Raw genomic sequence first — 288,358 nt, forward strand, 5'->3', positions numbered from 1 at the left:
GAAATGAAGTGTCGAAATTTTTCGTCGTTTCGAAATGCTGGTTTTTAGAGTAGTTCCACACACCATAGAAACGTCATATTTTGTCAGGCAGTGAAGCTAGGAACATAGTTTATGATAGGAAAAAGAGCATTAAAATTCGTTTTCGTTTCGCGGCGCAAATTTCAAAAATGTGAAATTTGTAATGGCTGTATGTAGGACGTTGAAATTTCGAGGTGATGTTTATTCTGATGCGTAGTTTGCGAATCCGCCCTTAAACTTGAAAGAAATAGTCATGTTCGGTGTAAGATGGTGCTAGGAATGTTATAAGGGGGCGTCTAATTCTACACAACTTGTAGATATGGTGGAATCACGAAATTGCGTTCAAGTGTGTAGATTACAGCGTATGTGAGGGGAAAATTCCGACATGTTGGAAAAGTCGCCATCTTCGATTCAAAATGGCGGCTCAAAAATTTGTAACCATGAAAATTGTAAGTTGTGCTCTTGGTAGGTAAGCCAGGTTTCGCTATGTTATTAAGGACGTAGTTCAGTTTAAGTGAAGAAACAAATCATTCCAGAAGTCGCCATCTTGAATGCAAAATTGCCATATTTTTGAATTGCCTTCATTTGGACTCTTATGTGGTATATTGAGGAGAATAAAACAAACAAAATTCAACGTAGTAAGGTAGCTCCGCGGTAAAGTGTCTGCTTTCTGAGTAGCAGGTCTGGGTTCGATTCCCCGCCGAACCTTGTTTTATCTTACGTTTTTTTTCTTATCACGTTGCTTCGTTTTATCAAAATAGTTTCTGTTGGCATTGCGTGAACAAAATATTTTCGTTATTACAGACATGGACGAAAAGAATATATTTATACACTAACTGTTGATATCGTCTTGAAACTAGGCAGTTTGTTCGTGTGAAGCTTCGAGACGATACTCAACTATTTAGAAAGAAACATATGTAGCTTTAGAGATGGGGCAACACCAGTGTTTCTTTCAGAAACAATGTTCCTGAGGATCACAGTTAGTATTCCCAGGGGCACTGCTCATAGTTTTCTATTTATTATTCTATTATACACGTATTATTTGGTCTCCTGCGGGGGCACTCTAAGAGCCCCAAGGAGGCAGTGTACCCCCAAAAAACATTTTGGAAAAAAACATTGAGCATCATTTGCACGATATAGTATAGAGACGAGACAAAAATACATTTTGTCTCGCGAGGATAGTGTGTGCTTCAAACCGGAAATAATTGCAAACAATCTCCCTTTTTATACTGGTCGTTTAGATAGATGCGTATACCAAGTTTGAAGTCTATACCACAACTGAAAAAGTATAAGATTATAACTTTTAAGGAAATACACACACACACACACACACACATATATATATATATATATATACGCACCTTTTGACAATTTTCTCGTTGGCAGCGTATATAGTTATAATATACGGGATACGTGGAATAGTGCCTCTTTCGGTTCAGTAGTTTGTTTACAGGACCGGTTGGAGTGAAATACGTTTTATAATAGACTCAACCTTTTAGGCAAACAATATATGCTATAAAAATAAACTTTCAAAGAAAGAAAAAGTGAGAAAAAGATTGTTAAGAATCGAACCCAGGTCTCCTGTCCAGTAGGCTCACGTCAATCCCCTACACTACCGATTTCCTTAGATTTTCGACTTCGTTCTTACTGCTCAAATAATACTGGTACGTTGCGGCCTGCATCTGTGGGGAATTACACCTCTAAAATCGGAATAGTAATCGGGTTATATATGCGTTTTTTAGTATCATTAAGGAAATGATGTCTTTTTATTTAATTGTAATAAGAAATTAGAAAGACACCATTCTGATACACTGTTATACTACTATGCAAAAAGTGGTTTGTTTAAAATGCTACAAACAAATTTTCAAAAGCCTCCAATAATATTCATATTCTAAATTACTTAGTTAATATTCGTCTTCATTGAAAATATGAGAGTAAAGATACACGAAGACTCTATGTAATTGCCCAGTGTATATAAACATTTCAAAAAGTCTTGCTGCCCAGTAAGTACATTTTTTACCAAAGGACACCATTATAATAAGATGTACTACGTTACACTGCAAAAACTAGTGTTGAATCAAATGTTTTGAACTAATGTTTAAAAAGCCTTAACAAAATTCATTTTTATAAATTACCTACAAATTGTAGTGTTTATTGAAAATACAAGACGAGAGATACTGGTTGACTGCAAGAAATTGTCCAGTAAATATGAAATATTTGAAAAAGTCTTGCTGCAAGTAATATGTACAACTATGCCCAAGGTTTCCATTATAATCCACTGTACTACATTACAGTACAAAAGTAGTGTTCACTCAAATGCTATGAAAAAAATTTAAATAATTTCCAACAATATTCATATTTGTAAATTACCTAGTAAATTGTAGTCTTCATTGTAAATACAAGAATAAATATACAGGAAGCCTGAAATATTTTCGCACTCTTATATCACAGATGTGAATTACTTTTAGTGCAGAAAGCATGTAGAATTAACAACAGGGACACTATTATAATACATTGTACGTACTAAATTACACTGCAAAACATAATATTTAAAAGGGTGGAAAAATTCACATTTGTAAACAGTTAGTGTTTTCGGAAAATGAAAGGTTTAATTGGTAGGCTATTGCAAGACAGTTTCCGCGGTTTATGTTTCAAAAAAAAAACCTCTGTTATTGTCTCTAACATGTATAGATGTGCGTAAAGTGTATGTAATTAGCCATGTATATGATTGCCAGAATAGAAGTAGTAATAGAGTTCTTTCTTATAAATTGTGTGTTTGCTCTCCAAAGTTAAATGGAAGAAATAATACCGGTTCAATTGAAGTATGTGTTGGTAACAGATGTGTGCTGTAAAGGGAAGTGAATTCCTCAAGGAATAGTTTTCTAGAACTTGACACCTTATGGCAAAGCCACAACCGGGGGTCTGGGGGCGGAGCCCCCAGCGAGCTTTAGCGAGTTACACCTCTAAAATCGGAATAGTAATCGGGTTATATATGCGTTTTTTAGTATCATTAAGGAAATGATGTCTTTTTATTTAATTGTAATAAGAAATTAGAAAGACACCATTCTAATACACTGTTATACTACTATGCAAAAGGTGGTTTGTTTAAAATGCTATAAACAAATTTTCAAAAGCCTCCAATAATATTCATATTCTAAATTACTTAGTTAATATTCGTCTTCATTGAAAATATGAGAGTAAAGATACACGAAGACTCTATGTAATTGCCCAGTGTATATAAACATTTCAAAAAGTCTTGCTGCCCAGTAAGTACATTTTTTACCAAAGGACACCATTATAATAAGATGTACTACGTTACACTGCAAAAACTAGTGTTGAATCAAATGTTTTGAACTAATGTTTAAAAAGCCTTAACAAAATTCATTTTTATAAATTACCTACAAATTGTAGTGTTTATTGAAAATACAAGACGAGAGATACTGGTTGACTGCAAGAAATTGTCCAGTAAATATGAAATATTTGAAAAAGTCTTGCTGCAAGTAATATGTACAACTATGCCCAAGGTTTCCATTATAATCCACTGTACTACATTACAGTACAAAAGTAGTGTTTACTCAAATGCTATGAAAAAAATTTAAATAATTTCCAACAATATTCATATTTGTAAATTACCTAGTAAATTGTAGTCTTCATTGTAAATACAAGAATAAATATACAGGAAGCCTGAAATATTTTCGCACTCTTATATCACAGATGTGAATTACTTTTAGTGCAGAAAGTATGTAGAATTAACAACAGGGACACTATTATAATACATTGTACGTACTAAATTACACTGCAAAACATAATATTTAAAAGGGTGGAAAAATTCACATTTGTAAACAGTGAGTGTTTTCGGAAAATGAAAGGTTTAATTGGTAGGCTATTGCAAGACAGTTTCCGCGGTTTATGTTTCAGAAAAAAAAAAAACTCTGTTATTGTCTCTAACATGTATAGATGTGCGTAAAGTGTATGTAATTAGCCATGTATATGATTGCCAGAATAGAAGTAGTAATAGAGTTCTTTCTTATAAATTGTGTGTTTGCTGTCCAAAGTTAAATGGAAGAAATAATACCGGTTCAATTGAAGTATGTGTTGGTAACAGATGTGTGCTGTAAAGGGAAGTGAATTCCTCAAGGAATAGTTTTCTAGAACTTGACACCTTATGGCAAAGCCACAACCGGGGGTCTGGGGGCGGAGCCCCCAGCGAGCTTTAGCGAGTTATATACCTCTATAATCGGAAACACACTTAATTGTTTGCGTACTTCCACAAAACATACAAACACCAAATTTTGCATACTTGTTCGTCATGGGATGTGAGTAATGGGAAAATTCCGATATCACGAAAAAGGCGACATTTTCCATGTAAATGAAGTGTCGAAATTTTTCGTCGGTTTGAAATGCTGGTTTTTAGAGTAGTTCCGCACACCATAGAAACGTCATATTTTGTCAGGCAGTGAAGCTAGGAACATAGTTTATGATAGAAAAAAGAGCATTAAAATTCGTTTTCGTTTCGCGGCGCAAATCGAAAAAATGTGAAATTTGTAATGGCTGTATCTAGGAGGTAGAAATTTCGAGGTGATGTTTATTCTGATGCGTAGTTTGCGAATCCGCCCTTAAACTTGAAAAAAATAGTCATGTTCGGTGTAAGAAAGTGCTAGGAATATTATAAGGGGGCGTCTAATTCTACACAATTTGTAGATATGGTGGAATCACGAAATTGCGTTCAAGTGTGTAGAGTACAGCGCATGTGAGGGGAAAATTCCGACATGTTGGAAAAGTCGTCATCTTTGATTCAAAATGGCGGCTCAAAAATTTGTAACCATGAAAATTGTAAGTTGTGCTCTTGGTAGGTAAGCCAGGTTTCGCTATGTTATTAAGGACGTAGTTCAGTTTAAGTGAAGAAACAAATCATTGGAGAAGTCGCCATCTTGAATTCAAAATTGCCATATTTTTGAATTGCCTTCATTTGGCCTCTTATGTGGTATATTGAGGAGAATAGAACAAGCAGAATTCAACGTAGTAAGTTAGCTCCGCGGTAAAGTGTCTGGTTTCTGAGTAGCAGGTCTGGGTTCGAATCCCCGCCGACCTTGTTTTATCTTGCGTTTTTTTTCTTATCACGTTGCTTTGTTTTATCAAAATAATTTCTGTTGGCATTGCGTGAACAAAATATTTTCGTTATTACAGACATTGACGGAAAGGATATATTTATACGCTAACTGTTGAGATGGTCTCGAAACTAGGCAGTATGTTCGTGTAAAGTTTCGAGACGATACTGAAGTATTTAAAATCAAACATATGTAGCATTGGAAATGGAGCATCACCAGTGTCTCTATCGGAAGCAATGTTCGGGGGGGGGGAGTATTACCCCGGGGGCACTGCTGATAACATTCTATTTGTTATTGTATTATATACGTATTATTTTGATCTCGCCAGGGGCGCTCTGAGGAGGCGGTGTTCCCCAAAAAGAGTCTGAAAGAAACAATGGGCATCTTTTTCACGATATAGTGTCCATAGAAGACAACAATACATTTTGTCTCGCGACAACAGTGTCTACTTCAAACCGGAAACGATTGCAAAGTATCTCTCTCCCCTTTTATGTCCCTCGTTAAGATACCTGCGTATACCAAATTTGGAGAGAATACCACAAATAGAAAGTATAAAATATTAATTTTAAGGAAATACACACACATACAGGGACGTACGCAGGGGGTGGTTCCTGGGGGTCCGGACCACCCCCGAAATTCCAACTTTTGTGTAAATGTAGCCTAATTTTTGGGACAAGTTTAGGAATTTCAATATAAAATACACAGATATTGAGTTTGGACCCCTCCCGAAATAAATTCCTGCGTACGCCACTGCACACATACGCTCATACACACACACACAAATGGGCCCCTCTTGAAAATTGTCTCGTCGGCAGCGTACATATTTATAATATATAAGATACGTGGGAAAGTGCCCCTTTCGATTTAATAGTTTTAGTTGCGGGTCCGGTTGGAATGAAATGCCGTATATGATAGAGTCAAGCTTATTTTCAATCACCTATGCTATAAAAATAAACTTTCAAAGAAAGAAAAAGTGAGAGAAAAACTTGTTGGGAATTGAACCCAGGTCTTTTGCAAAGTAGGCTTACGTCGTTCCCCTACACTACTCAATTCGTTAGATTTTGGATTTTATACTTACTGCTCACATAGTACTGGTACGTAGCTGGCCCGCGTCCGTGGAATTACACCTCTAAAATCGAAATAGTAATCGTGTTATATATGTGTTTTTTACGATGATTAAGGAAATGATCTCTTGTTATTTGATTGTAATAAGAAATTTGAAAGACACGATTCTAGTACAATGTTTTACTACAGTGTGGAAAGTGGTGTTGTTTTAGTTGCTATAAACATTTTTTTAAAAGCCTCCAATAATATTAATATTTAAATTACCTAGTAAATAAACGTCGTCATTGAAAATATAAGAGTAAAAATACAGGAAGACTGTATGTAATTGTCCAGTATAAATAATCATTTCAACAAGTCCTGCTGCCCAATAATTACTTTTGTACCAAAGGACAGCATTGTAATACAGTGTACTACGTTACTGTGCAAAAACTGGTGTTCAATCAAATGTTATGAACTAATGTTTAAAAAGCCTTAACAAAATTCATATTTGTAAATTACGAACAAATTTAGTCTTCATAAAAATGCAACACGAGAGATACAGGTAGACTGCAAGAAATTGTCCAGTAAATATGAAATATTTCAAAAAGTCTTGCTGCAGGTAATATGTACTACTATGCCGAAGGGTTCTTTTATAAGGGACTTTTCTATATTACAGTGCAAAATAGTGTTTTCTCAAATGATACCAACAAATGTTTAAAAAGCCTCCAACAATAATCATATTTGTAAATCACCTACAAATTGTAGTCTTCATTGAAAATACATGAATAAATATACAGGGAGACTGCAAGAATTTGTGCAGTATATATGAAACTTTTCAAGAAATCTTGCTGAGGTAATATGTACAACTATGCCCAAGGTTTCCATTATAATCCACTGTACTACATTATAGTACAAAAGTAGTGTTCACTCAAATGCTATGAAATAATTTAAACAATCTCCAACAATATTCATATTTGTAAATTATCTAGTAAACTGTAGTCTTCATTGTAAATACAAGAATAAATGTGCAGGAAGACTGAAATATTTTCCCACCCTTATATCACAGATATGAATTACTTTTCCTGCTGGTAATATGTACAATTAACTACAAGGACACTATTATATTACATTGTACTAAATTACACTGCAAAACATAATATTAAAAAATGCTACGAATAAATATTTGATAGGTTGCAAAAATCACATTTGTAAACAGTGAGTGTTTTCGCAAAATGCAAGGTTTAATAGGTAGGCTATTGGAAGACAGTGTCCGCTGTATATGTTTCAGAAAATAAATTCTGTTATTGTCTCTAACATGTATAGGTGTGCGCAAAGTGCACATAATAAGCCATGCACATGATAGCCAGAGTAGAAGTAGTAATAGAGTTCTTTCTAATAAATTGTGTTTGGTTTTCAAAGTTACATGGAAGGAATAATACCGGTTGAATTGAAGTATGTGTTGGTAACAGGTGTCTGCTGTAAAGGGAAGTGAATTCCTGAAGGAATAGTTTTCTAGAACATGACACCTCATGGCAAAGGCCTGACCGGGGGCCTGGGGGCGGAGCCCCCAGCGAGCTTTAGCGAGTTACACCTCTAAAATCGAAATAGTAATCGTGTTATATATGTGTTTTTTACGATGATTAAGGAAATGATCTCTTGTTATTTGATTGTAATAAGAAATTTGAAAGACACGATTCTAGTACAATGTTTTACTACAGTGTGGAAAGTGGTGTTGTTTTAGTTGCTATAAACATTTTTTTAAAAGCCTCCAATAATATTAATATTTAAATTACCTAGTAAATAAACGTCGTCATTGAAAATATAAGAGTAAAAATACAGGAAGACTGTATGTAATTGTCCAGTATAAATAATCATTTCAACAAGTCCTGCTGCCCAATAATTACTTTTGTACCAAAGGACAGCATTGTAATACAGTGTACTACGTTACTGTGCAAAAACTGGTGTTCAATCAAATGTTATGAACTAATGTTTAAAAAGCCTTAACAAAATTCATATTTGTAAATTACGAACAAATTTAGTCTTCATAAAAATGCAACACGAGAGATACAGGTAGACTGCAAGAAATTGTCCAGTAAATATGAAATATTTCAAAAAGTCTTGCTGCAGGTAATATGTACTACTATGCCGAAGGGTTCTTTTATAAGGGACTTTTCTATATTACAGTGCAAAATAGTGTTTTCTCAAATGATACCAACAAATGTTTAAAAAGCCTCCAACAATAATCATATTTGTAAATCACCTACAAATTGTAGTCTTCATTGAAAATACATGAATAAATATACAGGGAGACTGCAAGAATTTGTGCAGTATATATGAAACTTTTCAAGAAATCTTGCTGAGGTAATATGTACAACTATGCCCAAGGTTTCCATTATAATCCACTGTACTACATTATAGTACAAAAGTAGTGTTCACTCAAATGCTATGAAATAATTTAAACAATCTCCAACAATATTCATATTTGTAAATTATCTAGTAAACTGTAGTCTTCATTGTAAATACAAGAATAAATGTGCAGGAAGACTGAAATATTTTCCCACCCTTATATCACAGATATGAATTACTTTTCCTGCTGGTAATATGTACAATTAACTACAATGACACTATTATATTACATTGTACTAAATTACACTGCAAAACATAATATTAAAAAATGCTACGAATAAATATTTGATAGGTTGCAAAAATCACATTTGTAAACAGTGAGTGTTTTCGCAAAATGCAAGGTTTAATAGGTAGGCTATTGGAAGACAGTGTCCGCTGTATATGTTTCAGAAAATAAATTCTGTTATTGTCTCTAACATGTATAGGTGTGCGCAAAGTGCACATAATAAGCCATGCACATGATAGCCAGAGTAGAAGTAGTAATAGAGTTCTTTCTAATAAATTGTGTTTGGTTTTCAAAGTTACATGGAAGGAATAATACCGGTTGAATTGAAGTATGTGTTGGTAACAGGTGTCTGCTGTAAAGGGAAGTGAATTCCTGAAGGAATAGTTTTCTAGAACATGACACCTCATGGCAAAGGCCTGACCGGGGGCCTGGGGGCGGAGCCCCCAGCGAGCTTTAGCGAGTTAATACTATACAATCGTAAAAATATCTCACAAAACGATGGTTTATTGCAAAATACCTTGACTCAAAGATTAAATTACAAGTAATAAACTTATTACTTTTCCTGAAGAGTCTAAGTCTTGAATGAGAAGGAAGCTGTCGAGCGTAGTGCTTGGAACGATTGCCTCACTTGTTCTACTTTCCCGTGGCGCAGCCTTAATTCGACTTGATCCTAAACGGATTATTCAGAAGTCGAAGTCGGAAGATGTTTCCCATTTTTCCAAAACACTCTTGGTCGATTACAATCTGCCTCACTTGTGAGGAGATAATCCCATGCCGTAAGCGTCGGTGGACCACCGATAGGCAACTAGTGACATGTCCCCAAAAATTGGCGGTCCCGCAGCCAAAAATTGGTAACACTTCCGTTTTGAAAATTATACCACCACCGGCAGAGAAGCGACGGAACGCCAACGAACCACAAAATTATTCCCCTAAAATACGTTAAATCGCCTATATGCGTAATTTCTTTGCATCAAGATGAGTCTAAAAACATTTCTAAAAAAAAGGAAAGTGCAATGAGCTAGGCGTGAACCATCAACCTTAGGGTTACTAATTGCGTGTTCTTCCGAATTCGTCACGGAGGCGATTATGAAGACACAGCTTGTAGAGTGATAAATCGTTGAAGTCTTTTTAATATTTCTAATCAGAGTGCTCCTTTAACCGTGTATATTTGAAGACAACTGTTCGGAATCAAATCAAATGCATTCGTCATGTAATTTTATAACAAAATGGCAAGCGTCTATTTACTTTTTTCATAGTTCTCCCATATTCACTTGCTAGTGATCGGCGACAGTTGCCAACTAAATTCATACAATTATACGCACCCACCTCAAGATTTTTCACTTCATGATGTAAAGGCAGGAGTTACTCTTGACCCCCGGAGCTCAAGTATTGTCCTTATAATAACAATTCGTCAGGGAAAAATAATATATAATAATAACCGCATGCACATGACTGGTGATAGTTCATGTTGGTCCCTTTACGATTCTCCGTGACAAATCAAACGAGCGCGGACCAAAATGAAGTCCTCGTTCTTACGTGGTGGTAACTTCAATACCCCGATTCTAGATATCTGCTTCGACTCGACGAATCCCTGCCACTAGTGGCAGGCTAGCGACAATCCTTCGACGCGTCGCTATGTCGACGATCGCCATTTACCGGCAAGTGGTCCACTAGGAGTTGTCGACGTTTACGGCATGGGGAAGCTAATAAACAAACAAAAAATAAATAAATCTAAAGCCTTATAAAAAAAAGTTTTCCGAAAAGTTACATCTAGCAAAATCATTTGTTTGTATTCCAGAACTGTGAATTCACCTTTATTCATAATTTACTTCTATCGTAGTTTTGATATGAGAATGATATGTCTGAAACTGTAATACAGGTCATTAATACTTTTTTTTTTTTTTTTTTTGCTTTACTCAGATGTAGCAGTTTTACTTAACAGTCTGTCAATTTGGATCTGTGATATCAGAGTTTTAGAGATTTCCCTAATTTTTTTCATTTCTAAAGAAGTTTGCAACTACCACCATTAACGTATCTCTTTCGATATTTCCATATGTAATGGCTTGGTCACTCCCAGTATATTTCAAACAATAAAATATTTACGGTGTCTTACTCCATTAATCCGAACTACATTTAATACCCAACAACTATGTGCATTTTCCCTTAAATCTGCAAACTTTCTACTAGATTAAAACTCAGTATTTTCTATTTTCTTCCTTTCTTGCTAAAACGAAAGTGTTCTTTAGACAACCTGAAATGATGACTCTATACTACATTATGTTGCATAGGGCATTTTATGTAGCATATCATTTGACAGTTGGACACTTTCTTTTTATATTGAAAGCAACAGGGATTAAGTCCTTCTACACTTATATGAGAAGTAAACATATTCTTTTTAATTCGTGGAATTGTGCCAATGCACTAGGTTCAGAGAGTTATAAATTTAACGTAATAATAATAATAATAATAATAATAATAATAATAATAATAATAATAATAATAATAATAATAATAATAATAATTATTATTATTATTATTATTATTATTATTATTATTATTATTATTATTATTATTATTATCATTATTATCATTATTAACTTAGGTTTTCCTGAATATTAAGCAATATTTCACAAAAAGCTGGTATTTTTAAACAAATGTGTTCGATATCAAGTTTTCACAAAAGTAGTCACTCTCTCCTGTAAATAATTTCAGAGGGGCCGCGGTGGCTCAGTGATAAAGCGTTCACCTATGGTGCATAGGATCCTTGGTTCGACCCCAGCTCGCACCAAGTGACATTTGTGGTAGAGAAACACCATGTGCATGGGTTTTCTCGGGGTACTCCCGTTTCCTCCAACTTCTTTCATTCCACCATTACATTCATTTCTCATCATCACCGTGTCCTTTAGCCTAGCCGGTAGAACCGTGGGTCGTAAAACTTAAAGATTTGATTTCAAATAATTCCAACCCAAACAGTTGCAGGAAATATGTCATTTCGAATAAAACAAACTACTCTATAAAATTCTGAGTATTATTATTTTTTATATATACAATTCTAGCGGAACTTATTTCTAAATCAAAGGGTAAGAAAACTAAATTCACTCTCTTATTATTATAAATTCATTTCAATTGAAGCAGTTAAATAGTTGGGAAAAATTAGAAAGCCATACCCTATATTCCAGTGTGCCACAACCGCATAACGTGGCACACTGGCGTGCCCAGCAAAATGAACAGTGTGACGCAAAATTTTACATATTATTTACAAGAATATTTGTCGAGTTTATTTTATTTATTATTATGAACGATTCTTCCACGGATCAGCTCTCTGTATACAGTTAAACAAACAAGTATCACATTGAGGGAATGAGTGTAATTATTTACTTTAATAGTAATAGAAATGTATATTTTCTTTTAATTTCTACCGGGAATAACTGCATCCGGTCTAGAAAGCTAGGACTAACAACAAAGGAACCCGATGTGCTAAACACACACCACCTACGCACTTGGAAAACTTTGTTCGAAGCAACTTATGCCAAAAGTAAAGTACCCATTGGTCATATTTCTGTTAGGAATAACTTATGCCATATATTAGAATTATTAAGGAAATAATTGTATGTGCACTATGAGCAAGAATGTATTTTTTTCAGAGCAATGATTCAAACTATATTTGTAAAAAAAAAAAAAAAAAAAATAAGCAAAATCTTTACAGCTATTTTTGAAACAATTTAATTATTTTAAATTTTCATCCTTCAGTAAACTACCCTTATTTTTAGGTCTCGGAGAATATAGAATTCGAAACGATAAAGTGTTATAAAAACTTCATGTCTAGACTTAGGTCCAGATAGGTCGAATAATATGGCCTCTATTTGAATGCATGTAAAAGCGTGACGAACCAACAAACGAACAGATGGACAGACATCAAAATCACTTTTTCGATATGTGGGGGCGTGAAACTTGAATTCATTGAAATTTCGAATTCGATTTTTATCACTATTACTACAATTTCTTCTTTCGTCTCTTGAACGTGAAAAAGAATAGGAATACAACGACACGTAAGGTGATAATTTGTAATTCCCAAAATTTAATGAGTTACGTTTAATGTTTTGCCATGCTAGAAAAAAAAGCTTATGCCTGTTTGTTATATTTTAATATCAGTTTTTCACGCTACTATATAATGTAGAAATATGGTATGATTATCGTTCATATTCGTTCTATATTTTGAAATATTCGTGTTCCGTATACATAGATCTGTATAATTTAGTTACGTACAACGAAAGCATTCTTGCACTTGTGGATATGAAAAACAGAGAGAAAAAGTCAATACTCTAAAAAGCAAAAAAACAAGCACACACACACACACACACACACACACACACACACACACACACATAAACGATCATTTAACATCAGGTCGATGTAACAAGGGGTAAGGCTGGACAGACTGTCAAGGTCGCCTATGTTCTTCCTGACACACAAAACCGAGGTGAGTTGTCTGGTGTTCAAGAACGGGAAGTAACATACAAGACTATAAACTGAAAACAATAACTCTTTCCAATAGTACACGTATTCTAATACTAAATAAACACGTCGATTAAAGGATATTACCAATAAATTATTTCCTTATTATATTGTTTCGGTTCTTATTAACATCAAAATTATACACTTCCTATAATGTTTTGTAAAAAAATGGGATGGGATGGGATTCGATGTGGTGTCAAAATAATATAATAATTACGACTCCGCCACTCTATCCACCTAACCACGGAGGCAACGTTGTGTTGGTTCTTTTTTTTTAAAAGAAATAATCTTCATAACCATGGTCCGTATCGCTTCGAACCTTAATATAAGAGTATTTCTGTTTAATTTTATATTTTCGTACGACATCTTAGTTACATAAACTAATTTATATTGGGCAGGCAATCTACACACTTGGTTTTAACCAATAAATGCAACATTTTACTCCACTATCCAGTTCCTTGATCCAACACCTCGACTCCCCTACTGAATTCCCTCCGCAATTGTGATCTGCTACTGAAAAAATCCCTAGAAATCATCGTTGCCAGTATACACAAAAACTAGCATAATTTTGTTTGTTGCTTATATTTTTATTATTTTATTATATTTTTTTGGAAATATCTCCTTAGATGGATTGCTTTCTATTATCTCCACATACTAATAACTCAATTTTACCCATAAACGTAAGGAAAAAGAAATAAATACGGAAAATCTTGAGTTACAGTATACGCGCATTTTTTTTTTTTTTTTTTTTTTTTTTGCGCATGGGAGTACTACCATGAGCAAAATAAATGACGCGTCTCTTTATTTTGAAGTTTTTTGAAAATATCTCCGTTTTCTTTATATGTTCGAAATTTCGGAAGGTTTCCCCAGCAGGAGAGGTTAATAACAAACCCGTTTTTAATATTTGTGTTAGATATTAGCTTAAAATAAAGAAATTAGAAGCAAAAAACATTAAATCGACAGAAATCTCGAGAATTACCAACTCTGCTAAAGTGGGAAATTTTCAAGAACGCGAGGGAATTCTGCAGTTCAACACGAAGCAGCGACATCTATGTCATTGAGAGAAGCGTGGATTAGATCTACAAACGAAAATTTTAACGAAATATTTCTAGTATGTCTTATTATATGCATTATCAGCGAACTCCAAATATATGAATCTATGCTAAGTATTAACGTATAGATAGTGCAAATAGTGGAAATTACCTATGGAAAAAGACGAATTGTTAGCCCAATCGTAATGAAAAATCGTCTTTACTGTAGAACAGGTTCAGCTTACGTAAGAGAGCAAATAGCTCAGTGAGGTAAAGCAACGAGTTTGTATACCGAAGGTAGACGGTTCGAATCCCGTGGAAGTACTGTTGTCATTTTTATCACTAAGGTTATTTTATTTATTTTTTATTTGGGAAAGAATCAAATTGTAACATATGTGTAAAACTCATGACGATACCAAAAAAAAAAAAAAAGAGAGAAAATATCGTCGCATTTGCATTAGTGTCTCTAATTTTTGTTTGCAAACAGATTCGTAATTATTTCCCCTGTGCTCACTGATGCATAACGAATGTTTTCCAGTAAATGTTAATTCTAATTTGGAGGATTTTATAGTTTCACAATGTTTCTCACTACATAGTCTTCTATCTACGTGTTTGGATATTTTGATAACAGATTTCCCTATTAAATGTTTAATTTTCTCTATAAATATTTGTCTTAAATTGAAATTGTTTTGAATTTACTACATAAGCAAAGTTGCCCGAAGGAGGGGAGCTCAAGTAATAGATATTCTACGTAAAAGCAACCTATTGTAGAATGATGATGCTTCTTACCTTCAGCACATAATCTTAACGTTAGAGAGTCAGAGAGAGAAAAATCCTGGTTTTTCCTCCTCTATGACCACCCATCTTAAACCTCTACATATCATTGTTCGTCTCACATAATTTCGGCTCTCCAAAGACATTCATATTTATTATTATTATTATTATTATTATTATTATTATTATTATTATTATTATTATTATTATTATTATTAATGAATATGCCACCCTTACATAATGTTGTAACTTTACACATCTTAGTTTAAAATGCTTTCTTTAGTAATAATTTGAGCAACCACGTCACAAAATTTAAAATGTATGAGGGGGCACGACGTTTTATTTCCCCTCCTCTCTTTTCAGCACCCTCCAACAGAAGGTATATAATTTCTGAGAAGCAGGGCAGACAAAATGAATAAGAAATATATTTAGAGCATCCTTTCCTCGTGAATGTAATATCACGTAGCATTTTTTATTCTACTGAAGACGACCCTAGGCCGTTATGGTTAGGTAACAAAAGAAATACCTAATATATTTATAGCGCCCCTTATCTGTAATATTACCTCTTCTTTATTTGTTCGAGGCTTCCTTACACAACCAAGGGTGACAAAAAGAATAGGAAAAGTGTCTAAAGATTACAAAAGACTTTATATTTTGTCAGAAACAAGGCAGTATATACACAACATTGCTTTCGTTAACAAGTGTTTCACCCTTGAGTCGCTTATAAAATTATGCAGAATAACTTTTGCCGATCATTGTTCTAGAGGGATTTGTCCAGGATGGTTTGGTGTCGAGCTAATAACGATAAGTATATTTATTTTCATCACTGTTAAAGAAATAGCAAACTTTCTGAAAGGAACTTACTTAGGAAACAGATCTTCCTTCTACTTAGCCAGAGCCCACTCTGAAAAATTGCATCTGGCATTCTGAGTGAAAGTTCTATGGGACTATTAGAAAAATATATTCCCGTTTTCACGCTGATGGTAGAATTTCTTAAACAGTTATTGAATTACGTTCGAAGGGTAGGCGTAAATAGCGCCCCCGCAACAATGTGGCGTGGGGACCGCACAAGCTGCAAGGCCAAAATATATACAGAAAGTACGCAGGGGCGGAGCAGGCCAAATTTTCACACGGGCAAAGTGACTTTTTGGCGCCCTTCCCCTAGTAGTAGGCTATATTTTACATTTTATCATAGTGTTTTTAATAGTTTAAACCAGGAGCGTCATTTCAGATTTTGCTTTGGGGGGGGGGCAAGACCTCTTGATATAAGTAAAATTTCGCGTTTTTCACTGATTTACTACTATTCTAATGATAACATCTATATACATCTCAAACTCACGGGGGGCAAATGCCCCTCCCTGCCCTCCCTAAATGACGCCCCTGTTTTAAACCCATTTTCAAAAAGAAATCCATTACCTAGGAAAAGTTCACAAAGAATATGGCCCGCTATAAACAATACCAACTCCACCCCCCTGGTCTAGTGGCTAGCACGCCTGCCTTCTGTGGTACCGGGTCCAATTCCCGGTGGATTACTGTTGAACGATAAAAGTGGTTCGGATTCCACTATAATTAGTATCCACATCTCCCTTGCCCATTAAGGCATAACCGTGGAACGCTAAACTCAAGCAAACAAACAAACAATACTTAATTCCCGGCACTCTTTATTCTACATGCCATCTCTCAATTTTTCGATACAGCCCCCTTAGTACTATGAAACTCTCTTCTTCCATAATGAAATGGAAAAAGATCATATAATTGCCACTACTTTACAAGAATATAAACCAAAAACGTCAGTAGAAAGCACATTATAAAATTTACTTTTTGAGGCTCGTTTTGGTGCCCCTCTTTCTCTGGCGCCCCGGGCAGTCGCCCGGCCCTTAGTCCGCCCTTGAAAGTACGGACGCATAACTAAGGACTGCGGAGGAGAGGTTAACCTTCATGTTATGCCACTGGTTTGACGTGTTTGAAATGTTCAGTAAGTGATCAGTTGGTGAAATAATTTCGACGGTTAGTGATGTTTAAAGTTTAGCTAAGACAAAGCTACCTAATCAAATACATTTGATATCGCGATGTCACAATTTGATTTTTCCTCACATAAAAAAGATAAAAACAATAGTAATAAAAACCCTTACTCGTACTGGGCTCCTAACTAACTAACAACCTAATTCTTACAGACTAGTTGCTCTGACCGAGTTTCGATTTCTTACGCGAAAGAAGTCTGTTATATTAAGAGGCATGCTTTTCATTATCAAAACTGTTCGAAGTAATACGAACATGGCTTAAGAACAGGGACGGAACTGAATTACCACTCGATTGACCTTGAGGGCAAATCACCAAAGCGTAGCTATAAACGTAAGTGGAGCATGCATTTCTCTAGAGTTGTGTTCAGTATTCCTATCTGCCAGTCATGCTTGTTCGTAGGAGTAATATGTTACAAACCTAACCTTTCGATAGAGCACAATGACAGAGAATCAAAATTAATGAATTCTTGCCCTTGTGAACTTGGGATACCACCATGTGCAATAAAACTGTCGCGTCTTCTGAAGTGATATTTTATCGAAAATAACTCGTTTTCCTTTATATATCCGAAGTTTTTGAGGGTTTCAAAATGAGGAAACGTTACTGACAAACAAGGACGCATTTAGGGGTGGGTCCAGGTGGTCCGAACTCCCCTCTGAATTCCCAACTTCTCTGTAAATTTAGCCTAAATTTAAGGATTATCTTTTAAATTTTATTATAATTTATCCTAATATAGAAGTCGGACTTCTCCCGAAATAAATTACTGCATACGTGCCTGCTGACAATTTTCAATATATTCCTTAAATAAGTAAAATAACTAAATTAGGAGCAAAAAGCTTCAACACGGGCTAACTTTTGTCCACTGCCAATATTGTTAGAAGGGATATTAATAGCAAAAACTGCTAGGCAATGCTGAACCTTGGAACTGTTTAAATCGTAGTAAACCCTGTAACCGGGCGTTAACGTGAAGACAAAGCTTGGTCCATTGGTAAAGTGTTGGAAGAATATAAACTCAATGTTCGTAGGTTCGAATCTATCCACTCACCATAACATTTTGTTCTTATGTGTAACGATGAAATAAGAAAGAAAAAATGTATAACCGTTAAGACAAAACTTCAACCAAGTCTGAAGAGAACAATACTAAAATAGTAATACAATGACGTCAACTAAAAATTATTTCATGTAGCGTTTGGACGAAATTACAGCTGTTAACAATTGCAGAAATAAAAACAGGCTGTAATGCAGTCTAGACTTCTGAATGCATTTACTTCCTGAAAACTTCCGTCTCGTCATTGGTATGCCGTTAATCATTGTAAAACCTTTCAATTGGAAGTGAAATGACACAAACTAAAACAGTTTTAAATCAATAAATGTCTATGTGTAAAAGTAGGTGTCTTTTATCTGTAGTTCTGAGTTCCTTTTACTTTGAAGTTACAAATGAGAGAAGAAAGTATGGTGTTCGAAAAAAAAATCAAATTTGAGATTTCAACGAATTTACACGTATTATAGCCCCTAACACCGAAAAAGTTATTTTTCGATACATGTCCATAAGTTCGTCCGTCCGTTCGCTACACTTTTCTGTGCACTCGCCTAGAAGCCATACCTGAAGCCATACCTCGCCTAGAAGCCATACTTGAACATACCGTAAATTAGTTGAAAAATTTACGGTATGTTCAACTTATCTGCACCAAATTTTAGTTTAAGATTTTCATAGTATTTCCTATAGTTTTTTTTTATTTCCCTCCTACTCCCAAAACAAGGGTAGTTTCCTGTACGATGAAAATAAAAAAAAGATATTTTCTCATAACTGGCTCTAACGATCTTGTTTTCTTCCTTTTTTTATAAATCAATATTTAATTAGCAACCCTATTTTGTGGTATAAGGCATTTATCTGAGAAAAATCTACAAGGGGTAGTTTATACTAAGGGGGTGAGTTTTTTCTCAGTGATTTTCTCAAAATGGACTCAAATGTTTTCGTTCATATTTCATAAATAAAGATTTCATTAATAACTTATCAATATGGCATAACTCGTTTGTCCTAAAAAAATGCGAGGGGTAGTTTATTCTTGGTGGAGTGTTGTCTGGGCGATTTTCTGAAAAACGACTCAAAAGAGTTTATTCATATTTCAAAAATAAATATTTCGTTAATAACCGAACAATATGGCAAAACTCGTTTGTCCTGAAAAAATATGCGAGGGGTAGTTTACTCTTGGGGGTGTTTTTCCTCCACGGTTTTCTCAAAAATGAGTCAAGCAATTTTGTTCGTACTCAGAAATAAATATTTCATTAAAAACCTAGTAATATGGAATAACTCGCTTACTCTGAAAGAATCCTCAAGAGATAGTTTATTCGGGGAGTTATTTTTCCCTCACGATTTTCTCAAAAATTACTCGGACAATTTTATTGATAATTCATAAATAAGTATTTCATTAATAACCCTATATTTTAGTATAAGTCATTTCTATGAAAAACAATTACAACGGATAGTTTATTTTTGGGGTCAAGGTTTTTTCCTCGACAATTTTCTCGAACGACAGGCGATTTTGTTCAAATTTCGCAAATAAATATTTCATTAATAACCAAAAGTATATCTTAATTCATTGTTCGAAACAATTCACAAGAGGTAGGTTACTCCTGACGTGTTCTTTTTGAACGACTTTCCCAAAGTGACTCATTTGATTTTTTTCATCTTTCATAAACAATGATTGCATTAATTGGTCTATTATATGTCTAATGAAAATGTGCTCAAAGTGTGAGTTAGTTTTGTAGTATGGATTTTCTTCAATCGAAGTTTTTTATTCGATAATCTGACATTCGATGTATTTGAATAATACGATAATTTTATTCGTATTATCCAAATACACACTTCAGTAACAACTGCGGCCTAACACAGTTAAGAAATTGAATTGAAAAAGTTTAGTGCGGTGGCCCTGTAATTGAATATTTTTTGAGAAACTCCCTAGCTTTTTGTGGTAAACTCAGGCTTTTCTTTTTCGAGCGACAAAAGAGAGAAGAAAATATAGTGATTGTGAAAATAATATCAAATTCAGATTTCAACGGATTTACATGTTTCATGGCGTCTACATACCGAAAATGTGACTTTTCGACACCCGTCCTTCCGGTCCGTCCATTCGGCACACTTTTATATGCACTCACCTAGAGGCCATACCGTTCAACTTATCTACACCAAATTTTAAACTTAGGGTTTACTTAGTATTCTTACAGGAGCTTTTCCATTTTTTCCTACCACCTAAAATAAGTATGGTTTACAAACAGCCGAAAATCGAAAAACGCTATTTTCTCAAAAATGGTTTTAACAATTTTGTTTATTTTTCATTAATCAATATTTAATTAACAACCCTATATTGCAGTATCAGATATTTCTCTTAGAAAAATTTACGAGGGGTAGTTTATTCTTGGAGGTGACTTTTTCTCGACGATTTTCTCAGAAAAGACCCTGGCGAATTTTGTACACACTTCATAAATAAATATTTGACCTTACAACATGGTATAAGTCAATTGACCTGAAAAATATATGAGTAGTAGTTTATTCTTGGACTTGAATTTATTCCCAGTGAGTTTCTCAAACACGACCAGTTGGCAACCCTGTATCTCGACAACGAAGCTGAATTCAAAAACTGCAAGAGGACCATTTGTCTCCTTTTGATGTCACGAATCACCTCCCGAAGTTTGTGGAAATCTTTCAGGTTCACCCTTAATGAAGCTTCTTTTCGAAAAGTTAACTATTAACTTTAGGCATTGTTTATCTTTTTTTAAATCACAAATGTCGTTATTAATTTTAAGGCAGAGAACTACTTCTGAGAGAATAGATCTTGAAAAATAATTTTAAAACTTAGACTTTTGTTTTCGAGACATTCCAGACAAGACGAGACATTTTACAAGCTATCTCGTGTCCAAAACATTTGCCTCGTATTATCTTGGATGTCACAAAGCGCGTCTTGTCTCTTTCTCGAGACATGTCTTATCTCGTGCGCATTCGTTAACACTTGGGAAGGATTATCTTTCTACTCAAAGCATTGTTTTTATAACGGTTGCATATTTATGATAATTGCTGTCCACATAAATTACAGTCCTTTCAGTTGAATTAATTTTTATTATTATTATTATTGAAATTGCAATATCTAGTTTAACGTTGGACGATTATGCACCTACGCTAAGGGAGAATGATGATGAATGAAATGGTGAAATGAAGAAAGTGAGAGGAAAATGGAAAATCTCAAGAAAACACATACCCATGCACACGGTATTTGTCCACCTCAAATTTCACTTGGCACGAAGTGGAATCGAGCCACGGACCCCCTGCACCAAAGGTCCCTGCAATGCTTTATTATTATTATTATTATTATTATTAATAATAATAATAATAATAATAATAATAATAATAATAATAATAATTGAAGCGAGCTTAACGAGTTTCAACTGTACGTTTCAACCAACGTTTGGGTGCCTGTTCGTTCGTCTGCTCCTTTCATAAAAGACATTTCATTTTAATGAAACTAGTAAGTGCCTTCTTTTAGCTCTGCGAAGTAACTATTGCTTGGAATATGAATCTGCAAAACATAAGAGGTAAAATTAACCAAATGGTGCAAGTTTCCACTTATATATACAAAACAATTTTGCAATATCAACTACGTGAATCTTGTCCCATAAAGAAGCTGAAACCCCTACACCGAAGAGCCCTCCGAGATTTGATCATTGTCCACACGGACTGAAATTGTCATTTGAAGCCAAGACTTTAATATGAAGCCAATAATTTCTTTAAAATAGACGGAAAATTCGGAAGTTATAAGCATATTCATATTTTTGCCTTTTCCCATAAGGGAGCCGTAGCCCCCTATACTGAAGACCCCCCCCCCCGGAGATTTGATCATTGTCCACTCGGACTGAGTTTGTCATTTGGAACCAACACTTTAATACGAAGCAAAATATTTCTTTAAAATAGACGAAAAATTCGAAAGTTATAAACATGTTAATAATTTTGCCTTTTCTCATAAGGGGGCCGTATTAGCCTACACTGAAGAGCCCCACGAGATTTGATCATTGACCACTTGGACTGAAATTCTCATTTGAAACCAAAACTTTAATATGAATCCAAAAATTATACTTTTACATCAATTTAAACTGACTGGGTTCCAGTTCCCCCACTATTGTTTAGTTTAGTTAACTGGTAATTTGTGACAGCTTCACATCATCAAAAGAATGTTTCACTTCCCCTCCCCTCCCCCAGGAGTTCGTGCTGGATCCACCACTGGAATCAATAGACACTCTTCCTATTCTTTTTGTCACCCTTGATTGTGCAGGGGCTCCCTCGTACAAATAAAGAAGCGGTAATATTACAATCAAGGGGCGCTATATATTAGGTATTTTTTTAGTTACCTACCCCTAACCGCACAGGGCCATCTTTCGTAGAAAAAAAATATTACGTGATATTCCAATCATGAAAGGGGAGAGGATGCTGTAAATATATTTCTTATTCATTTTGTCTGTCCTGTTTATCAAAAATTACTTTCTGTTGGAAGGCTACTGAAATGAGAGGGGCAAAATAAAAAGTCGTACCCCCTCCTACATGGTTGCTCAAATAAGTACTAAAGAAAGCATTTTAAACTAAGATATTTAAGATTTAAACTAGGAAACTAAGATATCCTACATTATGTAAGGATGGCATATTCAGGATTATTATTATTATTATTATTATTATTATTATTATTATTATTATTATTATTTGAATGCTTTGGAGCACCGAAATTTTGTGAGACGAACAATGATATGTAGAGGTTTAAGATGGGTGGTCATAGAGGAAGAAAAAACAGGATTTTTCTCTGTCTGACTCTCTAACGTAAAGATTATGTGCTGAAGGTAAGAAGCATCATCATTCTGCAATAGGTTGCTTTTACGTAGAATATCAATTACTTGAGTTCTCCTCCTTCGGTCTACTTACCTTATGTAGTAAATTCAAAACAATTTCAATTCAATACAAATACATTGTAAAACTTTTCCGTAATTAAACATCTAGGGAAAATTAAACATTTAATAGGGAAATCTGTTATCAAAATATCCAAACACGTAGATAGAAGACTATCTAGTGAGAAATATTGTGAAACTTTATAAAATCCTCCAAATTAGAATTAACATTTACTGGGAAACATTCGTTATGCGCCAGCGAGCATATGGTGAGCAGTGAGCACAGGGGAAATAATTACGAAACTGTTTGCAAACAAAATTAGGGACGCTAATGCAAGTGCGACAACAGCATTTTTTCTTTTTTTGGTATCGTCATGAGTTTTACACATACGTTACAATTTGATTCTTTCCCAAATAAAAAAATAAAAAAAAATAACCGTAGTGTAGTGATAAAAAAGATAACGGCACTTCCACGGGATCGAACCCGCTACCTTCAGCATACAGACTCGTTGCTTTAACTAACTGAGCTATTTGTTTTTTTACGTGAACTGAACCTGTTCCGGTAAAGACGATATTTCATTACGATCGTCCTACCAATTCGTCCTTTTCCATAGATAATTTCCACTATTTGCTCTATCTTTATGTTAATACTTAGCATATATTCAAATATTTGGAGTTTGCAGATAATGCATATAATAAGACATACTAGAAATATTCGTTAAAAGTTTAGTTTGTAGATTTAATCCACATTTCTCTCAATGACATAGATGTCGCTGCTTCGCGTTGAAATGCAGAATTCCCTCGTGTTCTTGAAAATTTCCCACTTTAGCAGAGTTGGTAATTCTCGAGATTTCTGTCGATTTAATGTTTTTTGCTTCTAATTTCTTTATTTTAAGCTAATATCTAACACAAATATTAAAAACGGGTTTGTTATTTACCTGTCCTGCTGGGGAAACCTTCCGAAATTTCGAACATATAAAGAAAACGGAGATATTTTCAAAAAACTTCAAAATAAAGAGACGCGTCATTTATTTTGCTCATGGTAGTACATCTCCAAGTACTAAGAGAATGCCTTAAAGCATTGGTTAAGACAAAAAACAGTTCCAATACTTGAAAAAATATCACAGATCGATGATAATATTTAAAAAGAAAATAATTAGACCAAAATAAGAGACGGAATGGATGAACTTGCATAAAACAGAAGGGAACAAGAATGTTATTCCAAATTTAAAAACAAGACAAAGTATGGAATATTTAAATAACTATTTAATGGAATACATTTCATATCATGTACCTATAAGTCACGCTTAAAGATAATGCATATAAGTAATAGATGATAAACGCACGGCGGAGAAATTTACATCCAAGTAATATATTTTGAAAGTATAAGGTTTATTTAACAAATAATAAAGTGAAAGAAATTAGTGATAAAATAAACATATGGAAATACCAAAATTGTCGTAGAAAATAAAACTTAGATGATCTGAATATAGTTGCAATACATATTTTAAGGAATCTGTGAAATGAGATAAATTTATTGGACATCTGTGAAATGAAAGAATTAGATGAAATGTATATAATATAATTTTATCAAATAAAACAATAAATAAAATAGAACTAGCAACTAACCTAAAATCCGAAAATAGAACAAATTAGCTCTAATGGAGTGCCGAGAGATAGATCTTCACGTTTAGTTTTAGTGTTAAGTTTTTTTTACATTTCTTGTCTTCTAAGTGTCTTCTAAATGTAGCTGTGTGGTTTGGGTTTTGTGCTTTGTGTTCGAAAGGAAGACAACAAGGCTAAACAAACGAAAAGAAATATCAAAATATAAACCCAAGTCGATGAATTTTCCAGAAATGAGATGAAACATAACTAAGGAAATCGGAAAATCCGATTTCCCTCGCAAAATGAAGAATATCCCTGATTATATGGTTAGTGATGAAACAGGCGCAATAAACAAATAAAAACGCAGGGCAAGAAACTTAAAAACATTAGCACAAAAAAGTGAGAAATAGAAAAACAATAACCTGTTATTATTTTTAGCTAATAATCTGCTTTTTATGTTTTCTTTATAGCTCTTCTTCTTATCAAGATTTTGTTTCTTCGAGTCGATGTTTCCTGTGACTGTGAAAAATGTAATTCATAGAAAATAAGAAAATAAATAATTAATGATAGATAATAGGACATGACGTAAATAAGTGAGGTATCAAACTAAATAAAAAGGGAATTATGAACTTACTCTGCCTGAGGATAAAGTATTGAAGAAAGGAGAAATTTAACGAAAGTTCAAAGTAGTAGATAGGAACCTAGTGTCAAAAGGCAGTTGAGTCTGTCCTAAATAAGACCTTATGAAACGACAAAGGCAGAGACCATTAGAGGCTATTAAAAACATTGTCTAATTATGTCAACATTTGAAATATTATGTTATGGAAGTTCTCGAGTTAGAACTGTCGAATTATGCGTCATATTTTCGAAGAAAAACAATAAATAAAGCTGATCCAATAGGGATCAAACTTGGAATAGCATTATCTACTGTAAAATTATATGAAACAATATGCACCACACGTTTGTGCTTTTTAGATTACGGAGGGTCTAATTTTAAGGCATATATACAAGACAAGTTATAAACCATCAGATCGGTATAAAATTTGCCATAATGGTAGTCCTTCATCATCTATATAATCAAATGGAGATTCACGGTTCCCGAATTATGGATGGTTGAATCTTCCACCACATTTAAAAACATTAAAACTGATACGGAAAGATCAGACTTAGCATAGTGATGGAACAATATGTACCATTAAATTACGATGTTGTGTTGCTTTATAGTTCCCGAAGTATGAGCGGTCAAATTTGGAGTCATATTTGCAAATCAAACATCTAGATACATGTAAATGGTCTGTTCGGAATCAATGATACAAAGGTAACCAAGCAAGTTCTGTTGCTTTTTGTGGAGCACTCTGTTCCATTGGTCCTCACACCTTGAGTTGAGTGTCAATGGAGATAAGGCGAAGGCCAGTTGTTGGTGTGGGTATACTTAACATATTACCTCGATGTGGCAGTTTAGTTACACCGTGAACTTGCATAAGGACAAAGTGAACATGGGACCTATACAGAGCGTCATAAGAACATGTATGTTGTACGAGTTCAAACTGCCTTCAAGCGCCTCTGCAGCGGGGCAGAAGGTATACCAGGCCTTTGGTGAAGGTGTCGTGACTACGTGGACAGTGCAGCTGTGCTTCAACAAGTTTAAGGACGGTGACGAAACACTCGAAGTCGCACCTCGTGCCGGAAAATCAACACATGTACAAAATGAGATCTTCAGGTAGAAATTGAGGCTAACAGTGCCAGCCATGTGAAAAACCGAGACTACAATTCAGTATGAGTGGAAAAACCATTCGGCTGCATCTCCATCAACTTGGGAAACACTACAAGTTGGGTCGATGGGTCCTACATGATTCGACTCCGGTCAAGGAGGCAACGCTTTCTTTGGTGTGTCCTTTGAGGAAAGAAGTATTTGTGAACAGTGTGTTGACATGTGATGAGAAGTGGGTCCTGTACGAAGCTCCACGGAGCTTCCCATCATTGGTTAGCATCCCATGAACCGGTTCCAAAACTACCGAAACCACCACTGCACAAAAAGATTGTCCTCCTGTGTGTTTGGTGGACTGCTTGTGGCATCGTGCATCAGGAACTGCTATCAGCTGGTCAGAGCATCAATGCAACTGGTACTGTCATCTTTTGAGCCGTGTTCAATAAAAACTTATAACTCTGGAGCCAGCACTTCCAAATCGGAAAGAGGTACTCCTGTTGGAGGACAACGCTAGGATGACTGGGGACACCGTTCTATGTCTTGGATGGAAAATACTATTCCATCTCTCATACTCCCTGAACATCGCACCGTCCAGTTATGACCTGTTCTATTCCTTGGACAAACACGTTAGAAGACACCAGTTCAAATCTTTAGTAGAAGTGCAAAGTCACTTGATACCTTCTTCACTGTCCACCAACTGCTACCGCGATGGAACCCACGACCTTCCAGAACGTTGGCAAAAGATCGTCGATGCTGATGGGGACTATTTTTGATCTTCCAGGTACGACTTAGGTGACATATTGATGTTTGAAGGTGGTGGGGGAAAAGCGAAAGAAATTTCTTGGTTACCTTTATTGATATGCAAGTATAATAAACATTATCTTTTTCAGGCTTCAGTTATAGACGGTCGAATTTTGCGTTATATTTTCAAAAGCAGAAACTCGTAAACCGAGCTCATTCAGTGAATATCATACTTGGCATAGTGATAGAACTTAACCTATTATATATAAGTGTGTGAAATGTCATCTTATGTAGGCCTGTGGTTCCCAAGTTAAAATCTGCTCAAGGGTTGTTTCATATGTTCAAAAAACTAAACCCTATCCAATTGGGGTCAAATTTACTATGATGGTATATTTCATAGTTTATATGTTATTGGCGGTCGAATTTTCAGTGCTTTTCTCAAAAGCAATAACTCATACACCAAAATTGTCCGACTGGCATGAGAATTGGCATGGTGGTAGAACTTCACCTATTTTATAAGAGCTCTCTTGTTGTTAGACTGTTAGTGTATTCGCCTTTAGCGTGGGAGACCCGGTTGGTTTTCCAGTGGGAGCTCATATGGTGCGGATCCCACGTTAAGGTGTAAGACCACGTCTTATGAAAGTGCCTTCGCTGATGAGAGAGACGCTAAACTAAAATCAAATCGCATCACATCAAATCTAATCTGCTTTATAAGTATGTAGAATATTATGTTTTTAGGCTTACGGTTCCGGAATTATTGGTCGTAAAATTGTAAGTCTTAATTACGAAAGAAACGTTACATATGATTGGATTGAATTAAAGAGTAGCGTCCCTATCAATTGCCTGGCTTTGTGAAACGTGGATCTTTAACTGAAATTCGATACACATGAACTTCTACCAAGAATCAAATTCTACTGTTCCAAACAACAGAAGCGTACACTTTCCTTTAGACGAGAGAGAATGCTCCATATGTTTGTAATTCGTACTATTGTCATTAAATTTTACATTTTTTAGACCTTGACCTGTTGTATAAGCATCTGGAATATTATATTGTATAGGCTTTTGCTTCCAGAGTTATAGACTGTCAAATTTTGCATTATGCATTCCAAAATAGAAAAAAAATGAAAACAATAGAGCAAACTCATGGGATGAAAACAAACTGTAATGCTATTGGACCTTATCTGTTTATTAGCTTCTAAAATATAAAATTGCGCAGGCATTGGCTTTCCGAGTTATGCATACTCAAATTGTTAAATCATTGAACACAACAGAAACATAATAGATCTATATACCCTTTAAGTAGGAATTAAAGGTCAGTTTAGGACAGAAAAACTAAAAATCGAATGATGAAGAACAATGTTTCACTTGTTTAATATAGCCCTTCAATTCCCGATAAATCATTTGTATATGACTTATATATACTTAAAGGCAGTAGTTAATGTAATGCAAAGTAATAAAATCGAATAATAATTAAGTCTTAAACTAATAAATTACGATGGAGCAATTTCATTTTTTTTTCTAAAATTAACCTCTACGGTCCCCATGTGCTCAATTGAATACATATTTTTTTATTAGTTTTAATTCATAAATATAGGTACATCATACTTTTCGATCTTACTCTACTTCCAAACATTTGTTGTATCGTATTCCAAGTTATTTTTTGAGTGGTTGGCAACGCAAGAGAGGATTGACGTCTGATATCAATATGGTTGAATGTTGATGAAAATGTAATAGAATAATACTATATTATTCTTGCTTTGAAAACAAGAATTATAAGAAAAATTATGCTCCAGAGTAACCAAACTCTTTCATGTGTGAGTGTCCTGGCGATTTGTAATCAGCTATAATTAGAATAATAAATTAGATTTTTTTAAAACTAATTCAAATTAAAACCACATTAAATTATACTAGTTGTCACTAAGCTTATATTGAAACCCAAAGTACTCAAATGAGCACTACCCGAAAGCATTTTTTTTACAAGTAATGTGTTTTTATGTTTGATCTATCCCAGAACACACAAACAAATAGCAAAAATATTTTTTTCATCGTTTCAAAAAAAATCGGGACTGTAGAAGTTAAATTGAGAATATGACATATAAAAAGAAACAAGAGCAAGCAAAGCGAAAGTGTACTTAGTGCAACGAAGTTGATGTCACTATACTTAAAAGCATAAAGAGTCAGCCAATAACTTAACAAGATGTGAACTGTATCTAGGTCTAAGTATATCGATAAAGGCCGGAAACAATCTTTAGTTAAGTCTTAATATGTTCAAAAATTTAGTTTCTGGTCCTAAATTTCGTATAGGTTATAACTTAATACTAATTCATTTTGACATATCCAGATATAAAACTGATATTTTTTCTTTATATCTAAGAAGTACGAAGAGGATTATTATATTGCATAATTACCAAAAAGTGCAATTAAGCAAACAGTAGCATACAGTTTTGTAATTGACCCAGGATATCACTGTGGTGTAAAAATTACTCTGTTGTCACATTGATGTCAAATTTTATTTATGGTGGCTCAATTGTAACAAAAACCTATTAATTTAGCAACTAGTATTAATACATTTTTTAAGTATCGGGAAATGTTATCTTTTTCACAACGACATTGCAAACCGCACAATAGCAGGAAGAGGGATATACAGAACTCAGCGTTTTGGAAAATATCTTTGATTGTATACTTATTAACACTTGGAAGTTGTATAATATTTTAAATGAGGACCTATAGAGAGTAGATTATAGGTCAACGATAATTTCATCATTGCTGTTTCCTTAGTCTCAACCTAGTAAAACTAGATAGATAAAATTTATATTAAATATGTCATCTTTACTTTGGAAGAAACTTTTTAGTGAGACTACCTTGTATGTATACGACAATTGAACATTGTGTAATGCATTACTAACAGAAGAAAAATATAGGGCTTGCCAATCTTAGGAAAATAATTTTTGTGAAACGTGTAATGTTCCTACACATTTGCGCAGCTTTATATCATTTCATAAAATGTAAACCTTTAATATATTATATGCATTGCTTGGATACAGACTCTTAAGTAAATACCAAATTCATCAGAAGAAATGAGAAATATTAAAGCTCGGATCAAACCATAAGACAGTGTTATTATGAAGACAATAAATGTCTTATTTTTTATAAGCATTATTCACTTATGGACTTACCGTAGACTTATGTTGGACATATACTTGCTTTAAAAGAAGTGTGTAGGATAATATAATAAAAGGTATCTGTTATTGCAGTTGAGAAAACTAATCGCAACATGTTCACTAATTCTAACGTCAAATAACATTCCAATATTCGAAAATAGCGCCAAGGCAAAGACAGTACAAAATGCTAATATATCACGAACTATTTTTTTTCAAACCGTAGGAGATATCTTTATTATTTCCTTCCAACCTAGGTCTAGCATGTTAAGCAACTACTACTTGTTCCGAATTATGTTTTTCGATACTTGCTCTTTTGTGTGTTATAAAAAAAACTGATGACCAATACCATTTTGGAACATATTTCAATTGCGTTTAGTCTGTAAAAATTCACTTCGTTATTAAAACCTAAATTACTATTATAATTTAACAAAACTCTTGGGAAGGAAATTTATAGTTGGTAATAAAGACGTAGATGTAAGAAAATGTTTGGAAGTGTGTAAACCAGATTTTGCTTGCTGGAAAACATTCCATGATTCATTTGTTTTCTGTTAGATTCCATTTGCTTCCACATAAAGAAGATAGCATGGATGACGTCATGGGTGGTAATAAACAACAACATACGTCTTTATATTGGAGCTCTCCTTATGACTCAATAAATAATAATGACGTATTGAATTCTTATTGGCCGCTTCTCTGGAGACTTCCAGAATATTACTTCATTTGGCGGAAAGAAGATCAGAAGAGTACTCTCAGTTGTGGAGTAGGATATCTTTCGCAGAACACTCATAAGGTAAGACATTCCTTTCCTTCACCGCCATATGTATTTATCCATTTCATGTTTTTATTTTCCTTTACAGATTAACAGGCATTCGGTAGTGTTGCACACAACCGTTTCAACATACAGTACTTCTTAACTTTAGTGTAGTTTCAACAGCGTACATTCATAACTGCTATTCCAGTCATTTTAGTATAAGCAAATAGCCGTGTAGTAAGAAACTTTGCATATTATCACTTATGTTCATACAAATGCTTTAAACATGAATACGTTCAACATTATATCGACAACATAACCAAGTATGTACGTAACAAAGCCAAATGAAACATGATATATGGTAATATTTCGTTTACGTAAATAAGGAGCTGTTAATAAATTCGCAAATCAAAGCTTAACTCTATAAAGTACGTTATAACTATTCTATAGCGTTACGTGTCTTATAAATGCAGTAGTAGTAAATGGAATCAATGTGCATATTTATAGTTAATAATAATAATAATTTGAAACTTTCCTTTCAATAATTTGAAACTTTCTTTCCTAAGTTGAACTTTCCTTTAAGACCAGATAATATTATGAAGATAAATGTTTTGTTAGACAGTGAATTTTCTGACAATAATTTTATTTAAAAGTTATATTTTACGTTACTAATTGCCAGATCATTTTGTTAAGACAATATTCAGTTATACTGTTCATATTATTATTGTTTACATTTCATAAATTACCAATCATGAATAGTAAATTTCCAAATAAATAAACAAATTAAAAGTATCTACGTAACAACGGTGAATATACTTTTTGAGTAAATAACTTTTGAAAATTTAAGCCAATGATAAAAATTATGAGGATAAAGTTTTACATGATTTGTTGCTACTCTAAGGGTACTGTTGTTTTACATTATATAATTGAAAAATATGTCACGTGTATTTAACGTGTGTTAAATATTTTCGTAAACTTTTAAAATTATATATATATATATATATATATATATATATATATATATATATATATATATATATATATATATATATATATATTTGTAATAATAATAATAAATTGAAATAGTGTTCAGGAAAAGTTAGTAAAATACTATTTTTCGGTGGAAAGTAAGGCTATGAGGCACAATACTCCTAGGAGTCAAACTGACCTAATACCTAAAATGCGTTTGAATTTTCTGAAGGATTATCTTCAAAGAGAATTATTGTTTACTATGTACTTGAACTATTGTACCTTAAATACAGATATGTTGATTTCGTAATTTATAATTATTAAAACAGTTTAGTATCTTTAATTAGCTGTGACTAATATTTATACTTGACGCTTGCGGTAGGTAAACCATGTTAACAGTGCGTTATCATCTTAGAGATGAAATAAAGCGGAAATATATGCAAATAACTCTGTGTCGGATTTGTTTGTGCGCAGATTGCTACACTTTTCCATATTTCATAGTATTTGACACAAATATTTGTTAATAGTAAATAGTAAGCATATGTGTATGAAAATATGTTCTACTTACAATTTTTAATACAATATACTTTTGTATGTTTATATCTTCAATTACTAATATGTAACTGTTAAACTTCGGTACATCTGCTTAGTTCGTAACGTATAACTATATAAGCGGAAATGTTCGTTTATGTAGTTTATATTTATGCATCTATCAAATATCAAGTAAATATTACATGTACATTAGTATGACATACACTACACTTCATGTATGATTAAATTGTAAGAATGCGTAATCAAGTGATTTACCAAACTAATGATGAGTTTCATGGGTTCTTCAGCATCGAGTTCCGGTTTGTTAGAAAATATTTTCTTTTTTTATATTTCTTAACACCCATATTATTAGTTTTCTAAAGATTATAACAGTTTCTCTCAGGTGATAGGTGATCTCATAAGGTTTCCACTGGTTCAGAATCACTTCTCGATTGGGCCCTCAGACACTCGAGCTTGGGATCACTTTTGTCAATTGATACTCTTACTCTTGCAAACTTACTCTGTCAAACTTACTCTTGCTCACTTGTCTCAATGAGCTCGAACTTACTCGGACTTGCTTCTCTCACTTATTTTCGTAGTGAGTCAGGTTCTCGATCACTTTTCTCAATTCATCTCGTGCTCACTCGGGTTGTGTTCTCTTACTTTTGTCACACTCATTTGCGCTCTCTCTCACTTCTCTCGATTTTGCACTTATTCCCTCTGCCTCTCGCTCCCTCGAGCTCGCACTCACAACATTGTTGGGTCTCGCGTTCACCCGGGCTCGGGCTCATTTCCCTTGGTTCAGCTCGAACTCACTTAATTCATTTGACCTTGGGGTCATTTGAGCTTGGACCCACTACCCTCAACCTGGCTTGTTTGAACACAAGTACTAGACTTACAAGTTCGGACAACTTTGTTCTGTCTAGTTAAAGCATTCTTAGTTTGTATCAATTTCTGGGACGGTTGAGATCTTCGAACGTTTTGAGGTTGTAATGAAAATAATACCGAGAAAATGATATAACAAAACGTGACGAATCAATAAAGCAAATGATCCGCTATTACGAACGAATGCTGGGACATTGTTTTTAAAATATTGCTATGTACATAACTTTTTTGAAACATTTTTTCTTACAATGATAAGTGTTGCTGAAAGCAAACTCGATATTCTAAATACAAGCATGATATTTTCCTACAAAATAGACTACACCTCGTCTCATACACTGCCAAAAATTTCAGTGCTATATTTACGAAAAATGGCAATGTATTTGCCAAATCTCAATGTAAATAAATTTGTATTCTTGAAGTCGTAAAAAACACGTTTCATTATAAAGTATTTTACACTTGGAGGTGTGTTTTCACATTGTATCATGTAAAGCATATCGTGTAATATAAAATGTGTTACTGTAAAACATGTATTTTGTTTTACAGCTTTAAAAGTGTAAAACGATTTACATACAGACTTGATAAAGAAATTGACACCGTCTCCTTTTATAATTTTACACACATGCAACGATGCTATTATACATGCATGTACATACATTTCCAAACTGTTCTAATGTCCAAACACATAACATGTGTCACTTTATTTACCTTCCATTGAGGCGGATAAAATATAAAGGTAATCAAGAAAGTTCTGCCACTTCTTGTGGTGGTCTGTGTTCCATTTGCTCTCACACAATGAGTTGAATGCGAATGGTGATAATGTGAAGGTGAATTGTTGGTATAGTTATATCCAATATACTACCTGGTTGTGGCAGTTCAATTACAACGTTAATTTGTGTAAAGACAGAATGAACTTGGGACCTCCACAGAGCTTCATAAGAGCGTGTATGCTATACGAGTTCTTACTGGGGTCAAACGCCACTGCAGCGGGGCGGAAGATATGCCAGGTCTTTGATGAGAGTGTCTTGACTACTCGTACAGTGCAGCGGAATCTTGATGAAACGCTCAGAGACGCAATACTTGACGGAGAAACAACACATGTACACAATGAAGATCTTGGAGCAGCAATTGAGGTGAATAGTGGCCAGACATGTGAGGAACTGGGACTAGAATTCAGTGTAAGTAGAAAAGCCATTTGGCAACACCTCCATCAACTGGGAAGCCCTGTAAGTTGGATCGATGAGTCCAAAATGATTTGACTCCTGGCCAGAAGGCAACGTGAGCAGACACCTGTGTTTCTTTGCTGTCTTGTCAGGGGAATGAACCATTTCTGGACAGGATGTTGGCATGTGATGAAAATTGAGTTCTGCGCGAAGCTCCACGGTACCGTCATCATTTGTTAGCATCCGATGAACCGCTTCCAGAACAGCCGAAACTAGCACTGCACCAGAAGAAGGTCCTCCTGTTTGTTTGGTGGACTGATTGCGGCATCGTGCATTGGGAACTTGCTACCAGCTGGTCAGGGCATCAATGCAACTGTGTAGTGTTAGCCGTTGAGCCGTGTTCAAGATAAATCCAAAATTCTTGAGCCAGCACTTCCGACTCGCAAAGGGTTCTCCTGTTACAGGACAACGCTAAGCCTCACGTGGAAAGTATGACCCGGGACACAATTCTACGCCTTCGATAGAAAGCACTATTGCATCTGTCATACTCCCAGGCCATCGCACAGTCCAATGATCACCTGTTCCAGTCCTTCGAGAATCACCTTACAGGACGCCAGTTCAAATCCATAGTAGAGGTGCAAAATGCACTTGACTCTGCTTCACGGCCCGCCAGATTCTACTGCGACGGAATTCATGCCCTTCCAGAACGTTGGCAGGAGGTCGTCGATGCTGATGGTGAATATTTTTATCTTCCTATATATCTTAGGTGACTTATCGAAGTTCGAAAGTGAAAAAGCGACAGAGCTTCCTTGATTAAACTTATATAATTTGTAGACTTGTGGTAAAATTATGCAATATCTTATGGAAGTGTAACATAATGCTTTCCGTAATTAGCTTTTGCTAGAGGACACTTCTGTAAAAAATTGAACCACATTTACTGACATACGAGGCGCATGCAGAAGGTAAGTTTCCCACGCGCCCCATAGCTAGAAAACCGTATGTTGCGCGAAGCGACTACGTGTGTGTGAGAGAGTAAGGTCCTAACATGGCGCAAGAGCCAGCACAACGTTCCTAATTCTCTCAGTAGCGTCGTGGCAGTAATTAGAGATTGGCGTTCCTATTCCAGCTCCCGATGCGTGTGAACTGCGAGCAGTGATAACGTGTTTGAATGCACAGGGCATAGCACCGATTGAAATCCATCGTCAGCTGTACCGCTGCAAAAATTTCAACGCTGACCCTGTGCGCCTTGCTTTGTGTTCCAGGATCAGTTGCTTCAACACAAAACTTCTTGATCAACAGGCACTCCGTGACAGTGGTGTGCAATATGTAGCGGAAAATCTGCAGGAACTGCTTGCTCATGCCGTTAGTCCCATGGACCTGGCAGAGCTAAGGGTGGTGCTATGCCTTGTGCATTCAAAAACTTTATCACTGCTCGCACTTCACACGTGGCGGGAGCTGGAATAGAAACGTCCAACTTCAATCACTGCCACGACGCTACTGAGAGCACTAGGGTAGTTCCGTTAGTGCATGTACCATGCTAGGACTTTACTCTCTCACGTACACGTAGTCAATTCGCACAACATACCGTTTCCTAGCTACGGGACGCATGGAAAACTTACTTTCTGGATGCGTCTCGTACTAACAAATTTCTTTCTATCAGCTGAGTATAGAGCGCGACCATATTTTGTCTGTAGTTTAGTCTGTAACTTGCGCCTGTAAAATTACATCATCAATGCCATGTAATCTTTACTAATCTAGAAATTGAAATTACATATATAACGTGAAATTTCATGCATTAAAGAATACATAGAGTTATAATTAGAGATTCAAAAAAGCCGGCTTTTTAGAATCGATGTTTTTTTTACATAAAAAGCCGTCTTTTTTGAAAAAAAAAACGATAATTTTGGAAATTTTAGTTTTTTTCATTTTCATGATTTTTCTATCTAAATAGCTTTCTTATACTATATTCTATAGTTACATAAGAATTCCATGACCTAAATACCATATTTCACTATGAAATTCACCATCAAGATGGATGGAGCACATGTTTTGCGAATTAAAGCTAACATGAAGAATGTAGTATTTGAGGGCAATTTTACAGGCTATTTAACTTTATTTTAACTTTTGAGTTATCAACACTTTTTTCTTCTGTAAATCATTTTAGTTTGTCATCCATGTTTCATTTCTAAGAGCTTAGTACTCTAGCTTCTGGCGCAAAAGTTAAACTTATGTTTTTCAATATATCCGTCAAACCATACTTCCAAATTTCTGTTATAGTGTAGCTGTCCAATGATTTAGCAATAATTTTCCGGATACAACCATGAATACCAATTTATACAAATAATCAGTAACGGATTTAGAAAAGTACTTTGGGAGGGGTTTCTCTGATTGCTTCGTTTTCTAAAAAGTCATAATTTCATTTGGGAGGTGCTTGAAGTTTATGAGTACAGACATAGCTAATATTTCGTTTCGTTTGTATGTTTAGGAATAATCTTCCGGATACAACCTTAAAGATCATTTTATACTGAGAATCAGTGGCGGATTTAGAAAAGTATTTTGGGAGGGGGTTTTCTTACTAATGTTTCGTTTTTCTAAACATTCGTAATTTTTATTTGACGGGAGCTTAAAGTTTATGAGTAAAGGCGTAACTAATAGATATTTCGTTTTTTTTAGACATTCCGTAACTTTGGGGAACAGGCTTCAGTCCGAAAGACCGCCCCCCTAATCTTCGCAAAACCGTCAATGCTGGTAACTAGTAATAATAAGGATTTAAACATAGTAAGAAAGGAAGTCGGCCAACTCACAGTACACGCACTATTTCTACATTCACAGATGGAATGAAGAAAAGTTTTGTCAGAATGGTCGAATGCCGGGTTGAATCCCGGACTTCTCGATAGAAGCTAACCACTCAGCCATGTTTGTTGTGCAGTTGTATTTAGCTTCACTTAAATATATTACGTAGTCTTTTTTTGGGGGGAGGGTCCGTAATGATATGTTGGATCCCTCTTGTTAAAAACTCAGGAAACTTGAGGATTGGATAAACCGTGAAGGTGGTTATATAAAACTTGACTGTAGAATTTCAAGAATATACAGAAAGCAAAGCTCTAGATGTGCATTCTTTAAGTGTATTTTATAAATCTAAGTATTTTTCTTATGTTTTATTTTAATTTTATGTTGTTTCAAAAAGAGGGTTTCGAATATATTTAAAGAAAAATACTACATACAATTTTGGTAGTTATTTATGTATTATTTTTAAAGAAGTGTTTATTTTAGGGTTGGCTGGTTTACACCAGCTTTTTTATTTTTTTTAAATAACTGCTTTAAAAAAAAGAACGAAAAATTCGAATCGTGTGAACTTCATGGTGACGTTTCCACATATCAGACCATTTGCATTAGTTTTATTTCCTTTTCATCTTTTAATCAAGGTGTCCCATGTTCAATTCTCGGTCGAACCACGACCCTTGTTTCATGCGTAAACCAAGTAGCGGTCCTTATGTCACTTTAAGCGAAAGTATTCTTCTTGATATCCTCGGTATTACGTAAGGATGTTAAGCCTAAATATACGAAATGAAACCAAATTGTATATTTCTGCATGCCTGAATGCCTGCTATTTTCTAAAGAAGCCAAGGTTGCTTAAATATATTGATAGAAATTGGTAAAATTTATCGATTGCCTACGTAGCTTCCAACATTAGCTTGGATTGGATTTTCAATGATATCTGCATACTAAATGTGTAACTTAATACAGCAGTTTTAACGTACTGATTATGATACATTGACTGTTAAATTTTACATGCAAAGCAATAACAGGATTTTCCCGTTATTGTTTTACATTTAAAGTAATGACGGGATTTTCCCGATGGCTACGGCGGGAATTCCTCAATTTAAGATATTTACTGACCGGACTTCTTTAAGCTTATGGGATCTCTTCCAGCATAACCCCGTTGTTCCATAATAGCTCCAAGGCGAAACGAACTTATTTCTGCGAATATTTAATATAAATACATAAAGCAAAATATCTAAATCAAAAAACCTGGTTTAACCAAAACAATGGTTTAAACTTCCCCCAAAAAACGTGTTTTTTTGGCATTTTCAAAAACAACCATGCTTCTTGCCAACCCTGCTTACTTTTCTATATAGGAGGTGAAAAAATTCTTATTATATACATTGGTTAATCCATTGGAATTCATAATGTAAATATGTTGAAGAAAAATTGTTTGAAATATCTTTTCAAAAATCATAGTTTATTTTCGAGGTTTTATATTATTATAGGCATCAACCACTGACTAAATGACTTTTTGTGTTATAGAGAAGTGAAACAAAGTCTCCTTTATCAATTTAAAGCAGAATTTTGAAAAAAAGCCCAAAACTTCCCAAGCAAAAAAGCGAAACAGAAAAAAACGAGTTTTTTTTTCAAAAAAAGCCGTTTTTTTTCGAGCCCTTGCATCTCTAGTTATAATACTAAACATGCAAAACATAGAATAACAACAGTGTCCACATTCCCTTGCACATTCCGTTCATGTTTCATCGCTTGGTGCTGAATTGAAAATGTCACGCAATTAAGAACTTATTTGAAGCGATAAGAAATAACTGTAATGTTAATCGAGCATGCATTACCCAGTTTCATGCACTCCAACTTTGCCCATCGATTCCTGTACAGAAAGGTAAAGACTTGTTCACAAGAAATAACCACGGCTGGGAGCTTATGTGGTTCAGATCCCATGCTATATTGTAGAGCCATGTCTTATGTGAAGATCTATTTGAGAATGTGTTATAAGCCTCTACGGTCCTTGATAATGGAGTTTATTTTCCTCAGGAATACGAAAACATTTTTACTAATTTTATGGGTAATGTATACGTATTCCATTTATTTTATTAGTAATTATAAACTGAATTTATTTTATTTCAACAAAGCAGATTATCCGTCACTGCAAATTTTCAAACCGGTTAATCAACCCGTTTATTTTAAGCAATTAAAAATAGAATTAGTTATTTTACTTGGAACGCTAAAAATTATTATTAATATTTGTGTCACAATAGTTACGCCACATAATGCTTGGTATATACAGAGTGCACCATTTATTTTGATATAACATTGTAACTTTAATCTAACAGACAAAACACTGAAATTTAGTAGCATGTAAATATCATCAGGGAGGCATCTTTTGACATGCTATGTGATACCACCAGGCAAACCCACCATAAACTATTTTTTTTTCAAATGCTCCTTCTTCGGGTAATTAGACAAATCAAATCTACGTGATAAACGAACAGCTAAATATCACATTTGTTATTTCGTATTCCAATCTAAGGACGCTACACTATTACAAACATATAATTTTTTTATAGCCTCTGCAGCAGTAATAACGCAAATAAGACGTACGGAACAATCCACATGGGAATTAATTTAGTGTCTAACACTGTGATAATGATATACTGAATTCCAATTGAATGGGAACAAAGTAGCAAGGGATTGCATATTCCGGGTTCCCACTGGTTTGGCGAGCACGAGTTCTCTGAATTTTTCACGTCACAATTTCCAAAATTCCAGGTTTAAGTGCAGGTATAATGTAAAAAAAAAGTTGCATTTTTCCCCATCAGGTTTTCCTCCACTACTAACGTAAGCATGTACACGTATATAATGTATGTGTGCGTTTAAGACAATTGCAAAACTAACAAATTTATCTCACAGAGTATCCCACAGTAAATAGCTGTTTAATTCAATAAAAGAAATATGTTCTAGTAAGTATAATCCCTACATATTCCCTGACTTTTCCAGGTTTATTAAGGTTTCAGTGAAATTTTCTTGACTTTTTCCGGGATTTTTACAAGTAAGCAGCATTTATCAAATTTCTCAGGTTTTTCAAGATTTCTTTGCAGATGATAACCCTGAAATTTAAGTTGTTTTCAGGAGCTTTTATTTTGAAAACTGGTTAGATAAGTATCTCATACAATTACATAGGTGATTTTAAAGAGGTGAAGATCATAATGCTGTTTACAGCAATTTGATATCTCAAACCGTTCCGGAAATGTGGAAAACACTGGTAAAGTTTGAAACACTGTATAAAATCACAGGAGCTTACAGTAATAACACCTGCCGAAAAATATTATTATAATGTTATAGAAGGAAAGTAAATAAAAATTGCTTTAAGAAATCCTCACAAAAAACGTCCATGTGAGAAATATATCAAATTTGACTTTTTTTTTGTAGGGATGGGCAAACCCGGTATCTACAAAAGAACAGAAAGTAGCTCCTAAAAAACCGAATCCCGAAAAACCGACATTCCACTTTTCTAAAAATTCCGGTTAAATTTTTCACCGAAACCTGTTTCCGTTTTCTCAAAAACCGGTTTGTTTTTCCTGTCGAAACCGGTTTTGATTTTTCAAAAAAAGATTCGGTTTTTCACCGGAACCGGTTTCAGTTTTCTCCAAAATCGGTTCGGTTTTCACCGAACACAAAACTATTTTTTGTGGAAACGGAATCGGTTTCCGAAGAAGAACGAATCATTATTCTGGTTAGAAATAGAACAAGTTTTGGAAAAAAGAGAATCTGTTTCGATAAAAATCTGAACCTTTTTTTTAAGCGATAACTGGTTTCAGAGAAAACCCGTCTAATTGGAAAATTTTCAAAATTCGGTTTCGGTTTTTCTAAAAGCCGGAAAACGAAAAATCGGTTTTTGTGCCCCCTAGTATTTTTTCATATATGTGAAATGGTTTGAGATAACAAATTACCATAAGAGACTTCATCTTTATGTCTATTGGAAACTATCTACGCAATAGGATGTGACTCTTATCTAACAAGGGAACCTTCCGAAAATGATAGTTGCAGTGAAAGATGTGACCTATGCCAGTTGAAAGAGCTGTAACAGAGATGTTCATTCCCAAAAAATTAGCTGCCCATAGCAATAGGTTCAAGAAATATAAGGGATGGAAGTTCGGGAAACAGCAAGGTTGGACCAGGGGGGAAAAGTGCAAATTCCGCCAAAAAAAAGGGGGCACGGCAAAATACAATGCTGACAAGTGATGTATAGAAAGAGACTTGCCACAGTAGGGAACAAATGAAGGCCACCAGTGGGGTTAACAGTGTTGCCAACTGCAATGAAAAGTGCATGTTTTGCAAAGAGCACTATGTGAAGTGAGTGCAATATTCAGTGTCAACCTGTCATGTAGGACATAAGATATGACTTGTATAATCAGTGGTACAATCTAACAAAAGAAAATAGAAAAAACAGAAGTACGAAAAATACGGAAAAGACGGAGTTGGCCATAATGCGCCACATTTGATTACGAGCTGTGCATATTAGAACGAACAAAACAGGAAAGCACCAACTATGCAGGAAACCGACGTACCTGGAGTCGAAAAGAAAAACGAGTTCCAAAGTTGGCAACACTGGCCATGAAAATCCAGACAATTCTAATATAGTTAGGCCACTCGATTCACAAAAAGAAAATTCCGGCAACAGTCCATTAGCCTTCGCATCATCTGTACATGCTCGTCCACATTGTACGTGCAATTGTTCGATGAGACAATGGTCCAAACAGAAGATACATTTGCAGTGAGCACAGCAGAATACTGCCAATCCGTCACACATGGTACAATGATCGCTTGTGAATGTCTCGAAACAGTACTCTAGAGGTGTCGGAACCTTTGGTTGTCTTTCTATCACATATCCACACCTGTAGAAAGGAAAAGATAATCAAAGGCTTGATCTGCTGTGTGTTGCTGTCTGCAGTACTATCACCGCCTTTATGATATATCCAGAGTATCCCACCTAACTCTGCGACTGAAATAGTTTCAAAGCGAAAAAAATGTGACACATCCAGTTATGCAGGAATGTACCCATGTCAGCGGGCGACAAACTTCTGTGAGACGCAAGTGCCCCCAAGTCCCCCATCACAGAGTCCCAGAGGCCAACTTCAAAATTTCTAATAGCACCATCGGTCGAGTTATATTTCTTTCGATAAATCTTGGAATATGCAACAACGCATATCAGAAATATTTACTATATGGAATTTCAAAATGGTCGCCAAAAATATTTGCTCGGTGACAAGAACAACGTGGATTTTTGGCGGCCATTTTGAAACCCATGCTTCATATAGCAAATGTTTCTTATAGGCGGTGTTGTATCTATCCAGAGAAATATCATCCGTCCCTGTTCCCATTTGAAATGTTGCGGCTGACCCCTCGAGCCTTATGATGGGGGCCCTGGGGGACTTGCTTCTTACAAAGTTTTCTTGGCCCTCGACATGAGTACATTCCTGTGCAATTGGATTTGCAACATCTCTTTTCGCTTCGCAGCAATTTAGGATCACAATGTTCGATGCCATGTTAAGACAACATATATTTGTGGCGGCCATTTTGAAAAACATGCTTTATATAGCAAATGTTTCCTATAGATGTTGTTGCACATTCCATGATCTATCGAGAGAGGTACCACTCGGTCCCTGTTGCCATTTGAAAATTTGAAGTTGGCTCCTGGGGCCCTATGATGGGGATCCTGGAGGACTTGCTTCTCACAGACTTTTATCACCCGCTGACATTGGTACATTCCTGCACAACTGGATCCGTCACATTTTTGTTCGTTTTGCAAATCTTCCAAGTCACAAAGTTTAGTGGGACACCCTGTATATTCCCACATAAGACCCAACCATGACATAATGTTCACTACTTCTATTATCGGTTGTTGGCTCAACCCAACCATTTCATGTTCCCCGACTCGACATTGCCTCAATCACTCTAGCATTGATGCATTCCGAGTGATGCCTGTTGCCGGAATTTTCTTTTTGTGAAGCAAGTGGCCTAACTATATTAGACTTGTCTGGATTTTCATGGCCAGTGTTGCCAACTTTGGAACTCGTTTTTCTTTTCGACTCTAGGTACATCGGTTTCCTGCATAGTCGGTGCTTTCTTGTTTTGTTGATTCTAATATGCACAGCTCGTGACAAATGTGGCGCATTATGGCCAACTCCGTCTTTTCCGTATTTTTCGTACTTCTGTTTTTTCTATTTTCTTTTGTTAGATTGCACCACTGATTATACACGCCATATCTTATGTTCTACATGACAGGTTGACACTGAATATTGCACTCACTTCATATAGTGCTCTTTGTAAAACATGTATTTTTTATTGCAGTTGGCAACACTGTTAACCCCACTGGTGGCCTTCATTTGTTCCCTATTGTGGCAAGTCTCTTTCTATACATCATTTGTCAGCATTGTATTTTGCCGTGCCCCCTTTTTTTGCGGAATTTGCACTTTTTCCCCCTGTCCAACCTTGCTGTTTTCCGAACTTCCACCCCTTATATTTCTTGAACCTATTGCTATGGGCAGCTAATTTTTTGGGAATGAACATCTCTGTTACAGCTCTTTCAATTGGCATAGGCCACATCTTTTACTGCAACTATCATTTTCGGAAGGTTCCCTTGTAAGCACTTTTGCGAAAAAAAAGTTCTTTGAAAAAAAATCAAATTTTAAGTTAGTTGTAACTTCGTCTCTGCTTGCTAGGAAAACGTCAAATGATGACCATAGAATTTAACCCTATGGTACCTTGAACGTGCGTGACCTCCTCCATGTTACTTGCGTTATTAATGTTGTAGAACCCTCCAAAATTTGATTGCTTTTCGAAGTTTGTGATACACTAACCTCCTCAATTTACAACACAGCATAACAAGTCTGGACTTTTTAAGTTTTCGTTTTATATCTGAATTCGAAATATGTAACAACCTGACGTAGTGCTATTTGAAAAAAAAAACAAATAGATGTAATCAATAAATGTAGTAAATTTAATAATGTAATAAGAAATAAAACTACAACTTTATATTGGCTTGGCAACACTGTTGACCTTACGATATCACAAAGTATGCTACACAATGTATCCGTATCAATACTTGTATGGTATGAAGTGTTAGCTTTATGCATCTATTATACTGTAAGCTACAAGGGCGTATCTAGGTATAAGTTGTCTACAACATACCTTAGACCATCGATATTAAAGCACCCTTGTAAACTAATAGTTAAAAATATATAGATCTAATAGCATGCGTGTAACTAACAAAAGCTAAAATTATGTAGGTATCGAAATAGTAAAGTGGCACTTCGACACTATATTCCAATGACCAATAATCATATTCTTACTTCTTATTTTTGGATCAAAAGATCCAATATATTTCAATCAAAATTTTCTTGTACGCCTTATATCTGGAGAACTGCATATAGCGTAGCCGAATCCAAACTGTCGGTTAACTCATATGATGAGCTTATTCCACAGAAAAGATGAAACTCGATTTAGGGGCCGTTCAAAAATTTTGTGGCACTTCATCCCGAAAAAATAGTTATTGGCCAAAATAGCAATATTTTCATGCATTTTTTGTTTACCTAAAATTCTTGTATCCCTTGTTTATTAGGAAACTATTCTGCTTGTACATATTTTTTATAAATACGCATTTTTTCATATATACACATATTTAAAAATATTCATCATAGAGAAAACATTAATATTCCTTGAATTATTACTATTTAAATTTCTTGTCAGAAACCACACCTACCTCTTCTTACTATTTCTTTCGAAATTACAACCCAACTGGTGTGACCATATATTCAGCTATAGTGAAGAAAAGAGAAGCAAAAAAAGTTTAGAAAAATAATAATTTCACAGTAAAATAGTAGTACAAAATGGGTGTGAAGGAACAGTATTTATTGTGTACTTGGAAATATAATAAATCTTCTATACTAATGTAATACATATAAGACCTCTTAAAATGAAAACAGTTGAGCGAAACACTAAAATGCTCCTATGAAAAAAAGAGAGCCCATTCATCTTCCATCCACTGTCCACTATCAAGATATAACACAGAAAGCTCTCTATATATTGGTGTTATTGTATATTACTGTAGGCACTCTAGCATTGTGAGGTAAAAATCAGTTTACGGTTCACAAGTAAACCTTACGTTTGGGTGAATCGAGTTGCTGACTGAAACACATATGAGAAAGTAGTACTAAATGTGATCAGTATTTCAGTGAAGTTGCAGGTGCGAAGCTCCAGGGGTTCAGGAGATACAGCTACCAGAACACCACATGGAAGTACAGAATAGTCTTCATACAGTTGGAGGTAAAAGCTCTGTAAGTCCTCTTGTAACGACAAAAGATGAATAACAAATATATGGGTACATATTAGGATTAGGGGGAAGTCATATAGTCAGGGTATACCTGACGGCGGCCATCTTGAAATCCGCCATTTTGAATTAAGGTTAAGTTTTTAAAATAGGAATAAGGTCATGTGATACATGATTTAAGTCGAAAATTTAATCAGAAGAACAATGGTGACGTTAATTTTGATTTACGCGCAATTGCTAAAAAGATACAGGGAAATTAAATATTATTGCAGCATATGTATTAGACCTTTACTCCACCTTGTAAATTTTGTGTTAATGATAATAATTAAATAAAAAGCAGGTGGATAAATATTAGGTCTATGGTAAGAGTTGCCTTGACGGCGGCCATGTTCAAATCCGCCATTTTGAATCAGACAATAGTTTTAAACAAAACGCATAACAGTGACACCTTATTAATAGCCATAACTCCAACGGTATAACCATTTTTGCTTTATCATTAACCAGCACAAAATTAAATGGATCGCTCATTACGACTACTGCTTTGACGGAATTGTTAACGACAAATGTGTCAAGTGTAACTCGATTGCCTTTGTCAGGTGTGCTCACTATGAGCAGAGCATTTGTGCAAGTCATGCACTCTTTTCTGAACTACATATTGATTGTACTAATTGAGGACTTTTCTGGAAGAAAGACCCAAGTTCAATTATGACACAATTCCACTTTGGTCATTTTTCCTTAAATTAGCAACTTGTTTATGCGATAACAAATGTTGGTTAATGATAAAGCAAAAATGATTATACCGTTGGATTTATGGTAAAATTTGCTATTAATAAGGTGTCAATGTTATGCGTTTTGTTTAAAACTATTGTCTGATTCAAAATGGCGGATTTGAACATGGCCGCCATCAAGGCAACTCTTGCCATAGACCTAATATTTATCCACCTGCTTTTTATTTAATTATTATCATTAACACAAAATTTACAAGGTGGGGTAAAGGACTGATACATATGCTGCAATAATATTTAATTTCCCTGTATCTTTTTACCAATTGCGTGTAAACCAAAATTAACGTCACCATTGTTCTTCTGATTAAATTTGCGCCTTATATCATGTATCACATGACCCTATTCCTATTTTAAAAACTTAACCTTAATTCAAAATGGCGGATTTCAAGATGGTCGCCGTCAGGTATATCCTTACTATATGACTTCCCTCTAGTCCTAATATGTACCCATATATTTGTTATTCACCTTTTGTCGTTACAAGAGGTCTTACAGAGCTTTTACCTCCAACTATATGAAGACTATTCTGTACTTCCATGTGATGTTCTGGTAGCTGTATCTCCTAAACCCGTGGAGCTTCGCACCTACAAGTTCACTGAAATACTGACCACATTTAGTACTCATTTCTCATATGTGTCAAAGTCAGCAACTCGATTCACCCAAACGTAAGGTTTACTTGTCAGTTTAAGTTAACTAATGTGCTCTTACAATATAATAATAGCAGTTGACACTACCGCGGAAGACACGTAAAATCACGCGAAACCACTGCTATGTCAACAGATCAGGGCCGCGTTGGGTCAGTAGCACAATGCTCATCTCTAATGTGGTTGGATCACAGCTCGCGCAAAGGGTATTTTGTGCTGGACAAGCACCTTGTACGTGAATTTTGTTGCGGTCCTGCCGTTTCCTATAAATTTCTTCAATGCACTATTTCATTCATTTTCATAATTGCCGTCTTGTATAGCCGCGGTGCATAGACGTGTGAAAAAGTAGCTTCATTTCGAGAAATATTTAATTTCTTATTTCTTTGTACTAGGTTATCATAAAATGAGTATCACTGTTCACAGAACCCTGGAGACGTAACCACCTGACATAATGCAACGAAATCTGGTAGGAGTACATTTGGGAACATGCAGAAGCGATTGGTGTAGAAAACAAAATTAGTTCCAATTTTCGCCACTAGAGGTAAATGCGGTGCTGTTCAACACTAAGTAAGTACAGAGTGAAAGAGAAACGACACTAGTGGTGCTAAATGATAAGAAAGGCTCAGATTACCCCTTCTGTGGGCCTCATGGCATTGATTACTAATGTTATTAGTACCCCGTGGTCAGTATCGGATTTACGGGGAAGAGGCATTTGGAACTGAAGCGTCTCTTTGAAATTCTTGAATACCTTACAAAAACGAAGTTAAATGATAGTCTTTAATAAAATGTGGTCCCTAAAATGCAAGATCTCTCCAAAATTCCAGGAAAAGATTAGTGTCAAATCTTGCCTCCAGAGGCTATTGAATTTTTGTTCAGTGTTAAAACCAGTGAGTGTGGTATGGAAGACAAATGATATTGATATCGAATGAAAGAAAAGCTGTAATTATCCCCTTGCGACTCGTGCCATTGATTTGTACTCCTATTACTAACCCCGTGGTCAGGAACGTCGCAGGGGGTGGGTCCTAGGGGTCCAGACCTCCTCGAAATTTCTACTTTTGTGTAAATTTAGCCTTATTTTAGGGGCAATTTTAGGAATTTTAATATAAAATACCCTCATATTGAGTTTGGACCCCTCCCGATATAAATTCCTGTGTACGCTACTGCCCGTGGTGTAGCGATGTGTTATGAGCGATGATGATGATGTGGAGGTCCTTGAGCAAGGAAAATGCATGGTGACTAGTATCGTATGGGATGATGATTGCTTTCTAAGGACGGGACCTACAGGATAACTTGTGTCTTCACCTGAAATCGAACCCGGGACCCCTTGAACACAATGCAAAGAGCGCAGGAAGAAAAAAGAAGCAAACATCGGATCACCATCAGTTCACTTCTGGCGCATAGTGGTCCTCAAACCCTTGTAACTGAAGCACATGCCGGCGTGAGTAAGCGCATGGAGAGGTAATTACAGTCTTTCTTATCATTTAGCATCACTAGTGTCGTTTACATTACACGCTGCACTTACATGGCGTTGTACATCGCCACAATTACCTCTGGTTGCGAAAATTGGAACTAATTGTGCTTTGTACACCAATCGCTTCTGCATGTTCCCAAGTATGCTACTACTAAGTTTGGTTGCATTCTATCGAATCGTTACGTCTCCAGAGTTCTCTGAGCAGCGATACTTATTTTATGATAACCTAGTACATAACTGCGTGTTTAGTTAGAGCTCATGCGTTCCCAAGTTAAAAGACATGATTTTCCAACGATGGAATTTCCCCCTCCCCAAAAATAGGTTTTGATCAGTGTAATGTTTCGTCTTTGCAGTGATGCTGATATAAGCTCTACTTCGAAACTGAATGCAGAAAAATAGCTCTTTTAAATCCTAGGAGACAAGATATTAAGATTATTTTTATCAGTAAGTACGTGAGTCTCCCCAAGCAAGTAAGTAAGTCTCCTCAAGCAAATACGTGACTGATGCGGCTTAAGATTTTAAACTCAAAAGTATCACGCAAAAACGGTTCAACCAAATTTGAGAATTCTTGATATAAGAGTAGACTTTCGGCTTGGGCAAGTTCATAGGAGTATACATTTGTGTTAGCGCCTTAGTCGAAAGGATTACCGGAAAGGAAAAAAATCGTCTGCATTCCTTGGTGGTCAAATGGGGTATAAAGATGAGGCAATTTATGAATTCAGAACTTAGAAAATGAAATGAAGTCCTTAAATTTTACGTCCCACAGTTATGCCGGTTAGGCTAAAGGGGACGGTGATGACGAGAGATGAGTGAAATGGTGGAATGAAGAAAGTATGAGGAAACGGAAGAACCCCGAGAAAACCCACAAAGTGCACACGGCGCGAGCTGGGATCGAACCAGGGACACCAAGCACCTGAGGTGAACGCTCTACCACTGAGCCACCGCGCACGTCAGAAAATATATTTTACCTGAAAAATCTAATCAACGCTAAAAAAGATAACACTGTTCAACAAATTTTGATCGAAAGTATGTAAATTCTTTGAAATTGCGATTTTTACATTCAATTAAGCATAATATGAAGAAAATGATAATAGAAGAATTTTCTTAGCTCAGGTTGTGAAAAAAACACCCTTGTACAATAGTAGCTGTATATATACAAATGTATTATTATTTATAGAACATTTAAGCAAAATCCTTGTAAAAACCTACATTTCACTTTTTAAAAATTTATTTCACTGTGATGTGATAAGCTGGGGAGCTAAGAAGTACCCTAACCTATAGTTTTCTATATCCTTGTACTTCCTTTTTCAAAATTGCGCAAATACCAGTTTCACAGCGATACAGAAAATAAAGTAACCGTGGTCAAGTTAAACATTAACAATTCCGTAATAAAAATCAGTATTAACATCAAAACATGAAAAATATGTTCAAATACCTTTTTGTGCAAGAACTAAACTGCAATGTAGACAAAAGTTTCAAGTGATCCCTTGTACAGGATTATGTTTATTTCATTTTGAGCGTCTTCGCTTGGCTTGCCTTTTGTAGGTTACATCTGGAGCATCCCTTGCAATAGTCCAACAGTAGGCGGCCAATATGTTAGAACTCCACTTTTCCTCATATCTCTTCTCCATGGCTGCAATATCTTGATGGAAACGCTCACCATGTTCGTCACTTACTGCTCCACAATCTTCGGGAAAGCATTCTAGATGTGAATGAATAAAGTCGAGTTTCAGAGACATATTGCAACCAAGATTTTCGTAGCACAATAACAACTTTACCACCAGTTGTTTTTAATTTGTTGCTCGGTGTCTTCCCAAGAACTGTTAACAGACACTCTTCAAGCTTTCCCACGCAGCTTTCTCCTCACCTTGGAGAATTTCGTCGAACTTGTGATCTTTGAATAGTTGCCTAATCTGTGGCCCTATGAAAACACCCTCTTTAACTTTGGCATCACTTAATCGAGGGAACTGTCCTCTTAGGTACTTATAGGCCTCATCCGCTTGGTTCATGCTCTTAACAAAACTTTTCATAAGACCTAATTTAATATGCAGAGGGGGAAGCAACATTCAGTTACGATCTACCAGTGGTTCATGCTGCAAATTTTTCACTCCCGGCTGAAGAGTTTTTCTGGTACTACTCCAATCATTTTTGCGGTAATGAGATCCACGATCTCTACTGTTCCATTCACATACAAAGCAATAATACTTTGTATACCCTAACTGCATACCTGGCAACAGTGCTATTACTTTAAGGTCACCACAAATGAGCCACTGAAAATTGTAATATTTAATGGCTTGAAGTAAACGTTTCAAGTTTTCATAAGATCCCTTCATATGAGCTGCGTAACCTACTGGAATTGAAGGAAGTTCATTTCCAATATGTAAAAGCACTGCCTATAAACTCACCTTGGACGAATCTATAAAGAACCTCCACTCCGTAGGTTCGTAATTAATTTTAAGTGCCCTCATGAGACCATTTACATCTTTACATGCCACAAGTGTGTCTTCCGTAGTAAAAAATGAAGTGAATATCTTCTCCCTATTCCGATACACTGAAATATTTACTTTTTCCTGCAATAAATTCCATTGCTTTAAGCGTGACGCTAAAATTTCGGCTTTGGTTTTTAAGAGGTCCAAGTCTCTGATTAGATCATTTAGTTCCTCTTGAGTAAGTCTATGTGGTTCACATGGAGGTTCTTCTACAACAAACGTAGGGTCCTTCCAAGTACTTGATTCAGGAGCTTCAACTTCTTGATCATCATCAGAAAAAAGATCGTATTCTTTAGGTGGGTCAGGAACAGGTAGTCCTTCTCCATGTGAAACAGGGCGCATTCCAGAAGGAATGTTAGGATAGATCAAGGCCCGCTTCTTCTTCGTGGAAATTCGCTTCTTGACGGAAGGAACCATACAAAAATAACAGTCTTTGAAGTGGTCGCTTGGCTCCCTCCAAATCATGGGCACTGCAAAAGGCATTGAGCGCCCCTTCCCATTAATTCAATTTCTTAGATTGCTGGCACAAGTGTTACACACAATGTGGGGTGCCCAAGATTTATCTTGGTCTCCAATTTTACAACCAAAGTAATATTGATAGGCTTTTCTTATTAGTGGTGTTATAGTCTGCTTTTGTGAGGAAAATGTCACTTCCCCACACACGTAGCAGAAGCTATCCGCACTGTTTACACAATTTTGCGGCATTTTTGTTTATTGAAATCCTCAAAATGTCACTTGAAATAGTTCCGACAACTATTTAAAAATATACATTCGAAATACCAGTATTTTTGCGTACTTGTAGTTGTATTTTTATGTCCTGCACTATACAAACGTCACACCCAAAACGCTGATAACTGCACTAAACCTGTCTTTTCTAACAATAGCAGAACACTACTGAGATAAGGAACACAATGAAACCAAGCGTTCATATAGTTTCTCCAGTGCTGCCGGATCAGTGTAACATTTTACCCCAAACGAAGCGAATATATTTATTTTTAAAGCGTTATTATTAGACATGCCTGTAAAACGAAAAGTAGAGCTAATATTCGAAAATAACTTTCAAATTCTTGATCAGCACCACAAAATCAATAAGAATTAGTTGATTTTTTTCAATTTACATTTTCGTTGTTGAACAGTGTAATATTCTCGGGACAGCAATTTTATCATCTATATAAATAAATAAAACTTACTTGTAACACTTTTCAATTGTAACACTCCGATTTTGATAAAATTTGGCAGGTATATACTATACATGAAAGAAACGAATACGTGCTTTTTATTTTAGGGGAAAAAGCGGTTTTACGGGCAAAAGGCCGCACCAAAAATTTTGAAAGTTGACGCCCGAAAGGCAAGAAAAAATGGACCGAAGTGAATGAAACTGTGCACAGATATTGGAGACGTAAAATGAGGGAATACGTATTCTGTGTTTTCCTTAAAAAAGGAACAGTTGTGTGTGGCACATATCCTTCCAAACCGTTGATTACGAAATGTGAAAATCTTATATAAATAAAATAAAGAGTTTGTTTGTTTGTCTCTCTGTGTGACTGTGTGCGGCCTGAGAACCAGACAAGTACACCCATATTTACCCAATTTGGGTCACGGATACCTTGGCTTAGGCCCCAGACCAAGACGAAGCGTTTTTTTTTTTATTTCGAACCGGGGGTCTCGGGGGGACGTTTACCGGGATTGGCCTGGGGACAAGCCAAGTTGACCGAGAGTTACGATAGTTTGGTCACGGATATTTTGGTCGAGGCCTCAGACCAAGGCGAAGCGTTCTTTTAAAAAATCGAGTCATGGGGGTCTCAGGGGGTCGTTTACCGGGACATGTAAAAGTAGTTGAAAATGGTCGATATTAGTGTCGAATTCATAGTTTCCTCCGGTTCTCAGATCAATGGTGAAACTTTGATCGCAATAACTTCCAAATTCACTTTATTTTCCAAATTAACCCTATCGGTGTCAGTGGTCGATATTGACAAGGGAACATCTTATATTGATAGTAGCATTGCCCAATCAAACGAAAATACAATCGATAGAAGAGTGAAGAAAAGTAAGAAATCCAAAGTTTTACGGGCCGACACCCAGATACACAGAAGATACAGATGAAAAAATATCTAGAATCATGTGGAGATAGCAATGCAAAAGATACACTGACACAGAAAGAACTTCAAAATGACTAAAGCAGTCCAAATTACATTTACACAACAGTATAGTAAACAAACATTGTACCCACAGTCATGCTTAATAACATCTTATGTAATGAAGTGTTGCGAACTGAGCACAAAATGAAGTTTTGTTAAATGGCACGAAACACAAATTATAACGTCTAGCGAATCTAATTATGAGTAGAATCATACCTGTGACGTCTTGGTGTACAGTGTTACCAACATTTGAGGTTAAGCTTATATGAACCTTGGATCTGGAAGAGTGTATACAGTACACGATTCGAACTGGTTAAGCCAATATATGAGACCACAAACTAGAATATAACCGAAAGTACGGAGTACGAAAAAAGGGACGAAGTACAGTGTCAAAGCACTTTTGCCCAAGTGGAAAATCAGAATAGTATCAAACAAAACACACAGAACTGAAATTATGTATGCGCTCTGATTGACAATTGATTAGCAGGCTCAATTTTCTGATGCTCGTAATATTGTATCGCGTCACACATTGTTGGTAGCCAGTTTTTCAGTGTTGCTGTTGATAAAGCGCTCCGGAGTATGTTGGTCCCTATAAGTAGAGAGTTGCTTGAGAACTTCATTTTGTACTCAGTTGGCAACACTAAATTACATAAGATGTTATTGAACATGTCTGTGGGTACAATGTTTGTTTACTATACTGTTGTGTAAATGTAATTTGGACTGTTTTAGTCATTTTGAAGTTCTTTCTGTGTCAGTGTATCTTTTGCATTGCTATCTCCACATGATTCTAGATATTTTTTTCATCTTTATCTTCTGTGTATCTGGGTGTCGGCCCATAAAGCTTTGGATTTCTTACTTTCCTTCACTCCTCTATCGATTGTACATTGTTTGATTGGACAATACTACTATCAATATAATATGTTCCCTTGTGAGACATGTAAAAGTAATCCAAAATGACCGATATTACTGTCAAATCCATAGTTTTCGCGGTCGTTGAGATCAATGGCTACACTTCCATTGGCGATGACTTGCAAATTCAGCTACCATGGTATGCGAGCCGGGGGTCAGCGCGAGGAGGGATTTCGAGACATTTAAAAATAGCCCAAAATGACCTATATTAGTATCAAATCCATAGTTTTCGCGTTCGTTGAAATGAATGGTGATACTCCCACAGGGGTTGACTTCCTACAGCCCCGATCGAAAAATGGGTATATTTAGCTAGTTGCAAATAAGTATACATCAGAAGCTCCAAAATGATACACTGTAAAAAATGAGGTGTTGAAACAAGACAAAATGACTACCACTTTAGCGTGTTACTGGGGTGTTAATTCAGCACCATGCATTTTTTTTAGTTTGTCGCCCCATTTAAAGGGTTGTGCCCTTTCTTCGGAAAAGTGCTGAAATGCTCTGTTGCCTCTATGGAAATGTCTGTGGTCTAAGGGTTGTCAGGTTTAGTATTGCTTTATTAATCACATTAATATTAAACATACATGGATTGAAATGATTTCAAGAAAAAAAATAAATAAATATATAACACAAGCAGTGATAGCATAATGGCTAGAAGTGAACATTGCCAGTTATTACATAAACACAAAAGATGAGAGGAAAAGGAAGTTGAGAGCTACATTAAAGAAAATGAACAAATGTAATGAATGGAGGGAATGCAGTGCTTTGGACGTAACATCACAATGTTATGTTAGCTTAGACGAATGAAGCTATCTTCTCTTCCTGGGGCGATTCAGGAACTGATGAAGACGGAGGAGGCCCTTGTTAATAGGTATTACTAGTGATGGGCAATGGGAATATTCCCGGTGGGAAGGAATTTAAAAATGGGAATATTCTCGGGTTTTTCCCCTGGCCTATAAATTCCCGGGAAGGAATTTATTTTCATTTCTTTACTTTATCCTCCGAATTATAAGAACCATATGACTAATTACTTTATTTTAATATATTATGATTTACTTCTAGGTTTTAAAGAATTTGGAGGTTAAAAAATTTAAAATTATTTGACGGTACTTTATATAACTAATAATATGATTTTTTAAGTTCCATTTCCATTTGCACTAAAAAGTATGGTAATTGTTTAGTTTTGGAAGCCAAAACTAGCAGAAAGTAGGATGATTTACGGAAGAAATGAGTTGATAGTGATGTTCAAGTAGTCAAGAAAGTATCAACCATATTTTTTTAAGGCAGTAAGGGATTTATACAAAACGGGAAGGTAAGTGGAAGTGATTTACTTGAGAATAGAAAGTCAATTGTTGTTAACAAAGATAGAAAACGTGCCATGCGGGGCTCTAACCCGTCTTCATTCGCTAACGCTCGCTCCCCAATGCTGTCTGAATTTAATGTTGGTAACGTAATTTAACGTATGAAACCATAAAACAACTGCATCGGAATAGAATATCGCAAAAAAGTAGGTGCAAAAGCTGACCCCCAATGCTAAAGAACAGCCAAAATTAGCAAAGTACAAATTTACAAATGATGAAAAGGAACCATTTTGTAAAGTAATTTAGAATTATGTAGAAATAGAGATGAAGTACTATTAATAAACCCTGAACCACCATTAGTAAAAGACGTCGGTCTGTCTCCTCTCACTGACTCGAATTTCTGAAGAGGTACTCGGACTTCTTTTACATGTGAATTAACGCATGGAATTTCAAGAAACAGGTAGAATGAAAGTTCGTGTATGGCAATGTTACGTGCTAAAATATAAAGTAAGCATCTTGCAAATTTTGTGAACATAAATATGTATGCGCAAATGTTGACAAATTGGTGAGACATGTATCTTCTAGCATTTCTCCAATCTAATTGGTTTATAAAATTTATAAATTTAATGTGTTTATAATATCAGTAATAGAGTCAAGTTGAGCAAACACACTTACATATAAATTTAAACTGTTAATATATTTTTTCGCATATATTTAATTGATAGAACATATTGTAAATAAATATACATTTATGCGTACTCTCTAAATATAATAAAGTGTTAATAAAGTAACATAGTACCGTTCAGAATATATAGATTTTAAAGAATCTTCTATGGACAACAGTAATAATATGCTGTGATATAAAAATTAGTTCCACTTTGAAATCATAATATAGTAATAGAATGCAATTTTCTTTCTGATTGTACATAAATTCCCGGATAAATTCCAATTTTGGGAATCTTCCCGGGAATATTCCCGAAAAATATCTTCCCGGGCATTTACCCATCACTAGGTATTACTGTGCATAGATATGAGATGAAAATTCATTCGGTTGGTAGATTGTATAGATTTCAGGGTCCAACATGTCATCATCTAACCGTAAATGATATAATATCATGAAATGTTGCAGAGAGGTGTCAACGAAAGTTGGTGGAGCATCGTTGTCACGGTCGTAGCGGTGTATATCAAGTATCATAGGATGGGACTGTGCCAAACGTTTGCTGATGTAACGTATAGGAAGTTGTTCCAGGTGCGTTAATAATGGCGGAAAATCGATCATCTCATAAAGAAAACGTGTTGGATGCGGTAGGCTTATGCGGTATGCTAGGCGTATAGCATGGCGTTCTAGTATAACAAGTTTTTGATAGAATTTTAAGGGCACAGTTGCCCAGGCTGTATGTCCGTAGGTTAATTTAATTTGCAAGAAGGTTTTATATGTATTGAGAACGGTATGTGCCCTTAATCCCGAGGTTGTGCCAACTAATCGTTTAAGAAGATTAAGTCGATTTTGCACTTGACCTATGAGTTTGTTGAGGCGTGGAGTCCAGGTAAGATGAGTGTCAAAAATGACACAAAGATACGTAATAGTACTTGAAACTGGAATAGGCGTAAGATTAACCTGAAGGCGAAGTAGATTCGGGTTTCGATGTACTCGTGAACGGCGTTAACGTGGTAAGCAAACTACGGTTTGTGTTTTGGAAGAGTTAATATTCAACCTCCAAGCATGACACCATCGCACAAATGCATCAATAGCTACTTGCATGGTTTTATTAAGAGATTGTACGTTGCGGCCAGTTGTGAAAAAAGCAGTGTCGTGAGCAAACTGAAATATTTTGGTGTGATTAGGAACAAGAACATAAGCGACGTGCAGTAGGTATAATAAAGGAAATAAAGATGAGCCTTGTGGTACACCAGATTGCAACAAGATAGGATGAGATAGCGTTCCATTGATTGAGATATAAGCTAGTCGTCCTATTAAGGAGGAGTGTATGAAGCGGATGTACGAAGTTGGCAGGAGGTAGTTACGAAGCTTATATAGTAAGCCAGGGTGCCAAACTTTGTCAAAAGCCTTTTCCAAATCAAATGTTACAAGGCAAGAAGGAAATCTGTATTATATTGATTATAAATAGCTCTGGTGAGACGGAATAATTGATCTTGAGTACTAAAATTTGGTCGAAATCCAGCTTGGTGTATTGGAAGAATTTATGTGAATGAAGATGATCGTGCATGCGACGGACAAGGATTCTTTCCAAGATTTTGCAGAGACAACTAGTGAGGTGAATTGGACGATAGGATGGTTTCTTTGGTTTAGGACAGATAAGTATATCCAGTCGAGTGGAAAATATCCAGTTCGCAGAATAAAGGTATAGATTGTGTTAGAAAGAGTAGCAAAGAGTGAGGCGCTTGTCTGTTGAGTACATATATAACAGAGTCAAATCCTGGTGCAGTATTGCGTTTACCTCTAAGTGTATTACTAATACTTTCCGGGTGAATCGACATGGCTAAAGGATTATTTGGTTCTAAATCATCATTAGCAGATGGGCGAAAGATAGTAGAAGCTGCATCGGTATGTCGGTTTACAGTTGCTTTACAAGCGATCTGGTGTATGCCAACCGGGTAGAGGTGTATATATATCTTAAAATAGAAAACAAAAAAACATTAGTCCTTTCTGCATCCGTAAGGACTGTTTGATGATCATGAACAATAGAGTAAGGCGTACGGGATACTTTATGTCTTAATTAATGGAACTTGCGCCAATATTTTGTAGGATTTGTTTCCTTAGCTAGTGTGTTGCAAGTTTGAATCCAGTGGAGTTTCTTAAACACAACGATATAATTATGAGTGATCCTCAGGTGTTCGCGAAGAAGCCGAAGTCCTTCAAGGTTACCCGTAGCGAGATATTCACGAAAAGCACTTCGGGATGCTGAAATAAATGGTAAATATCGCGTAGGTAACTTAGGTTTGTGGAACTGAACTCCACTTATTGGAATGGCACGTTGTGCTGCGTCTTGAAGGGCTGTAGTAAGTGCAGTGATTGTGCGATCACGTTCGTATTGCGTACTTGACATTGTCAGCGTAGTTACTGCAGTATCTAAATAGGTTCGATATTGTTCCTAATTTGCCCTCTGGTAGCAGTAGACCTTCTGAGGAGGAGGCTTCGGCTGAGTGTTGAGAGAACAATGAAGTTCGACTTTGATAGGAACATGGTCACTACCTATGGAGTCAAGTACAGATATATGAATGGACTGAGATAGTGAAGATGAAATTATGAGTACATCAGGAGTGGTGCGACTGATAGGACGTGTAGGTTTCGGTAAAGTATGAAATTCAGCTCGTGTTTCATTCCGAACAAAATCGATAAAGTTGTCTTTGTCACGTTGGGAGCTGCTGTGAAAGTTGAGGTCGACCATGATAATGCAATGCCAAAAGTTGGTATCAATATAGCGGAAGAAATCATAGCTGAAAGCTCTGCCTGGACGATAGTAAATGGTAACAAAGGTAACTGTTTTGCCTCTAAAATAAATTGTCGTGATGTTATCTTCAGGACGATGAAGTGCAGGTGGGACAGTAACTGCACGATAAGGAAGATTTTGCCGAATACCAATAGCTGTGCCTCCGTAGAGAGGTGGTCCTGTTGGAGCGTCGTGTCAAAGTAAGTGATACTTCGGTATATAGAATGTTAAATATGGCGCAAGGTAAGTTTCATTAATAGCAAATACGGCAATTGGTTTTTCCTGGAGGAATTGTGTAAAAAGCAGTTGGTGCGTCAACAGTGATCGTATGTTAAGGAAAAGTAAATTGTAACTTATAATGAAAGTGAATATAAGTCCGTAGATAGAATTGTCCATATTAAATATAAACTTCAAGTGGTTAGATTTGAAAATGTACTGTCGGTCCGGAATAAGTTGCATGGGGTTTTAGATTAAACAACAATTTGGCTGCGTGGATGATTTGAGTTATATTAAGGTTACAAAGAAATGGATGGATGTTCTGTAAAGAAATAGTGAGAAAACGGAATAGATCTTCTACAGTAACTGGATGACGTAATGAATTTGCTGGTGGAGTTGATGCATGAACCGAACGTATTGGAACAACTAGTTCAGGCTAAGCTGGATCAAGCTTAGGCTTAGCTTTACATTTATAACTGTACGTTGGGTGACGTTCAGAACAGCGATCACAACGTGGTGATTCTTGAAGGTTCGGGCAGTTTTTTGTGGGATGTTCGCGAGACCAATAACCACATTTGATGTTTTTTGTACATTCAGCTGTCGAGTGTCAATTATACTGTTGGCATTTCTCGCATCGAACATGCAGAGGTGATGATGTGCGAGATGGCTCAACCTTATATCGACGTCTCTAGATATATGCGCCCTTGGATAGAATTTGGTCAATTAGTTGTTGTTGATCAGTCACTACTCGTACGAGATAAGTTGGCCCCTTGTTGTTTTTGATCCTAACACAATTCTTTATAGGTAGCCCTTTCTGGTGAAGTTCAGTAAGAAACTTGTCATCAGTAAGATCAGATTCTACACCACGAATAACTACGGACAACACAGGAGGTCGCTGTGGTGGAGCAGGAGTTTTGCATGTACTCAGTTGTAAAGTAGAAATCTTTGCTTTCGTTCCAAAAAATTCACAAGATGCCTTGTTACGAACATGCGTGGCGAAATTTGGGGTTCTGGATTTCAAAATAATGCCTCGGCATGTCTTAACAATTTCACGGATCTCAGGACGAGGGACGTACTTGATTAATTGCTGGAAGATAGCACGAACAGTATCATACTTCTGATCATAGTCGATTAGTAAGAAGTTGTAGACGGATCTGACTATGTATTGCTGCTGCGGATTATCGGCAGAAGTGCATGCCCAATCCATAGAATGTGGTAATTCGTTGCTTCTTTGGATCTAGGGATTGCTCGCCATCAGATAAAGATCGAGAAGGGATTCCATGTCCTTTAGTGATGCAATCAGCGTAGGTAGACGAAGGAGTAGTGCTACGGTCTGAACGAGGAGTTCCCGTAACAATCCGTGGTTGCGTCTTTTGGCGTCCGTTAGGCCCGATGTTGAGTGGTGGAGGTTGTAATCCTAAATCCTGACAGAGATTCGTAGATCCGTTAACCTTGCCATGTCTGTCATCGTGATAGAGTAGCCGAGGGCGGAAGCCCAGATGAAGATGAAGAAAATGACAAAGATGTTAGATGAAGTTCAAAAAACAATACACCCTCCGAAAGTGAAAATTTTCGTCAGACCCCTAAGTGTTCTAACTGTGCTATGCTCGCAAGTACGTATGCTATACTTGGTCCTCGCTGGCACAGTAACTGACACAAGAGATGTAAGGTTTCTTCGTAAGGTATGAGCACCATGCACATCGCCTTCAGGGCATATCCGAAATAACTCGTTACTACCTGAGAGAATTCGCATTGGTATTTATCGTTTAATATGAGCAAGGCTTTGCGAAATACTTACGCCAAGTAACGAATTATGTTCTATGTGTTCCGTAATCTGTTACAATAATATTATTGTAAACCTGTGAATCGCCTGGCAACAGTTATATAAGCAACAGTCCTCCCGATTTGGAAAAAGCTTTTGATAAGGTGTGACATCTTGGTCTTGTGTACAAACTCTTCTCTTACCGCCTTCCTCTGTTACATTCGTTTACTCTTCCACTTTCTTTCTTGCCGCCTTAGATATATATCAACAATCACCTCTCGCATCCTATATTTCTGCATTCTGGTGTCCCTCAAGGATCCTTACTATATCCCTTATTATATCTGTTATATGTGCCCGACTTTCCTCCTTTGCCTGGAAATATCAGTTTATATCAATTTGCAGATGGCACAGCCTTTTTCGCCATAGTCAACACTATCCAAGAGATAAATCGAACTCTGCAGATTTCTATTGACACATTTCTCTCCTAGTGCACATACTGGCGACTGACCGTAAATGCTGCTAAAACGCAAACCATCATCTTCCGTCCTCCCAACAAACGCTCTGGGTGTATCGCAACCCTGCTAACTTCCATGTTCATGTTGACAACGTTCCTCTTCAGCCTCAAAACACCGTCGCTTATTTAGGGATAGTTTTTGACAGACATCTTAAATGGACTGCCCATCTCAAGTACATCTACAGGTATAATCGCCTATAATCGCCTCAACTTTTATGCCGTATCACTGGTACTACCTAGGGATTGAACACCCATACCCTCTTAACCACCTACCACCTAACCGCCCAGTTCTCATTTTCGTGTTTATCGCCTGGATTGCCGCAGCTCCCTCATTTTATACCAGACTTCAAATTCTTGAACTGCACGCCCTCCGTTTAGCTTTCCGTATCCGCCTTCCCAGCCCAACGCATGAACTCTACGATGGTGCTCCATTTCCCCACATACTCTATCACCTTGAAACCTTACACCCCCACTACATTTCAACCCGCTTTCAAACTCATCATCCCCTACTTGTAGACACGATGCATCACTTTCCTTTACAGCCGAACGATGTCCTTCTCCGTCATACACCTCTTTTGCTCCTCTTAACCTTGTACCACTTCCCCTTATTACCTGACAGTTCTGACCATCTTTTCATCACAGATTACATCACTGACACGGCATCATATTGCGTTATTCCGTCTTATGCACAGTAGTCTTCTTGTCTAACTGGGCTTCCTCTGTCTCCGTCAGATCCGATTTTGCCCCCGGATCAGAAGATAACACACATCTGTCTTGCCAACAAAACCCGTTGTTGTGACGTCTTGCGCACCTCATTACCATTCATTCCCATCCACCTTCAAATATAATTATGGTTAACGGCCGTAATGTCCAACCCTTCTGATAATATATGATATACTACTCTGTTGATCAGTGAATGCATCAATATATTTCTGATGATGTAAAATAAAATGTTGAAATAAAGTTTAATAAATCTACTAGTACCCATCCACAATTTCCTACTCCCATCATTCCTTTACTCCGCTTCCCGATATAAAGGGTGGTACCCTTTGGGCAGGAGCTAGTCGTCCACGACTAGCCAAAAAAGAAAAAAAACCTTGGTGTTGAATTGACATACAATTAACCGCCAAAGTGGTAGTCGTTTTGTGTTGTTTCAACACCCAATTTTTTGCTGTGTATGCAGAATTGCAACGAAAGTTGGTGTATTGACAATTCGCAAAATAATAATAATAATAATAATAATAATAATAATAATAATAATAATAATAATAATAATAATAAACGAACACGTATTTTTAATTTCTGCAATAAGGTCTCCACATTGTTGAGGATAATGCATCTTTCGAAAAAAAATGTAAATGTTACCGTAGAAGCGCAGGAAGGAGTGCAGCGAATGAAATTGTGTGTGGGAAAAGCACTGCAGAGAAATATTGTAAGGGCAAAACGCGCCTGCCGAAATACCATAAAATACGCTATACTATTTGTGCTTCCTATTGATGTAGCAAATTGGATGGGGACACCTGTGAAACGCGTATTGCCTTATTTTACATGTACAATATCTATGCACAACTTCATTTGCTTCGGTTCACTATTTCCTCTGCTTCTACAGGAATATTTACTCTTCTCCGAGGGGGCAATTAGCCCCAACACAGTTTTCCAGTGCAAACAATACGTATGTGCTTATTTTTCCCCTTTGTTATTGTCTCTAAACACAGTTTCGTTGCAATTCCCCATGTCATTTAAGCACCTCTGACGTATGCTTATTAGCACTTATAATATTTCGTAATCAAAGATTTGGAAGGGTCTATGCCCTACTAAATTGTGTATTTTCCAGGAAAATACGAAACACTTCTTCCCTAATTTTAACTCTACAATATATGTGCACAATTTCATTCACTTCGGTTCATTTCATCTTCCCATTCGGCCATCAACTTTCACAATTTTTGGATGGGTGCTTTTGCCCCTTAAACCCGTTTCTTCGTATAAAATAAAAAATAAATATTGGTTTATTTGTTTTGCATATTCTCCCAACACAAAGTTTTGTTGCAGTTCTCTTTATCCTTTAGGAACTTCTGACTTATAATTATTTGCAATGTTGATATTTCGTAATCAAAGATTTAGAAGTGTCTGGGCCCCACCCAACCTTATATATATATATATTTATTTATTTATTTATTTACGAAAATGTGAAACATATATTCCTTTATTTTACTTCTACAACACCTGAGCATAATTTGGTCCATTTCTTCTTGCCTTTCGGGTGTCAACTTTCACAATTTTGTGTGGGGGCTTTTGCCCCCTAAAACCGTTTTTCTACAGCAAATAAAAAATCTTATTCCTTTTTTTCATGTGTTGTATCTACCTGCCAAATTTTATCAAAATCGGAGTGCGGGAAGTGTTACATGTTAGAAAATATGCACAGTGGTTCAAGTGTTTCAGATAAAAGGTTAATTTTTGATAAATCACAAACGATTCTAGTTTAAAAGGATGGAACAGAAAACAATCAGATAGGAAAATGTAAAAAAGCTTTTCGAATGTAGCCCTTTGTTTGCGAACAGCCCCCCCTCCCCATCGTGAAACTCCGGGATGTCTATCGAAAATTTTAAATTGCGAGGTACTCAATTTGATACACTATTGCCAAAATCATTTAGAAAGAAAGAAGTTTTGTCAGATAAAGTTTTGCGTGAAGCACCGCTTACGAAATGGCCAGTGTTTAACCGAACATTATATGTTTGTGGAAGACACGTACATAGTCACATCTGACCCTCCGCAATTCTTCCCATCTCACTGACAGGAAATAAACATAAAAGGAGACGCAAGTGCCATCTACTTCCCATCATTTTTATTTGTTCGAAAGATGAATTATTTTAATATGTTCCTTGTAAGGAGTGGTTTAGAAAATAACCATATATATATATATATATATATATATATATATATATATATATATATATATATATACATATATATATATATATATATATATATATATATATATATATTGTATATAACAGAAGTGGAACAAGTAACTTTGTAATTGTTGTTTATCGGAATACTTTAGAAAAGAAGATTTTATATGTTGGCTTGCACTTTAACGGTATATCTGAGTATTATAATATTTTTATTTGGCAAATTTATTTGATCTTGATATAAAGAATTATTTAGTGGGTAAGTATAATTGTTTTATGAATTAATTAATTCCAATACCGTTTGTGTTTATGAAATCGTTTTATCCTACACGTGCTACTGTTTTCTACTGACAAACTTTTTCGCATAACTCTGCTACATTAAAGTTATGGTATCCAAACCAGTGGCCCCCAGGTCACTTCATTGTCTTTCTGCGATTCTTTTTGAGGAATTCATTTTTAGCAAAATGTACCCATCTGCTATAGCTCTGATTATATTGTCCTCCAATCATTCATTATGCGCTCGTATAAATTAATTCAGACACTAACTTCACATATATGTGTATTACACCTTTCGTAGATATCTTGGTTATATTTACTATAGTTTGTTCCTGATTCCCTAACAGAACTCATGCATAGGGATGTTTGCGCTGGCTTTGATTCAACAACATAAGATATCTCTTTGTTGGTCCATTTTCCATAACAACCAAGGTACACTTGTCCTTATATGTGGGTAGTAGGCGATCCCATACATCACAAACTGCTGCGAGATAACTTTAAATAATGCAATTGAATGACCATAATTGAACTTAAAATATATTCGACATTCAATGTCACATTTATGTAACTGGAAGGCCGACACCGAATACCAAACAGTAATGATAGTGAGTAATAAATAAATAATACGTATAAAATATGTTATTCTTATAATCTGAAGTTGATTCTTACAGTGTATAATTAGTTTAAGAAATTTATTGTGTGTTATTAAAAAATATTTTATTTTATTTAAAAATAAAAATGAAATGTATAATGTGGTTCAAATGTGTTAAAACTGTAATTTGTTTCGGAACATTTTCTCCGCGAGAGTGAAATCTACCCTGATTATAAACTAGCTCAGTAATCTTGAAAAATTCCTTTTGTATGAGATAACTTACCAGAAAACTTCATAATCGTCGAGTTAAGAGAATTAATTTTAACCAAGTTTCGGCTCTCCCTCTCTCTCTCTCTCTCTCTCTCTCTCTCTCTTTATATATGTAATGTATGTATTCTCTTCCTACGTATTGCATGAAAAATGGAAATACAATGCGAATGCTTTTGTATTTAAAATATTTCTATTACGATCTTTAAACTTTCCTTCGGTACTAATTTCTTCTTTTATTTTTCTGAATAATTTTGGCTGAAGTGATTTACTTTTTATTTTGAAATTCCTTTAAATGAAATTCTCTTTTAGTAGGGAAAATGAATAATTTACCGAGAATACACCCACCAAGGATGAGTCATAACCGTCCACAAGTGGCAAACTATATCCTTTTCACGAATAAGACAGAAAGAACAGCGGAAATTATATACCTGAACAACGTGGGGAAACAGTTTATATTTTGCGTAAGTACATTTTCTTGCTATTTAATTTAGTATTTATATCTAGTTAGAACTTAACAAATACTGCTGGACATTATGAATTACTTTTAATTCTCTAGAACATTCCTTTCTACATACTTATTTTAATGCATTTGTTATATATATATATATATATATATATATATATATATATATATATATATTATAACAATGAACTACTATAATCAAAGGGGACACTTTGAATGAGACAGTTTCAATTTGATTTCTTTTGTCAACTTAACTCTATTCCGTTATTTACGGAAACATTGAAAGTATTGCCAACCAGAAGTAAAACTGAGGGGGAATGCGGGGGACGCCGTCATCCTGCCTACAAAAGATATATACGGAGTCCCCTCATTTCCTAAAAAAAATTAGAATGAGCAAAGATAGGCAGGAGGACGGTGTAGCGTCATGCCGTACCTTCCGTCCCCCTACCCTTTCATATCCACTTTTATCTCTATTGCGAGCCAGATATGAAGTTTTATGCAAGATGTTGGAAACAACTTCAAAACTTTTTCGGGTGATTCCTGACACCAAAATAAGGAAAAAAGTTTATAGCAAGCTAAGTACAGAAATACAACCTTTCTACTCTATGGTCAGTCGAAAGTTGATCGAAAGAAAAAAAAGAACCTTTGTATTTTTTTTTTTTTGATCGAAGTTCAATCAGAAAGTAGTTAAAACGTTACAATAGCAGTAAAAATGCCTCAGTTCGAACCTGTAACTTCTGATTTCTAACTATTGATTTACAATTATTTGTGATTTCACGTTTAACAAAGACAAATATTTTCAAGTATGTGTACATTTTTAAAAATATATATTTAAATAGATCTTTTTTCATAAAGTTTATTTCTTTATAAATTATTGTTCAAAGCCTTTGTATTTTAATAAATCTTCTCCAAAATCAATGCAAATGAATTGTGCTGCCATCTTTGGCGTTTTTTCAAAGCTATACAGTTGTGGTCATTTATATGTTTGTGGCCATTTCTTTCGACAGCGAGATCTCGGAAACTACAGGTTCTAGAAAAAAATATATTTTCACTGATCGATTGCAAATTTTGCGCAGATTGCCCAGTTCTAATTGATTTTTTTTAAATATGGCCATTATTTCTTTATTGCATTTTTACGGGTACACTGGAAGTGTTGAAATTAAAAACAAAAAATAAAGGATCATACTCTACGCATTATACATTCCAACACAACATAGTTGTATACATTGGTTGCATATCTCTCAGGCGTTTTTTTCATGGGCAAATAATAATGAAAAAGGAAGGATAACCATTTCTCCAGTCTAAGATGAATCTTTATTTTTGAAATGTTTTGCCCAATGAACACCATATATAACTGACATTATAATTAATTGTGTATATAATGTATTTGCTTATTACATATTGCATGCATGAAGAAAAGAAAAAAAAAACACTGATCGTACACGAGTTAGAAATTTCAACCGGAAGTAGGCTCAAATCCTGCAAACGGTGCGAGATATTGAAAAAAATAATCGAAAAATCTCTTTATAGTATGCTTTGCCGATTTTTATCATAACATCTTTCGCGTGTGTCTGTAAAGGGGCATGTAAAGATGTTGTGAGGAATGACAAGGAGATTCATGCTCATATGTGAATGATGTGCTGTGTAAAGAGCATATGATCAGCCAATATTCATTATTTTTAGTCGTGGATGTCATTAACGCATACTTGGATGTGGTGCAGTGGAGGTACAAGGGTAGCTCTCAAAGAAATTCTGTAATTATTTGTGTATTCTACTTTAAGCAGAGAAAGCAAGTATTTATTAAAGTCAGAAAGTGCACTGCAATGCGTTAGTCCATATGGAGCCAAAAATCCTGGTTGCAGATTAGTATCTAGAAATTCTGGATAATTCTCGACACTTATAATATGTCAGACGTACAGACGAGAGTATTTGGAGATAAAATTACACAACTTTAGGAATGGATATACAATCTACCATAGGTGCACAAATGCTTTCATTCGTAGCTGTAGCCCGTCAAAAATTTGACTGAGCGATGTTGAAAAGGACAACAGGTCAGGAACGAAGTGTAGGATCAAGGTCTAGTAGAAATCTTCGGAATTGTTTTCAATCCTAGTTTCGACTAATGTATAGGTGGAGGTAAAACAGGGGCGGCAGGGTAAGTGGATGTAAAACAGGTAAAAGGTTTAACCTGAAAGAGAAGAAACGAAATGTATTATGTATTCTACAAACAAGATTATAAATCCGAAACTGTTAACATGAAGCGTCTCAAAATATCTACTAATAATGTGAATTAGTAGGAGGATAACAGTTGGAGATAAACATTACTGATCAATCGACAAAATGTATCAACGTAACAAGTTATTATTGTAGGGGCAGGGATGGTTCAGGTGTAACCTCTGCTGCGTTAGTTTCCTGCTTTGGCCCCACCTCAGGGGAAGCTGTGTGAAAGAATGTCGTGTCTGTGAGTTTTCTCCGACTTCTTCTGTTTCCTCCCGTATTGTCATCCTATCATTTTCTTTCGTATTCAATCACTTTCATTAATTATGTACCTTAAGAGCAAGTACTCAAATTAAATATTTTGTTTCATTTTTAAAACTTATTGTGACGAAAGAGACTGACGGAAGAGACAACTGAGTATAAATGTAAGAAGTGTGTAATACTGAAATACACACCTAAAATTCCGTAGAATAATCTCCACCCGGACTAGATATTATTATACAGATGGTGATCAGAAAAATGAAAACACCTGAACGAAATTGCAACTTACCAGATTAATATGGTTTCGGGCCACCTTTCGCCTTCAGAACAGCCTTGATGGGACGTGAGATGGAGGCATAGATGTCGTGAATGTTAGCACGTGGAATTTTACACCATTCCTCGTGCAGGGCATCGGCCAGTTCTGTGAGAGAGGATGGAGGTGGAAATCGTCGCCGGTGTCGTGCCTCCAAGGCGGACCACAGATGTTCAATTATGTTGAGATCTGGGGATTGGGCGGGCCAGGGGAGGTGTTGAACTTCATCCCGATGTTCCTCAAACCACACTGCAACAACGCCAGCTGTGTGAATGGGTGCATTATCATCCTGGAAGATGGCGTCATTGTCCGGGAACAACATCCGAACCATAGGATGCAAGTGATCTCCTAAAATTGCGACATAATCGTTGGCAGTGATTCGTCCGCTAAGTGTGACCACAGGACCCAATGAAAACCATGATATGGCGGCGCAGAGCATCACCGAGCCGCCGCCATGTTTCACAGTTGGGCGGAGACACTGCAGATCATAAGCTTCTTTTGGCGTTCTCCACACATAAACACGGCCCGTGGTTGGGAATGGGGTGAAGGATGACTCATTCGACCATATCACACGTTTCCAGACCTCAACGGTCCAAGTTACATGGTCGCGGTACCATTTGCGGCGTGCGAAAGCGTTATGGTCCCTGATGAGCGGTTTGGCACCTGCAACACGACCCCGTAAGTTCATGTCATGTAATTCGCGGCGAACTGTGATTGTCGAAACAGGGTGGGGGAGGTGCTGATTGAGTTCCTCCGTCACTTTGTTCCGCAGTGGCACGACGGTTCTAAGTGACAATGCGCTTTAATACCCGGCGTGACCTGTCACTCATGATTTTCTTCCGCCCACTGTTCCGCTTCCCCGATGTGGTTTACCCGTGTGTTGTGTAGGTTGTCATCACCTACGACACTGTCCCACGCGATACACCTAACACAGTATTCGCAATCCCACGGTACAATTTGTACCATACGGGTGTTTCATTGTACATTGCGTTAGAACTCTCCTATTTGAGCTTTTTCGTTCGTTTTTTTTTGTTTGTTTTTCAAGTCCAGAGGCATTGTAGAAGACCTTACGTATGGTTTCACACCTTCCTGTGTCGAGACATAGCAGGTGATGACGTCATAATTCTAAAATATATATTTTCTTTTATTATTTTTTGGCGGGTCTTTGTTCATTATTTTTGGCGGGCTTATTTTTGCACGTAGAAGATTGCAATTTTCCACAAACATTCAGTCCGCCAAGTAGTATTTACCAGATTTTTTTCAGATTTCTGCGTTAAAACAGGGAAAATCCAGAGGGGTAAAAAGTTGAAAAAATGGATATTTTTACCCAAAAATCCCTTTCTTCAAGATTTTCCCGCCTAAAATACATGATGGTGACATGTGAATGGTACCGTTCTATTCTGAAGAGAATGATTGGCGACACGTGCCCCTAGGGTAATTAGGGAAGTGTCAGGGAATTTTTTATCAAAATATATTTCTGTATAGGGAATTTTGGACATGTTCGGTATTATTTTTGTGCGGGCTTTTTTTGCACCTAGAAGATTGAAATTGTGCACAAACATTCAGTCCACCAAGGAGTATTTAACAGATTTTTTTCGTATTTCTGTATTAAAACAGGGTTGTACAGAGGGGCCGCGATGGTTCAGTGGTAAGTTCGTGGCTGGTAGCCGAGTGAGCTGGTTCTCGGCGTGGTTCGCTCGAGGTCACGGTGTTTCTTTCGAGCAGCTACTACTGCTAGTGTATTGTGTCGATTCATCTTTCTTGTGTGTGTGCTATCTGACTGAATTTAATTGTACTTTTCACCTGTTCTTAATATTATCACATAACATTTTTTTTGTTTTATTCTTTTGGAATCCAGTTTTTTGACTTAAGTTCGATATGAACACGATTCGCCTCAATACACTTCGTATCAGTTTTCAAAGTGTGGTAAATGTGCCGACTTCTATTATTTTACATGAGTGGATTAGGGATACCTTTGGGTTACCGTTGGAAACTGTGCTCAGCATAGAAATGGATTTTCCACGTAAGCTATTATATATTAAATTAAAAACTCAGGAAGATTGTGAACGCATTTTAAATGAATTTACAGATACTGTTAAGTATTCTGATGCGGTAGGTTCGTATAACCTACCTATTGATTCGGCTTCATATCTGATTAAATTGGTCCGCATTCATGCGGTTCCAATGGAACTTTCCGATTTACACCTTAAACAAGTTTTTCTCTCCTATGGGGAAATTCTAGGTCTTACCGATGAACCCTACTCTACTGGACATTTTTACCCGGTGCGTACCGGGTGGAAATTACTTAAGATCGTCCTCAAAAAGAACATTCCGTCATATGTCACAGTCCATGGTCTTCGTTTATGGGTGACATATCCTGGACAAATTAAAACTTGTGCGCGATGTGATAGTGATCAGCATTTGATTTCGCAATGTGATAATCGACTGCCTAAACGTGCTCCTGTGATTGTTCCGGTTTCAGGAGATTCTCGACTACCTTCCGAGTCAAATTCACGCTTGGCTCCGCCTCCAGTGCAACTTAAAGCTGTTAAAGATGTTACTAACTTCAGTGTTTTTCCTATACTTTCTGCTTCTTCCCTTGTCAAGACTATTAGTGCTGATGGTGATGTGGAAAATACCCCTCCCTCACTTAGTACCCCTGGAGCTCCTTCTTTAGAAAAATCTTCTGTAACTATTTCTCCTGCTGATGTTTCCAGCAAAGGTGTGATACTACCTTCTATTACTTCTGGATTGAATCAGGTAAGTTCGGATAATACTTTAGAGGCTGCTGCTGCGATGTCGTTAGTAGTGGACTCGTCTCTTTCAACGCCCTCTGTGAACGTTTCAAGTGACCACTCAGTACATGAACAACACGCTGCAGTATCTAGTCCGGAACTTGTTACCTCTCCTAGTGTTTCTGTTATTCCCACCACAAATTTGCCTAGTGTGATGAATGTTGAGATGGTACCTTTGGATACGTCGAAGAAAAAGAAACGCCCTCTTCTTGACAGTAAAGCTCCTAAAGTTCAGAAAGTGCTTGACTCATCTCTGTCTGATGAACCTAGTATTGCTCTACGCACGCGATCTAAACAACTTTCGCAACCACAGGTGCCCCCTGCATCTAATGAACATTCCTTTTCGTCCAACCAAAATGCTGAAACGCCGTCTTAATTTTTGGTTAATTTTTTTGAAGTTTAAATTTTTGCGGTGTGGAAAAATTCGTGCATAGGCTTTGCATTTTGTATATTACTCCCGTATGTTTTACATTTTTACTTTTCTATTTTCCATATAGTGTATGGTGTTAGGATTGGTACTATAAACTTTAACGGACTTTCTTTCGCTACGAAACAGGATGCAGTTGCTGCCTTTATTAATACTAGAATGATTGATATTTTGTTTGCCCAAGAGGTTAAAATTACTGATTTACACGGTTTATATAATTATACTTTTATTAGTAATGAAACTGTAGCAGGCACAGGTACTGCACTTATTTATCGCAGTGATTTACACCTCGATCAGGTTTATAATTATTCTGATGGTCGCATTATTACTGGCAATTTGGAAACTATACACCTTTGTAATTCCTATAGTCCATCTGGCTCGCAAAACCGTATTCAACGTAATATTTTTTTTCAGCAATGACGTTGCTACTGCATTGCATGCTGGTACTCCATCTATTATTTGGGGAGGTGATCACAATGGGTGATATCAATAAAACGGAGAAGTTACTCATTACGCCCAATTTTGAAGTAGTTACTCGCGTTGGTATCAATAAAAAGAGAACTGAGCACTAGTCGTCTCGGCTGACCTCGAAGAAGCCCCACCGTTTTGAAGTAACCACACCTCTGTTCTCGAGCCGAGTAACTACTCCGCGTTTGATATCAATAAAAATCAAAGACTCTTCTGTGATGCTAGTAACTTCTCCAAATTTGTGGAGCAAGCTAAATAGGTGACTCCGTGCAAAATATGGCAGAATATATGATTGTTTTGCTATGTAGCAAAATTTATAAATTGCATAGAAATGTTGCAAATGCAGGTTACAAAAAACATAGGTTCATGAAATAAAATGTAGAGTAGTTAGCACAACATTTTTTAGGAGAATCAACGGAAATTTGCGGTGATGCACTACGTAATGATGAAAAGATGCGGGTTTTCTTGCTTTACGTGAGTGATCCGGGATTCCAGGTCTGAATGTCAGGGGATTCTGTTGTGGCTCAAAGTACTGTGTCTATGACTACTACAAGTGTAATGGATGCGATTATTGCGAAATCTGAAAATTGATTGTTTCCGGAGGTGTGTGTAATATTCAAACAGCAAAGGCAGAGTGGCAAGAACAATATACATTTCCGGGTGCTATCGGAGCACTTGACTATACACGTGGCAATAAAGAAACCTAGTATTTTGGAGACGAATACGCTAATAGGAAGAGCTCCTTCGTGGCTAAGCGGATAATGTACGTGCCTTTGGCATGAGAGACCCGCGTTCGATTCCCGGTGGGAGCTCATATGGTTCGGATTCCAAGTTAATCAGTGGGTCCCGTCTCATATAGCCTCGCTACTGAAAAGGACATTAAACTCAAAATCAACTAAACTCAACGCTGATAGGAAGGATGTATACATGAAAATGTATATTTTTTTATGCCAAGGTGAAAGGGGACACGTATGGTGTGGAAAACGCAATTAGATTGACGTGCTTTACGACGTGACTGGCTGGACTATTTAAAAAAGGAAACAAAGGGACCAAGTGTCTGATTTCATTCTTAAAGCCAAACAATCTTGGACAAGACCTTGGACAACACGTGATATGCACTTGTCGTGCTAATCTTGATATTGCTGGATTCCAATCAACATCCATCAGTTCCAGGAGGTTCGTTCCCGTGGTTTCAGTATTACTTTCTTGTCTCCCGTTTACTTTTTCAAATTATTAGTTTTTTTTTAATGCTCGCTCGGATATTAAATATTCTCTTTTGGATTTGTGTCTCATTTGTAGATGTATTTGATATTTCGTTGCATTTCACTGTAATTACCTTCAAAGTTTCGGCTTTCCTTCGTTTACTTTCTGGTAACTGTGACTTTGAAAGTACCACTGGAACTTTTATAATATCCACAAATTCACTTTAATTGAAACTGTCGTTGCTACTTGTCCCTTCCATGGCGTTTAGGATACTACGCCATAGATTAAAAACAACGAAATGACCGCGCGACGGGTGGGAGAAATGAGTAACTACTTCTTTTATTGATACGACTCAGTGCTACGACTGCAGAGGAAGCGCGAGTAAACGTTCATAAATCTGGAGAAGACTAGACCTGAGTAGTGGCTTGTTTTATTGATACGAAATTGAGGGAGGAGATTACTCCAGGTGTAGTTACTCCGATTCTCGAGCAGAACTTCTCAGGAGTAGTTACTTATTTTTATTGATATCACCCAATGAAGTTCCCGGTTCTCAAGATTCCTTACAGAACCGTACCCCTTCCACTAATTTGCTTCATGTTCTTACTCAATTTGGTCTCGTGGATGTTTGCCTTCATTTTCACCCTTACGACCCGGGTTATACGTATGTTCATTCTCAAGGAGCATCTCGCATCGATGCTTTTTTCATCTCTGCATCCTTGCTTCCTCATGTTCAAAGCATAGAACTGGTCCCAGTCTGTTTTTCTGATCATCATTCTGTTATTTTAACTGTTAATTTACCTGTAACACAATATCTACGAAAATCTTTTTTTTCCATCTTAATACTAGTATTTTGTCTGATCCATCCTTTCAAGCACTTCTTCGACAAAAATGGAATGAAATAATTAAGCAATCTTTACGTAAGCGTAACATTATGCAGTGGTGGGACTCTCGGGGTAAACCTACCCTTAGACGTCCCTGTCGAGACTCTTGTCGTGAGCGAAGTAAAAACTTTAAGGAGCAGTATAATTATTATTACCGACTTTACCATGAGTACCATCTTGCTTATCAACAAGGGGCTCCTGTTTTATCACAAATTAAACAGGTGAAAGCTATTCTGTTGTCATTACATCGCACCAAGTTATCCGGCATTAGTGTGAGGAGTAAACTTATTTCGAGTCAGCCCACTGAATCTCCCGGTCTGGTTTAAGTAACTGTTGAAAGACGTCGGGGCAAACAACGGCTAATCGGTAAGATTCGAGATGAGGAGGGTCGTTTATGGTTGGGAACCAATGTTGCTCCTTGTTTTACCCGTTATTATACCCGTCTTTATAGCCGACATCCTTCTTCTCCGTGCCATGATGATTTGTTTTCTGAGTTGACTCCCTTAGAACCTGCAGCTCAAGATGTTTTGAATGCCCCTTTTACTGAAAATGAAATCAAGCAAGTTATAATGACCACGCCCAAACATAAATCTAGTGGTGTGGATGGATTTCCTCATGAATTTTATCAAACTTTTGCTGATATTTTTATTCCTTTTTTTACCGAACTTTTTAATGATTTTCGTGTCAACTTACGTTTAGGGACCTCTCTTACGCATAGTATTATCGTTTTACTTCCGAAGCAGTCTCAGTCCCCTTGTGTCACTCAGTACCGGCCTATAAGTCTTACTTGCTGTCATTATAAACTTTTAACCAAGGTTCTTCCCTTTCGTTTACGTAATTTCCTCCCAAATATTTTACATTTTGCCCAATTTGGTCATGATGTCCAACATCCCCTATATTTGGCACTAGCAAATATTCGTGACACCATCGCTTTTTTTGAGCGTTATCCCACTCGCGCCACAGCAATATTAAGTACTGACTTTTCCCAGGCCTTTGATAAAATTGATCATGACTATCTTTTTCGTGTTTTGGAAGCATTACATTTGGGCACCAGTTATTTTAATGTGATCCGTGCTCTTTATCGAGATCGTACGGCACAATTGAAACTTAATGGAGGAAACTTACTTCTTCATTTCGGCTTGAATGTGGTCTAATCCAAGGGTGTCCTTTATCCACCCTTTTGTATAGCATTGCAGTTATGCCTTTTATTAGTAAAATTTATCGTGAAATTGATGGCATTTCTCTTAATAAGGCGGTTCTCAAACTACAAACGTACGTTGATGATTTTAGCTTCTTTTTTCATTCTCAAAGTGACCTTGATACGATTCAATATAATTTGCACTTATTTAGTCAAGCCTCAGGTGCGACCCTCAATGTTGAGAAAACCAAATTGTTATGCCTTTCCGACCAAGCACATACGTCTTTTGTTTCCCCCTTAACATCTGTTTCTTGTCATAAAATTCTTGGTATTACCTGGTATCCATCCGTTAAACATGCCATCTCGGTAAATTATAATCTTGTTGTTTCTAAGTTGGTTACTTTATTCTATCAACATAAAACAAGAAATCTTACCCTTTTTGAACGTGCCACTTTTATTCAGGTTTATGCTCTTAGTCTTTTATATTTTATTATGCAACTTTTCCTGCCCTCGGTTGCTATTCTTAACAAAGTAAACAAACATATGTTATATTTTCTTTGGTATCAATATACTCTTCGGGTAAATCGCCAGGTAGTTTGCAGTCGACCTTCTGTTGGAGGTCTTGGTATCAAGGACATTACTTTACAGGCCAGATGTCTTTTTCTTCATAGAACCTGTAAACTGCTTTGTGTTTTTAGCAATTCCTTTTCGTCCAAATACATCATGCGCTGCCTGAGTCATGTTACGCTTACTGCTCCTGTCTCCGTTCATGGATGGTCACAGACCTATCCTTATTTAAAAACGGTAGTTCTCGATATTGCATATGGCCTTATCGCACGGGCTCGGCTTGAAGATATGACCGTTTCACAATTATATCAATATTATGCTTCTCCCTCTTGCGTTCCGCGTATAGTACGTAAATTTCTTAATAATAACTGGCCTCAAGTTTGGCGTAACATTGGTTCCCCAGTTTTATCTTCCTCCTTACGTTCGCTTTGGTATTTATTGTTGCATAACTTATTTTAACAAATGCACGAGCTTATACCCTGGGCATCTCCCCTGCTTCCCTCTGTCATATTTGTGGACAAACTGATACCCTCTCACATCGTCTTCATACCTGTACTAAGATATACCCTCTTTGGCAAAAATATACTCAAATTCTTGCCAGAATCCTTCGCACTAGTACCGACTATTTAACTTGTGACAATATGATTTTGCGCCCCGATTTTGTTTTCTTCCCTCCAGTTAAACATAATTTTGTTGTGTGGTTGACAATTACAACGGCTGATCTCTTTCTTCATCTTTCTACGGATTTCTCCCCGGATTTATACATTTCTTGGTTATCTTATTCTCTTTTGCGTATACCTGTTCCCCAACGTCATCGCTGGTTTGCTCAGTATTATCAGGCGATCTATTATTATTATTTTTTTTTTGCTTTAACTACTGGTATGTTTATTTTTTGTATTTCTTGTTATTAGTTGCATTTTTCTAATTGTTATTACTGTAACTATTATGTAAGTGCTCAATATATAGGTCTAAAAAAGTGGTAGAGCGTTCACCTCTGGTGCTTGGGGTCTCGGGTTCGATCCCAGCCTCCGCCAAGTGAACTTTGTGGTGGACAAACACCGTATGCGTGGGTTTTCTCGGTGTTCTCAAGTTTCCTCCCACTTTCTTTATTCCACCATTTCATTCGTTTCTTATAATCACCGTCTCCTTTAGCCTAACCGGCATAACCGTGGGACGTAAAACTCAAAGATTTCATTTCATTTTCATTTTCGTTTCCTCCCACTTTCTTCATTCCAAAATTTTATTCCATCTCATCATCACCGTCTCTTTTAGCACAGCCGGCATAATCGTGTGTCGTAAAAGACAAAGATTTCATTTTTTTTATTACTTGGATAATGCCCCAATGACATTTAAACTACACTTATAATAATATTTAAACCATACTTATTATTGGAGTAAATTGTGTAATGTCTTGCATATTTTAAACGTAGATAAATGCTCTTCACTGCTTTTGTACCATCATTTTATCAATTTGTAGTTTTTAACATAACAATCATGTTACACTAAAACAGTGTTTGAGATCCAAGACTTGGGTGAATAAGTGTTGCCCACAGCACTCAAGAAAATTATCGTCTCGAAAACGAGACGATGGTCGTTGTTTCTTGCCTTGCATCGAATTTATAAAGGTACTTTTCGCGTGATTTCCGAGATTATAATCAAGACGGAAAGATAAATGTCTGGTCTCATGGAGAACATTACGTTCAGAATAGGGTGAACTAGTGAACTTGCGCAGGGATGCGTCTGTAGGTAGGAGGTACGTTAGTTACGGTGGGTATGCTCTTAAACTAGAAGTTTATCTAATCTTTATGTCAACTAGAAATAAATAAAATATTTTTCGAATTGCTAAAATTTAAATACATCACGGATATCGACAAATATCCAGCTTTTTTTTTTACTTACGCCACAGTGAAATATTTTCCAGAATAAACTGCCAAGGCGCTTGTAGAGATGTTAGTTCCAAATGCGAATTAACAAGTATCTCTGACACTTCATTCAAGAGGTCAACTCTTTGGGAGTTCGTTCGACAATACGACTACAGTTATTAACATTTTACGTGTTTTTATTTCTGTCATAATTCAGGTTTGAACTTCCATAAAGTATTTCTACTTATAATATAGATTCAAATGTTATCTAAACCAGTAGCGTATCTAGGATCTTCTTTCAGAGAGGGAGGCTTGAGAACCAGTAAGAAGCATTTGTGTTGTACGTATAATGCGAAAATAAATAATAACAAAATTATTTCGCGGGGGCTTGAGCCTGATTGCCTCATAAATGCGCCACTAATCAAAACATATGTACCCTTTATAATAATTCTAAACAATTATGTTCATTGCATTATTCACAAAGAACAATATCACGATGATGGAGCAAACTTTCCAGTACAATATCTCCGTTACATGAGTTACACGTTATCTGCCTACATACAAGAATAAATCAAAAAGTAAGGTGAAATTGCCTGTCAAACCCATAGTATTGTGTGTAGCTAATTAATTCTTTTCCATGTTACAGGTAATCTGGTAATAGAAGTGTGACGGCTTGTACAACATTCTATGTCCACCCGTCTGGTGCTGAGAGCAACTCACAGATGGCGCAACGACTGGAACATTACACCAAGGAGGAAGTGCGCGGTGTCATTCGTTTCTTTTCTGGGCCAAGGGAACAAAACCATGTGATATTCATCGAGAATTGGTGCAAGTTTACGTGTTATGTCGCTGAAACAAGTGTACGTGTGGTCTAACGCATTTGCAAGTGGTAGGAGTACTGTCACAGATGGTGGCAGAAGTGGCAGACCATCAACGTCCATTACCGACACGAATGTGGCTGTCGTCGATACCATAATTCGTGAAGACAGAAGAGTGCGGTTGCTGGAAATTGCCAATGAATTGAATATATCTTATGGTTCCGTAAGCGGTATCGTCCATGACCAACTGAGCTTCACAAAAGTGTGTGCGCACTGGGTACCCAAGTTTCTGAGTAACGAATACAAAAACCAGCGAATGGGCATTTCCCTGAGCCACCTCACACGTTATGCCGACGAAGGAAATTCATTCCTTCATCGCATCATACCGGGCGATGAAACTCCGATACGTCTATGGACACCTGAATCCAAACGTCAGAGCATGAAATGGAAACATCCATCGTCACCACAGGCCAAGAAATGCAAGACAATAGCATCTGCCAAGAAAACAATGGCTACTGTCTTTTGGGACCGTCTCGGGGTTATTCATGTTGAATTTCTGGAAAAGGGTACGACCATTAATGCAGACATCTACTGTCAAACCCTGGACAGGCTGAAAGCAGCCATACGGCAGAAACGGCGGGGGGCACTCCGAGAGGGCGTGTTGTTACTGCATGATAACGCAGTCCACATACAGCCGAATGGACCCGTACACACCTCCGCGGGTTCAAGTGGGAAATTCTTGATCACCCTCCGTATAGCCCTGATTTAGCCTCGTCGGATTACCATTTGTTCGGCCCCCTGAAGCAACATCTCCGTGGGCAGCGTTTCCAGACACTGACAGAGGCACAACAGGCTACACGTACCTGGTTAGGAAATCTGGAACCACATTTCTTTGAACAGGGCATGGATGATTTGGTGCCACTTTGGAATAAATGTTTAGACAACTACGGTTCCTTCTTCGAATAATAGTGTGATACCATACTTCAAACATAGTAAAGCTTCATCGACGTATCTCTGTACGCTTTTCTGTAAATCAACAATTCACCTTACTTTTTGATTCACCCTTGTAAATGAGTTCTTCGTTTCTGTGTTAACAGGATTTACCTGTAAATCCCCCCCCAAAAAGTGGCACCTCTATTTAATTAAATTATATATTGAGTGCTAACTGCGAAGATCTGTTTTCGAGGCAAGTGTTATAGTAATAAGCTGCGAATTAACTGCTTACCTATCTATCTCTTCCTCTTTTAAAAATATTAAAATCACTTATCATGTGTTCTGTCTTGTCATTTATTTAAAATAATTGTTATTATTTTCCAAGTCTACAGTGAATATTTTAAATATATATTTTAAACATTCTATACAGAAGAAATCGATAATGCAAGGTTGGGTACTGCGAGATTTTAAATGGCTAAGTTTTATTCCGCGAAGTTTTCGCCAGAATAGATTTCGTTCGGCAAGATTTTGGTTATTTTCACCCGCAAATCATCATCAGATTAAGTATTAACTCTTTTGTGATGGATGGTTAACTGCAAAAAAAATAGAAGTATGCACGAATGTGGACATATGGACTAATATAGCTTTCTGTAGATATATTTTTATTGATTGCGTGCGATTTTTGATCATTCCAATTTGCGAGAAGTTCATGTATCAGCCAAATTTCATTGAGAGTTTGATAAGATTCCTCAGCCGAAAATAATATTTCCTTTTTTTTTCACCCCACAAGAATCAAGATTTAGGATGAAAAATGGTTGAAATAGGAAAATAGGGAAAGTGCACCCTTTTTGACAAGGTTTGTTGTAAACTACAAGTAAAAAGATGAGTAGGTAGATAAGGTTGTGTCATTTCTGACAGCAGTCAGTGTTGCCTCCCGCAACCCCTTGTTCTTCCAACCATATGATCAGGTTATCAACTAACGTAACTTCGAAGATATGTATTCTCCGCATTTTTAGATGAATGATCTTTTCTCATTTCGTAACTTATTTCCCTCCCCTACGAACGTTTTGAAGATCAGTGAGGAAAAATGGTATTAATGGATCAGGAGAGATTGAATCTGCACCTCCACGAGCAGGAAAAGAAACCCTACTGATTCTCCAATACCTGAATTTGTGTATATATTTATGTTCTTTCCAGTGTTGTCATATTTCATTGTATAAAGTAATCTTAATGTATGTAAGATCTAGTTTAAAATAAAAGAGTTAGCGTGTGGTATTCGGGTAGGTTAACATCTGGACAAATTTTGAACTACATAAGACAAATAGTTTACATAATACTTTGGAAAGAAGTTTGCCATGTTATCATATAGGGATTAACGATCTCAACTGAAAACGTTAGACACAGCCCTAAGGTGACACAGTTTTACTCATACGCGGAACCTAATTTACACTGTCCAATAAAGATCACTGTTGGAGGTGCACAGTTTTCCGAATGTACGAAATAACCAGGAAATATTTCTTCACTGGATTATCACTTCTATTATACAACCGATCAGATAGGACGATCATAAGCTGTCAGTACAGTGACAGGCAGTAACTGGTCATGATGAGCAAATAGCATGTTTCCCAAAACCAATACTCCGTCCCCAAAAGTTATTGATGCTGGTTCAAAATGTTACAGTGTTGAACTGAACTAACACACCGGAAACTGTTCACAATTATTCAACAATGGTCTCCGATGGTGTTCCTTTTGAAGAACTGATAATTTCCTTCTTCTTCTCCTTCAGGATAAACCTTGCGATGCCCTGTTATACACACACTGGTACGCTATTACAATTTAAAAATGAAAATAATTCCTACACATTTTTACCTGACTTTTGTCCGATACGTTCTTCTTGAGCTCTGTTCATTTCCAGCATCGATCAGTCAAATTTTCGGTACGAAATGACATGTTGGTGCTACCATGATTGTCCATAATTTTCTCATGTCTTCATGTAAGGAATCATCTCCCGAAGCTTATTGGTATTACCTCCGAACATCCTTTCTTGTATGTGATAAAGTGCAATAAGCGCGGAGACCTGTTTGCATCCAGAATCCTTGCCCCATATGACCTCTCATAAATTCAGTCGCACTTTTTGCCTTTACTTTTCGTAGAATATCCAAGCAATTCCTTAAAACATTTGGGACTACCCTCGCGCGCCCGGGCACTATTCGTATTGTGCATTGGATACATCTATGGTTAAAAATTATTTATTTATTTATTTATTTAACAATCACCAGATACAGCTCCGAGGCCATTTTACACTGGATATCCAACAACAACAACAATGGAAAGGATTTGGGAAGGTATCGGCCAGGGCCTGTTTAGTAGGTACCATCCCGGCATTTGCCTGGTAGGACTGAGGGAAACCCTGGAAAACCTCAGTCAGGATGGTCGGCAGCGGGATTCGAACCCACGACCTCCCGAATACGAAGCCAATGCTCTACCACTTGAGCTACTTCGTATGAATATCCTTTTTGATCCAACTTTGAAATGCCATTCCGTCGACATATCGTTCTCGAGTTACGGCTAATTTGTATTTTTTCGATAACATTTCGATTGGTCACAGAGGCGAAGGGAAGTATTTCTAGATCCAGGTCGATCTATACTTTTCTTTCGTACTGTGGTGTCAGGTATCACCTCCCCAAAGTTGTTGAAGTCTTTTTCTGAACACACAGACATACACTGTTCCATGCAACGATTTTCCCCTTGCTAATAGTTTGAGTGGCAGCTGAAGTGACGCAGTAAGTAACTGGGTAGCGTATTGAACTTCTATTTGGCAGACCTGGGTTCAAATTCCGGCAATTGTTTTTCAAATGTTACAATTGCAATACATACTCAGTGTGACAAGCAAGATCTCCTCTCCAGAAAGAAAAAAAATGTTCGTTTGAGCAGAACTGGAGTTCTGTCAATTGAGGCAATAATTTACAAACTTATTTCCAATAGTTGTTATAGATTTCGTATATTTTCACCAACATTCAAGCATTTTCTGATTCGTGCGTGGTGAGTATTTTTATTTCTCTAAACACACAATGTATAAAAATGATATATTACATACACAGCGATATTGAGAATAACATATAGTGTTCATTGGACAAAAATATCCATACCATAGATATTCATTTTAGAATGGAAAACTGTTTCGCTACTCACCTACTTTACAATTTTACTTGCATAAACACCTAGATCAGGGCTACCAACTGCTGTCAGTTATGAGAAAATTTTCGTGTAAGTTGGGTTGCATCTGTCGAGGCGATCTCACAACTGCAAATTTCCTGGACCCCAAGTAATGGTATTAGAGCACTTATGGGGGAGATACTTTTGTTGGTGGCTGTACAACATACATTTCAAAGGCATTAACCGAAACTTGATACATGTTTTTAGAACAGTATAATAAATATAGATATAAATTTATTTTTGTAATAGGAGAACGTAATTCAGCTATTCAATTCATAAAATTAAAAATTATACATTAAAATTGCGGCTTTATGGCATTTGCTGTAGTATTACTAATACAAGAATTTTAAGAATGATCCAAAAATGGATCAAAAGATTGAGATCCTGCCCAATAATTCGATTTTGGGTCAGGGCCCACAATTTTTCAATTGCCCCTAAATCGAGTTTTCGTTTGTTTTTTCTTCCTTTTTTACGAAATAAGCACATTACACTAACTTAAGTGATGGTTTTGGATTGGCTATACTATATGTTGTTCTCGAGATATAAGGCGCACAAAATTTGTGGTCGAATGAAATATATTGGATTTTTTGGATCAGGGGCCACAAAATTTTGAACGGTTTCTAAATCGAGTTTTTTGCATTTTTACGCAATAAGCACATCATACTGAGTTAAGTGGTAGTTTGAGTTTGGCTACACTGTATGTAGTTTTCATGATATGAGTCGAACGAAAAAATGTTTGACTGAATTAAATATATTGGATTTTTCTCGATCAGAGCCCACAAAAATTTTGAATGGCCTCTAAATCAAGTTTTCTTATTTTTAAATAATATGTACATCATACTGAGTTAAGTGGTAGTTTGAGTTTGGCTACACTTTATGTAGGTTTCGAGATATAAGCCGTACAAGAAACTTTTTGCCTGAAATATAATGAATATTTTGATCCATCAACATTTTAACAAACACATATCAAAATTTAAGTAAGAAATTAACTATTTTTGTTACAACAATATAATAGTAGACGTGACTTAAGATGTTTTATGAATCTAATTATTATTCAAGGGAAATTTAAAATAAACACTAATTTGGAAGTTAGGTGTAATAACGCCTGCACTTAAAAGGGAACAATATAAATCAGCTTATGTACGTATATGGAATGTCTTAAATATAATGAACATTTCTGTGTTCATAAAGAATATGGAGGCATGTTATAAAATTCCCTCTCATTACGTTCTTGGTTTCAGTACATGCGTTAATAGTCTTTCTCTTCATGCATTCAAAAATAATTACTAAGAGATATGCCTAATATGTCTGAAAATTATTATGTCCCCGGATTTTAAATATTTTTTTTCAGTATTTTCTTAAATCGATTTTTAAAATTCTTCGATTAAAGTATATGCATTCCTTAAACTCCTTCGGGGCAATTTCCCTCTCCTGGTCCCCCTAAACGACGCTCCTGAGTTTGAGGTTAGTGGAAGGGAAAAGGAAGGGTCGCTTTCTTCAACAATGCGGAGTATCACTAGTATTCAATATAATTGAAAGGATTCATTTTATATATCAAATGTTGTTTATCATATATTACAAAAATATTTTTTCGTATGTTTACATATAATTAATTTCAGTTTCTCCAGCCGCACCAGAATGTTTACGCAGTCACCGGATGTACGTTACGATGGGCATTTCGGGATGCCAAAACGTGTAATGATCTAATTCCTAAAGCGGAAGAAGGGGTACTAGAGGAAAGGGAATTAACAGAGGTAAGCAGAGTGAAACAACTTTAGCAACAACAAATGAGTCATCCATTTCCAAACGGCATCTTGACTACCAAAGAAAATTTTCCAGAAATGTAAAAAACAAACAAAAAAAGTTCTGTATAGTCAAATTTTCATTAATATGTGCTTTATTTGCTGAATTATTGATCACGGAAAAATAAATGTTTCCTGAAATTTGAACAAACTCTATGCAATAGTTTGAAGGAAATATTAAAAGGGAATTGGGAAAACAGTCGTTTTGGAACTGTTTGAAGGACAAGATAACTTTTGGAGCTATATGAAGCCATTTTGTAATGGAGATAAGGCATTTCGGAGACAAAAGTGATATAATGATATAATGTAATTATTTGTTTATTATAACGGAAACATGATAAAAGTTATAGCTATAAAAGAAATTATTATTGTAATGTCTGAAGTAGAACGACTTGTGAATAAACAATGACTGGTTTGGAGTATTCTTATAGCAGGTAATAATATTATTAAAAGCAAATGACAACTCTTCTTAAAACTTCAAGAAATGAAACTTAAACATGAGTTTTAGTAATGATCCAAAAAGAGGATCAGAAGATTGCTGTCCTGGGTAATAATTCTTGTCAGGGCACACAAAATTTTTCAGCTGTCCCTATATCGAGTCTTCATTTTTTTTTAACGAAATAAACACATAATGCTTTGTTAAGTGATAGTTTGGGATTGGCTACACTATATGTAGTTCTCGAAATATACGGCAAGTGAACTTTTTAGATCATGGGCCACAAAATTCTTGAACGGTCCCTAAATCGAGTTTGGCAATTTTGCGGAATAAGCATATCATATTGAGTTAACTGATAGTTTGGGTTTAGCTACACTATATGTAGTTCTCGTGATATGAGTCATAATTTGCACCGCTCATCGGATTTTTTGGATCTATAAACCATATGTCATACGAAAGCTATCAATACCAGTGATACAATGCTGTCAATATCTCAAAATTGAATTTTGTTGGGCAAAATCCCGTTTGGGAATGAACGACTCAAATAGCATGTATAAGTGTAATGATTTTTTTACCACAGACTAATTGTGCACATAATCAGAAATCAAAACAATTTTAGAACTTTACCACACTTCCTACCAAGATAAACTCTTGTAAAGTCTACAGGTTTTGATATCAGAACTTATATCAGGTTGTCTAAAAGGTATTGAACATTTATCAAATTTGATAATTTATTTACTGCTACTTGAAACTAACGTTATGCAACCTATCATGCAACGTTCTGTTTGGTGATCTGCAGTTTTTTCTACATCATCATCATATTGTCGCTTTAAAACTTCCGTAGTATTTGGTTACAAAATTATGATACGAGTTTTAACAAGCCTTTCTTGAAACTAACTTAACACGAATTCTCCAAGTACCGAAATAAATAGCAGCCTAACAGTACCAGGTCAGAGTTATTTGGTGAATGCACTATCACCTCCTAGACTTTTCGCTCAATTTATGACTGCGTCAGACGTTCTAAACGTGGTATGGGAGACCCTCACCTTTGACCAGTTTCAGCCGTTTATTTTCAATTACTACGAGTACTTGTGCTATTTTTTTTACAGATCCTCCCTTACACAAGATGTCATTCCAATTCCAACGAATTCACAGTATAACATTTCTGGGCGTCAGTTTGGGTTTTGTCACAGACTGAGGCACATCTCACTTCGAGCAGGATCTTTTACCCACATTGTTTTCGTAGGTTACCTGCATTTTATATGTCGTGTTCAAACTCTTCAGAATTGCCTCGAATTTATTTATTTCAATAGATATTTACGAGGCGGGTGGAAATTACTCACATAACACATGGACGTCCACGGGACGTCCAACACTGATCCCCAATGGACAGCGAGACATCCCGGGATCATCCGAATTTGCTCCAGGGATATCCATAGGACTTCCGCGGGATATACAGGTGTCCACTCTTATCCCGAGAAACGAGATATCCAACGGAACCTCAAAGGGATGTCCACTGGTAACTCATGGGATGATGGGGTCCTAGGTATGTCCGGCGAGGGATTTCCCTGTGATGTTCTATCCCATCCTGGACGTCCCGTGGACGTACTGCGTGGACATTCTTTAGGGCGTTCCATGTAGACGTCCATGGGATGTCTACTAATTGTCCCCATAATACCGTGAACTATATCGGATAATTGGAATCAAAATCGGAGTTCTTAGGGACGTCGTGTGCAATGTGAGTAGAATAGAGAAAAAGTTTTTGGATCATATCTTTTGGCACGCAAAAGTAGAGCTACTTTTATATCCAGCTTTCCCTAAGGCATTAACTCTGTTTCGTGATGGATATATATCTTTGATGATATCACGACTGTTTATACATGTCTGTCTTGCTCTATTTTTGACAGAATAACATTCACTTTTGCTGTCATCTTGGACATTGATATTTGAAGTATTGAAATGATTGAACGATCTATTGGATGTTGCTTTTCATGATGTATTTTGTCCATTTACAGCACACATTTCTTGGAGGGGCCAGCGCAGAATTTGAGTCTTTATCGAAAAAAAATTCACTCATATTCATGTTGCAATACTTTACGTCTGATTATAATAATGCGAACACTCTTTGCACATCTACTAGTTCGACTATTAGCCGTCAAATTCAGATAGATATGACTTCATTTATCCCGAGATATTGGACAGTAACAAGATATAGGTACAATATGTTTGACAATTTTTAGATTTAATATATTTCTTGGAGTTGAGTCAAACTGTACTGATTATTTTCAGTATTTCAGTGCTGTGTTTAAGGCTACAGTACCTCTCATTGTGCTCTGGTAAACCATGTCAATGGAGATGAATACCAGTTGTATCTCTCGCACGTTAAGTGACAACTTATGAGATTAGAGAATCAGTTATATTCTCGGTTCCTAGAAGAAGGTTTGAATATTCTGGAACGCATGTAGCCGGGCATGTCATATAGAAATATAGCTTCCTGGATATATCTAAGGGAGTATCGGAAATTGCCTGTATATCGGAAAATGCTATATTGATCTCAACGCGTAGAATCTAGTATCTCAAGTTATTTCCAGTGGATCAGCACATTATATTTAGCGTTTCTTTTTTGTAACAAGCGGCATATTAACATTGACAGGTTGTGGTAGAGAGATGCAGTTTATGATGTGTGCTGTCATGAGTGCATGATAAGTTAAATTGTCACTTGAAAAAAAATGGCTATCTGTCACACCTTACTCAACGAGGGTGTTTTCAAGTCCATTGCTCATTGATTAGTTTGTTTTTCGGGTCAATAAAATCTAGCCCAGGTACATATCTGTTAACGAGCCCTGGACAGGACACTCTAAATTCCAGTCATAACCATCTGGAGAGGTACATCTCACACCGGATATCAGAATGCGCGGAGTTCTGCAGGATCGGTGTTAAATACTGTTGTCTTTTATAAATTGCTTCCACACTTGTATTACGCGGAATCGATATTTGTACACGCAGGAATTTCGCAATTTCCGACATCTCCATTTTCAGGCAGACCATAAAGCTCCGTTCAAATGCATTTGTTAGTCAATCTTCGGAATTTTGATGCCGATAAGACGTAGTGGTGCTTGACTCCGCCTTTAAACTTATATTGCCCTTTCAGAACTGTCAGTGCGAGCAATCTCGGGTTCTATTCCCACTGGGGGCACTCGGTCGAAAAAGCGTAAGACGCTTTTTCAGGCCAGCCACCCTACATTAGATTTTCCTGGGATTTCCTCATTCATACCAGGCAAATGCCGGGATGGTACCTTACTTATAGGTACCATGCTGCTTCCTTACTTCCCTTCCCCGGATAGTGCGCTCCCCAAGGGAAGTCATCCCTCAAACGTGACGGTCTAAATGGCCTTAGATGCCGATTAATGTTAAAGAATTCAAAAGTCTGAAAGGAATGTAAAATGGAACATATGAAAACTTGTGGATTGTCTACCTCGCACGTTTTTTGCACGGTAAAAAACGTTTGGTCTTGAATAGCTGGAAAGAATCGTTTTATAGAAACGACTTTGGATTTCTGCTTAAACTGAGATAAAACATTTGTTGTCCGAATCTAACACGAATTAAGGAATGTAACTTCAATTTCTTCATCCACGTTAAATTCGAACTGTCAGGCCTTGGACGTATGACGAGAACATTTGGACGAAGAACACATTTGTAATACAATGGCATGCAACAAGTAAAATTCGGACAGATTGATGCGAAAGCGTGATTGAACAAGGAAGAAGGAAACACCTGTGCTTCACTTCAAGAATAGAGTCTTTGACGCCAGTAGCTTATAAATGTTTCCTCTGCCTCCACTCCTTCCCGTTGTTCCCAGTATGGAATATACCCATGTACTAGCTGTGATTGTAAGGTTGTCCTTGGCACAAGTCACCGTTTTCAACTATCCATTTGCAATATACTTTTCTGTGACAAATATTATAAACAGGGTTTATACTCTTTCTAGCATCGAGGCTCTGTAGATAGTGCGTCTTAGTCTATCTTTTGACATATAAAGTAGTAACCGATAACTAGCTTCTTTATTTTCATTATGATGAGCTGTGGTGGCTGCATGGCAGGATGCGAATCTTTGGCGCTTGGGGTCCTTGGTTTTATCCTAGCTTTTGCCATAATTCTTTCTTATACCTCATGTCCCGCTGTATATACAGCTTATATGCCGCGCATTATTCTAACTCTCCAGATTGCAGTCTATTTCCTACAGTCGTGAGTACGAGCGGGTTTCAAATACTATAACTCCCCTACGTTCACTTCCCAACCGACTTTTAGTTAAAATAATTGAAACTTCAAGGTTGCGGAAGTAACACCATAGGTGTATCCAGAATTAAATATCAACTTTTATTGTAGTACAGTCAAATTATGAATTTTTGAGGATAAACCCAGACATTTAAAATAACAAAAGAAACTTGCTTGCGCATGTAGTACTAGTTATGTTGTACTTCTGGCAAAAAATTCTCAAGAATCCTGTGACGGGTTTTAGAGCTATGGCGTCATCAATATAACTGCCGTCAAAATACATAGTGAAATCTTTAAACGCGTATAAATTTTCACGTACGGTAAAATACTTTGCACACGATTTAAGGAATTTTCAAGAAAATCGCATGTAACTTACAAACGTAATGATTTAGAACACTGTATTTTAAACATATGATAGCTAGGTATATGTGGAAAACATTCGTGCAAGTTCATTAGTAAACATTCAGTATGACTAGAGGTCTGCTTGGATACAAAATATCGCATCCGCATCTGTATCGCATTAGTAGCATCTCTATCCGCATCCGCAACATCTCTATCCGCACCCGCATCCGCATCCGCAGATAATGAGGTAGCAAATATATACAACTTACATATTCTATAATAGACGTAGTTTTCTGAATCCAACGAAACAATATATTATTTCAATTTCCTCATGATCAAATACCAACTACGATAAATAAAATTCAATATAAACCGTGCAGATACAAATTAGAAATTAATGAAAGAATTATGTACTTACCCAAGATCCTCAAATGCGGATATCGGACCAAAATAATGCCACGTAGGTAATTAGGGATGCGCACGAGACAGGATTTGTGGCTGTCTCGTCTCGAAAATGTGCTGTCAAACTGATGTCTCAACTCGAAAAATGTATACTTTTCTAATGGAAGAGCCGTGTCTCGACACGAATTTTGCCAGGAAAAGCCTGTCTCGACTCGTCTCGTGCGCAACCCTATAGGTAATATCCCCTCAAACGACTAATTTTAGAGCTCGACTAATTTTAAACTTCATCATTACTCATAAAAAGGGGCATTTGTTCTAAACACAAAGGCGAAATATAAATAATCGTTATTAAGAAATAAAAATTAATCACAGGACCGCAAACACACCCACATATCCCGAACTGACACTAGCACCAGTAATTGCACTAAATTTTAAAAAATAAGTGACGAAACTAACAACGCAATAAAATGCATGCTTTCACGGCCAAGCTCCTTCGTGGCTAAGCGGTTAGCGTAGCCGCCTTTGGCTTGGGAGATCCGGGTTCAATTCCCGGTGGGAGCTCATGTGGTTCGGATTCCACGTTAATCAGTAGGTTCACGTCTCATATAGCCTCGCTGCTGAACTTAAACTCTAAATCAACTCAAGCTTTCATGACCACGCTTTTACTGAAAGTAGAAATGAAAATAACTTCGAACACAAATAGGAAGTCTATACCATTAATTTCGGGAAGAGGCAATAGAGGAAGTTTCGAATTTACTGTTTTCCTTTGCAGCCCCCACTCATTGTTGAACACATTTAGGGTAGGAGAAACAACGCATTCGTTGTTCTTTCTTTTTTTACTAGAGGCCCAGGACATACATACATATACACATACACACAAGAAGAAACACAGTGAGAAACAATTACAGTTATAAAACTCCAATCCCTCGGAATGTTCATCTAAGTCCGTGGCACCTCTCCGAAGAGAGAAATCTGTGGGGTCGCTAATGTGCATTCATTATCTGCTGTACTTCAAAGGAAACAGTGAAGAAGATTTTTTTCTTTTTTTTTAAGAGAGAGGGAGAGAGAAAGATTAGCGTATGATGTGATTTGTCTACTATTTCAGTGACCTACGCAGTTATCCAGTTTGTCACAAAAACAAAGATAATTCTGCTGACCAGCTTTCAGTTTATGGAAGGGGCTGTGATGTTTTAAATTAGGGTTTTGGTTCCTGACCTCTCAGCCTAAAAATACTTTAAGACATTTCTTCCTTTTCAAGGCTTTATCAGAGGGGCTTTTGCGGCAATTATTCTTCTTTTTTACAGCAAATAGTGGTGCTTGAGGAGTAGCGATGGGGCCTGTCGTTTCTTTCTGTTTAGGTCAGAAATGTCATTCACCTACAAAACGGCTGCTAAAAATATTGAAAACAGAAATACAAGGACAACTCTCTCGTGTTATTTTTTGTCCTTTTACTGACACTGAGTCATAAGCTTCAGACACACTTGTATTTTGATTTTAGTGATTTTAAACTGGTTTTAAAACTTTTAATTCAAAACAAACGTTTCTAGTGCTCTTTCGAACATTATAAGAAATTCACAGTATTTCTTTAGGTAGAAAAATGTAGGAAACATTATCCGCAGCTTTATCTGCTATCCGCACATAAAAGAGATATATATCCGCATCCGCGCAGACCTCTAAGTATGACCATAGTTACTGAAATATAAACTTTTGTACAAAGTAACACCGTAGTTGGTGTTAATTTCCACAACGTACAAAAAAGTATGTTAACATACGAATATTACGTTTCTGTGCAATGTTTTCCCTCCAGCATTTATACATTTTACTTTCTACACAAACTGCACTCAGTTTACAAATATTGATATTAGGATAAGGGTACTAGCATCGATACTTAGTATGAATTACCAATATTTGGGAAGACAATTATGTATTTTCTGGTACCGACACAGGAACTACATTCTAATAGTTCAGCACATGTCTCACACAAATGCCAACTCAGGAACAGAAAAAAAAAATCTCCGTGAACTGATTTGCCTTGGTTATTCCTTATGTTCAAGAATATCATCCGAACCGTAATTAGTGGAAGATTTGCGGAGATTTTTACTTTTAGTCTGAAGTCCACCCAAATTGCATGATTGCTTATTCAGAAAAATCTAATGCTATTTATTCCTATGCGTATAAGCTGCAAACCCTTTCAATAGTCTAGTTATTTCTAAAAATAAATAAATAAATAAATAAACGAAGCCTTTGTGAGTGAAGACTCTCTCATACTACTTTTCTGGATCCGCCACTGTTCATAATTTATTTTCCAACAAGAAATTCATTCGGCATCTGCATAAATAGGAAATTTACCCAAATTAGAATGCAGGAGGTTCCAGTAGTAATAATTTCCTATCTAAGAGATATTTTTGATGAGTGCAAAGTAACCCGATCAGAGGCTGAAACTGCCTTCTTCCAGTTTTACTCTTTTATGACATTAAAACGTTTCACATTTCAATTTCAACTATTGCATCAAAGTCTCAGTACATACTGTAGTATTCTACGAAACTGAATGAACTTTGACGGAAATTCTTGTGGGTGATATATTTTAAATTTTGCCGGCTTTTACAGTGACTTCTTTCCATGCCTCTAAAACAACGAACTTTCCCGGTAATTAGAACTGATGTTAACCACCCACATTATAACCAAAATACAGTTAGATGTTCTATCTTACGGTGGCAGTTGAAACTTCCTCTTTACTGTTCATCGTTTTGCCGACAGAGGACTGTGAAACTCTTTTCATATTTTGTGCGAAGTAACCCCTGATGTGAAAAGTCTTACGGTATAACTAATAAAGCCAAGACGTTTACTTTTGTAACGAAGTGAAGAGAACAGATTTTAAAAATTGTGGAATAAACTGTAGTGGTTATATCGAAGGTTTCCTTTGAAATGTTTCCACAGAAATTGTAAAAATAATCTTTCCTGAATACTCGTTTTGAAGTTTGCGCGTAAATATATGCCTATCTATAGACAACTAATACATTTTTTGCATAGTGTTTTAGGAAAATTTACTTGTTTTAAAACGACACAGGTTTTATTTCTCTATCGCAAAATGTAAGGCAACCACGTGAATCGAAATGCTTACAAAGGAATGGTCTCAACCAGACGCGACCGAGTTGGACAAAATTTCGTATAGACACTAAATAGGGGTTGGTGAATAACGTGTGAATACTAATTCAATTCGCTTTTGCATATTTTACGAAATATACAGGATGATGTAAAACATAATGTAACATAAAGCAACTATGTAATCCGAGTCCAAGTTCGACGAAATTTCGTATATATATACAAATTTGAGGTCGATGAATAACGTGGGAGTAGTCACTCGATTTACTTTTGTTTAATTTACGAGATATACAGGATGATACAAAACAGAATGCAACAGAAGACAACTATGTAATTCGAGCCCGAGTTGGACAAAATTTCGTATAGATACTAGTTGGAGGACGGTGAATAACGTGAGAAGAGTTATTCGATTCGCTGTTTTGAACTTTACTAGATGTACTGGGTGATACAAAACAGAATCCAACATAAGACAAGCATTTAATCCGAGTATCAGTTGGACGAAATTTCGTATAGATAGGTACTAATTTGTGGTTAGTGAATAACGTCAGAAACTCCACGAAACGCTGATTGTGTATTCAACCTGATCAGACGCGATGTGAATACAAGCTGATATCGGGTAGAACGTTAGTACAGACAGGTGAATAACATACGCACGCAGATGTGCAACCAATCGCGTCTACCACGCAGTTCTACACTCTTCAAGTTCATATGTCATCGGCTGGCACATTAGGGACACGATTTTACATACGTTTCGAAGAATCGAAAGAAGAGTTCGAACCTAAAATTAAACAAACTCTACCTATGTAGAACGACACCTACTGTTTAATCTTGTCGCTGGTGCTAGCAATTCGGGAGAACTTACGCAACTACATATGCAAAAGTGACCCATGAACGTGTTAATTCCAGATGTTACGGATGACACTTTACTGCCATTTGATAACTGGAGTGGGGAGACTTATAATGACATTTTTAACGGCATCCAAATACAACAGATGTTATACAAGAAGACGCTTCGAACACAAATAATTCCTCCTAAGACTATGAGATTTGTGCAGCCATCTGACGTTTACTGTTTCCGGCAGTACAAACTTGTCATTCGGAGAACTGAGGAATATTTGCGATTCAAGATTATACTTGAAAATAGTACAAACAAATTGCATGATAGAGTCTTCATAATGAGAGTGCCTTGTGTGGTCTATCATCAATTGTGTTCCCCTGCACTATTAGTCAGTAGTTTCGATCTTTTAAAAATTGGTCGATTTCTTTGGGTATATATAATGTTTTAGCCTGTTGACTTTGGTTGTTAAATAATAAATTTAATTTAAATGAAATTTGATTTATTGATGGTTCCAGTTACAAAATCAGCAAATAGTATAGTGCACACAAGTGAATTATCCTCTCATGGGATACTAGTTTAGCTACCCAATCCACAGCTCAGATATTGGAGAAAAGGAAACAGGACTTACACTATTGTCTCCAGTTCCATGCTCTAAAAAAGGCCATATCCTGATCGCTTTGAAGTGAAGTGACGAGATGAGAAGAGACACAATTAGAGAAATGACTCTGCTGCTCTCAGTCACCTTTACTATTTGGAAGTGTATCTTTCTTTTTACCTTTTGTCTGGTTATTAAAAAAACACTTTAGTAGTCATGTGTCCAAAGGTTGGGTTATGCGGGGTCAGGGTTTATTCAGTTGCCTACTGGTTTTCGTTCGTTGCCAGTCATTTATTTTCTTAAAATGTTTTTAACAATTAAAAATAAAACAAATCGTTCGCCCTTCCTGGCGGGTACGTGATAGTCCACCACCAGGATTGCACGAACATTCATCTTCGTCATCGTGACATTTTTGTTTAACAAATTTTTTATTTCGTCTTTCTTTCGGTGTTTTCTGCAAAAAAAAGAACACTGTATATACACACACACGAAAAGAGAAAAAACACTCAGAGCACCAAAATAGTAAATCACTGAAGACAAGTCGTCGAGCGTGGGCGGTAGCAAAATTTATATCACGTGAGGAGTGGTGCTATAATTGACGTAGATTTGTATTGAAAGCCAGAATCGTCGGTGACTCTGTGGTATAACCCAGTAGTGGAGGCTTTCCGGAAGAGCATAACTTTGAAAGATGTGTAGATTGGAGCCCCCATGGTCGTAGGCGTTAATTTGCACCTCTGCATGGCTGTGGCCTAGTGCTCAGCAGGATAATACTTCGGATAGGCAGATTCCGGATCGGTAGCAGGTGGAATCTGGATCCGGAGCAAAGGATACTGCTGTTGTCGCCACTGGAGTAAGCCTCGGAAACTGGAGGGTACTTGCGGTCATTGGTGAGGAAAGGGTAAACGGGTGTAGCGCAATATCGTAAAAAATATAGAGATGTTCTCAGGATATCAGCCAGGTGAAGTCCTACAATAGAGCTGACGTTTCAAGAACTGACATCGTTCTCGTCTTCACGGCGATTATACTAAGACCAGTTCGTGTGTACTATATATAGGATAGGAAAGTGGGTGTGTTAAGAATCCGGGTTTCTGATTGGATGGTCTATAGTTGCCGCTGATTGGTCGTATTCATATATGCTTTCTTTATGACTGGTGTCCACGTCTGGTTGACAAGTGAGTTTAAATCCTGTATCCCTGTTGATATTGTTGGGTTCTTGTAGTATGACAAGAGATTCCTTAATTATCCTATCCCAGAAGTTGGAGCTTTTTGAAATAATTTTAGTATCTGAAAATAAAATTATATGTCCTTCCGTTATACTGTGTTCTGCCAAGGCTTATTTTTTCGGATAAAACAGCTTGATGTATCTCTCATGCTCCTTGCAGTGAGATTTTATTGTTCGTCCTGTTTGTCTTTTGTAAGTTTTCCCGCATTCGCAGGGAATGCACTATACTCCTAGTTTTTTAAATCCCAAATCGTTTTTAACTGGATGGAAGATTTTTCTGATATCTGATGCCGGTCTGTGTATGGTTTTGATTTGTGTCTCTTCATGATTCTTTCAATTTTTCCAGATAGTTTCCCAGTGTAGGGCATGACTGCGATGTTGACTGGATTTTCAGATTCTGCGGTGGTCTTTTTACTGGAAAAGAACATTTTAGGACTAATCGAATATTATCTTCCTTGTATTAATTCTGCAGTAAGGTCTTCTTGAGATGTGCAAGTTCACTGAAAAAAACTTTCTTGGTACGAGATGGCTTTTGCTCTAAGTGCAAGAGTGCTGATAACTGTGTTGCGCTGTTATTTATGGTGAAAACTCTTTCCATTAAGATAAAGATCAGTGTGGGTAGGTTTTCTGTAAACACTGTGGTCCAGACTTCCATCAGGTTTGCGACGAATGATGATGTCTAGAAACGGTATATAGCCTTCTGTTTCTATTTCCATGATAAACTTGATGTTGCTATGTTGATTGTTGAGCAATTCGAGGAACGATTGCAGTGCAATTCTCCCATGAGGCCAGATGACAAAGGTATCATCAAAATACCTATAGAAACTCGATGGCTTTAATTGTGTTGTTTCTAGTGCTTTGTGCTTGAAGCTTTCCATGAAAAATTTGCCACTGCTGGAGAGAGGTGACCCCATGGCAACGCCGTCCATTTGTTCATAGTAGTTGTAGAAGAGGAAATATGTGGAAATTAATGTGATCTTGAATAAATCAATAATCTACGACGGAAAGTACTCAAGTCAGAAAGCGATTGTTCGAAGTGAGCGGAAGGGAATAGAAAGGGCAAGTGAAATACAGTTTACAGAAGAACCCTAAAAGCGAGTATAAGGAGTAACATGGTTAAAAGAGTGAATACGATGAGTACTAGATCTGTATATGGCAAGGACACTACGGGGCAGAGGCAATGGGTGAGGAAGTAGAACGTCGTATAAAATCTGAAAAAAACAGAAAGGGCAAGAATCAGAAATCTGTTGTTTGAGCTGTGAAAGTGAGGTTTTCGTGTTGGGATAGGTCAGAGTTATGGGTATACTGTTGAAGGCGATAAAAGAAAAAAAATGCAAACGGAATTGGCAAAAGATACGATGAAGTGGAGAGATAGCAGAGAACTATGTATGTGGAATGCGTATTCTTCGGGAATCACCTCGAAAAACTAGGAGGGTTATAAGTGTCAATCATAGGGGAAACAGGTGAAATTTGCGTGCTTAAATTAACCTTAGATTAGGCGTGTCACCCAGTAATTTTTATCTCAAAGTTGCAACACTGTGGGTTGGTATTTGGAGTCATGCCTTTCAGTAGCTGAACGTTAGTTGTTGATGTTTGTTATGGCGGCAGTAGTACAATTCTGTTTACCGTATACAGTTTGAAAGAAATAAGTTTTCTCTGCTGGAGTGTGTTTGAGTGACAATTGTCAACCTTGTTCCTATATGCGTAACAAGTAAAATGTCAAAACGCCGGCAGACAGAGATGGCAAAATATAAGAATGTCGTTCTGCAGCGGCTTGGGGAGGAAGAGGAGTTGGAGGTATGTTATGATGAAAGTGATTATGAAATTAATCACGTGAGTGCAAGTGACCACAACATTGAGTCGGAACAAGATGGTCCATGGTGTAATATTTTGATATTCTAAAAAAATATGTGATATTAATACACTTTGTATCCTGAAATTCAATACCATTTCACCTCAATTGTCACGAAGGAGTTGTATTTGTAGGATATTGGCTGGGAAATGATTAAATATCAGATACAACGAATATGCTGTATTCCCCATATTACACTTGAAATTAGGAAGAGTGGCGACTGCGACTGTTACTTGATGTTAGAGAAGAAGAAATGGTCAATGTTAAGAAGCCATCATGCTCCAGAGGATGTTGATATACTTATGGAAGAGGTAGAGCAAAAGCAAAAAGGCAGAGGTGCTTGATATGTAGGAGATGGATGAGTGGAGGACATCTCAAAGACATTTGTGTAACATGCTTGGAATCAGTCTAGTAGTCATAAAACAAAAGTCTGTTATATTCAGACAGCTGTGTACAACCAAATGTGAAACCTGTGATTAACATTTTATCAAATAAATGAAAGAATCGTCATTTAAAGATAATTTTACTTATTCTAGTTACATTTTAATAGGTGGGTGACACCTGTCACCCACGCGCCTAACTGAGGGTTAAGGGGAGTATTAGTAAATTCGGCATGAAAGGTGAATAAGCGATCGGTCAGGAGGGGAAATAAAGTATGATTAACTAATAGCATATGGTGCAAAAGGATACTTCGTGGGTTGGTAGTGTTTTGGAAACATAAGGAAAGGACGTTGGATTAAAACCGTAGTAGATGTCGATAACGAATAATCACAAGGTAGGAAGACCCGAATAGTGCTGGTGTCATGTGTCTGTAAGGATTGCAGGGTACCATTTGGTGGGACGAAGAAAAAAGGAGAAGGTGGGTTGGTTAGAATGATTTCTTCGTTAGATAACTGTAAGATAGAGAAATTGTAGTCTTGTGTAGAAAAAAATTACAGACACCATGAAAGAGTCCGCTACTATGGGGAAGCGTAACTTATGTAGGCACTTGGTTAGCTGTGTGTTTTGGTTTGAAATTACCGGAAATTCACATAGAAATGTCTGAGTAGAAAAAACAGTTAGGCAAATCCGTTTTGAAAAGTTTATGGTACGGGGAGCATTTAAAGAAGGCAAGAACTGTGTGTAACGGAAGCGAGCAGGTTTCATTTCCTGTGTTGACCGGGTAACTCCTAATACGGAATTAAGTAAAAAAAAAAAAAAAAGATGAGAGAGGCATAGCTGGAATACGAATTTGTAAGTAGATCTTGTCTGGAGGAACATGACAGTCGGTGAGCGGCATTGAGTGTGTTTAGTGGTGGGGAAATAAGGGGATATTTTGAGACCTTTTGTGGATAAGCGAGTATTGAGTTTAGAGAGATCATTTTGTAAGGTATGAATGGATAAGAGAGTAGTTGGAAGTAAGTTTCAATTACAGTTTTCGTAATTATTGTTAAATATTACTAGTTGAAAAATTTCGTTTAACTGATGTAATAGAAGGGTATCTAACTGAAAAAAAAAAATAATAAAAGGCAGAAGGTGTTGTTGATTACTCGACAGTTGAGTCGTATGGGTTTGTTAATCACCAATAATTCGACGGAAAGCGGTTTGAATGCCTGAAAAACCAAGCCGGGTTTCATTGGCGAGGCGAGAAAGGGAATATGATAAATTATGTAAGTATGAATGGACCCCTAATTGTTCCTCTTCTAGAAGTTGCAAATGCTTTTTAAGTTCATATTCATTTGGAATAAAACTCGAGATTTGGGATTCTGTGGCCGTCCCTGTAAGACACTTTAAAAATTACCAAAAAAGGTAAAAGAGCACGTTTAGGCGTCTTTGTGGACCGACATAAGGAAATTTGGTTGCGTATGTTGCTTGAAAAATATCGGTAGTGAAATTGTTGACGGAATATAAAAGCTTTGTTAAAGTAGTACAGAATTTTGATCCAGTGCTTGGGTTTCAAGGGACGGTAATATCAGTGAGGTGAAATGAAGGTAGGTTATGGAATAAACCAAAGGAACTATACGGAGAGTATGTGGAATTGCATGTTTAATCTTGGTATACTCGGCGTCAATCGATAATTCAACGTGGCTAAGTATCAAATCTAAAGCGTGAAATCAAAAAAAAATGTTATGAAGTCAATGAGAAAAAAGAGCGGGAATAGTGTACACTGTCAATTAAAATTTATATATATTTTTTATTTATTTCGCAATTAGATAGGAAAGAAAAAAACGTAATTTGAGACGGGGCTCTAGCCTCCTGGAGACCCGTATGTGGTGCATAGGCTGTAATTCTCGGTCACCGATTTTCTATATATTTTATTTTATTCCGTTCCAGTAATTGTCAATTAAAGTGTGTGTCTGAGAGAGAGAGAAAAGAAAACAACAAAAACTACAGAAATAGTAAGAAGGTCTTGTTTAAATGAATATCAGCTTGGTCAGAGATCCAAAAACAAAAATTAACTTGTTATTGAGTACTTCAAACGAGCTATGCGTGAAAAAGGGAACTTAAAGAATTTGCTACTTGGCAGTGAAAATACGGGGAATATAGCTGTAGGGAATACATACGGTGAGTGAAAGTATGTACTAGTCGTATCGACTTTTACTAGATCCGTATCGACCTTGTGCTGGTGTCTGAAACTACGAAATTAGTAGTATCTAATGTGCAGTTCCGGAGTGTAAAATCAAAGGTGATATCGATAATTGTCACCAATTATTGAAAAAATGTGCATGTACCCCTCTTAAAACTCTTACTGCGATGATTCGTGCAATTGAAGTTTTCATTATCTTTAGTTGTGATAAGCAAGCCAGATGCAGAATGACTGAGGGTAAGTACTCTGGCTCTTTTATATAATTATTTGCCTAGCACGACCAGAAAATGATGGTACCTCCCCTGAGAGGAGATATTCATATGTACTGTGCATTTGATTTGCATATAAATTTCCTACATATATGATCAAATGATTTCGGAGCGCAATAGTGTGTGCTATGACAAGAATCGTCAAAGCGAGAAACTGAAATCTTATATGTTTTACGGATGCTTAATTTAAAAAGGATTTCCAAAGGAAGCTATGTCGTCCACGAGAATTTCTTGGGATGTCTCTCATACGTAGATCGGGTCCTAGGACAGGACGACACCCGTCTCAATATAAGGGAAATAAAAGTGAGGATTTCAAGATATTTGAAGAGAGAGAGCGTGTGTGTAGGTGAGGGGTGAGGGAAGGAAGGGATGAATTCTGATATCACAGTGCTAAGCTTCTTGATGTCTTCTCTATCATCGACCGGTGATCCGCCGTTCTGGTTATAACGTGAACTGACTCTCTAGGCACTCAGCTAGATCCTGCCGTGGACCGAATTAAAGATAGTACTTCTGGTTTTCTAAGTAACCGACTCCGATGTTCTCCAGCCAACTCTAAAGACTGACTCCAACGAACTTCAAAGATTGTCACCAACTGACTCCCGTGAACTCCCCGGACTGACTCCGTTGACAACCTCTGAACTAACTCTCGACTACTTCCAGAGACTAACTCCACGTTCCCGGATTGAACGGAATATTTAAGGACCCAAATGTGCTAGTGATCATGCTGACTCTAGACACGTGTCGATGAGATGGTTTCGTCTCAACAGTTACTTTCGACGTCAGAATGGTTAGATAATCGGGAAAGAAACTCGCTGAGCTTTATTATATAAAATATACATTGACATAATACATTACATAAAAGTAAACAAACACTTTCATGATTCAGCAAAGAAGACACAAAACTACGGAAGAAAACATTAACCGAATTCTCAGATGTAAATGAATTTCATTAACCAAGTCTTCCGAATGCCTAGCGTTCTTGACGTATACAAAACACTTTATGTAATTAGAGAGAAAAAAAGAATAGCTTCACAACACTGATGACAAATCTTAATGAAAAATATGTTTCTCAGGTAGACAATAAATGAATATGAGGGAAATCAACATAAATCAATGAATAATAAATACTAGTCTCTTCACGCTCGCACCGCTAACCTTGGACATGCGTTTTTTTTTAAAAAAGACATCGTCCTAAATACTATCTTGATACCTGTCTGTATATATTGGGAATAGAAAATAAAAAAAACACATGTAGAATACTATAATAGCAAACAAAAAGAAAAAAATGAATTTCTTTTATCAGAATATTTTGTTTATCTTTATACACAATATATATACTATATATATATATATATATATATATATATATATACGATATATCTATATCACATAAAAGAAATTGAATATAAGCAATAAGCCATTTGCCAACCACTGCACATATATACACAAAGCACTAAATTACATTCCATCTTTCCAATGTGTGTATGGGGATAAATCTTGACGTAAGCAGAACATGTTACCAAGAACTTCTACCGTGTAGTTGTTGTTGTTGTATGAACTTGCGAACATCTAAGTCACCAGTACTGAACGTATTTACTGGGTGAATGTTATGATGACAAGACAATTCTGAGAATGTGGCCTTGTTGTATGAGAATAATTATCAAAGTGACCACAAGTTAGCAGCACTAATCAGGCTTCTTGAGATCCGTTGAGTGAGAGGTAGTGGGAAAATGACGCTAGTAGCCATTTTGAGAGAACCTCCATTTCGGGGAAAATTAAACAAAAATATTTATCGTTATGTATATTTCTTTCGATGGTGAAAAAATGGTGTCCAATATAGCGAATAGCTGACGCATTAGCTGATAAATCAGGCGAGTAAAACTGATGGTTACAATATGTTGAAACTGGTGGGGGTGCCCAACGCTACAAGTTGTCAAGTTTAAAAGTCGTTGTTTCGGGTCTATCCAAATTGCTGTATGGAAAATAATTAGTTTCATCTTCTTCTTATGTAGATCTGTGGAATCTTCTTGGCTTGAGATGAGCTGCGTACTGTTAAGGGTAAAGGGGGTAATGTAAAAAGGAAGGTTATGGATGTGTGTAAGACCATGAAGGGGATCATAATTTGATATGTTAAGACTGAAAATAAGGGTACATTTGGTACAGGGTGATTGAAATATAACTGAGAAAGATAGCAAAATGTACAGGTGAAGTGTGGTGGCTTAATAGAGAGAGAAAAACATGAAAGGTTAATCGTGGGAAAAAATGAAAAGGAAAATTTTTAAGATGACGGTAGAGTATTAATGCCAGTTAACCGAAGGAATTGTGGACTTAAAGATAGCGACGACCATAAAAGTGTAAGGGTAAATACAAGAACCGGCAAACTAATGTTGTTAGGCTTTATTAAGGGATGGGAGTAGAAAAAGAAGAGGCAAACTCAAGCGGATACGAATACACGTAAATCAGTTGTCAAACGTAGTGCCCAAATTCTTAAATCAAATAACTGTTTATAATAAGATGACAAAACGCTAATTTTTGGGTGGGGTAGGAAGGAATTTATCTCGAGCATGACCACAAGGCATTTCCCCCAAAGGAGGTGAAAAATATGCTGTGTTGGTTAAGGTCGAACAGCACTCGAGCTGACATTTATTATGTTCGAATTAAATAATAGGAAGGGAAAGAGGTTCTTCGAAAAGCAAGAAGAAAAAAAACGAATTCAATAAAAGTAGAGAGTGGGTTGCAACGACACGCTATCACAACACTATTCTCTTTAGTCTCCAGTGCCAAACAAATTTCTGACAATATTCTTGTAGTCGATATGGACTATGACTCGACAACTAAGTTTCAACAGTATACGATGTAGTTATTCACATACGAATCCTGTATGTTGGCATTTGAAAGTTCAATTGGAGGTACGAGGGGCGGATGAACTTCTAAACCTTGTATAATCTCGTGCACTCTGATTTCGTCGGGAGGTAGGGGAAGTGATAGATCAGATACTGATAACGAAATGTCACTATTATTGTTCAAAGAACCGGACTTTTCTTTGAACAAAACATCTGCCAATTCCAAATTTTAACTGTGTCTAGCATTGACTGATTTCCGTGCCACTTCCCTCAACAATTTTATCATTCTGGATAGTAGAAAGAAGCCCGCAATTGTACAAAGCAATTGAAAATGTCAACAACGCGACCAATCTCTGCCATCGAAATCTCGGGTTGTGCATTACACTTCTTGCAGGACAATAAGAGTAGGTGGGCGGCACTTAACACCCGGTAGCTGAAAATCACCTTTTTTCCAGGGCCTCCTGATAGCAAGGACTCAATTTTCCAGTGATGCACGATACGTGATGCCCCCATACCGTCCAGCTATGGAAAACTAAACACCGGAAAACTCATTCTCTTTTACTCCCTCTTTCTAGGGTTGTACTCACTCTCCTTTACGACCCCTATTTAGGGGTATACTCGTTCCCTTCTATCAACCCCTATTTTAACATAGCAGAAATTACATAAGACTACGACCCCATTTTCCAACCCTATTTAACATGGCGAAATTAAATAAGACTACGAGCACGTTGCATAGCTAATAAAAGAGTATTGCATATTCTTTCACCCCTATTTAGTGCAACAAAGAATAATAGGGGATATTCGTTCTCTTTTTTTCAATCCCTTCTGAATATAGCAGAGAATACATAAGACTATGAACATAGCAGATATATTTTTTTCTTTTAGGTTCTAGCAGAGGTAATAAAAGAGTATGGCTTATTTTTCAAACCCTGTTTTAACATAGCAGAAATTACTTAAGACTACAAACATGTTCCAGAATTAATGAAAGAATATGGCTTCTTTTAACCACTATTTAACATAGCACATATTACATAAGACAATGAGCACCGACACTACGAAAACATAACTATGCAACACAGCAGAAAATCTACAATCATTTACCTAATTCTCACGACATTGTTCTTTATGAGGAATGATGAAAATATTAACTAATTAACCAACTAACTCACTCTAGCTTATGGAACCCGGTGGTTCAATGCCGCGTTCACAAAAGCTCTCCAGTGATTTCTAACCTTAGCGAACTGCATCCAGTTTCTACTTTCTAATCCAATCTCTGCGAGATCCATCTTAATATTGTCCTCCCGTCTGCGCCTAGGTCTTCCTAATGGTCGTTTTCCGATTGGTCTTCCAGTCAAGACTTTGAAAGCGTTTCTAATTTATTTCATTCTAGCTACATGACCTGCCCACCTAAGCCTCCTAGACTTGACGACCCTAACAATATTGGGTAAATCGTATAAATTATATAGTTCCTCGTTATAAAGTTTCCGTCATTCCCCATTCTCGTTCCTCTTGGGTCCGAATATTCGTCTCAGGATCTTGTTCTCAAATACTTTCAGTCTATGTTTTTCCCTGAGAGTAAGCGACCATGTTTCGTAACCATACAGAACAACAGGTAGGAATATAGTTTTATATATTGTAAAAGTTAATTGCAGGTGTAAAAGAAATAATAGTGCAAAAAGAAATAAAGAATATTTAAAAAGTACAATCTTGTCAACTGATAATGCGCTCTTGGAAAGGTGAAGTACTGTTTTCCTAATGAACGTGTAAATAATATGATATTCAACAGTGTTTTTGTTTTCGTTACTTTAAAGTCCTCTGGTGTAGTGAACGGATCCTAGTGGTGTCTTTGATATATTTTTTTCTAATTTTATCCGAAAAATTATAAAACACGTCATTAAACGTTTTTTTGAAATTAATTTAAGTTGTGGTGTAATGTTATTTAGAAGTTTTGTATTATTATAATGGCTAATATAAAATGGAATTGAGTTTTAAGTGAATCAACATATTAACTCAGGTATGTATCGTTTTTATGTTTCACCATGCTTTTACTCTAGTTAGTCTAAGGAAAAATAATAACTTATTAATAGTTATAAGGGCATTACTTAACAAGGAATAAGTTAAAATTGCGCTCATTATTAAAATCAAACAATATTCATTAGCTTTCCGCCAAGTAGGTTTTATATATATAAATAAATATAGCTTTGAGGGTAATTGACGTCAGAGACGAGACCGGCGCATGATGGGATCTGTGAGTCATTTATGAAAAATTAAGAATTTAAAATGGCTCAAGCTGTTTTTCGCAGACTTGGCTTTTTTGTATTTCCGTATAATAAAGGTGTGTGTGTAAACATAATGAAACAAATAATACATATTAAACCTATTACTTTTACATGTCTATTTTTCTTAAGTTACAAGCAAATATTTCATAATTACTAGATCAACATTCTGAGATGCTGTTTCCACAAGGCTTTTATGTAGAGTCGTTCTGACGGTTGATTACTGGCATACGAGAGAGTACGACTAACATATGACTATTCTGCCTAAGGCGATTAGCTCACAGATCAAATATTTAAACCCAAATAACTTTTAAAGGGAGACATATATTGAGGTGGTGTTTCCACATTTAGTAATAGGTCATCAAGTACTACATGCCGCAAAAGCACTGACCATCGAGGTCAAAGGTCCAATATTTAAACCCCAATAACTTTTAAACGGTGATACTTATTGCGGGCGTGTTTCCAGATTTAGCAATAGGTCATCAACTACTACATGTTCCATGAGTACTGACCATCGAGGTCAAAGGTTAAATATTTAAACCCGAATAACTCGCAAACGATGAGACGTATTGCGGGCGTGTTTCCAGATTTAGCAACAGGTCGTCAAGTGCTATATGACACCAAAAGTAATGAACATCGAGGTCAAATGTCAAATATTTAAACCCGAATAAATTTTAAACGGTAAGAGGTATTGAGGGCGTGTTTCCAGATGAAGCAATAGATTATCAAATACTGCATGAACCAAAAGTACTGACCATTGAGGACAAAGGTTAAGTATTTAATCGTTAATAACTCGTAAACAGTGAGACACCTTGAGATGCTGTTTCCATATTTAGTAATGAGTCACCAAATATTACATGTCCAAAATTAATAATCATCGAGCTCAAAGGTCAAATATTTAAACCCGAATAAATTTCAAACGGTGAGACGTATGGAAGGTTGTTTCCAGGGTTTTCGACCATGCTGATTACGATTATGATATTTATTTTGACCTAGGGTTTATAGTTTATGTGTATTGTAGTGTTAGAAATAAATTTATATATGAAGTGTAATAATTAACTTTTTCTCTGTACATTTTTGGAAAATATTAGCAGAAAATTTCAGTAAAACGTTAGAAATAATACTCTATTAGAAAATACACTTTTTGGTGTTCTATATTGGGAACGGACTTAATTATAGTGAAAACATCAAACAGCAAAAATACGCTAATTGTTTTTAAAATTTCGCTATTAATAATAATATTTGCTAGTTATTAAAATAATATAGTTACTTTTGTACCAAAAAGTAGGTGTTTATATACTATAGTATTATAAGTAATTGTAGTATTTGATTAGAAAAAATGGAGAGTTCTAGTAAAATTACGAACATTAAAATAACTAGAAAGTACAAAAATTCCGAATAAACCTTACAATGATAACTGCACAACCTGCGAGAACCCCTCAAGTTACGAAGTGGCATTGCTAAGCTATTAAATATGTTAATGTCAAATGTAGATTTCTAACATCAGGTACGGTTGACATTATGGAATCAGAATGATCCAGATAGATCGTTTTGGTTGTCGTTTCAAGAAGCAGCGAATGTTGGTGAAAACTGCGTCTGAGAGGTTTTGAATCGACTTATACAGATTAATGCAAAATTTATGGAACAAAATTGTTTTTTTATTGTTTTCGATCATGTGGCCTTACATGTAGAGGAGGAAGGTAAAGGCAAAATTTTACATCTGATGAAGAGTATATTAAAAATGCAAAGGTATAGTCATTATTATGAATAAAGATAGCAGTTGCCTTGCCCATCCCTTGTAGTTGCTAAAGGCCTGATTCATAATAAAGGTGATAAAAATGCATTTCAACTTTATTATAATCAGAAAAAAAAACTTTATGTCTTTAGAAGCAAAATTATTGTATAAGAGTTCTGGCGTTAATTTGATGAATGCTGATGGAATACCAGAATTGAAACTAATTCAAAAATATTTACCTGATTATACAATTACAGTGTACGATGATCTGACGGGAGAGAAAATATTTTTCGAGGGAGTGGGCGGGGAAAAGAAAATTAATCTACTCTTTATAAATAATCACTATAATGTCATCACTAGTTTATGTGCAGCATTTAGTTGTTCGTACTTTTTGCGATACATGTCATAAAAATATTCTTCTTCTTCTTTTCTTCTTCTTTTTGAGTTTTACGTCCCACGGTTATGCCGGTTAGGCTAAAGGAGACGGTGATTATGAGAAACGAATGAAGTGGTGGAATGAAGAAAGTGGGAGGAAACGGGAGAACCCCGAGAAAACCCACGCACACGGTGTTTGTCCACCACAAATTTCACTTGGCGGGGGCTGGGATCGAACCCGGAACCCCAAGCACCAGAGGTGAACGCTCTACCACTGAGCCACCCCGCCCCCATAAAAATATTATCACAAAGAAAAACGTGTCGGTCTTTGTCCTAAATGCCGAAAAATCCTCCGTGTAGAAAAACAGAGGAAGTACTGAAATGTGATAAATGGAAAAGGTGTTTTATGTTAACGAATGTATGTCGTATCATTTAAAAATGGATTTGTGTTCGCAGTTGAAAGTGTGTACAGTATGCTTTAAAGCATATTCTGTTAAGGGTATGAATCCCCGGAAGTGTGGGGAAATGTTTTGCATAAGCTGTCAAGATATGATGCCGCCCCGTCATCTATGTTATATTTGTCCTCAAAAATATTAAGGCACAGAAAAATGGATGTTGTTGTTTTATGACAAAATGCAGGCAAGACGAAATATTGCAAGGGCATATGACTAAGAAACTTATTACCAATGTTACCGGAAGAATGTTACCAATGTTTCAAGAAAAGTGAGGGCATGATATTTACCATTTGCAATAAACGTGAAAATATTTTATGGAGAAGATTGTGTTGTTGCATTTCTTGAATATTTTTGTAGTAAACCAGCCAACATCAATAGAGATATATGCACTGGACATAATGCTAAAGGATATGAATCACTTTTTATTCTGCGTGCAATGATAACAGTAAAACGATGGACTTCAAGCGTCATTATGAAGGGGTGTAAAATATTGTGTATTGATTGCAAATACTTGAAGTTTATTGATAGTCTGAATTTCTTGTCTATGGCGCTGGTAAAACTATCTGAAGCATTTGGTATAGACGAGGTAAAAGGTTATTTTCCCCACTATTTGAACACAAAAGATAATCAGAGATATGAAGGGCCTATGCCCGACCCTAAATTTTATGGTTATCAATACATGAAGAAAAAAGAGCAAAAACAGTTTATGCGCTGGTATGAAAATTCCTCAAAACAAACATTTAATTTTAAAAAATGATTCGTTACTGTCAGATGGATGTTGAACTTCTATGTAAGACATGCATTAAATTTTTGATAGAATTTCAACAAATGTCCAATGTCAATCCACTGGTCGAGACAATTAGTGTAGCCTCCGCATGCAATCTAGTATTTGGATGGAATTTTTTAAAGAGGAGACTATAGGAATTATTCCTCATAATGGATATCTCTGGGCAGATCAACAGTCCGTCGAAGCCATACAATGGTTGATTCACGAACAAGAGAGACTCGGTATTATAATCAAACATGCGGCAAATAGTAGGGAAATGGTTCTAGTGGGTGTTTTTAAGGTAGACTAGCTGAACATGCGCTCTCTACACAGCGCATTATTCACATAAGAGCATGAATTTCCATGTTATTCCTCTCATCTGTACATGTCCCATTACAGACACAAGTGACAAAAGTCTTGAGAAAAATCGGCAAGAGATACCATATAGAGATTTCTATTACTTTTTCAATATATCGCACCGTTTGCGAGCTTTGAGTCTAAGTCAGGTTGGAGTTTCTAATTCATGTATGATCAGTGTTTTCTTTCTTCTTGCATGCAATATGTAATAAGCAACTACATTACAAACAAAATTAATTATAATGCCAGTGATATATGGTGTTCATTGGGCAAAACACTCCAAACAATAAAAATTTACCTTAGACTGGAGAAATGGTTAAAATTATAATTTGGCCATGAAACAACCGCCTGAGAAATATGCAAAATATGTATACAATTATGTACTGTTTGAATGTATAAAGAAATAATTGCCGTGGTTTTTAAATATTCAATTAGAACTGGACAATCTACGCAAGATTTACAATTGTTCAGTGAAGACGTCATCTTTCTAAAGCCTGTAGTTTCCCAGGTCTCATTGTTGAAAGGATTGGCCACAAACATATAAATGTCCACAAATGTAAAGTTTAAAACAACTCCAAAGATGGCAGCACAATTCATTTGCATTGATTGTGGAAAAGGTTTAATAAAATACAAAGGCTTTGAACAATAATTTAAAAAGGATAAAGTTTATGAAAAATAGATCTATTTAAATAAGTTATTTAAAGTGCACATACTTTAAAATATTTGTCTTTATTAAACGTGAAATCACAAATAACCGTAAATCAAAGGTTTGAAATTCGACATTATAGGTTACAGCTCGGACGCCTTCGATGCTGTTGTAGCATTTTAATAGATAGACGGATAGACACATATAGATGAACATGTATGGGAATATGAAGGATGTTTTCATCATGGATGTGTAAAGTGCTATAAAAGAGGGCGCAATAACCCTATTAATAACTATCCACATACCACACTTGAGATACGATATGAAAACACTAGTAGAAAAATTGATCATTAATAAAAATTGATTTTGTATTACACAAAATGTGGGGATGTGGATGGAAGAACGAGTTACTCGTAACTCCTAAACGAGTACGTAACTCGCTTTCGAAAAAACCCTCATATTGCAGAATTTCAGGTACATCACCCCCTGTGTAGAAAATATCCTATTAACCCTACAACAACACCGTGCTTTTATTAGGATATGCACCACACCGTGGGGTCATATACAACCCCAGTCTGGAGAGTAGTTTTATTAGACTATATACGGTTATATTATGGTAGATTAGATAATATTAGGTTAGGTTAACTCAGGGTAGATAATGTGTGGTCTGTTAGATTATATATGTTTATGCAGGTTATGTATATATGTGTATATATGTATATAAATATATGTTAGATTATATCTATATGTATTAGATTAGGTTAAGTAAGGTTAAATGAGGTGAGGTTAGGTTAGGTTTATTAGGTTATATAATCTTATACATTTCATGTATCACATTTTATATATGTTGATGTAATTCATTTCTTTACCGATTATCGAATAAGTCTAAAATACACGAGTTCTACATTATAACAGTATTAAATGTTTTTATTGGGTTTCAATTGTTTGATATTTTCATTGTTTTACATGGACATAAATGAAGCAGTTTTCATTGTTTACCATTGTTTAAATTTCCAATTCTCGCAAATGTTGTGTCGGTGTTCAGCACACACACATCTCTTACACAAGTAACACACTGATACTCCTTTTCTGTCTTTCTTTCGGCTACAGAAAGCACATCTACTTGGTCGTCCAACTGGTGTCACACTTTGTACCGGTTCCTCTTAGATGCCAAGAACATGACGAATATTGTTCCTTAGCTGTTTTGGCAACCTCTCGTTATTTGCTCTCCTTTTCATGTGTTCTTCAGAGTGCCAATACAAGAAGAAATCAGAACGCTTCTTCAGTGTTGAACTAGATCCCAAATTGCACCTGAAGATAACGAAGCTATTTAGTACCGCTGCATCTAACATACCATAAAAAACTCTGAGTGGCCACCTACGTGTCTTCCTGGCAACTGTTTTCGAATGACAGTATTGATCAAATTGATCCACGCCTCCTTAGTTTGGTTGTAGAATAAGATTATTTCTGGTTTCTGCGTCTCATTGTCTATGTCAGCTTGATTTTGCATAGACGATATCAGAACTACGCAACTGTTTTTTCTTGGTACAAAGGAGACAGCGGTTTTGTTTTCCTGAAAAAGAAACAATGAGGAATAAACTGGTTTCCCTTTTGTTTCAGTTACACATGGTGGAAGTTCTGGTTTGTTCTTCCTCATAGTGCCAACCATGGTGAGTCCTTTTTCCAAGAGCTTGTCAGCTACCTCACAGGAACTAAACCAGTTGTCCATAGTTACATTTCTGTTTGTGTGATGGATGGATTGTGTGAGATTCAACACATATTCAGTTGGAATTGCAAGCTGTGAATCTATTCTCTCTTTTCCAACATATGGGTTTGCTGCACACATATACGATGTTTTAGCGTCACACAGCATAATAACTTTTATTCCATATTTATCGGGCTTGCTGGGAATGTACTTTTTGAAAGGGCATCTACCCCTGAACCCCAATAATTGTTCATCTATCGTGACATATTCTAAAGGAGTATAATATTCAGAGCAGTGACGCACAAAGATATCCCTCACTTCACGGATGGCAGCGAATTCTTCTACAGATTTCCTTTGGTCCCTTGTAGATTTATCGTCAAAGCGCAAGCAGTTTATGAGAAATTCAAATCTATTTCTTGACATATTGCTCCTAAATGCAGGTGTACCAAACGCTTCAGACCACATATCACTTAATGTCAGTTAAGAATTTTTAGAACACCGGGTCGATAAAGCAAACCAAATAAGGCACACAATTCAATTTTGTCAGTGGGGGATAGATAACTCTGATCTGATTTGAAGACACACTTTTGTCTTTCTATTTCTTCATTGGTAAAAATCACAATTGTGTTCAAAATATCATCTGAAAAAAAAAACAGTAGCCAAATGTCCTTTGCATCGGTTCTTTGTTTCGCTTCCTTCTTGGGCCCTGGGAGATGAATAACAATGTTTTTTCAACGTTCTAGTGGATTTTTGGTGGAAGGGTTTAGTGTACCACTTACTGCCATTCTTCCTATAAATGACTTTATGTTGTAACAAGTCGGCAACATCATCGTTATCAACATCAGCTTCAAATTCATCCTCCGATTGATCATCCTGTCCTCATTATCCTCATTTTCACTTAACAGTTCAACAGCATCGGACATATCATCATCTGATTCTTCTAAAATGCGTACACTATCTTCCTGGTTAGAAAACTTCCTTGATACCGCCATTCGTAAAAAAATCGCCCACTAGAAAATGATTTGTTATATGGCTATTCAAAGCAAACTATGTTTCATTAATCACACCGTGGGGTCATATATGACACGAGCGCTCAAAATAACACAGAACGTTCCGCACCAACACAATAATCCAACTTGCAGTGTCAACAGCATGCTCCGAACTGAAGCTAGACGAAGTGTTGTGTTTCCCACTCACAACGGCGCTGGCGCAGAACGCATTTTGTATGCACTGCGGTCGCCGGTGACCCCACGGTGTAATTGGAGGGTTAAACCGAGGGTTGCTCTATAAGGGAGACGCGGTTCTGCTCTCAAATATTATTATAAAAGTGCCCCCGGGAGGAGGTACACTATGTAGATGTCATTTCGTTATACCCTTACTGCTGCAAGGTAAAAATACTCTATAGGTCACCCCAAAATTTATGTGATTGCTTATTGTTCACCAATCGATAACTTAGAGGGGATCGTAAAATGCACTCCTTCCCTGGGATTCGTATAATTCCGTTTTACCGTTTGGTAGTAACAACAAACTTATTTCCATGTGTGCCGTAGATGTGCCGAAACTTTAAATACAGGAGAATGTGAACATAGTTAAGAGAAGAGGGCCTTCACTCGGAAGCGAGTGGTGCACGAAGTACGTAAAACTCAAGAGAAGGGTTACAAAATATTAGAAATGTATAAGGTATGGGAGTATAAAGTAGTGCAGTATGATCCTGTTAAAAAGGGACATTTTAATGGAATATGTAAACATGTTTATGAAATTAAAAACAGAGACTCATGGTTGGCCTAAATGGTACCAAAATGAAGAGCAGAGAAATAAATATGTTAAAGAGTATTACGAGAGAGAAGGAGTACAGCTAGACACTACAAAAATGGGTAAGAGAAGCAAAGCACGGAAAAGCATTTGTAAACTGGCAGTAAATTGTGTTTGAAGCAAGTTTGCCCAAAATGAAAACATGAGTCATACCATAATCATTCGAGAACCTGCAAAATTCTATGAAAGATTAACTGACAGCAATGTAGAGGTAACACAGGTAATTCCGATTGACGATTATGCGTTATTATTAAATTATCAGACATTGGATGACGCAGAGTTTCCTCTGAAAAATACAAATGTAATCATTGAAGCATATACCACCATGCATGCACGATTAGAATTATACAGCTATTTTGAAGAGGTAGATAAAGATGGCATATACATGGATACCGATAGTCTTATTTATGTAGTCAGACCTGGAGGGGTAAAAGTACCTCTTGGCGATTATTTTGGTGACTTAGAAGACGAATTACATAATGTAGGTCCCAATGCATATATCAGAGAATTTTGTAGTGGTGGGACAAAAAGTTATACTTATGAGGCCTTTAGTAGAGGTACTACAAAAACATGTTGTAAAGTACGTGGGATTACTCTCAAAAGCGATACATTGAAAATTGTTAAGTTTGAGCATATTAGAAATATGATTCTTAAGGATGCCCCTCCGGTAACTGTAATAAACCCATGTAAAATTGCTCGTACAGAAGACAGCAGAATTATTAGTAAGGAGGAAACGGAAACATGTTAGTATGTCATCTTTTAAACTGTATGCTAATGGAACGTCTGTACCATCCATACCACTACTACCAGATTTTGATAAGCTATATATGCAAGCATATTCTACGTTATTTACAGGTTCATGTATTTATTATTCTAATCAAAGTAATGATATTTCGCCTGTCGAATATCCTAACGTTATACTCTATTGGTGATTGATTTAACTCCCGATTCTAGTGCTAGTGCTGCATTTCATTCTAGTCCACAACGTCAAGGAAGGGTACGATTAGCGGTTCATTTTATAGAAGCCCTGCCATCTCCTGTAACACCAATTATTTACGGTCAAATCCTCTCAGAACTAGAAATTGATTTCCAGAGAAAAATATATGTTAATTAATTTAAAAAAGTGTTAAATACCCTTGAAGTTTATGACGCACTACAACGGAATTTACCTAAAGGTCATTTTATAGGTGTATATGCTGGACATCAGCTACCTCTGTTTATTTACACATGTCCGGCAGCCATAATTATAAATACTCATTACAGTAATAAGCCTATTGAACATTGGAGTGCAATTTATATAGGCCTATCTAATATGTGTGTTCGAAAGTATTTCGATAGCTATGGTATACCACACTACATACAAAATCATATAAGATTTTTTAAAACGAAACTGTTTATATCATACATGGAATAATAGACGTATCCAAGGTGACTTATCTCAATTTTGTGGACTTTATTGTTTTCTATATCTAGCATGTCGTGCATCTGGTTATTCACAGCGCGATTTCTTAAACAAATTCTCATTTGCCATTACTGATACTAATGATATTACGCTTTATTCGTTTATGAGAATATGGTGGTCACTGGAGCGAGATTAAGATCTCCGTAAACCGTGTGTGTGATGGTCACTGGAGCGATATTAAGTTCTCCGTAAACAGTGTGTGTGTTTACTATGTTAAGTAGTTTTGTTAGTTTTTTTTTAATCTCTAGTGTACTATGCCTTAGCCCATGTTTTTTAATTCCGCCATTGCCGGTCCCAAGCCCCGGATGCGAAAGGAGGAGGATTGGGGTAGCTACCCCCGTAAAAGAAAAAAAATAGCTCTGCTATGTTCGTAGTCTTATGCATTCTCTGCTATATTCAGTAGGAAATGAAAAAGAAAACGAATACCCCAAATTATTCTCTGTTGTATTAAATAGGGGTGTGAAATATCATACTGTTTTATTAGTTATGCAACGTCCCCGTAGTCTTATGTGATTTCTGCTATGTTAAATAGAGTTGGAAATGGGCTCGTAGTCTTCTCTAATTTTTTGCTATGTTAAAATATTGATTGATAAAAGGGAATGAGTACACCCTTATAAAGGGTCGTAAAAGGGAACGAGTACACCCCTAAAAGAGGGCGTAAAAGAGAACTATTTTTCGGGGTGTTTACTTTTCCATAGCTGGACGTTACGAGGCATCAAGTATTGTGCGACATTGGAAAATTGAGTCCTTGCTATCAGGAGGCCCTGGAAAAAAGGTGGTTTTCAGCTACCAGGTGTCAAATGCCGCCCACCTTCTAACAAGGAACTCAAAATTTCCTGTTCTCGCAATAACTATACCACCAAAAGAGTAAGAAAATATTCCAACATAACTCCTGGTATGAAATATTCGTGTTTATAAGTGGACGCTGGCGTAGGTGTTTGATCGATAATAGTGAAGGCGGATACATTTACGTGTCTAACGCTTAATGTCCAAACTTTGTTAAGAAGAGAAGATGTATTAAAGTACAAATTTGGTTGAAAATTTTGATTTAGCTGTAATAAGTCGTCCCAAGCTGTAATAAGCGAGTTGTGTGGGAAAAAATGAAGAAGTACAGGTTCCAAAAGTTCATTTTCAAAACATGGAAACTTTGATATTTCAAAGAAATTTCTATCTACAATCAGTTTCGTATTGCATGGTATCTTAATCTTTATGGCACCGTATAGCATTGACGATTCAGTAACACTAATTGTTGACGTATTTCCTTTTGACTGGACTGTTAACGTTGGTAGCGAATGGGTGATGACAAATTTATTTGAACCAATGTCCATTACATGTGTTAATTTTGACTGTACGCAAGTATGATCACAGCTTGCGATAACTTCTCGAACTGTTTGTCCCATCCAGGCAGAATGCATCACAATTGGCTAACCTTGAATTTGTAATAACATGAGAAGGGATCGTATACAATTTAGCAGAATATCTGCAGAATAGAAGATCAGATCCAGCTATGTGTATCAGGTATTTTCCAGTTTCCACTTCGGAAACCAAAGCTTGTACGTCAAACTTAAGGTCTGATTGAAGACTGCGGAAAGTATTGGTTTAACTACATAGAGTCCAAAAGAAGATTCATGTTCCACAATAGGTATCTTCAGTTGCAAATAAATATACGAATCAGTTATTGAACAAGATAGTACATTAATCGAGTATTACAGTTCCAAAACTTTCTTGTCTATAGCGAATCAGTATCCATTTCTTAAAACTATATTTTCAAATCCCGGCAAATGCGCATACAAAACTTTGTAGGGTATAATGTTGTGGTTTAGCTTTGAAATTCCGCACATCTCTAAGATCAAGTCATATCTGAAGATCTGTAGAAACTGAGTAAACTGTAACAACGTCTGAAAAATGTCTGATATGAAAGCTGTCGCTTGTTGTTCCATCTTGTTCGCTAATTGATTCAAATGGTCGGCGATATCCTTTTCTTAATCCAAAACTCGCGCAGAGAAATTGCGAATCTTCTGAAAATTCTCTTTAACTTCTGCCTCGAAGATCAAAAATTCAGAAGTTGAATTCTTGATGAAAAGATTGTTCTTCAAAAGTTGCTTTTCCAAACAAAACACGGTCTGTTCCAAATTCGCTTATCTTTTATTCATATACTCAACGGATGAACTATGAGCAATACCGCAACAATAAGAAAAGAAATCACCAACGATAGACAAAAGAGTTGTAGGTTCTGTTACCCACGGGATAAAAATTCCCAACAATTTCCTCTATACGTTGAGATGGTAACAGTAAGCCTTTTAACCCGTAATATCCCAACAGGAACGTAATTTCACTAAAGTGTGCAAACGAGGTGATAAAACAGTATTCTCTAGGACTCTAAAAATAGCTCTAGATTCCAATTCGATTTTCTATGTTAAGACTTCAGATCAATTAACCTCTAAGTTCCTAGGTTTTAACTTCCTGGACGGAGGACATCCAAAGCGATACAAGGTCAAATTCTGCTTATCACAACTTATTATAGCTCTATGTTTTACTAGGAAATCAGTTCCGACGAGAGGACCATAATCGAAATTCGGAATTATCCTAAAAACGTGCGTAAATCATCTGTTCCCAAAGAAAAAGTTCAGCAAGGCAATTTCGGATACTTGAATTCTTTTTCCCGTAACTCCCTTTAATCTGGCGCTAAGACGAAAACGTCTCGCGTTCTATGGAACTAAACTCTCCCAGAGACAACTTATCTGACCACCAGAATCTACATGACATTAACTTGCTTACCATCTAAAAGAGTAAAAACATGTGGTAGTCTATTAGAAGATAAAATGGGGACTATAACGCACCTCCGAGCAGATTCGTCCCTGTCATCAACTCTATTTTTGAGTTTAAAGGCGCCCTACAGTACCGTGCAATATAGTTAGGCATGTTACATTTATAACGAACAAAAGGGCACTCACTAGGAGTCGAATCCTGGTTCTGTGAAGAGGATCCCGTGAAAGAACCTGAATTATTCTTATTGTTGTTGTTATTGTTACCACGGTTTTGATTACCACTACTTCTTCCGTTATTACCCTGACCTACTACCTGACGTTTCTATTTTGTGCTTGATCCATATCTTGATGTTCATTATTTGAAATTAACGCGGATATCTGTTGAGTCATTTTTGCCAATTGCTTTTGCAAGTCATGCACTTGATCGCTAATTGCCCTACTCTGCTCTTTTGTGCTGTGGCTGACTGCACAAAATTCTCTTGCCTGTGAAGCTGACTTTGAACTGCCGACTCCGCACTCCTACATGTCTCACTGTCACCATGACTTGTCGGAAGCACTGGCGAATGCAAGACCGAAGAATTATTTTGAAAGAATTTTTCCAACTCTTTCCTCCTGACTAATAACCGAGTCTTTTCTTCCACTACTAAATCACTCAATAACGCAGGTACCGTATTGTATTCTTTGCGAATAACGATCTTGAAAATGTCGGGTAATAACCTTTCTATGATAAGTAGCATCTGCTCTCAGAATGAGATCCTGTTTCGCATATACACAGTCAACAACTGGCTCATCGTCGCCCTGTTCCCGTGCTCGCATTTGGGTTTCCGTCAACTCAGAAACCAATTTATCCTTAAACGCTGTTTTCAATGCCTGTTCAAATTGCTCATAAGGCATCTGAGCAGAACTCGGCTTTCTTTCCATAGATGTAAACCAAGATTCGGCTGAACTCGTAAGGAGATTTCCAAGTAATAGCCTCCGTCTCATCCATCCCAATCATTAATGCCAGCCATACTCACATTTTAGAACAAAACGTTGCACGCCTTCCCCTAATATGGAGTAGAAAGGTTCTGGTCTAACTATGGAGTTAAAAATAGACAACGGTTGGTTATCACCTCCTGATGCCATGTCTAAAATGGGCTTTTCAACAGAAACTTCTAAAGAATCAAGGGTAATATCGCATAAAACCTAAGAGAATTTTAACTTTTTCCGAAGCTGGTCTAAAACGTTTCTGGTAAACTTAGCCGATACAGGGACGAACACGCCACTGGATCGAAATAAATCGTGTCACTGAGATTTAAGAATTCATTACCCCGTACTAAAATTTTGTCCATAGGACGACGCAACATATACAAAAAAATGAACTAAAATGGGCACTAGTTTAACGAAATATAGACTGTACATATATAACTAATTAAGTCTAAATTACACATGAAAAAAAACTTACAGGGAGGAAGAGAGATAACAGAATGTATTAAAGTACAAGAGGTATTTGAGGCTTCTTTACCACTCTTCAAAGGACTGAAGAGAAAATAAAACAATTTTTGCGAATGAGGAAGAAGGTAAACTAACAATGTTTTAGTAATGTATTACAGAACGGGAGGCGGAGGGAAAGCGGTGGTGAAAATGAATAGAAAGGAGTCACGGATTGGAATTGAGAAAAATTACATAGAAAATGAGAGCATCTCCAGCATTTACGAATTCTTAATTTGAAAAGGATTTTTAAAGAAAACTATGTCGTCCATGAGGATTTCTTGGGATTTCTCCCATACGTAGATCGGGTCCTAGAACCGGACGACACCCGTCTCAATATAAGGGAAATAAAAGTGAGGATTTCAAGATATTTGAAGAGAGAGAGTTTGTGTGTAGGTGACGGGTGAGGGAAGGAAGGGATGAATTCTGATATCACAGTGCTAAGCTTCTTGATGTCTTCTCTATCATCGACCGGTGATCCGCCGTTCTGGTTATAACGTGAACTGACTCTCTAGGCACTCAGCTAGATCCTGCCGTGGACCGAATTAGAGATAGTACGGCTGGTTTTCTAAGTAACCGACTCCGATGTTCTCCAGCCAACTCTAAAGACTGACTCCAACGAACTTCAAAGATTGTCACCAACTGACTCCCGTGAACTCCCCGGACTGACTCCGTTGACAGCCTCTGAACTAACTCTCGACTAATTCCAGAGACTAACTCCACGTTCCCGGGTTGAACGGAATATTTAAGGACCCAAATGTGCTAGTGATCATGCTGACTCTAGACACGTGTCGGTGAGATGGTTTCGTCTCAACAGTTACTTGCGACGTCAGAATGGTTAGACAATCGAGAAAGAAACTCGCTGAGCTTTATTACATAAAATATACATTGACATAATACATTACATAAAAGTAAACAAACACTTTCATGATTCAGCAAAGAAGACACAAAACTACGGAAGAAAACATTAACCGAATTCTCAGATGTAAATAAATTTCATTAGCCAAGTCTTCCAAATGCCTAGCGTTCTTGATGTATACAAAACACTTTATGTAATTAGAGAGAAAATAAGAATAGCTTCACAACACTGATGACAAATCTTAATGAAAAATATGTTTCTCAGGTAGACAATAAATGAATATGAGGGAAATCAACATAAATCAATGAATAATAAATACTAGTCTCTTCACACTCGCCCCGCTAACCTTGGACATGCGTTTTTTTAAAAAAAAAAAACATATCGTCTTAAATACTATTTTGATAACTGCTTGTATATACTAGGAATAAAAAATTAAAAAAGAAACGCATGTAGAATACTATAATAACAAACAAAAGGAAAAAAATGAATTTCTACTTTCAGAATCTTTTGTTCATATATATATACACAATATACATACACACAATATATATATCATATAGAATAAATTGAATATAAGCAATAAGCCATTTGCCAAACACTGCACATTTATACACAAAGCACTAAATTACATTCCATCTTTCCAATGTGTGTATGTGGATAATTCATGACGTAAACAAAACATGTTACGAAACACGTGTACCGTGTAGTTGTTGTTGTTGTATGAACTTGTAAACATCTAAGTCAGCAGTACTGAACGTCTTTACTGGGTGAATGTTATGATGACAAGACAATTCTGAGAATGTGGCTTTGTATGAGAATAATTATCAAGGTGACCACAAGTTAGCAGCACTAATCAGGCTTCTTGAGATCCGTTGAGTGAGAGGGAGTGGGAAAATGACGCTAGTAGCCATTTTGAGAGAACCTCCATTTCGGGGCAGGGTCATGTTTAAAACAAAATGTTTAAAACAAGTGTTTAAAACATGTTTAAAACGAGGGCTGTTGTTTTATTCAGTTTGTTTTAAACGTTTTAAACAAATTGTTTTAAACGTGTTTTTTATGCTGATTGGACATGTTTAAAACAACTAAAATATCAGATTGAAGAAGCTAATTTAATTTTCTAACAAACAACCAATCCTCCGCAGGATTTGTGCATGGAGTAAATTATAAGCAGAATTGTATTCTTATTATAACAGCAATTACTGAACGAAAATCTGCACATCAGTGTGCGTATAACTAAACCAACAGAAATTCAAGTGAAGTATTTGAACATTTCTCAATTTCCAAGAATAACGGAGGTTAAACACACTATACACTATTCTAAGATTCAAATTCACAAATTCAAAACTTGGATATTTTTGATCACTATCATTTCCATAATAATGAACAGTTCTCACATCATAAGCTAGAAGAAATACTCTGACAAATACAATACAGCTCATAGAAAAGAGCAGTGACTAGCCTAAAAGGAGCAAATGACATTTTTCAACTAACCAGTTTTTAAGATACATCTCTATCTGCAACATGGATAGCTAATAATGGTTAGTGTCTACGGCATAACAATACAATTAAATCTAGACACCCGCCAGGGATTTTAGCAAGACTAGACACCCGCCAGGGATTTTAGCAAGACTAGACACCCGCCAGGGATCTAGACTCTCACGTTCGGGGCTCTGGTGACCCCCCTAATTATCACAGAGTCATGAGTTATACACCATTGGAAAGTTTGTAGACAACAAATTCCAACGATGTAACATTCGTGAAATTCCCGCCGTATTCGCAGAAAAAGAACAGACATAAAAAATCATTAAAAATATGAAAATATTGACTTTGCGGAGCTCTGGCAACCCTTGCACTCATCCTACGCTGACAAAATGATGCTAATATGTAGGCCACATACGTGTGACAATAATAGATATTATCATTTGTAAATATAAAACACTGTGGTATTTTTCTGTGACAATTGATTTCCTTCTTACAGAGAAGAAAGCACTATCACTGGTTTTTCCCCATGGAAAATCATTATGCTTATTTTTCATTCTAATTTCAAAATAGAAAACAATTGCAATGAAATATTGGACTCAGGTTTTTAAAAATACGCTTTGTTTTTTTTTTTTTTAAACTGTATCCAACCTTTTACTAAGAAGGAAGATCACTAAATAACGAACGAACAAACAAATCTCTTTTACTTTTAAAACTCAAATGTAGGTAATTTATCGAAAGGATTGAATGATATTTTAAATTTTCAAGTTACGAAATAGTCTGCAATAATAAAGAAGCAATAATGGTCATAACAATGATAACCATTTTTTTCAACATTAGAAATATATAGAACAGTAACCTGGCATAAAACTTAAAATTGTAGATTCATAGTAGAGGTTCATAGTAATGTGAAATACAAATATACATTTTCCCTGCCTTTTGCATTTTGATTGCTATAAAATTAGTAATTTTGTTTCGATTCCTCGCGGCAAACCAGCGGCCCATTTACGACACACCACTGTGCCGCGGACAAATGTTGGGAAACGCTGAATTAGACATTCTCTCCCCTCCCCCACTATAGTACCACGTCCACATGCAAATCATTTTTGCTGCACACATCATGTATACGAACAACAATTATGCTTCTAGACCACTTCAGTGAAATATATCTTGTGTTACATGGGACCGTCCCGAAAATAAAATGTAAATAAACCAAATTTAACCCCCCCTTTCCTCTTTAAACAACAAGTACACATACAGGTTACTATCATGTAGGGGACTACTTCATTGCTTCACATACCAGTTTTTATGGATGTACCACAAAGGGGGACGGAATACCCGCAAAAACCTGATAAAAAAATGATGAGCAATTAAAAAAAACTTCATCCTCCCTCTCTCGGTTGTACATACGTACCCCCTATATACATAAAATGCAACTACCGGAAAAGCTTCATCCCTCAAAAATACTTTGGTACCAAACCATCTTTCTAGCTTAATTAAGGACTGAGCTATTGATGTTTGTTGTAAAAATAAATGTAATTTACGTCAAAACACTTAAACTCCAAAAAATGACCAACTTTGTTCCCTTCCTTCTCCCCCATATAAGCAAGAAGTACAAATACACGATATTACTATGTAGTGGCCTACTTCATTGCTTCACGTAACAATTTTTTTTTAAGAATCTATCAACCAAGAGGGAAAATGGCCCCCAAAAAACTGTTTAAAAACAAACAAAAAAAACTATATTTACCTTCCTCCCAGATACATAAAATGCACACCAGTAAAGCTGCATCTTTCAGGAATAAATTGGTACCAAAACCATCTTCCAGCCTTTTGAGGTTTAAGGCTGAGCCATTGAGGTTTAAAGCCCTGACGCAGCAGTTGCGTCAATGGGCCTTTAAAGATTAAGAATGCAGACGACCAGTAGAACGTAACACAAAGAAACTAAACTACATATTCCGTGAACGGATATCGGGAAAAATCCCGATTCTTTCTCCGGAATTGAACATTTGGGCGGATCGAGATTAGGGAAGTTCTCTAAACTTGATCTAGCGGTTGAATATAGGTGGCAAGCAATACCTAAGAGTGTAAAAATGTAATATATATGCGTATTTGGGTTACTGTTTTAAACAAAATAAACATTTTAAACATGTACTTTTTTTGTTTAAAAAAGTACTTTGTTCTAAACGTTTAAAACGTTTTAAACAAGAAAAACATGTTTTAAACATAAAAAACGTTCTTTTTTTAAAAAAATCATGTTTTTTTCAACCCTGTTTCGGGGAAAATTAAAAAACAAGTTTTTGTTATGTATCGTTTTGTATATTTCTTTCGATGGTGAAAAAAGAATAGCTTCACAACACTGATGACAAATCTTAATGAAAATTGTGTTTCTAGGGCAGACAATAAATGAATATGTGGGAAATAAACATAAATCAATTAATAATATATACTGGTCACTTCACATATGTGATTTCTGACGGAGAGTACTTGAGAGAACAATGGAAGGGGATGGTGGGCGAAGCACCCCTTCGTAGGCAAAAATATGACCCGTTATTTTTCATTAAATTGAAGTGTATGCGTGAGCGTTAAAGAATCGTAATGTACACGGTTTCTATGTTTTCTGTCTGTTTTTGCTGCTTTTTATTCATTTTATTCGTCTTTTAATTTTTTAAGCAAAGCATAATATGTTTGAATCATGATTGAATGAACGTTACGTTTTTAATTGTGAGAGACGGCTTGTTTGTTAGGCATTATCCGAAAGTAACGAGGTTATTGCAGTGGCGTATTTAGGAGGTACATGCCCCTCGTCAGAAATCGAAACGGCCCCCCGCTCCCACTCTTTATGTAAATTTTGATATAGCGATAGAGAACTTTTCTTTTCCTTACTGTCCTTCGCATTTTAGTGTTTTTTACACAAAGTTTTTTATGTAAGAGATACCTATTATTATTATTATTATTATTATTATTATTATTATTATTATTATTATTATTATTATTATTATTATTATTATTATTATTGCTTGCCTACTTTCCCATTGAGGCCAGAAAGAGAGTGAGATTTTTTTTACTTTTATTATAAGTATTAGTCCTTTTACATAAGTAATCAAACATGAGTAGACACCATGAATGCAGTAGATGTGCTAGTTGTATGAGATAGGAAAAGAATGAATACGATCGCAATAAAAAGGTTAGTTGTTATTGAAAATCCCACATAATGATTATCTGCACACATGTTGTTATCCATCTCGATGTAGTCTACGAAGTAATCTAGAGCTTATGTTTGCAATATAGTGTACTGAAAGGATAAATTAAAGTTGAAGAGCCAATCGTAATTTTGAGCTGTATGTCGTTAAGTGTACATGCAATCATTGTGCTAGCGACATGACAAAAGAGTTTGTTTTGTTCTTTTTTCTCTTTCTCTCTCTCTCTCTCTCTCTCTCTCTCTGTGTGGTTAAACGATAATAAAATTTTTGAAGCATTCCGTTCCCCATAACGTGTGTTCGTAGTAAATGAAGTATCATTTTGAGAATGCACCGGAAATAGTATGTTAATACCGAATAATTTTGAGAGAAAGATATTGTGAAACAGTATGCAACGTTTAAAGAAGTGTGTTGCGACATCGGAAAAGTTGTTCAAATGTATTTACCTGTTTTCGTGTGACCTCTCTCGTTGTGAGCTCTACTAGCCCGGTATTTACGTACTGGGTTGGTTGTGTATATGGAGACTCTGTATGTGTGACTGTTGAAGGCAAGATAGTCTGCTGAGAAATTAATGTGATTTACATTGATCAAATATCCTGATTGCAGAAACTAAGTTGGCGCGTTAGTCAGGCTAATGTTAATGTGTTTAGATGTTCGAGTTCTCTAAGAGAAACAGAAACGTCAAATCTCTTTTTAACGAGAAAATATAAAGGAAGTGTTATGACTGAGGCTGAAATGTTGATGATAGACTGCCGTACAGTATGTTGTTTAGATTAGCATTTGTGGATGGGCGGTAGGGGGAGGGTCAAAGCAAAACGCTTGTCGATACGCATAGAGTGGGTTATAGCAGTGAGAAGGAAACTTTTCTGTATGTCTTTTATTAGGAGTTATAAGGAGAAAAAAAAGAGAAAACTGTAGAGAAGCAAGTATTATTGAACATAACTACGATACCCATGACAATTGTAGTGCAAAGTAATAATAATGCTTGAAATAACGTAATAAATAAAATTGAGAAAGTTGTTCGTTGAACCGTTCGGGGCCACGTCTGGCTCGCTGGTTGTAGGTTGTACATCGATGGCACATAACTAGAAGGTTTTGGTGTAACAGAACTGTAAAGGTAGTGAACTATTCAAGACCACTATAGCTGCTAATTAAGAGTCGCAATAAATGCGCCCTAACGCTAACGTGGATTTTCGCGTATGAAATTTGATACAAAGGAGGTAATTGTACGCAGATATAATTACAAAAAAATAACTAGTGTGGCCAAGGGTCTATTTTGTGCAAAAATAGTGATCGAAGTTGCATTAATTGATTTCGGCTTCCGTGCCATAAACCAGAATACGATGCGCGCTATGAGATAGTAGGGATCCTTCGTGTGTGCTGAGAGTTCTCCCTCCCTCCTTTTTGTTAGTGTACAGGAATTCGGTGCGTTATGAAAGTTAGTATGTTTTTCTTTTTAAGGTCCTGTTTATAGAAGCCATAATAATGTACGTGTTATATAGTTACAAGTATAGCCATTACGAAAGGTAATGTGAGTGGGCAATGATGGCATCCCATCACATTGGTGAAATAGGGAAAATATTCTATCCGGAAGCGACACTGAAAGAAGAATAAGTTGTCCCATGGTGAAATAAAGAAAGCTTTTATCCGGAACCGATACCGAAGGAAGAATAAGTTGTCCTAACATATCGAAGTAACGCTCGCAGATAAGGTGTCATCAATAACAGGTAAGCCAATTTTACGTGTCCCCCGGCTCCCTAGCCACATTATAATTATCCATACACCAAACATTTTGCACCGATCTGTCCACTTGAAGTTATCTGGAGATCAGTAGTGAAGATTTTTTTTTACCTCTATTCTATCATAAAACTTTCTTTCAACGGTGTCATTGAAATTATTACACTGCCCACTTAAAAAATTAGACTCCCCGATCTGGGTCATCCTATGAAAGATGTATCTACAGCTACGCACACTTATGCGTCTGTAGCACCCTACCAATGGAGGTTTGACTGACTTGGTACTCCAGTGATATCTGCCGTGTACTGCGCTGTGGAGACGTAAACGATGCGAGCACTGCGCCTTCGTCAATGGTACTTATGGGCCTACCTGATAGTTGCCTGATCTAGTCTGTACCTGTGTCTTTGAACTAGGTCAGTAACTGTGTCAATATAACGTGCGAAACTGAAATACGTTGAGGACGTCTTTCATTAGAAAGAGCCGCTACAGCAAGGGCAATTTTATCACCCCACAATTTGACGAACTCGATAATGTTTGCTTTGGCTAATGGCGTTCAGCAGCTGCAAAGAGGAAATAAATTTGACTTTTATGTGCTTATAGCTTCAAAGTTTCTACAGTAATGTTAAATATGATTAACCCATTAAATCTCTCTTAATATTCTAGACTTGTATCATATATCACAGGAACACCTTCCCATTGAAAAGTTTTGAGCAACATTCAAGATGGCCGACAGCAAGATGGCTGCCGTTCATCTGACACACACCATAAAGGTTCCCCCTTGATGATGTAACGTGTCCCTGCAATTAACAGTGCCGGCTATCTATGCTCGCTTTCATTTTGAAGCGGATATTTCCTCACCCTGTACACACACACACACATATATATATATATATATATATATATATATATATATATAACTAGTACGTAGATAATAATAAGTATTTTCTGTAAATTGGCCATCTATGTTGCCCACTTTTCAGTTTTCTGTAGAACCAACATAGGTAGGTTTCACTGTATTGTGAATGATATACAGTTAGGAAGTAGTATCTCTCTACTCGTCCTTCAAAAAGTGTTTGGGCTAAGTGTTATTTGAAAAGAAGAAAATAAATTATTGTTCTTGAATAAATCTAAAGAAAATAATGCAATTTTATTGAAAGAAATTTCAACAGACAAAATACCTTTGTTTACTTTACTAATAACTATTGTTTTTTTCCTTATGATATTATTCAGCTTATTGCTCAAAACTAATTTCAATGTATCTTAGATTACAAATTAAGTTTAACCCTTTAATTGGCAAGCATTCGTAGCATTAACATTAAAATATTTACTTTGCTTTTATGATTGAAAAATGTCTTTCTGATCATAATTTCGTAATTTTTAAAGTATTTTTGTACTTTGGTTACAAAATAAGAATGTTTATTTCAAATCAACATTGGCATAAAATAGATCTTATCTGCAGCTCTTGAGCAGCATTAACCTACTATGATCAAATACTAGGAGATAGAGCTTCTACAATACTAAATTCGACTGTCCCCTCTTGACCAAGATTGGAAGTATCTAAACACATGACCCACAAATCATGTGTATGAATGTTGTATGAAAGTAATAATGCCAAATAAATGATCACTAAAGTTATAATTCGTGTGCATAACGCAATAGAATGCGACTTTACTTGAGAGCAACAGTGCCATATGAAACGATAAATTCAGCACTGGTACACTCCGCATCTTTCACATTTGCGTCTTTCACTTCTCCCTCTTCTCTCTCGCGTATACACGCACTTCATGTGCGTATGCGTGTTCCAAAGTTCAAACGGAGCCAGAGTCCTAAAGACCTGGACTGGAAAATATAATTAACTGGCAACTTCAGCGTCGAGTTTTTTGTGCTCTCCAGTCCTGGTCGTCTCTAAAAGAAATACTGTTTAAACGCAAGGGAATAAGAAAATATCTTTTTCAGTCATCTAGGTTACCTAGTCTCAGTTGAATAACCGGGTCACCACGGGTTTGAGTCCTTGACCCAGTAGTGGTCATAAGCTAACCAACATTATCCGACTGACACTATGTTCCGTTTGAGCTCTATCGTGTTCATTCTATCTGTGCAATTTACAACGTTATATCCGCAAGAGGTGAAAGTGATGCTGGATGTTTGGATCAGATAAATCTTTAGAAAAGACTCGAAAATGGCAACCTCTTTGGTTATTTGAAAACAAAATTTTATTTATCCTAATTCTACACAAATTTGTTTCCATCCTATAATTCAATGAGTCTTATTCACGTTAAAATTTGAAACATGCAAGGTTTGCTACATCTATAAGAAACATCCAATTTTCCATTTAAACATTCGTAACAATTCATTATGATACGGTTTAGACTTTTAATATAGGATATTTCTGATAAAAGTTTAGCAGTAAAGTAGCACTCATTCAACTTTATCTTTCACTCCTTCTTCGTTTCTCTTTTCGTATTTTTTTCTTTTTGTTCACTTTGCATTTTAATCTGGAATGGAATATATGACCTACGCTTCCTACTGGGTTTATTAGAATGTAGTTTGGATCGCTACGTCCAATGAGCTCTACCCAATTTACAACCGAACAAGCGGAAACAAAGCATGTGTTAAACTTTCGACATTATCTTATATGTGTCTCTCAGATCTACAGTTCTCCTGGAAATTGAATATACTATCCTTTTTGAAAGAGAGTTAATGAATGTTTCAAGCATGCTTTATATATTCGGATAGTCCTGATAAAATATATAAAAGCAAACGTTATTTCTATATTACTGTTGGATTTCTGGTAACAGAACTTTATAATGTTAGGTTCTTTTCTTACTAAGTTTAAAATTCCACATTTTTATCTGTTCTCCCTTTTCTTTTTCTTCTTACTTCGCCCTCTCTCTCTCTCACACTCTCTCTTTGCCCCATTTCTTTACCTCTTATAATATACATCCATTGGTTTCAATTTTTCATTGTATTTGTTTCAGTTTCTCCCTAAATCAACTTATGAATCTTGTTTCGTCTGGGTTTTGTTCTTTCATTATATAGATATTAATACATGTGTAGTTTGAAATGAGAATTGCGTTCATGTTGTTAGCTAACTTTAGCATGGGAGAGAAGAAAAGAGGAAATATAGGGGACTCTTTACCGGACACGATTATTTGATAAGAATGTGTATATTGGGTGGCTTAGCTGCACGGCGTTAGCTGTCGCAATTTTTTTTATGCGGAGTGTACATTGCATTTGAAGTAGAAGAGCTGTTGTTCCTTGAACAGTTTCTAGAAAGCTGCAGTCTATCATTATTTAAAATGAAACAAAGGCTTATACTGTTATTGTTAATTGCAAGTTAACTTTTAGAAGATTCCAGATATATGTGGGTCTGGCTTTATTTGAGGGAAATAAATGTTACTTCAATGTAAGAAATAATATTTCTTAAAAATGATTACTGAAATGATGCCAACACTGTCACATTTTCCTTACAGATTTTACCTACAAGACTCGACACAACAAACTTTGCTTACACGACTAAAATCGAGCCGGGAGAGGTTCATGTTCAGATCATGTTACCATTATTTTCCCTACATGATATGGCAGAACAGGTTAGTGCAATGTACGTTATTTGTATTAATGGTCAACAATCATTGGGTGACATAAATATACTTAGCATTAAAATCTACGCAATTAAAAACTACGTAATGTAATCCATGTACATAAGGAAGATAAACGCCGGACGAAATGTTTGCTAAATGTGTCACTACCAGAGTAAGTTGAATTAAGTTTACACACATACGAAAATGTGCTGAATTTCCTGGCTTTGACCCAGTACCATCTTCATAAATCCCTCAATGTATTTTCATTTAAAAACTTAATATCTGAAAATTTAATGATCCAAATAAATGTTTAATATTTTTAGTTTAACTGCATTTATTTCAGTCTTGAACGAGTGATGATGGAGTCCTAAGTTTCACAGTTTTGGAGTGTATGACCACCATGAAGTTATGTTTTTCCATGGAAAGTATTCAAAGGATATTCACATTGATGTGTCACAAACGTTGACAGAACAGTAGGCTTCCTCTAGTGCCATAAGAACTTGCGTGGCTCTTAACAGTAGGTGGGTTTCATCGTGAAAGTTGAGTCCTGCAGTGAGCACCCTTCAAACAATACGGCAAAATGTGTTGTCCATGAAGTAAATTTTGAGAACAGGCGAATGCCAGCCAAAACATCTTGAGGAACTGTATTGTCTTGCAGTATACAGGACATATTTCAGATTCTAATTAATTAGGTCCCGAAATGTCTGAACAGTAAATAAGAAGAAGGAACGACATGAAACACCCAATGCTGCTTTTGCTCGCTTTGAGTCTAGAACTCCGAATTTCTTCTTTGCATGGTACGTATTTAGACTGAAAGCTGTTTCTATTGATTTGATACTGATACTAATCATCAGTCAATGGTGTGGTGCCAATAATGGGTCTCCGCGGTAAACTAAGTTTCCAATACAAAAATTTTCAAAGAAGGTCATGACTTCAGGTGCTGCATTTTTATCAAGTGCTGTAAGTGACCTGCCTACTTTAAAACTCTTTTATCACCGACAAGCATTACGCGAACTATTGAACCAGTTACACAAATTTGCTACGGTTAACACCGTTGAAAGTACTCGGAAATTATTATCATTTTACACGACAATTATATAGATTTCACGTCCCGCACTATGAGTGCTGACCTGAATATTATTGAATTGCAATTGGTTCTTCACTCCTCTTTTTCGCCTGATATGGCTCCCCTGTTATATTTTGTAACCAAAGTTGGAGGCACTATAAGTTTCATCATTTTCAGGACATTATCGTCAAGCAATTTTATGCTTATATATATATATATATATATATATATATATATATATATATATATATATATATATATATATATATAGAGAGAGAGAGAGAGAGAGAGAGAGAGAGAGAGAGGAGGAGGATTACCAAAAAGCACGCACGCCCTAAGAGCGCGCAGCACCAATTATGCTGAAGTGGTAAGACATGTAATTATTATTAGTCTTTGAATGAGAGTTGATACGAATAAAAAGGATGTTAATGTATCGCTGCAAACAGAAGATAAAGGCAAAAATATTTTTTTTGAATTCTTGATGTAATATCTTAGTACTCTTAGTTAAGAAATTATTCTGATATAGCAGCTAATTACAGTACCCTTGTTGCACGGTAGAAAACATGAACGAAGATAGGATTCTTTACCATGGTCTTGCGTTGGGGGTTTCGCATGTGCAGCCACCTGGATGACTTTCACTCGAATTTACTGCTGTTTCCCAAAGAGTGCGCGTTAGTGAGTTACTAAAGAGTGCGCGCGTACTCTTTGGGACAATTCCTTTGAGAGAGTATGTGGATAGTGCCATTCATAATACAGACTATATGGTTATTCTTTACCAGTTAGTCTAAGAAAGCGGAGTTAATGGAATGTTTCAATGGATTGTAGAATTATTTGCAATTGTTTGTCTTCGATTCACGCACCAACTGTAAATCTTCTGTAAGAAGTATTTTCAATTTACGGAATTTCTTAAATTACAATGATGATGAGTATTATGTATTTAGCCCGAAGACAAGTCTTTAACCCGAAAGTCCTCTGGCAAGCTGAATTCATGGTAGTGTGCCAAAACCTTTCATGGGATGATAATGACGTCCTAGGGGCAAGACGTACAGCGTAACGTGGGATCCGAACCATTTTTGTCCCCACCGAGAATCGAATCCAGGACGTCTTTATGCCAAGGCGACGAGCTTAGCCATTCATCCACCCGGGACACTAAATTTAGAAAATAAAGCTTTTTTTGTTATTTTATTCTCTATTACATGACCGTAGACTTGGATCTGTTCCTTAAGCAACTATCCAGAGTTAATATCTAACTTTTGTAGTCTGTTAGCTAAAGAAATTAGCCTAGACAAACTTTCGTGTTTTACATTATCTTATTATTGTTCAGCAAGGGTCCGTGCTATGTACGTAAAACAGAACGCAAGTTAGTGGTTACAAAAGAATTCCTTGAGGAGACACGAAGAAGAATTGAGGCCGTGAGAGTAAAAGAAAGATTGCAGCCACCATGGACACCAAAGAGTTAACTTTAAAGAAAAAACTGAAAGCTAGAAGTTTCAATATTATATCTTGATATTCGAGAACTTAAACAAAATGTAATCTATTGCATCTATAACGTAAATTTATGTTTCCTGCAAAACTAAGGACCAGATTTTGGTTTTATTGTTTTTAAATTGTGCTTCACTTCAACAAACAATTAAGAGCAACACAATCTCAGAATTATATCTAGGTAGTCGAGAAAGCTTATCGTTTATATTTCACGTATTTTTCGTCAACCTCCTTGTTCCATGTGGAGGGACCCTCCACACAAAGCGAAAGAAGCAAACTAAATTATGTTTTTAATTTCTGTACCGCTTGCCCAATTTTTCTCTACCTTGAACAGTGGCGAAGCGTACTATGAGACTCTGAGGTCGGGCCTACCCTGTCTTCTAACGTATATTATCTTTAGTTTTAGTTTCTTATAAAATAAAGTCAATATTTCAAAATTTCGTTTTATCGGTAAGAAAATTATATGTTGGAAACACTTGGAGTCCCTTCCATCTGAGCCTCACCAGTTCGCTACACTGGTTTACAGGCTGTACTGGTCAGGGAGAGAAGCTATTATCGCTGGTGATTGCACGCATTGTTGGGAACAAAGGCTCGCCTCTGGAAGTTTAGTTTTAGCGTTGAAGGCGTCTTTTAATGCTAATAAGTTATAAAATGATCCTTTAACACAGAGTAAATGAGAGACGCAAATAAGTAACGCTTATCCAAGAAATTCGACAGTTAACTGTAAGAATGTACTTACTTTTTCTCTCCCTCCATTTTCCAAAATATGCAGGAAATGAAAACAGCAAGTGAGATGGAAATTCCCCTCAGCCCCGCTGCAAATCCCAGACATAAGAACATATGAACTGCACTTCAAAACATTTATAGTTGAGCTAAATGGGAATATTCCATTAATACATACTACGTGTTTTCCTCATGTAATAATAATAATAATAATAATAATAATAATAATAATAATAATAATAATAATAATAATAATAATAATAATAATAATAATAACAGGCTACTTTCTGTCTACCTTTGCTTATATATTCAGCCTTTCATGTTAAAAGAAACAAAAAAAAAACTACTATGTATACATGCATATAAATTCAACCCTAAACAATGTTAGAAATACAGCTAAGAAAGTACTTTGAAATAGATTTGGTAGTTTTTGTTTTAAATTCAATAAGGAAATTAGAATTCTGACTATAATTTTAACCATTTTATGATACGTTAAATGTCATTTGTGTTATTACTTTGTCGGGCCTACCCTACTTGCGGGATTACGCTTCGCCACTGATCTTGAACCGTGTGTCTTTATAAGGAACGAGATGGTTACGCAAAACATATGCAGTATGAACTGTGACATGATGCACATACCAAACATAGATCTGAAATTTTTACTAGTTCTCCACTTCACAAGGTTCTTCAGAGCAAACGAGCCAAAGGAAGTGTTACATCAAAGAGAAAACTCTTGAAAATTCCAATCAACTACCCACTTCAACAGAGAAAACTGCAGGTGAGATCAATCAAATTTCATGCCCGATGTGTCATGAATTGTATGAAGAAGCAATTGACGAAGACTGGATTCAGTGCATTAATTGTAAACGATTGTGGTATAAGCAGGGCTCGTCTTATAAAGCTGGTTTGGGTTTGAAGTGCGCGCTCTTAGGGACCGCAAAACGCACTCTTTGGGACAGTGGTTCTTAAGAGTAAGCATTTTTATTTATTATTATTTTTTTTTTTTTTTTTACTTTTCGACGTTTATCCCCATTTTTGCATCTAGTAGCAAAGTTTTTTATTTCTTAAAGTGTAGCCTAAACTTCAATTAAAATTACGGTGCCACGGTGGCTCAGTGGTAGAGCGTTCACCTCTGGTGCTTGGGGTCTCGGGTTTAAACCTAGCCCCGCCAAGTGAATTTTGTGGTGGACAAACACCGTGTGCGTGGGTTTTCTCGGGGCTCTGCAGTTTCCTCCCACTTTCTTCATTCCACCATTTCATTCATTATTCATCATCACCGTCTCCTTTAGCCTAACCGGCATAACCGTGGGACGAAAAACTCAAAGATTTCATTTCATTTTCATTTCAATTAAAATTATGTAGAATTTATATGTTTTTTTGCTTCATTATTTTCGGAGCTTTATAAAAATGAATATTAAGTGCATGCTCTTTGGTAACCTTCCTCTCTCTCTCTCTCTTTCTTTATATATATATATATATATATATATATGTGTGTGTGTGTGTGTGTGTGTGTGTGTGTGTGTGTGTGAGTGTGTGCCATAGGCGGAGCTATGGGGGACTTAGGGGGCATTGCCCCCCCAACCTTTTGACAAAAAATAAAAATGCCACCTATAAGACCCTTCAATTCTCATTTGTATTTGCCGTGGCCCCCCTTCAGGAGACGAAAGGTCTGCCCCCAGGAGACTTCCTAACTCCGCCCATGGTGTGTGTGTTTCTGAGTGCAGTAAAGTACTATAATTGTTAGTTCAAATAATAATGCTTTACAGTCGGTATATATATATATATATATATATATAATTGATGTAGGTGTTAATACAAAAATCAAAATAAGTTTGATATTTACATTCTTTTTAATTCATATGTAGATATCAGTTTCAATTCAGTATGCACTCACATATTTATTTATTCCCAAAGTTTCATACAGCACTAGGCCAATTACCTGAAACTGTACAACATAAAGACAAAAAGAAAAAACAACAACAACAAAACCATAAAAGAATAAAATACAGGATAAAATGTTCAACTCTCAATATGCAAAGTTCTCATCAAGTTCTGAAGTTTCTCTCACAATGTGAGAGGTAAAAATCTTACACCCTATTGACAACGTACTATTTTCGTGCATTAGCCTGTAAAGCGAGGAGCGCTTTACAATCGACAACCTAGATGTCTTATAAGTTAGCAAGTTGGGTGAGCGAGTTCTCCGTTGAGGAACAAGAAGTTTGTCTGCGATAGTAAAAATTCAGAAACAACTTTGCCATTGATGAACATATACAAGAAAAGTAAATCAGCCCTGTGCCGTCTTTTGTGACGGGAACGTTTGTTCATTAAATACATTAGTTCTCGTTTCGAGTAATTACGTAGCTCGGGAATTCTAAATTTAACTATGGCAAGAAAGAAGACTAATACAGAACCAATGCGTGATAGATTAGTAGGTACTGCCATGTTCTATACAGGTAAACAATCTTCAGTGATCGGAAAACTAAATGCCTTATAAACCATGGTAAAGGCAAGAAGATGTTGTACCTCCGGAAATCTATGGAATATATCAAGTAGTTTCATAGCTCTGGATGAGATCCAATGCGTTTGATAGGTACATAGTTACCATGTCAAAACACGTTCTTTTTTTTTTTTTTTTTTTAAGGAAATAGAGATTGTAGTACATTTCTTCGGATTTAAAGACACATTCCAGATAGAGAACCAATTACGTAATATATCAATGTCAGCTTGCATGGAATAAGCATCGTCTGGAATGTTAATGACTGTGAAGAGTTTACAGTCATAAGCAAATGCAATATATTTGATGAAGAGGTCGAGAATATATTAGGTAAATCGTCCGTATACATTACAGAACAAAAGCGGAGCCATCATGCTTCCTTGAGGCACTCTGGATAAGACGGCACTAAGTAGAGATACGGATCCAGGCAGTGACAGGCTGTTCTCTCCCTGAGAAATGTCAATCTAGGAAAGGGAGTATCTGGCCATGAATGTTATATCTATTAGAGAGTTTTTAAAGAAACAACTTGGTGTTTATGCCTTTAATATAACAAAACAAACTACATCTAGCTGGGAGTTAGCCATAAATATTTGCGCCTCAGAAGTAACTAATGCTAACAAATTTGTAAGACACGAGCGTTCAGGTAGGAAACCATGCTGAGAATTACTTAAAAAAGATTTGGCTAAACGCTACTCTCTATCTTTAACTATTTTCTCACACAGAATCAACACAGGAAACAAAAGAGAAAGAGGCTTATAAATGTATTTTCTTTCTCCAGATTTGAAGATGGGTATGATATTGACAGACTTTAACAGATTAGGAAAGATACCTTCCGAAAAACATCTATTGAATAACGACGATAAAGGGTGGCAAGTGAGTGCACTGTGTTATAAAGAAAGATAGTAGTCCTGATATTTTCTCGACCAGAAGAACGGTAATAAGATAGTGAGGAAATTGTTGATTTCACTTCATAAGGGGAGGTAGTAATTCTAGTCAGTAAGTGCGAACACGCAGAATGGATCTTAGGTAATAGTCCAGTCAAATTACATCATAAACGGGCCAAATCTAGACATTTAGAATAAAAAGGTGGGACGTTCTGGAATTTGTTTGTTATCTCTTCCTCATTAGCCTCCAGAAAATCCAAAAAATCCAGTTGCGGGCTCTCCGCCATTTTGAATAGTCTGCCATCTTGGATTTCTCACATGCACTTAGTTTATGTCGTATAACTTCTAAACTATTTAACGTAGAAGGATTATTCTTTCTTTATTATACTTTTAATATTATAGGCAATGTAACAAGTTATTATCACTTTTCTCCGAGTAACCATTTTTGAATAACTTTAGGATAAATTGAAAACTTTAGATCTGTATAAAGGGACATATTTTTTTCATTGCCTCATACAACTTAACAGGGTAGAAATATGAAAAAGGTGCTCGAATAAAAGTTGTTGGAAGGTTTACAAGCTTTAAAATGATGTATATATTGTCACTATATACAATGTCAGAGATGCGCAATAAAACTTGAAACATCATAGGATTGAGCACAATTGCTGTCGAAACATATGAACGAATCAGTTAACATGAAAAAAAAGAAGAGACTATTTAGTAATTAGACAGCTTTTCATTGGAATTTCCGGTAAGTATCAAGAGATTTGGAAAGCTGGCTAGGTTAGTAAACACTTCGTAAACAGTGGCGTCGGCAGGGGGTGCGCAAGAACTCTGAAAGTAGATTTTCGCACTATATTTCTGTATGTAGGCCTATGTGTTCATTCAAATTAGTGTTTGAGATAAACGATTCAAAAAGAAGATGCAATCTATTGAAATATGTTTCACTGATGTTGTTATCCCGCAAAAAATCCAGTTGCAGGATCTCCGTCTTTTTGAATAATTAGCCCTAGTCCAGTGCAATTACAACAAAGATCGATCAAACTTAAAGATTTTTTTAAAAGTATTAACCTGTTAGAATGTGTTATATGTATTGATATACTAAAATAGCCCTAAAACTCTAGTTGTTGGTTTCCCATATTTTTTGGAGGCCAATTCGCAAAACACTATGGCAAATAAATTATTTACTGATGATTATAATGATGGACCTAGCGTAAAGGATATAAAATAGTGGACATGAACAAATAAACCAGGAATACGCGTGATCGTTGAGGATAACATGGACGTTGTTCGTTTACCTCAACAAGAATTTCTTTCTAACAAAAGGAACAAATCCGGATTGATGTCACTTCTGAAGAAATATCTCGAGAAACCTGGTTGTGCCGTACATCAATCACCTGGAGATGCACACACATCAGTTATGTTAATCGCAACAAATCTTGCAAATATGGCTCATCAGTAATAGTGGGAGAAGATTCAGATATTTTTGTTCTGATGGTAGCACTCGCAACAGCTAAATTTACATGTTTATTCCTTGCTCGAAGCCATCACATAAGATATACAGCAGTACCAAACTTCAGAGAGCAATGGGCAATATGGTGAACTGCATTTTATTTCTGTATACCTTCACTGGATGCGATACTACTTCTCCTTCACACAGTAAAGGGAAGAAAGTTGCGTACAAACTACTGGGAAAAACTTAAGAACTGCGTCGAGAAATTGATGTTTTCAACAACTAAACTTCATCATCTGCAGATGATGTAAGAGCTGCTGTAGAAAAGCGTTCTTAGCGTTATATAGATGTGCAGAGAAAGAAAGTCGGGATTGTACAAGATTCTGCGTGTACAGAAAGTTTGTATCCAAAACAACGCATTAGTTACACTTTCAAATTAGCAGTACTATCTCCAACAAGAGCTGCTGCAAATCGCCATAGTTTCCATGTGTTCTATCAAGTTCAGCAGTGGAAATATCAAGAACGACTCCAATTGAATGGAGCTGGAGAATTTGTTTTGATTGCCTTCCTTCTGTAACAATATTTGAACAACCTGTTCTACAAGATTCGTTAAAGTTTATAGCATGCAAGTACCAGGCGAATTGCGGAAACAATTGGAGCAAAAAAGAAGAGAGCTACATTGTACATCATTTTGTGAGCAGAGTAGTGGACACGGACGTGGTAATAGCACTACTTGAACTGAAGATGCCGATGAAGGAAGTGAAGAAGAAGCTGTCACCAAAACTAACTTCTTTAAGAAGGAAGTTAACGAAAATTGGGGACGTTCAATTGCAAAACACAATTGAGAAAAGTAAGTCTCAAAGTACACTGGCAAATTTAGAACTTTTGTTTAAGTTCATTTATCGTCGCAACGCTTTTTACTTTGCCATATACACTGATCAGCAATTGAATTAGAGATAGCAGGACAGTTGCAGAAACAGCCCTGCACATGCTTCACTAGCGCATGTGAATGAAATGCATCGCGAGGGCACTGCTGCCGTGTACTTCTTCTCTCAGTATCCGTGTCAGTGCAGTGTGCGATAAGCAAGACGAAGTACCTGAGTACACTTGACCGTGGTTAAATCGTAGGGGTCAGATGACTGGGTGGCTCGACTTCGGAAGTGGCTGCGGCACTCGGATATTCAAAGGCAACTGTTTTAATGGTGTATCGTGAGTACCTGGCTTCTGGTAAAACTGCACTCACACAGGCAAACTGACAGGGGTAGACGCTGAGTGGCCCGGATCGTAACAGCCGATAGACGGGCCACGGTGCGTCAAATCGCAGAGAGGTTCAATGCAAGATAACAACGCCGTGTCAGCTGCAAAACAATTAGCAACCACCTGCTCGCCGCGGGGTACAGAAGCCACGCGAGTATCCCTTCTAACAGCACAACACAGGAAACAACGCCTAGCATGGGCAAAGGAACACATGCCTCTGGACCGTACAAATGTGGGTAAAGGTTTCCTGAAAAGTCTTACATTGGTACATACCGATGAAACGGTAAGGATGCAGCGTCAATCGCAAGAGGAAGTAGATCCATCGTGATAGCAGGGAACTGTGCAGGCCAGTGGTGGTGGTATTCTAATCTGGGGCATGTTTACGTAGAGTGAAATGGGTCCCCTAGCACGTGTAACAGTCCCTCACAGGTAAACGCTACCGCGATATTCTGGAAAACCATATCATGTCATTTGCTTGGCTGCTACATCCAGGTGGTCATCTCATCTAGCAGCAGGACAATGCGCCGGCTCACTGCTCTAAGATTGCAACAAACTCATTTGATGAGCAGTCCTGTGATCTGGCAACACGGTCATCGCACCTCAATCCGATCTAACACATATGGGACGGCATGGAACGACGCCTTCAGCTGTGGTCCCTCTTCCAACTAACCTGTACGCTCTTTGGGAGACTTTGTAGCAGATATGGATTGAGATTCCACTACAACACTTCAGGGACCTCGTGGATCCATGCCACGGTGAGTAGTCTCCGTTATCAAAGCGAAAGCTGCTGTTACTAGCTATTAGGTAGATGTCTATAATTCAACTGGTAATCAGTGTATATTGTCTTCATTTTACAACTACAATACTTTTAAGTTTAGCAGTTTAATAGATGCGCAGAGGAATCTAAACACAATTATAAAAGCTAGTATGTATAGTGAAATAGGAAAACATGAAACAGGATATGATGGTATTTGCTCTAAATAGGAAACAAAACGCACCTCAAATAATTCCGGTAAGTAATAATTTTCCTTCATTTTTAATAATTATTCCCGTGTTAAAATCATCAGTTTTATTCTTTTCTAAATTTATAATTTCAAGCACTAATATATAAAACTTTACTTTCCACTTAACTTTTGGTAACGCCAATGCGGAGAGTGATCACCTATTATACAACCTATAATATTAGAAGTATAACAAAGAAAGAATGTTACATTTACGTTTATTCGTTTAGGAGCCATAAAGAAGAAAATAAGTTCTGGGGAAAATATAGAGTACTGCTTATTTAAAACGGCGCGAAACCAACAACTAGAGTTTTGGGACTGTTTTCGTATAATATCAATACATATAACATATTCTAACACGTTAAATCTTTTTTTTTTTAATCTTTAAGTTTGATCGATTTTTGTCGTAATTGAACTGGACTAGGGCTAGTTATTCATAAACACGGAAACCCCGCAACTGGAATATTTTTTGCAGGGTAACAACATCAGTAAAACATATTTCAATAGATTGCATCTTCTTTTTGAAACGTTTATCTCATACACTGATTTCAATGAACACATACAGAACAGGCCTACATACAGAAAGATAGTGCGAAAGTCTACTTTCAGAGTTCTTGCGCACCCCCTACCGACGCCACTGTTTACGAAGTGTTTACTAACCTAGCCGGACTCCCAAACCTTTTGATAATTACCGGAAATTCCAATGAAAAGCTGTCTCAAATTACTAAATAGTATCTTCTTTTTTTCATGTTAAATGATTCGTTCATACGTTTCGACAGAAATTGTGCTCAATCCTATGATGTTTCAAGTTTTATTGCTCATCTCTGACATTGTATATAGTGAAAATATATACACCATTTTTAATCTTGTGAAATTTCCAACAACCTTCATTCGAGCACTTTTTTTTTCATATTTATACCCTGTTAAGTTGTATGAGGCAATGAAAAGAATATGTCCCCTAATACAGACCCAAATTTTTCATTTTATCCTAAAGTTATGCAAAAATGGTTACTCGGAGAGAAGAGATAATAACGTGATAGATTGCCTATAATGTTAGAAGTATAATAAAGAAAGAGTAATCCTTCTACGTTAATTAGTTTAGAAGTTATGTGACATAAACTAAGTGCATGTGAGAAATCCAAGATGGCAGACTATTTATTCAAAATGACGGAAAACCCGCAGCTGGATTTTTTTTGTGATTTTCTGGAGGATAATGAGGAAGAGATCACGAACAAATTCCAGAACGTCCCATCTTTTTATTCTAAATGTCTACCTCAAACCTTATTTTGAGTTCGCTATAAAGAGACGAAGTCCCAAGCTTAGAAATCTATTGAAAAAGTACTCACTGAAAGCGACCTATCTGTGCTTCCCATTGAAAGTATTTGAGTTGTAGTCTATTTCTTGCAGGATACGGGGACTTTATGAGAACACAAGAACTATTTGATTCAGAAGTGAATTGACATGATAGATTTTCCACATATTTCTTATATTTCATGCGGAGAAGATATTTCGAATGTCGCCTAAAGTTCGAAAAAGACTTGTTGGTTAGTTCACTCGGAAACTGCTTCCACAGCATCCAAGCGTCTTGTTTATTTCGAAGAACAAAACCAGCTTCTGCGTTAAACCGCGGAGGGAACTGACGGTGCCGTTTCGGTTTTCGTGTTACAAAGTGTTTAGCAACCGGAGAAATAATATCCGTAAAAAGTGAGACATCATCACTAATATTACCGTTATTCAGTATACTCCTGGAAGTTTAGTCAAGGATACGATTTATTCTGCCCCACGGTGTCTTCTTCCATACCCCAAAAACTGTTCAGGCTCGAAGCTGTTGTTTTTCGATGACGGCCTAGATAAAGGAATATCAACGTCCGAAGATTCGTTATCCGATGGAAACAAATTTCTACGTATAGTGATATCAAGTTCATTGAGAGAGGAGTCCACGTAATCAAGAATGTTCTCGCAACCAATAGGAAATAGGTGAAATTGATTGACCCCTAATCCTTGGATAAACATATCTAAAACTTGTCGCCACTAGACATTTGCCTTCACACGTCCTGGAGTCAATCCAATTTATTGATAAATTGAATTCATCAATAAGAATAATATCACATTCATTATGATCTCCAATGAGAGCATCCCTATAATTCTCGAGCACGGAAATAGAAGAGTTTCTATGTAGTCTGTAGTAACAGTCAAACAAAAGTCTTTCACCTGTTGTAAGTTTAATTTCAACCCATACGTGTATTATTTCACAGTTTGTAGCTAGATAATTGCGTAATTTACACTCCCATTTAGTATTTACACAAATCGTAACAACGACACGTCAATTTCCTCGATCACTTTTACTGTTAGAATATGAGACTATGTGAAGTTTACTGTTATGAACTCTTTCATTTAGCCAGGTTACAGTAAAAATCAAGCAACCGTAACTACAAAATTCACACATATATGTATTGCACAATCAGCCAGTTCGTGTTTCTGGCTTTGTAAGTTTTACTAGTACGCTAAGAATACAGGAGCACTTGCTAAAGGTCAGGATATAATTGGATATCAGCACTCAGAAGAACTAAGACCAGAAGATGGGTAATAGGATGTATGAATTTCTTTACTGTAAGTGATTTTAAGTATTGCTTCCAGACACAAGACGAAAGTCGGTTACCATGCTATAAGTTGAAGTTAGTACCTCGCTATGTCCAAACTCTGCGCGTTCAACAGAAACTGTAACATAATCAGCCATATGCGCCTTTTGTTTAATTAGTATCACCATTGAAAGAATAATATAATCAAACTTGATGGCAGTGATTTGAAAGCTCTGAAGTTCAGTCTGAAAAAAAAATAATAATTGTATCACAAATCATGCGTAAGATTCATACGTGACTAAATCGTTTGATAGCCACTGTTATGGTACGTCTATAAAAATACAAACATACGTATCATGAGTTCAGTTAAAAACCTGCTTGCACTTAAACTTTTCAGGTGAGTAAATCACGTGTTCAAGCACATCAACCCGAAAGTCAGATTTCACCGGAAACTAAATTTGTATTGTTCGAAAATACACAACACTAGGGCACTGTCAGAATGTTCCTCAATATCACCACGTTTTTATGATCTGTTGTATATACATACTCTATTCTCGCTTAAAGTCAAACGAATCCACAATAAAAATAAAAACCTACGCAAGCTCTTCGGTGTTGATGGTAGCTCTTTCTTCCTCTACTTCCTCGAAAAACAATTTGTTCGTATATGCTCGTACTCATGCATTATTTAAGTATGTACACATATGAATATTTGAGCTCCTTCGCGGCTAACGTACCGTTGTATATGGGTTCCATTCTTAGCGGGAGCTGATAGAGCTGGGATCACATGTTGCGCTATAGATACACGTCCTATATACCCTCATTGTCAAAAGTGACACTTACCTCTAGTTCATCACAATCGCATATTAATATTATTTTTACTTTATCAAATCCTACTGAAAGTGAGTTGAAATTAAAGAAAAATTAAATTGCAAGCAGATTCATAAAATTTTATTTTTGTTGGTGTTATTCATGTTGTAATGACTTTAATCATTCATAACATATAATTATCGTAATTCATAAAGTAGGTACGTTTGTAGTTTATGCTATACTCGGTTTATATCTGGATAAATATACTTATTCTCTACTATCATACAGCACTTGTATAAACTAATGATGGTTCAAAAGTGTGAAAACACCCACATAAAAGACAGGATTGTAAAATAATTGTAAATATAAAACTGTTGCTTAGTAGCACGGGTTGGCGAGAAACGTTTAGAACATTTGATTTAGATGTCTGTCATCTTGAAATTCGCCATTTTGAATTCACTTTCATTTTTTAAATGGAACCCAAATGTTTTCATATCTAGATTTCATCTTATTTTTTTTTCCCGTGGAATTCAATGCTGTGTTTGTTTCGGATTTACCAATATCCATACTGAAGTTATGACTTTTTTGTTTTGTTTTCACAACGTCAGTCACTTATCACACAATTCTCCCGACTAAAGGATGTGTTCAATGTGTTGTGCATACCGTTCAATTGGCAGAGTAACTCTTTCTCCCATTCATGGAAAACCTAGTTCAAGTGCTTTCAGGTATGCTTGCACACACGTTTGTTATATGCTCCTTTAGGTGGTCAATATACTGAATTTCCACTGAATACACGATGGACTTGAGATATCCCGACAAGATTAAAATCTTGGGGAGTGAAGTCAGGAGAACGTGGTGGGTACTTCATAATACCACGTCTACCGATTCACGGATTGCAAAATTGCACATCCAAATCTTCAGGAAGAGAATTTCCATAACGCGGAGGGGAACCGTTATAAGTGTGCAGCCTCGTCATACAAATAAAAAAAAACTAATATGTTTAAATCTCATCCTTGTCCAGAATAAGGATATATTCGGTGAATTATAAGATACTCTGTTTTGTATTATCTGTGGTTTGTCTTGTGTGAAGATGTGTATTAGTGTGAGTAGATCTTCCGGTGAAGAAAGATGGATAAATATGGAAAGGAATCGGCGAGAAAGGAGTGGCAGAATTTTCAATGGTTATAAGTCACACATTTAGGAAAAGTAGTGCGATCAAATCTGTATACATCGTGATTATCTGTGAAAATATAATAATATAGCACCCTTTTCTTATATATTGAAATCAAGATCCTTAATTAATAAACTAGTGATATTTCGTTTACTCAGAATATGAGTGAGCAGTTCTACTGGTAGCGGAAGAATACATAAAGTGACTTGCTCAATCCATTCTATCGGTGGTTGCTCTTACCCGACGAAGGAAAATGTAACTGTCATGCAGAGTTGATTTTGAAACAGCAAACTTCAAGAATGAATTCCAAGGTGTCACTTCAAAATCGTTCCTAAAGTTGTGAGAAATAATGAACAAGTTCAGTAGATATGTAAAATGTGTATCAATAGTCCGCACATTCGCGTTTGTGCTTCAATCACGCGTACCTTATCGTGTCGGTTTGGTTGAAAGTATTATGTGGGCTAAGAGAAACATAAACTAAAAACTGAAGTGTTATATATGCTGCATAAAATATATATATGAGTTAATATAAATTATGTTTTAAAGGTTGATGTAAGTATAAAAGGGGAAGTGAAAATAATGTATCCATGACAACCAACAAAATATATTCACGAAACCAAATTAGTATTGTTTAATACAAATTTTCTCTTCTGTCTGTGCATGATTAGTTGTAAGTAACATGTACATTAATGTTGTGTAGTTTGTGCTTTAATGTGAGTGAGTGAACGAAAAATCAACCCAATATTTCGTACAGTTAATCACATGATGATTCATTGTACGCTCACGCAATTGAGGAAGCTGATCGCTATATAATTTGCGAGCTTAGTTCGAATCCCGATAAGGTAATATTAAATAAAGTTCCGAATATTTCATGAGGCGTAATCTGGAATCGAACACTGGTACCATTATTTCTGATTCATAGGAACTGAAACCTAACGACCGATTTCGAATCAATTTGTTTCAATTTGAGACTGAACATTCCAATTGTTAAAGGAATCTGATTGCCCGGATATTGAACTAAACCTGGAACAAAAGCGAAATCCATTGCTCTCCTATTATAAAATAGCACTCCAACAGAGAATTCGAACCCTAACCCGTTACACACCGTCCTATAGATAAAAGACAGAGAGGATGTCCCATTTTCAGAGAAGAGAAATGACAAGATATCTTCTTCCAACATTCGACGATACTCGCTGGTAAACTACCACTAATAAACAAAGGAACCACAACTCGGGTTCTACACAAAACACACTACAACATAACTTTTTAATGAACGCCAGCAGCTGCTTCACACCAATGGAGATTGAAATGCGACTAGTAGCGAACACCCTCTTTGTTCACCTCAGCCGAAACGTGAACTTTAGGTTATTTTTAAATATTACGTCGTCGGAGGAACGAAAATATTGGCGTATTTGCTCTCTTACCCACTCTACGAATTTCAAACACCGACGGAGCAATCCTCTAATTGTTGCTTGTAGGGATATCACTCATGCAGGAACAAAACACGCAAGTTGAATGTCTGACTAAGACAACTTTCCTGGCACAAACGATGAGTGCTTCGATTCAAATTTTTGCCAAATGCTGCCAACAATGATACTTACGCTGCAGCGTCAGTAGTCATGCATGTCCTGCCAGATTTTGATTTATTACCCACAGACCCTGTTTCCCTGAATTCCTTCAACTTTCTTAGTTGTGTATGGCTAGGGGGCGCCATATGTGGATGACGGTTGTTGAAATCATCAGCAACGAGTCTTGCACTTCGCTTTTCTGATATCAAAATGATCTCAATGAATTGTGCTTGTATAATAACCAGATTATCTTACTCACCTGAAACGATACAGAGAAACCAAAAAATGAAATAGATTTGTTATTGTAACTAATAGAGCAAACACAATCATAGGATTGAATTTCTAAAAAGATAATCGGATGGAAACATGTAGTTTTCAATAAAGAAAACGAAATTAATTTCAAAATGACGAAAATAAAGATGGCGGCCAATGGCATCACATGTCCCAAAAGTTTTTTTTCCTCAATTGTACTACTAAGATACAGTGTCGCGTTTGCTTTTATTTGGGTGTTTCCATACTTTTTATTTGGGTGTTTCCACACTTTTAATCCATCCTGTAATATGTCATGTTAGAAAATAATCCAAAGCCAACTTTAGCATTCAAATTGAATCATATATATATACTTTCTTACATCCTGGATTTTTCAGTACAAACTACTAGTTAGACGTCAGTAATAGGATTCCGATTTAGTGTTAAGGGCAATGTCGTGAATTTAGATTCAAAAGTTACCTCCGAAATCGCTTACAAGGGACCTTCGTGACCTCGAACTCTAAGAACGTCAAGAAAATGTGCTTAGAATATAAATAGCTCATCCCCAAAACAGTGGTATGAGCCACTCGGATGCAAAAGTGCGCGTCTTAACATGAGAGATAGTTTAATGATCACCTATGCAAGATCAAAGAATGAAAATTTGGTAACGGGAAGAAATTAAACATCGATTTATTAACAGGACCAAAAAGTCAATATTCCAATGTCGGTACCGATTGCTATATTTCCGTCTGCTTATAATAATTACGCTATCTGAACAACAAAACTTTACCACTGACTTGGTAGTGTTGCTACAACGACCTTTTTAAAACAAACTAGAGCACTCGCAGAATGCCTGATTTAGTTCTCAACCAACCAGTACTCACTGCATTGTTGGTGGTCTACAGTTGAAGGATGTAAAAAATGTAAGTATGAATGCACTTTTCATGCACTCATACATCCTTTACACTCTAACCCACCAACGGACCCTTCAAAAGAAGACCTCCTACTGCAGTTGTACTATTCACTCAACCAGAGAAAGTACTTATTCGGCAGGTCGAATGGTGACAGCTACAACAGCTGCATTTTCCATGGGAATGACTCATAGCATTGTAATTAGGAAAGGGATTTATAATATTAACACATTTTTGTGCGATACTGAAGGTTCGAGGTCACGCACATCTCTTGTTAGTGAAGTTGTAAAGGTAATGTTATTATCAAACGCACTCTATTTACATTGCAGATGGTAGGATTCATTAATAGTCTATTGGCTGAAAATATGAATCAACATTTTAATAATCAAGTTTAACTAAATAATCAAAAACTTAAGCAAGAACAGTAAGTAAATTATTACAAGATCACACTACATTCCTAATAACTTATCTTCAGTTTATTAATTATAAAAGAAAGCTTTAAAGCACTTTTCTTTTGAAAGTGAAAGTGAATCCCTAAGTTATCGTAATAAGATTATGCTAAAATGGTTAATTGATAAATTGAGCCAAATAACAATGGAATTTAAATAGCGCGAGATTATACATTAAATTATATTGAGTAATATAAATAACCTTTTTATGTCTACCAATAACTTGCACGTTATACAGGGTGTTTCAAAAAGACACGCAAAAATTCAGGGTCAGGTTCCTTACGGGTAGACAAGTAAAAACGTTCATATGAACATATGTCCGGAAATACATCGTTACAGAGCTATAGCCACTGACACCACCTGACGGTGTGAAATAGTCACCTTCTGTCCGGAACTGTTTCCCGACGTGTTACCAGAGTGTCGTGTGTGAAAGAATATGCAACACAGGTTCGAACGAAAGTAATTAAGCCGATTGCGCGTTGCATGGTACAATAATCAGAATTTTTTTTTACCATGCAAAACCCGTAGAAGGGAACACCTTCTCTTGGGAGTGAAGTTAATTATATAGGGAAACTAAGGATAAAGTGGAAGGGCAAAGAGGTTTTATTTCATTTATTTGATATCTTTATTTATCCATTATATGGGGATCTTTATTCATCAATTGATTAATAATCGTCAGTCAACGTATGTTCATTATTTGTCATTCTGTATGTATGATGGGATGAAAGATGCAGTGCAAGTCAGACGCCACAACACAATGATATTGGTTAGTTAGACAGATGAATGGTTATCTTCTTGTGCCGGGGCGACTCGACACATAATGTGATACAACATGAAGCCTTTGTTAGTGCTAATTAAGGTGCAAACGATGGATAGATGTTGGGTGATAAATCTGGTGGTTGATATGCTAGTAGAAAGTCGTCTATGTGTTCGTCAGGATGTGTAAGAACATACATTGTAATTAAGTGCTGAAGTGGCGGAGGTTGTAAACGAGGTGGAACGTATTGTTCAGCATCGATACGTATACTACTGCGAAGGATGTTATGGCCTTGTCTCCAACGAGTAGTGATATACCTGGTACGCAATTTTTCTAAATGAAGGAGATGAGGAAATGGAATACGATCATAGAGTAGCCGGGTAGGACTAGACAGTTTGATGTGATATGCCAGTCGTAATGCATGTCTTTCAATTATCTGGAGGCGGGTGTAGAATTTGTTATTGCCATTAAGCCATGCAATGTGTCCATGGAGTATAGATGGTCGTAAGAAGACTTTGTAAGTATTTAACACCATATCATGATGAAGGCCCCATGAAGTGCCGACTAATCTCTTTAGCAGATTTAGTTTATTTTGCGCCAGAGTTATGAGATGCTGAAGGTGTCCACGCCATGAAAGATGGTCATCAAACATAACACCCAAATATCTCGCTGTACGTGTGACAGAAATGCGTGTGCCAGCTATAGTTAGATGTAAAAGAGACCTATTTCGTCGAACCCGACTGGTATGTCCAGATGGTACGATGACAAGTGCCTGTGTTTTAGTGGAGTTGATTCGGATTCGCCAAGTATTACACCAGTCACAGAACTTATTTATTGCCTCTTGAAGTATAGCATTGATATGCTGAATAGATTGCCCACAGGCAAGGTAATCAGTATCGTATGCAAAGGTAAAGGTGTGGATAGGGTCAGGAGGAACAGGCAAATCTTGAAAATATAGTATATATAAGAGTGGCGATAACGCTGATCCTTGGGGTACACCACTAAGTGGGAAAATAGGAAAAGATAAAGATGAATTAATGCAGACATATGCTATGCGATTGGTCAGCTAGTAATAAATCAGTCTGATATATGCGAATGGTAGTCGTAGAAGATGAAGTTTGTAAATTAATCCATCGTGCCAAACTGAATCGAAAGCCTTTTCCAAATCAAATAATAATAAACAGGGAGGTTTGATGCTATTGAAGTGGTTGGTAAGAATATTGGTAAGTTTGAGTAGATTATCATTGAGACTGTAGTTATTACGAAAACCAGTTTGGTGTATAGGAATTTGATTGTGGAAGAAGCGAGTGTGTAGACGCCGAACTAAGATACGTTCGAGTATCTTTCCCAGTGTAGACGTAAGTTGTATTGGACGGTAAGACTCTGCCTTGGTGTTATCTTTATGCGGTTTCAGAAACATTAAGACTTTTGAAGTTTTCCAAGAAGCCGGATAGTCACCAGTTCGAAGTATAAGATTATAAATAGCAGAGAGTAAGAGCAGAACCACCAGTGGAGCCTCCTTAATATGGCGGTAAGTTACACCATCAAACCCAGGAGCTTTATTCTTCTTGTTGGCTAAGACTGCGGTGATCTCCAAAGGTGTAATTGGACTAGTAAGAGGATGATCCAAATCTAAGTCGTGACTAGAACTAATACGAAGATGTGGTTGATGAGGATCTGTTACGTTGCTTATTCTAGTTCGTAAACGTTCAGGAGAGTAGGTGATGAGTGGTGGCGTAAAAATGATTTGAAGTGATTGAACAAACACATTAGCCTTCTCTGTATCAATTTGTACTGAGGTCTGGTTGACGATAAGAGAGAGTATAAGAGAGAGAAGAGCGTGTCCCACAGAGCCTGGGACACTCCAGAATTTGGTAGGATTATGTTCTTGATCAAGATGGTTAACGGTTTGGACCCACTTACGTCTTTTATAGGCAATGATATAATTATGAACTTGCCGTAAATATTGGCGCTGTAGTTGTAAAACCCCTGGATCACGTGTGCGAAGATATTCATGGTATGCCTGCCGTGCAAGAGCAACTAGAGTGCGATATTGAGGAGGAAGTGCGGGTCGAGTATAATTAGACTTAATCGTGGGTATATGTTGATGGCTACTATGTTGTAAGCAGTAGTAAGTGCATCAAGCGTGTTATGGTAGTCAGAGTGATGTAATGGAGTAGGCACGTTAGATAAGGTAGTAGTCAAATCTTCTCGATATTTGTTCCAGTCGGCACGGTCATAACAGAGAGCGGTACGTGGTGGCGTGTCAAGAGTTTGACGTTGGTTTGGAAAATTTAATGTCAATTTAACTGGGTCGTGGTCACTATCAATGGAAGATAGAACATGACAGTTTACGAATGGTTGTAATGTAGAGGAGACAATGACTGCGTCAGGTGTTGTATTCGAGGAAGGCCGGGTATGTCTTGGTAATGCGCATAGTTCGGCATTTGTGTACAACAGAAGAAATTGATAGAAATTCCGTCGTTGCGTAAGAGTGCGACTGGATAGATTGAGATCACTCATAATAATATAATGACGAAACGAGGTGTCCATGTATTGGAAGAATGTCAAGGGAATTTGCACATTGAGTCTAACATATAGAGTAGGAAAGGCAATAGTACGTGAAGGAAAATAAATCAGAGTGATGTTGTGTTCTGGAAGAGGGGCCTGAAAGTAATGCGTGATCGTGCGTTGAGGTAGTCTGTTTCTTATTCCTATTAAACTTCCGCCATTTGCTCGATCTCCAGGTGGACCATCGCAACGAGAAATTGTATACGGCTGATAATGTACATGTTGGTGGGGCAAAAGATATGTTTCGTTCAAGGCAAAGACGTGTATATTTTCTTCCACCAGTAGAGTGTGGAGTAGTACCTTGCGAGTGTTGAAGGACCGAATGTTTAAAAACAGAATTGATAAGTCCATAATGATATGCATAATTTTAGACAGGCGTTGAAACAGGATGTAGTTGAAAGTGAACATGTTGACCAGAATATGTAGCATAAAGTTGAATGTTGTATAGTTGCTTAGTTCTAAGCATGACTTGGTTAAGAATATGAGTACGCAGAAAGGGATGAATGTTTTGGGTTGTTACTGTAAAGAAACGAATCATATCTTCAATTGTAACAGGATGAGTTAATGAGTTATTCGGTGGCGTTGGACGGTCAAACGTTCTGATTGGTACAGTAAGCTCTGGTTGAGCAGGATCAACTGAAGGTTTGACCTTACACTTTGAACTGTAAGTAGGATGTTGAGCAGAGCATGTGTTGCATTTTGTGTTTCCATTAGGACAATCCCGAGTAGCATGGGCCTGGGTACAGTAGCCACAAATCAAAGATTTTTTACAATCTTTGGTCACACGCTGATTGTATGTTTGGCAACGTTCACAACGTATAGGCTGTGGGGCAGGAGTTTTTGAAGGTTCAACCTTTTGTCTTCGTCTGTAAATATATGCTCCTGTAAGAAGTAGGTGATCGACAACAGATTGTTCGGGAGTTAGTACACGTACTGGGTAGGTGGGTCCCTTGTCATTGCGGATTCGAATGCATTTATGTACTTGAACTTGTTCCGCTTTTAGTTCTTCCTCGATTTCAGTGTCTGTGTACTCAGGGTCAACGCCCTTAATGACTACTGATAGCATAGGAGGCTTTCGAGGAGGCGGAGGTTGTTTGTTTTGTCTGGGTTGGAGTTGCGTTATATTGGCGTTTTTGCCAAACATTTCAAAAGTTGCTTTGTCCGCACATGGCGATGGGAATCCGGGTTAAAGGATTTCAAAACGACTCCATTATTTCGGAAGATAATCTCGCTGATTTCGACACGCGGAACGTATTTGATAAGTTGCTGGAAGATATGCTTTGAAGTTTTGAATTTAGTGTCGAAATTAGTTAGCAGAAAGTTGTACAGAGTTGTCTGTTGAGGATTGACAGAGGCAGATGGAGTAGCAGAAGTTTCTGTTGAAGTGTAATCCATAGATGAGTCATGGAGATTAGTTTCAGATGGAATTCGTACTGGCGAGCGTGAGCGAGAACGTGCAGGTTCAGGAGTAACAGTATCTATGACACTAGAGGTTCGAGATCGCTTTGGTGAGCGAGAACGAGATGGAGGTGAAGAGACATTTTTAGAAGATTTAGCAGAAGTAGATGAACGTTGTGATACTGTCCGAGGAAGTCCGTTATGCATGGCCTTAAGTCGTTGCGAAGTTCGAAATCAAAAAGAGCAGCCCGTGTCGCAAAGCGACAAAGAGTTGGTCAGAGTATCAAAACAATGATCCTCAAAGTCGTAAGCTAATACCCTCCAGAAGATGAAAACCTTCTGTCAGACTCCTAAGTAGGATATGTGTACTAGTCTCACAAGTACGTTTGCTATACTTGATCACAGCATAGTACAGTAACTGCTACAAGAGGAGTTAGGTTCGAGGAAAGATGATGAATCAGAATTTTTTTTATTGCCAGCCCACAGGCTAGCTACTCTGTAGAGGGCTACACACTCTTTAAGGGAACGGTTGCATAGGAATTATACGGACGTGGAATGACGGGCGTTGGGCTATGAGACTTTCTTTATTTAACAATTTCTACAGATGTCAGGTCATTATGGTCTTTCCGACCATAATCATCAGTGAGGCAAAGAGTACACAAGACATAGGAACATACATACCATACATACATTATATATTACAGAACAAGTTGAGTAAAAGTATTTTATTTGCAGAGATGATTATGAGGGATGGAATGAGTGCAAATGACGCCACAACACGTAGGGAATGTTAGCAGAACAAATGCGGGTTATCTTCTGCCTAGGAGCGACGCTAGGCCAATGAAGACGAGGGAGGCCCTGTTAGATACAGAGGGTAATCACTGTGCTTAATGCGATGGAAAAATATGTGGAAGATGGACATGCAAGCGATGATCCTGCAATAGTTCTAGGTCTTGATGGTTTGGCGACAAGGTATAACAGTACAATTTAAACAGCAAATTTAGAGGGAGATGGTAATATCGAGGGCGAGCAGATGAATTGGCAAGGTAGTGCATAGTGGCGAGTAGAAGTCGTTCCTGCTGCATATATCAGACAGTGATGAACTTGAGACGAAGAGATTCAAGGTGGTAAAGTAATGTAGGGAAAGTAATGAGTGAACATACGTATCTAGTCGGACTGGGAAGAGAAATGCGATAGGCAATGCGGAAGGCATGACGTTCAAATGTTGCAAGACTGTAGTAGTACGAGGCAGGAGCTGATAGCCAAGCGGTGAAACCGTATGTAAGGACAGGGCGGAGAAATGCTTTATATGTGTTGAGAACCATGGTTGAGGTGAGGCCCCAGGTAGTGCCAGTGAGGCATTTAAGGAGATTCAGACGAGTATATACTTTGGTTTTGATGTAGATAAGATGAGGAAGCCAGGTGAGATGGTGGTCAAAACAATACCAAGGTAAGTAACAGTTTTTGATGGACGGATCGCTGTATCTTAAATTTTTAGAGAAAGAAGTGAGAGATTTCTGTGGGTCTTGGAGCGTTTGCTTGGCGGCAGAAATACTATGGTCTGTGTGTTCGAAGCATTTATGGTGAGGTGCCATTTATGACATCAGTGCGAAAAACGATTCATAGATTCTTGTAAGATGAGTTTGATATGACTATGGTGCGACCAAGGGCAAGGAAGGCTGTATCATCTGCATACTGGAAATTATACACGTCGTCTGAAAGGGAAGGAAAATCGGAAACAAACAGTAAATACAGCAAAGGGGACAGAGCTGAGCCTTGTGGGACACAATAATTTAGGAAGATAGGATGTGATAGATGATTGTTGATATTAACATATGTGATACGGCATGTCAAAAAGTGAAAAATGAAGCGAATGTAAGACATGGGTAATTTAAGCTTGATGAGTTTGAAAATAAGTGCAAGGTGCCAGACTTTATCGAATGCTTTTTCTAGGTCGAACAGAACAAGGCAGGATGGACGAACGGAATTATAGTGATTTGTAATGAGAGTGGTTAGACGTTGAAGCTGATCGTTAATGGAATAAGACGGGCGGAATCCGGCTTGAAAAGAAGGAATGAGATGACGTGCGTGGAGGTATGGATGAAGTCTGTAGACAAGGATGCGCTCAAGAATTTTGCTGAAAGTGGAAGTAGGTTGTATAGGTCGGTAGGAAAAGACTGCGCTAGGAGGTTTGTTTGGTTTCGGAAACATGAGGGTTTTAGAAATTTTCCATTCAGCGGGGAAAAAGCCAGTTCTGAGAATAAAAGTGTAAATATAGGCTAGAAGAAGAAGTAGAGAAATAGGACTTTCTTTGATATGACGATATGTGATGAAATCAAAACCAGGAGCAGAGTTTAGTTTATGTTGCACGACTGTTGTGATGTCTGTAACAGTGATTGGAGCTGTGAGTTCATGCTGCGGCAAAATATGATTGAGATTTGGTTGAAGGATAGGAAGTGCGGTGTTGACGTGATCGACTGGAGGAGCAAAAATGGAGTCATGACGGAATGGTGTGAAGATGTCTTGTAGATAGTCAGCAAAGGCGTTTGCTTTAGGTTGTTTAGATGGTGCGTGACTGTTATCGATGACGAGACGGTATGGGGTTTTGCTGTACTTGCCACAGAGTGCGTTGAGACGTTTCCAATAACGTGAAGGGTGTGCATTGTCAGCAAGGTTATTATAGTCTTTGATCCATTGACGGCGTTTGTATGCTTGAATGTAGTTTTTGACTGAACGTTGCAGTTGATGGTGAAGTAGGGTGATTTCTGAAGTGATCGTTTCAATATGTGCAAAGCTCACCTGATGTAGTGGGACGGTGCAAATGAGCTACGGCAGAGGTAAGATACTCGCGGTAATGATCCCAATCAGCTTTATCGAAACGTGGAGTTCGAATTGCCGGAGGTGCATCGTGAGGCCGAGCATTGCCCATATGATATGAGAGCTTGATCGGGGCATGATCACTACCGAGTAGGTCCAGGACTGTAAGGGTGATCTTAGCAGCAAGCGTATTTGAAGTGATAGCAATGTCAGGGGTGGTATTTGATACAAGTCTAGTAGGAGTCGGAGGAATGTGTAGAATGCCAGTGGTGTGAGTGGTTATATGATCTGAGAATTGTGTGCGTTCAACAGGAGTGCGACTATGATAGTTGATGTCAGCGAGGATGATATAATGTTTATAGGTGTGAGACATGTGACTAAAAAATGCGAGTGAAATAGGATGACCTGGGCGAACGTAAATAGTAGCGAAGGTGATCATGATAGACTTGAAATATAAGGTAGTAATTATATGCTCTGGGAGGTGAGGAATGCAGCAAATGTGATTGCGATAAGGTATGTGATTTCGAGATCCGATTGCTACGCCTCGATTTGCCCGTAATGCTGGTGCTGTGTTGTCGTGACGTACAAGCGTATAACGAGGAATGTTTCAGGAGGTGGTTTCGTAAATGTGTCGTTCAGCAAGAAGGCTGAGACGTGTTCTTCAAGTAAAAGCGCTTCAAATAGAGTTTTATTCTTGGGTAGAGAGCGGATATTAAGGAAGAGAAATACTAAATCCGTAATGTACAGAGTTAAACTGCTTTTTCTTGTGGAGATGTATGGAAATGGACGTAGTTGTTCGTGTAAGTGGCGTAGAAGTTAACGTTGAAAACAGATTTAGAGGCCTTTGTGAGTTGCTGTAGAATGTGATTGCGCTGAAAGGGATGGATGTTCTGTAAAGCGAGAGTTAGAAATTGAAGGGGGTGTTGAATGGTAACTGGATCGGTAGTTTGTTGGCTGGGAGGAGGTGAAGAGTCTGGGATATAGAGTGGAACTACTAAATGTGGGCGTTGTTGGTCAGGCTGTGGTTTATTGTTGCACTTATAGCTGTAGGCCGGATGTTGGTCGTGGCAGGTTGGACATTCGGGTGGCCGTTCGAGATTCCGACAAGTGCGTGTTTGATGAGGGCCTGCACAATAACCACAAACTGGTGGATTCTTGCAACTATCTGTGCTGTGATCACTGTAAGTTTGGCAACTTTCGCAACGCACAGGAAGAGGAGCAGGCGAGCGAGAGGGTTCGACTATGTGCCGACGATAATAGATGTAAGCGCCAGTAGTGAGCAATGAATCTATGGTATTTTGTGAGGCAGTGAGTACACGTACCGTATATGTGGGACCAGCATTGTTACGTATACGCATGACTTTATGGATGGTGTGACCTGCGAGTTGGAGTTCTTCTTGTATCTCACTGTCAGAATAGGATGGGTCGACCCCGCGGATGACGACAGACAGGAAGGACGTCTAGGTGGCGGTGATTGCTTCTGACGTGTAGAAGAAAGAGTGGTAAGGATAGCATTCTTGTCAAAGATTTCGAAAGAAGCGTTATTTCTAACTGTGATGGCAAACTGTGGATCTGTGGATTTTAGGATATAACAATTTCTAGTTTTGATTACTTCTGTGAGTGGTATACTTGGAAGATATTTCCGAAGTTGTAGGGTAATGAACTTTTCGTTACTGTATTTAGTGTCGAAATGCTGGAGAAGGAAGGAGTGAAGTATAGGTTTAGGAGGTTGGTTTATGTTCGACTGTTGAAATTGAGGAATAACAGTAGTGCTCATGTTTCCGGTTTCCATGTCAGAAGGTTCTGAAGTATTGTCTCTGTGCGGTTTCTTGGCCTGATGGTGAGGTTGTTTGATAGTTTCAGAGTAGAGTTGCTGCTGCCTTAAAGAACTGGATCTAGTGGACACATTTGAAGCAGTGCATGCAGTTGAACTGCCCGACTGCGATCGTTGTCTAGTGCCCTTATTCTTTCTTTTGACCACATTCGTGGTCGAAGCAGACGGAGTAACGAAAACAGGGGGTAAGCCAGAATGGCGTCCTTCCCCCAAGGATCCAGGAGGAGCATCTGAATCTCCCATCGCAAGAAACCGGTGTGTGCTGGAATGTCGTAACGCAGTACGATGAATATATGAGAGATGAAGTGGGAGTTGATGAAGATAATGAAGGTGGGACAACCCGTTTGGATAGTTGTCCAGGGGGGGCAGGTCCCCTGACTCGATCTGTAAAACCAGCTACCCTTGGCTTGATGAGTCTGACAGACGGTTTTCGAGAAAGAGGCAGTGAGAAAAGCCCAGGATGAAGAAAAGGAGGGATATAGCAAGACTCGTCACCATGCAAGTGGTGGCGCTTCAGAGCAGAACTCTGGGAAAGTATGTCAGATTTTTTTTGCTAGTCGTGGACGACTAGCTCCCGCCAAAAGGGTACCGCCCTTTATATCAGGAAGTGGAGTAAAGGAATGATGGGGATCGGAAAATTGTGGATGGGTACTGGTAGATTTATTAAACTTTTTTTCAACATTTTATTTTACATCATCATAAATATATTGGAGCATTTTCAGATCAACAGACTAGTATATCATATAGTATGAGAAGGGTTGGACATTATGGCCGTTAACCATAATCATAGTTGAAGGTGGATGGAAATGAATGAACATGAGGTGTACAAGATGTCACAGCAACGGGTTTTGTTAGCAAGACAGATGTGTGTTATCTTCTGATCCGGGGGCAACTCCGGATCTGATGGACACAGGGGAAGCCCAGTTAAACAAGAGGAATACTGTGTATAAGATGGAATAATGCAAGGTGATGCCGTGTCAGTGATGTAGTCTGTGATGAAAAGATGGTCAGGGCTGTCAGGTGGTAAGGAGAAGTGGTACAAGGTTAATAGGAGCGAAAGAGGGGTATGACGGAGAAGGACATCGGTCGGGTGTAAAGCAAAGTAATGCATCGTGTCTAGTAGGAGGGGATGATGAGTTTGAAAGCGAGTTGAAATGTAGCGCAGGCGTAGGGTTTCAAGGTGATAGAGTATGTGGGGAAATGGGGTGCGATCATAGAGTTCGTGAGTTGATCTGGGAAGGCGGAAACGGAAAGCTAAACGGAGGGCGCGCCGTTCAAGAATTTGAAGTCTGGTATAAAATGAGGGAGTTGCGTCTATCCAGGCTTTAAAACCGAAGGTGAGAATTGGGCGGAGAAAACTTTGTAGGTGCTTAATAGGGTATGGGTGTTCAATCCCCAGGTAGTACCGGTGATACGGCGTAAAAGGTTGAGGCGATTATAGGCTTTGGCGCAGATGGACTTGAGATGAGCAGTCCATTTAAGATGTCTGTTAAAAACTGTCCCTAAATAAGTGACGGTGTTTTGAGGCTGAAGAGGAACGGTGTTGACATGAACATGGAAGTTAGCACGGTTGCGATACACGCGAGAGCGTTTGTTTGGAGGAAAAAAGATAATGGTTTGTGTTTTAGCAGCATTTAGGGTCAGTCGCTAGCGATTGCACCATGAGAGAAATGTGTCAATAGCAATCTGCAGAGTTCGATTTATCTCTTGGATAGTGTTTTCTATATCGAGAAAGGCTGTGCCATCTGCAAATTGATATAAACTGATATTTCTAGGAAAAATAGAAAGTCGGCCACATATAACAGATATAATGACGGAGATAGTGAGGAACCTTGAGGAACACCAGAATGGAGAAATAAAGGGTGCGAGAGATGATTGTTGATAGATATATAACTAAGGCGGCAAGAAAGAAAGTGGAAGATGAAACGGATGTAACACACAGGAAGGCGGTAAGAGAAGAGTTTGAACACAAGACCAAGATGCCACACCTTATCAAAAGCTTTTTCCAAATCGAATAAGACAAGGCAGGAAGGTTTGGACGTGTTGAACTGCATTGTGTTATGTGTGGTAAGGCGCATAAGCTGATCATTGATACTATAAGAAGGTCGAAAGCCTGTTTGCGAAAGAGGAAGAAGATTATGAGCGGGAAGATGACAATGTATACGTGTGACAAGGATGCGTTCCAGAATTTTGCTGAATACAAGAGTGAGCTGAATTGGCCGGTAAGAAGAGACATCATGTGGAGGTTTGTTTGGTTTGGGAAACATTAGAGTGATCGATGATTTCCAGTGAGTCGAAATGTAGGCCGTACGCAAGATAAATGTGTAAATAACTGAAAGTAAATGGAGAAGAATATAGGGAGGCTCTTTGATATGTTGGTAAGAAATACGATGAGCGCCTGGAGCCGACTGACATTTTCTGTCGACTGTACTGCGGATATCTTCGACCGTAATAGGGGCAGTAATATAATTATTTGCAGGTAAATGGTGGTTGGAATTGGGTTGGAGATCGGGTGAAGAAAGATTGAGATTTTCGGCTGGATGACGGCGTATTGATGGGTCAGGTGTAAGAGGAGTGAAAATGCCTTGAAGATAATCAGCAAAGGCGTTTGCTTTAGCAGTATCGTCAGCGAGAGCTTTGTCTCCAGCTAAGAGAGGGTACGGTGTACGAGATGATCGGCCAGTGAGTTGGTGGAATCGTTTCCAGTACCTGGTAGGATGGGTGATGATGGAAAGATCATTGCAGCTAGTGATCCAACGACGACGATTATATGCTACGAGGTAGTTGTGAGCAGTGCGTTGATACTGACGGTGGAGACGGAGGGACTCAAGGTTACCAGTGTGAGTGAAGTCACGATAATGTGCCCGGGAACGTTTGATAAGTTTAAGATACTGAGGAGGAAGAGCGGGTTTATAAGCATGTGCGGTGCGATGTGGAATATTTTGGGCAGAGGCAGTATGAATGGAAGTTGTAACAGTATCTAATGCGATATAAATGTCATCTTCTGTTTCGGAATCCGGGACATTTTCTAATTGATTTTGAAGTGAGGTGCGGTAACCGTTCCAGTTTGCTTTGTCGAACAGAAGATAAGAGCGTGGGGGTGGAGGTGTAGTGCGAGAAGCAGAACGTGGGGTTTTAATGGTCAGAAGGATGGGCACATGGTCACTGCCAAGAGGATCCAGGACATCTAGGTTGCACCGAGTCTGGAGGTTGAGAGAAGTGATAACAACATCTGTTGTTGTATTACTGCAAGGTCTTGTAGGCTTAGGTACCGGAAGAAAGTGGCCTGAAGTATGCGTTAGAAGGTAATTGCGGAAATCCTGTTGCTGGAAAGGAGTGCGACTGTGAAAATTCAGATCCGCTAGAATAATGTAAGTACGATAGTTATCAAAAATGTACTGAATAAACGGATATGGAAGAGGATGTCCAGGACGGATGTAGATGGTCGCAACAGTAATGTTGAGCTGTTTGAAATATAAAGTAGTAACTAGATGTTCGGGGAGTGGAGTTATGGGAAGAGTAGTGCGGTGAAAAGGAAGAGATGGTGAAAATCCTATGGCGACCCCACCACTTGCCCTCCTCGCTGGTATCAAATTATCGTGCCGAAGCTTAGTATAATTTGGCAGCTGTACGTGGGTGTGGGCCTTAAGGTGGGTCTCGTTCAAAACGAAACAAGCAACATGTTTTTCAAAGAGGAGCTGTTCAAATAAGATTTTATTTTGAGATAAAGAACGAATGTTCAAAAAGAGAAAAGTAATGTCCATAATGATGTGAAGAAACCAGATGTTGTCGGAGAGAGTCTTAAACTTCTGTTTGCAACGGATCTGAATGAAAGTAAACAGTTTGGCCAGAGTAAGTAGCTGTAAAGTTGATGTTAAGTATGGCTTTGGCAGTTTGTTGGATTTGGCAAAGAATATGGTTGCGAAGTAGTGGATGAATGTTTTGTAGAGTAACAGTAAGAAAAGACAAGAATTGGGTGATTGTAATTGGTTGACAGATATCTTGAGGAACAGAGGCTGATTGAGTGGTATGTGGTTTTAATGGTACCGTTAATTCTGGCTTAAATGGATCCGCAGTAGGTTTAGCTTTGCATTTGTAACTGTAAGTAGGATGTCCAGTTTCATTACAGGTGGAACATTTAGGAGTTTCTTTCAGGTTAGAACAATTGCGGGTGCTATGAGGGCCAGTGCAGCATCCAAATTTGAGTTGGTTTGGACATGCGCCGGTCGGATGATCGTTATATACTTGGCACTTTTCACATCGCATAGGAAGTGGAGCAGGAGAACGAGAAGGCTCGGCACGATGACGTTTGCGGTAAATGAGAGCGCCATTTGAGAGAAGAGGGTCTATGGTGTCGTGAGAATTGGTTAAAACACGAACCATGTAGGTGTTTCCTTGTGCATTTTTGATTTGGATACATTTAATGATACAATGTCCATCAAGCTGGAGTTCCTGACTGATTTTTTCGTCTATAAATGACGGATCAACACCTCGGATGACAACTGACAAAGCAGGTTATTTGCGTGGTGTCGGTGGTTGCTTGGCTGACGGAGTGTTGAGTTTAGAGATAGAAGCGTTTTTACCAAAGATTTCAAAGGAATAAGTATTGCGGAGGGTGGATGCAAATTTGTCGTCTGGTGTTTTAATTATTATGCCTTTCTGTGTGTAGATGATTTGCTCGATGCTTGTGCGAGGTATGTATTTGACAATGCGATGATACAACTTCTTGAGATCAAGATACTGAGGATCATAGTTGGTAAGAAGAAATGTAGAAATGGCTGGTTTAACGGAAGTGAAAGAAGTTTCAGCGTGCATGTGATGGGATGAATCAGATGCAGTAGATGATTCGCTGAGGGTGTGATGGCGTTTTGGTTTAGGTGACTGAGGATGATTCGGATGAACTTCATTCCGTGTTGTGCGTTTAGAACTCTCCCTTCGCTTGTCGGCAGATGCAGACGAAGCGGAGGGGCCCAAAGAAAGATTAGAAGCGTGAGGTTCAGTAGCCATGATGATGAGCACACAAAACAACTCATGAGGTATGGTAAGCAGGTAGAAGCCACCCATTCGGATGGTGGCTTAGGTGAGGAAATGCCCCAGTCTAAACGTGTCGCAACGAGCTAACCTTGGCTGAGATAAGTCTGATAGCTGTTGCTCAGCGAATAACTGACGAGCAAGTCCCAGGATCGTGGACAGGATTACAAAAAGCTGCCGTGCTGACGTTTGATACGTCACAGCTGATGTTGTCGATATTACAATCGACCTGAAAGATGATGTCAGAAATTTTTTTTTGCTAGCCGCGGCTAGCTACCCGTGCAAGGGTTACGCCCTCTATGGGAAAGTAGACGTAGGAGAACTAATAGGAAGAACAGTGGGAGTTGGTCTATGTGATATTTGAATACTGATATGTGGATGGTTAAGGATAAAGAGAATGGAAATGGTGAAACAACGAAGGAAGATTGTGGATTGCTATTTTATTTATTTATTTATATATTTATTATTCTCACTTTTGGAAGGGACATTGTGATCTTTGGATCACAATCATGAAGTGATGATGGAGGTGATGAACATGATGTGATGAAGTGCGATACACAGCAAAAAAAATACAGGGTTATGTTAGTGGACATATGCATGTTATTCTTCTCGCTTGGGGGCTGCTCCAAGCATTGATGAATAGACAACGGGAGCCCAGATTAGTTACAAAGGTGTTACTGTGCGAATGATGGACATATGAAGGGTGGGATGACGTCGGACTTCAATTCTGCGGCTAAGAGGAGATGGTGGGGATTTGGAGGAAGAGTGTAGCGATAGAGTGTAAAAAGCAGCGCCAATGGTGTATGGACAGTATGAGCACGAAGTGGAAAGTCGATGTGTGCTGTCATCGTATCATTGAGGAGTGGGTGGTGATTCTCAAGACGAGTAGTGATGCACTTAAGACGGAGAGACTCAAGATGGAAAAGAATATGTGGAAAGGTCATGCGTTGATAAAGTCCGTATGTCGGACTGGGTAGTTTGATTCTGTAAGCAATGCGGAGTGCATGTTGTTCCAATATCTTCAGTTTATTGTAAAATGAGAGGGGTGCGGCAATCCAGGCTAGATGAGCATATGTGATGACCGGACGTAGAAGGACTTTATAGGTATTGAGTACAGTAGTTGGATTGAGACCCCAAATAGTGCCTGTAAGACGTTTCAGTAAATTAAGACGATTGTAAGCTTTGGTGATGATGTGCTGCAAATGAGCCTTCCAGGTGAGATGTGTATCTAAAACAAGTCCTAAATATGTTACTGTTTTGCTGAGTGGAAGAAGTGTATCGCTGACTGTGAGATGAAGGAGTTTGGGATTCCTCCGTACTTTTGTGCGTTGTTTAGGGTGTAGGAAAACTATAGTTTGTGTCTTGAGAGCGTTGATCTTTAGGCGCCACACTTTACACCAATGGACAAATGAATCTATGGCGGATTGCATAGAAGTATTTAGTTGATGGATGGTTTTGCTCAGCGCTAAAAATGCGGTGTCATCTGCGTATTGGAAAACATGGATATTATCGGGCAGAGTTGGAAAGTCAGCTACATAGAGAAGATACAATAGTGGAGAAAGAGACGACCCTTGCGGTACACCGGAGTGAAGAAATATTGGATGAGAGAAGGTATGATTAATGGTAACGTATGCTATGCGACAGAACAGGAAATTATATATGAATCTGATGTAAGAGGAAGACGAAAGTTGAGAAGTTTATATAAAAGGCCATGGTGCCAAACCTTGTCAAAAGCTTTTTCAAGATCAAAGAGAGTTAAACAAATGGCCAGGAAGTATTATAGTGATTTGTGATGTAGTTAAGAAGGCGAAATAACTGATCATTAATACTGACATTTGGACGAAAGCCTGCTTGATGTGATGGTAATAAATTATATCTGAAAAGATGTGTATGCAGACAGTGTACTAAAGTCTTTTCTAAGATTTTGCTGAATACTGGAGTTAATTGTATAGGTCGATATGAGGAGACACAGTCGGCGGGTTTGTTGGGTTTGAGAAACATCAGTACCTTGGAAGTCTTCCACTGTAATGGTATATAGCCAGTGCGGAGGATGAATGTAAAGATGAGAGAAAGAATGTATAATACTGCGTATGGACTTTCCTTGATATGTCGATAGGAGATGTTATCAGTGCCAGGTGCAGTGTTTCGTTTTCGTGCAATAGTTGTGCTGATATCTTCTGGAGTGATGGGCTCTTTAAGAGGACGTGATGTATTAAGCGGATGAGTACTGTTTGGCTGAAGATGAGGTGAAGAAAAGTCGAAGTGATCCACTGGGTGATTGCGAACTGGATGTTCGGGAGTGAGCGGTGTAAAGATATCTTGGAGATAAGTGGCGAAGGCGTTTGCTTTGTCCAGATCAGAGTCTAAAGGTGAGTCATTGATGATAAGCGGGTATGAAGTTTTGGTATATTTGCCAGAGAGAGCGTTTAGCCGTTTCCAATATCGTGTAGGATGAGAGGTTTCTCAGAGAGAATTGCAGGTTTTGATCCATTGCCTTAATTTAAAGGCTTTAACATAATTGTGAACAGTGCGCTGGAGTGCTCGGTGATGTCTAAGTGCCTCACGATTTCCTGTGTGCGTATATTCACGGAAGAACTGCCGTGATCGTTTTACCATGGCAAGATATTGTGGTGGAAGTTTAGGTTTGTGTGGTGCATATTGGGATTGTGCTATATATTGTGCAGATGCTTGATTGATATGATTGGTGATAATCTCTAATGATTGATAAAACTCTGACTCTGTTGTAGGAGGATTTAGACCTTCGAGATGTTCAGTGAGGTATGTTCGATATTTCTCCCAGTCCGCTTTGTCATATCGAGGAATCATGCGAGGTGGGGGTGCGTCGAGGTGTCGAGGGGTACGGCTTTGGATACTGAGTTTTATAGGCACATGGTCGGTTCCGAAAGGATCGAGGACATCTATAGTGGAGCGTGGCGTTACAGAGGCAGACGTGATAGCTATATCGGGCGTGGTATTTGATTCAGGTCTGGTTGGTTTAGGAAGGTGATGAAAAGTGCGAGTCGTATTGGTGAGAATGAAAGTCAAAAAATGAGTTTGGTCTCTATTGGAACGACTATGGAAATTTATATCAGCTAGAATGATGTAGCGCTGAAAAGTGTTTGATATGTATTGAAAAAATGACAGAGGAATTGGATGCCCTGGGCGGACGTAGATAGTGGCCACTGTAATATAATCTGATTTATAGTAAAGGGTGATTACTAGATTTTCTGGGAGGTTCTGAATTCCTGGAGTGTGGATACGATATGGGATGTGAGGTGAAAACCCAACAGCACCCGCCATTTGCCCGACGTGCTGGTAAAGTATTGTCTTTGCGAATGATCGTATACCCTGTTATTTTGCATTTCATTTTAGGAGTCAGATGCGTTTCATTAAGGAGAAAAGCATTGACTTTCTCCTCGAGTAACAGTTGTTCAAATAGAATTTTGTGGGTGCAGAGAGAGCGTATGTTAACAAACAGAAAAACAATACCCATAATGTCCATACTGTGATGATCTTTAGAAGGTTTGTGAAGATGTGAATGTATGAAAGTGGGCAGTTGGACCATTGTAAGTCGCCTGGAACTGAAGATGAAAGACTGAGTGAGCAGCATACTGGACGTGTTGTATAACTAAGGGACGTGCAAACGGATGGATGTTTTGTAGAGTGAGAGTAATGAAAGCAAGAAACTGTTTAACAGTTATTGGTTGATCGGATGTGCTGGGTTCGGAAGTTTGATTCTGTGCGTCATGCATTCTAAGTGGAACTACTAGTTCAGGTTTTGCTTCTTCTGGAGTAGGTTTGGCTTTGCATTTATAGCTATAGGCTGGATGACGTTCATGACAGGTTGAGCACTCAGGTAGTCGTTGCATATTTGGACAAGAGCGGGTAGGATGAGGGCCACCGCAGTAGCCACATTTAAACGGATTTACGCATTTTGGTGTAGGATGAGTGTATTCCTGGCATCGATCGCATCGTATGGGAAGAGGAGGCGATGTTTTGGATGGTTCCACTCTATGTCTTTGCTTGTATATGAATGCGCCGTGTTCAAGCAGGTCAACAATAGTTTCCTGCGACTCTGTCAGTACCCTGACCATATAAGTAGCTCCTTGATTATTCCAGATTCGAATGCATTTTTTGAAGGTGTATCCCTCGTGGTGTAGTTCCTCTTCGACTTCTTCGTCACTGTAAGATGGATCAACACCACGGATAACTACGGACAGAATAGGAGTTCGTCGAGGTGGTGGCATTTGTTTCTTACGTTGGTCGTTCAGTTTTGTGAGTTTTGCTGTTTTTCCGAATATCTCAAAACTATGTTTGTCTCTAGCTGTTGTTGCGAAGTTAGGTAATGGCGATTTAATGATATAGCCGTTTTGAGTTTGTATGATCTGTGAGATTTCAGACCGTGGTCTATATTTGAGAAGTTGCTGGAGTAGAAGTTTGGTGTTCCGGAATTTCGGATCATAGTCCTGGAGTAGAAAGTTATGAGTTTCTATCTGTTGTTTCTGAGGAAATTGTTGAATGCCATCAACAATCATAAGGCGAGAGCTGTCGTCTGAACTGGCGATGCTGATATTGTCATCGTGATGTTTTTTATGAGGAGATGATTTTGAATGAGATGCTGGGTCGCCGTCAATAGGATTACCCACTAATCCTTGAGCGTGATCTGAAGTTACAAAAGCGTCCTTGTAACTCTTGCGCTTCTCTACCTTAGTAGTGACAGTAGAAGCTGTAGGAACTCCAGCCAGAAGACCAGGATGTTGTCCACTGGCCATAGTAGCCGGACAAGATGATTCCTAGAACGCTGTGTATATGAGTAGCAGATGTCTGTTGCAGTATAGATGATGTGATGAGATGATGAATGATGGAGCAAAAGCTCCCAAAAATTAGTACACTAATGTGCACGGTAGTGCAGCCTCCACTCGGGTGAAACCCTTGGTCTCTCTCACTCTCTCGCCCAAAAACTGAGAACTGCCACGCTTGCGTCCACAAACGCGTAATATTCTCAGCCTAGACTTCACACTACAGGAATGCCTCTAGTGAGAAAGCTGGAAACCAGCTAAGTATGGCAGAAATTTTTTTTATTATTTTTTTTACGTTTACCCGCTTAAAGGGTTGCGCCCTTTCTTCGGGAAGAGGTTGGATTGTATAGGAGCATCAATTTTAATATGAGAGGGTCTAGGTGGTGTTTAGTCATCTTTATTTAACATTTTATTCAGTTCACTCATAGGGATGGGCATCAATTAAGTGAGTACAATTTTCAACTGCCATGGATGCTAAGGAAGATCGTCTGGCTGACATATAAGTCGTAGTCGTTCCTTAACTTCGGCGCCTGAAATGAAGAGAACATAACAAAACACAGTTGCGGTGATTCAGGTTCATCTGGAGCTATAAAACATACGGTGCAATCACAGAAATAGACGGTAGGCAAGACAGGAAGAGTGGTAGATGTCATGAGGGTGAAGTGCTATGACGTCACAACACATGGGTATTGTTAGTAAGACGAATGCTGTTAGCTTCTGTTCCTGGGGCGACTCAGGAACTAATGAAGACAAAGGCAGCCCTGTTAGTGGTTGATTTACTGTGCATGAGATGGATAGATGAGCGGTGAAACTGTGCCAGGATGATAAATGTCGAAAACTTCCGGATCGACGTTCTCGCGGCCGATGTTCAAATGATATAGGGTCATCAGATGTTGTAAAGGTGTCGGATAATAAACAGCAGGGGTGTCATAGTCTCTATCATAGCGGAGAATGTTCAGGAATACTGGATGAGCAGTTGTAATGCGTTTCGTAATGTATTTTAAGCGGAGAGTCTCAAGATGGGATAAGAGCGGGGGGAAATGAATACGGTCGTAGAGTAGACGGGTTGGGTGGGGGAGCTGGATACGGAAGGCTAAACGAAATGCATGGCGTTCGAGTATTGCTAGCTTTCGATAGTACTTAGGATGAGCTGGCAACCAAGCTGTGTGACCATAGGTTAAGACCGGACGCATGAAAACTTTGTAAGTGTTTAGGAGGAGATTTGAATGTAGACCCCACGTGGTACCAACTAGTCGTTTCAGTAAGTTAAGTCTGTTTTTGGCTTTCTCGATGACAGTGAGAAGGTGCGGTGTCCAAGTAAGCTTGGAATCGAACACAATGCCCAGATACTTAAGAGTGTTATGGATGGTGACTGGTGAGTTTTCAACATGAAGTCGTAACAAATGAGGATTTCAGTGTACTCTAGATCGACGACCAGATGGTAAGAAAACGATAGCTTGTGTTTTAGTAGCATTGATAGCCAAACGCCAAACGTTGCACCAGTCAACAAATGTGTCAATTGACTGTTGAAGGCGTTGTTGGATAGCAGTAATTGTCCGTCCGACAGCGAGAAATGCAGTATCGTCAGCGAATTGGAAAAGTTGTGTACCAGGAGTGGTTGGTAAGTCGGAGACATATAGCAAATACAGCAGAGGAGAGAGAGAAGATCCCTGAGGAACGCCAGAATTAAGGAATATTGGAAATGACAGAGCATCATTGATCGATATGTAAGCAAGTCGGGCTGTGAGAAAGGAGTGTATAGTTCGTATGTAAGAGAGAGGAAGTTGGAAAGAGTATAACTTGTATATAAGACCCTGGTGCCAAACTTTATCGAATGCTTTTTCTAGATCGAATGTAACCAGACATGATGGATGACCCTGGTTGAATTGATTGTATATAGAGGTGCTGAGACGTAACAGGGGGTCCAGAATGCTGAAATTGGGGCGAAATCCAGCTTGATGCAATGGTAGAAGAGCGTTAGTCTCTAAGTGATCGTGGAGACGACGCACTAATATACGTTCAAATATTTTGCTGAACGTAGACGTCAATTGTATAGGTCGATAAGAGGTAACGTCAGAGGGTGGTTTATTAGGTTTAGGAAAGAGTAATACTTTTGAGTACTTCCAAGTGATGGGGAAAAAACCAGTACGGAGTATAAATGTATAAATAAAACTGAGGATGGTGAAGACAACAGGAGGTGCGTTTTTAATGAGAGTATAGGTAAGCCCATCAAAGCCTGGTGCAGTATTGCGTTTTTTAAGGAGAGTAGACTGGATGTCTGGCGGTTGGATGGGTACTGTGAGGGCATTATTTGGTTCCAGAGCGTGACTATTATGTGGTTGCAAATGTGTTAAGTTAGGATCAGATAACCGATCGATTTCTGCAAGTAAACGCTGTGGAGTATGCCAGCCAGGTAAGGGAGTAAAGATATTTTGGAAGTGGGCGGCAAAGGTATTGGCCTTGTCCTGATCAGAAGAGAGTGCTTGCTGGTTTATAACTAGTGGGTATGGTGTCCTTTGAAATTTGCCAACGAGTTGATTGAATTGTCGCCAATATTTAGTAGGATGCGATGTTTCGTTGAGTTTATTACAAGTTCTGGTCCAGTGAAGGCGTTTGTATGCGATTATGTAGTTATGAGTGATGCGAAGATATTGTCTATGGAGGCGAAGTGCTTCTAAATTACGGCTGCGGGTGTATTCTCTGTAGGCACGTCGAGCTGCAGTGATGAGAGAAAGGTATCGTGGAGGAAGTTTCGGTTTGTGCGGAGAAATATATGCGGTTGGAATGTGTTGATCAGCAGCTGTATGTAAGGTCTGAGTGAGATGCTGAACGGCAGTGTCTAGGTCATGTTGTGATGTTAGCTCTAGAGTATCAGAAAGTGCTGCGGTGATGGTCGCTTGGTACGCTGGCCAGTTGGCCTGATGATACACATATACTTTTCTCTTCGGTATGGAATTGTGTGAAGAAGTGTTGGTAGCAAGAGACAGCTTGATAGGTATGTGATCGCTCCCCAAAGAATCTAAAACGTCAATATTGATATGAGAGTTGAGAGTTGTAGAGGATATAACGACATCAGGTGTGGTATTGCTAGATGGTCGAGTTGGCCGAGGAAGTACATGGAAGTGGCCGGTCGTATTAAACGTGAGGAAATTCAAAAATCGTTGTTTTTCGTGTTGAGGCCGGCTGTGAAAATTGATGTCTCCCATGATAATGAATTTACGATAGGTGTCAGAGAGGTATTGAAAAAACTGATATGGTATATCCTGTCTCGGCCTGACATAGATAGTTGCAAAAGCTATAGTATGATTCTTGAGATATAAGAGAACAACATTATATTCGGGCAACTGAAGAGCAGGAGGTAGAATAATAGATCGATGGGGAATGCGTGATTGCAAGCCAAGAGCTGTACCTCCATGGAGCCGAGCGCCGTTCGGTCCATCATGTCTGTGGAGAACGTATTTAGGAATATAGCGGGGTATATAGGGAGCCAGGAACGTTTCGTTGAGAGCAAAAGCGGTGATGTTTTCCTCCAGAAGAAGTTGTTGAAACAGTACTTGATGCGTAAGAAGAGATCTTATGTTCAAAAATAAGAAATTGTAAGCCATAATGGTGTGGACCAGAAGTATGGAGATAGCACTGATACTACGGAACATGTTCAAACAGGCGTTTCAATAGGTTGAATTTGGAAATGAACGTTGGATCCACTGTATGTGGCGTGTAATGTGAGATTGTAAAGAAGTTTAGCGGAGTGAATGATTTGGTTGAGGACGTGCTGGCGCTGGAATGGCAGGATGTTCTGTAAAGTAAGAGTTATGAATCTTAAGAGGTCTTCTACTGTGACAGGATGTGTCAGCGAGTTTGCAGGTGGGGTGCTGTCATCAGAAGTTTTGATGGGTGCTACTAATTCTGGTTTATCAGGTGCAGGTGTGGGCTTGGCACGACAACGGTAACTGTATGTAGGGTGTTTTTCAGGGCAAGTGGTGCATTGAGGAGGTGCGCTTGAATTGGGACAATTTCGGGTCAGATGATTGCCACTACAGTACCCGCATTTAACGGTGTTTGTACAATTATGGGTGTAATGATCGTTATATGTTTGGCATTTCTCGCATCGTATTGGAAGAGGTGGGGGCGTGCGAGAAGGCTCTACCTTGTAGCGGCGGCGATAGATATAAGCACCGTTAGCTAAAAGATGATCAATTATTTGCTGCTGGTCGGTCAAAACACGCACAAGGTAGGTAGGGCCAGTGTTGTTACGAATTCTAATACATTTTTTGATTTCCAGGCCCTCGTATCGCAGCTCATCAAAGATCTCGTCATCAGTAAGTTCGGGTTCAATGCCTCGGATAACTACTGATAGAAGTGGTGGACGACGAGGTGGCGGAGGTGTTTTCCGTTGGCTCGGATTGAGAGGTGTCAACACAGCCTGCGGCCCAAAAATTTCATAGGTAGCTTTGTTCCTAACATGAATATGAAAGTTAGGGTTTGGAGATTTCAATATGATTCCATCCCTAGTAGGAATGATTTGGTGGACATCAGCGCGCGGAGCATATTTATTGATTTGCATGAAGATGGCACGTGCAGTCCGGTACTTGGTATCGAAGTTCTTTAGGATGAAATTATACATGGTTTCTCTGTTAGCTGGCAGAGTAGGATTAGCCCAGTCCATCTCGGTGTTTCTCGCAGTCACTGAGGCATTGGAACATTCTCCATCAGAGCTATAGTGCCTTGGTTTCTTAGCGTCTGATTCCTTGGAGGGCCTAATTGGAGATCGTGAGCGAGATCGAGATCCAGTCTGCTTAGAGGTATCTGCTTTAGTGGTCTTCGAACCAGCAGAGTGACCTGGTTTCGTGGCTGTACCCTTCGCTCCCGTCGGGGAGGGGGGCATGATGATGATTTAACCTAGCAGATGATGCAATTCAGATGAAAGTGTTTCGAGGCAAGAGTATGAATGAAGAGTGTGAGGAAGCCCACTGTGGCTCTCACTTGAGGAAGCAATACGTCCTCGCGGAGATGTCGGTCAGTGCAAGTACTGGCCCTCCACAACAATACATGAAAAAACGATTAGAGGATGATGATGATGATGGCCACGGGCTCCCACTTGAGTCAGCAATACGGACTGCAAGGGGATGTCGATTGTCTGGAACAGAACAATCCTCCCTATATGAACAAAAAGACAATTAGATGCTCGCAGAGCGTTAGTAATCGGTCTCAGGTCTATAGATCAATGATCGATCCTGAATTCTGAGAGTGATGATGGCAGAAAAAACACTCGCAAATAATGCATAATAATTGGTTCTTTTAATACCTTCGATATGTTACTGTTGCAATGGCCTCCTAGACCAAAGCTTCATGCACCTTTCGGCAAATGCCATGTTTTAACTTGTAACTAATCTAATTAGAAATGCTGTCCATCAGTAATGATTCTTGTTGTCAGCCATGGTACTCCTCCACACCTACTCGCGAGACATCTTGCGTTCAACATTTCCCTCCTTCATTCCTTGGGTTGTAGCTTTTGCACGATGCTTTCGTTATGGTATTTTCTTATGCCTGATGAGCATGTGTAATTGCATTTTTGGGTGCGTTTTTCTCACTGTCATTTGTATTAGTGTTGCACTTTCCAATACGGACATTAAAAGTACCAATCAGTATGCATTATTTGCGCGTGTTTTTTCTGATTATTGCACCATTCAACGCGCAATCGGCATAATTAATTTCGTTCGAACCTGTGTTGCATATTCTTTCACACACGACATTCTGGTAATACGTCGGGAAATAGTTCCGGACAGAAGGTGACTATTTCACACCGTGAGGTGTCAGTGGCTATAGCTCTGTAACGATGCATTTCCGGACATATGTTCATATGAACGTTTTTACTTGTCTACCCGTAAGGAATCTGCCCCTGCACTTTTGCCGTGTCTTTTTGAAATACCCTGTATAAAGGAGCCTTTAACTTAGTAATCTACATTTTATCAGACCTTTCTCAAATTTTACCATCGGTTGCCGCAGGAAAGTACTACGACCTCATTTCATTTCACAAATGTTAATAAGTAGAAGAGTTTTCGTTCAGTCTTAAGATCAATACTTAATTGAAAAATGAGTTCAGAGATAAATATTATGTTCATTCTATTATTCCTATGAGTTGTGTCACCAACCTACACGTGTATGTAATTTTACTCATGTTAACTTTAGTAATATAAGCTCAACTGTGACCATAAAATTATAATGTGCATCTTCACCGCCTAACGCCGTTCCTTTTTTTCTGTTTTCGATTTTGTACCATTATCTGCAGCGCTTAGCACGGGTGCGTGGGGTACCTCATTCAGTTCCCAGCCAAGTAAGTTTGTGGTGCACAACATCGTGCTCGTGTGTTTTCTTGGGGTACTCCGGTTTCCTTCTACTTTCTCATTCCATGAATTTCTGCGTTATCATCCACTTGTTTAGTTATCGGCTCCCTTAGCCTAACGGGCATAATCGTGGAGAGAGAAACTCAAAGATTTCATGTTCAATATGTGCAGAGCCCACTCTTATGTTACGGGTTTTCATACCAACAATTGGGGTGTCTTTACCAGTCTTATGAGACGAACAAGAAGATAGTAGAAACACTATAGTTGTATAGAATAAACCATAAAGTTGTACACAAAATACACTCACAACTGGAGTTTACCACAATTTTATTACGTAAGGGTTACATATTCGTTTAACGTCAAATGTTCCGTTAAAAGAACATAACAAAAATCTACAATGAAATCACTTCGATAGCAGAAAAAAAACACAAGTATTCTACAAAAGCTATTTCTTCAGATGTAGTCTGTGGAAATCTTCAAGACTTGGGGCACTGTATACCTCTATGTATATACCAAATCAAGGAATGAAATATAATTTGTAGTAGTCAATTGTAGAGATGTTTCAAAAAATAAAAGTATATATTTTAACATTATTTTAACCTTTATATTATGTAGTCTAAAAATGACTGAGCCTATGCGCATGATATGGTGTTAGAGTCCCTAATCTCACAGAATATGAGTCTCAGCAAGTCAAGCCTAACGTCATTTGACCTTTTACAATTGTATGAATTTAACGCGTAAAAAGTGATGGAAGTATTATAAGTAGACGTAAGGTATTACGCCGTGAAAACAAGGGAAGTTTTCGCCTAAACTGTGATTTATTTTACAATTTTCTCTCAATAAAACCGCAAAAGCTATTAGGAAGTTTGAGCTTTCTATGGGTAATATTCTTTATCAAAAGCAAGAGCGTAAATTTAGTTCAGTCGCTTCGGTCTTCCAAATTTTGATGCCGAACATGCTTTTCGCAGTGGCTTCAGATCAAAGTGCATTGTATTCTCGAAAACTAGAACATGAGCGGCATGAAAGCAGTCACGAAATCGATAATTACCTGAACATCCATTACTAAACAGTATTAAACCCTTTGAAGAAAGCTCGCTACAAAAACAAGAGTGACGTTTGGCTGTCACGTGATTGGACTGAACAAAAAAATATTTGATTAAACTTATATATCCGAATCTATACTGAAACGTAACTAATTAGAACTATTTCTGTGGAAGTTACTTCGGAGTGTAGAAAAGTGGATAACCTACGTCAGTAAAGTGCGATAAAAGTCGTGGTCGAAACTAGGAGAAACTCTACAATCTATGGTAAAACCTACACTGACTCAGCAAAGATATGTTATGTGTTTGGTGGGATTGAAAGAGAATGGGTTCAGCACGAGCTGCTGCTGCTTGCCAAAACTTTAGACTAAGAACTGTATTGCCAACAATTACCGCGAATGAAATTAATAATTTCAATAAACGGTGGAAGAGAAGAAACAGAAAATGTGTCGTATACCACGCTTACAACGCCATACCGCGTACATTTTTAACAATCCGTCAGAAATCGCAAAATCTTGAGTGAGAACTTTTAGTGCAACCACAATATATCCCGGATTTGACACCGTCGGACTGTAATTTTTTGTTATCTGCTGAATTTCTTGAATTGCTAAGTTATCTCATCTCTATGCCTGTGAAAATTATATCTATATATATATATATATATATATATATATATATATATATATATATATATACACATTAGAAAGCGCAGAAGTTCTAGGGCTAAGGAAGTATGGCATTACAAAGCCACCGAATAAAACTGTGGTTTATAATAATATTTCTAAATTACAATAATTCCTTTTTTTTTACCTTGAACCCCAAAGGCTCTAAATTTCCGGCAACGTGATATATTGAATATGTACAGTAAAGAATGATTGTGTTAATTCAACTCAATTTTAACAGAGGGCAGTAGTTCCACTGTGACTACCATTATGCGGTGTTAATTCAATACAGACCCCGCGTTTAACACATGCGTGTTACGTTTTTAACACACAACCAGTGTTCACAAGTGTTAAATTCAGATCTGAGTTAGTATTTTATGCGTTGATTCGACACCATGCTAGGGTCAGTAGTGTGATGAAAAGTGTTGAGTGTTACTTTGTGGCAGTGTTGCACCAACAGGAAGAAAGTAACACAGTTTATAGTTTGCTAATGATTTTGTCTTAATATTACACCATACTTCAACATCCTTTCCTTATTTGTTCAACACATCTGTGTCATAATTAATGGTGAAAGTCATATAAGTAACACAGTTTCTGTGTTACTTCAATATCCCTTTGTTAAAACTCAAGGCCAGGCCACCAGATTAACACCATTTTCGGTACTAATTCGACTCCATTTCTGTGTTACTACAACACCTATTTCGGTGTTGAAATAACGCCGTATGCAGTGTTGATGTATCCACGGGTGTCTCTGACGGGGGACGAGGGGGACTTGTCCCCCCAATCTTTTGAAGTACAAAATATTCAATATTCCATTCCCTTTTTGGTAAACAATATTTTATTCTAATTTACTTTCTTTACCAACGGTAGAATAAGAAATAAATAATAATAATTATATTTATTTGGAATATAATAATCATTCTGTGAAACGATTGTAAGAGAATTCTTGTTATACATACATAAGAGGGTCCGTGAAGGGAAGCTAAAAGGTAAAAAAAATGGAATCGAAGATAATAAATAGGTTGGGCTTGGTAGTACCATTTAAACATCGATGTATTTTTCGATGGTGTGAAGCACAAGCTTGACGAACACCTTGTTCATGAATAATAGGTATGTCCTTATATACAATTGCTTCCTAATCGTGCTCCTACTTTTTTCCGCCATTTTTGAAACTCAGTCCTCGGAGTTGACTGGTGAGCCCTAGTGTATTGTATAAGTGACACAGTAATACAGTGTTGTTTCTCGCTGTGAAATATTTCTTCAGAAACATTAGGTAAAACAATTGAGAACACATCGCGCGGTTTGCATGTTGAACGTTTGTGAATACCTGGGTTTGTTTGAGTGTTTCGTTCTACAGTGTTTGTCTGTATCTTCAATACATAAGCCTCATAATAATTATATGTCCAACATGCTAGGCGATGACGCAGAAAACAACACCGAAAACTCCACACATGTGTTGTGTGTCAACACGCAGGATGTGTGTCATTTCAACTACCGGCATTTGACACACAACTCCAAATGGAGAGTTGTTCTAACCGCATGTTTGTGTTACATTGAAACAAAATCGCGTTAACACATAGGCATGTCGGTGAAATAGCGCAACGAGTTTTACAGTGTACAGTATTAGAAGTACAATTATCAAGAAATATACGAAAAAAATATAACTTTACATAACAGATAACGAAGAAAAATACGATATCGACTAAATACAGTATTCGGAGCTATTTGTGCAAGTTGGAGGGAGGAGGAGTAAGTATTCAACAAAAATGTTATTTTTGTAGTTATATAATGTAAAATTCGAACCCTTGTAGAAGTTAAACAAAACCCGGCATTATGTATATTTTTGTTAAAATATAAGGTTTAGATAAAAAATAATGTTATATTATAAAGCGCTGAAGTTCTATGACTAAGGAAGTATTGCATTGCTGGAAAGTGATACAAAGCCACCGAACAAAACTGTGGTTTTACAATAATATTTCTAAATCACAATAATTGCATTTCTTTTTACTTTGAACCCCAAAGGCTCTAAATTTCCGGCAACAAGATATATTGAATATGCACAGTAAAAAATGATTGTGTTAATTCAACTCAATTTTAACAGAGGGCAGTAGTTCCACTGTGACTACCATTATGCGGTGTTAATTCAATACAGACCCCGCGTTTAACACATGCGTGTTACGTTTTTAACATACAACCGGTGTTCACAAGTGTTAAATTCAGATCTGAGTTAGTATTTTATGCGTTGATTCGACACCATGCTAGGGTCAGTAGTGTGATGAAAAGTGTTGAGTGTTACTTTGTAGCAGTGTTGCACCAACAAGAAGAAAGTAACACAGTTTATAGTTTGCTAATGATTTTGTCTTAACCCTTGTCCGGGCAACCGGGGCCTACCAGGCCCAGTAGCTTCATATTTTTCTTCGAGTTTCTTAATAACCATAAATATTTCGATGCCATAAAATTCTGAATTCTTCTATCTTTAGTCGAAGTTAAAGTTATGAACATATCGAGTTGGTAAGGCTAATAGACTTGGTAAGGCCCCAGTTGCAGTCTACGTTACAAAAAATAGCTGGCCCGGATAAAGGTTAATATTACACCATATTTTAACATCCTTTCCTTATTTTTTCAACACATCAGTGTCATAATTTATAGTCAAAATCATATAAGTAACACAGTTTTTGTGTTACTTGAATAGCCCTTTGTTAAAATTCAAGGCCAGATCACCAGATTAACACCATTTTCGGTATTAATTCGACTCCATTTCTATGTTACTACAACACCTATTTCGGTGTTAAAATAACTCCGTGTGCAGTGTTGATGTATCCAGGGATGTCTCTGACGGGGGAGAGGGGGACTTGACCCCCAATCTTTTGAAGTACAAAATATTCAATATTTTATTTCCTTTTGGGTGAACAATATTTTATTCTAATTTAATTTATTTACTAACGGTAGAATAAGAAATAAATAATAACTATTATATTTATTTGGAATATAATAATCATGCTGTGAAACGATTGTAACAGAATTCTTGATATACATACCTAAGAGGGTCCGTGAAGGGAAGCTAAAAGTTAAAAAAATGGAATCGAAGATAATAAATAGGTTGGGCTAGGTAGTACCATTTAAATAACTTTCTTTGAGGACCCCCCAAATTTTATATGCCAGAAACGCCAGTGGATGTAACCCTTTTTCTGTGTTGGAAAATCTTGTGGTGTGCATGCTTACGCTTACGGTGGTTCGTCGTTCTTGAATACTATCTAGTTAATATAACAACCAATTCATTGCGTATGGAAATAACAAAACGAACGAATTTAACGAAAAGAACTGCAACAGATCAATTCGTGAACATTGTCAATTTCGCCAAGTGTTTCAGAATGCACCATTTCTTGAAATGCTCTGTTAAAATGTTAACATCGCTTGGAAGGAAACAAATTCTACTTTAAAATAAGAACAGTAAAGTACAGAACACTTACCCTTATTTAGAAGATATTCATAAACTTTTTTGTGGTCTTCGCCGTCATTTATAATGATGTATTTTTCGATGATGTGAAGTACAAGCTTGACGAAAACTTTGTTCATGAATAATGGGTATATCCATATATACGATTGCTTCCTAACCGTGTTCCTACTTTTTTCCGCCATTTTTGAAACTCAGTCCCCGGAATTGACTGGTGGGCCCTAGTGTATTGTATAAGTGACACAGTAATACGGTGGTTTTTCGCTGTGAAATATTTCTTCAGAAACATTATGTAAAACAATTGAGAACACATCGCGCGGTTTGCATGTTGAACGTTTGTGAATACCTGAGTTTGTTTGAGTGTTTCGTTCTACAGTGTTTGTCTGTATCTTCAATACATAAGCCTCATAATAATTATATGTCCAACATGCTAGGCGATGACGCAGAAAACAACACCGAAAACTCCACACATGTGTTGTGTGTCAACACGCAGGATGTGTGTCATTTCAACTACCGGCATATGACACACAACTCCAAATGGAGAGTTGTTCTAACCGCATGTTTGTGTTACATTGAAACACAATCGCGTTAACACATAGGCATGTCGGTGAAATAACGCAACGAGTTTTACAGTGTACAGTATTAGAAGTACAAGTATCAAGAAATATACGAAAAACTATAACTTTACATAACAGATAACGAAGAAAAATACGATATCGACTAAATACAGTATTCGGAGCTATTTGTGCAAGTTGGAGGGAGGAGGAGTAAGTATTCAACAAAAATGTTATTTTTGTAGTTATATAATGTAAAATTCGAACCCTTGTAAAAGTTAAACAAAACCCGGCATTATGTATATTTTTTTTAAATATAAGGTTTAGATAAAAAATAATGGCATAGTTCAATAAGTACTGTAAAATCATATGCATCTTGTGTAATTCATTTCTACACAGGTCATCGTGAACTGCGTCAGAAGCGTGGAAGATATTGATAAACTGCCGTTACCCATCATGATCAAAAGAGAGTTGAATGGAAGAGCAGAGAAAGTGGATAATGCAGAACAAATGCGTGAAAGCATGCAAAGAATGATCTCCATGTTCGACCCGTGCGTATAATTTGCTTGTTTTTTCTTGTGTAATATATTTATTTATTGTTAGTGAAATTAAACTATACAATTGTACAAAAATGTAAGGGAAACTCAAATATTGATCTCCATGATTATACCTTGTACAATATGAAATCAGACCTGCGAAGAGGATATGGAAGGGCAAAGGAACATGGCTATATAAATGAGGTCTTCAACGACCATCTTCAAAATGGCAATATTGGATTTATTGTAAAAATGTTACATGGGAACCATTAAAATTGGTTGAGTGCACTCAGAGAAATTAATCAGTGAAATTATATTTACTTTCTTTAACCCTCCAATACGCGCGCGGGTTACTATTGTAGCCCAGCGTTTTTATTTTCCTTGCCCCAAAGTAATTCGAGATGATAACTCAAAGGGTATCTGTGCACCTTTCTATCAACTATCATTCTGCGTGTTTAGTGTGTGGTCAAACGTGAAATCGAAAGGAGCTCATTGTTATTCTGCTTGAAAGTTTCATGGGCTACATCTGTAGCCCGCGCGACTATTTATGTCACGGGTGTTCCAAAGCGTCAATTTTTTTTCATTATAGTTTGAGTGTTGATCAGATGGTCAATGAGTTTGCAAAATAAAAATTCTGATGAGGAATGTTTTCTAGATGGCGTTAGTTAACATTTTGAGACCGCAAAATTTCATTTTTCTGACACAGAAATAGTGAAAATTCAGAAGATGTGCCTGAGAATTCCGGGCGGCAGGAATCACTTATACCTGTTGATAATAGTAGTAAAGACAGTTCTGAAGTAAATTATTATGTAGTAAAAGACAATCTCAAATGGAAAAATGTCACTCCTACTCGTAATATTTGCGCTCGTGCTCATAATATTGTGCTTCGTTTTCCAGGACCTAAAGGTGGGGCTTGAATATCCACCAAGCTTCGTTGTCGGAGCTTGAATATCTAGAAGTGCTTTTAGATGCAAACATTTTGAGACTTAAGGTTGATTTAACCAATATTTACATTGACAGTGTTAGATTGAGATTTGTACTTAACCGTGATGCAAAATTTACAGACGAAATTGTATGTGACTTTATTGACATTTTGATGAGTGGTCAATGCTTGAAGGAAAGTGTGCATTGATCACTCACCATTTGTGTGCAGAACATGCTTAGAAGAACACAAATACGGAAACATAAAGGAAAAATATATGAGTGTAAATAGCATATGTAAAATTATGTAAAATCGTAATCAAACTTTGATACCAGAAACTCGTTATGCTGAAAAGGTATATGTTTTATGGATAATACGTTTATTTGTCATATTTGTAAAGTTTTTGAAAAATTAAACTTAATTTTTAAAGAATTCTAACACATATGTTTAAGATGAAGGAAAGTTTAAAATGCGCCAGATTGGTCCATTTATTGATAAATACAAATAACTTTTACAGTCATATTCCTGTATCACTTATGAAGAAATGAATGGTGCTGGTCTTCTTTGTATATACCTAGCTTTCAAAATAAGCATATTTCTCAAATGCTGTATAAAACCCTTAAAACAGTTTATAAAAACAATCTCTACAAGAAAGACAGAAATATTAACAAAGCTAGGCAACATAATAAAATAAAAACAAATGGGCTACAGTGGTAGCCCGCGCGACTATCCACGTCACAAAAATCCTTGCGCGTATTGCAGGGTTAGTAACGTAATTATAGTCAATAGTAGAGAAAGACACAAAATATATAGTTCTTTAGTTATGTGTACTGATAAATCAAAATAATGCTACTTTGAATTTGTTACAGCACCGGTTACACGAAAATTAGACATATTTTATCGTTTACGTTTAAACGATGATCCAAATCCAATGTGAGAATTTTCAAGATGTCCAATGAAGTTCTAATGAGTCCCAACTTATTTCCGCTGTTTCTACTAAAGCCACAGGATTTGACTTCACATATTAATTACCGTTTCCAGTTTATTAAGTGTCTCCACAGTGACAAAAAACATTGCACTTATGAACAAAGAAACAATATTACATTTATTATGAAGGGTTCAACAACAATTTTCCTAATGTATTTCTAGCAGTACAAGCTAAAGTAGAGTAGCATTACATCCAATGAACAACATTTAAAAACGTTAACCAAGTTCAGACTTCCAGTTTTTAATATAGTGTTGAAATCTCATATATTTGGTCATTTTTCTTTCCTTTCATACACCATACACACATATTGTAATTTCTTATTTTCTATACCACTAAATCCATTTTTTTTTGTTTTTGATTTTAACACACCTTTAGCATTTTATGTCACAGTTCACAATTGTAGCGCAACTAATAAGTTATTTTTCCCCTCAATATAAACAATTAATTTATTTAGGTCGTAGACGTTTCTCCCCCTTGTGAAGCATTAACTTTCAACTACTTTCCTCGTGATAAATATTTAGACTTCATATCAATAGTGATAATGTTTCACAAGATAGTCTATGGATTATGACGCATATGGTTTGATAACCATACAATTTGTATATTTTTCTCATGTGAACGATTTTCTTACCATTACTTCATAAACGTTTTGAGAAAAGATTATGTTAATGAGCCAAAGTTTTACACTGAGAAAAATTCGTTAACCAAGCAGCGGCATACTGTACAAATATACTGTATCCGTATGTTTACTACAGAAATCAGTATCGTTATCCATACGTTATCCATATCCTACATATGTATTGCCCTTAGATGTTACATCACGCCGTTGCAGGATGTCTAACATCTAACAGTCTTCCGAATACTGAATGCGTATACATATGTTACATACGTAAGCTATATGTTACATACGTCTATCTGTATGTGAGATCCTGACGGTCTATATATAGTTGTATTCTTTCGTATAGAAAGTACACTTATTCTGATCACTTATACAGAAAGTACGTATAAAATATACTTTTTCAGTTGTACGTTTACTACACATTAAGTCCAAAAACTACAGGATTTGCACATGTAACATACGTTTTTACGTACGCCACATGCGACTTTTTTTTTCTTCAGTGTAACTCATTGGTATAATAATTCATCTAAGAGATTTCTTGTACAATGGAAAACACTTTTAATAGCTGTAATCACTCTAATAAATGCTGGTTTGCAAATATTACTTATTTACAAAGGAAAACTGTATCATTTCTATGAGTACAGAAGCTCCCCCAAAGTTATTGACTTGAGATAATTAATCTGAGTCCAAGTAGGAGGGTTAGTGCGGGTTTCCTTTTCGAAATAACATTCGTAGCACCCTATACACCATTTTCAGTGGTGCATTAGATTCTCAAAGGAATCTTGCAAATTGTTTTCTGATAGTCGGTAGAATATTGTGGGTGTGACAGCTTATATGTCATAGTCCGTGAAAAAAAATACTTCTGTGTAAGTCTTCCTTAAGTGAGAGAAAAGCACAAAAATTGGATGATGCAAGGTCTGAGCTGTATAAAGAATGGTATAGTGACTGCCCACCAATTTTCTCTAAGATTACCTTCCAAATCTCATGTAGCCTAGAGTTATGCTACAGGAAACGCCGTTCTTCAGGATTCAGTTTTTGATTATTTTATTTTAATAAAACATACTTCCTTCAAATGGACCTGCAACACATTGCTATAATAATTTCCATCTGCGGCTTCATCAAATGAAACCAATGATGTAGTAGTATTATTCTGCGGACATATATGAAGAAATCAACTTTAACTTATTTGAGGAAACAGAAACTCGAAATGTTTCGGAAGCTGGTGAGACTATGTGTTTCCATACGTTTAACAGCTGCTTTGATTTGGGATCATATCATTTGATTTAAAACTCGTCAGTAATGTTTATTTTCTTCAAGAATTGAGAATGCTGTTTCACTCGTTGAAGAAACGCCTCGCAGCATTGAACGTGATGGAGCTTTGTTCTTCATTCATCGAAAGTGACAACAACATTGCACTAACACGGGACATCTTAAAGTATCGTGGCATCTTGCAACAACAACATTCATGCTACACCGCATGAAATCAGTAAGTGTGCATCTTCTTTCAACAACGTCTCGGTTTTCACCATTTCGACATCATTCACTGATGTTGGTGGACTCCTGCTTCTCACATTATCCTGTACATTACGTTTACTTTATTTAAAATGCTTTCACTACCGGAATATGGCCAATCTGTTCATTGATTCTTAAACGTACGTTTGTTTGATTCTCAAACGTTTTATATTCACTTTTGCACACCACAAAATTCAATAGCGATCCTATGTCTGGTAATTAACGACATATCACTTTACTCCATTATAATAAACAGCGCTATTCGACTTTTACTGCGACTAAACAAACAAATGCACATTGGTTTTATTTACATTAACATAACATGGCACAGACTAATCCTACGTGCAAATTGCACACACTCGCTTACAATTAACCGAAAAGGTGTTGCTAGTCCATGAATTATTGGAAGACTCCTCGTAATTGTATTATAGCAGCAATTTACATATCATTTCGTGGAGGTATGCGCCGCTTTTTGGGATGGTGTTCATATACGATTATAACGCATTACTATTACTTAGCACAAAATCCAATATTGATGAACTACAGTTAATTTTCCTATAGGGAACGTCACTGGTACATAATTTCTTTATAGATAAATCAATTTCAAGTGGTCCAATGTGAGTTACACGACAATTCTTAAAAAAATAAAAATAAAACTTATTTTTGACTTGCAGTTACCTTATCATGTCGTTATTTCAAAGCACATATTATTTTAATTTTAGTGACTTTAGGTTTCGAGTGGTATTTGTTTTCGAAGATGCGCCATTGGTGTAGTAGTAAGGGGTTACCAAATCTAAAGTATCTCAGCCCCTAGTTGATCTATCGATATGGAACAAAAACCGAAATGGTCAGCGAATTGTTCGCTACAAGACTATTTGTTAGCCATTATCGTCCATGAAGTGTAGCACGATGCAAAGTAGGTTCGAGAAAGTAGGTCATTGACGTTAAAAGTTCAGAGTTGAGCAGACGATTTTTGCAAGAAGGGAAATGGTGGAGAAGATGAGCTTTTCGAGGTGAAGAGCTCTTATACAGAAGTGCTCATTCACCACGTTTCAACCCTCAGACATGTCCCCCTTTTTGATAAGAATTATTAAAAATTCAGAAAAGTGACAAAGTGCGTACTGCTAGGAAGATCACATATATGGTGGGGACCTGACAAAGGATATAAAATTCCTCCCTACAAGTATGTATAATATTGTTATATACCAAAAATTATAAATTTCAGATTTGACTGTAAGTACTTTTATTATTAATACAAAATTACACCTCCAAAAAGCATAATCAGGACGAACAACCGAGAGTTTACTGTGTAGACATCATAAATCAATAGGTACTGGATGAATAACTCACAGAGGGGATAAGGCAAACACACAAAAACAGTTTTATCATGTTAAGAAGCAAACAGAACAAATGTACTTGAAGACACAGTCAGCATGCTGCGTGTTCCAACATGAAGAATCTTTTTTCAGATATGCACCAGATGAGAATTCACCACTAGTGCTTCAGTCAGATACATACAGTGCAAGGAGACGGTTGTACTCGTGGAGATCTGTGTATCATTTCCAGAGCCCCGCACGGGCCGGGCGCGCCCGGTTCGGCCCGGTGCCCGGCCCGACCCGGCCTGACCCGTTTCAAGTAATATTAAACTGGACCGGGCCCTAACCGGGCCGGGCACATTTCGGGCCGAACCGGGCCGGCCCGGCTTGGCCAGGATACTCTGGAAAACGGTTCGGAAACTAATGTTGTCAGCCTATTTGTTTTTTTAATGTCCTCCACTACCTCTATTTTTGCCGTGTTTGTACGGTCTTACTGTCAGCCTATGTTAATCGTAATGTGTCTGGGAAACTGACTCTTTATTCAAGACTGCGACATACTGGTAATACTATTACTATTACTACTTCTACTACTACTATTACTACTACGACCACTGCTAATACTACTACAAGTGCTACGACTTCGCGTCAGAGTTGACATGTCTGGTGGTACCGAATTTACCTTCTAAGTACAGAATAAAATGGAGAAATGCTAGTTATTATGGCCGGTCTGCGTAGAATGTGAACCGATGCTTGATCTACGAGGGAGAACAGTGGCTCAGTAGAAAAAAACACATCTGGTGCTAGAGGTCGTCGGATCAATCCCTGCTCATCAAGCTGGTGGTCCCGCTTCCTCCCACTGTTTTCTTTCCACCAATTCATCCCATCATCATCCATACAGCCTGAGCAGTAGTTACCTAAAGAACGTATAATAAAATCAAGTACTTGACCTAGTAAGTAGAATTTGGTACGCTACCATTGGACCACGGAGGCCAAAACCATGAACTGGCGTGCTCATAAGACCAGTGCAATTTATAGTAATATTCAATTAGCAAGGCAAATATCGAATGGTGTTACATGTTCATGTATTGATTATAGTATGATGCTACAAATATAACAAAATATAATGATCAAATAAATCACCAAATCGCCAGGGTCGATTAGGTGTTCCTGGAACGGTGGCTCAGTGGTTGAGCGTTCACCTCTGATGTATGGGGTCCCTGGTTTGATCCGAGCTCTCGCCAAGTGAACTTTGTGGTGGACAAACACCGTGTGGGGGATTCACGGCGTTCTCCTGTCTCCTTCCACTTTATTTATTCCACTATTTCATTTATTTCTCATCATCATCGTCTCCTTTGGGCTAGTTGGCATAACTTGGAACCACCTACCAAGAAGAATAAACTAATGGATTGGGAAGATAGACATTTAGTCTCTGGTGAATTTGATGATGAAGTAGACATCTGCCTCTACATGTCATCATGTGTAAGAGAACTAGATATACTGCAGTGATGGAAGCAACAGGAACAAACATTACGAAAATTGTGTAAATTAGCGCGTCAGTATCTCGTCATCCCTGCTTCTAGTGCGTCTACTGAAAGAGCTTTTAGTACTCAGGAACGGAGAAATGCTCTAAAGCCTGAGACTGTTGACTCTATTTCCGTGCTATTCGATGCGAACAAGGACATACGGTAAAGCGATATTCATTTTGCACTATTGGTTTCTTAGGAAACCATATATTTTCATTTTATTAATATCAACTATCCCTTGTATTATATGTGATTTTAAGAGGCATTATTGATAGCTGATATCTATACATTTTTCATTCAGGGGACTTTTGAGGTATTTTTCGTTCAACAATGATATGTGTGGAGTATGTTTTGATTTGCTGCCTCGCATTCCGTCATATAGCTCTGTTATTTTCTTGTTACGAACCGTTCCAGGAACACTTCATCGATCCTAGGGTCTGGGTGATTGATTTGATCATTGTTTTTTGTTATTATTATTGTAGCATCGAATTATAAAGAATACAGGAACATGTAATATGATTTGGAATCTGCCGTGCTAATTGAACATTACTACAAATTGCGCTAATCTTATGAACACGCCAGTTCATGGTTTCGGCCTCCGTGGTCTAATGGTAGCGGACCAAATTCTAATTAGTAGGTCAAGGACTTGACTTTCTCATATGTTCTTTAGGCAATTACGGCTCAAGACATATGGATGATGATGGATGAATTGGTGGAATGAAGACAGTGGACGAAAACTGGCTAATCCAAAAACTCCCACGCTCACGGTGTTTGTCCAGCACGAAGCTCACATAACACGAGAAGGGATCGATCCGACGACCTCTAGCACCAGATGTGAATGCTTTACCTACTGAGCCACCATTGCCCCTCGTCAAGCATCTGTTTGCATTCTACGCAGACTGGCCATAATAACTAGTATTTCTTCGATTTTTTCTGTACTTAGATTGTAAAGTATGTACCCCCAGACATGTCAACTCTGACGCGAAGTCGTAGCAGTAGAAATAGTAGTAGTAGTAGTAGTAATAGTAATAGTTGTAATTGTGTTAATACTACTACTACTACTACTACTACTACTACTACTACTAATAATAATAATAATAATAATAATAATAATAATAATAATAATAATAATAATAGCAGTAGCAGTAGTAGTAATAATAAGAGTAGTAGAAGTACAGTACTTTACACTCCTGAATAAAGAGTTAATTTCCCAAACACATTACGATTACCACAGGCTGCCAACATTAGTTTCCGATCCGTCTTTCACAGTGTTCAAGCCGTCCCGTTTCGGCCCGGAATGTGCCCGGCCCGGTTAGAGCCCGGGGCCGGGTCGAGCCGGGCACAGAATTCAGATGCATCCGGGCCGTCTTCGGGCCTGGGTTTGCAAGGCTCTGATCATTACTGCTGTTCGTTAGTAACAAAATGGAATATGATGTAGGTAATTAATTGGTGAAGAATGCCATAAGTGTGTTTGTGTGTGCCAGTATCAATTTGCATGATGACACTTAGTGACTTCAGTGAAGAACAGAGGAACCTTTTGATAGCGAACAAGCAGTGACATAGTAAACATATGCAACTACCATGAAGTAAAATTTTCTCGAAAGTATCATCTTCTGTTTCGTAATTCGTGTTGCAACTCGATAAAATCCATATAAAAGCTAAAAGGAGTGCACACTTACTAAAGGAAGAAAATTATGCAGTAGAGTTGATTCCTGGAAAATCGTCATGTGCTCCATGCTACACAAAAATGTTTGTTCTACAAGGGAAAAACAATCATGATGAATCAGGAAATGAACTTGATTTTGTCTCTCCCTCAGAAAATATTGATGTTTTGAATGCAACGTGTTTAAAAGTATTGGAAAACACCTGTTTCGAAAACAAAAAAAAGTTAATTGTTTAACAAGGACCACGAGCAATTTGAAAAAAGATAAAACAATTGACTACAGGTTTGCAAAGAATTGTTGAAGCCGCATTTGACAGTTCAGTTCCTGATGAATCACTGACAGAAAATATACATTCATTGTCGTTGCTCTTTGGTCGTAGAATATGAAGTTCTGATCGAAAAATTTAAACAGAAATTCATTTTGTTTTGAAAAAAAATGAAAATAATAAGCATACTACCCGAACCATGGCCAAGACAAATGGTGAGTACCGAATTTAATGTTTCAGTACGTTTACTTAAGCTAGCTAAGAAACTAACGAATATGTAAGGAATACTACCAGATGTATGTAGCAGACGAAATGGTAAAGCTATTGATGAAGGTACTGTTTAGAATATTGTAGATTTTATACAAGTGAAGAAAACAGTAAAATCCTTTCTGACAGAAAAGACTATGTATCTATGCGAATTAATGGTGTTAATGTTCACAGGCAGTACCAGTTACTATCTGGTAGCTTGAACGAGTTCTTATACTTTAAGTAGACAATTCAGATTGTAAAATTAAGTGATCTAACTTCTATTAACTTACACCTGACTGGTGTGTTTCCTGGTTCATCAGGAACTCATTCTGAATATGTATCCATATATCACTAGAATGTGAAGGTAATGATCTACGGTGCTAATTAAATGTGAATTATAAGGATTTGCTTGAAATGTTGAAATACGATTTCAACAACTCACTATGATAGATAACTGCATTCAGTGTCAAGAACCTGACAATCTGCTTCAACTATTATTTCAAGTAGAGTTCACAGACGACATTCCTGACGATACAAGCAATGCGTAAAAACACATTGTACTGAGATGATCATCCTAGTGAAACTGATAGAAGACTTTCTATAGAAACTTGCAGCAAATCTCAGAAATATCAAGTCACACCATTATGTGTCCAAAGTACCATCTAGTTTTCTTGAAGACAAAAAAGGGATCTTTCACATTACGAGTGCATTTTTTTTTTAGTTGAGTTTCCAAAAAACTTCTCATTCGTCATTCAAGATGAGATTCAAAGTCTTCGTTGGGAGAACAAACAGGCAACGCTTCACTCATATATTTACTACTAGCACACCCGTACGTCCTGCGCAAGCGCAGGACACTATTTTTGTCTGAATGATTGAATATGATCAAAATTTAAAATATTTATGGCTAGCGAAGTAGTTTTAATAACACATTAATAGTAACTTTAATTAAGAATTTCTCGATAATTACTCGAATTTAGAACGTCCTCGAATCTAAGACGTACCCCGATTTCTCTGGGTTAAATTAAGGAAAAATAGTAATATGTTTCGTTTTTACTATTACTAAAGCGCTCTTTGAGATTGGTCATTTTCGGTGATTTTTATATATTCCTCTCCCTTTCCCATGTTGCAGAGCACGGCATGATAAAAAATATCCCATACCCGAATGTCATGTATGTTGAAAATTTGATCGAGATCGTTCAGGTGGTCCAAGAGATATTATTTATATTATATATATATATATATATATATATATATATATATATATATATATATATATATATATATATATATATATATATATATATCCCCTCCCCTCCTCCTGCCCCTAAGTTCAACCATCAAAGGGATATGATAAAACTGCCCCAGGTCAGAATCTCATCTATGTTGATAATTTGATTAAGATCGGTTCCGTGGTTTAAGCGTGATGAAGTCACAGTCATATATTTTTTTACATATATGTCCTCCCTTCTCCTCCCCTTCATTGTGCCCTAAAAGTAAAATGACGAAAACGTCCCAGGTCCGAACCTTATCTATGTTGAAAATGTGATCGAGATCGGTCGGGTGGTTTAACAGTTATTAAGTTTTATTCGTTTTCATATATTTTCCCTTCCCTAAGTTAAATGATCAAAATGAAATAATAATAAAGAAAACTTCCCAGGTTTGAACAGCATCCATGTTGAAAATTTGACTGAGATCGATCTGATGGTTCAACAGTTATTAACTCATGAACATGGTCATTTTTGTTTATATATTTATTGATTTTTGTATATCTCTCCCTCCTACCAATCCTCTACGTTTTTCCGTCAAAGTGAAATGGTAAAATCTATTCGAGGCAAAAACGTCATCTATGTTGACAATTTGATCGAAATTGGTCGTTTGTTGAAGAGTTGTTGTTTTATTTATATTTAATTCCCCTCCTTCCCCAGCCCAAAGTTCTATCGTCCAAGTGAATAACTAAAAGCACTTCCAGACCATAACTAGATCTGCGTCAAAAATTTGATCGAGATCGGTCGGGGGGTTCAAGAGATTATGAGGCACAAACATAGTCACTTTCAATCTGGGTCTCAAGTTTTTTGTTCACACACACCCTATTAATATATAGATTATAGACTAAGTGATGGAGGTGATGCAAAAGCTAGAAGTCTGTGTATTATCAGTAGTTATTTCGAGTATACCTCCCCAGCAGGCCACACCTTCCATCATCTGATTGAAGATGATAAAGCACGTATCCGTTCAGGGACACATATCATATACTTCACGGATAGAATAGGAAAAACATCATCAATTTCTGTAATCACGAAGGCAATTTTGGACTTGAAGCGGAGTGGCATTTTTTTAGTCCTGTCATCAGAAAAGTACTTGTGATGTGATAGGAGGGACAACAAAGCGGACAGTAACCAAAATCAGTTTTTAGATGATAAGCAATGACCATATTTTGCCCCCAGAGGATATGCATGATTAGTGTGTGAAAAACGTTCTTGGTATACAGCACATTTATGTCAGCAATGATGAAGTGGTGAACAGTGAAGCTAAACTGCGCGAGAGATTTGCTACTTATTTACCTGTTCCTAAACTATGTTCATATCATAAATATGTACCTCTCAGTGATGCAAAAGTTAGATGCTTTCCCACTTCAATTTCTACTGACTTTCAGGAAGTAAATGTGGGAAAAGCATCCTAGCAATGTCCCCAAGCGGATGACATAGTTGCTTGTATTTACGACGAAAACTTGGATATTGGAATTGTTTAAGATGTCAGCATCGAGTATGACTATGTAAAAGTTAATTTTACGAAACAACAGGACCCGAACTTCATTCAACCTTTCAAGAAACGACAAGACCTGGGGGTCTTTCAAGAGCATTTTAAGGAAGCTTACTCCCATTAACCTTAAAACAGCGACTGGTCAGTGTCCCACTATCACTCCTCAATGTGTGATGCAATATCTAAACTATTTGTGGCACACATTTTTTAAATGGTACCTAACACAGCATGGCTCTTGTATGTTTTGCTTAACCCCTCTATGAGTTATTCATTCACTGCCTACTGATTTATAATGTTTATACAGTAAACTCTTTGTTATCCTTACTTCTGGTATACTTCTCTGTAGGTAAATTTTGAGTTCATAATGAAAGTACTTATAGTCAAATCTGAAACTCCTAATTTTTGGTATATAATAATATCGTGCAGACCTGTTATGGGGATTTAGTGCATATTTTTTATCAGATTCCCCATCAGAAATATATACCTGTAAAATACATACTCTTTTCATTACTGAGGGGCCACGGTGGCTCAGTGGTAGAGCGTTCACCTCTGGTGCATGGGGTCCCGGGTTCAAACCCTGCTCCCGCCAAGTGAACTGTGCCGGTGCTGTGTCATCAGTTATAGCTCAGAATATTAAATAAATAAATGCAATCAAATGGGGATGGAACTGATGCACAACACGGTACTTAACTGTAAAATTGTGGTTGAATTTAAATAAAATTAAAATGTTTTTAATTTAGAAAATGACTAGTTGGGGAAAAGGGTAAGAGAAAGAGAAAGGTTGTAATTAAAGAATAGGAATGAGCACTAGCCTGACATATCCAACGAAGCTAGTGTCGTCCTGGTCATCTGGAATGAATATCTGGAGAAGTCTGGATTAGCTGGTGACAGTCAACATCTGGATCTTAATCTTGTTGAACTGCAAGGGGCGTCGATGATGCGTCTTTGCGATGTTGTCCTCCTACACTTTCATTCTACTACTCTGGTGACAAACTTAAAGATGTCTGCGGCGATGAACCGTCAGAATGGTACTCTTTGTCTTGTGGAGTCGGTGGTCCTCCAATGGTGGGATCCGCTTCTCTCCGATGATCCTGCACCTCTCTTGATCGCGTGTCGAATACCCCTTGTTGTTCTGTTCCTCCTAGTTTTGTCCAACTCAAGAATGATGACTTAATCGGGAAGTATCAGGCTGTGCTCGAAGGTATGCGGAAAGGAAAGAAGGAAGCTAGTCGAGTTTATTTAACAAATATGCATTTACAACAGGTGTCTGAGAATGTACACTTCTAGTCAAAGTTTTCTTCAATAAGTTTCCAAAAGTTCGTGCTTCTTTATATCAAATACACAGTCACTTCATTTCCAATAGACAGATACTTCACAGAACTTTGTGGTGGACAAACACCGTGTGCGTGGGTTTTATCGCGGTTCTCCCGTTTCCTCCCACTTTCTTCATTCCACCATTTCATTCATTTCTCATAATCACCGTCTCCTTTAGCCTAACCGGCATAACCGTGGGACGTAAAATTCAAAGATTTCATTTCAATTCATTTCTTTTCATTACTATACGTGACATTTCTATAATGAGCACTTCTCTATGAGACATCTTTATCCAGAAAAGCTCACCTAAATTATCATTTTCCTTCTTGCAAAAATCGTCTGCTCAACTCCGAACTTCCAACGTCAATGACCTACTTTTTTCAAACTTATTTAGCACCCTGCTATACTTCATGGATGATAATGGCTAAGCTACTGACAATTTTGGAGTTTGTTCCACATCCTTACAACAAATAGAGGTTAAGATACATTAGATTCAGTAACCCCTTACAACAATACCAAATGGTGCATCTGTGAAAACATTTTCTTCTACCATTCAAAACCGAAAGTCAATAAAATTAAAATAATGGTTGTTTTGAACTAACAAGATGGTAAGGTAACTGCTCATCATAACTCAGGTGTTTTAAAAATTGTCAAGCAATGATTGATTCCTTTCCTGGACCGCTTCACGTGGATTTAAATTCATTTCAGAAAGGCCTACGACTCTTTAGGGGGGGAAATTTGTACAACATTTTTGAGGAGTTTGGTATATCGAAAAAGGTAGTTAACCAAGATGTGTTTAAATGAACTTAAAAGTTCGAGTAGGAAAATACTTGTTAATGACCTTCTGTGCCAGAAGTGACCTGGAACAAGATGTCTGTATTGTTATCCAAATTTCCTAGGAATATGACATAAGGTAAATAAAATGCAGCCAAGAGCTCAATAGCACTCACCTGGTTATGACGTATGCTAATGATATCAATCTGATAGAAGATGATACGAGGAAAATAGAAAGCAATGTAGAGGGTTTATTAAACGCCTGCATAAGCATGGACTTAGAAGTAATTGCAGGAAAAAATAAATACACCAAAATTCGATGCGATTGTAATACTGCAAATTATGTACATTACATACAATAATGTAATCTTGTCACCAAAATGCTATACATAAACGTAACCAAGAAAGTTCTGTCGCTTTTTCACCCACCAACTTTCAACATCGATATGTCACCTAAGACGTACCTGAATGATCAAAAATAGTTCGTATCAGCATCGACGACCTTCCGTCAACGCTCTGGAAGGCCACAGACTCCATCGCGGTAGAACTTGGTAGGCCGTGAAACGAAGAAAGTATCAAGTTCATTTCTCACCTCTACTAGAGATTTGAACTGACGTTCTCTAAGACGATTGTGACAATTACGCTCACACACTCAATTAATTGTTCTTATATTCAAATTAAAACATATTTATATGTAAATTCAATTTATTTTAAAAGTCAAGGAAAATTTTATTTTGTTTCATTTAGCAACCAAGTAACCTCTTCCTTTTGTCCCAGGTAAAGAAGTTTCTCTGCTTTTCAGAAAGAAAAAAAAGCATAAGACGGTAACCGCACTAATAGACCACCCATTTTTCTACCTCGCCAGTAAACGGTAATGGAATTTGCTATTGTTACTCCAGCCATACTGTCGCACTACCTAAGTACCTCCATATCGCAAATATCACGTCACAGACACACAGGAACCATAATTTTTTATCAACAATCTTCGCAAGTGCTTATGAAACTCTTTAACATCACGTACTAGCCCAAAAGAGACGCTAGGAACCGAAGCCAAGCCATCAACCGATTTTTGGGGAAATGGTGTCACGAACTTCAAGCGGCGAATCAGAATTCGAAATTCAAAATTCACAAAGAAAAGAATGAAGCGTCTATTTAAAAAAAAAGAAATAATGAAAGAAAGCTGGGAGAACGCCTACACGGAAGAGAGGTTACTCTAAATCGACTCTTCACCGTGAAAACATCATCAATACGCGACTCATAAGGATACGTCAACTTATATATATATATATATATATATATATATATATATATATATATATATATATACTTAAGTGATTAATTTAATAAGAATGGCTAGCTAAAGACCCCTTAGCGGCCAGCTACTCAAACCACGCGTTATCCACAGCAACATAGTCATTACAAAATTACTTATGTAAATATTTAAAACATTAGCCACAGATATTATTTTTATCATCTTACGGTGACGCTACGTAATTTGTGATTTTGAACTGAGTCTGTGATTGATCTATATACGTGGACTTCCTGTATTCAGAGAGGAAAAGTAGTGCGATGGATGGCGGATAGATATATAAACTGTGCGAGTGAAATTTAAGTGCAGATGGATGTGATAAGTGACGCATCGTTGCATTTCAACAACATGGAGATGAAGGACGGAGACACGGGTTCGATCCCCGATACTTGGAACAGATGCCTTGCCACACGAAGACCCAGACGCTTCAGACAAACGTGGACCTCTTCTCCGGGAGTTGAATCCAGAGGACAGCGGGGTTTGAGAAGGGACATTAGGAAGCATTGTGACGGTCAGTTAAGTACAGTGCAGTTTTCTTCTGAAGTGTGGAAATATAAGCGGAAGGACTTATTAAGGTAGGACAAAGTATTCTGTTATTTTCGTTATTGAAGAAGGACTATGGCCAATATTTCCGTGATTCGTGATCTCCATACTCACCTTTTCCTAGAAACTTCGGGACATTGTTTATTCATACGAAACTGTCCGTAAACATTTAGAGCATTTTTTAAAATTCTTTTTAAAAGAAGTAAACAAATAGCCTAATGCCTTGGTTGCATTTCCAAAATTAGTTCACGGATATAAGAACTATTAATTTCATTCTTGAATAAGTACCATAAAGTCTTGATTATTATACTAGTGAAATTTGTATACATTGATTTTATCTTCAATCATGCATTTATTTGTAATCGTCATGTGTCAATATTTAGATCCTTGAAGCCGTCATTATAATCATTTATATGCAATCCAATATTTATTTATATCAAGTATGGATTATTTCTCTTTCAAACATAAATCGCGTTTAAGATGTGTGAATGTAATATAATTTTTGTGTTGAGTAAACCATGATTTAGCGTCAAAGTCTAGTTGTTCAAATTTTAACATTTGTATAAGTTGTGTTAGGGAAATATGTGTCAGAACGGTAAACAGGCTTAATACCATTTTTATTGTAACTTGTCAATTTTTATTATACTCACTTTTAAAAGAAACAATCAATATAAAGCTTCCAAAGACGTGCTATGTTGAGTAAGTTTCAGACAAATAAGTGTAAATATTCTTATCCCGTAATATCGTTAGAGTCTCATAAATAAGGTAAACAATTTAAGATACTCGAGTAAATCTCTTCGGAGGTACCTATTTGAGTAACGAACGCAGATAAGGTCCATAGCTATGGAGAAACGTGTATTCGCAAAATAAGGAATCAGTGAGAAAATCAAAAAGTGTCGACAATGTAATTATTTTGATCAATTGGCCAAACTATAATAATAGTAGTACTATATATATATTTATGTGTAGTGCATTTGAATATGAAATATTTGTGTAGTTAGTGTTGTGTAACGATTTTTATTGTGAATTGTATTATTTTCCAACTGATATAGTATGTGTACAAAGTTATGTCTTGTTTATGCAAATCTTTTAAAATTGAGAATTCACTAGAGTTCATTAGAAACAGTGCACTAAATTTTCTCAAAAGCATACTATCGCTTCTAAACTATTTCTCCAGTAAGTCTTGCAAGCAACCTAAACCATTAATTATTTCATTCCGCAATCCGATTCTTAAACTTATTTCCATTTCTTTTATTAATAAAAAGAGGTAGTAACTGTGGGCGAATTACTTAATAGTCGGTTATGTCTGGGAGGAAAACAATAAATCATTTTGCTAATTAATATTCAGTTTAATAGAAATTTTTGTTTGTATAACTACGTCATGGTAATTATAAAGAATCTAATATTGTCAGTTTAGTTGAGTAGAAATAAATTGTTGCTAAATTTTACAGTCAAGATTAAATAACTTGAATATTATGTTGTACAGTGAAGAATGTGTTAAGAGAAATCATATTATTTGGTCAAACAGTCAAAAGTCTGATTCATTTTCAGTAAAGTCAATTAATTCATTTTTTTTTTTTGTAAATCCAAATTAACTTTCTTGTTGATTTTTGAAAATATAACCTTATTTCTCGTTAAACTTATTAAAAGTCTATTTGACGTTAGAACCAAAGCATTTATGTTGTTATCATTTCAAAGATATGCCTATTTCTTTAACTGATATTAGCATACCTAGAAGTTATTTCAAATTACCCTGAACAGAAAAAGTTGAAGCACGGTTACATTGACCATCAGAATTTTTTTTATCTAAATTAACTCATTTTTTTTTAAACTTTAAATTAAACTTTCCTTGTTTGTTGCTTTTAAACTATTTTTGCTATCTCTACACACTTCGGTGACAAGGTGATAGTGAGTGTAGCCAACTGAACAAGCCATTAGCGAAAAATCTTTCTTTCAGCTTTGCAGCTTGTGAGATTTTTGCTCCGCATGTTTAAATCACTTAACTATTAACTACGCACCTGTTTTCCTAGCGCCTTGGAGACACCGTTATGGGGAAAACAGGATCGATTAGACATTAGGTCATCTTTCGTTATATATATATATATATATATATATATATATATATATATATATAATTTTTTTCTTTATTCCAAACCATCTTAGCAAAACTGTATTTTTACCTTGGAGAACTGAAGTTCGAGCCCCGTGGAGTCAACTTCAATTCTCCAAACTCTCATTCATTTTTTTTATTTCATTTGTGTAATAGGCAGATGAGTTGTCGCTCATCAGTACCATTCACTTTTCAAGTACAAGGTCAGGTATTCATTTTTTTCTGATGCATATTAGGCTCATCCGTGAGTGCCTTAATTATTCATTCTAGTTCAGATTAAATATGCAAATTAGAGATAAGGAATCGAATTCCGAAAACAATACGTTTCATATTCATCGTCGCCCGAATACGTAACATCTGCTTATTCATAATATCACGCGGTAATTCTATTTGGTAGCCCGAGCAGAAACTTTCCTTTCATTGTTAGTAATTTTCAATCGTTACAAAACTTGGCTTCCAATACCGGAACCCCAGCGTTACAAGAAATGGCTTCCCGAACAGGAACCCGAATGCGTAGTTAATCTTATTTAAAGGACCAACATGCGTAGTTAACTTTATTTCAGGACCGAAAAGCGTAGTAAGCGTTAAAAAAAAAGTAGGAAACTAGTTTGGAGAAGCATACATAGTAAATTTCGAACAGCGAACGAAAACAGTAATCAAGTCTATTCCACAATAGTAAACTTAAGAATGGGAAGCGTGGTAGGAAATTAGGTAACTTTGTATTCAAATAATCATTAGTTCGAGATTACCCGTAGGGAACGATTAAGCGTTCTACTCCCCCTCGCAACCAATTTTATTTCATTTCAGCACATGCGTAAATAATAATAATAATAATAATAATAATAATAATAATAATAGTTGTTCTTACCTCATGTTTGTTGGTTTGTGTGATTGGAAGAGAAAAGAGATACACCATTTTGTTTGTTAAGAAAAAAAGAGAAGAATAGAAGGAAAGAAGAAAACAAAAAGGTAATGCACCAGGTAAGCGACTAATATAAGTAAACATGCAAATTTTTGGCATATTGATGCATAAATTTAGCTAAGTGTGTTTCTAGTGAATAACATTAGTATTTTATTTACACATGCATTCTATTACTTATATATTATTATGTTTTAGATATTTTATCTGCTAATTAATACACTATGTGTATATACATATAAATATACATGTGAATATATTAAAAAAAAATAAAAAAAATAGAATGAACTAAGTTGTTGTGGAAAACGTGTGGTGCTAAAGTAGCTTGGCATGCTACATTGATGAAATAATAGTATTTTTGCGTATTAAGGTGAACTTAGAGTACGAAATTTAGAGTGATTGACAGCATAGGTCAGATAATTAGAATTAATTTTAGACAAATTTTAATAAGAATCATTCTGACAATCCAGTTATTTAAGTCTACTTGCAGATGCCACAGTTGAGGCCATCTACCTTGAGGCAACGACCAAGAAACAGGATGTCTGCAATGGAAGAAGCACAACGTTGTCGCACGTGTGGACGTGACCTATGGGAACAGGATTTGGATCCCACGGATGAGGCTCGAAATTGTCCCGAATGTGGTGACCAGAGGGATGCAAGTCCAGTTACGGAAAATGATGTCACTCGAGGAAGTAGAGACAACATGCAACAGCATCACGGGCCGAACAGCACTAATGGCGATTTTCAGGAATCTCTTCTATCAGCGTTACAATCAGCGTTACATGAGTTCATGAGACAACAAAAAGAAGAAAACAAGAAAAACGAAGAATTTAGAGAAGAAGAGAGGAAGAATATAGAAGAACAGAACAAGAAAAACGAAGAATTTAGAGAAGAACAGAGGAAGAATATAGAAGAACAGAACAAGAAAAACGAAGAATTTAGAGAAGAACAAGATAGAAAACTTGACAAGCTCATGGAAAAACAAGACCATTTGGCAAAAGACCGAGAAGAACAAGATAGAAAACTTGACAAGCTCATGGAAAAACAAGACCATTTGGCAGAAGACCTCTCGAGGAAACTACAGGAGCAAGCTAGGAGGCTGGACGAACACGAGAAGTCAAACACGGAAGCGCTGGAGGACTTCAAGCGCACCATCTCCCAAAATCTGGAAGAACAGAGAGAGCGGCAGCACAGACAGTTGCAGGAGACAGAAGAACGTCTCACGGCACAAGCTGGCCAAATGGAAGAGAGGATGGTCAGGCAAATGGAGGAAAGGCAGGGACAGGTCCTAGAAGATATGCAGCGCATGCGGATGGACTTGGAGACGCAGACCCAAGCACAGAGGATAGAGCTGCAGACAAGGATGGAGAATATTGAACATTCTATGACTGTACGACAAGAGGAGCTAATAGAGAGCCTGACTAATCAGAGCACCAGAATTGAGGAACTCCGGCAAATCCAAGATGCCGAACGGGAGAAAGCAGGAGCTATTCAGCAGACGGTGGACCAACTGACAGCATCCCTAACGGAGAAGATGTCAGAGTTGGTAGAAAGGAGAGTTGGGGAAGCAGTAAGAAACATACCTCAACCCGCTTTCTCAGGAATTGAACCACCTCGAAGGACTCCGACGCCTCCGGTTTCAAATCCAATTTTAGAAGACCTCAGTCAAGGGAATCAGGAGAGTGGAAGATCTGTGGACTCTCACGCTAGCTGCAGAAGTTTTCTTCGAGCTCCTAAAATAGATGAATTGCCATCGTTTGACCCGGACACGGATGTGGGACTGCCATCAACCTTCCTTGAGCGGTTGTTGGATGATTGCAGGCTATACGGAATAGCGCAGGAAGAACTTCTCCACATAATTCCACGTATTCTACGTGGAGCAGCAAAGATGTGGATAGACAATCACATCCAACAGTTCAGAACTTTTGAAGACTTCCGTCGTGCTTTTCTGAGGAATTTCCAAAGTGAAGCCATTATTCAGCGAAATCTCACTCGCCTCAGAAACACACGCTATAGGGCTGATTCACGTAAGTCCCTGCGTGAATTCTTTTGGGAGCAAGTCAAGGCGTTCCGAGAACTAAGTCCTTCTATGTCGGAAGCAGAAGTTCTCTCAAACGTGAAGAACATGCTACCGTTACGTATCCAAAGGCAGCTCATCGGAGTTCAGCTGGAGGATACGGAGCAACTGTCAATGATCCTCTGGGACAGCGAGGAGCTGGACAGGATAGAGAGTTTCCAGAGAGACCGAAATGCCCAAAGGAATAACAGGGGTACGACAGGCCAACGGAGAGTACAGCATGTGCGTAGGCAGTCAACGGAGGAAACCGTATATAGGGACTCCGGAAATAGAAGACAACGGAATCATCCTTATCGAAGAGAGGACAATCGATTGCGCAACACTCACCAGCCATCACAGCGGACTGATGAAGACAGTTCCGGCAGCGAGAGAAGTACAGGAGCACCGACAAGAGGTCACGCGCAGCGCCGTTTCCGCCGCAATCAAAGAAACAGAGGAGACAGGCCAAGAACTGAAGAGAGACAAGTCCGACAAGTGACCACGCATCGAGGGAACAGCTCGGAGCGAAGAGGTCACACCAGAGGAAACAATCGTGGGTCACGAGGAAGAGGTAGCGGTACACCAGACAGCATCAATGCTACCAACCCACTGGTCCTGCAGGCAGAGCAGCAGCAGGAAAACTAGAACTTGACCGCCAACGGTCCAGGGTTCGGGTTGACGGTCAGTCTCAGTCTGCTAGAAAGGAACCCAATAAAGTAGTTGACACCGATGTGGAAGGAGATGAAACAGCAGCGAATATAAGAATTAATGCAGAAGGCAGATGTTGCACAGAGACTAATCAAAGAAACGTTGTAGAGCAAACACAAAAGAATACTGAGCCTCAGAAGATGAATGTGCATGTCTCTGCCACTTGGCTTACCTCTGATGATAATGAGAATGAACAAGAGGAAGATGAGACACAACGATATCAAACACCCAGGATAGAAGTCGTTATAAACCAACATACCTTCGAGGCAATTCTGGATACGGGCAGTGAAGCTACGTTGATTACGGAGTCTACTTGGAAAAAGATATCGGCAGATGTTCGCAACCCGACATTGCGACAAGCACAGGAAATCAGATTAGTGGATTTCACGGGGAGGTGTCAATCCAGAGCAATCGGTCGTGCAGTTATACCGATTGAGCTCTCGGAGATGGAGATTGCGTTGGAAGTATTGGTAGTTAAACGACTCAACGCACCCATTCTCCTGGGCGTGGACTTTCTGTACCGTGTACGCGCCGAGCTAGATTTCAATCGCTGTGAGCTGCGAGCGGATGCAGAACCCGCCAACATAATCCGCAAATTCCTACCTATGTCAAGAATGGAAGAGGAACTTTGCGTCGAGAAAGATCTTCAAATTTCAAATGTAACCAAAGACGAATTAATGCAAAAGATTGAAGAAAAAGTGCGTGCAGCCAATCTACCCTCGCACATTGAGGCACAGCAACTTCAAGATATCCTTCGTAATCACTGCTCAGTATTTTCTGATCGTCCAGGACGCTGTAGGGTGTATCAACATGATATTGTTGTTGAAACAGAGGAGGCCATAGTTTCAAAGATATATCCGGTTGCATTAGCACACAGAGATGAAGTGCGTACGCAACTTAAGCAAATGCTTGAATGGGACATTATTAGGCCTTCAAAATCCTGTCATTTGAATCCACTGCTGGTTGTACCTAAAAGTGATAAAACTCTACGTCTATGTGTTGATTTTAGATCCCTAAATAGGCATACTAAGGTGTTACAGACAAGACCTCTGGAGATTCAGGAGATATTACAGAGATTCCACGGTGTGAAGCATTTTGCAAGAATAGATATGAACTGTTCTTTCTGGCAGCTAGAACTGACGGAACGCTCGAAACCCTATACCGCCTTCCCATTTGAAAACAAATTGTATGAATTTCAAGTCATGCCATTTGGACCTTGCAATGGGACTCAATCTTTTACGAATGCGATGAATTTGGTATTAGGGGATGAGGTTCAGGACTTCACCATTTGTTATGTGGATGACCTCCTAATCTTTTCTAGGTCGATGGAGGAACACCTGCAGCACATCGACACCGTTTTGGCACTTACCAGCAAAGCAGGAATGACGGTGAAATTGAAGAAATCAGAGTTCGGGTTACAAAAAGTTCAATTTTTGGGACACGTGATTTCACCAACTGGTATTGTAAAAGATAAATCGAAAGTAGAAGTCATACTGAACCTGGAGCCGCCTCGCACAATAAAACAAGTGAGAAGATTTCTTGGCATCTTGGGATATCACCGCTCATACATACCAAACTTCTCGCAAGTGGCGCAACCTCTCTTTGAGTTGCTGCAGAAGAGCCGAAGATGGAAGTGGACTCAAGCACACCAGAAAAGTTTCGAAGATTTAAAGAGGGCTATCGCGGAGGATGTGATGCTGTACCATCCCAACTTCCAGGAACCCTTTTACGTGCAGTGTGATGCATGTTTGTCAGGCCTGGGAGGCTGTTTGTACCAGAAACAAGGAGATGAAAGGCGAGTGATCCAATACGCCAGCCGAAGTTTAAGAGGAGCAGAGAAGAATTACGCCATCAATGAGCTGGAATGTCTTGCCATTCTTTGGTGCATACAGAGATTTCGCATCTACCTCCTTGGTCGGCGCTTCACTGTGATCACTGATCACAAAAACCTGCAATGGCTGCACCGCAGCAAGAACTGGAACAGTAGGTTGACCCGCTGGAGTGTACAGCTGCAGGATTACGCTTTTGATGTAGAGTACTGCAAAGGCAAGGATAACACAGTTGCAGACTCCTTGTCACGCTATTACGAGGAAGGCGCTGCAAACACTTTCAGCGTGAATACTGTGAAGCAGCAGACCTTGGTACTTGCAACCACCAAAGAAGAGCTTGCGAGACAGCAGAGAGAGGATCCTCAGTGGAAGGATATAATTGACTTCCTAATAAAAGGCGATACTACGGATGGGAGCACCAGGAATCGGAATTGGAGTCAAAGCTATTGCCTAGCTGACCAAGTTCTATGCCTCAAGAACTTTCATGCTCCAGAGATGCTGACAATCTGTCTTCCGAAGACACTTCAAGACAAGGCACTCCAAGACATCCATGACAACGGCGGACACTTTGGCTTTTACAAGTCGTGGAAGACCCTGAGCCAATCTTACTTCTGGAAAGAAATGAGGCGAGACTTGAAGAAATGGATAGCCGATTGTGAAGTGTGTGCTCGATCCAAAGTGGACAGACATCCCCCTCAGCGAACAGTAACATCTTACCACGCAGAGCGACCCAGAGATATTTACTATGTCGATCTTGTAGGACCAATGACACGAACACCCACGGGAGAAAAGTATATCCTCACCGTGATGGACGGATACACGAGGTATCTCGTAGCCATTCCCTTGAGGAACAGTTCGGCTAACCTAGTCCTCAAGTATCTCAGCCGTTACGTTCTACCCATCATTGGGGTACCAAATGCCATATTGAGTGACCAAGGACCACAATTTACCTGTTCAAGATGGAAGGAAGAAATGGAGAGACCCAACATCAAGGTCTTGTACGCACCTCCATACCATCCGAAGTCAAACCTGGTGGAGAGAACACACGCTGAAATTCACCGACTGTTCAGAGTATTCTGTGCCAAAAATCACACTTCTTGGGCAGAACATCTACCAAGCATTGTCATCCTAGTGAATCATGCGGTGACAGAATCCCTCTCTTATACTCCAGCGGAATTATTTCTAGGAGCAGTGCGAAGAAACCCCATCTTGGAGCATTTTGGTATTCCGAGGGAAGAACGAGAGACCTGGGAGGACAAGCTGTTCTATGCATCCCGTAGGAATATCACCTTGAAAAGGCGGAGAAATGAAAAACTCACCACTAAAGGTCCGGTGGTAACACCTGGGGACTTAGTGTTCCTGAAAGCGCACAGGTTAAGTGCTGCTGCAGACCAGACCGTGCGGAAATTTTTCGATCTTTACCAGGGTCCGTACTATGTGAAGAAGAAGGTTGGAGCTAACACCTTCGCCATTATTGACTGTAGTACAGGAAAAGAATTGGTCCCACAACATCTGGAGAATCTCAAGACGTGGAAATGCTCAGAAGAGAGAAAGGAAGAATGGATCCAACGCATGAATGAGGGACTCTCACCCGGAGCATCCAGTAGCCAGAAGTAATCTTCAAACATGACATTGAGATTCTCTCTCTCAGCTTGCACGAAATTTTAAAATTAGGGTTCGGATTTTTGGTGAATATATAAATTTTCTTCTACAACATAGATTAGGGTTAGGATTTTCATGTATTTGTACTTTTTGTCAGAATTTGAACTTTTATATTTATCAAATGTTACTTCTCCTTAGATGCAGCCGTGCTTCACTCTGTTGCAGCACTTGCTACATCTTGGGAGGGGGTATTGTGACAATTACGCTCACACACTCAATTAATTGTTCTTATATTCAAATTAAAACATATTTATATGTAAATTCAATTTATTTTAAAAGTCAAGGAAAATTTTATTTTGTTTCATTTAGCAACCAAGCAACCTCTTCCATTTGTCCCAGGTAAAGAAGTTTCTCTGCTTTTCAGAAAGAAAAAAAAACATAAGACGGTAACCGCACTAATAGACCACCCATTTTTCTACCTCGCAAGTAAACGGTAATGGAATTTGCTATTGTTACTCCAGCCATACTGTCGCACTACCTAAGTACCTCCATATCGCAAATATCACGTCACAGACACACAGGAACCAAAATTTTTTATCAACAATCTTCGCAAGTGCTTATAAAACTCTTTTACATCACGTACTAGCCCAAAAGAGACGCTAGGAACCAAAGCCAAGCCATCAACCGATTTTTGGGGAAATGGTGTCACGAACTTCAAGCGGCGAATCAGAATCCGAAATTCAAAATTCACAAAGAAAAGAATGAAGCGTCTATTTTTAAAAAAAAAGAAAAAAAGAAAGAAAGCTGGGAGAACGCCTACACGGAAGAGAGGTTACTCTAAATCGACTCTTCACCGTGAAAACATCATCAATACGCGACTCATAAGGATACGTCAACTTATATATATATATATATATATATATATATATATATATATATATATATACTTAAGTGATTAATTTAATAAGAATGGCTAGCTAAAGACCCCTTAGCGGCCAGCTACTCAAACCACGCGTTATCCACAGCAACATAGTCATTACAAAATTACTTATGTAAATATTTAAAACATTAGCCACAGATATTATTTTTATCATCTTACGGTGACGCTACGTAATTTGTGATTTTGAACTGAGTCTGTGATTGATCTATATCGTTGACTTCCTGTATTCAGAGAGGAAAAGTAGTGCGATGGATGGCGGATATATATAAACTGTGCGAGTGAAATTTAAGTGCAGATGGATGTGATAAGTGACGCATCGTTGCATTTCAACAACATGGAGATGAAGGACGGAGACACGGGTTCGATCCCCGAACCTTGGAACAGATGCCTTGCCACACGAAGACCCAGACGCTTCAGACAAACGTGGACCTCTTCTCCGGGAGTTGAATCCAGAGGACAGTGGGGTCTGAGAAGGGACCTTAGGAAGCATTGTGACGGTCAGTTAAGTACAGTGCAGTTTTCTTCTGAAGTGTGGAAATATAAGCGGAAGGACTTATTAAGGTAGGACAAAGTATTCTGTTATTTTCGTTATTGAAGAAGAACTATGGCCAATATTTCCGTGATTCGTGATCTCCATACTCACCTTTTTCTAGAAACTTCGGGACATTGTTTATTCATACGGAACTGTCCGTAAACATTTAGAGCATTTTTTAAAATTCTTTTTAAAAGAAGTAAACAAATAGCCTAATGCCTTGGTTGCATTTCCAAAATTATTTCACGGATATAGGAACTATTAATTTCATTCTTGAATAAGTACCATAAAGTCTTGATTATTATACTAATGAAATTTGTATACATTGATTTTATCTTCAATCATGCATTTATTTGTAATCGTCATGTGTCAATATTTAGATCCTTGAAGCCGTCATTATAATCATTTATATGCAATCCAATATTTATTTATATCAAGTATGGATTATTTCTCTTTCAAACATAAATCGCGTTTAAGATGTGTGAATGTAATATAATTTCTGTGTTGAGTAAACCATGATTTAGCGTCAAAGTCTAGTTGTTCAAATTTTAACATTTGTATAAGTTGTGTTAGGGAAATATCTGTTAGAACGGTAAACAGGCTTAATACCATTTTTATTGTAACTTGTCAATTTTTATTATACTCACTTTTAAAAGAAACAATCAATATAAAGCTTCCAAAGACGTGCTATGTTGAGTAAGTTTCAGACAAATAAGTGTAAATATTCTTATCCCGTAATATCGTTAGAGTCTCATAAATAAGGTAAACAATTTAAGATACTCGAGTAAATCTCTTCGGAGGTACCTATCTGAGCAACGAACGCAGATAGGGTCCATAGCTATGGAGAAACGTGTATTCGCAAAATAAGGAATCAGTGAGAAAATCAAAAAGTGTCGACAATGTAATTATTTTGATCAATTGGCCAAACTATAATAATAGTAGTACTATATATATATTTCTGTGTAGTGCATTTGAATATGAAATATTTGTGTAGTTAGTGTTGTGTAACGATTTTTATTGTGAATTGTATTATTTTCCAACTGATATAGTATGTGTACAAAGTTATGTCTTGTTTATGCAAATCTTTTAAAATTGAGAATTCACTAGAGTTCATTAGAAACAGTGCACTAAATTTTCTCAAAAGCATACTATCGCTTCTAAACTATTTCTCCAGTAAGTCTTGCAAGCAACCTAAACCATTAATTATTTCATTCCGCAATCCGATTCTTAAACTTATTTCCATTTCTTTTATTAATAAAAAGAGGTAGTAACTGTGGGCGAATTACTTAATAGTCGGTTATGTCTGGGAGGAAAACAATAAATCATTTTGCTAATTAATATTCAGTTTAATAGAAATTTTTGTTTGTATAACTACGTCATGGTAATTATAAAGAATCTAATATTGTCAGTTTAGTTGAGTAGAAATAAATTGTTGCTAAATTTTACAGTCAAGATTAAATAACTTGAATATTATGTTGTACAGTGAAGAATGTGTTAAGAGAAATCATATTATTTGGTCAAACAGTCAAAAGTCTGTTTCATTTTCAGTAAAGTCAATTAATTCATTTTTTTTTTTTTTGTAAATCCAAATTAACTTTCTTGTTGATTTTTGTAAATATAACCTTCTTTCTCGTTAAACTTATTAAAAGTCTGTTTGACGTTAGAACCAAAGTATCTATGTGGTTATCATTTCAAAGATATGCCTATTTCTTTAACTGATATTAGCATACCTAGAAGTTATTTCAAATTACCCTGAACAGAAAAAGTTGAAGCACGGTTACATTGACCATCAGAATTTTTTAATCTAAATTAACTCATTTTTTTTAAACTTTAAATTAAACTTTCCTTGTTTGTTGCTTTTAAACTATTTTTGCTATCTCTACACACTTCGGTGACAAGGTGATAGTCAGTGTAGCCAACTGAACAAGCCATTAGCGAAAAATCTTTCTTTCAGCTTTGCAGCTTGTGAGATTTTTGCTCCGCATGTTTAAATCACTTAACTATTAACTACGCACCTGTTTTCCTAGCGCCTTGGAGACACCGTTATGGGGAAAACAGGATCGATTAGACATTAGGTCATCTTTCGTTATATATATATATATATATATATATATATATATATATATATATATATATATTTTTTTTCTTTATTCCAAACCATCTTAGCAAAACTGTATTTTTACCTTGGAGAACTGAAGTTCGAGCCCCGTGGAGTCAACTTCAATTCTCCAAACTCTCATTCATTTTTTTATTTCATTTGTGTAATAGGCAGATGAGTTGTCGCTCATCAGTACCATTCACTTTTCAAGTACAAGGTCAGGTATTCATTTTTTTCTGATGCATATTAGGCTCATCCGTGAGTGCCTTAATTATTCATTCTAGTTCAGATTAAATATGCAAATTAGAGATAAGGAATCGAATTCCGAAAACAATACGTTTCATATTCATCGTCGCCCGAATACGTAACATCTGCTTATTCATAATATCACGCGGTAATTCTATTTGGTAGCCCGAGCAGAAACTTTCCTTTCATTGTTAGTAATTTTCAATCGTTACAAAACTTGGCTTCCAATACCGGAACCCCAGCGTTACACGATTGTCCAAGAAATGGAACAGGTGATAATCGGACGATGCAATGTCCGAGGATTATGGCGGATTCAATAGTATTTCCAATCCAAGGTGTAGAATGGTATCCCGGATCTTTCCAGCCACTTGGGTCTTAGCGTTGTCCAGTAACAGGAGGACTCCTTTGCGATTCACAAGTACTGGCTCCAGAGTTATTTTTGAACATGGCTCAACTGCTGACAGTACACAATTGCATTGATGTTCTGACGAAAAACACCCTTAATCCCCCCTCTTTTTCAGAATGACCACCCCGGGCCAAAATCCATACTTGAATAGAATGAAAAAGAATAGCACACATCTAATCATTCAAATACAGACCCGCCCACCGGGGAAGATAATCCTGAAAAAAGCGAGGAGAGCTTTCGCCGGTACTGTATTAAAAGGCCGCTTAGCGCACCCAGAATATGTATAGGTATAACTCTCACCTTTAGTTTACGAAAAATGCAAGCAAAAATTCTCAGTTGTTTCAAGGAAGTTAATTAGCAATGACAAAACCTACTATTTCAATTTTAACAAGGATAAACAATTTATTATAACAAAAAGAAAAAAAGTAATAATAATAAAAAAATAAAAAAAACAAATAGTACACAAAATATTAACAGTTCGATATTAATAGTAATAAGAAGAACAAACAATCTTACTGTTTTCTGATGGAAAAACAGCCTAGCACACATTAAAAAAAAAAAAAAAAAAGTCGCCATTCCAACATGGCCTACACCAACCACTATGTTTCGTCTTTTCAGTAATCTAACTTTTCAATCGGCAATATTTTGCACTTGCTCGAGACTAAATATGACAATTCAGAAGTATTTATCATTTTTCGAATACCATTATGAGTATACTCACGAAATTTCTGAAGATAAATTTACACCAATTTTCACAAAAAAACAATAATATAATTTAACAGATTTGAAAAAAGAAACACTACGTACCTCGAAGAGTGACCAACTGACGATCTACGTCAGTTGATCCATGGCTTCCATTCCGGGTTCAAAACCAACCAATCACAATCCGGATTTTACATCACGAGGACCTCGTCATATTACCTTACCAGCTGGTACCAGATCTTCATATATATTTTCCTACTACAACACAAACCTGATTTTGAGACCAAAAAGGTAGGATAGAAAAGGGTGAAGGGAGAATAAGGTCGCAAGTCTCCATATTAATAAAAGATGGCGCCATCTATTTCTTAAATAATCCATAATAACAAGTGACCCACATATTCGTGACGATCCACGTCGTCACACATCCCCCTCCATAGATGAAAAATTTTCCCCAAAGAAATTTTTCATTACTGACCAATTTTCAATAAAATGAACAAATTAAATCATCTTAACCAAATTTGAGGAGTACCTTACACATTTTTCAATGAAGATGAAATGAAATGATGATGAAAAAAAGTGTTAGTAGATGATTGATTGATTATGAAAGTGAACAATAACAAAATATACACACAAAACCGGTACCCTCAATTCTCATATGTTTTTCAATTATCACTGATGTTATTAACATTTCTATGTTCTCTATATAATTTTGCTAAACTTGTATGGGTAACAACCGTCTTACCATCTTCAGTCTTACATTGAAGTGTGTTGGCAGTAGGTTTAGATACGACTGTCATTGGCCCCCACCACTGTGGCATCAATGACTTTGTTACGTTATCTTTCAAGGAAGATTTTAACTGAGACTTCACCAACACCCTGTCTCCGACAGCAAACGTGACTGGAAGCATCCGCTTATTATACAACCGACGCCTTGCTTCCCATGCTTTATCCATATTAACGAAAGCTTGCTCCCATATTTGGGCATTATTAGGACCCTCCAAATCCTCAGGTGTAATACTCCACTTTACCATCAACGTATCCACCGGTTCTCTCCCAAAAAACAGACGAAATGGACTAAACTTAAGCTCCGCATGTTCCGCAGCATTAAGACAAAATTGGAGCTCATTCAGGAAACGCACCCATTTCTCCTGCTTACCATCCAGATATGCCCGAAGGCTCGTTTTAACCAATCTCACATATTTTTCAACTGCGTTCCCTCCTGGAAAATACGGAGAACAGCGTATGTGCTTTATCCCATTACCAAACAAAAATTGTTTGAAGTAGGCCGATGAAAAACAAGGGCCCCGGTCCGTGGAAATAGCTCTAATAAATCCATATTTACAGAAAATATCATATAGCGCCTTAACTACTAACTTACTAGTAGCATTGCGTAAGGGAACTAAATGTAGATAACGACTCGCATTATCTAAGCACAGAAGGACATATTGATACCCGAAACTAGACGGCAACGGCCCCGCTAAATCTGCGTAATAGTGGGCGTTAACTTCCTTACAATATTCCGAAATTAGTTGTCCTTGCGGAAGAGTATTCCGTGCCTTTACTAATTGACACTCATGGCACGAGCGAACGAAGTCCCGCACTTCGTTGAATATATTTGGCCAAGAAAAATATCTACAAATCTTTTTGTATACCTTCAACAAACCTAAGTGCCCGCCATTGGGCAATAAAGTATGATAATAGCTTAGTAGTAGAGGTCTCAAGATACGTGGGACGAGTATTTTATAAGGCGACACCTTGGCCTTGGTTTTCATGTATAAAGTATCTCTCATTAACTTATATTGTTCATGCTCTCCGCCATGGCTCTTTACCATCTCATAAATATCCTTAGTATCTGCCTCTGATTGCTGATACTGTTTAATGTCCTCATGTGCTAGCGGTAAATTCCACAGACTATACATATATCCCTCTGAGTCATTAAAAGGACAAGGATCAACATCAATATCATTCGGATTTATCTCATAAATCCTTGAAAGAAAATCTACCTGATAGTTCTTATAAGACGAGACATGCACTATTTTAAATCTGAACTCAAATAAGTTCTGTACAATATTGGCATATCTTCCTAAGTTCTTAGGGTTTCGCAGCATATTAACCAAGGCACTATTATCCGTGAAAATAGTAAACTCCGAACATAAAAACGGGCGAAATCTCATTACCGCATTATATATAGCAAGAAGTTCAAGTTGAAAAATAGTGCGATTAAAATCGGCTGGTTTCAAAGTTTTACTGTAGAACCATACAGGACGCAATAAACCTTGCTCATCCTTTTGTGACAAAATAGCCGCTTGGCAACGTAAAGTTGCATCGGTATGTAAGTAAAAGCGCTTACTCATGTCTGGAATTCGCAAAATAATTTTTTCAGAAAAAGCCTCTTTTATTTGTGCAAGACTCTCATCCTGTAACGGACCCCACTCAAACTTCACCTTCGGAGATCTTAATCGATTCATCGGTTCTACGATACCTGCATAATTATCGCAGAATTTAGCGTAAAAATTTAAAAATCCTAACATTTTACACAACCCCCGGCGATTTACAGGCGGACGGAGATCCTGTATAGCTTGCAACCTATCTGGCAACATAGATATCTCACCATCTTTAATAAGAAACCCCAAAAATTCTATACTACTTCTCAAAAGTAAGCATTTATCTGGTGAGATGGTTAGGCCCCTTTTCGCAAAACGCGATAAGACTTCTTCTAATAACCGATTATGTTCTTGGATTGTAGAACCAAAGATCACAATGTCATCTGCATAGTATTCTACCCCGCGCCCACGTAAGTCTCCCAGGATCTCATCCAAGGCCCTCATAAGTGATTGTACTCCGACACAAATACCCATGGGGATTCGCAAATATTCATATAATTTATCCTGTACGGCGAATGCTGTGAGCTTACGGCTATCGGGAGTCAACTGTAACTGGAAAAAAGCTTTTTTTCCATCTATCTTGCTTACATATTTAGCTTTAGCGAGCGAACTAATACATTCCTCTATATTAGGACATGGCAAGCCGTCCCCACAAATGAGCCGATTCAGTTTAGAGTAGTTGACTACTAATCGAGGTGACCCATCTTTATTACGCACCAGGAAGCACGGAGATCTATATTCAGACTTAGAAGGTTGTATCACACCATTTTCTAATAATTGTTCAATTAAGTTCGATAACTCTTGTTGCTGACTTTTCGAAAAAGGATATTGGCGCTCCCGAACTACTTCATCGGACTTTAATTGAATAGTGTATTCAAAGTCACTGATAGTACCAATTCGGTGGGTAATGACATTCGCATATTTATCTAATAAATATTCTACATACTGAACCAAAGTAGGATCTTGTTTCACCATATCCTCATCAATACCGTTCAAAATCTTAACCTTTTCGTCTGTACTAATTTCCCACTTATCGCTTTTACATTTGTTAAATGCTAATAGTAACGGATCCCCTTCCTGACCCAAAACATCAGTAAAATTATAATCTTCCTTACTATAACAAGACGTTACATCATTATTAACACACTGTTTTTCTCCCTCTATTGACATAGAACTAACAGAGCCACCTATATCCGCGACACTTTTTCGATTAGAATTAAAGCTGGAATTCTCTTTTATTTTCGCAACCGAATGTTTATTGTTTCTCCGACCATTTACTGTTTTATGTTGTTTCTTCTGGAATGAATGCTTTTTGTCAAACCTGTTCTTTTCCTCTCCATTACCAAACATCCTTGGACCACCAGACGAAGTTCCAGAGTCGCTCTCCCTATCAGCAGTAGTTTCAGGAAAACTCGAGCGAGCGAAGATCAATTGCCTATTTACTCCACGTTTGTTCTTTCTTTTGCTCCAGGGCGTACCATCGGGACTAGAGAGATCTCCCAAAAATAGCCTAGCGGATGACCCTCCGTCGCCAGGACCCCTGGAATGACAAGAAGCCGCAGAAGAATTCGTTTGGAAAGATGAGGGGGAGGGGAAGTCAACAAGAGGGGTTGTAACATTTCCTTTGCTAAAAACAACCTTAGATTCATTGAAATCCACTAAAACTCCTTCCTGACGAAAACAGTCTAGTCCCATCAAAATGGGAAATTCCAATTCTTTAAACAAAAACAGTTTGCATTTAAAAGTGTAATCATTCACCGTAAATGGAATCAAAACTGAAGGTCTCAACACCATAGATTCGTTATTTATAGTCTTTCCTTTAAAACACTCTTTATAATTTACTTGCACATCACTAGAGTTTTTAATTTTATTGAAAAGCTCCAAATTCAAAAGATTAGTCACACACCCACTATCTAAACAACTATTCACTGCAATTCCACATACTTTAACTTCAATACACGCTGCATCATCTTTTTTATTTAAACGATTTAAGTTCCTATTAGTCTTATTTGAAAAAGAAGAAAATGTTTTCGAACTTTTGTTTTCTGGGCATAGTCTCACTGGATGTGGACCCTGACACTTGTAACAGCTTATAGTTCTACGAGAATTCTTAAAGTCACTCCTTACCGGAGCATCCGGCAACCCTGTTTGGGACGTCGTTTTATAACTAAACTGCTTCATATAAAGTTCATGATATCTGTATTCACTAACTAGTTTATTAAGTTCATCTATTGTCTGGGGTTTTCTTTGGTAAAACAACCGCTCCCTTATGTTCGGAAGAACGCCACTGGTAATAAAACTAATCAGCTTTTCGTCCCCACAACGCAACTTCAAAAGTTTATCAACAGTGGTTACACGCTTTACAAAAGCTTTTAAATCCTCGTTATTTTCTTGATGGCGATACATATATTCTACTATTATTCTCTGAATAGCACATTCTGATAATAAATTATGAAAAACAAAGTCACGTGCAAGATCCCAGCTTTTACATGTATGTGGCAGCTCGTTCAGAATTTCCTGCAGTGGACCCGTAACTTTCCCACGCAATGAATACAAAACCGCAGAAAAAGGAAAACGCTCAATATTACAAAACTCATCAATCTTTTGAATAAATTGATACAATTTTAAGGGATCCGTACCATCACAATTCTCTAATGATTCCATGAATGAACGTAAAACCAAAAATGCTGATGATTGTTCCATCTTATTAAAACAACTATTTTGTGTCAATCCAGATAGAGTTTCAGCTGTAGCTTCTTCGTTCACCGAGCTAAAAGGTAAATGACCTGGCTGACTGCCAGCTGTTTGCACACACACACTACCATCCGGCTGTGTGGTTGTGTTATCAGTGCCTCTACCTTGACCTACTACAACACCCGAACCAACAGGTGCAGACTTGCTGTTAGCAGTTGTTATGGACAACAGCAGTTTCTTAGCATCACTTTCATTCATAGAAAATATTTTCGATTGCTTTTCTTCTATAGTCATATTCAAAAATGCATTAACATCCACAGGAATTTCGCCTATAAACTCTTCATCAAGAAAGAAACTAGAATCCCCACCTACAGCCATTGTTTTTATTTTTGGATACGATTCTATACTTATATACCAGATAGTATGGGTTCGATCCCCGGAACCAATTCCTTGAATTGCCGTACAAAGACTTCCTACAAGGTACCCAATTAATATATACGAGCAAGTAATTACATGCACAGCACTGACTTTATATGCCATTAACATGAAAGTAAACAACTGAATTTTAAATTTAAATTTAATAAGTGAGAGAATTCTAACCGAGTTGGTCACTCTTCTGTAACGAAAAACACCCTTAATCCCCCCTCTTTTTCAGAATGACCACCCCGGGCCAAAATCCATACTTGAATAGAATGAAAAAGAATAGCACACATCTAATCATTCAAATACAGACCCGCCCACCGGGGAAGATAATCCTGAAAAAAGCGAGGAGAGCTTTCGCCGGTACTGTATTAAAAGGCCGCTTAGCGCACCCAGAATATGTATAGGTATAACTCTCACCTTTAATTTACGAAAAATGCAAGCAAAAATTCTCAGTTGTTTCAAGGAAGTTAATTAGCAATGACAAAACCTACTATTTCAATTTTAACAAGGATAAACAATTTATTATAACAAAAAGAAAAAAAGTAATAATAATAAAAAAATAAAAAAAACAAATAGTACACAAAATATTAACAGTTCGATATTAATAGTAATAAGAAGAACAAACAATCTTACTGTTTTCTGATGGAAAAACAGCCTAGCACACATTAAAAAAAAAAAAAAAAAAGTCGCCATTCCAACATGGCCTACACCAACCACTATGTTTCGTCTTTTCAGTAATCTAACTTTTCAATCGGCAATATTTTGCACTTGCTCGAGACTAAATATGACAATTCAGAAGTATTTATCATTTTTCGAATACCATTATGAGTATACTCACGAAATTTCTGAAGATAAATTTACACCAATTTTCACAAAAAAACAATAATATAATTTAACAGATTTGAAAAAAGAAACACTACGTACCTCGAAGAGTGACCAACTGACGATCTACGTCAGTTGATCCATGGCTTCCATTCCGGGTTCAAAACCAACCAATCACAATCCGGATTTTACATCACGAGGACCTCGTCATATTACCTTACCAGCTGGTACCAGATCTTCATATATATTTTCCTACTACAACACAAACCTGATTTTGAGACCAAAAAGGTAGGATAGAAAAGGGTGAAGGGAGAATAAGGTCGCAAGTCTCCATATTAATAAAAGATGGCGCCATCTATTTCTTAAATAATCCATAATAACAAGTGACCCACATATTCGTGACGATCCACGTCGTCACAAGTATTTCCAATCCAAGGTGTAGAATGGTATCCCGGATCTTTCCAGCCACTTGGGTCTTAGCGTTGTCCAGTAACAGGAGGACTCCTTTGCGATTCACAAGTACTGGCTCCAGAGTTATTTTTGAACATGGCTCAACTGCTGACAGTACACAATTGCATTGATGTTCTGACCAGCTGGTAGCAGTTCCCGATGCACTATGCCGCGAAAAGTCCACCAAACACCTTCTTCTGGTGCAGTACTGCTTTCTGCTGTTTTGGAATCGGTTCATGGGATGCTAACCAATGACGACGGCTCCCCGGAGCTTTGTATGGGACCCACTTCTCATCATGTGTCAACAACCTGTCCACAAATGGCTCCCTCCTTAGACGAGACAGCAAAGTAACACAGGTGACTGTTCACGTTGCTTGCTGGCCCGGTGTCAAATCTTGTGGGACTCTTCGGCCCAACTGGTAGTGCTTCTGAAATTGATGGAGGAACTACTGAATAGTTTCCTCCCTCACGCTGAAATGTAGTCCCAGTTCCTCACATGTCTGGCCACTGTTCGCCTCAATTGCTGGCTGAAAATCTTCATTTTAAACATCTGTTGGTCTTCTGGAACGTGGTGCGTCTTCGAATGTTTCGTCACCGTCCTTATACTTGTTAAACTACCGATGCGATGAGAGTGTAGTCAATACACTCCTACCAAAGGCCTGGCGTATCTTCCGTCCCGCTGCATCGGCGTTTGGCCTCAGTTTGAACTCGTTCAACATACACACCCTTATGGCGCTCTGTGGAGGTCCCATGTTCACTCTTTCCTTACGCAAGTTCACGGTGTAACTGAACCGACACGACTAGGTAGTATGTTGGATGTACACACACCGACAACTGGCCTTCTCCATTCGCAATCATCTCACGGTGTGAGAAGCAATGGCACAGAGACCTCCACAAAAAGCGACAGAACTTTCTTCGTTACCTTTATACACAGAAACTTATCATCCACTTCAAATCTGTTCACAATTTTCTCACAACAATGAGCTCTATTATCTGTGTTACTGTCGCCCAAAGATTGAAAGTATTTCAATTTATGTGCTTTAAATGTTAACCGTCTATGAATAACATTAAGTAATGTAAAGTAAGGGATCTAGAGTAATGAACTCAGAGGTAGCATATCTACTTGATTTTTGTGGACTATGCAAAAAATATATTTCCCACATTATTCAACTGCGGTGAAAGATTTTGCAATGACTGATGCAATAATCGTGGGGACACAAACGTGTGCGACATCCATGATGAAGTCTGAAATTCAGAAACTATGTGCGACATAAAAGTTGTCGACATAATGTTTTTTATGTTCTGTGGAATATGTTTGTACGTAAAATACTTCCTTCAGCACTAGCTTTTACTTTGTATAGGTAATACGCTGGGGAAGAAAACGTAATTTTCGCTTCCTGTTTGCTACCTGGTTACAAACAAACCAGCTTTAAGCGGCTTATATAAAGAACTTTACGTGGTTCTCGCCTCTAAAAATGATTGGTTTCTGTTTTGGATATAACCATAAATTTTAAGAGATACATGCATTTTTTTTCGTTTTCCCAAGAATGAAATTAGAACTATTGTGCTAGATAATATATTAAAGAGAAACAATAACAAAGCCACACTGTAGAACAAGCGATATAATGATTAATTATTTATTGGGTGAACAGATATACTTCAATTTGTTTGAAGGGCACTTTTTCTTCTTGCATATTCTGCCAGAAAGAAATTAAAATTCATATATTTTTACCAAAAATACCCTTGCTTTGTCTTTTTATTTTTGTTGGTTTGTTTCTGACATTTTCAGGCAAATTTCGCTGTCTAATATATATTAACATCCAGAACACTGTACTATCGTTTCTTAGTAAACTAATAACTTAATCACACTTTTAAATACATGCTATAATCTTCGAACACTGCCTGCTTCAGCATGTGTGTGATACTCGCCTGTCTCCGCTCTTTCCGAGCCTCACCAGCGCAAGGACGAGTACAATTTTACCCTTGTGGTACCATGTATGTGTAAAAATTTGAAACTCTTGGTACAATTGAGATTTTCAGGTAATCAATGATTTTAAAATTGGTTAATCGGCGTCAATGTAAGACAACCGCATCTAGGTAAGCATAAGCTATCCTAACCGTACCTTACTGCATACGAATATTGGTAAGAGCATAGAACAGAAAATATAGTAAGATTTAAATAGGACTTGTTAATTTGTCTCATTTTGTTTGACATAAACTTTAATTGTTCCATCTTATCGATCTACGCTAAGTGCGCACGAAGAATACGGGGTCATTTTTTTTTACTAAAATTTAGTCTAAAATTTACTTCTAATCTACAAAAATAGATCTGTGCAAGAAAATTATTTATGTAGAGAGAGAACATAATAACAGCGTCAAAAAAGTGTCATGGTTACTAAGAAATTGAAATGCAAACCTACTTGTAGTGATTACTAGCCCAGGCTGGTGTGTGCTTTTCGTATGTCTTTTTCCCTTTCACATATACCCAAATTCACTGATCCACCTGCTCCCTACAGAGGCATCCTTTCATGCGCTCGAGCTTTAAGCTGCCATGAATTATCATATATATATTGTTACGTGAAGTGACCACACTGAGAAAAAAAATTTTAGGTGGCGTATTAAAAAGATAGGTTACATGCGTAATTCCTATAATTTTTGGTCTTGACGTAAAGCAGACGTATAACTGAAAACGCATGTATAAATAATACTTTCTGTATAAGTGTTCCATCTATACTAGCGCAGTGGAAATCGGTTTTTGAAAAACCGAAAACCGGTTTTTGAAAAAAGTGAAATTTCATAAAACCGAAATGTCGGTTTTTAAAATCGCTTTTGCGGTTTCGGTTTTCAAAACATATTTTGCGGTTTCGGTTTCCAAAACCGTTCTTGCGGTTTCGGTTTTCAAAACCGCATTTGTGGTTTCGGTTTTGAAAACTGCATTTGCGGTCTTCGGTTTCAGAAAACCGTTTCTCTCAAAAACCGAAAATATCACAAAACATTCGACAGCACTTATATCAAGTAACGACGAAAAAAGAGCAAATAAACTTTCCCATCTTCGGCTCACAGTTGCCAGATGGAGGAAAATTTCCCTCGCTGTAGGGAAAAAATGCTCAAAACTTGCAGAGGGGAAAGAAAGTACTTTTTTCTAAAACGTCTTAATGTGTAGGGAAATTCTTGTTGAGTACAATTGGCAGGATAAAAAAATAATACGTTGCAATTTCTCACAAAGAGGCACGGCTATCGTTATTGGGAAGTAAAATGATACAGAATAAAATATGATCGGTGTTCCCTTCACGTATGAACTACTGCAGGTGTCTGGGACTTGCGATAAGAAACCAGTCAACACATGCAAAACCACAACACATTTATCGGAGTGGCAACAAATCAACAATAAAATTGTGTACTGCGATCTAAATTTTCTTTCCTTCTTTTCTTTTCTTTTTTTAGTAAAGGGAGGTGGTGTTTTTTGTTAACAAAAGAAAGAGTGGCAGTACTATTTAAAAACAAGGTGAAAGAGTAATGACAATATAAAAGATCTCAGTCTAAGTGGATGAGATTTCAAATTGAATTTCATGAGTTTCATGTGTAGTGATCTTAAATAGGGATATACCTTATTTTCTATTTAGCTTAGTGTTGTCATATTACCCGATTTTTTCGGGTAAAACCCAATTTCCAGATTCTGTATTCGTCCCTCGCTTAAACGTATCTTAATCACAAAAACCACCCGCTGTTTGGGATTGGAAAAAAATCTAAGACCACTTAGTGGATAAAGTGTTGGTATATTCAACGTAAACTGATACACCTCTGACAAACTTAAACGCGATTGAGTTAAATTTGGACTCGCGCTCAGGCTTAGGCTGTGAGCTATCTGAGCAGTCCTCGTGTGCAGGGCCATTTGCTAATAAGAGATCTGCTCTAATGCACAATGATTTTCTATGTGTAGTTCATGTGTTTTTAATGTAATGTATTGGAGGTTCTATACGAATGAATATTCGTTTGTAGATGTTGTGACAAACATACTTGCATTATTCATGCCTTCATAAGCTACAAGAATGCCGAACGACAATTTCAAGTGTAACTTTATCGACTCTAATAGAAGCGAATTTACGTTTGTTAGCCAGGGCAGAACTCAGTTTGAAGCAAAATGTATACTCTGGAAAACTCACTTTCGTTTGAAAAGTAGACAGCAGGGAAGCAAACTGAGAACCAACTGATTTTTTTATGCATTTTGTAAATTAGACCACGAGAAACACGAATCTGAAGGAATTTTGACATTCCAAATTTCGGAACTCGAGATATTCGATCATAAACTGACCACGGAAGCAAATTGGACCACACCTGATTTTTATATATTTTGTAAAGTAGACCACGAGGAACACGAATCTGAATGAATTTTGACATTCTGAATTTCGGAACTCGAGATATTTGAACATAAATAAGACCACGGAAGTAAACCGGCCCCCACTTGATTTTTATATATTTTGTAAACTAGAGCACAAGGAACACGAATCTGAAGGATTTTTGACATTCCCACTTTCGGAACTGGAGATATTAAAACTTTAATATAGAAATATTCTCTATACGAAATTATTATGTCCTGTGAGGTATATAAAGGTAACCAAGAAAGTTCTGTCGCTTTTGTGGAGGTCTGTGTTAAATTGATTCTCATACCGTGAGTTGAATGCGAATGGAGAAAAGGCAAACGTCAGATGTTGGTGTGGGTGTATCCAACATTCTACCTGCTTGTGGACAAAGTGAATATGGAACCTCCACAGAACGTCATAAGGGCGTGTATGCTGTACGAGTTCAAACTTGGGTCAAACGCCACTGCAGTGGGGCGGAAGATATCTCAGGCCTTTCGTGAGGGTGTCGTGATTACGCAGACAGTGCAAGAGGGGATTAGAAAGTTTTAGGATGGTGACAAAACACTCACGAAAGACGCACCACTTGCCGGAAGACCAACACATGTACAGAATGAAGATCTTCAGGTAGCAACTGAGGCGAATAGTGGAGAGACATGTGAGGAACTGAGGCTAACATTCAACGTGAGTGAAGAAACCATTCGGCAGCACCTCCATCAACTTGGGAAGCACTACAAGTTGAGTCTATTGGTCCCACATGAAATGACTCCGGATCAGAAGGCTACGCGAGCAGATACCTGTGTTTCTTTGCTGTCTTGTCTGAGGAAGGAGCCATTTCTGGACAGAATGTTGACATGTGATCAGAAGTGGGTCTTGTACAAAGCTCCACGGCGTCGTTATCATTGGTTTAAATCCCATGAACCGGTTCCAAAACAGCTGAAACCAGCAATGCAGCAGAAAGTCCTCCTGTGTATTTGGTGGACTGCTCGCGACATCGTTAATCGGGAACTGCTACCGGCTGGTCAGAGCAGAACATCAATACGACTGTGTACTGTCAGCAGTTCAGCCGTGTTCAAGAAAAACTCAAAACCCTGGAGCCAGCACTTCTCTATCGCTAAGGTGTTCTCCTATTACGGGATAACGCTAAGCCTGAAATGGCTAGAATGACCCGGGACACCATCCTACGCCTTGGATGGGAAACACTATTGCATCCACCATACTCCCCGGACATTGCACCGTCCGATTATCACCTGTTCCATTCCTTGGACACTCACCTTCCAGCACTCCAGTTCAACTCCGTAGTAAAGGTGCAAAATGCACTTGATACCTTCTTCGCTTCACGGCAAACCAAGTTCCACCGCGAAGGAATCCATGTCCATCTCGAACGTTGGCAGAAGGTCGTTGATATTGACGGCTACTATTTTTGATCTTCCATGTACGTCTTAGGTGACATATCGATTCTCTAAGGTGATAGGTCAAAAAACGACAGAACTTTCTTCGTTAATTTTATACATACTATATAAAACTATTGTATAAGTTCTAGTATCTCGAGTTCGGGAAGTCGGAAATGTCAAACTTCCTTCAGATGCGTGTTCCTCGTGGTCTACTGTACAAAATATATAAAAATCAGATTGGGTACAGTTTGCTTCCCTGCAGCCGAAAAGTACATTGGAAATGTCATCAATTAAGTAACAAAAAAAAAATGCGAAAGATCCCAGGTCAGTATTTGTAACACAAAAGTTCACATCAGTACTTATGGTTTAGAACCCCCCCCCCCCACTTTTCTGATTTTAAAATATTGCAACCCTAATTTAGCTGTGACTTGTACAACCATGGAACTATCCCTTTTGCACAGTGCTGCATATATTACCATAATAGTCTTGGAGCAAATAAAAGAAAGAGTCAAAACACAGACATAAACCAATACAATTGTCTCGGTCGATAGATGCTTTAACAATTGTTAAAAGGTGTAATTAAAAACATCAAACATTGTTTCTGCTTTGAAAAGGACAAACATGGTTTCACTTATAAAATCGCAAACACGGTTTCGGGCGGCTTTCGCTTTCGAAAAGAGCTTTTGCGGTTTCGGTTTTGAAAACAGCATTTGCGGTTTCGATTTTGAAAACCGCATTTGCGGTTTCGGTTTTCAGAAAACCGGTTTTCTCAAAAACCGAAATCGATAATGTCACAAACATTCGACAGCACTAATCTATACGTACTTTCCGTATGAAACAATGTAGGCGGTCAGGTTATCACATACAAATGGACGTATATAACATATAACTGACGAAGGTATTATAAGTATATGCATGTGATGTACGGAAAACTGTTAGATGTCAGACATCCTGCAACGGAATGATGTAACATCTAAGGACAGTGCCCATGTAGCATACGGATAACGTATGCTCGGTATGATTACTATAGTAAGCAAGAGGATATCGTATATTTGTACAATATACCGCTGTCCGGAAAACGGATTTTTCTCTGTGCACCCAGCGTAAGCTGGTATGTATGTGTTTTTGTTATGAGTTTCAATATATGGGTATGCTGGTATGTTACAAATATGTACGTCGTTAGTGGCAGACGCGAAGAAAATAATTCAGATAGCATTAGGACATTAGATAAGATAGAGAATTATACCTTTTAAATAATTATTTCTGGTGACGCCTTTTAACTTTACCAGTGCCAAGCAGGGAATGGACACCCGCTAAAAAAGGATTAAGAATAAATTAGAAAATTATTTCCACGAAGAGATATTAGGTTTCTGAGAGTATTCGTAATTGTATGTTTTAACACTAGAACGGCGGCTGGGTCATTTTTGACCCATTTCGAGCTTTACGTTTTAACAACTTTACTATTTTCTTATGAATCGGATTGAATTATTGTGACTTTTACTCGTTCTCTTGAAGAAATATCTGTACTAAGTATCACTCTTATCTACACTTTTCCTCTTGAAATACCAAACAATTATACTAGAACGGCGGCTTGGGTCAATTTTGACCCAACTCTTATGTTAGTGATATTTTGTTGCATTGTAGCAACACTGCTGGCTAGCGTCTTTATCTTGCAACCGTTCTTTCTCATAATACTCTCCCACTCCACCTCGTGCTCAAGACAAGCTTCTCAGCAATTTTGTCAGTTTAGTTGGAGTAGTAATACTTTAGAGAGTGTGTTGATGAGGAGAATCTCACTATTTTCGGACTGATGTCCTATTTCAAACACTCATCATGAGCAGGAAACTGATGACACCGGATGAAATACTTACAAAATTCAATGACACAAGTGAGGCCGAGTCTGACGCTGAATTCGTTGATATTTATTCCGATGAAGAATACCTGCCGAGCAACAACTAATATGGTGATTCGGATGAGATATCGGATGAGAAAGAGATAAGCACCGAAAAGCATATTTCTGCAAATAAGCGTCGTACAATAATTAAGACTATTATTATTATTATTATTATTATTATTATTATTATTATTATTATTATTATTATTATTATTATTATTAACACAAATTATATGTTTTACATCGTAACAAAATATTCACAATAATTTCAATCATTTGAACAAAAAATTTGCAAACAATTTGCATGCTATTGTGAAAATATATAGACAGTGTGTGTGAGTGTGTTTTCTTTTTTGTTGCTATCACTATGTTGAAATGTTTCATGAGAAGACGTTTATAGCACAAATAAATAATAATAAATAAACCACAGTCATATTCGATCCACTATTGGATGAGGCCTCTCCCCGGAGGGAGGACTTGGTCTGCTGCTCCCACGATCACCAGACAGGTTGGGACAAGGTTCCTATATACCAGACGGTTTGGGAGAGGAAAGCCGAAGCTCTCAACTGACTACGATTTGAGGGATCTCGAGTTCGATTTCCGGCGCTGCCAAGAATTCCTAGACTACTAGCCTGTGGCGTAACCAGAAATTTCAAAGCTACTGAAAGCAAAAAGTTTAGAGGTCTAAATGGGAGACAACTTACTTTCTCGTATGTTTGGATAAATTATATTTCACCCAAAGAAGTAGAAACTTCAAAGGAGTTGATCGAAAGAACAGGTTGATTGCCATTCATTTTATGTCAGAGCTTTCATGATTAGAGCCTATCATATCTTATTTAGAAAACAATCACTCTATACTGACTTTATCTGGTTTGAACTACTGCAAGTTTACGACTGTGTATGCTATTTTGGATTATATCAGGTTATGGGTTTCCACAAATTCTGAACAGGGAGAGGAAAGTTATAGAAATGCATAGATGCGTATTACAATCCTATTAGTAAAATATTTTTGTGTAATACGTCACGTTTTTATTTGTGAGCAATGTTTTTGCATGACCCTTCTCCTTGTAGAGGAGTGACTGAACTTTGTTCTGTGTAAGACTGCAAGTTTAGATGTGTGTAGATTAGGTTAGTTAAGTTCAGTTAGGTCACGTGCTTGAACAAACTATCTAATAATAGGTCTAATAACTATCTAGGAATTAGAATGATATATAACATTACTATATAATAAACTGATACATATAACACTTATCCGGGCAAGACAGTTTTGTAACGTAAACGGGCAACCGGGGCCTGTGAGGCCCAGTATATATTTTAAGTGCAGAATACACAAAATCAATGCCTATTGTCACTTACTGTTCAGACTAGTCTAAAATGTACCTGTATATATTTTTGTCAAGTAGCGAAACTTCGTGTCACGCTTTTGTAAGCCGACCAAGCAGAATAGCAAATCCGGTCCAGACATTTTTGTAACGTAAACGGGCAACCGGGCCCTGTCAGGCCCAGTATATATTTTAAGTGCAGAACACTCAAAATTCAATGTATTTTGCCGCATACTGTTCCGACAAAGGCTACAATAGTCACGTGTTCAATATATAATTATGTGACAATTTGATCTAATATTTGACAGGAATTTCACTAAAGTTATGCGGGGCCTCCTAGGCCCCGCCTGCCCGGTTACGTCAGGAAAAGATTTTCAATTTAAAAAAAAAAAAGCTTTACCAACTCGATATGTTCATGATTTTAACTTCGACGAAAGATAGAAGAATTTAGTATTTTATGTCTTCGAAAGATGTATGGCTATTGAGAAATTTTAGAAAAATGAAGCTACTGGGCCTGGGAGGCCCCGGTTGCCCGGATAAGGGTTAATAATATCATTCTAACTATATTATATTAATAAAAAATAGCATGTTTCTTAAATTTGTATTATTGGCAAAAAACATATTGATCAATAAATATTAAACTAGAGTTCAAAGAAGTTTTTCGTTTTTTGAATGAAAGTCACATTTTATTATACAACAATATTTAATATTAGTGCTTTAGAATACAAATAATTAATAAAAATGGAATGGGTCATTTTTGACCCACTCCCGCCGTTCTAGAGAGTATCAAAAACTCCGCCGTTCTAGTGTTAAAATGCATTGATGGTTTTAGCGCTGTACTGCTTTGTTCCGAATAACTGATCACTATTTTTTTTTAATCAAGTTTCTTTCATATTAAGCATTTTCACTGAAGTTCAACAAACAATATGACAAAAGTATATAGCATAATAATTTTAAATAATTTTAAGTAAACTCGAGCTAAAATTATTATTAACGGGCATTCATGTACATGCTTGGGATTGTCATTCACTTATTGTCCAGCAAGTTATTGGCGATTACAGTAATTAAAATGCAGTGTAATTTTGTTTCATATTACAATAAAAATGGTATTCCTATACGCATAGAGTAAATATATTCACTGCTATTCGTGAAAAGTTTTGTCATTTTTCATAATTTTAAGTTCGTCTTTCACAAGAATCGCTGCTTCTACATACGACGCAATTGAAATTGCCTTAGCAACCAACTGAGAAACAGTTTGTTTGTTACCAATATGACTGCGCCCAGTAAAATTCACAGCAGACGGCTTCAACAACGTATACTATGTGAGCGCGCTGCATAACATTCAATCAAATAGATCGTTTTCAATATGCATAATAATCACAGTGCTGTTTACAACAATTCGGTATCCCAAACCGTTCCAAAAAATGTTATTAGCATTGGTAAACTTTGCAATATTGCTTAAAGCTATGTAAGTGAGAACGTCTTGTAATTATCACTACCAAAAGCAGGTTACTGTAGTATTGTGGAATTAACACTTCAATTCACCGTGTAGCTGATTAGCTACACAGTTAGTTCTTGCGTATAAATTTCACAATAGTTTTTTTTCTCTTTTCGTAAGTGCATTTTGTCGCAGCTTTTATATATTTCGGTTTTGCAAGTGCTATAAGAAAACTTCCCTAGGCCTCTGAAGAACCGAGTTTTTTTTCATTATAAAACTTTTTTTGCATATATATATGTCTAACTTTCTTTTTATATACATGTCTAATAACTGTGAGTGTGTAAGAAAAGTTTTTAACATTTAATATTACTAAAATTAAACACAAACGCTAACCACAAAGTAGATATTGTGACACGGGGTTGAAATGTAAATTGCATTATGAGGTATATAGCGACAAACAGTTAAGAATAGATTATTAACCTAACTTTTGGTCCTAGTGTTTTAAATTTGTTTTCCTATAATATACAACATTAAATTCTACTCATGGTAATTTAAAAAAATAAAATAAAAAAAATAAATCATGCATAATGAAATATACGTAATTTTGAGCAACAGAACAACCTGCGTCCATGCATTTCACATAACTATAATGTGTAAATTTGCCATATTTTTTCATGAGAATACGGGATACCTTCGATCCAGCCGCCCCCAAACTTTCAAACACAATCAAATGAACAATATCTCTGGGTATGAATAACGGTATAAGAGACGTTGCTCGAAGCTGTTACATGTTACACCTTATTGTTCATTAATTAAATACATGATTCTTTCTACTTCTATAGCTTCTATAGTGTCTGGAGAAACTGGAGACAGTGACTGATGATGGCGAATTTCAATGTGATGACAGGAGGTTAGTACCGGAAATATAATTTTAATGGCGTTGTGCAAGATAAATTTTCCAGCTACAGAAAAAAATGAATTCAATTTGCCCGTTGTTTGGTATAATTTGCTGAAATGAGTACAGGTTTATTCGAAGATAAGTAGTTAATCGTTTTTTAGGCTATTGTATCTTGAACTTCTAAAATTTCCATTCTTGATTCCTTTTGTATATATAGTAATATTTCATAATTTTCCTTACAGGAATTAAATTAACATCTGAATTGAAGTTTCCTTTTATTTATTTCTTCTAGAAGGTAGAAGTTTAATCACCTTGTTCATAATAATATATAACCATTTCGTGTTCGGAGTCTCTGTTCGGGCACCATTTATTTGTAACCACTCAGTGTTCGGGCGGACAATTATTTGTACCTGCTCGGTGTTCGGGTCGCCATTTATTTGTAACCAATTCGAGCCCGGTGTTCGTGGTTCTGTCCTCCGTGGTCCTGCCAATAAGTATTCTCCTGATACCAGAACTTACCTGGATAGGACGATGAAGGACCTCTCCAAAAAGGGGTTACAAGTTGCTTCTAAATCGCTCGTCGGTCTCAATGATGAGAGGAGCATTATTCGTCGAGAGGTTCGGATGTCCCGTCTGGAAAACCTCACGGACGATCAGACGATCATCCAGACCATAACGCACACAAACATCACTCACACAAACAACGAAAACACACTGGATTAAATAACACTATACTTATTTATTAGAATACAATTATATAAAAAATAGCGAAGAAGAATGAACACAACACTTAACACAGAATATGTATAATAATCTTCATCATTAAAATAACACTTTGCCTTTTTAATGCACTGTAGCCCTTTATATGTATTAGAATATGTCTGAAATTACACTATAAATACTTTTCTCACACCATTGACGCACTTGGGAAAGGATCGCAGGGGTAATCCCACGTAGTATCTTGGTTGCTACTCCAAACAGTCCTGAAGAGTCGACGTGAGTCTTCAGCGAAATAATTTCCGAAGTGGAACGATGATGTTGGAGGGCGCGTTTATAACTTTTTGGCGCACAAGGTTTATGAACCTGGGACTTATTGATTGGGGCTAGCCGTAAGAAAACGTCCTTCACCGGCTAATAGCTTGTGTCCCTTAACACAAAATCATACTTGATTTCCGACGCAACGTGCGTAGTGGCTGCCCACAATACCGGAGTCAAACTCTCTAAACTCCAAAGCTCAAGGTACGAGCTGCTATGGACAACTAAAGAGTGTTCGCAATTCATTCTAAAAACCACTAAGTTAAATCACCTCCATACACATGCAAACAGAATACGGAAAAGCATTTATGTTAATTTTAGTCCACTGGTCACAATGCAAGAGACATTGCGATAACTCGGGAGTGAGAAAGTACAAATAATAAAAATTGCAAAAGCAATGTGACTAGCGTCACTCTGGTCACTTGAAAATCTGGTCAGCTAGTATATCCATAAATGATTAAAGAAAGCACTTAATTCAGTTCCAAATAAGTGCAGAATACATACTGCGCATAATAATAAGTCAGGGATAAACACTGAAAAGGTTCGTAGCTCATTGAAATGTTCTCAGCAAAAAGCAATGTTTTAAATATATCTGTGAAAAAGCAATGAAAGACTTCTTTGTCCATTTGTGTGGGAAAGAAGCAATTCCCACCGAAGAAAGAACTTATTTGCGTCGCACAATAAAATATAAATCGAAAAAATGATCGCTGTCTTTACGAAATATACAGAGCGCCCACAAAAATACTTCTATAACTTGGTGGCGGTTATAAATATTAAGACAAAATTTCAAGTTCTCACAACGTGTGACTAATGAAAATTTTATGAGATAATTTGCCTCAGTTAAGGACATAAGAATAATGTGAAAGAACTGATCTGTCTAGCATTATATCAGAAAGTATTGTGTACAATGTATCTCAAAATTAACTTTAAAAGTTCTCTAAATTCTTGAAATTAAATTTTAGCAGTGGTTCTCAACCTAATTTTTATCACGGCCCCCATTTTATCATATATTTATGCCAGCGACCCCCTTATAATTTCTGGTTTGTAATAAGTTTGTGTGGGATTTTTTATATACCTATTGCGGAGATCACACGATATCCATCTATTTCTATAATAGTAGAATCCATTTGTTGTATATAGTGGACACAGCAACTTACCTAAAAGTGAATTGATAAAAATTCAATTTAGTCACTTCATTCATATTACAAATATTGAATCCGATGTGTCATACTGTTTCAAAATGGAGGCCGTTTGAAAATTTGAAAATTTCACAACTCCCTTAATTTTGGGTCATACGATAAGAAATGAAGTGATTTCTAATTTTGGTTTCAAAAATTTGGACAGTTGTTAAATATTTACTGAGTATTCTAAAGAACTTGATAATGTGCGTCATGAAGATTGAACCGGAGATGGCTGCATTAGTGAAATCACACCATACTTAAGTATCTTATTAGCTTTCAATTTTAATTGTATTTCAATATGCAGGTTTTGTTGTACTTGTATTTTTTGGTATTTCAATATCCAATTCTCATTAGTTTCATATCGTACCTCCTTCATTTAGATTCATTTTCAAAAAATTCTGCACTTATTGAACATGTTTAGTAGACCTATTTTTTGTTGTTGCTAATAATATGTACAAAAATACAAATATGCCTCTCAGAACAAAATTAAAAATAATACTTAGAAATATTTTCCGGTATTACATTCTAATTATATTTATCTCTTCCACTTATCTTAGCGAACCCCAGGTTAGGTAATCCTGACTTATATTATCGATAATACCACTGCATGATTCACAAATAAAATGTTAGAAATATGTATTTATACCAGTGTTAACGTACGAGTCAGTGTTGTGATGAACTTGCAAGGTAATGCTAATACATTTAAATATAGTAATAGTTAAGGTTTGGAATTATAAATATAATGGATACCTTGATACCAAAGGACACTGAAGAAAGATAGTACAAAATGAGGAAATACATTTACTTATATATGATACATTATCTGCGAGACAAAGAGTGAAACAAATACAATAAGAAAATAGTTTAACGCAAAATAATATATTAACTTTACTTAAAATAATAAAACAGGAAATGATACATATTAAACATGAAATGGAACGAAACACATAGATGAATAAACTATAGTAAAAATAGTGAAATCGGAAAGCTAATATATATATATATATATATATATATATATATATATATATATATATATATATATATATATATATATATATATATGTGTGTGTGTGTGTGTGTGTGTGTGTGTGTGTGTGTGTGTGTGTATGAAACTGAAGTTAGTGAGATATAATACCATAGATATTTGTAATTTTTATAATAGCAGATAGTTTCTGAATCTATGTTAATAATATAACGATATGTTGCGGATTTCTATCTATTTCTAAGGTAAATAATACATCACCAAACATTTGGGTGTGATTTTAAAAAATGGAAAACACTAGCTACGATAATTTCTATCTAGCCAAATTGTATTCTATTGGTACCCAGAATTACTTACATGTTAGTGCTGAGCTGTTGTCGAAGTCACCCTTCTGAATATGCTTCGTTTTCATCGTCATGGTCATCTCATTACACAGAGAAAAATCCGTTACCCGGACAGCAGTATATTACACTAATATACGGAATACACAAGTTTACTACGGAAATCTGTACGGAACATTCGTTACCCATATGCTACATACGTACTGCCCTTCTGCCTTTTCCCACTTAGATGTTACATCATACCGCATGTAACCTACGTTTCTATGTATGCCAAACACTTTCATTTTTTTTTCTGTATAGCCTTCATAACCTCAACCGGGTTGGTCTTGGGGTAAATTTACATAAGCTCTAGTAGACGTAGGGAGATGGTGCAAAATTTCGCGACTATGGGGAATGATTTTTTAATGACATATATTTTAATAATACTGTTTGTTAATGTGGCGGTTGTTTGAAGTATATTCTCGCGAAGGAGACTCGAATAGCCGAATATCCTTAATGAAATTTGAGAAGGTTAATTACTGAGTGAGTAGCTTCATGATCTGTAGATAGAGACTGCCATTGATGACCTAGACTTGTGGATCAAACCGTGCTAAATGAGGCCATTTAGATAAAGAAATGTTCAACAAGGGTTAACTCGTGACTTCAGCATGCGTACTTTGGTTTGCCTTGGCTTCTCGGGCCAATCACGCTTACAATTGTCATTTGTCAAGTGGATTGGCCTTAAATAAGCACTATTTTACCACCTGTGAAGCTGGTTTCTAATAAATCTGGCGAGGAATCCGCTATCAAGACGAAGTCATTGTAACTTGACGACCGCTAACTCTCCTATTCGAAATTGAGAGTACGTTGTGACAAACGATTGTACAGTTCTAGTTTTTCACATTATTTAGCTGATACGTCTCAGTGGTCTGCTTATTAATGCCGAGAATACTATTTATTTCTCGGGCATAAAATGGTCATCCTCACTAGCAAGAATGTTCATTATTGAAAGCGCAGTTTAAATACTTATTCATCTCGTCCTCCAGGCACTCCCTACTCTCACGAACATCACTGTTCAAGAATGATTTCTCTATATAATCCAAGTTGTATGCTTGTAAGCATAAGCGGTAGCAAGCCATTAATTACCGTAAGAAATGTTTGATATTTTATAAACTTGATTGCATCACTCTGCACCATGCTGAAAATTCGTCTGAGTTACTGTGGACTTATGGTACTAAAAGAAGCCATTCCTCTTCTGCTAAGCGCTACGTGTTGAAAACATTCAGACAATCAATAGACATGTACGCTCACGACACTGTTGCTGCTGCTGTCATTGAGCCTCTTTTTGTGGTTAGCAAAAATCATTCTTAGAAATTTGTTGTAATATGTAGACATGAGGATTTAAAAAAATATAGTTATGTTTCTGAAAACATTGTTAGAGTACATTATAGAGATCATTTTTCTTTTCATTCGGCATGTAGATCTGAAATATGTGATAATCTGAATTAATGCTCTTTTCCATAAGCACATGTTGAAATGGCACCTCTTAATATGGTGTTATTGGAGAGTATGTCAGGAGAGAATAGAGAATTGGAGAGAATAGATATTTACATCTTTCACAATTTCAGCATTTTTAATTAATTAGTTTAAACGTCACAAAGATGTTTCAAGAGTGATGGTCCAATTTGAATGAAATCGACGTTGTTTGTTTTATTCTTACTGGAAAATGTCTGAATCTTTAGAAATGAATTACCGAGCACAGATCATTACCAAGGATATACACTTTCTGAATAAAAAAACGAACTATAAGACATAGACTCTATCAAAGGCGGATAAAGAAATATCACAGGAACTAGTACACTCTCTATAGAAATATTCATGTTTCAGAGTTAGATCGTACAAGAGCAACGGATTTTATAGAGGGAGCTGGGGTGTCAGAACCCTGATTTAAGCACAGATAGGAAAAAGAATATGTTTTTTTATAGAAAATGTCTAATTGTTGGTTTGTTAAGCTGTTATGTAGTAGACATGAATATTATTATTTGTAAAATTTCACATTATCACTAATTTTAATATTTGTAATTATGCAACCACACACAACAGAGTTCAACATCAAAGAAAATTAGTTGATAACACTTGAAAACCAACTTCTATTTGATGACGGTCATCTAGGCAAGGGAAACATCATATAAATAAAATATAATAAACAAATGGTTTCAGAGATACAGAAATCCTAAATATTTCAAAAGGGATATCAGCGCAAAGGATTCGTAGAAATACTTAGGGAAGAGCGTAGGTTTTCTAGCTCAGAAGAATGTTACATTACTGTTTACAAAGTATGCACGTGTGTGCGGGTCAAAATGAGCATAAAAAAGTTATTAAGCGCAAACACGAAAATAGCGTATTTAAGATGACGTTGGTTCTTCTTACGTGAGTATGTAAATACAATCTAAAACGGTGTAAATGGAAAGAAACGGAAGCTTACAATTAATGTCACAGCTTCTACCCTTACGGTTCAGGAGATAAATGAATGTAGAAAGTGAATGATTACGGAATCATCTGTGAAATAGGAAAATAAGAGGAAGTGGTGTAAGTGGAATGAGATGGAGACGATATATTGGTATTTTTATGAGCGTAAGGTTAGGTTTGAATGCAAATTAACACATTTAGAGGAAAGTCACATTGTCTTGATTTCTGACATTTCATTTCTTTAAATGGATACATGTTTTAACACGTTAAGACCGTTCGATTGCACACTGTTTCTCCAAAATCAAATCGAAATGATTTGTGGATTCCGAAATGTCATTGAACTCGAAATAACAGGTGGTGAGCAAATCTGCTATTGTTGTATTTGGTGCACACACCTGAACTTGTTTAATCTGAATAGACGCATCTGGTGTCGTCCTCTAGTAGTCCTGTTCGATTTTGTTGTAATTATTTTTATTTAGTTTTATTTTACATGACGAAGTTAAGGCTAATCATGGCTTGTCTCCCACTTGAACATGCAATAATCGTCATTAGTAATACAAAATTAATAATAAAATATGTTGAAGTCATACACGCACGCACACAGACACACACACACACATCACATCACATGCACACATAGATTACTGCAGATAACCCCATAATATAGTCGCATACAGTTAGTAAACAAAATAAGAAATAACAGGTAGGAAGAATAAAAAATCAACATTTTTCAGATGTTAGTAATTCTATCAGAATGTAGTTCAAATCGCAAAAACTTAAAGAGAAGTGTGAGTCGATGCCAATAACGTTTATCGCAAGTTTCAAAAGGCCCACTTTCTGTAGTATGGAGTTAAATGATCTGATCATTTGAGATTATAAGCAAACAGTATACAGCCATTTTGGATACATTGCAAACGGTACGCTAATTCTTCAATTAAGTCCGATAGAGCTACATCACAATATCCAAGGTGAGGAAACTTTAGAGATTTTACAAGTAGTAGCTTTGTTTCAGTGGGTAGATTTTCTTTAGTCTAGTGAGTGAATGAATGGCCAGAAAGCTTTCTTACATACAGCGTTAACGTAAGAATTCTACTCAAGAATTTGATCTATTATTACCCCGAGATTTGTAACAGTTTCAGAAAATGGAATAATTGTTCCATTTATCTGTAATGTTGGTGTATTCGAATGGTGCATTTGTATAATTAATTTAGAGAAGACACAAATGCACTTAGATTTAAGTGGATTTATGGTTAACCCATTTTCAATTGACCACAAGTAAATGAGGTGCAAATCTTCATTCATTTGTTGAATAGTCCAAGTTTTCGGTTTGACATGAGATACAGTTTGAAAATCATCTGTTTATAGGTGATACTTACAGTATTGTAAGAAAGAAGAAAGTCCGTTAATGTACAGGCAGAATAGTATAGGGCCAAGGACGCTTCCTTGAGGGACGCTGTAAGATTTCGCAGTGCAGAGAAGTATCGGCTAGGGTTACAAATTGCTTCCGTCCCTGTAGATAATTTTAACCCATTTTACTGCACTATTGCAGGAGTTAAATTTCTTCGCCAATTTATGGAAGTCTTTTGTATAATTTATTGAAAAGCTTTAGAGATATGTAGTAAAGCAAAAACAGTTACTTATTTTCTATCCATTGCTAGTCTAATGTTGTTTGTAATATTAGTAACAGATGTAGCAGTACTGTGGTACTTTCTGAAGCCTGATTGAAGCGGATAAAAAAATTGTACTCCATTAGATGGGTTCGAATTTGATCAATAACAATGTATTCTATTGCCTTTGAAAGAGCAGGTAAAATACTAATTGGTCGAAAATTATTAATAATTGTAATATTACTTGTTTTGGGGAACGTTAGAACTTCAACTGTTTTCCAAGCAGACGGAAAAGTGCCGCTCATGAGAGAACGGTTGAAAATATTAGTGATGTGATTTAGTATAAAAAGTATGTTTTCTAATAAATTCAATACTAACTTGGTCAGCTCAGGTAGCATTTGATTTTATTCTATTTGTGGTCTTCATGACTTTTAGAGGACTGACACATTCAAAGGAAAAAAAAACATTTTCTGTACATTCTGGACTCTCATAATTTTAGATTTTGTATTACTTAAATTTTAATGTCACAAAAATTGTTATTAAGATCATCTGCAGTAAATTTATTGTTAGCCATATTTTGTTTAAACTGCTTTTGATCCCTAATATGTTTACCTTCTACAAAATTTTCGATTTACTAGTGCTTTTCCCAAGGTTGGACAGAAATTCCATTTCGGCTTTCCTAATTAAGTGTGCACATCTATTATGTAAGATTTGTAGGCAGTTTAGTTGAATAGAACACATGTTACAGTGCGTGGCGTTAGATTTTTAGTGTATGTCCATCTCTTGTGTAGTATTATTCAAATGGGATCAATGTAGGTGTACAAATTTAATGAAATGGCAGATATGTATCTTATGTATGGTCATCCTTATGGGAACCCACATAATTCACAACGATATCAAGAATATTATCCCAATTGTGTTCTTCCCAACCGTATTACCTTGGGACTTTTGCTGCCATCGATACGATATGGGCGTGCTACATATGATTCAGTTCGGTGCCCTCGGACATTCTTGACCCCTGATCGAGAAGTGAGAATTCTTCAGGCAATTAAAGAAGATTATTCTATCAGCACAAAAAGGCTAGCAATGCTGGAAAGAGTTTCCCATGGGACTGTGTGGGAAGTGTTTCGCGAACACTACCTCTTTCAAAATGTGCAAGGAATAGAAGATAGAGATTATACTCCACGAATACATTTTTGCGACTGGTATCTTGATCGGTGTGTGGAAAACCTTTTGTTTCCATCATTAACCATATTTACTAATGAGATGGTGTTGTCACCACAACGAATACCAATGGGCAGAAGAAATCCCTAACTCAAATTTACTTACCTGAACACCAATATCAATTCTCGATTAATGTGTGAGCAGACATATTAGAGGACAGACTTCTACAGCCAATTATTTTATTACAACGCCTCACAGGTGCAAGACATCTGCAATACATTCAACAAAATCTTCCGGAATGGCTGGAAAATGTTCCTTTCCCGAGAAAGTCAAAACTTTCGTTTATGCATGGTTGTGCTCCTCCACATTTTCGACAACACGTTCGTGCATTTCTTAATCAGCACTTCCAAGACAGATGAATAGGGCGAGGAGAACTTGTACAGTGGCCTCCTCACTCTCTTTATTTCAATCCTTTGAATTTTTATTTGTGTCGACACCTGAAAAGTATACTGAAGAAAACAAAATACACGAATTGAAGCAAAGAATTCGTGATATATTTGCAATGAATTGTAATACGCCTATGCGTTTCAATCGTGCTCTGAATCGTGAATCACTACCAACTCTTGCAGAGTATTGTATGGAAACTGAAAGCACATCGTACATCAGGTATTATTATTATTATTATTATTATTATTATTATTATTATTATTATTATTATTACATAATACATCATAGTAGGTAAATTCGTGGTGGACAACATCGTGTTAATGGGTTTACTCGATATCATTCCTTTCAGCATCATTTATTCACAATATCTACCATGTCTACTGCTGGATAGAAAAAATGAAATATCAGTTAGATAAATAGTTTGTCGAATCCTTTACCCTGATGTTCGTTTTCTCAACATTCCGGACTTCTGTATCTCTGCAATAAATCGTTCAATCGCCTTTTGCTTGTATGACATTTATCTTGCTTAGATTACCATTATGAAATAATATTCAACGTTATAACTTGGTTTACAAGTGTTATCAACTACTTTTCTTTGATGTTAAACTGTGTTATGTGTGGTTACATAATTGCAGATATTAAAATTAGTGATAATGTGAAATTTACAAATAATAATATGTACACGACATAACAGGTTAATAAACCGACAATTAGAAATTTTCTATCAAACATATCTTATTTTTTCCAATCCGTGCTTAAATGAGGATTCCAGTACCCCAGTTCTCTCAATAAAATTCGTTGCGCCTGTACAACCTAATTCTCAAACATGAATATTTCTATAGAGAGTGTACTAGTTCGTGTGACATTTCTTTATCCGTCCATAATATGTGTTACAGATTTCGAGCTAGGCAGCATCAAAGTTGCACTTTCCTCACTTTCGGCAACATGTAACTTTGAAACAACACGGTTATCGCCCTGTGTGCATATGGACTTGTTTATTTATTTAGTGTGAGAATTTTATCAGTGGATTTTAATTAGATAATAAATGAACATCTCGGTATATATATATATATATATATATATATATATACATATATATATATATATATATATATATATATATATATATATATATATATATATATATATATATATGAAGTGGTTCACCTTAAGACTTTCAAAAATTTCTCCAGTCCTTAGTTTTCAAGATACAGATTGAAATTTTGCACACGCATTGTGTGTACATTACTACATATATATATATATTAAATCATATCCCTTCATGGACCAAGACCCGGTCAGACTGGCGGAAAATTTCTGATTTCTTAAAATAAAGTCTCGTTTTTTCCATAATTTTCCCGTTTCCGGTGTATAATACGGACAAGCGAGCGGAAATTTTGCTCTATTGTAAAAAAAGAAGAAGGAGAAAAGATGGAGGTATGAACCATGATCAAACGATAAACAGTAAGGAAGCAGTAGCTGAACTCTAAAATTTACCACAAAAAATGAAAATCCTTAACTAAATAATTTGAAAAGTAGGTAATTATTTCACATATTTGATCCAATGTGTGAGTTTGTTTTTGCAACAGTGTCGAAATAACATACCAAGACTTCAATGAAAATTTTCAACAATAGAATTACTTGGATTGTATGGAGTAACAAAATGTACTTTAATGCTAGCATTATTCATCGCACGAATACATACATTACTACGAAATTGTCTACCATTATCACACAAAATATGTTCGATTGGTCTTCAATGTGGTATGTATATATTCAAAATTCGATGCACAATCGCAGATGAAGTTGCTTTTCGTAACATAACAGTAAAAAAAAAGTATCACCAGTAGGTGCTCGAGGAAGAGGTCCATACAAGTCGACTGAAATGAAAGAGTGAGGTCTTTCAGAGATAATCGACATCATAGGTTTATATATAGATTGGAAATTATGCTTAATTCTCATGCATTCCTCGTAATCATTAATATAACTTTTAATTTGCGTCCTAAGTGAATACCAATAAAAGGATTGACTAATTAGTGAATATACTTTCAAATGTCCAAAATGACCAAACTCGTCATGATATGCTTTTAATATACGAGGAACCAAAGTCGGGGAATTCAAATTTTATTTCTATCTTTAATTTGAAATATTTAATCAAAAGTATTTCATTAGGCATTTGATACAGTGAATTACAATTACGACGATAATCAAAATTCTGAGGGCAAGAAGTTAAATGATACATGATTTTGGAATAATCTTCACAATTCTTTTGGTGTTCTTTCAAATCATCAATAGATATTTTAGCTATTTCATCCTGTAAAATTTTGAAGGCATTTATAGACAGCACTCGGTGATTATCGTCTGGAAACAATCTGGACAACGTGTATACCGGAACATTATTTGCACCTTTAATATGTTGTACTTCTAAGTCTAAAGACTGAAGCTCCACTGACCATCGGAATAAACGACTATTGTATCCTTGAACTTTCTTTAGATGTTGTAAAGAACTATGGCCAGTTAAAACTATAAAATGACAACCACTTACATAGGGAGCAAAATTTGAAGTACAAAGCATACGGCAAGTAATTCAATTTCAGTCATCGTATATCCTTTGTCTGAACTCTTCAGCGTACGACTAACGCAATGTATGACTGCTGGTTCATCTACAATAGGGTTAGGTTGCCACAAAATTCCAGAAATTCAAGACAACGATCCGTCGCATTGTATATAAAGAGGACGATCAAACGTAACGTAGGGTTGTTCAAACGAATATTTTGCATAATACAAGCTTTCAGTTTGTAAAAACTCCTTTCTTGTAAGACACCCCATTGCCATGGAATCCCCTTTTTAGTTACAAAGAATAAAGGCTGAGCTAATTCTGCAAACCTAGGTATGAGTTTTCTAAACCAATTGAATAACCCTAAAACTTGTCGAGTTTCTTTCAAATTTTTTGCGGCTGGCAGATCCTGTATAGCTTGAATTTTAGATTCACTGAAGCACATTCCTTGAGCATATTTTGTGTACCCCGAAATACAATAGGGTTCTTTAAAAAATGATTTTTCTAAAATAACAGTCAGACCAGAATTTCTTAAAAGTTCCAAAACAATTCTACTTTTTTTTTAAAAAAAATAATCTTCAGGTGTTTTTCCCATATTTAAAATATCATCTGCATAGTAAATCACGTTTGCTGAAAGATCTTGTCCTAACGCTTTATTTAGACATGAAACTAAAGCAGAACTTCCATTGATTAAACCAAAGACCACTCGGTTGTATTCATACAATTGTCCCTCAAATGTAAAAGCTGTGTATGGTCTAGAACTTTCACCTAATAGTATTTGGTTATAGGCCGTCACCAAATCCAAGTTTCCAAATACAGTATGCCCTTGTAATGTACTAAGAATTTCTTTCATAGGAAGATACCTAACTTGTAATTTTATTCGTTTATTTAATTTTCTCAAATATGACACTATTCTCAGACGTTTTCCATTCGTCTTAGGTACTATATGTAAGGAATTTAAATAAACACTTCGGAAGGGACTTATTATACCGTCTTGTAACATTTCACTGATTTGTTTACTTTTATCCCCTCTAACTCTATATGGGATAATACATGGTTCGGTTACAATAGGAGTTTCATTATGCACTTCAATATCACAAACAAAATCTTTACAACATCCAGGTCTCTTAGAAAATACATTTATATGATTACAGAGGATTTCCTTAAATTGGGATACGATATTTCCATGCATTTTATCAATATCTCCTACAATTTCATCTACACAAATATCAAATTGACGATTTCCATCCACAATAGCCTCTTCATTCCTATATCCGATATTATCTGTTTTATGTTCATCGCAATTATCTCCACGTTAAGCAATATTATGTATAAGAGGTTTGCATTGACAAGTAAAATCATCACTGGATTGGCAAGTTAAATCTTGAACAATTTTGTCGTTAATATTTCGTATAGAAAATGTCTTGTTCTCAATATCTAAAACCGCTCGTAACTGTATCAGAAAATCCAGCCCTATTAATACACTTTCGTCCAAATCTTTTATAACCAATAAAGGAATCTAAATTTCATACTCTTGTATGGAAACTACTACTTGTGTTTTAACCACAACTCTTTTCTTATGAGAGGGTGCGGTAGCTCAATGGTAGAGCGTTCACCTTCGGTGCTTGGGGTTACTGGGTCGATACGAGCTCGCGTCGTGTGTACTTTGTGGTGGACAAACACAGTCCTCGTGGTTTTATCGGGGTTCTTCCGTTTCCTCCCGCTTTCTTCATTCCACTATTTCATTAACTTCTCATCATCATAGTCTCCTTTAACCTAATCAGCATACCGTGGAACGTAAAATTTCAAGATTTCATTTCCTTTTCTTTTCTTATGTTTGCAGGTATAATCAATTAAAATTAAATTGTCTACCTTTTTAATCTAGGAGTTGAATATTCTTTTGTAAGTTCACACTAAAATGAATATGAAAGAAGCAATATGGTAGCACTAGTATCAATCAGAGCTTGAAGGGGGATATCATTAATTTTGATAGGTATTTATCTGTATAAAATGTTTTTAAGAAAACAAAATCATTATCGTGTAAACACATCTTCTACATCACCATCAAACGTTCAATGGCAATTACTTACAGGAATACATTGAGGGTTGTTACTATAACCTAAAGCATTATGAATAGTTCCATGTATAGTAAAGCTGATCAAAGAATTTGCATATAAATTTAAATCGTTATAATGTTGGTTGCTGCCATTTAAATGATTTGAAGCATTCTCATTTAAGTATATATCACTGTTTTTATATTTTTCCAGGGTAAACTGCTGAGGTAGTTTTAACCAGAGATGGGCACCCTCAATCATTTTTGGCCTCAAGAGGGCCGCCCTCACCCTCACTCACCCTCATTTTGGTAGATGAGTGTGAGGGTGTCTGAGGGTAAGGTTGAGGGAGTCGTTTGAGGGTGGGGGTGGCTGAGGGTGAGCGTGAAGGTGTCGATTGAGGGTGAGTCTGGCTGAGAGTGAGGGAAGGGAGTTGATTGAGGGTCAGGGTGGCTGAGGGTGACTGTGAGGGAGTCAAGTGAGGGTGAGGGTAGCTAAGGGTGAAGGTGAGGGTGAGGGAGTCAACTGAGGGTGAGGGTGAGTGAGAGTCAGCAAAATGCCCATCTCTGTTCTCTAGATAGAAAAGATAACAATGTATTGTATGTAACCAAACACGAACATAGCATTTATATCTGACTTAAAATAGATTATAAACATTTTTGCAGTCGTTAGAATCTCATACTTTGTTTCTTGGAATAGTTACTTACTCATGCGGGAAACACATTCGTTTTGTCAGAAGGAAACTATAGACGCTCGAGAGGGGTGGAAAGGTCACGAAAATTCTGTAGATCTTGGAAAAGCATTCCTTATAAGACGTGTCAAATACTAGAAGTTCTCATTATATTCGTTGTAACGATGATCTATAATAGTTTGACGTATTAGCTTCTATATGCCTGTTTAGCAGTATATATATATCCTCTGATCTGAAAAGGTAGGGGAACGGTTGGTAGCGGCATGACATCACGTCGTTCCCCTGCCTATCTCTGCCCATTGTAATTTTTAGGAACTGGGGGGGTCTTGCATATTTTTTGCAGGTGAGGGACGGCGTCCCCCACTTTTACCCCTATATATATATGATATATATATATATATATATATATATATATATATATATATATATATATATTTCATTTTCACCACTAAACTTAAAGTATTTTAAATCTAGTTCATAAGTTTGATATCTGGTTGTCTGTTTAAATGTACAGTACACATTATGTTTTGGCACTCCCGTATAAAAATAAAATTCACGGTTAGTTCAACTTTAACTAATACCAATTTAAACCACTGTTACTTATTTTCTTACCCTCCTCATCGCTTCTCAAGTTGTTAGCGTGTGCATCAATGGTTCACAGTATCTCAGGTTCAATTCTCGGTGAGCGAAGACAAGGACATAATTTTGCCATTATTCATTTGCCTTTGTCCCCCAACTCCTTTAGGCTGAAGGGGACAGTCGTTTAAATTTGAATTAACAAATTTCATTTCGTATTTAAGGAGCTTGGCTGACCAACACTTCTTTATATATTTACTCTGTGTGTTTATCCGATCGAAAGACAAATAATTCGAGAACTACTTGAGGAATTGCCACCAAATTTGGTCAGAACATAGATTGTCAAAAGTTAGGGTTCATGTTCGTGGATGGAGAGTTGAAACAGAAAATGCAGAAAAGGGTTTGTGTACGTGTCTTTGGCACAGGAGACCCATTGTCCACTTGAAGTTGGGAGCTCATGTGCTTCAGATTCTACTTTAACGTGTAGGCTCATGTTTCATATTGCAGAAAGTTATAAAATGAACGAAAAGTAGTAAGGTCATTAATTTATTATTTAGAAAGAGACTGTTATTCCGACGTACGCAATATAACATATAGACACAGAGAGAACATTCTATAAATGGATTATGTTAAAGATGATAATGAAAACTTCTAAAATTGCTAACGGACCAGTCATGGTAGTGTCCTTTTCCCTGCCGTAGCCTTTTCCTATGTTACTGTTCCACAAATGTAGTGACACTTCTGTAAATTAAATTCAATTTATTTTATCGAAAGTTGTTAGTATTTACGTTGAAAGTAGACTAACGTTATAAAAAGATCTAGTGATCATTACATGTATTTCGTGTAGGGATGGGCACGAGCGAGTTCGAGCGAGATTTCTTTGAAACTCGACTCGACTCGTAACAGACATCTTTTAGCTCGACTCGAGAGCTCGGCTAGAAAAATTTCCTCCAACTCGACTCGAATTCGGTTCGAGTTTTTAGTCGAGTCGAGCCAAGACGAGCCAACTCGAGCTAAACCCTGTGTGTAGTTTCAAGTACTCTCTTCAATTTTCCTACATAGACAATATAATTATCAATGTTACTACTTCTATTATTATTATTATTATTATTATTATTATTATTATTATTATTATTATTATTATTATTATTATTATTATTATAAGAATACCGTGTATACACATGAACGATAGGCGGTTTGTATCTGAATACTAAAAACTAATTTACTGCCGACCTCTGTAGGAGTGTTTTTTTTAAGGAAAAACTGTTCCGGGGCACACACAGTATTTGGAGGAATATACATTATTTTCACACGGTACCAATCTATTTATTATTATATAACAGACGTATTATTTTGGTCTCCTCTGGGGGGAAGGTGCACGCTCAGAGCTCCAAGAAGCAGTGCCTCTCCACAAAACGAAGAAACACTGCTCTGTAGTCGTGAAGTCTAAGAAGCAAGGACGTCGTTCACGAGGTTCTGGGTTTGAGTTCCGGAGGAGCAAGTATTTGGGATTGAGCCAAAATTTGTTAAAAGTTAAAGGGTGCTGGACAAACATGTTTAAAACTGCTTGGCCCAGGATTATGGTTGCCCACAGTTTGACTCACTGCTCATCACTATCGATACGAACCGGATGCACACGAGTCGAGAGGTGTCTCAAATCACGACTCGATTCAATTCGAATTCGAGACGAGATTTGAGTCGAGACACATTTTGTAAAATTTGAGTCAAGTCGAGACTACTTGTAAAAATCTAGATTCGATTCGAATGTCTCGAAAATCTTTACTTATTTTTTAAAATTATTACGAAGAAACTAATCAGTCAAAAACAGCTATTTTCCTTGAAACTAATGCCAGCATTTATTACCGTGATAAGGTACAGAATACGTAAACATATCGCTAGCTAGCTTCAATTTTCATACCATTTCAGTTAATTAAAACTAATAGGGCTAATTATATGTCGTGATATTTGATAGCCCTTTAAATATAATAGCATGCTTAAATATCTATTCAGATATCTAATTTGTATAAAACTGTTGCGGTAAAGTGAACCTCATGTGAGCAATTGGCAGTCTATAGTAATTGAACATAATTGTAACTATCGTCTTTTTGTTCCTATGAACGCAATAGGACTACATAATTCTGAACTATTTACTTCCCCAAACAATGCGTTAAGCATATCATGAGTAATGGAAAATTCATGATGTAACATTTGTTGTGTATCACATATTGTGAAATGGATATACGACTATTTTACATAGCTTATTACAATAAATGGATCGTTTTTATGACAAGTAGCCTGACTCTAAAAAAACTAATGTTTACATTCATTACGACAAATAGGTATCTTATTAAAAGGATTTTTATAAACAGTAAATTATAAAATTATAAATTAGATAGTTAATTTTCATTGCCAGCATGAGATAATTGTTAATGAGATACTGAACTTTAATTTTCACTCCTGGCAAATTCTATTTTTGATAACTCACGGATACGGTGTTATCGACCACAGACTTGCTTGAGTGGTGATCGAACCAGGGATCCTACGCATCAGAGCTAAGCACTCTCCATGAGTCACAATGGCCCACAATTTTAATGCGCTTAAGGCTTGCAATTAATCCGTTAAAAATGAACGATTAAAATAATCAATTTATTTTTTGTTAATTTTTAATTTAATCAACTAAGTTTTTAGGAGTTACATTTTAATTGACGTTCGTTAATAAAGATAGTAATGATTATAAAATTAATCGTTACTTTTTTAAAATCATAATCCATGCATAATGGATACTCTACAAATAGTTTTTCAAACATTTCACGTACATTCCTGACCATAACAATAATTTTTGGGTTTTCCAAAATGAACATTTGAACTCAATTTGTTCCTGTCAGTGTTCCCTGAAAGAAGGGAAAACCAGTTACTCACGCGATAATGTCTTCGAAAACAACGAAATATTTATGTTGTTTAACCACGGGGTGTTTTGAGATACTACCTTTTAATTTTTCTCTCTTTCCAATGCAGTGTGCTTTGACTGCGTGTCTAGCTATCTGCTAAAATAAGAAAACGGTAAAGGGACGAATGTTGTCGGTATCACTGATCTTTAGGGCATTATCCTCAATATTCTTTTCTTTAAAAAATAGCTGTTGCTATCTCTAACCTACAAAACAAAAATAAACAGGAAGTGCATACCGGTATACAAGCTCCTCTCCTGAGATTTTAATAATTTTCATAGTGTTTACCAGGTAGTCAGACAAAGAGAAGCAATGCCAGGTTAGAAAGAATAAAAGCTTTTTTATTGTGTTGTGTTCGCCTCACATTCACTGCTCCTGAAGAGACAAGTACGACGTAAATTTGTTATTTCTCATTAGTACAAGAAAGAATATCTGAAACCTAGATAGTAAACAATGCAGTACATCCTATTTTTTCAATTATATCAGCAGGGGTGTTGTATATTTTTGTTACATCCCAGAATTTCTTCCGTCACAATTATTGGGTATTCACATTTTCGTACTTAGACAGATCTTGAAAACAACTATCAGTTTATTTAGTATTACTGTATATGTATTAAACCGCCTACTTTCCAAAATTATCATATGAAAACAACTATTAATATTATTTTTATAAGGAGAGCAAAACATGAATTTTCAATTTTTAAACATGCCTAGCACACCATTACGAACAATAGTCCTAATGTCTCGAATCGAAATAGCGTGTTTTACTATTTCATATATGATAATATTTTTACGTTTAGTAAAAATCTTCATATTTTGTATATTCTTTGCCTAAACTTATCTCTAGCTTCCTTGAGCTCAGTGACCTTGAATCAACTTGAAGGATAAGGGCACTTCCCCTCTCATATGTACCGTACGTCTAAGATTTCGAATGTGGCCTAGAGAAAGAAAGAAAATTAGCAGAGGAAAACTGGTTGTTGAAGCGAGCGTAGTGAGCTTCTACCATTCAACTAAACCGGTGCGTGTGTATGGCATGGGAGACCCGGGTTCGATTCCCAACGGGAGATCATGAGTTCGGAGTCCACCTTAATCAGTAGGTCTCATATCGTTACCTCGCTGCTGAAAGGGACGTTTAACTCAAAACCAACTCAACCGGTATGTGTATTCGTCCAACTGTTTCATGCTAATACTACAATTTAACATCATTTTTTTTAAATTACCTCATTGTGAGAGCTCTACCCTAGCTTGAAAACTGTGGGTGCGCAGTCTTTTAGCATTATCATGGGTTTTGTAACAAATGTCACAAATGTTCGTACTGTTCTTAAATATCATACATAAAACTATAGATAATCCTCTGTGTCATAAGAGGAAACTGGAAACTGGAACTGGACTGTATAATAAGAGGTTTTTCTCCTTTACCGGCAAATCATAAAATGTGAACACATTTAGTTACATCAAATCATGAGTATTCAAAAGGGGATGCAAAAATTTGTACTTCCAATAAACTCCCTAATATTGACATTGGGCAAGTAGTGTAAAAACATGTTTCAGTTTCTTTGTTTAGAAAACTCTTATTTATATGTCTGGTTAAACCAACATATATACGCAATTCCAGAAGACATGCATACACTAAATTCATCGAAGGTAGGAAAAGAAATTTTAGTATTAATTTTAAATTTCGAAATATTTTGAAAACTGTAGAAAAATGGGGCGCGACAGATAAGATCAATACATCAAAATTTCACAAGGTACAAAATATTTCTAGCTTTGAAAGTTGGACAACTCTAAATCCATAAAAATATTGGTTCATCAACTATCTGTTGCCCAAGTGTCAGTTGCTTCTTGTCACAACTTGTGACATTTGGTGCAAAGTAATTAAAATCTTGCTAATATCCTACATTTTATCTTATATATAAAAGAGAACGTACAAATCCTTTGTTCCCTCATCACGCTAATACGGCTGAACCAATTTCTTTCATTTTTGGGGGGTTATTAGGATTTGGACCCTAGATGGGTTTTATCATATCACTTTAATTTTTAATTACCAGTGTCTTGAGATAATTGACCATTCAAGTGTCCATAACGTACAAATCCTTTGTTAGTTCATCATAGGTAAAAATAAACGTATTTATATGCAACCCGCATGACCGTGTCACTCGGCGGGTTAACATAAATGACAGGCGATATAATGTTAACATTTACTGCAATCTACTATGGTTTTTATCATATCACTTGAAAGCGAAAAAGTAAAAATTATCTAAGTAACAACGTTTATTGCGTTCCGGGGTGACCGCAGCGAAGCGGGGCGGGTTAACATAAATGACAGGCGATATAATGTTAACATTTACTGCAATCTTCTATGGTTTTTATCATATCACTTGAAAGCGAAAAAGTAAAAATTATCTAAGTAACAAAGTTTATTGCGTTCCGGGGTGACCGCAGCGAAGCGGGGTGAACGCTGCTAGTTTACTATATATTTTATATTACCTCGTACGTTTTGTCTTGGCTCGAAATTCGAGACGTCTCGTTTCCAATTTCAAGTCGAGTCGAGAGAGAATCCGTCAAGTGAAGACAGGAATGTGTTTTCGAGTCGAGACAGCTTTTTCTCGAGACGAGTAGAGACAGTCTTAAATTTCGACTCGAGTCGTGCGCATCCCTACCGAGAAGTGAGCCTAGCCAATAGCTCATCCCATTCGAGTCAATTCGAGCTGATGGCTTATCCTAATGGGGCAGGCTCGAGATTTTCACTCAGTTGAAGCGAGCCAAGCCGATTGACATCACTACCCAGGTTGGGGTTCTGCTTGGGCTCAAAAATTCGACCGCAACACTAAAAGTATTCCTCATTACTGATTACATTTCTCATAGGCAGTGGTTTAGATGGCCTTTCAGTCAATTTTACTTGTATGTAAGCCTTTCTGACATTTAAGGACGATCTAATACCACCATAAGACAATTCAAATAATACTTCTTCTATCCGAGGATTATATTGTGGGTTAACATGTGATCTTTCACCTATTTTTTTTGGAAATTAATAACCAAGCGCTTATCTACCGATTTATTCTTCATCAAAAAATAAGATGATGCCCAAGCCGACGTACTAGGACGTATGATACCCTTCTCAAGCCAATCATCTAAAATAGCATCCATTTTAATTTGATCACTCCTAGAGAGAGGATATGCTTTTTGCTTAATCGAAGTTTCATCACTTAACTGTATATCATACATTACATTTTTAATACAACCTATTTTATTTGTAAATACATCGGAATACGCAGCCACTAAATTGTCTACATACCTTTGTAAGGAAGCATCTTGCTCCAAAAACTTGGGATCCACCATAAGCGGATTACCAAAAGTATTTGCCTCCTTCCCTGTGCTCTCCAAACTCCCGTCAGTCGATTTTTGTGCTTACTGATGTGCCTCAGAGCCGCCCTTATGTTGTTGTCGTTGCCGGGTATGTTTACGTTGCAGACTAGTACGTTGAAGAGCGCTACTCCACTCCTCCGCCTCATTCCCTTCCTTTCGACCACTACGAAAAACAAAACCAGAAGCAGGACCACCTTCTTCATTTTGAGGGGGAGGGGGATGAGTATAAGTTAGTGGGATAAATTGTCTTCCTTCTAAAGTCAAAAATAATTTTTGAGCAACTAGGTCCAAATTGACTTTCATCTGACGAAGTTCACGTATTCCTATTATAAACACTGGTTTTAAGTTTTCGACCAAAAAGAACTTTAAATGGTAAATTTTAAAACGAAACTTAATGCGAACTATTACAGTCTCGCTAAACTCGATGGTTTTATTATCAACACCAATGCCACTGTAATGTTCCTTCGTAATCTGCAATGGACGAGGTAAAGTTTCATTCCACAAAACAAAATTCTGTTTATGCAACATTGAAAGAGAGGCACAATAATCTACAGCCCCAAATTGTCTTTTTCCCATAATAAATCCTCATACAAAAACAGCAATAACATTTTTATTGCTCAAGCCATATCAGGTAACTCACTATCAGTCCTTTTATTTACATTAATCTCCGACGATATCACTGGTCGCGTCGACTGCACTACTGGCTGAGAGCGTCAAATCCCGGAATTAGGTTTATTCCAAGCTCGGCTCAGAATAGGTTCATTATCTGTCGAAGCTCCTTTTACTTCATATTTTCAGGGACACTGTTTATAAAGATGATTTCCAAAACAACCATAACAGTGTTTGGGTTTCTTGTCTACAACATTTACTAACGTAAGTCCAGCGTACACTAATAAATCCCGGCAATGTAGTTCATATCGTTCCAAAACAGACAACAACTCATCTAAATTATTAGGTAACTTCCCACGAAAAAGTTCGTAACGAACCTGAGGCCTCAACCCTCGAAGCACAAGTCGCAGCACCTTCCTCTCATAATGGAACCTTCCAAACAACAATAAATATGCTTTCCTTACACTATGTACATATTGCCAAGTATTTTCATGTGGCTGTTGTAATCTGTTAATAAACTTGTTCTCAATATCCATCTTTCCTAAATCTATCATCAATTCCTCTATAATATTCTTACTAATGAATACCCAGTCTGAAATTAACTCGTACAATTCCAATATTTTAGCATGCAATCGAGTGGAAGACTTACACAAAACCCCAATGATTATTGCATTTGTCGTTGCCTGAAGTGTTCCCCCAATCTTTTTCCTTTTTCTTCAAAACCAATGACCTCGTCAGGTGTACTTGTTTGTACAAATACAGAACAAGTTGATTTGCATGCGTTTCTTTATCGCCTTCGCTGCCACCTGCTCCTACCACCTTGGTAGATAAATATTGTGAATCAGCTATATCGCGATATTCAGAACTGTCCACCATTCTGAACATTCTGGGTTCAACATTTACGTCATGAACAGGACTACTCTCAAAAAATGAAAACTCCAACATAGAATAATCTACAGGACGTTTTATTATTCCGGTATCTCCATTTGGAAACGAGTTCAAAACTAACTGAGGCCTAATTGGGTTATCTCCCACAGGCTGCATTTTGCTATTATACCCAATAATTAACTCGCAATTTAAATAACTGGATATTACAAAATGCGTAATTATTAACACTTTACAACCTGTCATTAAAGAGCAGTCTAATATACAGCCTGACCAAAATAATTTATTTTACCACCACAAGTATAACGTATCGTCACTAAGTCCCAAATTTGAAACTAATTTTTTTGATAAGTCACATATATATTGATAAGCCACGCATTGTTCCCAGAAAAGAAGTGAAATTGGCCAGTTGCCCTACCATACCAATTAATGAAGGCAAAAGCAGCTATTGTGATATTTATTGGCACCTATTCTCCATTTTTGCAAACTTGTTAACAGCATCAGGTCATAAGATATCCAAGAATCCTAAAATTTTTTTTTTTACAAATCTAGCTTACCACATAGGTGCCCAACGTCTCGAGCGCGACGCTTTCGAGATCGTCACTCGAAACCAACTGGACTTGAGCTCAATAATTGAGAGGGAGCTCGAGTACTAATAAAGTATGTCAGAACAAACCCATATTGAGGAAGGTGAGCGCGAGCGCGACCCCAATTGAGGGGAAAAACCTGAGCGCGAGCGAGCGCGACCTGTAATGAAATAAGGAGCAGAACTGACAGAAGTGAACCCGAGCGATCCCACTGCAAAATGGTCATCTATTATACATATATACAAGTATGGAATATAAATAATAATATACAGTAGGTATGATGTATATCTAAGTATATTACAATATATAAATTTCAATCACTTGAACGAGAATCATATTTACCCTTACTTATTTTTTATTTACATGAAAGTAAATATCAGTGTGAGGGAGTCGATTGAGAATGAGAGTGGCTGAGGGTGAGGGAGTCGATTGACGATAAGGGTGGCTGAGGGTGAGGGCGAGGGAGTCGATTGAGGGTGAGGGTGGCTGAGGGTGAGTGTGAAGGTGTGAAATGAGGGTGAGGGTGGCTGAGGGTGACTGAGTCAACTAAGGGTGAGGGTGAGGGAGTCAACTGAGGGTGAGGATGAGTAAGGGTTAGCAAAAAATGCCCATCTCTGGTTTAACCAGTTCCATGTCAGCCTGATCTAGTTTAAATTGGCCTTGTCAAAAGATTCGATTAGGTTACATTGAATGGCACAATCTTGAGTACAGCCCTCTATGTTATTTACTTCACCAGTTCTTTGGTTCCTATCTTGAAAATTTCTACCACCTATGTAATTACTACGTAATCTGGAAGTATGTGGAAAATTAGATTTAGATTTATTAATCATTCTCTGGACCATGCTACATGTACATTTGTACAAAATGGTATAGAACTTGTCAGTACATAATTTCGATACAATATTTAGAACAAATACAATGCTCTAGTGTTCAACAACTTGTGAAAATAGATATAGGTTAAACCAATTCTACGATATATATAACAATAATATATATATGAACTTCATTATTATTTTAATTACTGTATATTTGTATTTACCATCTTAACTATACATAAAACTACATTAACTGACATAAATCTAGTATATACAATTGGAATTTAATTACTTTTGGAAGTTTCAAAATTTGCTGCTGAGATATTCATTTTCAGTATAAAATGTGGTTTGTCTAGTAGCAGTTTGCGCACTGAGTTCACAAAGAAACACTTTCCATAACTACTTTTATGTACCCAGGTAGTTTATTGTACAACTTTACACCCATATAAATGTGTGATTTTCCGTATGCTGATGTTCTATGATATACAGTGCATAAGTTATCTTTTCCACGCGTAAGGTAGTTGTATCACCATCTCTTTTAATATTATCTAAATGATCCCAGGTAATTTTCAGAAGTTCAAGTATGTGTAAAGAAGGGACTCTCATAATATTCAATGATTCAAATATTTCTTGCAGCTGGTGCGTTTCGATGATTTAGTAATGATTCTTAAGACACATTTTTGTTGTTTAAATATATTCTGAAGCTTCGTCGAAGACCCCCAGAACGCAATTCTGTATTTAATATGAGAAAATAATATGGCATAGTACAGGGCAGAATCGATTGCAGATTAAGTATTGGGACTAGAGTTTCTATTATGTACACTCATGTCCAAAATTATTGACGCATGTCTATAAATATGTTGTTGTAGGAACATAATTTGATAACGAATTCACCCGGTATTTCTTATAATGTTAGTATGTGTATAACTGGCAAAGGCATGTATGTGGCAAATTTCATGTCAAAAGAGCAGTAAATAAGAACAATAAAACGGAAATAAAACTTTCTTTTCCATTTAGCAACATTTTCTTTTTCTCATTCTAATTTTCGTATTTATAATTATTTCCCTATGAAATTTACCACAAATATACATTTTCCGATTATACACATAGTATCTGTATTAAAAGTACTCTGCAAAATCATCATCAAATTATATTCTTACAAGAAGACAGTTACAGATATGCGACAATAATTTTGGACATGAGTGTACATAGCCTGGGCTAATTTTTTGCTTAGTTTCTCGACGTGTTCTTGCCATGATAAATTATCATCCAGATACATACCTAAAATTTTTACAGTATTAGTAAATGTACATACTTCAGTATTCTATGATATCAGTAGCAGTTGGTTTGATATTCTGTGAGATAAATGGTAGAAAACATACCTTGTTTTATTTGAAGAAAACCAATACGTGAGTTGGGATGTTGTAAGATCAATGGTTTCTTGCAAGCTAGCTCTGTCTTTCTCAGTTACTATTACTGTTGTGTCATCAGCAAAAAGGAGTAAATTACCATTCTCTATATTTAAGGATAAATCATTAAGATATAGAAGAAATAGTATTGGTTTTAAAACTGATCCTTGTGGAACACCTTTTCTATTTATTCTATCATTTGATTTTATTTTGATCAGAATTTTAGTTGTTTCGTCCATAGGAAGAATTTGTACGATTTGTTTATGATTGTACAAGTATTATTTCAACCACTCCAAAGCAATACCCCTAATGCCTATTTTTCTAATTAACCAAACAGTATATCATGGTATACACAATCAAACGCTTTTGAGAGATCACAATATATGCCGACAGTATTGGTTTTCTGATCAACAGACGTTATAGATACTTTGATATGTTCATATATGGCACTAATTGTGGATTTGCCTTTTATAAATCCGTGTTGCGTTTTCGTGATTAAGTTTTGTTCATTAATGAAACTTAGTAGTCGCTTACATACTAGTTTTTTCAACAAGTTTTGAAAAAACAGAAGAAAGTTATATGGGACGATAGTTTCCTATTTCGTTTTTACATCCTTTTTTTGAACAAGGGTTTAACGAGTGAGAGTTTTAATGCATCAGGGAAGATTCCTTGGGAAAATGACTCATTAATGATGTCCGCTAATGAAGATGCGATAATGTCGATACATTTTTTCAAAAGAAACTGTGGAATATCATCCATTCCTGAAGATTTGTATTATCAAATTCACTTACTGCTTCCACGATCTCTTGTGAGGAAGTTGGGGTAGGGAAGAATGACCTACTGATATACTTAAGCGGCTGTAGTCTACTTGTGTCGCTTGGGGTAGGTATATCACGTATAGCTTTCTCTGCAACCTTACAAAAGCAATTATTTATGTACTCGAAAACCAACAGTGGGCCATTTGTAGTAAATTTACTGCCTTTTATACGTAACTCTATATTTTTGTGTTTTTCATTTTCTTTCCTAATTCACAGTTTATTATTTTCCACAACTCTTTGCTTCTATTCTGTGCGTTGTTTATTTTATTACTATAATAGTCCCTTGTGCGTTTATTAATATTTTTTGTACAGGCATTTATATTTTTTTTAATAATCAGGAATTTCTATATTATTTGCTTTTTTGCTAAGCTTCTTTTAGTTCCCTACGAGAAACCCTAATGACATGTGTAATCCATGGTTTGTTACGTGTGTTGTTTACTTTTCCATTAGATAAAAGGAAGGCACTTTAAAATAATAGTTTAAATTTACAAATAAAATATCTGTACATGTCATTAACGTTAGAATTGACAATTTCGTCATTTATAAAATTTCCGCTTTCAAGCAAAGAGAGAAATGTTGCTATTTTGTGTTTGTTATAATATCTTTTCCCTAACGTACTTGTTCGCTATCTTTGAAAAAACGTGTTAAATACAACGCTTGTCCAACGTGGTTATTCAATGCCATGTTAAGAGTATCGGATCTGTAAGAATTTAGATGGAGATTTGTAAATATATTGTTAATCTGCAGGAAGATCTCATGAAATGAGTTGGTTCAAACATTGTCATATGCAAATTAAAGCTTGATAAAATATTGAGGAATGTATCATGCATTGTGGTTGATTCTTTTGTATCTATGTTAAAATCACCACATAGTATAACTGTATCATATTTATTGGTGACTTCACTTAAAACCTGTTGTAGTTTTTTTGAAGAATATACATACTTTGGCGTCTGGGTTGCGATACACTACAAGAACAATTTGATTAGTAGTTTTATTTGGTAACTCTATTGCATTATATTCAAAATGTCTATCAATGCTTTCTATTTTATCAATTATTTTGGGGCGTGAAGGGTTAAGTGTGTTTTCCATTACTATGCAAACATCTCATACTTCATTGTATTTCTACAATAACTAGAAACCAAACTATAACCCGGAATAATTATTTGTTCATTTGCCTCAAGCAAGTGTTCTGAGAGACATAATACATCTATATCATATATCTCTAACATAATTTCTAAATCATTTTGTTTATTCCGAACTGATTGTATGTTTTGATGGACTACCAATGATTCATTGGTCTCTTTGTTTTTAATTTAAACCTGAAATTTATTTTCCATTGAATTATTTTTGCCTCTAAGCCTCTGAATTGAACTCTGTACGAAGGACAATTCAGAGATGTTCACATGCGTCTCTGTTTCTGCCACGAAAGTGGGAAAGGAGAAATGCAATTTGCACTAGTCTCCTGTTTGTTCAAAATACCATGGAGAAATTTTGCAATAACGCTCTTACCTGATCTATTTAAGAGTTGTCCGTGGCGTGTGAAATATTTTCTTTCTACTGACTCTGTTTTTTTTTAAAAAAAACTACATTTTCAAATTGTTTACATACCTTTTCTATCTTTTTTTGTTTTTCTAAAAGCAAGATTAACACAGGAGTTTTGTAATAGATCATTTCTCAGTGGTAGGCCAACACAATGACTTCACTTGTTACATTTCTTTGTAGAGTGGAGAGAAACTGCCTTATTTTCTTCATTATGGGCGACATTCTTTGACCCACTTATAATAATTATACAGTCAGAAGGATTCCTAGATGTATCAATACTTCTCATTACTTCATTACCAGTACTTCTAGCACCTCGTTTCACGTACCCAGTTACAGACACTGATGGGTCCTTTTCTTGAATTCTCTTGGCCAGACCTCTACCATGGCTATCAGCATAAACACTTATGCATTTCTCTCCTTTATCCTTACCTTTTCTTTCATTTTAAGACTCCTGACTACCACTTTCATTACCTAACATATCATCACTTTTAATAAAGGAGCTATTTCTGTTACTACTCACGGATTTACCACATGTCACCGTGACTGCTTTCTTAACCGATACATTCTTTCCGCAACCTGATTCTAACCTATTTTGCACTCTAATTACCTTTTTTTTCTGGTGAGATTTCATTGCACTCTGCACCATTTAAAATCTGAAAACGATTTGAAGTACATACAGGTGAGGGGTTAACACTTAAACTCGAGGGAGGTACTGTTCATTTCGCAACTGATGACCACGTTGTTTTGCGGGATGCAAATATATCCGCATCCCTAGTTAACACGTTGCTTCCTGCATAAATTTCGTTCATTCTGCTAGTGCGTTCTTTTAGTATATTAATATCTTCAAGAAGAATGTTTATGATTTCTTCTTTCGAAGCTAATTCAGCAGTCAGCTTAATACATAAAGAGCACGGGACCGAAGAGCACACATTTTCATGTCCGTCTTCAACGTTCCGTGTTTTATCAGTAGTGTGGACATATTGTTTTCTATTTAGATTTTGTTGTTATTTCTGAGTAATTTCTTACCTTTAGGTTACATGTGGAACATAGTGATTGTACACTGTTACTTTTTTTGTACCTTATGCAAAATATGTTATCCAAGTTCGTTCTAGATTATTACATTGTAGGCATTTTCTGCTTCAATATTTATAATAATGCACTGATATATAAAATAATAAATTTAAAATATTTTAGCACTTCACTGTAGTAATCACATTGTTATACATAACCATCTACACAACGAAATTATTTCTATTTATTATAGTACGTATTTTCCTTATTACTATTTATTAATTTATGTTAAATTCTTGATTAATTTCCACGATTTTTATGCATACTTAAATCCTCCGTTTAGTTTAATTTGAAGAGGTAAAACACTACGTTTCACAGTCGGTCGTTAGTGAGTGTAAAGCGATCCGGTCATACTGGCGATGCCAGAAGTGCGAAGGCTGTAGACTCGCATTCCGTGATGCAAGAGGAACGTGCTTTGTATGGAGGGAAAACAATGGCGGCCATTTAGCGTCCCTTGCGTCCTTGAAATTACTAAAGAAAATAGTGTATTGCTAGACTGTTATATGTAGCCACATAAAAGATGCACGTATTTCTTCTGCGAACACTATAATGTCTTAGAAAATATGGAATGTCCCGTATAGCATGTAAAATGTTTCTGGAACAGTGTTATTTCGAAAACCGGATGATGCTAAGGTTGCGAAGAGTGGTAACCATGATGTCTGTTGTAGGAGAATTCAAAGTTCGACCTACCAATTAGCAGCGTGCAACGGCCGATCTGTAATCTCAGAATATTGCTTTTTTGGAGAGCATACACGTTTTAAAATTTAAAAATGATTGAATATGTAGTTGTTAGTTGATGACATTTCCGTAGAATTGTTCTATGTATATACAGGAACCAGTTTGAAATTACTATACTAGGGCACACAATACGAAATCACTATTTTATGCTTCGCTCGCTATTTACCAGAAAGCTGCCATTACGAAGGCGCTTTACTCAAACGCATCATGGCAAGGGACACAAATCACTAATTTCCTTATCACACACACACATCAATTTACACAACAATTAATTCAAAAACGCACTCTGAGGATTCATTGAAACGCCAATGCACAATTATACGTGCGCGGTTGAGTAAAACCATTACGACATGTCACTACAGCACTTAAGAGTGACATCCTATAATTTTAGAAAAACGTGTCAATTGTTTGTTAGATCGATTGTTTAAGTTTTTTTTTTTCCTAAAAACGGTACGATTATTATTTCTGTTTCTTTTAAAATTAGGTTCTCTAATATTAATATTACGTACAGAAATACGATTAGCTTGGTTTCTGTTAGTATTATCTTGCAATCTAGACTGACTCTCATAATTTTGAACTTATCATTATTAAATTATTGAAATTATTAGATTGCAAAATGAATATTTGCTGTAACCTAAACGGTAATAGTATTCTTATTGATGAGATAATACGCGATTCCTACTGATATGGATTGATTTGCTTCAAGTCATTATATGTTGAACTTACAAAATCTGTAAGACTTTTGTCTACTTTAGGATCGAAACGTCGGTTTCTAATTTGAGCATCCCGGTCTGCTAACGTGAAATCGTTCCGAAATATGCCAGCAGCGCATTTTTAAAATCCGAATATCTATGTAGATTACCTCTTATCGCTTTATACCATACCGAACAAGGTGGTAACAATATATGTGGCAATATTTTAAGGAAATTAGCCTTATCTATACCTATCACATTCTTCTTCAATTTTTTCTAAGAAAGTAATCGATGGGATGTCCTCAGTCTACCGCTGAATTTAGTCAAGGATCTGATTTCACTAAATTTCACGCGATTACCTTTAGTATTAAATAACTTGTATGTCTTGGCTTTTCGTCCAAATGGATCCTTCGACATGGTATTATTCCCTCATCTTCAGAGATGGTGTCCTCCCTTTAAGGATAAACTTTCGATGGATTGCTGTTTTCCCACAGGGTCTTGATCCAGTTCCTTTAGGTTCTTCATACACCACGTTCAGTGCAGGATCAGGATTACACCTTGCAGTGACGATTTTTTCTTTAATGGTATGTACCTCTGTTTGCAATCTCAGAATTTGATTTGTATGTTCGTTGACTTGCGTTTCTACTACATCAACGGTATCTCTTATCACTGCATAACTTGCTCGATCCTATTGTCGGTTATTTCCAATTTGGTATTTATCTGTTGCGTTACTTGCTCCGATTTAGAATCCATCTGCTGTCCTATTTGTAATTTCACTTGTTCCAATCTAGAATCCATCTGTTGTCTATTTGTTGAGTTACTTGTTCTAATCTGGAATCCGTCTGCTGTGTCATGAAATCCATCTCTTGTGTCATGAAAATCATCTGCTGTCCAACCTGTCGTAAAAGATGAACCACATTCATTGAAGTTTCTGTTCCTGGGATATTGATATTTCCAACTTCTATATTGGTACTCATTTTAGTTCTTCTATAAATATTTCTTTTATTACACAGTAAAATGTACTCCGTGTTGTTGAGATTATTTACTAACCTTCTGACTAATCTCAAGGTCCCCGGATTCCGGCACCATCTATAAAATATGTAACGTTAGTTTACTTTTCGTTACCTTCCCTGATTCACATATAACTGAAGTAGTTATAAATTCCACGATATTATAAATAAATTGCACCACAGTTATACCCTTTTAGATTATATATATATTTCCACGCATACCTTATTTGTCACCTTAAAATAAGATGCATCCATTTATAACAATATGGTTCTTCGTTCAATGTTTTTCTACATTACCATCGCCACCAAATAAATAAGTTGTGATAGCAACGACAACAAGAAAAATCTCAATATAATACAAAACATTGAAATTATTTCTTTATGTAATATCTTCATCTTCTTGATAGATTGTGCCTTTTAAATAGCTCCTTTTGCCTATAATTAAAAATGATACTCAAATGTACGTAAGAAACAGACATTACCGTTGTAAAGTTGTATGTATACACATAAGAAGTTTGGATAGCATCTTTCTTATTTCTAACTTTAGTTAATTAGATATAGTTTCCATCGTTTGATTGAATTGTAATATTTACTGAAATGTTATTGGCATGTATTATTTAGTTGTTTTTAAAATTCTGTCCATTTTATTTTCAGCAATTCTGATGTCACAGAGTGTTAACATCAATGCTTCAAAATACACGTTCATATCCTGTACATGGGAGTCGAATATACATCTTTTTATACTTCATTTACTTTGCGTCCTACCAAGTTGTTGCAGGAAATGTGTTTATATAAACATGGATGGAAATGTATGATTTTCTTTTCGGATGCAACGGTATGAAAATATAAGGATATTAGAATATTTGTACCCTGTAGGTACCATGCGGGAGGAGTAAATTTTGATATGGTATTGAAGTGCACAATTTTATGCAGGATAAAATGTGCCCTAAATATTCATAATCTTTACATTGTTCATTTGAATGTAACTTTCAATTTTCATAGTAACAATACAATATAATCGACTTCTTTTTCATAAGAAATAATTTATTTGGTGCCCCCAAATTTGGCCTGTCTTTGGTAGTAGATGTAATCCATCTTGGTATTGTCAAAATTTCTTTTTAGTTTAAAATCTGCATTGCTCTGTAAAGATGTTACTGTTATATGTTATTTAAAACTCAAGCTTACAAGAGTGTGATAAATTTTATTCAAGAAATGAACGTAAATATCTTTATTTAGGTTCTTTTATTTTAAATTTTCCAATAACTTAATGAAATATGGCTTATTCGATTTATTATTTTCTGCAAATTTAAATACTTCCTCAACGAAAAGAAAAAAATCATTAAAATAAAAGTGCAATAACAAAGCAAACAATTTAATATTACTTTATTATTCTACATAATTTCAGTTTCTGTATTAAATTGCTACACATAGAGCGTAATTTTATATTGCACTTGAACAATTCAATGTTGCAATCGGAATCATTTTAATATCAAACAATGTAAATTAAATAAATTTGTATTAAAACTGAATTTAGAAATGTCCTAGCATTAGAGTATGCAATTTTTGTTATTTTCTCAACATCGTAAAATCTTATTAGAAACTAAGATTACCGGGTAAATTTTCCTAAATTCCAACACGGCAAGTATAATAAAATATTTACTAAATCTCATTAAGATAATTGAAACAATGCTCATCAATGTTTATCAAGTGGCAATCAACTTTTAACTGTAATTTCAAACTTGAAATCATTATTTTTCGAGAAGTTGCTTCTTTAATAGTGTACGATATTATAAATAATGCCTTATTATAGCCTCTGAAGATTTAGGACCCATAGCAGTCACATTGTATGTACTTAATGTATGTATTTAGCCAAAGCATATAGTTTGTATATGAATTATTAAGCTGGAAAATTAAATATTCATAAAATATATATTTTTCCAAATGTATATGTTTATAATTTTATATGTAAGTGCTCTTAACTTATGTAACTATTTTTCATTTATTATACAGGGTTATTATAAGAGATTGGAGCGATTTCACAGCTCTATAATAACTGTGTTACTGTATACCTATATTGCGATATTTTTTTTTCATACACATATAGAAAAACTCAAAATTTTTTGGATAACAATTACAAATGTTCAATATGGGCCCCTTAGTGATTCGACAGACATTAAGCCCAAAATCAAGTTCTTCCCACACTCGGCTCAGCATCTCTGTATCGATGAGTTCAAAAGCATTGTAGATGCGGACCCACAGTTTTGGGAGCTTTGCTGGTAGAGGAGGTATGAACACTGAATATTTCACTTAACACCACCCAAAAAACAAAAGTCTACGCATTTGGTTAGTTCAGGAGAGCGTGGAGGCCATGATATGAAATGCTTTCTCTGCGCCTGTCGCCATCTGGCCTCATTGCTCACTGCTGCGCTCTCATGAGAGAAATCTAAAATACACCTGTATCAAATAAAACTTTTGAGATTTTCTACGTGAATTTATGAAATCGCTTCAGTCATTTATAATAACCCTGAATGTTAAAAATAGTTATAGCTTCTTATAATATTTTATCTATGAAATAATTTTTGTTGCTGATCTTGAAACAGATAATAAATTTATACTTCGTACTGTATCTATCTTATTGCAATAGCAATATGTTTATGTGGATAACGCTAATTCGTCACAATTAACAATCATATTTCCGCTATGTTTACAGTCCAATATTTTGCAGGTTTTACAGAGAAACCATATGAAGCGATGTCCTGATTAAACGTAAAAAGGTTTGTAATTGTTTATATAAAATTCACAAGTACCGTATTTATTCCATGTCCAGAAGCACATAATTTAGTAACTAAATCCCATGAACAGAGTATATAAACTACTAATAGTAATTTATTCCTGCTTTTAAATTACTAATTAATATATTCTAGAATTTAAGTGGTGCTTTCAATTCACAAATGTTATACATTTATCGACAACTAGGTAACTCTGGAAAGTAGATTAAAAATAGAAGTAACAACATAAATGATTATTAAACCTTCTTCCTCTTTATCTTCTCAACCATAAGTTGGTGGGCAACCTAGACATTTTTAAACTTTCCTCTCCTTTGGGAGAGCTGTTTTATACTTGAATAAGGTTTCTTCTTTGTGACTGCATCTACATATTCTATCCTCGGACGTTCTCTTCCTGGTTTTCTTTCTGCCTTTCCCTCTATCAACACGGTAATCCAATCGGAGTGCCCAATAAGAAGCCAAGCATTCTGCTTCTTCTTTTCCCTATTATCTTCATGATCTGTCGTCCTTCATTAGCTTCCTTTACTACGTCTTCATTCCGTTTCCTTTCCGTCCATGATATGCGCAGCATTCTGCCTCAACACCACATTTTATATGCTTCCACCTTGGATATTTCAGTCTTCCTCAATCCCACGTCCCTGATCCGTAAAGCGCCAAGCTCCATATCAATGTCTTAATAAATCGTTTACGAACATCCAACGACACATTTCTCTATGTTAGCAATCCTCTTTTACTATTGAATGCATCTTTATCCTACGCTATTCTTGAGCTTACCTCTTTTTCACTTCTTCCGTTCGAGGATATTAGAATTCCTAAACAGGGCGACGCCTTAACGTCTTCGATTTTGCCTCCACACCTTTGCCCCTCCCTGTCCTGCTATTGTGCATTTTATCACTTTGGTTTTCTTCTTATTTATCTTCATTTCGCATGTTTTCCTTCAGTTGGTCGTTCAGGTTTGAAAGCATTTCAAATCATGGCATTCTCTTCGTTGTTCGCTATCAGTGCTACGTCATCAGCAAACCTTATTTTGCTGAAAATCTGACCATTTACTTTTACGCCTTTCTCGTTATTATCAAAGAATTCTTTCAAACCCTCTTCTATATAGACGTCAAAAAGAAGAAGTGAAAGTCCACAGCATTGCCTCACTCGTTTACTTATTCTTGCTTCCTTCTCTTTCTCTTCCTATAATAGCTATCTGATTCCTGTAAAGTTGGTATATTATTCTTTTGTCTCAGCAATCCACTCTCAGATTCTTCAACGCTCTGATCATTATATTCCAATCTACGATGTCAAAAGCTTTTTTTCTATATCTACAAATAATATCACAATTTATTTGTTTATACCGATGTGTTGTTCCATGATCAACCGGAGACTCAGTATTGCTTCCCTTTTTCACCTGAATCAAACTGGTCTTCCGATAGCCGGTATATGTAACATTATAGACAAGACCTTTTAAGATATTTTATAAGCAACGCTAAATGCCTCGGTATATACTTACTTTATGAGGGTTTTAAACATTATTGCTATAAATACCTACACCGTCTCCAAAACTGGCAATATTCGACTTAAATTGCCTTAAGATTGAACTACAAACATTTGACTGCAATCTTTCCTCATATAAGGTACAGTTGTATTTTCAATTGGTAATACGTAATCATATTAAATATTTTAGATGTATACACGAGTCTAAAAGTGCATTACCACATGTAATTCTCCTTTTCCTGCAATAGTAGGCAACCCAAAAGCTCGGAAGTTGTGTTGTTTGAGAATTCAAAAGGCGTTGGATCAAACCTCAATTGTGTTACAAATGTATCAGTGTGGCAAACTTCGAAAGAAGAGAACAAATTAAATTGTTAAAAATGACGGTTTTATTATTGTGAGGGAAATGGATGACAAAATAAGTTACAAAATGATCTTACTTAACCAGCCGAAACAAGATGAACTGTAAAAAATAAATATCAGATGGAAGCAGTTTCTTTCCTTTTTTAAAAGTACCGGAAATAACAAAATAGGTTACATAATGTAAAGGCTTAATATAAACGATTAACAGCACAGGAAACGGAAAGAGAGACAGACTAAGATACACCATTAGCATAGTAGATTTGCGAGCCTCCCATGCAAGATAAACAGACGGGACCCTACTTGTAAACCGAATTATTATTATTATTATTAGTAGTAGTAGTAGTAGTAGTAGTAGTAGTAGTAGTAGTAGTAGTAGTAGTAGTTGTTGTTGTTGTTGTTGTATTAGTATTATTATTATTACTAATATTGAAAAGTTCCCTTTCCCTATCTGTTATTCTTACTAATGGCATGTCGTCATATAGCGGTGATGTGTGCAGTTTTCCTGAATGAGCGGTCTCAAAGGACAAATGGGATGGAATTCTCCGAGAGAGAGGAACCAAAAATATTTCTTTTTATAAATTCTACGTCAAAGTTCGAAGCACTTGGGTGTGACAGGTGATTTTTTCTTTCTTTCTCTATTGGGAACAGAAAAGTTTTGGCGCGTAAGAAATCACAATTTATAGTATTACAAATTTGCAAGTGGATTTTTCTACAATGCTATTTGTGGTAATAAAAATTGTCATTGGAAGACATTATTGTAAAAATTAAATTTTGTTTCGTCACCCATCCCAATATGTTAGGGTCCCCTGTGCCTCGCCAACTCCCAAGATCGACATCGAAAATTTAGAATAGGGATATATCAATGTTGATATATTTGCGATATCGAATGTTGATATATGCCAATATCGATATCGATATATCGACATATTGCACAGACCTAGATCCCAGAAATTATGTCTGAAATATACTGGAATCAATAATCAAAATCTAAATATGTTCTTGCATTTCGTGTCCAACGTTAAGAGGGAAGGTGGTGAACATGAACAAATATTTAAACCGAAAGTAAAAGTAGTAGCTCTTATTGTTGAAATAACAGTAGTTATACTCCTCCCTTAATAGAAAACTTACCGTAATTTACCCTTTCTCTCCTTTTCTGATTGTCATCAGAAATCAGCGACAGTACACATACTTTACATTGTATACTCTATAATTTTTCACAACTAAGCAAACCGGAAGTTGAAATTCTTGTGATAATAAAGTGGAAAGTTCTACAAAGTAATCATAATTCATTGTCCTTACTCATGTCAGTAATTTTGACACAGATTCAGAACTACAAGATTAGTAGAACTGGAAATGAGAGAATTAATTCCTTATTTGTCTTCCACTCGAAGACCTCTGCATTTTGTTGAGATTGTCATTTTTATATACTGTTTATAAGTCCCCTATCCAGGGCTAATTCTGGCTACCGGGGTTTCTAAGTAATCGGTACAGGAAAATGTAAAGGTTGTTGACTCTCAGATCTCCACAGTTTTTAAAAAGAGATTTAACAATTAATGTTGTTATTCTTCTTTACAAAACACTTCTGATTGACTATATTCATGGTGAGGTACTGAACTTATACAGTCCGCTTAAAAAACGCGACTCCTAACACATTGCAGTTAGGCCATATAATATATATCTTCTTATCACACAATTGTATCTGGTAGAGAGAACCCCTCTATCTCTTCCTTTCATCTCTCCAATATTAAAATCAGCAACAACATGATCACAATTCTAATTTCAAAATATACTTGCATTAGAGTCAATAAGGTGAAAGGATAAAAATGAGACGAAACGAGGTTCATAAGTTGATGTAGAAAGAAACTTAGACATACCTCAGTGAAAAATAGAAACCAATATATATCTGTAAGAGGTACGGACGTGAGAGAAAGAGATAAAATGAGATAGAAGAAGAAAAATAAAAGGTAGCACAGATAAAAATATTGGATTTAATAGTAGTAAGAAAAGAACCTAACATTACAAAGTTCCGTTTCCAGAAATCCAAGAGCAATATAGAAATAAAGTTGTTTTTAATTTTTGTCAGAATTATTCAAATAAATACGTTGAGGAGGCTTAAAAAACCTTAAGTCACTTTCAAAATGAATAAAAAACTTGGCGATCAAATTAAGTATACAATTTCTATTGACACTGAAAACTTCCGAGACATATCTAGAATCATGCCAAAAGTTTAACATACATTCTGTCTTTCAGTGGTTCGGTTGGAAATTCGGTAGGAAAACAATTTCCCTTCTAAACATTTGCAACTCTTCATTATGATACAATTTCGACTTTTAATGTAGGTTCTTTCTGATAGAAATTGAGCAGTAAAATAGTATTCATGCAATATTACTTTCTGTACTTTTCCTTTTTTGTTCAGTTTGCATTAATAGTCTGGAATGGAATGTATGACCTAAGCTACCTACTAGGTTTATTATAATGTATTTCAGATCTGTACTTTTAATGAGCACTACCGAATTTGCAACCGAACTACACGGAAAGACTTAATATCTTTTAAACTTTTGGCATGCTCCTGGATGTGTCTCGAAAGTTTTCAGTTGCAATAGAAGTTGAGTACTTAATTTGATCACTAATTTTTGTATTCATTTTGAAAATGACTTAAGGAATTTTTCAAGCATTCTACGTATTTATTTGAATAGTTCTGGCAAATTTAAAAAAAAAAAACTTATTTCTATATTTTTTGTTTCTGGAAACGGAACTTTATAATGTTAGGTTCTTTTCTTACTATGTTTAAATCCAATGTTTTTATCTGTGCCCCCTTTCTTTTTCTCTCTTTTTCTCACTTCTTTACCTCTTACTGATATCTATTGATTTCAATTGTTCATTCAGATACGTTTAAATTTATCTCTACGTCAAATTATGAATCTCATTTCGTCTCATTTTTACTCTTTCCATTTATTGACACTACTACAGTTATATTTTGAAATTAGAATTGTGTTCAAGTTGTTGCTGATTTTATTATGGGAGAGAAGAAAGGAGGAGAGAATGGGGGTCTCTCTACCAGATATGATTGTGGAGTAAGAAGGTATATATTATATGGCCTAGTTGCAATGCGTTAGATGCTGAATTTTTTAAGCGGAGTGTATAAGTTCAGTAACTCACCATGAATATAGTCAATCAGAAGTGTTTTGTAAAGAAGAAATAACAACATGAATTATTAAATCTCTCTTAATAAACTGTGGAGATCTGAGAGTCAACAACATTTACATTTTCCGGTACCGACTGCCACGAAACCCCAAGAGTCAGAATTAGCCCGGGATAGGGGATTTATATATAAAAAAGACAATCTCAGTAAAATGCAGACGTATTTTAGTGTAAGAGAAAGAATTAATTAAATCTATCTTTTCTAGTTCTATTTATCTTGTAGCTCTGTGTTTGTGTCAAAATTACTAACATAAGCAAGGACAATGAATTATGATTAGTTTGTAAAACATTCCACTTTATTATCATAAGATTTCATAGAGTATATTGCTATACTATGTGAAGTATCTGTATTGTCGCTGACTTCTGATGACTATCAAAAACAGAGGGAAAATTACAGTAATGTTTTCTATTAATGGAGAAGTATAACTACTGTTATTTTAACAATTTTTTTTCGGCTTAAAAATTTTCTTGGGGTTCACCTCTTTCCCCCTCAACGTTGGAAACGGAATGCAAGAACATATTTAGATTTTGATTATTGATTGCATTATATTTCAAACATCCTTTCTGGGATCTAGGCCTGAGCGATATGTCGATATCGATATTGACATATATCAACATTCGATATGGCAAATATTTCGACATCGATATATGCATATCCTAAATTTAGATATCGATCCTGGGGGGCGAGGCATAGGAGCCCTTAAGACGAAACAAAACTTAATTTTTGGAATAATGTCTTCCAATGACAATTTCTTTATTACCACAAATAGCAATGTAGAGAAATCAACTTGCAAATTTATGCAATATTATATAGTGTAATTTCTTAGGCGCCAAAACTTTTCTGTTCCTGAGAAAGAAAGGAAGAAAAAATCACCTGTCAGAACCAAGTGCTACGAACTTAGACATCGAATTTCTCATAAAAAAGTGTTTTGTTCCTGTCTTTCGGAGATTTCCATCCCATTTGGCGTTTGAGACCGCTCATTGAGAAAAACAGCACACATCACCGCTATATGCAGACATGCTCTTAGGCAGAATCTGAGATTGGGAAAGGAAACGTGTTTTCAATAATAATAGTAATAATAATAATAATAATAATAATATAACAATTGGGTTTGCAATTAGGGTTCCGTCTGTTTATCTTGCATGAGAGGCCCGCATTTCTAAATTACTACGCTAATGGTGTCCCTAGTCTGTGTTTGTCTCTCTTTCCGATTCCTGTGCTGTTAGCCGTTTATATTAAGCCTTTACATTATGTAACCTATTTTCTTATTTCCGATATTTTTAAAAAAGAAAAGGAGCTGCTATCCTCTTAGATCTATTTCTTAACATTTATCTTGTTTTGACTGGTTAAGTAAGGTCATTTTGTAACTTTTTGTGTCATCCATTTCCTTCACAATAATAAAACCGTCATTTTTAACAATTTAATTTGTTCTCTTTTCTGAAGTTTGCCACACTTATATATTCGTAACACAATTGAGGTTTAATCCAACGCCATCTGAATTCTCAAACAACACAACTACCGAGCTTTTGGGTTGCCTACTATTTCAGGAAAAGGAGAATTACATCTAATAATGCACTTTTGGAGTCGTGTATACGTGGAGAAAAGAAAACACACAATACCACACTTGTTGTGCAGTATTGCAAACTAACGACGCTGCAGCATCATAATCATCAATTAGCAACCATTTTTATCGTTCTACTACAGGAATAACGAAAGTGAGATGAACAATGTAACCTATATCCAAAGTACCCTAATGTCGAATTCTACGGCCAAAATATAACGTATTTCGAACGAATAGAAACAATGATACTATTAATTGAATACGTGAGTTTTTCTGAATGACTTTAACTCGAAAACGTGGTTAGATAAGCATCACATCGAATTACATACATTGATTTTAATTGACATGAAAATCTCAATGTCGCTTACAGCAATTTGATATTTCAAACCATTAGGGAGATATGAAAAAACGGTTTTATTTCTTATATATTTCCTAAATTCCGTATTTTGGAAAACTTTTTTTTTTAAAATATTTACTTTGCTTCTATAACGTTAAATCAATACATTTGATAGGTATAATTACAATAAGTGCTCAGAGTAACGTAATTTTAAGCAGCTAAGAATTATGTTACTCTTAAGCAAGCTTAAAATTTCACCATATTACCAGAACGATTGGACATATGAAATTACTATAAAATACATTTTTATTTTACCATCTATTGAAAACCATCTATCCAACTGGATGGGGCTCTTATCTAAGCACTTGTTTTTTTTTAAAAAAAAAATAAATGATTTAAAAATGAAAATTTTAATCTCGTACTAGATGAACCAGCTCTCTCTACACAACGCATCATTCACATATGAACATTAGTCTTCTTGTCATTCCTCACATCTCTACGTACCCCTTTACATGCCTCTTGATAAAAATCGTCAAATTCTACGATAAAGTGGAGACTTTTTCGAATATTTTTCAATATCTATTACTGTTTTCAATATCCTACTTCCAGTATGGGTTTCTAATTCATGTACGATCAGTGTTTTCTTTCTTCTTGCATGCAGTATGTAATAAGCAAATACATTACAAACACAATTAATTATAATTTCAGTGATATATGGTTCTCACTAGGCAAAATACACCAAACAATAAGGATTCATCTTAGCTTGAAGAAATGGTTATCCTTCGTTTTTCATTATCATTTGGCCATGAAACAATCGTCTGAGAGATATACAACAACCCCTGTATGCAACTATGTTGTGTTGAAATGTATAACTCGTAGGGTATGATGCTATACTTTTTAAACATTTCAACACTTTCGGTGTACCCTAAAAAAATTAATAAAGAAATAACGATTACTCTTTTATATATTTAATTAGAACTGGACAATCTACATAAAATTTGAAATCGTCCAGCGAATACTGTAAGTTTCAAGCACTTGTAATTTTCGAGAGTCATTTTCGAAAAGATTGGAGACAAACATATACACTTTTACTTTGGTGACAAACATATAAATCTATCATTTTAATATATAGACAACTTCGTTCCTATTCATTCGAAATCTTTCATATTGTAATAATGACATTCTGAAGTCTTTGAAAGTATAGTGCCTTGTCTCTCTCCCAGCGTTATTACCGCTCTACAACCTTCCGAAATCGGAATATTTATGACATTGTAGCGTCCATAGTTTGCAATACTGTATAAGAAGTATAATGTTTTAAGATTTAGTTTTATATGTACATTTCGAATGTGTAATAACCTGACGTAGTTCGATTTCAAAACTCCAACTTCATGTTGAGTTGGCAGTTATGTTCATCTTGTGATATCACAGGATATGACAATGTCTTCTTGCTGGTGTATGGATGATGAAAATTTCAGTGATTTCTGTCGATTACTTTGAGAGTTACGAGGGCGTATCCAGATACGTGGTCTATCCTGTATATAGATAGATAGATAGATGCATAGATTTTGTGGCCGCTGAGATAAGTATTGACAGTCAAAATGCTGTGTAAGTCCATGTTCAATAACATCGACATGGGAGGTGTGAACGAATGAAAAGATGACCAAGGGTAATATCGAATCCACAATTTTTGCAATAGGAAAATCGATCGATCTGTTTCTAATGACTTTTGGAGCATAGTTATTACCTACTTTAAGCTGTGTCTTTATCATGCCTATTAAAATTAAAGGGAAAATTTAATTGAATCGGTGAGTGGAAATACACTACTAGTCCACAAAACGCATTTTGAGATATTTGAAGAAAGAACGTTCGTTTGTTAATGCCACAAATGTACAGTCGACATTATAGCATTCTGCTTTAACGTGCAACTTCTTCCAAATTGTACTGCTCTTCAGTACAACTTGTAGTTCTAATCTTTAGTGTTATTTTTGGCTTTACCTCAAAATGGCTTATTTTGGACTCACACTGGTTTCACACTCGCCGATTCAATTTTAATGTTGAGTTATTCCCAAAAAGTTTTTTTTTATTGGATATGCCCAACCAGAGTTCTAAGTACACATAAATTCACATGAATAAACACGTAATACTTATTAATGGACATGGAAAAATTACACATTACGGGCGTACAAGATAGCCCCCAAAAATGGAATCCCCCCTTTCTCGAAAACTTTCAGGGTACAAACAAAACATTTTAGGTACAAACTATATACTATCGAATGGTGTATTTCAATTTGTTGTGCTGTGATACGGGAAAATTATGGAACATCTTGAAAAACTCCGTATTAGATATATTAACTCTCGCATACACACAGGTCATCCGCTCTTCTTAGACATTCTTCACCGACTCTACCTACCGGTACATGCTTTCACCATTAAATATGTTCATATCTCTATATATCGACAACACACATCTGACACTAGGGATGCACACGAGTCGAGATTTAAGCCTGTCTCGACTCGTCTCAAGAAAATGTTGTCTCGACTCGTGTCTCGACTCGAAAATCTGTTTCTGTCTCCACAAGACAGACTCTGTCTCGACTCTACTCGAATTCGAGTCGAGAATTCTCCAAATTCGAGTCGAGACAAAATATACGAGTTAAAATATACACGCACATCAGCCAGACCATTATGACTACCTACCTAATTGTTATGTCCACCTTTTGGCATGAATAACAACGGCGACGCGCCATGGTATGGCCGCAATGTTCCTCGGTGGGTCGCTGGAGAGAGTTGGCACCACATATGCACACACAGGTCACCTAGTTCACGTAAATTCCGGTGACGGGGTGATGCGCCCTGACGTCACGTTCAATCACATCCTAGATGTGATCGATTGGGTTCAGGTCCGGAGAATCTGGGTGCCAGCATATCACTTGGAACTCGCTCCTGTGTTCCTCGAACCCCTCCATTACACTCCTGGCCTTGTGACATGCTGCTTTTTCTTGTCGCAAAATGCCACTACCTATGGGAAACATAATCGTCATGAAGTGGTGTACGTAAGTCAGCAAACAGCGTGCGATACGCCTCGGCCGTTATGGTGCCTTGCTCGAGCTCCACTAGAGACATGGATGCTTACCTGAATGTTCCCCAGATAATAATAAGGCCGCAGCCAGCTTGTCTCCGTCCCGCAGTACAGCTGTCAAGGGGCTGTTCTCTTGGAACACGATGGATTCGCACCCTCCCATCGTCATGATGAAGAAGATATCGGGATTCATCAGGCAATGCAGCGCTCTGCCATTGTGCCAAGGTCCAGTGGCGATGGTCACGTGTTCATTTCAGTCGTGGTTGCCCATGTCGTGGTGTTAACATTCGCACATGAATGGGTCGTCGGCTGCGGACGCCCATCGTTAGAAGTGTTCGGTCCACTGTGTTCAGACTAGTGTTGTAAAGGCCTGGGAAAAAACGCAAAATTTGGATTAAAAAACAGCTTTTTACGGTTTTCTCAAGCTGGGGGAAAACGAAGAAAAACGGAAACGAAATAAAACGGGTGAGTATTATCAGAATCATCATTTTAGTTAATCACAGAATCATTTTAGTTGATATGTTAAATCAAACATATATTTCATAGAGATATCTTCTTTGTTCTATGTAAAATTTCCGGAAATTTTGAAACCATTAAAAAAAATCATTTGTTTAGAAATATTGGCAAAAACAAAAAAATATAGTTTAGAAACTATTTCTTGGCCTGATGCTAGTAAAATTACTTGCTGTAACAAGTCTGCAGCATATACAGTGGGAAGTCGAAAATCTGAACTAATTGGGACCAGAGGTAGTTCGGATTTTCGAAAATGACCAAGCAAATGGCATTTAGGCTTACATATACTGTACGGTATGTTCTTCTATCGATACAGTGGTTATTCAGTACATACAGTAATTACAATACCTTACGTAAGGTTATTTACATTTTCTGAAGAACCTGCTCGTACTCTAAATAACACTGATCTTATAAGTCACACTTAAAACTTATAGGCCTAAGAAAAATTAAAAATAAAAATATGTATGACAAACAATTACATATGAATGAACTTTTGTAAAAACACTGACTTCACATAACGTCGACGGACAAGCTATTGTTTGTTTATCGCTAGCGGTAAGACACAATGTAAAAATCTTCCAGGGACCGCGTTCGGATTTTTGATGTTAAGATTATCGACATCCTACTTATATACCATGTATTTCGCTAACGGAAAAATACTTAAAGCAAGAGGTTTTAATTCTACTTTACACACATACACACTTTACACACAAGTGAGTAAATTTGAGCAGCAAGAAATATACTAAAGGGTAGACTATGTGAAACTTCCGTTCATTATTATTACAAACGAGCAGAATACCCGTTCTTGGACACAAAGGGCACGAATATTGGACACAAATGAACTTGTCGAACACCAAAACTATGAATTCGACACTAACGTCGGTAATTTTCAATTACCTTTACATGTTCCCGTTCCCCTTTAGGAGTACTAATGGGGCTGAATTTATGGATTTAAACGACGTCTTCTGTTTATGTCAGCAAGTATGGATTCGAGGCCATTTCGATCATATATATACAAAGGCGGATGCAAGGGGCTGTAACCCCCCTTCACACTCAAGTATACACTGTATAAAATGGGCTTCAATCCTGCTTTACACTGGATAAAACTGCAAACTATGGTTTAGCCCCTCCCTTGATCATATCCTGGATCCGCCACTGTATATACTAGCTGAATATACCCATTATTCGCATGAGGGCAGTATTTGGAAGTCAACGCCTGTGAAAGTATTATCGTGATTTCGGCGACCGCGAAAACAATGGATCTGACACTAATATCGATCATTTTGTATTATTTTTACATGTTTTGGTATCCACTCGCTGACTCCCGGCGCATGCAATGGTAACCGAATTTGCAAGTCATCACTAATGAAAGTGTCACCGTTGATCTCAGCGACTGCGAAAACTATGGATTTGGCACTAATATCGGTCATTTTGGATTACTTTTTCATGTCTCGGTATTCCCCCCCTCCCCCTCTGACTCCTGGTCCGCATACAATGGTAGCTGAATTTGCAAATAATCGCTAACGGAAGTGTCACCATTTATCTCAGCGACCGCGAAAACTATGGAATTGATACTAATATCGGTCATTTTGGATTACTTTTATATGTCTCGCGATCCCCCCGCTGACTCCCTGCCCCACACACAATTGTAGCTGAATTTGCTAATAATCGCTAATGGAAGTGTGACCATTGATTTCAGGGACTGCGAAAACTATGAATTCAACACTAATATCGGTCATTTTCTACTACTTTCTCATGTCCAGGTAAACGCCCCCCTGAGACCCCCCTGGTTCGAATTTAGACAAAAACCTTTAACTCCGGTCTGGAGCCTCGACCAAGGTATACGCGACTAAAATTTTGTAACTCTCGATCCGCTCGTCTGGTCCACAGACCGCACACAGACGGACAGACACTCAAACAAACTCTATTTTAAGTAAGATTTGAAGCTTTCCTGGCGGCGTATATTATAAAGTTCTTCTCGGACAATCAGCCAGGTGAAAACTGGTGGATAGGCCAACGTTTCGAGAGCTGTCATCGTTCTCGTCATCAGGGCATCAGGGTAATTGCCCTGATGACGAGAACGATGACAGCTCTCGAAACGTTGGCCTATCCACCAGTTTTCACCTGGCTGATTGCCCGAGAAGAACTTTATAATAAAACTCTATTTTATTTATATTACATAGCTGAATATACCCATTCTTCGCATGGGGGCAGTATTTGGAAGTCAGCGCTTGTGGAAGTGATGCCATTCATTTCGCCGACCGCAGAAACTATGAATCTGCCAATAATAGAGATCATTTTGGATTACTTTTACATGTCTCGGTATCCCCCCCCCCCCACGCGTTGACTCCCAGCCGGCATACAATGGTAGCTGAATTTGTAGGTCATCACTAATGAAAGTCTCACCATTGATCTCAGCGAACGGGAAAACTATAGATTTGACACTAATATCGGTCGTTTTGCATTGTTTTTACATCTCTCGTACCCCCCCCCCCCGTTGACTCCCGGTCCACATACAATTGTAGCTCAATTTGCAAATCATCGCTAATGAAAGTGTCATAATTGATCTCTCTGACCTCGAAAACTGGAATTGACACTATTATAGGTTATTTTGGATTATTTTTACATGTCTCAGTATTCTCCCGCTGACTCTCGGCCCGCATAAAATTGTAGCTGAATTTGCAAGTCATCGCTAATGGAAGTGTCACCAATGATTTCAGCGACCGCAAGAACTATGGAATTTACACTAATATCGGTCATTTTGGATTTTTTACATCTCTCGGTATTACTTCTCCCCCCCACACTGACTCCCAGCCCGCATACAATTGTAGCTGATTTTGCAAATCATCGCCAATGGAAGTGTCACCATTGATGTTAGGAACCGCGAAAACTATGGAATTCACAGTAATACGGGTCATTTTTGATTATTTTTACATGGCTCAGTTTTCCCCCGCTGACTCTCGGCCCGCATGCAATTGTAGCTGAATGTTCATATCATCGCTAATGGAAGTGTCACCATCGATCATAGTGACCACTTAAACTCTAGATTTGACACTAATATCGGTAATTTTGGATTACTTTTACATAACTTGAGATAACTTATACCATCTTACAATGAATATTGCTGTAAGCGACTGCGAAGATTAAATTTTCTTATTGATCAAACATGAAAATCTTTGAGTTTTACGTCCCAAGGTTATGCCGGTTAGGCTGAAGGAGACGGTGGTGATGAGTAATGAATGAAATGGTGGAATGAAGAAACGGGAGAACCCCGAGGAAACCCACGCACACGGTGTTTGTCCACCACAAAGTTCACTTGGCGAGGCCTGGGATCGAACCCGGGACCGCAATCACCAGAGGTGAACGCTCTACCACTGAGCCACCGAGGCCCCGTTGATCAAACATGAACGTAACAGGTTTTAACGACCTGTGTTCACGTTATTTTAGATAATTTGCATAAATTTGGCATTTGTTCACTAATTTTCAGTAAACCATTTATGTCTTGAAACTACGTTCACTCTTGAAACCTTTTATACTATTAATTGCGCAACACTATGAAAGATTACCAATTTCGTCGCACATTTCCATCGCATTCGATTTGCCTAGTCGTTCGTTGAGTTCGTGATGGCTTCCCTTGTGCCATCTTTCGCGCCTTTCACACACAATCTTCGTGTTCCTACGCCTATTCATGACAGTGCGTAGTATTACAATGTTATTGGAAAACATTCACTTATAGTTAATATGTGTATTACTGAGCTTTATACCTACTTGCCGTTTAAATAGAGCAATTAAAATATTAAAAACAATAAACAATATTAAAACCATAAAAATAAACATCGATGACATTTACTTTCGCCGAACTAGTGTTTTCAAAGAATCACAGCCACTTCACAGCTCATTGTCTTCTGAGCACGTAATGCAAGTCACCGCTGCAAAGCGTTGCCAACAAATTGAAAAAGACAGGACCATAATATAAGGTTTGAGTCGACGTATAGCGTATAGAGCCTTATTCCACTTTAGATGGAGTTGACTGCGTAATTTAAACAAATTGTGCTGTGAAACAGATTTAAAAGAAAAAAAAACAAGTGGATAAGATAATCTGTGGTTAAATGAATTTTAAGAAGATGAACTATTAAAATGTTTTGTTCAAATAACTTGGCCTAAGGGACAAGATAAACAAAAGAACAAGGCCTCTTAATTGTGAAAACCATGATAAAGTGGGGGGATATAAGGAGAATCCAGGCTGGCTAAAGGGAGGACGGAAGCAGCCAAAGACGAAGAAAAAGTTATTCAGCCATGTGGGTGAGAGGATTCCACCTAACATACATGTAAGACCTTTTCTCTCTTTGTAAAATCTTAGTTAGAGAAGAATCTGAGCCAAGTATGGTCTCTCGTGTATAATATTTTGTAGTTACTAAATTCTCTTTATTTCAATGTAATTTTATTGTGTTTTGGCATTTTCATATACTCTATCTCAGTGATAATAAAGTTGCTTGCTCAAGTATAATTCCTGGTTCTTTTACTTACTTCCTCAGAGAAGAGATAAGAACCATTATTTTTAAATTGACTTTAGTAGAATACTGACTACCGATACTCAAGAATGTTGAATTAACATTTTTATTAACCATGGCTCCCCTGGCGATATGCTAATGCTCAGATTCTTTTTTGGCTAGATTTTACATATTTTATACCAGATTCTATTTTTTTTTAATTTTTTCTCTATTTCTTGGTTAAGGCTGATGGGTTTCTCAGTGCAATTATTTTTATAAATTTAATATCCTTATAATTTTTGTTTTGTTGAGTGATTCCGTATGCCGTTAACGCGCAGTGCAGTTCACTCACGGAAATTAGGTGTAAACTTCACCGAGATGCAGTCGGTTACAAACAATCTTCCTAATTCCTGGTTACATTCCAACCCCCCAGCACCAGCTCCCACCTCACAACATTTCTCTCATCAGATTAATAATGTTACATCAAGTCCTCAAGTTAATGGATCGCCCTTAACTAACATTTCAAACCTATCCGTTGTTAATACCCCAACTCACAGCACAGGGCCGACATTATCGGCCACTTTACCACCCACACAAGGAAATTCAAGTGATCCCACCATTTACATACATCCAAATTCACTCAACATATTTTCGGCTACCCCGTTCGAAAGAGCAGACCTATTTATTACTAACTTTGAGCGTACAGCTAAAATTGCGGGTTGGAGTGAAGACAAAATGCGTTCCATCTTTCCGTTATGTCTTGCAGACACTCCGCTATATTGGTACAAAAGTACCGAGTCACTTTCCACCCTGCCATGGAATACACTTAAGGATAAATTCTTAAAGCAATTTGGACCAAACAATTTACCGCTCTCAGCAGCTGAAAAATATAGATCCAGAGTTCAGGAACCAACAGAGTCACTTCTCCACTATTTATATGCCAAGAAATACTTGGCCACTCAGTTAGATCACCCACCCTCCTTTGAAGATTTTCTGTTGGATTCAATTACGGGGTTATTACCCCACTTCATTGTAGAATTTTCTCAGAAGACTATTCAGTCATTTGATGAACTTATCGAATTAGCAGCCACAAGGGAGAGAGCAGACAGGTTAGCCCAGCGGCGCCTCGCCAGGTTAACCAATCCTACCCCCACCAAAAACACATCAGCAAGACCCCTTAAACAACATCATTTCTCGTTTAGATGCATTTCAAGTGCAACTTAATACCCATCTTAATGCTCAACCCGTCCAACATACTGTTGCATTCATGGAACATAATCAACCGCAGTACAGGCATCGCAACTCAGATCGTTCACCGTCTCCTTCCTACTCCCGAAATTTCTCCCGGGGGCGGGATGATCACACTCATCGTTCACGGCGACGATCACACAGTAGGGAACGGAATGACAGGAACCCAACTCAATCCCCACCTCCTACTCCCACACCACCTTCAGCTCACAGCCATAAATGTTGTTCTTGCCGAACTCCGAAGCCACAACAAAACTCTAATCCCACCACTCAGACCCCTCCCCAGCAGAATGTTAATAGAAAAAGTCGTCCTCCTTTTAGAAAAGGTGGGAACAATCGAAAGGGAGCAAACTATAACGAGGCGGCCTTGGCTACTATATATCCTATGCCTTACCCACAGTTTTACCCTCCACCATAATCATCTCCCTTTCCATTTCCACTACCTACAACTTCCCAAACTCCTTGTGGTCCCACCCCTTTTGTTCCAACTTTACCTTCGTTACCCTCAACAGAACAGCCGCCAAAAAACGGCTAAACTTAGAGGAAGACCGTCCTCCTCCTCCTCCAACTAACCATTCTCTCAATGACTTATAATCACAACAAACATCCGACATACACAAGAACACACAGATCCAGCAACCTTCTCCAGTTGCTGAAAATAATCATATTCCTCCTCCCATACAAACAGGCGAGCATATTAACCAGTCTGGTAAACAGTGTACGTTGAATGTCCCATTGATCTTTAGAAGGCATTTAACTTACATTGAGGGCTCTATTGCTTCAAAACGACATTTAATAATCCTTGACTCAGGAGCAGAGCTAAATTTAATTCTTAGCTATTTAGTTCCTCAAAAAGCGCGACCTTTTGCTTTGGCCACGGTTCTTCACGGTGCACAGTGGGACAGAACCGTGTGTACCGTCTCAAAAATAGGTTTTGGGAATGTTCGATATTGAATATTTTGGTAATGCACATATCTAACTGAATGTCTAATTCATATTATAGAGAATGTAAAATAGATTATTGCACACTCTTACTAAAAAAACTGAACTTGCAAGTTGACGCTCGAAATAATGTCGATTATGTAGAACAGAATTCCACCAGTTTACATGGCCATATTTTCATTATGTCAATGCAAATTGGTAAGTGCGATATATGGTTAGAATGGTTATTAAGTACTTGATGTAAAAAGTATTTAAGTGGACAATTATGTAAAAACTGGGAGGTACACAATTATGTTATATAGTATCCAATATCCTATCCATATTAGAAACTTTAAATAGACTTTTGAAAGTTAGCGATGTCTGCCTATGTCATAATGTTGATAGCATCACATAAAGCAGCTCACATAAAAGTCATGGCAAAAAAAGTTTTTGCCCGAATCTGCCCCCCTTAAAATGAGACCAAAAATGCCTGATAGGAGGAAAATTAAAAAAAATTATTAATATTTATTTTAAGATTTGATTCATGAGATTTTTGGAAAATACATGATCTTTGACATTTTATTGGTAAATAATATTGTCTCTTAGTAACGAAACTAAAGTTTAGGTAACGTGGAAATACTGGTTAATGTATTACTTTTATTTCTTACAGGCTTCACCATCCTCGATAAAATCAATATTTGCAAAGTATCTAAACAACAAAATGAGTGAAATTGTTGTGCCTCGACGAGTATTATGCGCATTCTTTATTGACCGTGGGACAAAATCATATGATATTCAAAAATACTTAGAAAATCATCACCATTTGATGTCTGCAAAAATGAATTAGTTTTGAAACGTATTCAAAAATCACTTATATAAGCTTTTAACGATCGCTGGACCAAATCGAACCGAACCAAAGAACGTTTCTTTAATAAAAATTCAATGTGGTTGGACGGTGAATTTAAGGTACAATTCGAGGAAGTACCAATGGATATCACACCTACTATATCTGGAGAACGTGGACGACCACCAAAGTGTTATGAAGATCTATCAGAGAAATCTAAAAAAAGGAAGAATATGCAGTTAATACAAGAATATGGACTCGAGTATATACATAACGCATACGTTCAAGGATTGCGGTCTGAAGGAGAATTCGACGAAGCTTCTGTTGTTGCAATGATACGGAATTGTGATAGAAATAGAAAAGAGATCATAAAGGAAAAAATGTTGCATGAAACTCATAATGCAACATATTTGACGGCGGATGAAGCTTTAAGTCTTTTTGCTGATTTAGATCTTTCAAAATCACAATACGGATTACTTCGAGCAAGTCTGATTAACAAAAACCTCGATATATTGCCATCATATGATATATTGACAAACGCAAAAAAAGTGTTATCCTCCATCCTCTAGCATTGAAATAACCGATACAGGCACTAAAGTAAATCTACAAGATTTGCTGGATCACACGAGTGCCCGTATCTTAAACATTGAAAGTGTTTACAACCCAACAAGAAGAAATCTTAAATTGTTTACCAAATGGGGATGTGATGGTTCATCGGGACAAAGCGAATATAAACAAGTTTTAACAGATGAAGGCGACTTAGTGTCAGATGCAAACTTATTTGTAGCGTCTTTGGTACCAATAAAGCTGACTGATACTGAAACAAACGAGGTTCTTTGGCAAAATCCGGCTTGCACTTCTACTCGATATTGCCGACCAATTCTGATGGAATTTGTAAAAGAAACGCCCGAGAAAACCCGTTCGGTGGTTGATGATATTCGTGGTAAAATTAATAATTTGGAAACGTCCAAGATACACAAGGAGGACCAGGTAATTGAAATAAGTCACGAGCTGTTCATAACTATGGTGGATGGCAAAGTTACGCAAGTTCTAACTAACACAAGTTCTGGAGCTGTGTGTACGGTGTGTAGGACAAAACCAAGCGAGATGAATAATTTGGAGAAGATTGAATCAAAGCCAGATCATATGAATGCTTACGGGTACGGTTTGTCTACGTTGCATGCGTGGATTAGGTGCATGGAGTTAATTTTACATATTTCATATAATCTTTCGTTTCAAAAATGAGCTGCGAGAACTCCGGAAGATAAAACCAGTAAAGCAGAGAAGAAGAAACTTGTACAAAGCCTCTTTCGAAGCCGAATGGGCTTGCACGTTGATAAACCCTGGCAAGGAGGTGGAAACAGCAATGACGGCAATACAGCTCGACGTTTTTTTGAGAACTACTATTGTTCTTCAGAAATTACGGGAGTTGATGCGGATCTTATTAAAAGGTTTTATGTTATTCTTCAAACTTTGGCATCCGGTATTGCTGTGAATCCAGAAAAATTTGGTGAATATACTCGCGCTACTGCACAATTGTACGTAACCAAATATATGTCGTATAACATGCCTTCTTCTGTACATAAGATCTTAATACATGGGGAAAGTATAATTAGACATTTTGCTGTTCTGCCTATTGGTAATCTCTCTGAGGATGCCCAAGAATCGCGTAATAAAGATTACAAAAATATCAGATTATATCACGCTAGGAAGTACACTAGGTCCGCAACGAATGAAGACGTATTTCATGGTCTTCTATTTACATCAGATCCATACATATCCAGTCTCAGAAAACCATCAGTCACTGTTTCCAAGGAACTGTTAGATGAAGCCAAGAACCTCTTAGATATTTAAATTGAAGTATGTACATACATTTATTTTTTCTCTTTTATGTCGTGGATTAATAGATGTTTGTTATTTATTATAGATTATTGTCATATGTTATATTAACAACAATATAAAATAATAGTGTCATATCATAAAGCTATATAATTCTCATTCAATACATTAAGTAAACTATGTTCTTGTACGCAAAAAATGTCATTTTTATTTTTGTATTATTTCTTTTATATATTATAAATAACAAAGTAACAACGAATTAACCATTATTTGATTACAAAATACGAAATAATAGTGTAATATCATAAAACTGTATACTTATCATTCAATACATTAAGTAAACTATGTTCTTGTACGAAAAAGTGTCATTTTTATTTTTGTATTATTTTTTATATATTATAAAAAACAAAGCAACAACGAATAAACCATTATTTGCTAGTATATACATTAGAGATACTACATACCAAATTGCAGCTATTTACTTCAATCAACAACAACGTTACAGATTTTTGCGACGGTACGCACGGTTTTGTCCCATTGTGCGGTGTCTCGAACCTCCCGTTTACCCTTACCCACGCAGTTACATTACCAATTACAATAGCGGGTCGTACATTTTCGGTTCTTTTTCGCATTTCACCCCTGCAGTCATTCCCCACCATTTTAGGAAATCAATTCCTAAAACAGCATCTGGCTAAACTTGATTACGAAACAGGCACACTAAGCTTAACATATTTTGGGCGCAAACCAGCACAACCCATATCACATAAACCCGAGGAGGTTCGTTTTCTTTCAAATTTACTGGCAGTTAAGAAAAACCCCAAATTTGTTTTTCAACTTGCTAAAACACAAACCATTCCGGCAAATAGTGTTGGCATGCTAAGATTAACAATTCCTCTAAAAACAAACATAAAACATTTTTACATCAATTCCCCTATACATGCCAATCTTAAAGGGTGTTACACGGTCCACACGGCTACTTCAATTGACAACCTTCAAATACCAATTATTAACCTCTCTCACTACGATCAAACTTTTTTCAAGGGTCTACCAATTGCCTCGGGCACAATCTTCCCTACAGAGCCTCGTACCTATAAGGCATACTCTGTTAGGCAACTTTTTGAACCGACAGAAGAACATGCGGAACAAAATAGAAGGGAAAGGATGGAAAAAATTAAGGATCACATTGATCTCACTAAATTTAACATTAATCCCGCACTTTCTCCATCCCAGAGGCAACAAATGTTGGAAATTTTAGAAAAGCGGGTCACTACTTTTAAATGGACAAAAACTGATTTCAGTAAAATAAAAACCTTTGAAGTCTCTTTGGACTTAATCGATGATAAACCTTTTGTTATTCCCCAATTTGTAATTCCACATCGTCTTAGGCCTATGGTGAAAGAAAAAATCCTACAGTTTCTTGAACAGGGCATAATCCAACCATCTAACAGTCAGTATAGAAATAATATTATTGCAGTGCTGAAACCAAATAGTAAATCGGACATCCGTCTAGTTTTGGATCTCAGAACTTTGTCTAGCAAATGCCAAACATTAGCAGATCCCATACAGCCCATGACAGACGTTTTGGATAACATGTTGGCTGCTCGCTGGATTATTCATCTTGACCTAGCACAATCATTCTACCAGTGTCCTTTGGCTACTGAAGATCGCAAGGCCACGGCATTTTCGGTTCGGGATCTTCATTTGCCCCACACGCAATTTGCACTTACAGTGCAACCGCAAGGACATAAATTTAGTACGCTTAACTTGCAACCCATACTACGCACTATCTATCGCGATATACCAGCTCAAAATTTCTCCCTGTATGTTGATGACTTTTTTCTTTATTCTTCTTCATACTCGCATTTATTGGAACTATTAGACCAAGTCTTAGCTATTGCTGAAAAACATTCACTTTTATTTAATGTAGACAAATCTGAATTTGGGGTCACTTCTGTTAAATGTCTAGGGCACATAGTTGAAAATGGTACAATTAAGCCAGACCCTGACAAGATCGCTGCCATTACTAAAATACCAAAACCCAAAACCATAAAACAACTCCGTAGTTGGCTAGCGAGTGTATTTTTTTTTCGTAACTTCTTTCCATATATTTCGCTAGTAGTAGAAAATGGATCGATCTGGCTCAGTTTTAGCCAACTCAAAAGCCCCTGGGAAAATGACCACCATGCACCGTGAGCCCACGGTCTTTTACGACCTCCATTTTAGGGGTGAATTTGTTCCCTTTTATGAACACTTTTAAGGGGGTGTATTCGTTCTCTTTTACGACCTCCATTTTAGGGGGTGAACTCATTCCCTTTTATGAACACTTTATCAACCCTTATTTTAATAAAGCAGAAATTACGAACACATAGAAGAGAAGATAACACTACGTAACACACAGCAGAACAGATAACAGATAAGAATATGAAACATAGAAGGGGTGTATTCGTTCTCTTTTATGAGCATATTTTCCAACCCCTATTTCAACATGACAGAGACTACGAAACATGGCGGACATAGCACAGGGGGTGTATTCATTTTCTCCACCTCTAATTGAACATAGCAGAAATTACACTGAGAGTACGTAACACACAACATCCTCCATTTTAAGGGTGGACTCGTTCTCTTGTATAATTACTTTTCTAACCCCTATTTCAAGACAATGAATACCTATGTAACATAGCGATTGGATACGCTCTTTGAACCGATTTGGATGAAACTAGGCATATGGGGGTTTTCGACCATGCTGAGTACGAATATCATACCATTTTAGGGGTGAATTCGTTCTCTTTTACGAGCACATTTAAAGGGGTGAACTCATTCCCTTTTATGAGCATATTTTCCAACCCCTATGAACAAACAGCAGAACATCAGACTACGTAACATAACGAACACACAGAAGATCAGATAATACGTAACATTTCAAGGGTGTACTCGTTCCCTTTTCCAATCCCTATTTTAACATAGCACATAGCACAGCTAATAAAAGAACATGGTTTATTTCAGAAATTACACTGAGACTACGTAACACACAACATCTTCCATTTTCAACCCCTACGAACACATAACACTACGTAACACACAGCAGAACAGATAACAGATAAGAATATGAAACATAGAAGGGGTGTGTACCCTTATTTTAACATAGCAGAAAGTACACTGAGACTATGAACAGATAATACTTAACATAGCAAGGGTGTATTCATTCTCCAACCCTTACGAACACACAGAAGATCAGATAATACGTAACATTTCAAGGGTGAACTCGTTCCCTTTTCCAACCCCTATTTTAACATAGCAGATAGCACAGCTAATAAAAGAACATGGCTTATTTTAACATAGCAGGCCTCCATTTTAAGGGTGAACTCGTTCTCTTTTATGAGCATATTTTTCAACCCCTATTTTAACATAACAGAAATGACATAAGAATACGTAACATAGCAGGGTGAACTCGTTCCCTTTTCCAACCCTTATTTTAACATAACAGAGAATACACTGAGACTATGAACACACAGCACAACAGATAATACATAGCACAGCTAATAAAAGAACATGGCTTATTTTTCAACCCTTCTTTTAACATAGCAGGCCTCCATTTTAAGGGTGAACTCGTTCTCTTTTATGAGCATATTTTTCAACCCCTATTTTAACATAACAGAAATGACATAAGCATGTCCTCAAACTACTGACCATCGTGAACAAAGGTCAAACTCGAAAACGAAACAACATATCGAGGTGCTGTTTCCACATTTAGCAATTGGTCATCAAAAAAGTACTGACCATCAAGGTCAAAAATTAAAACTCGAAAACGGAGCCACATTTAGTAATTGGTCATCCGGTACTACATGTTCCAAAATAGTGGCCATCGAGGTCAAAGGTCAACATACTTAAAACCTAATAACTCGAAAATGGATCCACATATTGAGGTGGTGTTTCCACATTGAGTAATAGGTCATCAGGTACCACAAGTTCCAAAATAGTGGTCATCGAGGTCAAAGGTCAAAATACTTAAAACCCAATAACTCGAAACCGAAGCAACGTATTGAGGTGGTGTTTCCACATTGAGTAATAGGTTATCAGGTACCACAAGTTCCAAAATAGTGGTCATCGAGGTCAAAGGTCAAAATACTTAAAACCCAATAACTCGAAAACGAAGCAACGTATTGAGGTGCTGTTTCCACATTTAGTAATTGGTTATCAACTACTACAAGTTCCAAAATAATGACCATCGAGGTCAAAGGTCAAAATACTTAAAACCTAATAATACGAAAACGGAGCCAAGTATTGAGGTGCTGTTTCCAAATCTAGTAACTGGTCATCATCTACTACAAGTTACAAAAATAATGACCATCGAGGTCAAAGGTCAAAGTACTTAAAACCTAATTACTCGGAAATGGATCCACGTATTGAGGTGCTGTTTCCAAATCTGGTAATTGGTCATCAGGTACTACAAGTTTCAAAATAATGATCATCGAGGTCAAAGGTTAACATACTTAAAACCTAATAACACGAAAACTGAGCCACATATTGAGATGCTGTTTCCACATTTAGTAATCGACCACCAACTACTACAAGTTCCTAAAATAATGAATGCCCAATGAACCAACGAACGCGAATAACTCTTAAACAGAGCAACGTTTTGAGGTGCTGTTTCCAAATCTAGGAATACGTCATCAACTACTACATGTTCTGAAAACACTGACCATGGAGGTTAAAGGTCAAATATTTAAGCTTTAATAACTTTAAACAAAGCCTGTGTGACCTATTCAGTTTTGTACCAAGCAGAGAGAAGTGAAGAATGAAAAAATATGACTGGCTTACTTCGAGAAAGAAAGCAACGATATACATTTTAACTAGCTGCGTATTTTAAATCATTTTGTACTATTTAAATAAACAATCGGATAAATTTAACCGGCTCAGAATTCCAATACTATTTTGTACTCTTGAGTGAGCTTTCCAAGGACCACTTTTTAAACTAACTCAGAATTTCATTTCAATTTGTAATACTCAAATTTGGATGAAGTGTTTAGTTTTGTACAAACCAGAAAAATTTGATTGGATTATTTCCTTAGGTACCAACTGGAAAAAGTGAAGGCCATTATTCAAATAAACGAAGGAATAGAGTATTTAGTTTTTGTACGAACTAGAAAAAAAGAAGTGAAATATGAATAAAATTTAGGTGGACTATTTTCTTTTGTACCAACTGGAAAAGAGAAGAAGAGCTACTTTATCTAGCTCATTATGTACTGTTTAAGGAAACGAAAATTGACTATTTAACTAGCTCAGAATTTATGTAAGAATAATTTCGATGTTCTACTTTTTATACCAACGAGAAAAAATGAACTAGCTGAATATACGAAATAATAAATTTAAGTGACCTATTCAATTTTGTACTACTCAAATAAACAATGGAGTATTTAGTTTTGCACCATTTTGGAGTATTCAAATAAACAAAGGAATTATAACTTGTGTCAACTCTAAAATTAATTAAACGAAGTAATGCATTTGAAAAACCGAAGTTGAGTATTTTATACCATTTTGTATTATTTCAACAAACAAAGGATCGTTTTATATCATTTTAAACTAGTCTAATAAACGAAGGCATAAATATGATTGAGCTATTTAATTTTGTAGCTGAGTATTTTAACGAAAGAACAAAATTGTACTAACCAGAAAAAACCGAAGAAGGCCCATTTTAACTAACTGAGAATTTCTGTACCTTTTTGTACTATTTAAACAAACGATGGAGCAAATTTGAGTGGCCTGTTTTTTGTACTAACCAGAAAAATCGAAGAAGGTACCTTTATACTAGCTCAATGAACGAAAGAACAAATTTCGATGTTCTACTTTTTATACCAACGAGAAAAAAATGAACTAGCTAAATATACGAAAGAATAAATTTAAGTGACCTATTCAATTTTGTACTACTCAAATAAACAATGGAGTATTTAGCTTTGCACCATTTTGGAGTATTCAAATAAACAAAGGAATTATAACTTGTGTCAACTCTAAAATTAATTAAACGAAGTAATGCATTTGAAAAACCGAAGTTGAGTATTT

General features: G+C 36.8%; 1 protein-coding gene across 1 annotated transcript; it reads left to right on the forward strand.

Moving 5' to 3' along the window:
• Positions 1 to 65,726: 65,726 nt before the first annotated feature.
• LOC145673798 (uncharacterized) lies at positions 65,727 to 228,081 on the forward strand. Its single transcript, XM_081743558.1, has 5 exons — positions 65,727 to 65,867; positions 84,588 to 84,722; positions 130,088 to 130,204; positions 179,950 to 180,101; positions 228,014 to 228,081. The coding sequence occupies exons 1-5, from the start codon at positions 65,757 to 65,759 to the stop codon at positions 228,045 to 228,047; spliced, it is 549 nt and encodes a 182-aa protein (XP_081599684.1). The 5' UTR covers positions 65,727 to 65,756; the 3' UTR covers positions 228,048 to 228,081.
• The last annotated feature ends 60,277 nt before the right edge of the window (positions 228,082 to 288,358 follow it).

Source organism: Thermobia domestica, chromosome 17 (assembly GCF_964235325.1).
Source record: "Thermobia domestica chromosome 17, izTheDome1.hap1.1, whole genome shotgun sequence".
NCBI lineage: Eukaryota > Metazoa > Arthropoda > Insecta > Zygentoma > Lepismatidae > Thermobia > Thermobia domestica.

What these genes read in the sequence shown, in the direction of transcription:
- LOC145673798 (XM_081743558.1), top strand. Translation starts at nt 65,757, where the DNA reads ATGAGTCATAACCGTCCACAAGTGGCAAACTATATCCTTTTCACGAAT. An exon ending in TACATGATATGGCAGAACAG is followed by an intron (nt 130,205 to 179,949) that starts GTTAGTGCAATG and finishes ATTTCTACACAG; the next exon opens with GTCATCGTGAACTGCGTCAG. An exon ending in ATGATCTCCATGTTCGACCC is followed by an intron (nt 180,102 to 228,013) that starts GTGCGTATAATT and finishes CTACTTCTATAG; the next exon opens with CTTCTATAGTGTCTGGAGAA.